The 243793-nt window shown below is 45.3% G+C and overlaps 6 protein-coding genes, 2 long non-coding RNA genes and 1 pseudogene across 27 annotated transcripts; 5 read left to right on the forward strand and 4 right to left on the reverse strand.

Annotated features, from left to right (window-relative positions):
- The first annotated feature begins 10273 nt into the window (after positions 1-10273).
- On the forward strand, positions 10274-15694 carry TMEM106C (transmembrane protein 106C). Of its 6 annotated transcripts, none has more exons than XM_003988598.4 (8): positions 10274-10408; positions 10995-11206; positions 12064-12127; positions 12632-12791; positions 12883-13023; positions 13477-13526; positions 13979-14032; positions 14961-15694. In XM_003988598.4, the coding sequence occupies exons 2-8, from the start codon at positions 11023-11025 to the stop codon at positions 15055-15057; spliced, it is 750 nt and encodes a 249-aa protein (XP_003988647.1). In that variant the 5' UTR covers positions 10274-10408; positions 10995-11022; the 3' UTR covers positions 15058-15694. The 6 variants fall into 6 exon arrangements, with proteins under 6 accessions (XP_003988647.1, XP_006933708.1, XP_003988646.1 ...); XM_006933646.3 differs by having other exon boundaries at positions 10345-10408; positions 10923-11206; XM_003988597.5 differs by having other exon boundaries at positions 10360-10482.
- Positions 15695-30596: 14902 nt separating this feature from the next.
- Positions 30597-61788, reverse strand: COL2A1 (collagen type II alpha 1 chain). Of its 2 annotated transcripts, XM_045061679.1 has the most exons (54): positions 61537-61788; positions 57227-57433; positions 55783-55799; positions 55309-55341; positions 55170-55202; positions 55018-55071; positions 54749-54850; positions 53456-53533; positions 52766-52810; positions 52618-52671; positions 52133-52186; positions 51314-51367; positions 50843-50896; positions 50671-50724; positions 50337-50381; positions 49738-49791; positions 47037-47081; positions 46550-46603; positions 44974-45072; positions 44620-44664; positions 44428-44526; positions 44182-44235; positions 43724-43831; positions 43274-43327; positions 43094-43192; positions 42884-42937; positions 42349-42447; positions 41907-41960; positions 41477-41530; positions 41102-41155; positions 40835-40888; positions 40591-40635; positions 40308-40406; positions 40005-40112; positions 39624-39677; positions 39331-39384; positions 38899-38952; positions 38497-38550; positions 38092-38199; positions 37446-37499; positions 36898-36951; positions 36000-36161; positions 35702-35809; positions 35354-35461; positions 34963-35016; positions 34682-34789; positions 34440-34493; positions 34185-34292; positions 33903-33956; positions 33391-33498; positions 32748-33036; positions 32083-32270; positions 31644-31886; positions 30597-31184 (listed from the first exon to the last, which is right to left on the reverse strand). In XM_045061679.1, the coding sequence occupies exons 1-54, from the start codon at positions 61619-61621 to the stop codon at positions 31038-31040; spliced, it is 4464 nt and encodes a 1487-aa protein (XP_044917614.1). In that variant the 5' UTR covers positions 61622-61788; the 3' UTR covers positions 30597-31037. The 2 variants fall into 2 exon arrangements, with proteins under 2 accessions (XP_044917614.1, XP_044917615.1); XM_045061680.1 differs by lacking the exon at positions 57227-57433 and having other exon boundaries at positions 61537-61787.
- LOC123386588 lies at positions 33036-35161 on the forward strand. Its single transcript, XR_006600689.1, has 2 exons — positions 33036-33986; positions 34657-35161. It is a non-coding gene; the product is annotated as an uncharacterized LOC123386588 (long non-coding RNA).
- Positions 61789-76922: 15134 nt separating the features above from the next.
- On the reverse strand, positions 76923-84492 carry LOC123386590. The gene is made up of 3 exons (XR_006600699.1): positions 81419-84492; positions 81051-81115; positions 76923-79681 (listed from the first exon to the last, which is right to left on the reverse strand). It is a non-coding gene; the product is annotated as an uncharacterized LOC123386590 (long non-coding RNA).
- A 6145-nt stretch (positions 84493-90637) lies between these two features.
- SENP1 (SUMO specific peptidase 1) lies at positions 90638-154373 on the reverse strand. Of its 8 annotated transcripts, XR_006600690.1 has the most exons (22): positions 154160-154373; positions 150123-150170; positions 148532-148662; positions 146739-146823; positions 145843-145884; positions 141158-141317; positions 136875-137046; positions 129582-129685; positions 129213-129499; positions 127656-127710; positions 123420-123458; positions 122472-122556; positions 122081-122236; positions 120871-121002; positions 107867-108070; positions 106959-107038; positions 105933-106017; positions 105319-105414; positions 101587-101748; positions 98141-98268; positions 95248-97647; positions 90638-92717 (listed from the first exon to the last, which is right to left on the reverse strand). XR_006600690.1 is itself a non-coding variant. In XM_045061682.1 (20 exons), the coding sequence occupies exons 4-20, from the start codon at positions 148643-148645 to the stop codon at positions 104307-104309; spliced, it is 1959 nt and encodes a 652-aa protein (XP_044917617.1). In that variant the 5' UTR covers positions 148646-148662; positions 148801-148902; positions 150123-150170; positions 153580-154138; the 3' UTR covers positions 102145-104306. The 8 variants fall into 8 exon arrangements, 7 of the variants coding, with proteins under 7 accessions (XP_023112763.1, XP_044917617.1, XP_023112766.1 ...); XM_045061682.1 differs by lacking the exons at positions 90638-92717; positions 95248-97647; positions 98141-98268; positions 101587-101748; positions 154160-154373 and adding exons at positions 102145-104369; positions 148801-148902; positions 153580-154138; XM_023256995.2 differs by lacking the exons at positions 90638-92717; positions 95248-97647; positions 98141-98268 and having other exon boundaries at positions 100131-104369.
- On the forward strand, positions 154343-199061 carry PFKM (phosphofructokinase, muscle). 3 transcript variants are annotated; one of them, XM_019834856.2, is made up of 25 exons: positions 154343-154453; positions 155483-155573; positions 156225-156347; positions 178459-178551; positions 184726-184799; positions 185641-185718; positions 187589-187778; positions 187990-188155; positions 188891-188935; positions 189359-189467; positions 189580-189675; positions 189909-190001; positions 190620-190745; positions 191900-191964; positions 192456-192525; positions 193278-193427; positions 193845-193915; positions 194270-194357; positions 194432-194584; positions 195071-195235; positions 196312-196373; positions 196603-196714; positions 198020-198119; positions 198201-198306; positions 198531-199061. In XM_019834856.2, exons 2-25 carry the CDS (start codon positions 155492-155494, stop codon positions 198673-198675), a joined length of 2562 nt encoding a protein of 853 aa, XP_019690415.1. In that variant the 5' UTR covers positions 154343-154453; positions 155483-155491; the 3' UTR covers positions 198676-199061. The 3 variants fall into 3 exon arrangements, 2 of the variants coding, with proteins under 2 accessions (XP_019690415.1, XP_006933715.1); XR_002159699.2 differs by lacking the exons at positions 154343-154453; positions 198531-199061 and adding an exon at positions 197079-197786 and having other exon boundaries at positions 198201-198224; XM_006933653.3 differs by lacking the exons at positions 154343-154453; positions 155483-155573; positions 156225-156347 and adding an exon at positions 174988-175126.
- A 1070-nt stretch (positions 199062-200131) lies between these two features.
- Positions 200132-232790, reverse strand: ASB8 (ankyrin repeat and SOCS box containing 8). Of its 5 annotated transcripts, none has more exons than XM_019834860.3 (4): positions 232770-232790; positions 205487-205650; positions 203930-204034; positions 200132-202089 (listed from the first exon to the last, which is right to left on the reverse strand). In XM_019834860.3, the coding sequence occupies exons 2-4, from the start codon at positions 205613-205615 to the stop codon at positions 201457-201459; spliced, it is 867 nt and encodes a 288-aa protein (XP_019690419.1). In that variant the 5' UTR covers positions 205616-205650; positions 232770-232790; the 3' UTR covers positions 200132-201456. The 5 variants fall into 5 exon arrangements, with proteins under 5 accessions (XP_019690419.1, XP_006933714.1, XP_003988661.1 ...); XM_006933652.5 differs by lacking the exon at positions 232770-232790 and adding an exon at positions 208443-208596; XM_003988612.6 differs by lacking the exon at positions 232770-232790 and adding an exon at positions 208443-208574 and having other exon boundaries at positions 205487-205646.
- On the forward strand, positions 209070-235491 carry LOC123386864 (annotated as a pseudogene).
- On the forward strand, positions 234701-238101 carry CCDC184 (coiled-coil domain containing 184). Its single transcript, XM_019834863.3, has one exon. The coding sequence runs from the start codon at positions 236280-236282 to the stop codon at positions 236865-236867; it is 588 nt and encodes a 195-aa protein (XP_019690422.1). The 5' UTR covers positions 234701-236279; the 3' UTR covers positions 236868-238101.
- Positions 238102-243793: the final 5692 nt, after the last annotated feature.

Below are 243793 nucleotides of genomic sequence, written 5' to 3' on the forward strand. Positions count from 1 at the left end.
CGGATTAGAATTAGAGAAAAGGAGTCCTTGTACTTGAAATTTTGAGAAGCATGTATAATTTTATAACAAAAACCAAGAAGATGAGGGTGGGGGGAATGGTTCCAAGCAGTCCAAGTGTGTAGGTAGAGCTGGGCCAACGGCCATGCCAGCTGCATGCACACTCACGCATGCTCACACCGACCACACCTGGCCCACCAAGGAGGGCACACCTGGAAAGTCTGGCAAAAACTTGGGTATATACCCAGCTCAGGCATATCCTCACGGTCCCGGGCTCCCCTGGCACGGGTCAGGCAGAGCGCTTTCTAGGTGTCCACCCCTCCCAGATCGGCTTGTAGCTCCTTCTAGCTTCCTTAACCTCCAGCTGCTCTCCCCTGGGCCTCTATCCCTTCTTACAAGGTACTCATACAGCAGGAGCCTGGGGAGTCCGGAGAGTCAGCACATCCAGGAGGGGAGCACCTGGCTGGCTTCGAAAATGGCCTCCCCCTTCTCCGAGCATTGGGAGCACTGGGAGCACTGGGAGCACTGGGACCCAGCCATTCTCCAACTCCGGAAAAGCCCCAGGTTTTCCTGGGGATTCTGATTTGACTAAGAAACCACCCGGGGGCGTCAGCTGATCCAAAGATGCTCTTGGTTCTCTGCTTACTTGTTAGGTGGCCTTGGCCTTGTTATCTAACCTTTCTGAACCTCGGTATCCTCATCTGTAAAGTGGGAATAATGAGGTTGCTGTGAAACTCAAAGATGATAATATCTAAGAGACTAAATGCTTTGGAATATAAACAAGGAAATGATGATCACAAAACGCAGGATGCAGTTCCCTCCAGGGCAGAGGGGTGGGGCTGACTAGGGAGCCCCGAAGCAGGACTTCTGGGGTGCTGACGGTATTCTGTTTCTTGACCTGGGCTGTGGAAACATGGGTGAATGATTTGAATTATTTATTAAACTGTACGTAGATATTTAACATAACTATATTATGTTTCATAATAAGAAAAAAAATGCTTTGCAAAGCTTTATGTTCAGCATACATGTATTAGGAAGTACAAATTCCCATTCTCATACCCCCTGAAATCCTCCCGGACTCTAACTGTTGCTGGGGTCCAAGTTAGCCAGTGGCAAGGACCACCGCTGTTAATAAGCAGCGATTTCAGTTACAAATTTAGACTCGCATTGTCCGCCTTGCCGGGGGAGACCTAGGAGGGCAGGTGTGCCTAGGCGGGTGTGCAACCTTACGAGGGAGGCCTTGAAGACCGCTGTCAGTCCACTCACCATCCTGAGTCTGCTCTTCCCCCTTCCCCGTGGCGCCTCCCCACTGCAGACTGCTGAGCTTCACAGACAGACCCTCCCACCCAGACTTCCCGGCCGGAGTAATCCTCACCCAGAAAAGAGCAAAGCACTCTGAAACCCAAATCGCCTCCTTTCCACCCGCACCCACCACTCCTGATTCTTTAATAGCACTTCCTTGGTCCTCTCGCCCAGTGATTTCCTGCTTGGCTGGCACCCCACCTCGTGCCCGAAAGGTCAACTTCTCAATTCCCAGACTTTCCTACCCCTGCTACCGGCCCTCCTAGATTGCCAGGCACTCTGACCCCCACAGCTCCTCAAGGCCCCAGAGCTCAGTCTGCGTGGGGGCGTCACCCCCCCCCCCCGCCCTTACTGGCTCTGACTCCAGTGGAGGGAGGCCTCAGGAGAGCCTGGCACGGAGGGCAGGAGTTCCTTCTCCACCCAGGCCTGAGACCCCATGCCGTCCCCCCCTCCCCCCCACCGCTCACCCGATGGCACCAGGCAGCCCTGAGGGCTGAGCCCACCCTGCCATCAGAGGCCACAGGAATTTCCATGTGGGCCTGGCCAGGGGCACTGCCTAGTGACTGTCCCTACCCCCACATCTGACTTGCTCCCTGTTTTCTGACTCGGCTTCTGTTCGACTCTATGATTTACTTTCTCTCCCATCCCTGAATTTCTGTGGGTCTCTGTCTCAGCCTTCCTCTGGGGCCGGCACAGGGGCAGTGTGAACCTTCCATCTGCGTGTGGGCCGGCCGGCCGGTGGCCCCTGCTCCTGGCCCTTGGCCTGGGCCTCTGCCAGCTTGGGTGGTCTCCCTGGCTGAGGCCCCACCCCAGTGGGGAGGTGACTAAGGTGACAGTTTTGGAAGAGAGCCTACAGGCCTCAAAGGCAGAGCAGAGCTGAGAGGGAAGAGGGCGCTGATGAAGCCAGGGTTGCGGGAAGATGGCACACTGCTCTTTCAAGTTCAGGAGCAGGGGGTGCTGTTGGGGGACAAGAAGAGCGACTGGGGTGCACCAGGGGGCTCTCTGAGCTATTATATAATAAAGGCTGAGAAGGAAGTCAAGTTCTGGAGAAAAACAGGTCTTGGGTGAAATAAGGGTGGGTTTCAGGGATAGGTTGTGATAGAAAGTTCTTTTCAGTGTCTAACCTCAATCCCACCTGCTGCAGACCCAACTCTTTCCATCTGTTTATTTCTTGCCTCTTCAGAATTCATGCGAGGCCTAAAGCAAAAGCGAGTGCAAGAGGTGCTTGTGAGGGGCAGAGAGGCTCTCTCCTCAGCCGGTGAGGCCACCAGAGTGTCCCCCCGCCACCCCAATCACCTGATAGCTCCCCAGTCCTTGGCAAGTCCCAGAGACCAAGCTGCCGGCAGTGGCAGCTTCAGGCCATTTAGACAATCTTCCTTTCACAGGTTTATTTATTATTCTTTTCCCACCTCTCCACCCCTTCCCCACCAGCTGCTTAAAATATTTTTTCAAGCAGAAAAATGCAACCACAGCTGGAAACCAACCCTAAAGTTAGTGGAGAACGTGGGAGCTGCCAGGGAAAATTGCTGGAGTTCAGGCGGGGCTGTGAGAGGAAGGGCCCCAGCCACGGAGACGGCCAGCTCTGCCGGGGCCCCAGCGGTGGGGCTGCGGACGAGGGGAGAGGGCACTCGGGTCCCATCATCGTTCCACAGCCTGCGAGGACCCGCTGTGGGGGGGACCCTCCCCTCAAGGAGTTGTGGGAGGAGGTTCGCCCAGACACAAACATGTCAGTGTCGACAACAGCATCCGCTGAGTGTTTCCTACACAAGGTCCCAGCCTAAGCACTTCACATGCATCACCTCGTTCAAAGCCCTATTAGCCCCGCAAGGAAGGTATTACTGTGGCCTCCAGCTTGCAGAGGAGGAAACTGAGGCACACAGAAGTTAAGAAACTTGCATACCGCCATACGACTCGTAAACGGTGGAGTTGGGCTCTGTGCCCAGGCAGTCCAGAATCCAAGCTCTCAGCCACCGGGCTAGGCCGCCTCCATAGGATCACGCAAGGGGTGAGGCAACCCCCCCCCCCCCACCAAACCCGGAGAGAAGTATAAACAAATTAACATGAGAATTCACAGAAGAGAGAGAGGGTCCCTGGCAGAGGGTCAGGAGAGAAGTGCTTCATGGCGGAAGTAAAATTAGCACTGCTTCTGGAAGGAGAGTGGGAATTGAGGGCCCGTGCTCTGTGGCCGGGACAGAACCGTAATAGAGAAAACTGAGGCACGAGCAGAGGTGGAAATAGGACCCAAGAGGCCCCGCTCCCAACGTCTGGCCCCCACCACTTGAGAGACTGTCTTCACAGCGGCCCAGTGCTCAGAGGGAGGGATGCACAGGCAGGCCAGGCAGCCATTGTGGACGGTGACTCAGATCCATGCTCCATTTCTCCAGCACCTTCTGCTGCTTCTCACCTCCTCTGACACCTCCCTTGCCTTCCCAGTTCTCTCACTCCTACTGTTTGTACTGCCCCCTACAAACCTGCCCATAAGGAGGAGTGAAAGACCAAACAACAACACTCTAAAAACCCTTTATAATATAAACCTTTGGTGCCATTTAATTTGGACAAAAATCACAAAGCTGTCCTGGTTGGGATGGACGGCCCACTAGAGTGGCCACACAGCCATGTGGCCCAAAGACCCCAAGAGATAGGTGGTGGGTCACTGGACTGGCCCCTGCTCCATGCCCCGCCTCTATCTGTCACTGTGACCTTTACCAGGTCACTTGGCATCTCCGGGCCTCAGTTCTCTCTCTGGATCCGTCTGGTGTGCTGCCTTTCAGATCCGAAAGCCCCATGAGCTCAGAGTACTGGGTACTCTCCTCTACGCCTAAGGACTCTCCATGGAATGACCAGCTGGGTGGAGGCTCAAAGCCAACCCAGAGATGGTGACATGCTGCCAGGACACAGGTCCGGCTATTCTCCTATATGCCTTCAACCACAAGCTTCAAAGGACCAGTTGATAGAGAATCATCATCACGGTGATAGCTGTGATTTGTCGAATGCTTACTACCTGACAGGCACGCTTCCAGGAGGCTTTCGTGGAATAACTTATTCTATTATTTTAACAGCATTACGTGTGAGGAAACTGAGGGACAGAAGTGGTTGAGGTCAGTGCCCAAGGTCACACAGCTAATGAGGGCCTGAGCCAGGATTCCCATGCAGACGGTCTGGCTCCAGAAGCCACTGGAAGGATGCCGGTGCAGGGCTTCCGTGGAGAAGAGGGGAGCACCTGGAGGGCAGGGACTATGTCCTGTTCGTCACTGTCTCCCAGGGCCCCGACTCCCTGAAAGATTGGGTTGGATTTGGCTGGCCTGGGGTAAAGCAGGAAGGCAAAGGTGTGAGTTCTAACGAGTTGCTGATGTCCAGGAGTTTGTGCCAACTATCTCGCCCCACGCCTGTGATATGAAGGCCTCTGAGCCCATTCCCAGCTCTGAACCAATTCGATCCCATCCATAGCTGCCTGCTGCAAGCACCAAGGTGGGCCTTTAAGGCTGAGCTTCAGGGAGAAGAGAACTTCCAGTGTGGAAGCCCCGCGTCCTGGGCCTCCCACGCCCCCTGGCGGAAGGAACAGAGCTGGGCACAGGCCTGGGCTGCCACCTAAGTCCAGCCTTCCCTCCTCTCTACTCCCTTTCTGTCCTCTCTCCTCTTGCCTCTAGTCATTCATCCTGACTGCACGTCTAGTGGGCGCCGCGCACATGACATGAGATGGGGGCACAGAATGTATCCTGTGGCTGTGACACTATCCCTGCCCTGAGGTGCCCCCCTGCCCCACATTCATTCAGTCAACTCACTCAACAAAATATTTATGGAGCTCCTACTCCCTGCCAGGCTTTCTTCTAGGCTCCAGGGACACCAACCCCGCCCTCAGGGAAAGCACAGGTGCTAGAGAAGAGTCCACCAGACAGATGTGGCGACAGCTGTCCTGACACTGGGCAGTGTGTGTACAGGAATGGCAGGAGATAGGTTTTCAGGGAAGATCTCAGAGTGACATCTGGGCTGGGCTTGGAGGGTTATGTACGATCTCTCTGGGTGCAGGAAATGGGGTGTGGAGTGGGGTGGGGCAGGGAGAAGGGAATATCCTATACTGAGAGGGCAGAACGAGCAAGCACGTAAAGCACCAGCGTGTTTAGGAAGCTGCAAATAGTCTTCTGCGGTCAGAGTGTGTGGTTAGTGGCAAAAGAGCAGCAGGAGAGGAGAAAGGGCCTTGCGAGATGTGGAAGGGTTTGGGTCTTTTCCTGCAGCCTGGGAGGAGCCTCTGAAGCTTTTAAGAAACAGGATGATATGACTCCATTTGCATTTGACTAAAGGACCGCGAGGCTAGACCGCTGCCCCAACGGAGTGTGGACGAAGAGCTGGAAGGTCAAGCGGCCAGAGATGGTGTGGTGTTCATATGCCAGCTGTGTGACATGAGGCAAATCACGTCACTTCTCTGAGCCACAGATGCCCCATCCATCAAATGATGATGTTGAAACCCAGCCTGACACATAACAGATACTCAATAAGTTACTTTTTTTAAGCCAGGAAACCTCCTAAGAAGGCCATCGCATTGCCTAGGCAAAGGGTGCAGAGGCCCTGAGTTCAACCGCTGACTATCGATGGAGAGAAGGCACCTATTTCAGACAGTTGACTTCTGGGATGGGAGTGAGAATGGATTCGGCTTTTCTAACATTCTCTTGGAGTTGACCTCTGCCATCTGTCCTCGGGCTCGGCCCCGTGGCTCCCCCTTCCTATCATCCCCTGCCCGTGGTTTTCGCTGCCTGCTTTGTAAAGGGTGTCGGTTCAGTCACTGCCTGTCCTTCTTCCATTCGTCTGGCTGGGTCTCAGACAGAGGCCGCTGAGGCCAGAGGCTCTGCTGGCTGAGGCCCCAGGCACGGTGCCCAGCACAGCAGCACACGCAGACAAGAGTTTAATGGCAGTGTCTGACAACAGTCAGGTGTGAATCCGTTTGGCCGCCAGGTTTGTCCCTGCGGCTGGCACAGGAGGTGGCAGTGCTAGGGGAGGTCGACCAGGAAGACTGGCTGACTGCTGCCGGGTTTCATCGAACACTCATTGAGGAGTTAAAATGCAGCAAGCCCACCCTTGGCCTACCCCTTAGGCAGATTTCCCGGCCTAGGCAACTTCTCCCATGGCCTGAGGGTGCCAGCTCCCGACACAGTTCCCATTCAGGGGCCCAGAACTTCTAGGCGAGGGTACCTAGGGGTGGCAATTCCTGGACGGGGTGCAGGCCATGTGGTTTACATTACATGTGCATTGCACGCACACTGACATGACCCAGAGTGTGTGTTCCTCTGAGGTTGCCGGCAGTAGAGGGGGACTTTGGGCATCTACTAAGGCCCAAGGCCCTCACAGCCATCACGTGGACCTTGGGGACAGTGGCTAACCGTGTTCAGGGGCCAGGTTTTCATCTCCCCAATCTGTAAGTCCCGCTACGAGAGAGTGTGGTTCTCGTGTTTGTTTTAAGATGTTAGTTGGTGTTTTGGTTTGCCTTGTATTTCTCTCCCGCATTCCAAGGAGATAACAGTCCTTTGGGTTTCTTTGATTTCTGTGGGGTAGAAATATTCTTCAAAGATCGTTTTAAGAAAACTCCCTGAACTGTCTTCATTCAATGGCTCAGCTCCTCAGAGGGATAATCCCAGGTATTCCTGAAGTGCCATTGAGGAGAGAGGGGAAAACACGGGGACAGCAGGCAGGGAGGGGGCCTCCGACGGGCCAGCCTGCTGGCAGGTACAAGAGGATTTGAGACCTCTGCCCTGGCATCGCTGTGGGGAATGGCTGCGTTGTGTACTGGGCATGCCCGCCCCTGGGACCCAGCTCTGCCAGCCCAGGCAACGATTCCCAGGCCCCAGGAAAGCTGTCACATCACCCAAACCGGGGGCCTGTGGCTCTCTGCACAAGGAAGAGAGAACGTGACACGGTGGCCTGCTTCCGGGGCTCTAAGAAACAAGGGCCGATTCTTTCACTTACTGGGTGTCACTTAACCTCAAGCAAGTTCTCCCAAGCGTGGACTAGATAAAGGGAACAGAATCAAGACCTTGCAGAGCACTTCCAGCTCTAAACCCTCAGCCTCCACGTCAGCGCAGAGGGAGGTCAACATAGTCTTAAAACACTGCCCTGCACAGTCCTGTCCCCGCGTGTGAGGGGGAAGGTGTGCAGCCTAGCAGAGCCGGCTCAGGTCTCTACTGCCCTCGGCCTGTGAGGCCAGGGGTACCTAGTGCACATGGAGAAATTGAGGAGCCTGGGAGTACAGGGATCCCCGGGCGGCCCCACTCTGCCCCGGCCCACCCGGAGAGCCCCAGTGAGCTCATGTCTGCAGTAACCTCACTGCTCATAACCGGGATGGTGAGACAAACCTGGAATCCAGGCAAAGGTGAGAAGTGATGGGTGTCTCCTCAGGAATGTGCTGCCCAATTAAACCTGCCTCCCGGATGGTGCAGGCGGATGCTGGGACTACTCCCCCAGGCAGCGCTGGCCAGCCTCCAGGCTGAGCCATTCTGCAAGCATTTGTTGAGAGCCTACTATGCACCAGGTGTCGAGCTGGGTGCTGGGGAGACAAGGAGATGGAACAGCCATACTGGAGAGTGTAGGCTATCCGTCCCAAACACACTTTCGGAAGCAGACTGCCAGAAAGCCTCAGGGGTTCTGCTGGTTAAGTTCCCAGGCCCCCTTCACAGTCCCCACCAATCCAAAGCCCTTTTTTTCCTCACTACAGGCCCAAGCGCTTAGCCTGTTCCCTTTCCTTTTCAGAGCATCCACAGCCCTCCACCATCCTCTGGCCTCCACTTCTTCTTAAGCGGGTATGAACCAGGCCGCTGCCTCTTCACCTTCCTGGCGCCCCGGACAAGCCTGGACCCTCTGAAACATCCATCTGTAGTGTGGACATTAGTCCTTGGCAGGGATCCAACAGAGGCCTCAAGGTGAGGCAACACCCATGTGACTAAAGGATGGGCTCATTCCCCAGATTCCCCAGGTGAATTCTCTGTCAGAAGTGGGTCCTCAGACAAGAAAGCTGAACTTGGAAGAGAGGCCTCAGACAGGAAAGAGGTCTCCCTCTAAGAGCAGACTTTATTATTTTTTTTAATTTTTTTTTTAATGCTTATTTATTTTTGAGACAGAGAGAGACAGAGCTTGAACGGGGGAGGGTCAGAGAGAGGAAGACACAGAATCCGAAGCAGGCTCCAGGCTCCGAGCTGTCAGTACAGAGCCCGACGTGGGGCTCAAACTCACGGACCGTGAGATCATGACCCGAGCCAAAGTCGGACGCCCAACCGACTGAGCCACCCAGGCACCCCTAAGAGCAGACTTTAGAACTAGAGGCTAGAAACCTAAGAGTGGCCTACATAATGTGTGATTAAAGCAGTCAGACTGCTTGTGTTAAAATCCAGGCTTTGTCTGTCTGTATCTTTATTTTTTAGGATTGTATCCCACTGTGAGAGGCACCCCCCAAAAACACAATTTTGGTGGGGAGTGGTTATTTTTCTCATGTGACAAGAAGTCAAAGATAGGTAGTCCAGGGCCTGAGTGTGGCTCCAAATGCCATAGGAACCCAGGTTCCTCTTATGCTTCTACCCAGCCTTCCGTAGCATGCATTTCTTGCCTCACGGCCACAAGATGGCTGCCCCATCTCCAACATCAAATCCAAATTGCAAACTGGAAGAAGAAGGTCAAAGGACCAGTTAAGTCTCCATCCCTTATCAGGAGCTTTCTAGCAAGTGCCACACAACCCTTGCCTATATCTCATTGGCTCAAGCTGTGTCACGTGGCAAGACAGGTGGGGAGATGTATTTTTTAATTGAGCATATTGTTGCCCCGAACAAAATCAGATTTGTATAAAGAATATAAATTGGCATAGAGATTGCAAAGAGAGAGATGATGACCAGATTTCAGGAAGGAGAAGGTATGGGCTAGAGGTAGAAAAGAGTAACAATGCCTCCTTGCTGAGATTAAGGTTCTGATTAAGATTCTTTGCTTGACCAAACTTTAGTCAGGCCCCTAAAACTTCTCCTAGGCCCTTCTGTGTGCTTATCGTAGAATGCAGTATGAGCAAGAACTCTGGACCCTGGATACCTGAGCCTTCTCCACCATCCCCCAGGTGACATCTGATCATCCTGGCCTGTCTTCAGCAAGAATCCTGTTAGGTCGGTTTAGCCAGAATTCTCCCTACCCCTGATGTTTCCTCTTAGTAATTTTCCATCTGCTGACCACCCACCCTGCTCCTTGCCTATGAATTCCTACTTGCCCATGTTGTATTCAGAACTGCACCCAATCTCTTCCCCACCCCCTCAATGCAAGTCCCCATTGCAGCCGTCCGTACACCCATAGCCATGGCCCCCCTTTAGTAAAGTCTGCCTCACTGTCTTTAAACAAGTGTCATTTACTATTTCCTTCTTCAGCACTTCTTACTCTAAAGGCTCAGTGGATCGGCTGTGACCAGCAGTTGAGCAGGTGGCAGGACAGCAGAAGGGGCACCAGCATTCCCTAGAGCATAAAGGAAGAGTTATGGAGGTGGCAGAGACTTTGGAGATCGCCAGCTTCACTCTCCATTGCCAAGCAGGCCCTTCATCTGTCGGGTTCACAATCTCTCCTCTCCCCCAGCAGCGTCGTAAGCAACGTCACTTAATGTCTGTCCTCACTTTCTTCTGCTGCAGGCTAAGAGTATGTGCAAAGAAACCCACTCGTTAAAAAGCGTTCTCTAACCCCTTCTGCGCATGCCTTTTTGTGTACTGATGACTAGGTAAGGGGAGGACTAAGCCGGAATGGGGGCAAGTTCCGGGTCTTCTGCATCTCTGCACCCTCTGCGTCCACACAGCCCTCGGACCCAAACGATAGTTGAGAATGGCTTTGGCCGCCGCCGGCTCCTTCCTCGGCAGAGACACGCGGCTCCGGAAACTTGACTCAGGCCCTTCCTGGCGTTTCTGGGAAACTCTGGAGTATCGCCTGCTCTCCCGGGCCGCCTCGCGTCGGCCGAGCGGGGCACCGCTCTCTGCCGCCCTCTGCCGGCGCCACAGTTGGGTTGGGAAGAGCGCACGCGCGAGCGCACGCCAGCGTCCCTCTCCCCCCGCGGCTTGCCCTTCGGCGCGTGCGCGGCGAGTGCTGGCAGGACGGAGGACCGAAGAGGCAGGTAAACCTGCTGGAGCGGGCAGGTGGCGGTGGGTGCGGCCCAGAGAGGAGCTGCCGGGAGTCGGCGCGCTGCAGGTCCGGGGACGCCGGCGTTCGCTCCCGTCTGGGCGACCCTGGTGGGCTCGCAGCGTCACTCAGCCGGGGGGCGTGACCTGAGCCCGCCTCCCGGGGCTGGGAGTGGAGGGGGATGGGGATCTCTGAGGCCTGTTACTGATTTGGTGCCCGTTGTTTGTCCGGGAAGGTTTTCTCGAGGAGAGCGCAGAGTTTGCGAATAGCGGGCAGGAAGGGGCGAGGCTGGGACCAGGTGGGAGCTGGGGTGCCCCGAGTGCACAGGCAGTGAGGAGCTGGGCAGGTCGGTGGAGGGAGCTCTTGTTTCTCTGGCTTTATGGGGCGGGTGGCAGCGGTTGAGGAACATTGCTACAAAATGACGATCCTGGTAGAAATCGTGCAGGTGTTTGAAATCCCAGGACGGCAATTTGGTCTCTTTTTTTTGTGTGTTTTCACTTTTCTGACAGAAAGAGTCATTTCCTTCTCTCCGGGCTCAGCGTGGCCACTAACATGCGCTCGCTTGCCTCTTTACGTCTCAGGACATGATACAAGTGGCACATCCGGGCCATGGGGTCCCAGCATTCCACCTCTGCTCGCCCCTCTTACTGCAAGCGAAAGAAAGATGACAGGGAGGATTTGCTGGCCGAAAGGGAGCAGGAAGAAGCCATTGCTCAGTTCCCATATGTGGAGTTCACAGGTCGAGATAGCATCACCTGTCTCACGTGCCAGGGGACAGGCTACATTCCAACAGGTGAGCATCTTTGGCAATCAGGGGAAGGATTCCCAAGGTACCCACAGGGCTGCTTCTGCCGCCCAGACAGAGCTTCTCTTCTGGGCCCTGAACAGAAGCCAATTTGATAAATTTGGGTAGGTTGCACAACTTCTGTTGGTCTCCTTATATCTGAAAGCCTCTCTTGACTTCCACTCTTTTGTTGTTTGTGTCCTTGGTTTGGAACATGCAGTTGGCTCTACGTTGTGGGATTTGTTGACAGGCACGTTTCTTTATTGCTCTCACTTGTGAGGCCTGGCACAGCTTTTCAAGGGAGCCATCTTGGAAGCGTCTTTTCAAGGAAGTAGATAGTAAATCATTAACGGCCTAAGGTCTGGAAAGTATTTCAAGTGGGGAGAGAAAAACACATGCTCAGGAGGGGAGCCTTGATTAAGTGCAGGATCATCTGTCAGTAAATTGGTCCTCAGAAGGTCTTCGCAATTTAGATGGAGAGTCACGGATGTTTACAGCTGGTAAGAACCTTAGAAACCATCTACTCCAAAGCCTTCATGTGACACATGAGGAGACAGCCTAGAGAGGAAATGACGTCCCCAGGGCCATTCGGCAGCTCAAGGCCATGCGGTGAAACTAGAAAAAGATCTAGATGTCTCAACCTCCCATGTCACTGCCCTGGTAGGATCGATAGATGTTTTGTAATTTGTGGCACAGTCTGTGGATTTACTGGTTTCTTGTTCCTTAGACCCAAAATGTGGAACTAGTATAGAAATGTCTAATTCCAGGCAAACCTCTGTTGTGACAGGTTCGTTTGTGACGTAAAGGAGAGTATCACGAGCACATGGGATTTATTTTACCAAAATAATTGTTTGGTTCTTTCCTAGAACAAGTAAACGAGTTGGTGGCTTTGATCCCACACAGTGATCAGAGATTGCGCCCTCAGAGAACGTGAGTCACGTGTCTCTCCTATTAATACCTACTTCTGTCCTCCTGTCCCTAGTCCCATATATGTATGAGTGCCAGCTACTTTTTGAAAAATTTTATCTGTTCTTGTAAATTCCCCATTTCCTTTAATACTGTCTGCTCGAGCAGTATTAAAGACGGGGACTGCTCTGCCCCGTCACAATCTGGGGAAGGACCACTGCTAGAAACATTCTGAGGGCCAAGTGAAAGAGTTGACCTGGAAGGCATTGGAGAACAGGGGTATCCTGGGAGGTGAGGAACTGTTTCTGTCCTCCGAGCTCCTCCCTTCAGCTTCTGTCTCCAGATGACGGATGGCATGCAAATGAGTTTTTAAAGGCTTCTCCCGTTGCACTCATTCTTGCCTGGTTTGTTGTTCCTGGCTCTTTGTACTTTCCTTTTCCCCTCATCCCTGGTTTTGTGTTTAATCGTGACTAATTGGACCTTGATATCCGACTGCCCCGGGCCGATCATGTGCTGTGTCATTTGCAGTAAGCAGTACGTCCTCCTGTCTGTCCTGCTCTGTCTCCTGGCATCTGGTTTGGTGGTTTTCTTCCTGTTTCCGCATTCAGTCCTTGTCGATGATGACGGCATCAAAGTGGTGAAAGTCACCTTTAATAAGCAGGACTCCCTTGTAATCCTCGCCATCACGGTAAGACTTAGGGCCTTGCTTCCCAGATTGTGCACCTACAAGTCTTGGACCCAAGACACTCATACTTGTTTCCTCCCTCACCCTGATGCAGGCCACCCTGAAAATCAGGAATTCCAATTTCTACTCTGTGGCAGTAACCAGCCTGTCCAGCCAGGTTCAGTACATGAACACAGTGGTTGGCACATACGTGACCACTAACGTCTCCCTCATTCCACCTCGGAGCGAGCAACTGGTATGCTGTTCTTTTAGGACCCCTTGCTTCACAGGCTTCAGGAAAGAGTAGGGGCCCAGGGGTGCTGTATCCTCAGCACTTTCCTTTCCCTCTTCTCATTTCCACTGGCAGCGACTGGTTGATGAGGAAAATTTGATGTGCTCTGTAATTATGAGAAATAGGAAAAAAAATCAGCTGGCATTTGAGTGTTAGGAGAACAAAAGAATTTCTAAGAGCAAGCAGTTCGCTACAAATCGAGAAGAGGCAGTCTTATAGTCCGAAGTCTGTTGGCCTCTCGCAAGGGAAGAGGTTGCAGGCGTTGTTAGAGGGCCACGGTCAATGTCAGGGACAATCTCGGGGAAGTATTTTGTATGTGACGGATGAATGCTCTCAAGTCTTTGGATTGCTGGTAATAGTGCTGTTCTGTGTCGAGCCTGCCTGGGCCACAGACTGACTCTGGTGTCTTATTTTCAGGTGAATTTTACTGCGAAGGCTGAGATGGGAGGACCGTTTTCCTATGTGTAGTAAGGACAGCGTTGTCTATATGTGTGCTCTCTGCTGGATGGAAGGGATTCAGAATGTACTCAGTTGATTGGGGCTGGTCCTACCTTAAGTCCCAGCCTTTGGCCTGTAGGTTCCCTAAGCTTTGGCCATCTTGGGGTTTGTTTGGAGGATGTGTTGTTGGCCTTCGACCGAAGTGCTGGGATTTCTAAGAGATCATTAAGCCACTAGAAACATTTACAGGCTCCGGCATTTATATGGTGGGTTTGAAAAAACAAGTATCATGACGTGGGAGGATGTGTGGACTCTGTGGGGACTCAGAGCTAGTGAGCCCTGGAAGCATTTAGGTCAGAAGGGTGGGGGAGCAGAGGAGCCCCAAGCAGGGCTGATTGTGTCACTCAGCGCTCTTCTGCTAATTCTTTTTTTTTTTTTTCTTCAAACCAATCTAACTGTTTTCGTATTTGCTGTTTGGTAGCTTCTTCTGCACATTACCCGATATCGTGGTGCACAACATAGTGATCTTCATGCGGTACGTTGCTCTTCTCCCTGTCCCCGTGGCCTTTGCGTCTGCACCTGGACCATCAAGCTGTGTGACCTCACCACCTTTGCTCGGGAGATGCTGTGTGACCCACAAAGCAAAGGCACCTAACCAAAGAGGGGACACATGATGTCTTACAGACACAAATACAGTGGACCCTTGGGTGTTCTCTAGATGCAGTGTCCAATTCCCTTCACAAATCACCAGATTCACAGTGATCAGGTAGACATAAAGTTTTCTCCATGAAGTAGGGTCTGGTTCTGTGATCCCTTTAGAATCCAAGTGAGACTAGTAAAGAACAGAAGAACTTCTCAAGGCGTAGTAAGTACTGGGCATTTGACCAGACTTACTTCCTGTCCACACAAATTACCATATGTCATGGGTCTTTATAGAGTTGGTCCTAGAACCCTGACTGTTCAGTTTGCGGATGACAAGCATCTTCTAGACGTTTGAAATAGGAGGGTCTAGAGCAGAGCTTCTCAGCCTTGGCACCATTGACATTTTGGACATTGGGACATTTTGGACACCGTTAACAGTTCTTTGTTGTGGGGGACTGTCTGGTGCATTGCAAGTTGTTTAACAGCATCCCTAGCCTCTACCCGCTAAACGCTAGTAAGTCACCACCTCCCCGCCCCTCAGTTGTAATACCCCGGAAGGTCTTCAGACATTGCGGAAAGTTTCCTATAGGGTAAAATTGTCCTGGGTTGAGAACCACTTATTTAGAACCACTTCTTCATGCCATAGCCTTTCTGTGAATGTAGAAAGATCCTCTGGCCTCCTGGTTATGTAATCGTGAAGATATGCATCTGGGACCCATGGATATTGTTGCTTGAGCTTGCTAGAAATTATTTAGGCAACTTTTCTTCATCTCAAAAACAGAACTTACTCTTCTTGTTTTTTTTTTTTTCCCTCCCCCTAGAACTTCAGTGAAGATTTCATACATTGGCCACATGACACAGAGCTCCTTGGAGACACATCACTATGTGGACTGTGGAGCAAATTCCACAGCTGTTTAGAAACTGCTCTTGGTTCTTCCATGGCAGCACCTGCCAGAAGAGACACAGCACCTGTTCCCAGGGCCTGAGTTTCATACCATGTCGCAGGTGGTAGAAAGAGAGGAGAAATTGGTTCTCTTGATCGCCAGCAAACACCCTCCTGCCGCTTGGTGGGGAGAGCTCCTCTTGGTAGCGCCATCTGTGTTTCTCAGAACCAGCAGACTCACTGCCCGGTGCCTACCCTGTGCCCAGCAAATAGTAGGCACTCGGAAAGTTTGGAGAATTGAATCCTGATCTTTTCGGCTGTTCTTGGGGCATTACAAATAGAAATCCTACCGTGGTTCTAGGTTATCAATGCACAGAGTGACGTGGAGATTGGACTGTTAGTGCAGCTGCAGGACTGCCCTACTCGTCTGCACAGAAGAGGCAGAGGGTGGGAACATTTGAATACATAAGGAAGCACAGACCCTTTAATATGGGAAATTTTTTCACCTGTTCACAAATGCCTAGGAACTTAAAAACAAAAAACCTTTTTTTCCTGTAGAAAGCTCAATTGTTTTTAGCAAGAGTCTATGTGAGGCTTGCTTTACCCTTCATCCATTGGCTGGAACATGGATTGGGGATTTGGTAGAAAAATAAACCCTGCTTTTTTGATTCACCTGCGTTTCCTCTGGTTGCCTGGATGTCTTAGGAGCCACCTCTGGGGGACTGTAGAATAGTTGCCTGCTAAGTGGGTCAGCACAGGATGGGGGAGGGGGGAGGAAAAGGAGTCCCCACTGTACTGTCCCCTTGAGCTCCCATCACTGAAAGAAAGCAGCCTCCTGCCACAGCAGCCTGGCTCCTCCCCATCTGGCGCCCCCCTGTGGTGACAGGCTGCCCTACTGCTCTTGGAGAACAGACCACTTAGTGCCCCCTGGAGGTTGCTAGAGGTAGGGCAGATGCCTGAGGAGTGAGCAGCTGCTTTCCCTAAGGAGGAATAACGTCCCCCACCAGTTGACTGTAGTACTGATTAAGAGGACCTGGTTTGAAGCTGAAAGTTTTGCCCACCCTCTTGGCGTCCAAAGAATGGGCTACATACACCCCCACGATGGCAGGGAATCTAGTCGGGTAACTTGAATAGTTAGGTTTCAGGATTCGGCTGAGATGGACTCCAGCTCCTTCACTGGTGGCCTTGGGAAACCCTCACAGAGCAACAGGTGGTGGCAGGGAGTCAGTATTAGCTTTTGTCCCCATTCCTATAGGTTGATTATATTTGTTTCATGATTTTTGCACTCAGAGTCTTCAAGCTAAGGTTAAATTTTATGATTCTTTGGCTGCTGTTGACCATGATGGAGTAACCCAAAGCTCAGGGTCGAAAGCCGAGTTACAGTGTTCTACTGGATCCTTTAATGGTCTGTACTGTGTGTCGGTGAGGGAACACCACCACTTGTGCCGGAGCAAATCCCCTTTTCTGAGAACACTATCCCAAACAGAACGTGCCCTGAACAAATGAAGATGTTCACAATTACACATTTTCTCTTTAGTTTTACCATTTTCCAACTAGTCTCTAGCACCTCTTTTCATGTTACTCATTAGTACTTCAGTTTGGAGTCCCATTTTGTGGCCGTGTACCTCCACAGCATTTCTTCTACATGTTACCTTAGAATTCAGCTATGATCTTCAAGTGAGAGCACTTAAAATTTTTAAACAGGTCCGACTGCATAATGCTATGAATTCTCCTACCTATTTATATCCTAGCATCCCAAGCTACACCGTGGGGTGTTCTGCGTGGTTTAATCATGCTCTCTGTCAGTTACTGATTCAATGCATACAATTTGCTGTCAGCAACACCAGAATAGAAAGGGCAAGCGGTTGGCTTGGGTGTCTTCGCTATCACTGTGGTTTTCCTAGTGCGTTGAGATTTGGAGAGTATGTTTCTTGGACACGGGGCTTCACTAGAGATCGTTTCTCTGCAGGTTCTGGTGTGGCCTATGTTGGGACCTTTCTTGCTCTCACACTACTTTCACCGTGTCACCTGGTTGAAATCTCCATTTGTTCATTTACTCATGCCAGGAAAATGTTTATTGAGCACCTGCTGTATGCAAAGGATTGCATTTTCTGATGCATTTTGTTCAGAACCATAGCAGAAGTTCATCTACCACAAGCTTTTGATATTTGCCAGGCCCCATATAGGCCACAGTTTGCCGAGTCGCTTTTTGGTTTGTCTCTTTTTCTTTGTTCGTTTATTTTTCTTCAGCTCCGCATATGAGTGAAGTCATATGGTATTTGTCTTTCTCTGACTTATTTTGCTTAACCTAATACACTCTAGCTCTAGACACGTCGGTGCAAATGGCAAGATTTCATTTTTTTCACGGCTAATACTCCCGTTTTGTGTGTGTGTGTGTGTGTGTGTGTACACACACACACACACACACACACACACACACACCACTTCTTTATCTGTTGATGAGTTGATGGACACTTGGGCTGCTTCCATAATTTGGCTTTTATAAATAATGCTGCAGTAAACCTAGGGGTGCATGTTTCCCTTCGAATTAGTGTTTTTGTATTTTGGCGATAAGTATTCACTCATGAGTTTACTGGATCGTATGGTAATTCCATTTTTAATTTTTGAGGAACATTCATGTTGTCTTCCACTGTGGCTGCCATGGTTTATGTTCCCACCAGTAGTGCAAGAGGGTTCCTTTTTCTCTATATTCTCGCCGACACTTGTTGTTTTTTCTCTTTTTGATTTTAGCCATTCTCACAGGTGTGAGGTGATGTCTCATTGTAATTTTGATTTGCATTTCTATGATAGTGATATTGAGCATCTTTCCATGTGTCTGTTGGCCATCTGTATGTCATCTTGAGGGAAATGTCTGTTCATGTCTTCTGCCCATTTTTTAATTGGATTATTTGTTTTTTGGGTGTTGAGTTGTATCTGCTCTTTATTTTGGACACTAACCCTTTATTGGGTATGTCATTTGCAAATATCTTCTTCCATTCAGTAAGTTGTATTTTAGTTTTGTTGATTGTTTCCTTCACTGTGTAGAAGCTTTTTATTTTTGTTTAGTCCCAATAGTTTATTTTTGCTTTTGTTTGTCTTGCCTCAGGAGACCTCTCTAGAAAAATGTTGTTATGACCAATGTCAGAGAAATTACTGCCTTTGCTCTCTTCAAGGATTATTATGGTTTCAGGTCTCACATTTAGGTCTTTAATCCATTTTGAGTTTATTTTTGTGTATGGTATAAGAAAGTGGTCCAGTTTTCATTCTCTTGCATGTGGCTGTGCAGTTTTCCCAAAACCATTTGTTGAAGAGACTGTCTTTTCCCCATTGTATATTCCTTCCCCATTTGTCAAAGATTAATTTGCCATATAATTGTGAGTTTATTTCTGGGTTTTCTATTCTCTTCCATTGATCTTTGTGTCTGTTTTTGGAATATACCATACTGGTTTGATGATTACAAGCTTTATCATATAAGTTGACATCTGAAATTGTGATGCCTCCAGTTTTGTTTTTCTTTTTCAGGATTACTTTGGCTATTCAGGGTCTTTGGCAGTTCCGTACAAATTTTAGGATTGTTTGTTCTATCTCTGTGAAAGATGGTGTTGGTATTTTAATGGAGATTGCATTAAATCTATAGATTGCTTTGGGTAGTACAGAGGTTTTTTAAATATATGTATAGGTATATGTATATTTTTAATTTACATCCATGTTAGCATATAACGCAGTAGTGATTTCATGGGTAGTACAGACATTTTAACAATATTTATGCTTCCTTTCCGTGAGCATGGAATATCTTTCTCTGTTTTTGTATCATCTTCAATTTCTTTCATCAGTGTTTTATACTTTTCAGAATACAGGTATTTCACATCTTTGGTTAAGTTTATTGCTAGATATTTAATTTATTTTTTCGGTGCAATTGTAAATGGGATTGTTTTCTTAATTTCACTTTTTGCTACTTCATTATTAGTGTATGGAACCGCAACAGATTTCTGCACATTGATTTTGTGTCCTGTGATTTCCCTGAATTCATTTACCAGTTCTTACAGTTTTTCAGTGGAATCTTTAAGGTTTTCTGTATATAGCATCATGTCATCTGCAAATAGTGAGAATTTTACTTCTTCCTTGCCAATTTGGATGCCTTTTATTTCCTTATGTTGTCTAATTGCTATGGCCAGGACTTCCACTACTACTGTCGAATGAAAGTGACGAGAGTGGACATCCTTCTCTTATTTATGATCTTAGGGGAAGAGATCTCAGTTTTTCACCACTGAGTATGATGTTGGCTGTGGGATTTGCATATAAGCCCTTTATTATGCTGAGGTATGTTCCCTCTAGCCCTATTTTGCAGAGGATTTTTTCTTTATAAAACTTTTTTTTAGTTTATTGTCAAATTGGCTAACATACAGTGTGTAAAGTGTGCTCTTGGTTTTTGGGGTAGATCCTCGTGGTTCATCGCTTACATACAACACCCAGTGCTCATCCCAACAAGTGCCTTCCTCAATGCACATCACCCACGTTCCCCTCTCCTTCACCCCCCATCAACCCTCAGTTCTCTGTATTTAAGAGTCTCTTATGGTTTGCCTCCATCCCTCTCTGTTTATAGCTATTTTTCCCCCTCTCCCTTCCCCCTTGGTCTTCTGTTAAGTTTCTCAAGAACGAAATATGAGTGAAAACACAGGATATATGTCTTTCTCTGACTGACTTATTTCACTCAGCATAATACCTTCCAGTTCCATCCACGTTGCTGCAAATGCCATGATTTCATTCTTTCTCATTGCCAAGTAGTATTTCATGGTATATATAAACCACATCTTCTTTATCCATTCATCAGTTGATAGACATTTAGGCTCTTTCCATAATTTGGCTATTGTTGAAAGCACTGCTATAAACATTGGGGTACATGTGCCCCTATGAATCAGTCCTCTTGTATCCTTTGAATAAATTCCTAGTAGCGCTATTGCTGGGTCATAAGGTAGTTCTATTTTTTAAGGAACCTCCATGCTTTTTTCCAGAGCGGCTGCACCAGTTTGCATTCCCACCAACAGTGTGAGAGGGTTCCCGTTTCTCTACATCTTTGCCAGCAGCTGTTGTTGCCTGAGTTGTTCATTTTAGCCACTCTGACAGTGTGAGGTGATATGCAGTGTGGTTTTGATTTGTATTTCCTTGATAATGAGTGACGTTGAGCATCTTTTCATGTGTCTGTTGGCCATCTGGATGCGTTCTTTGGAAAAGTGTCTATTCATGTCTTCTGCCCATTTCTTTACTGGATTGCTGGTTTTTCTGGTGTTGAGTTTGGTAAGTTCTTTATAGATTTTGGATACTAACCCTTATCTGATATGTCATTTGCAAATATCTTTTCTCATTCTGTCGGTTGCCTTTTAGTTTTATTGATTGTTTCCTTTACAGTGCAGAAGCTTTTTATCTTGATGAGGTCCCAATAGTTCATTTTTGCTTTTAATTCCCTTGCCTTTGGAGATGTGTCTAGCAAGAAATTACTGCGGCTGAGGTCAAAGAGGTTGTTGTCTGCTTTCTCCTCTAGGGTTTTGATGGTTTCCTGTCTCATATTTAGGTTTTTCATCCATTTTGAGTTTATTTTTGTGTATGGTGTAAGAAAGTGGTCTAGTTTCATTCATTAGCATGTTGCTGTCTAGTTCTCCCAGCACCATTTGCTAGAGACTGTCTTTTTTCCAGTGGATACTCTTTGTCAAAGATTAGTTGGCCATACATTTGTGGGTCCAATTCGGGGTTCTCTATTCCATTGGTCTTTGTGTCTGTTTTTGTGCCAATACCATATGGTCTTGATGATTACAGCTTTGTACTAGAGGCCGAAGTCTGGGATGGTGATGCCTCTGCTTTGGTTTTCTTCTTCAATATTACTTTGTCTATTCGGGGTCTTCTGTGGTTCCATGCAAATTTTAGGATTGTTTGTTTTAGCTTTGGGAAGAATGTCAGTGCAATTTTGATTGAAATTGCATTGAATGTGTAGATTGATTTGGGTAGTATTGACATTTTAACAATATTTATTCTTCCAATCCACGAGCATGCAATGTTTTTCATTTTTTTTGTGTGTCTTCTTCAATTTACTTCATAAGTTTTCTATAGTTTTCAGCGTACAGATCTTTTACATCTTTGGTTTGGTTTATTCCTAAGTATTTTATGGTTCTTGGTGCAGTTGTAAATGGGATCAGTTTCTTTATTTCTCTTTCTGTTGCTTCATTATTGGTGTATAGAAATACAACCGATTTCCATACATTGATTTTGTACCCTGCAACTTTGCTGAATTCATGTATCAGTTCTAGGAGTCTTTTGGTGGAGTCTTTTCAGGTTTTCCATGTAGCGTATCATGTCGTCTGCAAAAAGTGAAAGATTGACTTCTTCATTGCCAGTTTTGATGCCTTTTATTTAATTTTGTTGTCTGATGGCTGATGCTAGGACTTCCAACACTGTGTTAACAGTGGTGAGAGTGGACATCTCTGTGTGTTCTCAATCTCAGGGGGAAGCTCTCAGTTTTTCCCCATTGAGGATAATATTAGCTGTGGACTTTTCATATATGGCTTTTATGATGTTTAAATATGTTCCTTCTATCCCGACTTTCTTGAGGGTTTTTATTAAGGAAGAATGCTGTATTTTGTCAAATGCTTTTTTTGCATCTATTGACAGGATCATATGGTTCTTATCCTTTCTTTTATTAATGTGATATATCACATTGATTGATTTGTGGGTACTGAACCAGCCCTGCAGCCCAGGCATGAATCCCACTTGAACATGGTGAATAATTCTTTTTATATGCTGTTGAATTCAACTTGCTAGTATCTTGTTGAGAATTTTTGCATCCATGTTCATCAGGGATATTGGCCTCTAGTGCTCCTTTTTTGTGGGGTGTCTGTCTGGTTTGGGAATCAAGGTAATGCTGGCTTCATAGAATGAGTCTGGAAGTTTTCCTTCTGTTTCTGTTTTTTGGAACAGCTTGAGAAGGATAGGTTTAACTCTGCTTTAAATGTCTGGTAGAATTCCCCTGGGAAGCCATCTGGCCCAGGACTCTTATTTGTTGGGAGATTTTTAATAACTGATTCAATTTCTTCATGGGTCTGTTCAAATTTTCTATTTCTTCCCATTTGAGTTTTGGTAATGTGTGGGTGTCTAGGAATTTGTCCATTTCTTCCAGGTTGTCCAGTTTGTTGGCATATAATTTTTCATAGTATTCCCTGATAATTGCTTGTATTTCTGAGGGATTGGTTGTGATAAATTCATTTTCATTTGTGATTTTATCTATTTGGGTCCTCTCTCTTTTTGAGAAGTCTGGCTGGGGTTATCGATTTTGTTTATTTCTTCAAAAAACCAACTCTTAGTTTCTTTGATCTGCTGTACTGTTTTTTGTTTTTGTTTTTGTTTTTTGTTTTTTTGGATTCTGTATTGCTTATTTCTGCTCTGATCTTTATTATTTCTCTTCTTCTGCTGGGTTTGGCGTTTCTTTGTTGTTCTGCTTCTAGTTCCTTTAGGTGTGCTGTTAGATTTTGTATTTGGGATTTTTCTTGTTTCTTGAGATAGGCCTGGATTGCAATGTATTTTCCTCTCAGGACTACCTTTGCTGCATCCCAAAGGGTTTGGACTGTTGTGTTTTCATTTTAATTTGTTTCCATATATTTTTAAATTTCTTCTTTAATTGCCTGGTTGACCCATTCATTCTTTAGTAGGATGTTTTTTAACTTCCATGCATTTGGAGGTTTTCCAAACTTTTTCTTGTGGTTGGTTTCAAGTTTCATAGCATTGTGATCTGAAAGTGTGTATGGTATAATCTCAATTCTTTTATATTTATGGAGGGTTGTTTTGTGACCCAGTATGTGATCTGTCTTGGAGAATGTTCCGTGTGCACTTGAGAAGAATGTTTTCTGCTTTAGGGTGAGAAGTTCTGAATATATCTGTCAAGTCCATCTGGCCCAGTGTATCATTCAGGGCCATTGTTTCTTTATTGAATTTCTTTCTGGATGATCTGTCCATTGTTGTAAGTGGAGTATTAAAGTCCCCTGCAATTACCACATTCTTTCCAATAAGATTGCTTATATTTGTGACTAATTGGTTTATATATTTGGGGGCCTCTGAATTTGGTGCATAAACATTTATAATTAGCTCTTCTTGATGGATAGACCTCGTAATTATGATATAATGTCCTTCTTCGTCTCTTGTTACAGCTTTTAGTTTAAAATCTAGTTTGTCTGATATAAATATGGCTACTCCAGTTTTCTTTTGAGTTCCAGTAGCATGATAGATGGTTCTCCATCCCCTCACTTTCAATCTGAAGGTGTCCTCAGGTCTAAAATGGGTCTCTTGTAGACAACAAATAGATGGGTATTGTGTTTTTATCCATTCTGATACCCTGTGTCTTTTGATTGGAGCATTTAGTCCATTTACATTCAGTGTTGTTATTGAAAGATGTAGATTTAGAGTCATTGTGTTATCTGTAGGTTTCATGCTTGTAGTGATGTCTCTGGTCCTTTGTGATCTTTGTAGCATTCCACTCACAGAGTCCCCCTTAGGATCTCTTGTAGGGCTGGGTTAGTGGTGATGAATTCCTTCAGTTTTTGTTTGTCTGAGAAAACCTTTATCTCTCCTTCTATTCTGAATGACAGGCTTGCTGGATAAAGGATTCTTGGCTGCATATTTTTCCTATTCAGAACATTGAAAATTTCCTGCCACTCCTTTCTGGCCTGCCACGTTTCAGTAGATAGGTCTGCTGCTACCCTTATGTGTCTACCCTTGTAGGTTAAGGCCCATTTATCCCTAGCTGCTTTCAGAATTCTCTCTTTATCTTTGTATTTTGCCAGTTTCACTATGATACGTCATCAGAAGATTGATTCAAGTTATGTCTGAAGGGAGTTCTCTGTGCCTCCTGGATTTCAGTGTCTGTTTACTTCCCCAAATCGGGGAAGTTCTCAGCTATGATTTGTTCAAGTACACCTTCCACCCCTGTCTGTCTGTCTGTCTGTCTCTGTCTGTCTGTCTCTCTCTCCTCCTCCTCCTCCTCCTCCTCCTCCTCCTCCTCCTCCTCCTCGAACTCCTATGATATAGATATTATTCCGTTTCATTGAATCACTTAGTTATCTAATTCACCCATCATGGTCCAAAATATTTTTCTCTTTTTCTCAGCTTCATCTTTTTCCATTATTTTATCTTCTATTTCATTTAATCTCCTCTCTGCCTCTTCAATCCTCACTGTTACCACCTCTAGTTTATTTTGCACCTCATTTACAGCATTTTTTAATTCATCGTGATTATTTTTTAGTTCCTTGATCTCTGCAGCAATAGATTCTCTGCTTTTATTGAAGCCCAGCGATTAATCTTATGACTATTACTCTAAATTCTTGTTCAGTTACATTGTTTATATCTGTTTTGATCAGTTCTTTAGCTGTCATGTCTTCCTGGAGTTTCTTTTGAGAATTCTTCCATTTCATCATTTTGGCTAGTTTTCTGTCCCTTATGTGTTTTAAAAGCTTGTTATATGTCCTGTACCTGCGAGCACTACTATATTAAAGAGGGTCATACACTGTCCAGGGCCTGGCCCTTCAGGAGGGAGGTGTTTTTGGAGAGTATTACTTGCTCTCTCTTGTTGTGAGTTTGGTTACTTTATCTCCCTACTCATAGTGATATTTTGGGCCCTCCACCAAGTGTGCTTTGATTTGTTCCTTGAAGTAGCCCTGGAAAGGAAAACAAACAAACAAACAAAAACAAAAAACAAAAAATACCAGCTACAAGTAAACAACAGGGTGGAGATGGTGCTGATGGAAGAGACCTTATCCCATACTAGGAGAGAAATGACAGGGGTGGGCGGGGGGGGTGGTGGTGAAGAAAAGAAAATTGACCAGAGAAATTAAATGGCTTAATCCAGAGAGAGAGAGAAAGGAAAATAAGGAGGTATAGAACATGTATAAAGAGAATAGATTAAATATGTCTGTTTAAACAAACCAACAACCAGAGTAACCAGACTAGAGGCATGAGATGAGAAAAGGAAGAATGAATATATATGTGTGTGTATGTATGTATGTGTGTGTGTATATATATATATATATATGTGTGTGTGTGTGTGTGTGTGTGTATATGTATGTGTGTGTATATATATGTATATATGTATATGTATATATACATATACATATGTATATGTATATATACATATACATGTGTGTGTGTATGTGTGTATATGTGTACACACACACACACACACACACACACACACACACACAAAGAATTGTCCAAGAATTAAATCAGGCAATGCAGCAGCGCTGGTCTGGAGGAGGCCTGTCTGGTCTCTCAGCATCAATCCCACTCGTGTAGATGTGCGGTTACCAGGCACGGAGGGGCGTGGTTTGGTGTGGGCGGCTCCCACCTCCACTGCGAGCCCTGCTGCCCTTTCCTGAAACCCCACCTTGTTGGTGATGGGGAGAAGAATGGCAACATGCCAGTCTCTCCTCCATGGACCAGGTGTCCCAAACCACTCTGTTCGAGCCATCCTCACTGTGCCGTGGGCACGAACGAGGCGGTTTGTCCTGCTCCGACGACTCCCTTGCCTCCCTGGCGCTCAGCTGGGACTTAAACCCCGATGTCTTTAAGGTTCCCACTCCATACACCCTGGTTTCAGGGAAGTGCCGCTCCACCTGATATATGGCCTCTGGCTGGCAGGCGCAAGCAGTCTTGTCCTTTGAACGGTCATATACCTTCTTCCCACAGCACTCCAATGAGGGGATTGCTTTCTCCCACTTCAGACTGTGCCCTGAACTAGTTACCGTGCTGGGGCTGGCTGCCTTCCTCCCCAGGTGCTCGATCCGGGCAGCTGGCCTCAGTCCGGAGAAAGCCCCACAGTTAGAGACTGGATCTTGCTCCATCCTCGTCCGTGTTTTTTCTTTTGTCCACATACAGTCCTACGGTTCCCCAGCCTCTCTTTCTCTTCCCTTTGTCCCTCCGCAGAAGGGGGTCCCCCCTCCATTCCTCTGCCGCCTGTTTTCTCTCTCCCAGTTCGCAATCACACAACTATGGCCCTTCAGGTTGTCCCGGTGGGTCCCTGGAGGCGTCTCTGTCACTTTGCCACCTGGACTTTAGGAGTTCAAGGTCCCTTGGCCGTTTCAACACTGCTGTGTTTGAGAGATGAGGGAACTTAGGATCCCCCTACTTCTCCACCATGTGGGCCCCTCCTCCCCGTAGAGGATTTTTTTCATGACGGATGTTGTACTTTCAAATGCTTTTTCTGTGTCAACTTAAATGATTATATGGGTTTATCCTTTCTCTTATTGTTGTATCACATTGATTGATTTGTGAATATTGAGCCACCCTTACATCCTTGCATCCTGAGAATAAATCCCACTTGATAGTGGCATATGATTTTTTTAATGTATTGTTGGATTTAGTTTGCTAATATTTTGTTGAGGATTTTTGCATTTATATTCATGAGAGATCTTGGCCTATAACTAACTAACTAACTCTCTCTCTCTCTCTCTCTCTCTCTCTCTCTCTCTCTCTCTCTTTTGCAGTGTCTTTAGCTGGTTTGGTATCATGGTAGCCTTATAGAATGAATTTGGAATATTTCCTTCCTATTCTAGTTTCTAGAATAGTTTGAGAAGAATATTAAATATTTTTTAAGGTTTTTTTGTTTCTTGTTTTTTTTTTTGTTTGGTTTTTGTTTGTTTGTTTTTGTAGAATTCACCTGTGAAGTCATCTGATCCTGGACTTTTGTTTGTTAGGAGTATTTTTTGATTACTGATTCAAATCATTGCTGGCAATTAGTGTATTCAAGTTTTTTTATTTCTTTCTGCTTCAGTTTTGGTAGGTTATATGTATCTAGGAATTTATCCATTTCTTCTACATTGTCCAATTTTTTGGCATATAGGTTTTCATAATATTCTGTTGCAATTGTTTGTATTTCTGTGGTGTTGGTCATTATTTCTCCCCTTTCATTAGTGATTTTGTTTAATTAAGTGTTCCCCTCCCTCTCTTTTTGATGAGTCTAGCTGGAGGTTTATCAGTTGTCTTGATCTTTTCAAAGAATGAGTTCCTGGATTTATTGATCTGTTCCTTTTTTTTTTTAGTTTTGATATCATTTATTTCTGTTCTAATATTTATTATTTCCTTCCTTTTGCTGTTTTGGGTTTTGTTGTTCTTTTTCCAGGTCCTTTTTTTTTTTTAAGTTTGTTTATTTATTTTGAGAGAGAAAGAATGCACATGCATGGGGGAGGGTCTGAGAGGGAGAGAGGGAATCCCAAGCAGGCTCTGTCTGGTCAGCACAGGGCCTGACACAGGTCTCAATCCTACAAACTGCGAGATCATGACCTGAGCTGAAATCAAGAATTGGACACTTAACTGGCTAAGCCACCCAGGTACGCCTCTAGCTCCTTTAAGATGCAAAGCTAGGTTGTTCATTTAGGTTTTTCTTCTTGAGGTAGCTCTGTATTGCTATAAACTTCCCTCTGGAGTAGCTTTTGCTACATTCCAACGATTTTGGACCATTGTGTTTTGATTGTCTCCACGTATTTAAATTAAATTGCTTTAAATTATCTATTAGTTACCTCCATTTAGTTTAGCTGTCTTGCTGTGATTCTGTCCTGTTCTTTCATTTGGGACATATTCCTCTGTCCCCTCATTTTGTCTGCCTTTCTGTTTCCATGTGTTAGGAAAGTCAGCTATGCCTCCTGCTCTTGAAAATAGTGGCCATATGAAGAAGAGATCCTGTAGTGCCCCGCAGCATAATGTCCTCTGTCCACCAGAACCTGGGGCTGCAGGGTGTCCCCTGTGTGTCTTGCATGAGCCCTACTGTTGTGGCTGAGCCACTTTTGCCTTCAGTCCAGTCATCTGCAATGGCTTTCTTTGCCTGCTATGGGCAGGGTTTGGTCCCTGTGTTGTTAGTGGGCCAGTCCGGGGTCACCTTGGGTCTGACTTGAGTCAGACCAGACATTTGCCAGAGATGCAATAGCACCAAAAGGCAGGGTGCTTTCCTTGTGTTGTCTCCTGAGGAGCTTTTGTTGGTGGGTGGGGTCTGCAACCACATCAGCTGTCTGCCTCCAGTGCACTGTTGGGGCTGCAGTGGGACTGGTGTGCATAGTTATCTTCCCCTCTCCCTAGGGCGAGAGTCACTTTGGAGTGGCACTTGCCCCTTTTGGGGCTATTTGCATACTGCCAGGCTTGTGGCACCACTTTGGATAGGCTTCAGCCAAGGGCATATTGGAGGGGACAGGTCCACAGGAGAGCATGGGGGCAGGGCTCATGGCCAGTAAGTTTTGCACCCATCCACTATGGGAAGGGAAGTACCTGCCCAAAACTCTGGCCAAGGCTGGCCACAGGAGAACGCCAGGGTGGGCACTTTGTAAGCAAGCTAGGTGGAGAGTGTTGATGTCATACTGGTTCCCAACGCAGGTGTCCTTGTTTCTGGGCTGGGATGCAGGGGGCGGAAATGCTGCCTGCCAGCTCCTTTGTTCCTGGAAAAGTCTCCCAAAGATGCCTGTTCCTCCAGCACAGCTCTGAGATTAGCAAACAAATCTCTGTCCATATACCCCAGGCACTTTCAAACTACTGCTTCTGTGCTGTATCTCTGAAGGACTGTTGGTTGTGCCGTCTCTTTACGGGTGGGGACTTTTTCCCTCTTGCCACGCCAGTTCTCCCAGAGCTGAGCCTGATGATGTTTAAAATTCCACATATAAGCCCCTGCTGATTGTAAGAACTACAATGTTATGTCCCTGTAGTTTTCAAAGCCAAATATTATGCCTGGGATTTCTGGTGTGAGGGTCTGTTTCTCTCTCCCCTCTTCATGCCTCTGGTGTCCCTTCCTCCCTTGGACAGTCCTTTAGGTCCTTTAGCTCTAGACCACATCTTGGCCCTTCCTACCCTCTCTGATGCGGCCTCTTCTCTACGTTTAGTTGTGGAGAGTCTGTTCTGCTAGCATTCGGGTCATTTTCTGGGTTATTTACAGTGATGTGGGTTTCTAGATGTATCTGTGGGATGGGGTGAGCTTAGGGTCCTCCTACTTTGCAGTCTTCCCCAGAAGTAACTATAAATAAGATTCTTCATCGCCTTGATAGCAGTCTTAAGATTCTCTCTGTGTTCCTTCACTTGGCTGGAAGGAGAACCAATTCCAGAAATTGTTGTGATTTACCTAGGATCCAGGTGACTTGAGGAAGTCTGAGCTCTTATTTCTAGGTTTTACTAGGTACCCAGGAAGTGGATGGGCTTTGAGGGATCACCTTGATACCCTGTTGCAAGTGGGACTTCTCTTACAAAGGTCCAAGCGGATGGTCACAATCTACTGAGCTGCTTCAGTAAGAACCAGGAGCTGTGACACCACTGTGGGAAGCGAGGTGGGCTAGGAAGCAGTGTGAGCTCGGTGAGAGTGGCTGTGGGGTAGAGCCACACCCTGTGACTCCGCTCCACCTTTGTCCACCTTCAAAAGCTGCTCTCCCCTTGCCCACCTTAGCTCTCTTGGTAGATGGAAGGGCTGTTTTAAATTATGACGTAGCTATTCTAATTAGGTATTTTTAAGTATGTTTTCATTTTACTCCTTTAGTTTGTCATGAACTAGCCCTGGTAAGATACCCTTTATTCAACAAAGTTTACACTGTAAGTTGGGTATTAATAATACAAACAGTCCAACAGAAATGCCCTATGTATCTTTTTTTTTTTTTCTGTTTCGTTAATAGAAAAGCTGTCTACCTTCCTCTGGAGGAAGGGACAGGCAGGGATAGAAGAATGGGACTGAGAGAGGGACAGTTCCTCTGGTTTATCAGTAGTGGTGGGTAGCTCTTGAAATTTATGTTGCCAGATACTATTGTCATTGATTTTGATTGGTTTCGTGTCTCCTGTCCACCTCACACATCACCACCACTGTGCCCCCCTCTAGTAGAGAAGGTGACAGTTTCCTCACTGTGCCACCCTGAGTCACTGGAAAGCAAGGGACCCCTGATGGCAGGGAGAAATGGGAGGCCATCCATTCAGAAGCCTGGTGTTGGGAGGAAGTCCATGGAAGCTCTAAGTGTAGGCCTGGCAAGCAGAGAGGAGGGGCCAGAGGAGGGCGCAGGAAAACAGAATAAGGGGTAGAGGTGAGTAACACTCCCACCTCTCCTTGACCTAAAAGTCTTACAGACAGATGCAGATAAATAGATCGCCAGGGTTGGCTGATGGTATGTACTCGTCACGGGCCTCTGTGGACTTGCTCCCGCGCCTCTTCCCCACCCTCCCCTGGGAGCATCTCTGATCTCCCTCATCCAGCAAGGTGTGGCCCACACACTGTTCCATCCCCTCTGTCCATCCCCATTCCCTAGAGTTGTGTTTTGTGTTTACTCAAGAACAAGGCCGTTCCTGTTTTCTGCCTCCCTTCTCAAGTCTTGCCCTCCGGTCCCAGTTTACTCTTGGATTCCACGCAGTGCAGAGGTTACAAAAAGAGGCAAATGCGTGTTTGTGTGAGGTCACTAAACCAGGCAGTGTGACTCTAGAGTCCTCCCTCCTGGTTGAAAAGTCAATAGAAGAAGGCCTTCAGGACTGCCATTTGGTCATGCCTACAGTATCAAAGACTAAAGGAAAAATGAACAAAGCACAAGTCGGTATGTACTTTCCAATAATTTTTTTGTTTTTAATATCAATTGATGTTTTAAAAAATACAGAGGTGTTTGACACAGAATAGCACCATTGTGTAGGACACACACAGTTCCTGCGCCCGGCACCTGAAGGGGGCTCTTCTTGCCTGGGCTGGGGACAGTCACTCAGGGGGCGTTTGACTCACACCAGTTAGTTTCCTGCCTCTGCCTCGACCCAAAGGTCTTACAGGAAGACAATAAATAAATAGAACACCGAGATTTTATTTTGCAGTCTGCCCAGTTCAGGTCTCTCAGAAAGAGAGAGGAGAAAAGTCCACACTGTTGAGCGGGTGGGATGAATGGACATCAGGTCAGGTCAGCCATTCAGTGCAGAGCCCTAGAGTGACTGGGACTGGAAAATACTTGGGTCCTCTGGGTTGGCAATGGATTGTGTTGTTTGTGGGTTCGGGTTTTTACAAGAAGCAGACAGGCCCTATGTCCACACCAAATTCCTGCTCAGGCCCTCCTATGTCCATGGGTGCAATGTCAATGATGGGGAGACGTGAGGTCTTCTGTGACCGGTACTCGATCATAGTCTTGCCCCACTTACCGGTGTGTTTCTAGGGGAGAAAGAGAGGAGACACTGTCCAATGCCAGCTGCCCAGGACCCCAAAAAGGAGCATCACAGAACACAAAGTGTAAAACACGCTCAGGGCTCCCCCGACCTCTCCTTGGCTTGCTGAAGCCCTCTCCACCCCAGCTCCTGTCTTTTCCAGCAAGGCCCCCTCCACCTGCTCCCTCCCCCACAGTGAGCGTCTCTTTACTCCATCGCCAAGGCAGACCCACACACACACGCCATGAATACTCCTACGAGAGTAACTGGACGTGCCAGGTAGGACTTCTTTCCCCTGAGCCCAGGGAGTGAAGAAGATACAACAATGGCACCTTTCCCTCCCCTGGCACTCCGCACGCCTTCTCTACATAACCCCTCACGCTCACCTCTCGAGGATCCTATCACCTTAGGCCTGTGACACCTGCTGTGGACCAACCCTCTGCCTGCTCCAGCCAGCCCGACTCACCGTGCAGCCATCCTTCAGGACAGTATATGTGAACCTGCTGTTGCCCTCAGCCCGGATCTCCACATCATTGGAGCCCTGGATGAGCAGGGCCTTCTTGAGGTTGCCAGCCACTTCATCCAGGTAGGCAATGCTGTTCTTGCAGTGGTAGGTGATATTCTGGGAGCCCTCGGTGGACAGCAGGCGTAGGAAGGTCATCTGGACGTTGGCAGTGTTGGGAGCCAGGTTGTCATCTCCATAGCTGAACTGTCAGGGCAGAGAGCGATGGCGTGAGGCCCAGGGGCAGTGTCCAGTGGGATCATGGTTAAGAATACTCTTCAGAAGAGGGGAAGAGGAGGAAGTCTCCAAGAAAAGTGGTGGGCGAGGTGCCACCAACTTCAAGGGAGAAAGAAGAGAAGGGTTCTGAGGAGCCGTCTGGGGCCCAGAGCAGCCAGGTACTCACGTGGAAGCCACCGTTGATGGTTTCTCCGAACCAGATGTGCTTCTTGTCCTTGCTCTTGCTGCTCCACCAGTTCTTCTTGGGAACACTCGCTGGGTTGGGGTAGACGCAGGTCTCGCCAGTCTCCATGTTGCAGAAAACCTTCATGGCGTCCAAGGTGCAGCCCTGGTTGGGGTCAATCCAGTAGTCTCCTGCAGGGGAGGAGGCAAGTACCCCATTGGGGCTCAGACAGGCACACACATACTCCCGAGAGGGCCAGGCCTGCCTGGGAGAGACGGAAAGGCTTCCCAGGACACAAGGGGGAGAGGCACAGGCTGTGAGGGCCACGTGTGGCCAAAGGGAGGGGAGATGCAGGGATCTGGGAGCAAGGAGACCTGGACGGGAGAGTCTGATGCTAAACAGGGGCGCAAGCAACAGGGCAGGAGCAGCCCCTGCCTGGTGGATGGAACTCTACCCTCAAGTCACGTCTGCCATGTAGCCATGGCAGGACGGGAGCCAGGGCCGAGGTATCTCTGCTGTGAAATGGAGGAGCAACCATCCACCAGAACCTTCCAGGCCTGGCTCTGGCCTGTGCTAAGAGCGGTCTCCTCCCTCATTCTGAAGGCGGCCATGCCCAGCAGGCCGATTTCCTGCTCTCCGGGGCCAGGGGCCCTGCCCTGCACCCTCACCGCTCTTCCATTCAGGGTGGCAGAGTTTCAGGTCCCGGCAGGTGCGAGCGGGGTTCTTGCGGGAGCCCTCGGGGCTGCGGATGCTCTCAATCTGGTTGTTGAGGGACTTGAGCGTGGCATCCACCTCGGCGTCGTGCTGTCTCAGGTTGCCAGCTGCCTGGTCAGCCCGCATGTACTGCAGGGGGTCGGGGCCCTTCTCTCTCTGGCCTAGGCCAGCAAAGGCAGACATGTCGATGCCAGGGCCAGGGGGACCTGGAGGGCCAGGGGGTCCGGGGTTTCCAGGAGGACCCTGTAGCAGGAAACGGAAATCAGCCAGGAATTGTGGGGATGTGCCCCTCCTGTGTACAGCCCCACTTGCTAGAATATACTAGTGTCTTCTTCCAGACACTGGGTGGGGGGAGGGGTGCAGCAGCCCAGGACCAAGAAAAATCACAGCACTTTCCCTACTTCTTCATCAGCCCCTCTCTCCTGTTTCCCAACACCAAGCAGGACCCTCTGAACCTCCTGGGAAGACCCAGGACACAGGATGCCATCTTCACTAGCGGCAGGCGGATGCCCCGAAAGAGGCCCTTGGCACCAGAGAGCCCGAGCCTCCAGATGCTGGGGACAGGCCAGACAGCGGGGAAGGAGTCAGGACACTTACAGCCGGGCCAGTTTCGCCCGAACGTCCGCGGGGACCAGGAGGTCCAATGGGGCCAGGGATTCCATTAGCACCATCTTTGCCAGAGGGACCGACGGGACCAGGAGGACCCTGCAGGCCAGGAGAGAGGAGCCGTCAGCAAAGGCAGGGGTGTGGTGGGGGGGGCAAGGGGGGCTGGTCGGGTGGCTGTCCTGATGGGAAGCCCTGCAGCTTCACATTTCTCGGAGGGCCCAGACTCGTGTCCGCTGGGCCAGGGACCAGCAGGATGGCTTCACGGCTCTTCTATCCTGAGCTCCTCTTTGTCGAATCCTATTCCCAGTGGGCCCAGCTGACAGCCAAGAGCTGTTCTCATGTTCATCCAGCCTGTGATCTCAGGGGGTTTCTGGCCACAGTCACCCTGAGCCCGTCGTCCTTCCACCTCCGAGTGAGGCCCCCTGAGCCCCAGGCTTCCCTCCCCATCAGAGCGCCCACACCTGGCCCCACCCCCGAGGAAGGACTCCCTGCATCTCACTTACTCTAGGGCCAGAAGGACCAGCAGGACCAGAAGCACCTTGGTCTCCAGAAGGACCCTGAGCAGAAGGAAGAAGCAAAAGTCAGAGGTCAGCACAGACAGGGCCCCATCTTCCAGGATGGGAAGCCTTCTTAAATATGCATACGATACATGTCCCCCCTTCCCCCTCCTTTGGTCCTGGATATTTCTTAGGATGATCCCAAGCTGGGTTAGCTGCATGGGACACTCAAGTGAGCTCTGAGCAGTGGGAGGCACCTGGGAGACATGCACAGACAGCAATACTCACAGGAGGGCCGGGCAGACCCTGCAGACCAGTGAAGCCACGGTGTCCCTTCAGGCCCCTCTCGCCAGCCTCTCCAGCTTCTCCTTTGTCACCTCGGGGACCTTGAGGACCCTGGGAATGAGACAGACACAGGTTGGGTCAGGTTGAGGCCTCTTGCTGGCCTCACCTGAGCCAAGGAGTCCCAGGATCCACACAGTCCCCACTGACCTCCAAGCCTGCCCCAGTTAGGAACCCAACAGAGGACACTCAGATACTCACTGGGATTCCCCGGGCTCCGGCTGGTCCTGCAGGGCCCATGGGGCCTTGTGCGCCCTGTGAGGGAGAGAGTGGGAACTCTGTCAGCAAAACCCTCCTCTGCCTATGGCCCGGACTGGGCCCCAAGACTCCCTGGACCCAGGGATGCATCCAGGGCCTGGGAGTCAGGCACATAGTGCATGAGCTCCCAGCTCACTTGGCCACCCTTCTCCACTTCCAGCTTTTACTGAATTAAGGATACTCACAGCTTCTCCTCGGTCTCCCTGCTTTCCAGTTGGGCCAGCGGGGCCAGGAGAGCCAGGGGGCCCAGGGGCTCCAGGAGCACCCACGGGACCAGTCTCACCACGATCACCCTGTCAGGAGAGAGGTCTCAGGCTTAGAGAAGAACGTTCCAGAAAATCCATGGAGAAAAGGCCCTTGAAACTGAGACAAGACTCTGACTCCAGCCTACCACCTGGGGCTGACCTGGTAGGCCCAACAGAATATTCTCCTGTCCCACTGCTCATAGAGACACCGAGATATTCACCTTGACTCCAGCCGCACCATCTCTGCCAGGGGGGCCATCAGCACCAGGGCTTCCCTGGACAAGAGGAAACAAGATGCCATTAGAGCTGCCCCTGCCAGACTCCCATTCTGTTCCTCCCTTCTCCCGTCGGGAGCCCCAGGCTTGTTCCCTTCCATCCTGCTAAAGCTTTGGAAGCTCAACAAGCTTCCTTCTGCCTTCCTGCCCACGTACCAGTTCTTAGTGTCTGTGTCCCTCTCTCTCTCTCCCATCACGACCTTCCATCGCAGCTGGGCACTTGGGCCTATGGGCCCATCCCATCATCCCCTCTTCCAGGGCACCAGGACTGGGCCTGGCTGGCCCGGCACGCCTCTCCCTGGGAAGGGCCACACACACAGTGGGTCCCATTGCTCACCTCTCGTCCAGGTTCGCCAGAAGGACCAGTCAGGCCAGGAGGACCCACGGGGCCGGGGGGACCTCGGTCTCCAGATGCTCCGGGAGCTCCCTGCTTGCCAGGCTCACCCTGGAGGGACAGCGACAAAGAGGATGAGTGTGCACTCTAAGAATCCCGTCCTGGGACATACTGAGCCCTTCCAAAGAAAGGGCTGACAGAGAGACAGTGCTGAGGGTGCAGAGTAGGGGGAAATCTCAGGGGGTAGTGTTGCTTCTTCAGAGACCAGGCCACCAAGAGCACTGAGTGAAGAACACCAGCCAGAGCCAAGCTGGGCCCAGTTCACCAGAGGAAGGGGCATCCTTCACTCACCGATGGGCCAGGCAGGCCGGGGAATCCTCTCTCACCACGTTGCCCAGGAAGACCAACAATGCCCCTTTGACCAGCCAGACCTTGGGGACCTGGAGGACCATCGGGACCCTAGAGAGGGAAGGCGAGAGTGAGAATTTGAGCTCTGACAGGGAGTGGCCCAGCCATCCACACCCAGCCTGGCCGCCATTCACAGGTCCCAGCACTCTTCCCTGGCAGTGGCCCCCTCCATGGTGTCCCCTCCTCCTCCATGCCCTGTGAGCTCAGAAGACTTCCTGGCCCAGGCCTGGGAAGGACTTACAGAGGGACCATCATCTCCAGGCTCTCCCTTCTCGCCAGGGGGCCCGGCAGGACCTTGGAGGCCAGGGTCACCAGCACGGCCAGGGGGGCCGCTGTCTCCTCGAGCACCTTTAGGACCATCTTTTCCAGAAGGACCAGGGGGACCAGGGGGTCCAGGGTTGCCCTAGAAAAGCAAATGCAAGAAATGAGAACATCTCACCCTGCCCCATCCAGACTGCCAAAGCCACTGTGGCCCCAGGGAGAGCAGTTCCCCTCTGTGGCTCCCTCCACACAAAGGAAGCTTGACCCCCACCCCTGTCTGCTTCTTCCACCTTCCCTCCCAGGAGGGAGCTCTGAGCAGCCAGCCCTGGCTTGTCCAGCCCCACATTTGCTTTTTCTGATCTACTTGGACTTCTTCCTGCCTCCTTTCTTTTAGAAATCTCAATCCCACCATCCCTCAAGGAACAGTTCAAACGTAGCTCCTCGGACCCCTAAACCTCTGCACCCACTCCCCCTGCACTTGATTGGTGGTAAACTGGTGACTTTTCACCATCTCTCGTCCCTCCATGGCAGATTCCCTGTGGGCAAAATGTAGAACTTGTACAGGCCGGGAACACAGAATGCGCTCAAGAAATGTGTTGAGGCAATCGGGCCAGCCTGTCCTGCCCACTGAGCCAGGAGTCTGAGGGTCCAAGCCCAAGCCAGCAGGGAAGGTTGCCCATGGCCACAGCCCTTGCTCGCAGCTGTTTACGAGAACAGGTCCCCGTGATCAATTACTCCCAGGAGTGGGAAAAGGCACAAAGGGATGGAGGCCGGCTTGCACTCTTTGGAGCCCTGCTGGGACTGTGCCAGGCTCTTCAACCCCTGCTGTGCCCCCCACGCCAAGAGTAAGGTAAGAACCATCCAGGAGCATCACTTACATTGGAGCCTGGGGGTCCGACACGGCCAGCAGCTCCAGGGAATCCGGTGGCTCCCTATGGGATGAGAAGAAAGACTCTGAATCCCTCAGGCCCTCAGAAGCATCAGGAATCATATTGGGAGACAGACGGGGGTGTCTCAGAGGCTGGTGTGGAAAGGGGCAAGGAGAGCTAGAGAAGGAGAAAGGGCCCCATGGGGTCTGGCTATTGGATCAGGAAGCTGCAGCTTCTCTGCCTCCAGCTCCTGTAGGGGGTAGGGTGAGGAGGTGCATTCAGCTGGGACAGCCAGTGCTTTGGGAGCTGAGCAGGGGGCCTGCCCAGGACCACAGACCTCCCCGGATCATGGCACACTGGCAGAGAGGGGCGCCCGTTCTCCCTCATGGCTGTGGGATGGGCTCAGGCTGGGGGCAGAAGCAAGGCTAAGAAAGAAGGGGGTGAGTAAATCCCAGAGCACCACCGTGGGAGCATCTGGCCAGGCCTTCTTGGTGACAGCAGCTGCCGCCCCCAAGGCGCCCTCCACCCCACCTGGTGGGAACGGGGACCTCACTCACCGGGGGGCCTTGAGCACCTCGGGCTCCTTTAGGACCAGTCACACCAGTAGGACCCTGGGAAGGAAGGAGAGAGAGAGTGAGGCCCAGTCACCCGGAGGAGAGCTGTGGGCTTCTGGGTATAGGGCCTGTCTGACCCCCAAGAGCCGACTCCCAAGGGGTTAGTTTTCCAAGATGTAGCTCTCTTGTCACTAAAATCCCAGCCTGGAGAAGGCATCACAGGTGGGCCTGCCACTCCCTCCAAGAGAGACTCGTGCTCTAGGAGACCTCGGGGGTGGGGGGGGGGGGGAGGCCTGGCAGGCATCTGCAGAGCTGGTTGGAGGTCTCCCCCTTCCCTCCCCAGGATCCTGGCTGCGTCTTCCCTGGTCATCTATCCTTAGCCTGCACTCTGTGTCATCTCCTGGCCCCCAAACCCTAGACGACATAAGCCAGTTAACTCCTTTTGAACCTCTATCCCCAAGTACAGATTCCTCCCCACAGCTGCTCCCTTCTGGGGCTGGGGCAGCAGCAGCAGCAGGCTCTAACATCTGCCAGGTAGAGGGGCTTCAGCTTGGGGTGACACCCAGGCCTCCTGTCCAGGCCCCTCATCCTGCACCCCAACATCCCTATCCCATGGGAACAGCTCCTGGGGGAGCTCACTGCTACCCACCTGAGGTCCAGGAGCTCCAGAGGGGCCCTGAGGACCCGGGGCACCAGCATCACCTTTCTGGCCAGCCTCTCCTTGCTCGCCCTTGGCACCTGGCTGGCCATCAGCACCCTGTCCCGAGGAGGAGGAAGCAGATGAGTTAGAGGCAAGCCAGATACTCCACGTTCTTCCAAAAGGGCCAGGGCTCTGGGTGAGTGGGTGGGTCAGTGAGTGAGTGAGTGAGCGAGCTGCTCTAAGATGGGACTGTGAGATCAGCGTGGAGGTTCAAGGAAAGACGGAAGAGGCCATTTCCCTCTTCTTTACATTCTGTCCCTCCCTCCCTCCCTCCCCCACAGGCTAGAAGGTGCCCTCAGGTGTAGAGCTGGCCTGAGCAGAGGGGTGGGAAGGAGGGTGGACAGGGACACTCACGGGAGGTCCTGCGAATCCAGCGGGCCCGGGGGGGCCGGTCTCTCCACGTTCACCCTGTGGGAGAGAGGGCCCAGGAGAGGTAAGGCCCTACGCCTGCCTGCTTCTGTCCTCTCCTATAACCCAGGCCCTTGTGGCCCAGCCCTTGCATAGAAAGCCCAGAGACAGGACACGGAGACAGCCTCCAGGAAGCTCTGTCCTAAATACAAGGGACCCACTTCAGAAGACCTCTCTTGGTCAGAGGATCTGGCGACCTGAAGGCCCTCCACCTCGACCGCGTCATGGAGACGAAGCCTTCTCCCTCCATTCTCATCTCTGCTTCCTCCCCAGACCCAGAGGGCCAGGCTGAGAGGCAGGGCGGCTTCTCTTGCTCCCAGGGGCCTGGGGACAGGGGCAGATACTCACCGGGGCTCCACGAGCACCAGCAGTTCCCGCAGGACCAGGAGGTCCAACTTCTCCCTAGGGTGGGGAGGGGAGACGAGAGCCACAGGTAAGGGGTGGGGGTCAGAGTGGGGACCTTAAAGAGCAAAGTGCATCCCGGGAGCCCTGCAGCAGATGGCCTGTTTTCTCCTTGTAGCTTCGGTCTGAGAGGTACTTCCTGGGGCCTCTGCTGAATGCTGGTTTACCGGCCCCCTCCCTCCCTGCAACAGCTCCGCTGGACGGGGTGCACAGCCCCTGACTCTGCTTTTAAGAAGATTCCCACCCCTCACTCCTTGCAGCCACTAGTGGGCAGGAGGGTGCCAGCTGTTGAGTGAGGAGAAGAGACGGCAGTCTTTGGCAGGAGATGCGCAGGTGTGATGGGGAGGGGAGCCATGAGCGAAGGGAGCTGTGACTCACCTTCTCACCATTGGCACCGGCAGGGCCAGGGGGGCCAATGGGACCAGTCAGGCCCTAGGGAGAAAGGAGACAAAAGTGAGGGAGGAAGAGTTGACCAGGGACTTGGAGCCCAGTAGGGAGTCTGGGGACCTCACACCCGTGGCCCCAGCCTTGTCAGGAGAGTCCCAAAGCTGCCCAGCCTGCACAACTGAGATAGGACGGGGGCTGTGCTCACACACTGCCCTTCCGTGCCCAGAGCGCAGGGCTGGAGACCCACGGGGTCCCCAGGGTGTCTGCAGCCAGCATTCACTTACTCGTCCACCGTCCTTCCCAGGGGCTCCCTCGGGGCCTTTCTCACCAACGTCACCCTGTGGGATAGAGAAGATGGGCCACCTCAGGAGGGGGGCTCCGGCTCCGTGTCACCCTGGCTGAGGCTGCAGGCACAGCTCAGCTCCTGGCCCAGCAGGATTGGCTATGGGTTCAGGGTGAGAGGCGTGAGATGGAGGGAAGGGTTGGGAGAGGGGGTCACTACAAGATAAATAGTGCCTGAGGTGGGTGGGTGGGGGGGGAGGTCTCCAAGTTCCTCAAGAGGATTAACTAGGGACCCCCCCCCCCGCCCAGGTGCTGTGGGGAGGGGGTGAGTGTGGCACAGGGAAGCGCGGCTTTGGGGGAGGCACAGTCGGCCTGGTACTCACCCTGTCTCCCTTGGGCCCAGCGATGCCAGCTGCTCCCCTCTCACCGGGCATCCCCTGCAGACCTGGAGGGCCCTGAGCCCCAGGGGGGCCGGCTGGGCCAGATGCGCCCTGTGGGGTGGGCGTAGAGGAGTCTGTGATGGGCAGCACCTGCCCAGGACCCCAGCACCCAAACCCCCCTTCCTCTCCTGCCAGGCCTCCTTTCTGTCTTGTCTTCCATCTTCCCTTCTCCTGTCCCCATCCCCCCTCCCCTCCCCCAGCAGGGCCTCCTAGGCTGACGCAGACAACCCCAACAGCCTCACTTACTTTGGGGCCGTCCGTGCCAGGAGTGCCAGGGAGGCCGCGGGGACCCTGGAGGCCCTGGGCACCGGGAGAGCCACGTTCACCTGGGAAACCTCGTTCACCCTGTGACAGAGACACCATGGGGCGGTCAAGTGAGAGTGATGGGGCAGAGGCCCAGGGAAAGGCAGGGGGGCAGCAAGCAGAGTGGGGCCCCGGGCCCCGGGCGTGGCTCTGCAGGGCCAGGCTGGCAGAAATGCACAGGGAAAGAGCAGGTCTGAGGGGACCACCCGAAACGGCCAACGCTTACCCTGGGACCCACAAGGCCGGGGGCTCCAGCTTCACCAGGAACACCCTGGAGAACAAACAAAGACGTGTGAGAGAGGGGGAGATTTGATGTCCTGCAGCCAGGGAGGAGCATCCCTCCCTCTGGAGGCTGAGCTGGGATGTGGCTCGGACACTCCCGGCCTCGTGGGGCTCCTCGTGCCCTCCTGCAGAGCAGAAGAGACCTTCCCATCTAAATAGTTTGCAGGTTCAAAGAGCCCCACACTCACCTGGTCACCTGGCTTTCCACCTTCACCTGGGGGACCGGGAGGGCCAGGAAGTCCCTAGAAGGCAGTGACATGCGTTAGCAAGAGAGTAAGTTTACTCCTCCCGCCCTCCAGGGAGGCCCAGCACAAGGCAAGAGCCAGGACTGCAGGGAAGCCTCACCCCCCTGGCCCCCATGAGAGGGGCGGGCCCTCCACCCGCAGTGCCTACTACCGCCCGCAGAACCCCGGGCTTGGAAAGGACTGAAGAGGGGGCCCAATCCGGCCACCTACCTGGAACCCAGATGGCCCAGGGGCACCCTGCTCGCCTCGTTCACCGGCAGGTCCCTGCAGAAGGAAACAAACGTGACCCGAGCGCTCTGGAGAATCTAAGAGCCTCGGACACAGGGCACCGGGGTGGCCAGCAGGAGGACAGGCCAGACACCCCCCTGCACCGCCCAACAGGGTTGCAGGAGTGTGTGCCTCGCTATTCTCCCACCAATGACCTGCACTCCTGAAACGGGTGGGGTTCACACTGCCTTGGCTGAGTGGGTCTGGTGTCCCGCATGAGCCCACACCCAAACTGTTAGTTTCAATGCCGAGCGGGCCTGAGGTGCCTCGGCCTCCACACCACCGCCCCCATGCCCACAGGGCCAGGCAGGTACTTACAGCGGGTCCGGGGGGCCCCGCAGCACCGGTCTCACCATCTTTGCCAGGAAGACCCTAGAAGGAAGGGAAAAGTGTGAGGTCCTGACACACGCTCTTCAGTTCTGTGGACCCCAGTACTGGGCAGGCACAGTCGGTGGCCCTGAGTTTCCATGATCCCCCAACCTGAACTCCATTTCTCCCCACTTCCTTTCCTGAGCCCCTCCTTTTCCCAGTCTTGCTCAGCATGGGAGCCTTCCCCATCTCCAGGCTACTGACCAATAGCAACTAGAAGTCATCCTGTGTGGACTCCCAAAGGCCCTAGAGAAGCATGGGCTCAGCCACAGGACTCCACACTGCTAACCAGGGACCCCAGGAGCATGCCACGGGATTCCTCTCCCCTTGAGGGTGTCCAGCCAGCACCAATGCGTGGGTAGTGAGACGGGGTACTTACTCTCAGTCCAGGGGCACCGGGAAGTCCCTTCTCACCAGCCTTGCCAGGTTCGCCCTGGAGGAAAGAGTGCAGGACCATGAAGGGAGGGTTTAGGGAGGGTGGGTAGAGCAGGTGGGGGAGCCTGGGACTTGGGGCCACAGCCTGATGGACAGGAAAAGCTCAAGCTGAGTATCAGCACCTTCTCTTACGCTCAGAGGGTGTGGCAGCACTGCCCCATGGAACAATGTCACGGCTGAGATGTCCCGAAGCTCTAAGGAGCCCCGGGTTTCCCCAGATCACATGCACTCCTGTGGGACAGGGAGGCCCCAGCTGCCCATGGCACCCAGGATCCCACTCAGACCTGCCCTTGGTTCACTCTCTTTAGGAGCCAGTCCTTTCCACAGGGGGCAAGGAGGTAGGTGGCACCATGTGGAAGGAAATGGAAGGGCGGGTTATTACTTACATTGGCACCTTTGGGGCCGGGGAAACCCATGACGCCAGGCTGCCCACGAGCACCCTGAGGACCTGGAGGTCCAGGACGACCATCTTCACCAGGGGCTCCCTGAAAGAGAGGACACCGTTCCCAGAATGTAGACGCTCTTCCCACATCCGTCCATCCACCTACTGAGTGCCTACTATGTGGCAGGCACAGGGCAAGGCAACGACCAGACGCACGGCACAGGGATTGAGCAAGGTTTCGACCAGCAGCCCTCACCGCACGTGTGGACCCCCGTCAGCAACAAGGTGCTGCTTAAATTAGAAGTTTTGCCTCTCACGGTGCATACCAGGCTTCGTCTTCCCCCGAGGAAAGGCCCGAATGCACAACGGGGTGGCACTTTCAGGGCTCCACACCCGGCCCTGGTACCTACCATCTGCACCCCTCCTCTATTCTCAAAATTCACGGGCTGCCCCCCACCCAGACTCCTGTCTGTCTTCCTACCTGCCTCCTCAAGGATATCCCCTCAACCTCTCCCAACAACTCCAAATGGTAGACTTACAGAAGGACCAACTTTGCCTTGAGGACCGGCATCACCGGGGCGTCCAGTGAGACCCTTTGTTGAGAAGAGAGACAGAGGGTGGGCGGGCGTCGGGGCAGGCCCCAGGCCCTCCCGATCCTCAGCACAGGGCTGGAGGGAGCAGGTGGGGAAGGGCACGAGGACTCCCGATCACAGTCGGAAGTCAAGGACAAAGGCGGCTGGGCTACTTACCCGGGCTCCAGGAAGGCCAGGCTCTCCGGGACGGCCAGGATCGCCGTTGGCACCCTTGGGGCCAGCAAGGCCGCTGGGCCCTCGCTCTCCAGGGGCTCCCTACACAAGGGGAGGCAGCAGTCATCAGCAGGCCGTTTGACCAGCCATGCAGGGACCCCAAGCCCTTCTTCCCCCACTCACCTTTGGACCTGCCAGACCATCTTGACCTGGGAAGCCACGGTTGCCAGGAGCACCCTAGGAAGAAATGGGAGGGCAGGTGGTGAGTGACAATGGCCCCTGACCCAACGGTAACTCCAGGGAGCCCAGCCAGGCTTCGGGGGATCAGTCCCACCAACCCACAGTTTCTGTGGGGCTGTAGCTATGGCCGGCAAGATTCCGAGAGAGTAACTTCTTGGGCCTGACCTGGGGAGTAGCTCAAACCATTTCATGCCCTCCTGGGGGCATGGGGTACAAATAAGAAGAGCTCCCTGTCCCCATGGCATTGAGTGGAGAAGAGAGGAATCTGATACTCAGGCCACAGGACTGGACAAGAACACAGAACCACCAAGACTCCACTTCCACGTTCAGGTCACACCCACAGAAAGTGGGGACTAGGAGTCCCCTTACCTCTAGAGTTAAGAGCCCACTTACTCTTTCTCCAGGGGGACCAACGGGCCCAGCACCACCAGGCTCTCCACGGGCACCTCTCTTGCCTTCCTCACCAGCAGGACCAGGGGCTCCTTGGGGGCCAGCAGGGCCCTGAGAACCAGCACAAAAGAGAAACAGGGTGAGTCTCCACCTGGCCCCGGGTCAATCACTGACCTGGCATGTGGTGGAAGTGACCTTGGCCATTATTTCAGGGCTAGGGGATTTGGGGAAGAGGGGCCATAGAGGGTCAGCCCAGGAAGAGCAGAAGTGGCCCAGTGGGAAGAGAGAGGGTGTAAGGGTCAAAGATGGGAGCTGAAGCTGCATCAGCTTCTCAACCCCGATATGTCCCCCTCCCCAGACACAGCCTGAGGGGTCCCAGATTAGGGGACAGGGCTATGGAGGAGGAGGGCAGTGGGCGGGGCGATGGCCTTGGGCCCAAGAGCTGGTGGGCAGATACTCACAGGCTCTCCCTTGGGGCCTTGTTCGCCTTTGAAGCCAGCAATACCAGGCTCACCCTTGAGAAAAGGCAGAGGCAGGTTGTCACGCTGGGTTCTCTCCATGGACCCTGCCCCCATCTCCAGAAACCCTTAAAGGCATGCCCCCCCCCAGCCCCCAACAAAGGACACTGGTGTGAGTGCAGGAAGGAGGGATGGCGGGGTTTGACCCCGATGGTATCGATGGGACTTGGGGTTCACTCTGGGTCTTACCGTCTGACCTTTCGGGCCCAGCGGACCAGTTGCACCTTGAGGGCCAGGTGGACCACGGGGCCCAGGGAAGCCGGGAGCACCAGCGATGCCCGGAGCACCCTGTCAGCATGAGTAGAAGAGAGGGGCATCAGGAGAGGGGGCAAGGAGGGACTGACCCCACCTGGAGGAGCCAAATCCAAGGGCAACACTCACAGCAGATCCTTTGGCTCCAGGAATTCCATCAGTTCCAGGGTTACCCTGAGAAAAGAGATGGGGTCATTATGAAATAAGTAGCAAAGAATAAACCCCAGCTACCTCCCTGCCCTCCCAGACCACAGGCCCAGGGGCTGGGCCAGCAGCTGGCCGTCCCAGACATGGTCCTGTGGGGGGTTTCTGGGACAGGATGGGGTTGGAAGGAGACCTGCCCCTAGAGATCAGGGAGCAGGTGCTGGGCCTAGATGAAGGTTTGGTTGGTGGGGCTCCAAATGGGCTCCACTTCTCTCAGAGGTAAACAGAGTCAAGAGCACCCAGGCCACAGACTTCAGGCCAAAGGGAAGCTGTACTTACAGAGGCACCGGCCGGTCCAGGGGACCCAGGAGTACCAGGTTCACCGCGAGGACCTTGAGCGCCTTCGGGACCTCGAGCACCAGTGGGGCCAGCTTCACCCTGGATAGAGACGGAGAGGGGTGGAGTGAGGAGACGCCGGGGGGCGGGTGGGGGGCAAAGACCTCTCCCCGGCCAGCAACAGCTCAGGGACAGAAAGCGGAGTTGCACACACCTCACCCACTGTGCGCGTGCGCGAGCGTGTTCCCCACGTGGTCCCACATGTCCCCCCCCCCCGAGTGAGCTCGCCAACCTGATGCCTTCCCCCTACACTTCCTCCGCTCTCCGTCTCCCTTCCACACCTTAACCCCCCACAGCAAATGCACACCTCCGTGCTACGGCATCGGGCCTCAGGAAGGCCAGTGCTGGGGGGTCCTGCCCACGCTGAGGGGCGTGAGCTGGTAGACGGGCCACTGAGGTGGGCAGCCTTTACCTCCCACTCTCCACCTATTCCTTCACCGGGGAAAGGGAGGCCCTCGGACATCTGGGCTCAGGGCACCACTCCACTTGCGTCTGGCCAATGTGCGAACACCGCCACCCCAGGCTCCGGCCCAGGCCTGTCTGAAGCCAGCCAGGGAGCCAGGACGCAAGCAAGCCGGGACGAGCGCCCCACTCCACTTGCCCCTGCTCTGACCACGGTCCAGTCCTCCTCGGCCTCTGGCAGGTCCCGCAACCCCCCAAAATGGCCTCTGCTTTTACTTTCATTTTTTTCCTGAAAGTCACAACTGGCTGCGATCCGGACTCTCTGGCCGGCCGAGTCCTCTGGGGAGGACTGCTGACCTGGAGGCGGGGCAGCGCCTCCTCAGGTTTCTTCTCAGAACATTCTTGCTCCACTCTTGTAATTATTATTTTCTAAAGGTCAGGCCCCCTCACCTTCCGCCGTCCCTCTTCACAATGGGTCTCCTTCACCCAGCTCCCAGGGCCTCAGACACTGTCTGGTTGCCATGGAAACCCCCAGGAGGGGAAAGGCAACCTGATGCCAGTGACCACATGGAGGCTCCTTATTCATCTCCCGGCTGCCCCGGGAGAGAATTCCCAGGGAACGTGCGCGCTGGAATCCTTCTTGGGCCACAGGGGCCTTTCCCTGAACTGGCTGGCCTCCCACTGGCCCCTATTAATCCTTGGAAGAACTCTGTTCACACTGCCTGGAAGAGCCAGGCCCCCGATGGGGTAGGGGCGAGAGGGAAGCGTGGAGCTATCTCCTTGCCCACTTCCTCCAGCTCTCTTCCGGGTCTAGAGTTTGCCGTCCTCCAGTTCCTGGTCTTCTGCTCCCTCCCAGATCTCCGGTGTCTCCCCATCTTTTCCTCCCTTCCCCGGTCTGACGCTGTAACCGCACCTCCAGCTTCCTATCGTTACATCTTACTTTCCCTTCCATCTGGTGACTGAACCGCCTGGCTCGTCCTTGCCTCCGCGGAGAGCAGCAGTGGGTGGGGGTGGGACACACTCCTCAGAAGGGAAGTGGGGGGACTGTCCAGGGGGCAGTCGGTGAGGGTGATGGGGTGGGGGGGGCGGCTCCCGACTCCACCCGCAGGGCACGTACCTTGGCACCGGGAGCACCAGGGAAGCCAGGACCGCCAGCAGGACCCACGGGACCCTGGAGGAAGGAAGGAGGGGGAGAGGGGAATGCTGTTTCCGGGCAGTGTTGCTGCAACCCCCAAAGCGAGCCACCCCCACACCTCACACTCCTTCCCACCTTTGTACTGATTTTGCACTACATCCATCGTGGCCCAAAGTCCCTGGGCGAAAACCGCCCCCTCTGCCTGAGCCTGGCTTCACGAGGCAAAGCCGGTTTCTAACTACAGACATGGTGAGAAGCAGATGATTCTTTTACCTCCCTATCTATCCCTCCTCAAAAAAAATGCCAAGAGGATGGCTGAGAAAAATGAACCGTTGCTTCAAAGCTTGTTATCGACAGGCTAGGGTGATACGGATTCCTCTCCCTTTGCCCAAGAAGCGCCAGCACTGCCAACCCCACTGGGCTGCTGAAAGGGACTCGGGTAAACCTACCACAGATGACAGGCACTTACCGGAGGCCCAGCAGGGCCTGGTTGACCGTCGTTGCCCCGGGCACCCTATAAGCAGGGGGGGAAGAAGCGGCCGTGGTGAGAGGTGCCTGACCAAGAGACCAGGCCCTCCCCGCCCACAGTGCCCGCCCCCCCACAGAAAATGTGGGCGGCGCTGGGCCCCAGGGGCCTCAGGGCTGAGTGGGGGGCTGGCCAGGGATGGGTGCAGGGCAGCCCCCCAGGGAGGAGCAGCCCCAGAACCCCTCCGTGTTGGGGGCAGCAGCGGGCAAATTCTGAGCTTAAACACAGCTTGGGTGCTCTCCTAGCTATTCCATCATTTCTTAAACTTCCATTTAGACCCCAAATATCCCCAACATCAAGGCCAAGTTATCATTTAAAGACTCAGTGAATCAGGCCAAAGGACAATGAAACAGCCAAGCAGCAAACCTCACACAATTCCTCCCACCTGCTCGCAGGGGGAAACACTTCCAGGGGCTTGGTTATCCTCCTTGGTTGAGGCTTGGTTAAGGCCTCCCCTTGGTTAGGTCCGGGATGCCTCTGGGCTCCGCCCTCTCCCCACCCACTGTAGACAACCTATTTCTAAGGAAACACAGATGCTGCCGCTGGCCCAGGAAGAAGCCGTGTTCTGCGATAGGGACAGAGCCCTGGGCACAGCCTGAGGACCACATCTGAGCTCTTGCCCCTGAGAGTCCTTTACACAGAAAGACAGGGCCGCCAGGTCGCTCTCTAGGACTAATTTTGAGGGTTTCCCCCCAGGTTTGTGGTGAGCACATTCTCCCCCCCCCCCCCCCCCCCGCCCCCCCCCCCCCCCCCGCCTTTCTTTCTCCAGGCCCCTCAGGGCCCAGGGAACTTTTACCCAAACTCTAGGAACCATTAGGCTAGGCCCGGCACCTGGTCCTTGGCAGGGGACTGGAACAGGCCAGAAGGCGACCTTTCCCAAGCTGGGCCCCGCCTGCCTGCCTCTGCCTCTTCTAGGGTGCTGAAGAAGGATGCTTTGGGGGGAGCTCATATTTTAAATAAGACTCAAATCTTCTTCCTGGCTATGATCCATTTCTCCTGACTGAGATGCTCCAGACTGGCATTAAACAGGAACGCAAGAGGAGACTTGACAGAAAAAAAGTGTCAGAGGGAACATAAAGCCTCAGCGTTGGCCACGGCCCATTCTGGGCCAGGCCGGCTGCTTCGGGAAGCTATGGAGCACCCTCCCTCCGGGGGTTGGCCAGAGGAGAGGCCTGGGGCCCAGCATGACCCGCGAGGCCTGAGCTGGCGTCGGTGGCTCTCCCTGCAGCAGAGCTGGGAGAGGGCACAGTCTGGCCCAAGGGGGCACGTGACCACAGCAGGCAGAGGCCAGCCCAGCCCCGTCCCGGGCCCAGCCTTGACACCAGGCCTGCACTTGGAACTGCGTGACGTTGTCAACTTTCTATGCCAAAGCCTATACGCAGCCTGCCAGCCTGACTACTGCGGGGACAGGAACCAGTGGGGAGGAGCAAGGAGCAAGGCCTGCTGTGCTCGGGAAGGAGGAAGAACAGGGATGCGGCTCGTCTCTGCCCCTGACAGGGTGCGGCCACCACAGCTCCGGGCCCGGCCAAAGAGCCACAGGCCAGGTCCTAATAATCTGCAAAAATAGCAGTGTTTCTTGGCAGCCCCAGCACTCTCTAATCCCCTCAAAGTGACCCTGGGACAAGGCACCTCAGCAGCTCCGGGGGACAAACGGGGGTCGGGGCTGCCTGTGTCTCACTGATCTGCTCTGGAGGGAAATTTCTGCCAAACCGACACATTATGCAGGAGGCAGCAGAGTGAGTGAAGCTGATTTACTTTGGCCAGCCCTGCAACGGCCTGTGAGGAGGGGCCTCGGAGCCTGGGTGGCTGGGGTATGAGCTCAACTGAAAGCATAATCTTTCTTAAACACAGCTTTCATCACATCACTCGCCTGACCAAGCGCCTACAAGGGCTCTCCATTGCTGAGGGATCAGAAATAAACACCTGCGCCCTCCGCCGCCCGCCGCAAATCCCCTGCAAATCCCCGTGCCCTTCACTTCCCACGTCAACAAGAGGCCACCAGAGGCGGAGGCTGCCGAGCAGGGTCTTGAGCTATGCAACCTTTCTGTGCCTCGGTTTCTCCTTCCCTAAAATGGGGAGAAGAACAGAATCTACTTCACAGGATATGAGGGAAGATTCGGTGAGACAAAGCATGTAAGGTATTAACCCAAGGAAGTGCCGGTGGCAGGGTGGCCACTGGGATTATCTATCACAGTATCACCAGCGGCAGCAGCAACGTCAAGTATAAAGACCCCATGTGCCTAGTTGATGCTAGACTGTTATGCTTTAATAGGGCATCATCTCAAAAGCCAGAAAGAACAGAGAGTAGCACAGCACCGTAAGTCTGTCCATAAGCTCAAACTGGATTGACCGGGGGCGTGGGGGGTGGGGGGGCCCTGTGAAAGGGATTACCTGCACCATCCAGCCTGGTTAAGAGAGAATCCTGCCCTCACCAACCAACCCTCCCATCGCTGTCCTTCAACGGTGCAGACTCGGCCTGGGGATTTGCAGCAGGGTCACTCAGAGATAATCCTCACGGGGTGACAATGCTCTATGCACCTCACGGGGTCATTTTGAGGGTCAAGCAAAACAGCCACCCACGAAAGCGCCTTCTAATCTCTAAAGGGCCGGCCAAAAGGTGGCCTTTGGCCTTGTCATTACTCACCGCAGCCCCAGCAGGGCCAGTCCGTCCTCTCTCACCAGGCAGGCCGCGGGGACCCTGGAACACACACACCAGGACAACACACACATGAGTCGGCTTGACGACGCTCCGCAAGTCCTTCCCAGACACCGGAGTGGGGAGCGTGCGTGTGCCCGGGAGGCAAAGGTGTGGATGCCCCTGATCCTGCCTTCCCGACCCATCTAGAACTTCTCATATCACATCAAAGTTCTTCTGCCCAGCAGATCACACACACGCTCCTGTCGTTACTGTCGGGAGTCTGGTCACAAGCGTGCCTTGCTTTGTGCAATAGACGAACACCCCCCTCAAAACGTGGAGAATAAACAGAATTTTAAAAAACTGAAGCACATCCTAAGTGTGTTCACGGGCTATTTCAAGGAAACACTGGTGACACCTTGAACAAATCATCTAGCTGATAAATTTAGCTTTTGGATCTGATCGTAACCAGATCAAATCTACAAAACCGAGTATCTCCTCTGCACAAAGGGGAGCAGTGGTGTCCATAGCAGAGTCATCTACTAGGCTTTAGGAGATGTCTGAAGAGCGTCCCGAGGGCCTCCCCCGGGGGTGATATTCACACTCACCATTGGGCCCGGAGAACCATTCTCACCCGGTGAACCACTCTCACCCTGGAAAAAAGATGCACAGTGTCAGTGAGCGGGACCCCACTGCCCCCAGAAAACTCCCAAGGAGGAAGCTGAAATCTCTGGTCAACTCAGCTACCACCGAGACCCCCCAAAGTTCAGTTCTGCGAGGGACAATTCCCCGAGCTCTCCAGGCCTCCTGCTCATCCATCAGGATGTAGGACTGGCTGTTCCCAACCAAAGCCGTTCTGACATCCTAACTCCACAGACTCAATAGCATCTCCTTGACCGGAAAGGGCTCCTCCATTGTCCCCATGTGCTTCTTGGTCCTTACCTTCACACCTGGAGCACCAGCTTCTCCCTTAGCACCATCTAGACCTGGGTAGCCCTAGGGGACAGGAGAAAACATTCGATCACACTTCTGGAAGAAGATTCATGCCCCCCAAATGATTTTTCTCTCCCCAGGGCAATTCCTTCCTCCCAACACCCGCGTCCGTGATACTTACTCTGTGACCCTTGACACCAGGAAGGCCTGGGGTTCCTGGGAAGCCGCGAGCACCCTGCAGTCCAAAGAGGAGACGTTGAAGGCACAGTGCGGAAGGGCCCAGGAGAGGCAGACCCGCACTGCAGAGAGTCTCCAAAGCCAGCTCCCTCAGGCCGGGGCGGGAGCGGGGGGCGGTCAGAAGCCCAGCACTTGGACAGTTCTTTCAGTAGACCCCAGAGCCCTCCTCGCCGTGCTTCCCCCATCTTATGGGAAAACGGGTGTAAACAGCTGCCTAGCCATCCCCACCCCGTGGGCCTGTGTTAGGATCCTAAACATCAGCACGAAGGTCTGATGTACGTAGGGGCTGCTGGAATTCTGCTTTAGAAGTGCGCTAACCCAACTGGATGAGCTGGGTGCGAGGCCACTGCCTTGGCTGCAAAGGAGGGAGACTCACCACGAGGTTCGGGGCTGGGAAAGGCGGGGAGGGCTTTACCTGAGGGCCAGGAGGGCCTCTTTCACCAGATTTTCCAGGCTTTCCGGCTTCACCCTGAAGGGAGAGAGATGTATTTCAGCTTCTCCAGAAGACAAGGTAGCACAGTTGGCACGATCCATCCAGATCACCTCTCTCCTCTTAGTTTTCTATGCCTTTGCCCACCTGCTTACTCCCTGCCCACCCCGCCCCCGCCACCTCCTTCAGATTCCACACTTTGAATGCCTTTCCTGGGTCACCATGCATTCTTTCAGACAGCTGGGCAAGCTTCTCTGTCCCCCTCCAGCCCCCAGCTGCCCCGGGGGGCTTTTCTCTCTCCCCTCCTAGGCTCTGCCCATAGGGCCAGCACTGCCTTACCCTGAGCGACTTTTTGCTGTCTAATGCGATTCATAAGAATAGCTCCAGAGCCAACTCCCTTCACTTCGTTTGCATCCTTTGCAGACATCCTGACTCAGGCTGCGCTATTCCTAACTCATTTACAAGTAAGATAATGCTGGGCTGTTGAGTGACTTCCTTTGTTTTTCCTTCTCTACATCTGTCCCTCTGTGTTTTCCCTTTCCCTTCTCTTGTTTCTCAATTTCCCTTCGTGGAGCTAATGATGTTTTAATTATTTCCCTCCCCAGTGGGTCCCAAGCAGTCCCCGGGCACTCGCAAGTGGGAATGTAGACAGTAGACAGGGTCTGAGACTCCGACTGACCAGTTCCGCCCCTAAGGACACTTTCCCCCGGACCAAGCCAAGGGCGCTTCTGCCCCAGCACATACACCCCCTCCAGACCCTCCCAAAGGAGGCATCCACTCGTTTGACTGGTCAGGTATACTCACATCATCGCCAGGCTTTCCGGGGGGGCCAGGAGGACCGCGGGGACCCATGGGACCCTACAAACAAAGTGAGGGACTCTAAGAGATGGCCGGAGCGGGACGATACCTGATCGGTGGACAAAACGTCGGGACTGTAGCCTCTGGAATCTAGTTCCCCCCATAAGGAAGAAAGATGGGGTGCAGGGGTCTTCCCACTCTGTGCTGAGAGAGAGTGAGCGTGCAGGGCCGACTGTACTGGAAGGCAGCAGGCGGCACAGGCCAGGGGCGGCCCAGAAAGGGGACTGTTGTGACAGAGCTCCTGGTGGTCCTCGCCCGCCGTGGCTCTCTGTCAGAGATCCCACAGAGCTAAGAAGTGGCATCTAGATTTCCTCGGGGCCCTCCCCTGGGAAAGCTCTGGGCAGAGCCAGGGAGGGGACAGTGCCAGGAGCTGGGTGGTCCATCACTGGAGGCTCCCCAGGGGGAGGACAGGGCCCGGCGCTGGCACTCACAGAGACACCGGGTTCCCCAGGTTCTCCAGGGTTGCCTTGAAATCCTTGAGGTCCCTAAAAAGTAACAGGGGGACACCAGGTTAGCCCTACAAACTGACACCCGAGAGCTTGAAAGCATCCATGCCACCAGGAAAGACCCAGTACTTACGGGAGCACCAGCAGGGCCTGGAGGCCCTCGAGGTCCCATGGGGCCCTGCATCGGAAGAGAAAAGGAGGAAGCTCAGCGGAATTGGCTCGCCAGCGGCCTCCCGCGGGCCACCTCCTCCCAGCCGAGGGCCCAGACAAAGGACACAAAGTTACCCCGTGGGGCGGGGGCATCCAGTGGCTGCTCCCTCTCATTTCCCGCTCCCCGCACAACAATCTATTTATTTATAGGCACCATTTGGATAGAGAAGCTGGCCTTGCTCTCTCCTGGCCCGCAGCCATGTTTACTAAAGTCTGAGTTTCATTTAGCATGTGCCAAATCCAAGCCGCAGGGCCGAGATTTCCTGCTGGAAGCCTTGTGGATGCTGGAGAACAGTGGCTGCTGTCTGCGTTCTTCAGTTCTCAGTCCAAGAGCAGTAGCAACCAGCCTTGCAACAGACAAGCCTATATGCGTCTCTCCATCCTCATTCTTCTTGGTCACTCCAGCGCATCATTGAAACCGGCATCCGTCACCATTAAAAACCAAATGCGTTGGGCTAACCGCATAGGAGGTTACATAACCGGTGGAGAAGAGCTGCTCTACGCAATTATCTGTAAAGTGAGGTTGTCAGCTTCTCTGACTCTGCTAAGGGCCACCGCCTGCCATTTTGGCTGCCAAATAAACCAAACCCAGAAAACTCGTGTCTTGTCTTACCATTGGCCCTTGCATCACTCCCATCTGGGCACCACCAGCCTTCTCATCAAATCCTCCGGCCATCTGGGCAGCAAAGTTCTGCAAATAAACCCAACCACATTAGGAGCCCGACAGGCTCCGTGTAGTTCCGCTGTAAATCGGTATCAAAAAAAAAAACAAAAAACAAACCTTAACTTCAGATAAACTCTAATTGTTGGAAACTAACCTAGCATCGGATAGAATTACCAACGATTCCTGAAAAACCGGTGTGGAAATGTGTTATTAGATGACAGCGGCACACTCATTTCCCTGGAAGATGCAGTGCTATTTGGAGAAGCATCCGTGACTTGCATTTCATTTTACAGGATTACACTTTAACTTCTAAAACGGGGGGGCGCCTGGGTGGCTCAGTCGGTTAAGCGGCCGACTTCGGCTCAGGTCACGATCTCACGGTCCGTTAGTTCGAGCCCCGCGTCAGGCTCTGGGCTGACCGCTCAGAGCCTGGAGCCTGTTTCCGATTCTGTGTCTCCCTCTCTCTCTGACCCTCCCCCTTCATGCTCTGTCTCTCTCTGTCTCAAAAATAAATAAACGTTAAAAAAAAATAAATTCTAAAATGGTAAGTAGGCTGTTCAACCTACGTTGAGAAATATAACTCAAACATCGCTTCTCAGGGTTTCAGAGAAAAAAAATTTCCAGGTCTTTATCGTCCAGCCAGAGACTAAAACCCACAACCTTAAAGTTTTTCAGCAAGGAAGGCAGCAGGCATCTGCGAGCCACTCAAGAATTTGAAACGCAGCAAACATCAAAACGGCAAACCTGCAAAAACTGGACAATAACACAATTCGTTGACTGGCTTCATTCCAAGAACGACTGGAGCCACACACCTTCACTCAGTGGGGCTCTTTCATGAGAATGAATAGTCCCTTGGAATGTACTTGGCAAGGGCCACGATTAAATGTCTTCCAAGGACAGTGGTCTCTCTTCTTCCAGGGAACTACAAGTGCCCAGTCATCCTCTCCCCCGGCCCCACACCCGTGCCCAAGAATCAACCGCACAGTACAGACGCCCGGGAGCCAGGTAACTGAAGACTTTCTTTGCAGAAACCCAGTGAGTGAAAAAAGTCATCCCTTAGCGCCACAGTCTGATGCCTAATATGTGATTCCGCTAAATTACAGGCCCGGGGAGAAGCCCACGGGCAGGCTGTGCACACACGGCTGGCAGGCCTGGGAGCCGGCCAGGTAAGCGGGAGTAGCAATTTAGAAGCCACATTTTTCTGGAGGGGCAGCTGAAGGAAGGGGACATAAGGATACTTACTCCACCGAGGCCAGGGGGGCCAGGGGGGCCAGGAGGACCAGGGGGGCCGGGATTTCCAGGGGTCCCAGGCTCTCCGTCTCTGCCACGCGGTCCAGGGGCACCCTTGGCAGAAAGAGAGAAGGGCACCCGTGTGAAGCAGGATTTACACAAGAACCGCCCTGGCCACGGCTGCCCCCGAGGAGGTGGTCATGCACATGGGAGGGGGCAGGGGGGATGCCCGGAGGATCTGGGGGGGTTCCACAGGAATCGGGCAGCTTTTCTCTACTCACTTTTTCACCTTTGTCGCCACGATCCCCTCTGGGTCCTTGTTCACCTGCAGGTCCCTGAAGGTGAAGGGAATGATGAGATGACAGCATGGCCAGGGGCCTGCAGAGCAGTGACTTGAGGAAGAGGTGGGAGAAGGGATTTCTCCCTTTCTTACCTGAGGCCCAGGAGGTCCTTTGGGTCCTACAATCTGTGAGAGAGACAGAGACCCAGAGGATGGCAAGTTAGAGGGAGCCCAAGGAGCCGACCCCCTCGGAGCAGTGGTGGCAACCGACGTGAGGACGATGTGTACTTACATCCTTAATGTCTCCGGGTTCTCCTTTCTGTCCCTGAAACACGACACATTGTGAGGACGGAGCCACACAAGCCCACTAAAGCCCCCAGCACGAAACCCTGCCCTGCAGCCTGAGCACTGAGGTCCCCCCGCCCCGTAACACAGAGCTCTGCCTGCTGCCTACAAAATCACAGGCTGGGTGAGCACAACATTGCTCCTGAAGAAAGCAAAAACAGAAACAAAACAAGGAAAAGAGGGGCACCTGGGTAGCTCAGTCGGTTCAGTCTCCGACTTCACCTTAGGTCACCATCTCCCCGCTAGGCTCGTGAGTTCGAGCCCTGCATCGAACAGCTCTGAGCCTGGGGCCTGCTTCAGATTCTGCGCCTCCCTCTCTCTCTCTCTGCCCCTCCCCCTCTCACACTGTCTCTCTGTCTCTCTCTCAAATAAACTTTAAAAAAAAAAAAAAAGGAAAAAAATAAAAAACCAAAACCCTTACCTTTGGTCCCGGTTGCCCTGCAAGTGGGAAAGAATAGAGAAGAATGAAAGATTTGTGAGATGGGTTAGCACAAGTTCTTGTGCTCAAACACTCTCTAATGGATTAAACAAAGACAAGGATGCAACCCGGGAAGGAGGCAGCTTCCTGTCCCTCTGTCGGGATGTTAGGGTCACTGGGGTCCTGGGGTTGCTGGAGGTCCCACGAGGAATGGAGAGGACCCAGACTTTGTTATTGAGAAAGCAGTCAGCATGCAAAGGAACGGAGCGGGGCGTATGAAGAGAAAATGAGCAGCCCAAGATCTCATGAGCACCAAGAAAGGAAGCACCAGAAGCTGGCAGAAGGTCCGGTCTCTTCTCTCCTCACAGGGGAGGAAGCCCTTCCCACACAGCCCAAGCCCTCCCGGAAGAAGGGTTAGGGAGGTAGAAGGGTCTTACGTTCAAGCGGGGTCTCCTTGAAGCGAGCACAAAAACACAGCAGGGCAGAGGAGTTATAGAGAGCATCGAAGCCAGCACCCCCCCCCCCCCACCAAATCAATGATCCCTTCCCCCTTCAAAGCAGTGAGGCCCTCACCACTTCCCCCACTGGGGCCTCAGAAATGATCGGGAAATCTAGACCACAAAAGCAGCTCGCCAGTGTTGGTGAAGGTGTTAAGGAAGGGCAACTCCTTGCTTCCCTTTCAACTTTCTTCTCTGTTTGAGTAGGAAGGGGACAGTGAGGGCCACCCAAGAGACCTAGGCATGTGCCCGTCCCCACCCCCCCCCTTTCCCCCGCAGGGAGATGGGGCGTATGTCCAAGTGCTGGGGAGGGGTCACGTGCACACATGTGGTCCACCAGCACTGGTTCTGGCTGGGAGTGAGTAAACCCACCAGAGCGCACGCCTGCAGGGCTCCAGCCCAGCGCCATCTCTCAGAGCCCAGCCCCTCCTTCTCCTATTAACTCGCTTCGTAATTGGCAGTTAACTCCAAGAGAGGTAAAGAAAACAAAAGGCAACTGCCACCAACGTTCCAGATTTCAAAGAGGGAGCCCGCCCTGTCTCCCCACTGAAGACCATTAGTGGTCGTCTACAGAGAAGACAAGGTGTGGGTAACTAATTAATCTGGGGAATTAATCTGGGGTTCGGCCCACAGGATATGGGCTCTCCATTGCGGCTCTAGTGATCAGAGAGGATTCCAGAGAGGATACTTTTGTGGAATCACATCTGTCCTTCCGTATCTTGGAAGCGTACTTTTTTGGAGGTTTTAGGTGAGGAGGGACCCTTCTAGTGTCCCAGGCTCATTCACTTTCAACCCGCAGGCAAGAAGTGGCCTTTCCTTTCAGCTTCAGCTGCCGGGGTCCCATGGATAACCAGCCCCTCTGCCGCGCAGAGATGACCAGCATCCATGGGAGGTTTGCTGCACCTGCAAGTAATTTATTTATGTGGAAGAGGAAATAAATAAATTACGACCACTGGCAGTGGCGAGGTCAGTTGAGCAGATGGGGCAGCACTCTCCGAAGGGGGTCTCAGGGCTGAGGCAGTCTTTCATGTCTTCACAGATTATGTCGTCGCAGAGGACAGTCCCAGTGTCACAGACACAGATCCGGCAGGGCTCGGGCTTCCACACATCCTTATCATTATACCTCTGCCCGTCCTGCACACAGCTGCCAGCCTTCTCTGCACCAAGGGCGGGGCAGGGGAAGCAGAGAGTGAAGGGAAGGAGGGGGTGGGGAGCCAGAAGAGAAAAAGAGAAAGAGGTTGCAGTCAACTTGACATCATTCGAAGAATGATGGGCTCCGGCCATCCAAAAGTAGAGAACTTGGAAATCATTTTTCTAAGACATCATTCAATCTTTTGTGTAGTCAACATATGTTTATTGTGCACCTTGCACTGTGCTATCTATTGACCAGTGAAAACCCTGCCCCAGCAGTGAAGGTGGGCGAGGGGTGCTACTGTTAGCATATTCTCTTCCGAATGCCTGGGGCAGACCCGAGGGTGTTGGGGGGGGGGCGGGGACTCCGAGTGGGAACTCAGGAACTGTCCAGAGGAGAGGGGAAAATGGACAGACCCCCCCCCCCCCAGCACAGGAACAGAGGCCTTTTTTCTGCCTTCCTCTAGGAACTACGGGATTTGCTAAATACGACTGACAGCTACAATGCAGGAGGCATGTAGAAAATTCAACCCACAAGAATTAGAATCTATAAACAACCAGATTCCAAAAGCGGATATACGGGGTGGGGGTTAAAGGAGGAGCGGTTAGAAATAGGATCATGTCCCACGACTTAAATCATATTAGAATTCGGGCCAATTTGGGGAGGAGGATAGGGGCCCATTCAAACAATGCCCTTGGGACCCCCAGCAGGCTAACAAAATGCCTTGGGAGACAAGAAGGGCGTAGGGGCTCCCCTCTGCTGACCTCCAGCTGTAGCCCTCCCTGGAGAGACCCTACCTTCATCAGAAGACAAACCTCAATGTGGGGGGGGGCGGGGAGGGCGCTGGGGGCTTTGAATGCCTGGCCTGGGCTAAGATTAGCCAGTCGGGGCCTGGCCTCCTCCAAGAATGAAGACCGAGAACGGCACGGACTAGTCCCTCTCCACCAGCGCCCTGCCGTCTGGAACTCACCCTGCAAACGAAACCTGTGCTGACAAGAGCGCTCCCGAGAGCGCCAGGGGCTGAAGAGCCCGCACCACGTGCTAGGGAGCGCCCAGCGCTGTTTTTCTCATCAAAATCCCCAAAGCGAAGGCAGCTGCAGGGGATGAATAATAGGAAAGCGCCACAAACCAGGTGGGCGGAGAAAGAAATGGGCCTGCCTCCTGCTCTTTAAGGAGACTCTGAAAACCTAAAGATAAACCTTCCTTTTTTTTTTTTTTTCCCCCTTGCCACCAGAAGAAATCCGCTCAGCCTTTAGGCAAGATAATCCCGGCCAGAGTAGGGGGATCCCAGGGTAAACACAGAAGTTGCGGGGACACGCCCACGGCTAAACTAGCTGGAACGGCAGAAATCAGGCGGTGGGGAAGGAGAAGGAGCAGAGGTTAATGGTCTCCCGTCTGGACCGAGGAAAAGCCCACCTTCACCCAAGAGGGCCCAGGGTGAAAAAAGAAAACGCTGGGAGAAGGGGGTGCACCCGAATGCGGGTCAGATTTCTCTAGGAAGGGCGGCCCCGGGATGCGCGGGGGCGGGGCCAGGCAGCGCGGGATGTGGGAGCCGCTGGGTGACTTCTGGCAGCAGCTCTGGACGCGGCTCGCCCACAGACACTGGGAGGGTGAAAAGTGGGATTAAATGACTGCCCCAGAAAGGAGCCAGCCCCGTAACCGGATCCCCTAGGTGTGGACGGAGGAGCCCAGCACCACCATAATTGCTGTTCGAAACCGCTGCCGATAGCATCCCGGCGCGCCTGATCCGGTTCCCCTCATTACCGCAGCGCGGTATAAGTGCTCCTTTGTGGCAGGCCAATTAAAAAGTTACCTCTTTCGGGGAACTGTTTTTGCTTCGCCGCCGCTTTGCGCAGGGCTGGAGCCCGGGAGGTGGCGGCGGGCGGGCACAGGGGGGCATTGTGGAGAGGGGGGTCAGGGAGTCCGGGGGAACCCACCGGACCTCGCCTCTCATGAATGGGGCTTTTCTCGAGCGCACACAGAGCCCGATTCACAGGTCTCCGCAAGGAACCAGTTTAAATAAATACGGGCAGCATTTCAGCCCCATCTGGAAGCCATCGCTGCCAATCTCCCAACGCAAACAAGCCTCACAAAGGAGGATTGAGGTCTCTCCCCTCAGCCGAGGGGCACTTTCGCAGGCGAGGGCTGTGAAATGCAGATGTGGGTCAAAGACGCCGCCTCCAATAAGTTTCTCAAAGTCGTGGACAGATGGGGAGGAGGGGCGTGCCCGAGCTCTAGGTTTCTGACATTCCTGACGTCCACGCAGACTGTGCCTTTCCCCACGTCACTTCTTTGGGTCCACCGACCCAGGGGAGGGGGTTACGAGGCTCGGATGCGCCTGGGAGCGAAGTCAACCGCCCCGATGCACTCCCCCCCCCCCCACCCCGGGGAGGAGGAGGAGGAGGAGCGACTGGAAGGTTTGGGCCCAAGAAACTGTGGAATTCACTCACTCCCGGGAAAGTTGCGGCGGTGAGAGCGCTCTGCCATTTAAGTGAGCGCCTCTAATAACAGACGGAGAATTTGGGAATTATTTTAAAGTCACTTAGCTAATTTCACTGTGCACTAAGCAGAGGTCAGTCAAGAAGACAGCTTTGTGGGTGTACAGGGAAATTGAGGACAAAAATATAGCCAGTCCGAGCCGGAAACACTGATGGACACACCGTATCACAACAAGTGCCCGGGAGCGCGCCGCCAGGTTAGCGCAGCACGCGACGACCCGGCCAGAATCTCCTGCCCCGGGCTCGCTGCGACTGCGCCGCGGGCTCCAGTCCTGCCCCCGCCTGGGTCAGCCACTCTAATGAACGGAAAGTCCTCCTGGGCCCAGAGCCCTCCAAACCGTCTCTGGAGACAGCCTGGTGGCAGGAGACACCAAATAGAGCCTCGTGGGCAGAGGGATTTTGATCCCCCCCCCACCTCCATCCCGCCTCCCCAAACAGTTTCCTCTGCGATTGATTTACAATCTGTAACATACAAAGACAGGGCTGGAATCCCAGCCATCGGAAACGTGCCCAAACACGTGGGGAAAAAAAAAAATCCTCTCTACCTCTCTAATACACTTTCCAGGCTTCGTTTGTCCTGAATATAATCCCAGACAGTGGGACTTTACCAAAGGAGACGATGGAAAGGTGAGATCCGAACCGCCTTTGGACTAGACCGTAAAACTGCCATCTCTAACTATATTCGGCTGAAATTGTTATAGCAATTGACCAACTGTGCCCCCTTCCTCTGCTACACACACACACACACACACACACACACACACACACACAGAGCCTAGCCCGGTGAGTTCCAGAAATTTAGAAGAGTAACTCATTGTAGTACCTCCGGAGTTTGGAGGGGAAGACGGCGGGGAGGGGGCGCTATTTTCTGGGGCGTTTGAAAAAAGCACGGTCTGGTTGGAATGTTATCGCCTTTCAGATGGCCTCTCCTACGGGGAGTTTCTGTACCCGTTAGAGGCACGGCCAAAGCCGAGATGAGAACGAGGGCTGCACCTTGCTCCTGCGCCAGCCGGGAGGGGGAGGAAACTGCGAGAGGCGCTGAGATCTCAGAGCGCCTCTCGGAAGCCTCTCTTTTGTGGCCTCCGATTTCAGCCCACCAGATTCAGAGCATCTCCTTTGTCTAACTCCCCTTTGAACCTTCCAGCCACCAACCCCTGGACGCGGCTGCGAGGTCAACCCTTTGGCGCTTGCTCGTCCCTTCCTTAGAGCCCTTTCCAACTTCTCCTAAGATCGATGGGCCACGACCTGTTTTGCGGCACTCCGAGTGCTTCGGGGAGGTGAGTTGGGTGGGTGTGCGCCTGCTTAATTATCAAAGCTGGTGGAAACGAGCGCGCTTAAATCTGTGCGCAAACATCTCGACCCGACACTTTGCACGTTTCAAATTCCTGCGCAACGTAGAGACCTGCAAATGCCTCCAACTGCGACCTGCACCAGCCGACGCTCCAACAGAGCCCCTGACTTGCAGAACTCCGCTAGGTGAGCCCCTGCGCATCATGCGCCCAAGTCTCGGCGCGCTATGACCCCGGGAGCCACTCTAGCCTGGACCCGCCGGCTCCAGAGAGGGAGAGGGCCGGGGGAGGGTGCGAAGGGACGGCACAGAAGGGTGGCAGGCAGGGACCGGGCGACTTACGGACATCCTGGCCGTGACACCGAAGGACAGCGGCGACGAGCAGCGTCAGCAGCACCAGCGTCTGGGGAGCCCCGAGGCGGATCATGGCTCACCGCGGGGCCTGGCGGAGCCGGCCCGAGCGGAGCGCAGCGAGGCGGCAGGAGCACGGCGTGGGTCCGGGTCTCTACCGCGCCCTCATGCAGGAGGCCCTCGGAGCAGGAGGAGGAGGCAGGAGACCCGGCAGCCCAGCAGCGCTCTGCGTCTTCTCGCCTCCGCGGAGCCCGTTATATGCGTCCGGCCCCTCTCGAGGCTGGCGAACTCGCCCAAACCGCGGGCCGCCCCCGGCCCCCCGCCGGGCTGTAACCTGAGACCCCGCCCCCGGAGCCGGCCTGGGCCCAGCCAGAGCCCGCACCTGCCTGGGCCGGACCCCCCTCTCCGCTAGCCCTGCTTCCCGCCCCCCAACCCTAGTGTGCCGAGTGGCCTGATCGGGCGGGGCGCAGAGACGGCTGCTGTCCTCCCCCCAACCCAGGGCTGCGGCGCTGCCCCCTCCGACCACAGGCGGGAAGGGGGGCCTCCGGCCCCTCCCCTCGGAGTTCTGCCCAGATTGGAGGGGCGGGGGGTGTTTGCAGAGGCGCAGGCCGCGAGCCCTAGACCGTGGACGGAAAAGACTTGGGAGGGAGGAGGGAAAGCGGTAGAAAGGAGCAGCGGGGGAGAGTTAGCGGGGCTCCGCGTTGGGACCTAGGGCAGGGGGAGGGGAGGAGGGCGCAGGGGGAGCTCGCGATGGTATCCGGAATCCAACTCTTGGAAACTGGCAAGCAAGGCCAAGTTTGGGGAGGTGCCCCGGCCTATCTTCTAGCCTTCTGGCCGCTTCCCGGAGTACCTGGCCCCGGGGCTCCCACCTGGAGATTCGGAACGACAGGCCCCAGCCCCTCCCCCACCCAGCTCTGCGAAGAAAGAGCCTCCTCTGGAGCCTTGGCAGAAGTTGGCCGGAGCCAATCGCCAGGAAAGGGGCCGGTGTGTTACAGCACAGAGGGAGACCTGTGTGAAGGTGTGGGGGCGGGGGCAGGCCCTGGGAAGGGGGCTTGAGCAGCTACAGAGGACGGAGGGAGCCCAGACTAAACCGTGCGTGCTGCCGAGGTGGGGGACTGTCTAGTTCCAGGCTCAGACGTGGTGTCTGCTCTTCCTGGCCAGGGGCCTGGAGAGGGCCCCGGGGGGGAGTGGGCACTGCCGCCCGGGGTTGAGCAGTTCTGGCCAGGGACATTGGTCACTGCTGCAGCCCCGTCCAGGGAGTGAGGCGGCTGCTCCAGCTGGACCGAGTTCTGTGAGCCAGGGGAGAAGCCAGAATTTCCTAGTTGGCCCCCTGGCCCTCTTGCTGCTTCCCACCTCACTTCACCTTCCCCGGTGAGCTCCCTTGGGGCATCTTGGCCGGATGCTGCCTCCTTCTCAGGGCTCAGCCATGCTCTTCTCTTGGCTCCTGGTGACTCACTCCATTGATATTAGAGAGGAAAGGACCCCAAACAGACCTTCTTCCTCCTGACGAGATGGTTTTCTGTCCCCGAGGACTGTCAGGTCTCTCAAACAACTTTAGGAAAAATACAAACTTCCGTGAAACTTGGACTTGGGGGTCTGACTTGCCCGGATCTCCCCTCCTCGGCGGTGGGGTTTTTGCTGTGCTTTCCTTCTGGAAGTTGAGGGCACTTGGAAGAAGCTACACAGGGAGTTCTGGGCTTCCCTTCCCTCTCTCCACTCCCCCATGCTATGAAGCTTCCCCGAGTAGAGCCCCGAATTCCAAGAGTGCAGGACTTGTGTGCATGTGTGCTGGCCAGAGAGAGAAAGAACTGTCACTGTTTAAAGAGATGGCTCCACATTTTCGTGCAGTCTGGATGGAGGTGGGTGAGGGACTGAATCACTGGTTCCAACTCCTCTACCCGCCAGGGGCCTTCCTTCGCTCTCTTCCTCACCTCCTGTTCAAGGAGGTTGCATTAAGCTCTGAGCCTTTCCTCGGCCCCGGCCTCTGCCCAGAGAAAGCTGCTCTCAGGCCTACAGTGTCCCAGTGCCCTCCTTGGGGCCATGGGTCCCATCTTCCACCGGCAAGGTAGGATGACCAAATCCCAAGACCCCCTGGGTGAAAGCCCCTCTGAGAAGCCTTCTCGGATATCTCTAGAACACAATGTCTCCCTGCCTTTCTGAATCCCTCTGGCACTTGTAGCCCGTATCCACAGTTACACTGTAAGATACATATGTTTTCTGTGTGGTTTTCATTTTTTTTTTTTAACCCTTGCATTAACTGGTCTCACCTTAGGAACGAGCCTGGGAGCCCCTTGGGACAAGAGCAATGCCTTAGGTGCACCCCCTGTGGACTAGTGCATTTAGTTGCAAAATATGATTTCTTTTGTGATGCAAGCAATACATAGGCAGCTATCAAGCTAGGCATGCCTACAACTGACCTCAAATAGAAATGGCCATAAAAGTTCAACCGAAAACAAAGTCTTGGGGAAAACACTAAAATATATGAAAAAATTAAAGCCTATTTCAAAGTGATCTAGTTTGACCAGCGGCAAAGTGCCACATACTTCTGAGCTAAGTTGCTCTTGATTTCATCCTGTCGCTGTGATTCATCTTTGCTAGTGAACTCTTTCTACATATAAGAACTCCGGATTCTTCCCAGGAATCATGGTTCATCTGTGAATACAGTTTCGTTCTCCACTTGCTGTGGCGGGGGGGAGGGGGGGGCGGATTTTTTTTTCATCAGAGATGAGAATTGAGCAAAGCAAAATAAAATTTAAAATTTAAATCAACAAAGCCGAAATAAATTACGGAAATTATTTAAATTCTAAAGCCAACTAAACACCCATATTAATATTTTACCCATTCGTGAATCCAAACAACTACCATTTCAAAACCTCTAATTTGTGACTCAGACTAAGACTGAACCTGTATGTGGCAAAAAGAGAAAAAAAAAATCATGGATTTGGAGATTACTTACCCAGCAATCTCACTATCCAGAACATAGCCAAGAAGCTCAAAAGAAGAGGAAATAAACCGGTGAGCAGGGGAAGAAGCACCACTCGGAAACCTGAGCAGCCATAATTCACGTCACGGACTAAAAGCATATGCATTTTATGCATAGTACAGCCCCTCTTGCCCTGGGTGTGTTGGTCATGGTTTAGATATTGCATTCACAGGTAATGTCATCTGACCTCACCAATTAGATGCAGAAAGATAGAGGTAAGATAGCAAAACAGTTGTGGGACAAAAGCACAGTAAGAACGTCAAGAAGGGACAAGAAAAGAAGATGGAAAACGCAATATGAAGTTGACACAGTGAATAAAGGACATGGTAGCCTGGGGCCAAGAGGGCTGGGGTCAAATGCTCCATGGTCCCCAATGGCACCAGGGGGTATCCAGCTTCCTAGCATCTGCCGCAGTGCTGTGGTTCATAGTGATGAACTTCAATGTCCAGGAAAACGTTCGTTTGAGTTTAACATGGTCCCTTTGAGGAGGCAGGGAGCTACGCATTACATTTTAGAAAGGTCTCCGTGAAACATAATGAAAATAAATGTTTGCTCACTTAAAGTAAAAAAAATCTCCTGTCCTAGCAGTGCAAAGTAGATGCGGAAGCGCCGCGGTGCCTTGAACTGCAGAACTGTATCCAAGAGCTGCTGGTTCCCCCACTCGGTGGAAGAAAAGCATGGATGGCTGAGGACAAAGGTCCCACGTGGCCTCGTCATCCACTTACACCTTGGAGAATAGCACGCCTGATAGCAGGTGGAACATTTGGCGATCAAACAGACACGATCGGTGCATCTGCCCCAGATCAGATCGATGCGGTGAGACAGATGGATGAAGCCAGTCATTTTTGTATGGTGTAGACAAACTAACTGTTCAACTATTTTTTTCCTTTTTATGGGCATATTAAATTTAGACTTCCGTAGACACAGACTCACTGGGAAAGATATTTGTAGGTAGACTGGAAAGAAAGGGTCTTTCTCTCCCTCTGCACAAATTCCATTTAAAAATAGTGATAAAGTGAGGAAGGACTCGCATTCCAAAGAGGTAAACCCACCCCAAATATGGCAGGTGGTGAAGGCGCACACTTCACTCAGCCTCTAGCCGCACTTCACCCAGACGGCCGGCCAGGCCAGCCGTGGTGGAGGGCTGGCGGGTCCGCCTCGTTCAGTGACATTCAGCTTCTGTCGGTTGGGCTCAGTTCAGACGTCCTTTTCAAGATGTGTTTATGTTTTCCTTTGGCATTTTGGGGGCAGAGTAACAGAATCAGGACTATCCAGGATAGGGTTTCCAGATTCATGGTGTACATTCCATCACATAGGAGCATAAATGTGTTACTATGTGTCTTCAAATGCAAACAACATCAAGAATCCCACTCAGTGTCCTCCGTCCTGTCTCAGCCCCGTGTGACTCCAGCTTAGCGCTTCTGTACGAAACGGCGAGATACAGAGGGTGAAGAGACTGCCTTTGAATTCTCGTAAAGGAAACAAGAGAAAAAAGGAATTTGAGAAATGCTGGAAGGAAGGTACCCTCCTAAAAAAAAAAAAAGGAAAAGAAAAGAAACCACACAAAGAGAGAGAGAGAGAGAGAGAGAGAGAGAGAGAGAGAGAAGGACAGAAAGAATAGCAGAGAGCAACGCTGGGGAAGGCTTCCTGGGAGAAGTTTGCCTCTGGGACAGGTAGGGTTTTGAAAATGCAGAGGCATAGGAAGGGCACGGGTTGGCTCCTATAAGAAGGCAAACAGACAATGAAGCAGAAGACATGGCAAGGCTCCCAGAGCAGTGTGGAGTCAGCCTTGGGGGCCACCGGGAATAAGACATAGCCGTCCGGATGAAATCAAGGCCAGACGCAGAGGACTCCATGAATGCCGCTATTTGTCACTGAGTCTGCCTCAGACCTGCCTCTCTTACTTCTCCTCTCTCCCACTTCAACTTGTCTCCCACTAGATAGGCCTTTTGCGGAAAAAGAGAGAAAGAAAGATGTCTGGGGTTGTTGTTTTTTTTTTTTTTAAGGTTTACTTTTTGAAGAAATACAGAGATGATCTTCCCATTTCCCTTCCTTCCTTCCTCCCTCCTTCCTTCCTTCCTTCCTTCCTTCCTTCCCTCCTTCCTTCCTTTACATAAGCCTTTCATACCAAGTCTTGCGTTTTCTTAAAGTGCATGGTGTTCTGGCTTCTAAGGAACGTGTGTCTCTCTCATCAGTCCTTGGTGGTGCTGGGGTGCAGGGAAAAAACACAAATGCCTCAATGCAGAGATGTCGGAGCACTCCCAGCAGAGGCTGTGAGTGAGGCAGTCGGTTCTGCATCGGAAGGTCGTCCAGCCACCGCCGTGTCCCAGAGCCAGAGAGCCTTTGCTCTGGGCACTCGTCCGGCAATGGCACAGCGCAGTGGCTCCAGGGGCACCCCTGGAGGGGCCCCAAACCTGCCAGACAAGTGAAAGTGGGTGGCTTCTGTCTCCCATCTCTCTCCCTCCCTCGCACTCCTCACTTACATATCGCCAGTACCGTGGGGTTGTGCCCTGAGTCGTTCGTTCATTCCCTCGTCTATTCTTCCTTCACGCATGTAGAGAAATCCTACGCGACTCTCTTCTCATATGTCCTGGAGGCCAGGGGCCATAACGTACACACGGCGGGTCTCCATAGGTGCCGAAACAGAGTTGAGTGTCCTAAATCTTTGCGACTGGCAGTGTGGTCCGTGGACAAGCATCCCCAACCTACCCTGGGGCCTTGTTAGAAAAACAGAACCTACTAAATCAGAACTGGAGTTTTCCCGAGATCACCAGATAACTCAGATGCCCATTAAAGCTGGAGAAGTGTCCGTCTAAGGACTGGTGGTGATGGCTAGTGAGTTGTGCCCCCCCCAGCCCACCCCCCCCCCCAGGCTGATGGAGTGGCGTGGTCTGCAGTTAGCAGACGGTGGGGATCCCACGTGCCCTGCATCTGCAGGCATGGCAGGGTGGGGGCCCGAGTCCAGGGCCGGGGGACAGGAGCTGAGGGAGAGGGATGGACAGAAGGTTGTAGAGGGGGCACCGCTTTGAAAGGCCTGCTGCTGGGGGTGTGAGCGTGTTAACTCTCAAAGGCCGGCTCCTTCTGTGGTAGGGGGGAGGTCACTTTCCCTGTGTTCTATTTCTGAGGGGAAATGGGGTCAGCGCGAGGAAGAGCCTGAGCTCCGTGGAGACGGCGTCAGGGCAGAGCAGGAGACGAGTGTGGAGGCTGACGTCGGACCCCTTTCCCAACAAGCGCCTCAGCCCTGCCTCTCCGGGGCCGCTCACCCATGAACTCTTCCTGGGTGGGAAGCGGCACGGAAAGCGAGGAGCTAGACAGGGATGCCTCTGGGCCTAGCGGGGCGCGCACCCTTCAGAGAAAGCCAGGCGCCTGGAAGCCACGTTTATTCTGCCCTGGTGGGTGGGGGTGGGGGGGGGGCGGGGGCCTGCCCTCCAGGAAGTCCCTGAAAAGCTCAAGGGAACTTGTGGCAAGCTTCTAGTGGGTTCCCCTGCCAAAAACAACCTCTGGAGGGAGCAGGACACTGTGTACTGCCCTTCTCCACACCGCAAACCCAACGAGGGCGCCTTGTCTGCCCTGCCTGAGGCACCTGTCCAGGGGCAGCTGGAGCACCATTCTGTCCGCACGCCCACACCAGCTCTAGCCTGCAGGCCAGCTCCTCGGCTGACACCCACCCGATGCCCTTGAAACCCCTCCCTCAGAGCCTTGGAGTCCTTCTTGACTGCCCCCCCCCATCCTCCTTCCTGTCCCCTCCCCTTCCTGTGCCTTCAGCTCCACTGTGCTAAGCACCAGCTATGCCCTAGGCACTCGCTAAATGGTTTGGGGGACACAAAGAAAGATCTATTTAATATGGATCCTATCCTCAAGGAGATTACCACCCCCCCCCCGAGATACTCACATAAAAAGCCAAACTAAGAGGTAAATACATGATAATATGTTGTGATGAGGTGTGACGGCCATGCCCTGTACGGAAGCACTCTGTCCTGGCCTTTAACTGAGACTCGCTCTTGACACAGCCTTGGGCAATGAGGACAGTTTGGGCACACCTGCGCTACACCGGCGTTACTAATCTCCTTCCGAGCTCCAGAGATCTGCCTTCTTCCACCCCCGCCTTCACCCCCAATAAGTCTCTTCCTCTGACAGCTTAGCTATGTGACCAGCGAGGCCCCCACAATGGGGTTTGCTCCTTGTCACATAGGGACCCCGCCCTGGAGTCCTCCGCTGGTTGTCCGAGCATCTCCTTCCCATGCAATCAAGCGAGAGTAAAGAATTCCGCGGGCATCCGGTTGTCACCTGTGCCAGCCCGCCAGGACATCAGTCTAGTGTCACCCTCGCAGTACCTAGAAACACATCTATCCTTACTGTTTTCTTGGGTACACATAAAAAGAAACGAGGGTTGCCCTTCGACTCGCTCAGGTTCAACACAGCGAGTGCACTTCCTAGCTTTGCCCCCTTGGGCGAATTACACAGCTTCTCTGAATCTCATCTATGAAACCAGGATAACAGCAATGTGCTCATGGGCTCATGGTGAGGACAAATCAAGTAACAGATGTGGAGTGCTTTACAGAGGAGGCTCAGAGTCGTGTTTCTCATCCTCAGCACCGCTTTCCTTGGTCACTGCCCTAGTTACTGACCCTCATCCCGTCTGTCTTGTCACCCCCTACAGAAACAATACCACTTCTCTGTGTTTAATCAAGTCGCATTAACATGTTTTGTCTTACCGGTTATGTCTCCACGAGTTCGGATTACAACTAACGGCGTCGAGGCTGATCAACGAACATCCTGCAGTTTGAGGTTTTCAGCTGAAGACGTTGTAATTATCTTAAAATCCGTAACACAAGCTCTGGGCGCACAAACTTTCAGTATTACCTGAAAGGCATCCTTGGCACCGGGAATATGTGGATTTGATACTCGGGCGCAGCTTTTCCCTAAGAAGGAGACCGGGATCTTGTCACGTTGTCATGGAGGCTGGGAAGACGAAAATAGCAGCTGACCTCCACCGTTATCAGGTTAAACAAGAAGACAAGTTTGATTTGACTGTCGAAAGATAAGATTTGGGGGAAACCACCTGCAAGGCTTTTTGATCCGGTTGGATGAGGAGCTTGAGAAGATCTAACTCAAAGAGAGGGAGAAGTTAGTTCTTCTCGGGTCAGGATAGCGACAGTGTGACGTTTTCCAGGGAGGGAGAACAATTCAAAATGAGTGAAAAAGATGCCTCATCCTATCTCGGTGTTTCTATGTCTTTAAATCTTGCTTAGAATTATGGAGCTTTGTTTCTAAATTTTCCTGGGGCACCTGGGTGGCTCAGTCAGTTAAGCGTCTGACTTCGGCTCAGGTCACGATCTTGCGGTTTGTGAGTTCGAGCCCCGCCTCGGGCTCTGTGCTGACAGCTCAGAGCCTGGAGCCTGCTTGGGATTCTGTGTCTCCCTCTCTCTCTGCCCTTCTCCCACTTGCATTGTGTGTGTGTGTGTGTGTGTGTGTGTGTCTCCCCATCTCAAAAATAAACATTAAAAAAATTTAAATTATGTATTCTGATTCTTTGTAATCTTTATACTTAACTGCATTTACAGAGGGTTCTATTTTGTCAGGGAAGGTATATTTAAATAGAAAACTGCATGTGCCAGGTTATTCAAACTGTCCACAGATACAACCGAATATCCACCTGGTGGCAGAGGGTCACAATTGCAGGCAAAGTGCCCAGGAGCCCGTGGGCTGAGGAGTGTGATTTAGCAAATGTCAGTGGAGGTCACATCACTGTTCTGTAAGGGTTGTAAATACTTAACATTCTCCTTGTGAATTCAGTGACTGTGTTTATTCTTGGCGAGCACCTACCAGAAGTCTTTTAAATGACAGTGCTTAGCAGATGTTAGAGTCCCCTAATATTAATGCCTGTGAGTGTCTGTCCAGTCTGGTGTATTTGTTCTTGGAATTAAACTAAAGGGCAGGGAGTCCTTTTGTCTAGCACAGATTCTCAGTGGAGATAACACTGAATGGTGATAACCCTGGGATAGTTGTCTAGCCTGAGAACTGGTAAGTAACATGATCGGTGCCAGGGTAGGGAGAAAGAAAGGAGATTTGAGAAACGCTGGAGGATATGTTTATTAAGAGCTGACTTTTTACCACTTTGGTGCCTTGGGCTGCACAGCTTGTGAATGTGCAGGGGGGTGTATCCATAGGCTCACAAATGGAGCTTCCCTTCTCTACCAGCTTGGAAACATTCTCTGTGGTTGCAGTGCTCATCACAACCTCTTTATGCATGATGAATTACTCATTAAAGATGTTGCTTTAACGCTGAGATATGTGGGGGCAGCGGAGGGGGTTAGTCATCCCAGAAGGAGTGTGTGCAAGGTGAATCCAGCAGTAGGATGTGACGAATGGGAGTGAGAAGGCAGGAAAAAGGCAATTTCATTTACCATCTTTTCCAGCAAACATTTCAAAAACACCTATGTTATGTATGGTCTTAGAGACACAAATTTATGCAATATTCTATTTCTTCTCTTGAACGGCATGTACATTCTTGCAAATCTCTTGGGCATGAAGCGGTGAAAAGAACACTGGCCTTGGACTTAGGAACTCTAAATTTTGCACTGACCTGTGCATTTAATTTGCTGTGTGATCTTGATCTAACTGCTTTATTCTCTGGGCCTCAGAGGCTTCATCTGTAAAGTAAGGTAGCTGCATGTGGTTTTGTGATGAGAGGCACCAGCTCTAGTCTGTTTCCCTGTCCCCTTGACCCTAATCCTAGCAGAATTTAGTTTTACTATCAAGGACCTATCAATGGAATCTGAAATAAGCCAAAATAAGAGATCAACTGGATGAAAGTTTTCCCACCCAGAAGCTCCTCTCCCCCTGGGACTCAGCACCTCTCTCCCAGCCCCACTTGTCTCCTGGGTCCATGCTGGCTGCCCAAGAAGAGGGAGAGGGGTTACCCAGAAATAGAGAAATAGAAAGCAGGATGTCTCCAGACACTTCCCTTTCCCCAAGACCCAGGGGAAAAGGGAGAGAGAGAGAGAGAGAGAGAGAGAGAGAGAGAGAGCATGTCCAGATTTGTCATCTCTGAATTGGGTGGAAGGTGGGTGCATCTCAGCCCATCTTCTGGGTTATAATGACTAATGATGACAGATGCTCTGACAGGGATCACCTGGGGCCCTGCATTTTCTTGCCTGATTCATGGGCCAGCCAGAGGTAGGGGAGCATTTCCAGTGCAACCTGGTGATTCATCTCTGCCATGCTGAGTTGTCCTGGTTGCAAATCTACAAGAATGTAATTGATGCCCAAGTAGACATCAATTAATCAACCAGTGTTTATATGGTGGTAGTCCATGGACAAAGGCATTAGTGCTCTAACCCGAGCAAGCATTAACTGAGCACTTACTACAGGTCCAGAGCATGCGCACTCTGCAAGGAGAACAAAAGAAATGTGTTCTAGTCCCTGCCCTCAAGAGAGCTTCAATCACATTTCAAGAGTTGGCCCCTTGAATGGGGTGTCAGAGACACAGAGATCCTTCAAGACAGAGCTCCCTGATAGAACTTTCTGTGATGATGGAAACATTCAGTATCTGTGCTGTTCAGTATGGTAGCTACTAGCCACGTGTGGTGCTTGAGCACTTGAAGTGTGGCTAATGCAATTGAGGAACTGAATTTTTAAGTTTATTTAATTTTAATTTTTAAAAATTTAATTAAATGGCCATATGTGGCCAGTAGTTATCATACTGGACCATGCATCATGTCCTTGCTATTCAAAATGTGTCCTGCAGACCAGAAACATCACATCACTTGGGAGCATGTCAGAAATACAGAATTTCGGGCCCCAGCCCTACTGAATCAGAACCTTCCTTTGAATAAGATCCTGAGGTCATCTGTTTGTACAAGTTTGAGAAGCACTGGGCTAGGGCACTGCTTCCCAACTTGACTGCATATTAGAATCACTTACATATCAAGAAGCTTTTAAAACTCCCTGTGTTGTGACTGCACCCCAGCCAAATGAAACCAGTATTTGTGGGAGGTGAAACCCAGGCACCCATGTTGTTTAAGCCCCCAGGTGATCCCAGCATGCACACGAAGTTGAGAATGGCTACTCTGGGGCCAGGCAGCCAGGCTGGGTCACACTCTGATGGATGAGTCCATGTGAGGGCCAGCGACTCAGCCTTAGCCTCTAAATTCACTTGTTGGGCCCAGCTGCCTGGGAAGCCAAAGGGAGTTATTCATTCTTAGCAAGTGTAAGAACTGGCTGGGGTTTATGTTTGTTTCCAGCGCCTAAGTGAGATGTTCATTAGTTTTTGACAAAACACATCCAAATGCCACAGCACCAAAGGGTATTGAGCCAGCCGGGTCACTGAAGGCTGGGAAGGGCTGATTCACTTCCTCACTCTGGGGCCCGGATACCCTGGCATCCCAGAGCAGCCCCATGAAGGGAGCTATTATTCCCACTCAGGGTGGAGGCGGCTGGTTTTCCAATGCAACTTGTCTTCAGCTGTCCCTTACTCTTGCTCAGCAAGTGCCCAAGGGTCACTGGGGCCAAAGAGAAAAGGTGGGTTTTCCTGAACAGCCAGACTCTCATCCTGTTGATCTGAACAAGACCTGAGAGGCCCCAGCCACTTTCTAGTGATGAATGACATTTGCAGAGATGATTCTTCATCTCCCAGAGGGTGAAGTTTCAGGGAAAGCACATGTGAAATCGGGGTCTGAAGAAATTGGGTCCCACCAGAAGCAAGACTGTCCCAAGGGATGGAGCTGCAGCCCCTGCATGGGGTGTTGATTTCCAGAGTCTCACTGAGGAACATCATCCTTGACTCAGGTGATATGGAGATGCAAATGATTCACTTTGGAAATGAGATCCCCAACTATGTGACTTTTGGCTCATTTGTCTTGACATATCCATAGAATTTCTTAAGCTCTGAATCCACAGCTCTTCTCATGCATTGCATGCTGACCTTAGGAGAGTCGGTGAATACAAGGGTGTCTTTAGGAAGACAATGAGAGAGCCAGCCATGATTTTCGCCCATCTTGGAGCAAGGGAGGAACCAAGGTCAGCACTGAGAGTTTCCAAGGACAACCAGAGCAAATGCCTCTCTGCTTTCTCTCCACTTCCAAGTCCATCTTCACCCGTAGGTTACAAAGCATCTTCCAGATATCCAGATATCCTTAGAAAGCTTTGTTAGGCAGCAGGTCCCTAGACCACAAGCCACATATGAATCAATGAGGCTTTCTCTGTGCTCTGGCTGATATGAGCCCATTTCCTGGGGAAGATTAGGAAGGAGGCAGGGAGAGGATTTTTCTCCCCTCCATGGTTGCCTAGGTGAGGTTGTGCCCAGGGGAAAGAGAGAAAGTTGGCCAAATGTTATCTCTTCCAGCTTTCTTAACTCTATTGCTGTCCTGTTGTCTCTCTGAAGACTTGGTGTCACTCACCTACAATGACGTCTGGGCTATACAATTAGCACTTTGCTAAGTGTTCGCTAATTCTTCAATGGCACTTCATCACCATGCATGCCATAAAGCATCAGGGCCCCGCAGGCTCCTTGGAGGCCAAAGAGTCCAACACTCTTGACTCACAGATGGGGGAAATGGGGTCCAGGAAGCAATGCTCTGAGCATATTAGAGCCTGAAGCTAAAGGAGAAATCAGTAATACTGATTCCATATCTATTGAAAACTTTGATATTCTGTTCATTATGGATTTTTTTGCATTAATTTTTGAAAACAGTGCCTTAAAATCCTCTCTACCTTAACTACTGAGTTTTTTGGTGCCCCTTCAAGTTTATACCCGAGGTGTCTCACTCAAGGCCTGGCCTTGGCAGGAAGAGTTGCTCAAGATGACACTAGTTTTGACCAGAGGCCAAAGGAGAACTTGGGTCTTCCAAATCTGTGAACTTCCTTCTTTTATGTTCAAGTGCAAATTCTATCTCTCCATATAAGTGGAGAGTTCCAGTGGGCAAGGAGCTGAATTGGTAGAATAATAACACCCTTATAAGGTTATTGTCCAACCAGAGAAACAATATTTACAAGTTCAAGAAGCTGCAAAATCATTCTCTAAATACAGGATTGCTGTTGATGGTTGTGTCAAGCTATTGTCACTGCAGTGAGATAATAAGAGATATGGGGACACATTTCAAGATGTGGACTAGTTCCCCAGCCCAACTCTCTCACCTGTACTACTTTCCAAGCGAGGAAGCCCCTTCCATTCTTTCCAAACCCAGGCTGATGACATTCTTCAAGAGTTTTGTTTCTTTGATCAAGCTTTACCACATCTGTGGTTCTTTTACTCACCCCACGCTCCTGGCTTAGAGCACAGCCGTGGGACATGGCGAATGAACAATAAACAACAACTGAGCACCAAGGATCACCTCTTCTGTGTAATGGCTGCGTGGCGCATTGCTCGGTATGGCGGCACCATGTTGATGGACATCCAGTTGCTTCTCTTTGTTCTCTCCTTCCCTTTCCTGCTCTCCCCTTTCCCTCTCAATCTCTCTTTCTCTCTCCCCCTAACTTTTTGGCTGGGGTTAAGCCTTTTTTTTTTCCCTCCAGGGTTCTGCATTGTAGAGGTATGTAATGCACATAGTTTTCTCAGAAAGAGTACATGTTCCCTGCCCAGAATCAGTACTGCTTGGGATTCATGTACCCTACCTATAGGGTCAGCTGTGCCCCACTCGAAGGGAATACCTGAAAACCCCAAAGTATGGAAAGTGTGGTTCGGTGATGAGATGTTACAGACAACCCATTTCCTAAAGTGTCTGTGAGCATGGCTGCTGGAAGAGCCCAAAAAGGAGAAAGGAAAGCCACCTTGCTGGGAACCAAGTTGGGTCAGCTTTGCTTCAGCTACAAAGAAAGGAAAGTACACTTAGTTTTTCTTCTCTCCCTTTTTTGCATCATTATTCTTTTTTTTTTTAAGAAAAAAACCCATAATTTTAATATTATTTTTAATAGGTAATTCATTCTCATGATTCAAAATATCAAAGGTATAGAAGGTAAAGTCTCCTCCCAGCCACTTACTTCCCCTTCCAGAGGGGACCAACTTGACCTGTCCTCAGGTACCTGTCCAGAGATATTCCAAGCATACCCAAACATCTGTGCATAAAATCTCCCACTCCTGTTACAAATGGTAAAAAGTCATCCCTCCCCTCTCTTAGCGCAAATGGGAACGTACTCCATATACTGGTCTTCACACAGGACTTCGGTTTTTTTGTATCTTGGAGATGATTCCATACCAACCCATTAAATATGTTCTCATTGTTTTAATGATGCTTTACTATTTCATTGTATGGCATACTACAATCTGTTTAACAAGTCCCCTTTTGATGGACATTTGAGCTCTTTCCAGTCTTTTGCTGAAGAAATGCTGCAGTAATATTGGTATATATGTCACTTTGCACATACACACATTTATCTGTAGGATAATTTCCTAGAAGCAGAATTGCTGGGTCAAAATTGATGTGCGTTAAAAAGTTTGACAGGTAGGGGCGCCTGGGTGGCTCAGTCAGTTGAACGTCTAACTCTTGATTTTGGTTCAGGTCATAATCCCAGGGTTGTGGGATCAAGCCCTGCATTGGGCTCTGTGCTGAACATGGAACCTGATCTGACAGGTATTGCTAAGTTCCCTTCAACATTGCACATGCCATTCCCTTCAGCAGGGTATGAGTGCCCATTTGACCAAACCTTTTCCAGCCGCTCCTGCCATGGTTTATTAAGGAGAAATCTCACAACAGCCACCTGTATGGTGACTAACCCTTCAGGCCTTTTCCTATCTGAAAAGTGAAGAATGGTGTCTGAGTGTGGTTTTGATTTGTATTTCTCTTATTAAGACTGGGCTTTATTTTGTTTTTATTTTCTAGGAGCTCTTTTTTTTTTTCATATACTTAGCCCACTTTTCTATTGTGTTTTGTATTTTGTGTAGTATCTGATTTGTGCACACTCTTTGTACAGATCATTGGACCTTGTCCAGGGTAAGAATAGCGAGTACTTCTTTGTGGTTTGACATTTTGTCTTTTGACTTTGCCTGTGGTGATTTTGTTTGCCAGGCAAACCTTTTTATTTTTATCATCAAGTTTATCATTATTTTATGATTTCTGGTTTCATTCATAGATTTCAAAATTCTCTTTTAGAGTTTGATTTTTACTTTTTTAACGTTTATCTATTTTTGAGAGAGAGACAGAGTGCAAGCAGGGGAGGGGCAGAGAGAGGGGGAGACATAGAATCCGAAGCAGGCTCCAGGCTCTGAGCTGTCAGCACAGAGCCTGACATGGGGCTTGAACCCACAAACTGTGAGATCATGGCCTGAGCCGAAATCAGACACATCCAACTGAGCCACCCAGGCACCCCACATTTTTTTTTTTTTGAGAGAGAGCACGCACACGCAAGCAGGGGAGGGGCAGTGGAGGAGAGATAATCTTAAGTGGGCTCCACGTGGAGCCTGGTGCGGGGCTTGAGGGGCTCGATCTCATAACCCTGAGATCATGACCTGAATCGAAATCAAGAGTCAGTCATTCAACTGACTGAGTCACCCAGGTACCCTTGATTTTTACATTTAAGCTTTATATCTACAGGCAACTCAGTTCCTTTAAAGGTGTGAAGTATGAATCTGACTCTATTTTTTCCCCCAATGTCTCCTCAGGATATTTATTGAGAAGTCTTTCTCTCCTCACTGGGTGAAATGCCACCTCTCTATGTAATAAATTCCAAGGTTTGTTTGTGCCTGTCCCAGCTCTTCCTCTGGTGCCTCATTGGCCTAGGTACCCGTGCGCCAGCACCAGGCCCTCTCTTTTTCCTTCTGTGCCACTTGGACTTGACTATAGGTCCCTGGGCTTGTGGACACTGGACTGGGATGGGGTAGGGGTGGAGGAATAGCAAAGGATTGGATAACATCAGAAAACTTCTAGGCTTTCTCCACAGCCTCCCCACATCTAAAATGGTTTTGCTCCCACACTTCCTCTCTAAAGAAAAACAAAAAGAACAAAGAAGTTCTATTCCTCATTTTAAAAATCTATTTGTCTGGCCCGGAGGGAACCCCCTGTTTTTCTGTGCACTCTGCCGATGTTCTCGGGGAAACGGGGCTTCCCTTCCAAGTTTAGGAGCTTGGGGACACCTTGAAGTAGGGCTTTGATCACTGAGTGACTTCCCCCACAGGCTCCTCGAGCCTCAAACCCAGCAATTGCTGGTGGAGTGTAAATTGAGCTGGTCTTTATCTTAGAGACATTACAACAGACCCTAGACAAACACATTAACAGCCACTAAAAGACTAAACTAATGCAGGCCAATAAACAAATCCCCAGGAGAGATTATGCAGAACCTTCCTCCCTCTCACCCTCTCACCCTCCCTCCCTCCCTCCCTCCGAGTGCCCCCTCAGCTCCTGCTCTCTCAGCCCAAGAGCTCCTCCCCAACCAGACCCTACGCGCCTCACTGGCAGCTGCCCTGCTTTGGGCCCCTTTTCTAACCCGGCTCTGGTCCATGCACTCAGTAAATATTGCAAATAACATAAGAGAGCAAATCTCCTTTGATGGACCAGCTAATAGTTCCAAGCTATCAAAAAGAAGGTTCTCCTTTGGAGGTAGAAATTATCCCATATACCTGAGGTTTTCAATTTAAGGTCTTCAGATGTGCCTCAGAGGTTCCCTGGACCCCTGCAGTGATTTGCAATATTTATAGGTAAGCCTGGGGGGAGCATTTTTCTAAGTGGTGGGAGAGGAGGGTGGGTCCTTGGTGTTCCTAAGAGTTCAATACTTAAAAAAAAAAAAAAAAAAGTCCAGATATCTATGGATAAAGTGATACCTGGAATCTGCTTCAGAACATTCCAGTGGGAGTTCAGGGAGTGGCTGGGGTAGGTGTAGTTACAGATGAAATAAGATTAGCCATGAGTTGATAATTGTTAAAGCTATTGATGGGTACTTGGCAGTTATTATATTATTCTCTTGGGAAGGAAGGAAGGAAGGAAGGAAGGAAGGAAGGAAGGAAGGAAAAGAAGGAAGGAGGAGGGGGAGGAAAGAGGGAGGAAGGGTTGGAGGAAGGAAGGAGACCCTTGTTACAGACTAATGGAAAGAGCCAGACAGCCCACAGTCTGCAGCTGCCTCTCACAATTCCTCTTTATAGGAACAACTTCTGCCCTGATTCATGTTTGGGAGGGTGAAAAATGTGTGGATGCAGAAGCGTGTCCCCTTCACTCTCACCTCCACCCTCTGTGCTCAGCATCATCCTGAGAGCAGGACCAGAGTCCCTGAGGGCATCTTTGTTCATCTTTGTCCTCCCGCTAAGCCTCCCCCTGCCCCGCCACAGGCTTGGGGGGGTGGTGGGGCAGGGAGTCATCCGAGGCCCTTGGCTCTCCACCCCAGCCCAGGCAGATGGAGCCCCGGTTGCCTGAACGAGGTTGTGCAGAAGGGGACTGTGGCTGCACCGTTTGGATGTGCTTGGAGTAGAAAATTCACAAATTCCAAGCTCCGCTCCCAAAGCAAACCTCCCCAACCCAGGTGGCTGCAGCCCGTCCTCCCTCTGACAGCGACAGCTCCACGGGCCGCCAGGCGGGGAGGCTTTGAAAACCAGCTTGTGTTTGAATTGTGAAAGCACCAATGTTTGTGATGTTTGCCCAGCAGAGAAGGAGCATATTTTCTCCCTTCCAAAGGCAAACTCAAAAGATGCTCCACGGTTTTTCTTCAGACTTTCCACAGGAAACATAAATCAGAAAGAAAAATGACCATAGGTGCTGGGGCTTGAAGAGGAATGCCAGCCCCAAAGGGGCTGCTGGAACAGGCGCCCTCTGTCCTTCGGTGACGATGACACCCTTCAGAGTCTAGGGCCGCACTTCTTTCCTCTGAAAGAGGAAGCAAGCTGAGGCGAGGGGAGCAACCAGACCCACTCTCAGGCTTCACTCCTGGTCGGTCTTCCCCATCCAATGGCTGCTGGTGCTTGGGCTGGGCAGCTATTGAGATCCCCTAGCTGCCTATCTTTTTGTCTTCTCTCTCTCTTGCTTGTGTTAAAGTAAAAGAAACATGGTGCTCCAAGCCCAGGAGCCCAGCAACGCTGTCAGATGCTGGATCAGAGCATTAAGGTGTGGACATGGCATGCAGGGAGCCTGAGCGCTGCCCCCCTCATCTGCTGGCCCTGCCTGTCTTAAGCTCCATCTTGGAAGGAGAAGGACTTTCCCAGTCTGTGGTCTCTGCCCTCAGGGAGCTTATAATCTGCATGCAAACATAAAATAAGAGAGGTCATAAGGCAGGGTTGAGTGCACACTGTTAAAATAAAAAAAAATAGAGACCAATCTTGAAAATTCCCTGAGCAGACAAAACCAATTTACTTGTACCAACAAAGCTGAATGTAACTTATTTTGCAGAACTAACCTGCCTTGGATTATTTCTTGCTTGTGCCTCTGGAAATCCTAAGCAAAGAACTGTTTCCCAAGGTTGATATGAGATAACCACTGACCAATTCCCTGTCAGTTAAGAAGATTCTAATATTGGAAGAAGAAGAAGAAGAAGAAGAAGAAGAAGAAGAAGAAGAAAGAGAAAAGAAAAGGAAAGAAAAGGAAGAAATTCTAATACTATAACCAATCACTGTGAAGAATTAGCAGTCCCTGCTTTCTTGCTATATAAGCTGCTTTACAACAATATACCCCAGAGCCTTATTCCACTGTTTGATTCTATCATTCTCTGCTCTCAAACTGTCTTTTTGGTGTGCACAGTAAATTTCTACTAATTACTACTTTGGTGATTCATTGTTTTTACTTCTGCTATTTCTGAGATTTTGACAACACATATATGCACTGACTGATCTAGGGTGTGACTAATCTTTTTGTTTTTAAATAGCAAATCTCTTAATCTTTTTTTTAAGTTTATTTGAGAGAGAGAGAGAGAGAGAGAGAGCAAGCATGAACAGGAGAGGGACACAGAGAGAGAATCCCAAGTAGGCTCCACGCTGTCAGCCTGATGTGGGGCTCAAACCCATGAACTGTGAGATCATGACCTGAGCTGAAATCAAGAGTCAGACACTTAACTGAGCCCCCCAGGCACCTCAAAGGTGTATATACTCTTTTTTTTTTTAAATTTTTAATGTTTATTTATTTTTGAGAGAGAGAGAGAGACAGTGTGAGGGAGTGAAGGGCAGAGAGAGGGAGATACAGAATCCAAAGCAGCTTCCAGGCTCTGAGCTATCAGCACAGAGCCTGATGCGGGGCTTGAACTCACAGACCACAAGATCATGACCTGAGCTAAAGTCAGACGCCTAACTGACTCAGACACCCAGGCACCCCTATCCTTGATGGACTTTTTTCTGCACAGAGGATCAGACTCTTTTTCATGGGTTAAAAGTACCAGCCGACTGCTTCCACATTGGGAGTTTGTGAAGATTATATACATTGACAGATCAACTGGACCCTACAAAAAGCTCGACCCAAGAAATAGAGGATTGAAGTCAGTTTGGCCTGTGCTAGCGGAGCTAATGCAACATGCTGATTGATTCATTATAAGCTACGATGCCTTGAGTATTTGCTAGGGCTGTAGCTGGAATGCTTCAAGGCCACCATTTCTGTCTCTTGACATCTGAGAAACTCACTTCTTGAGAGTTTCTTCTCCTATAATGTTCTGTCTTTGGATAGACCCAACAAGCCCATTGAGCATCTACAAAAAAAAAAGAAAAAAGAAAAAGATATATTATCAATTCATATAGCCCTGTGATAAGTCAACTAAACAAAGAAAGGACACCATTGGAAGATGCTTTTGAGAGCATGCTTCCAACCAGAGTTAGAACTTGGCTTTGATGGACCAAATTCAGAGAAAGACCACAGAAACCATTTCCTTTTCAGCTGACGTTTATTTATTCTGTTCATCTGAAGCCAGAGCCAATAAATTAAATAACTTTCAATGGCTAAAAAGGTCTCTGAGATTAGATTGGTCAACCCCATGTCAGAAAGCTCAACTGACCTGCAGACCAGCCCTCTATATTCATGAGTGGTGTCAGTTGTGAGAGGAGCTTCTCTCGTGCTGTTTCTGGCTGAGACTGGCTCTGACCAGAGACGCAGAGGAGGAGAGGGAGGGCGGTGCGCTGATGAGGCTGAGGAAGAGCGATGCAGTGGAAATAGGGTGCAGGTGGCTGAGACCACGGCTTTGGGGTCACACGGACCTGGGTCCAAAGGGCTCCTGGGCTGATGTGCTGCCATGTTTCCTGACCTACGAAAGTGGTACGATGCTAACACCTACCTTATAAAGCGATTGTGGGGATTAAGATAAAATGTGAAGAGAATTCACACTCAGCTCTCAGCAAATGCAAGCTATTCTAATCTCAGCGAAAAGAAAGAACAAGGGGACAAGTCGGGGTTGGGGAGGGGGGACACGGTGGGAGGGATTCAGAGGCCTGACGTTGCAGAGAGCAGCCCCCCATCCAGCCCCGTCGCCAGGCACCTGGGACTGAACATCTACTGGTCCAGACAGACGGCATACATGTTTATTGGAAAACCATCCACAAAAGTTATTGGAAACTTTACATTTGCGGCCCGGTCTCTGCACACCGCCTAACTGCCACTGCGGGAAACAAGGCCTCATTCACTCCCCAGGCAGCTCCCTCAGCTGCCCCAGCCCCTCCATCTCACGCCCCACTGGGACTGGTGTGCAGAGGCCCCCTGGTGCCCAACCTCCTCCCCTCCCCTGGCTCTGAATGATTTCTGACTTGCTTTTTCCAAATGTGAAATCTTTGAGTGAGGTCATTTCAACCGGGGAAGGAGCGAGGGGAGGGTCACCAAGGCGATATTTCCTAAGTGCAGAGGTCCCTGGGGTGACTTTAGACGGAACTTGGATAAACATTTTTCATTTTAATAGTTACATATTTATTTTTAAATGTATTTATTTCAATGTGATTGGAGGGAGAGGTAGAATGTCAATCCCATGATACAGAGTTTTCAGTTCAAGTAGCCTTGAGTAAAGCAAAAGAGAGTGAGAGAGTTGATTTAAGGAAGCTATTAAATGAATAATAAGTCTAGGTGGTCCTCAGATCTGACAAATAGTTCTGGGAATGCTGCACACTTGCTCTCAGCCCTCATCTGAAGTTTCCTGGACATGGCGGTCTGACAGACACGGTTTTGATCTCAGCAGGATGGTCCTGCCCTGAACTGGCCAGGGAGAGGGGCTGTATATAGCTCCAGGGACATGTCACAGCTCCCTCGAATGCAGTTCCGTCCGTCCCATACAGGTCTGCACCTGGCCGGCCTCGCTATCCTCAAATACTACTCCCATAATTCAAACTACTCAAGAGCCCTCCATAACTCCCCATTACCTACGGGATAGAGGCCAACTCTTCAGCCTGGCACTTCAGGCCCTTCTCAATCCATCTTTCCGTTTATGCCACAGGCCCATGTACTCACTTCCTGGAAATCTGGTGTCCCCACTTTGGCGATCCCTCTGCTCCAGCTGCTCTGCCAATGTACATTGTCCACTCACCTCCAACCTGTCCTATGCTTCGTCAACTTCCTCCCAGGCCTCTGAATCTCCTCCTCCCAACAGGCAGACTGATGGTCTAGCACAACGCTCAGGGCCAGGCTTGGAGTTGTGACTCTAGCACTATTGCTTACCAGCTGTGTGTCCTTGAGCCAATTACTTGCCCTCTCTGGTCCTCAGTTGTTTCATCTGTAATGACGGGTGATGACAGCAACATCTCCCTCCTCCCAGGTTTTTGGGAAAGCTGAATGAGATGCTGCCCTTGGCACAGCACCAGATACACAGCAGCAATAAGTACCCTGCGGTGGCTGCCCTTCCTTGAACTTGGAGTTGAGTTCTGACCAAGAGCAGCCTTTTGGCAGTCATTTACAGGGAGTAGGTGTTTGATAGATATTTGTCGACTGATTGTGGATGTCCTGTGATGTGTTTTCTACATACTTCTCTTGATCAGAGGCTCCGCGGAGCCCGAGAGCAGTGTTCCCTCTCCCAGGTCTGAAGATCCTCTGCAGCCTTGAAACGCATCTATTCCTGGACCATCTCACCGCCTTCTCTTCTCTGGGTGAGTCCTCTTTGGTCTTGAGGGCTCATTGTGGAGCTACCTCTTCTTCCTTCAAGTTTGGCCTCACGCTAGAATCTTCCCAGGGGCAGCCAAGACTGGCAGCGGTGGCACATGAAGCTTCCCCGGGGCAGATGGGAGGGGACAGAGGGGACAACGGCTGGGCACACACAAGGCCATCTTGCAGACTAGAGAGAGGCCACCAGCACACACTGAGCCAGGGCCCCCTTGTGCAGGGCACTGTGCTAGGTGTGGCCCCGGAGGCCCAGGCCCTACCCCTGGTCCTGTCCCCTTCAGCCCTTGCTCTGGTTGACTACAGAGACGGCCCCAGAGCCTGGGGTTTAGCATCAGTGCCCCAGTGACCGGCCAGTGGCCACAGGCCTAGAGGAGCTGCGGGCCTTCCCTCCCCCACCCGGTCCTCGGCCTTCTCTGAAAGAAATGTGTGTTCCCTCGGCCCTCCCCCCTCGCCACATCCCCTTCCTCCCACAGAGCCCGGGTCCCCAGGCTGCAGTCCAGAAGTCCCTCTGAGCAGACTCCAGCAAGGCAGGGCTTTGTTAGGAAACCTCATTAGCAGCGACAGCGAGGCCCAGGCGGCGCAGAGTGGCATTCCAGGTGTCAGTTGAGAGGGGCCACAGGAGGCGAGGCCATTAAACCATGCTGAGGTCAGCCCCTAGCAGAATGAAAACAACAAACTGCAACCAGGGAAAGCGGTGGGAAGTAAACCGGTGGACTTTAAAGGGGATGCCCCATACTCGGCCCTGCCTGATCCTGGGAGTCCCGAGGGTAAGGTCTGAACAGCCTCCACTCTGTGAACCCCCGGAGGCTGGAGGCTGGGTGTCAGGAGACCCTGAGCCCCCAGTGCCCAGCACATACAGGCACTCAATAAACTGAATGAATGAGTGAATACTTAGCCTTTTACCGGGGAGGAGGGCCAACAGTGGCTCGGACTCCGTGAGCACTCACCATGTGGCGGGCACCGTGCTAAACACTGCCTGCGTATAAGCTCTTGGTAAGACAACAACACAAGGATTATTAGCTCCATTTTAAAGACGACGAAGTATAGATACCAGAACGTGTTATTTGGGCCTCCACTGGCTCTTCAAGAACGCTCTAGAACTCTACCTACTGATACTTGGAACTTCTGAACACATTCCTTCATTCCACTATTAGTCATGAAAAGGCTGAAGGAACAGTGGGGCTGAGGAAGCACGTGGAAGGAAGCTCACTCCTCCTGAAGGGTAATTAGTGTGAATGGTTGGTATCTGGAATTCTGTGTCCAGAGAGGGAGAGGGGCCTGAGTCCTGGGACAGACTCTGTTGAGGGAGGCGAGGACAGTGGCTGCCTGTGTGGACTCGCACTTTGCTTCAGTGAGTTCTGTTTGCCTCTGCTGGGCAGGGACGTGCAGGGGCTGGGTATTTTTGTCGCCAAACGGGGAATGCACATGATTTATGAAGTCCTTTCAACCTGAGGCTGCCTCATAAAGGAGCTTTGAGGGGACTCCAGGGAATCTAGTTATGAAAGGCCTTCCTTTCTGGGGCTCTGTTAGACGAGGCATCACTGCCTGCCTGCCTACCTCCAAGGATTAGGAACCTCATGTGCCCTACCCTAGATCTGGAATGATGGGGGCCGGGGACCCCAGGAAGGCTGGATGTGGATTCGTCCCTTGTTCCCTTATCCCTGCTCAGGCTTTTTGTCCTTTACAGCCTCTTAGCTGAAACCTGTCCCCAAGAGATTGCTGATCCCTGATGCCCTTGACTTCTGAGGCCCAAGCTTCCCCTGGATGAGTCATTCATCTCACTGAGCCTCAGTTTTCTCACCTGCAAAATGAGTATAATACTACCTACCTCACGTTTTTGTACTGAGGAATCTAGACCCCCACCAGTTGGAAAGCTCTATGAGAACATCCCCCTACGTGTCTCGTTTATTCTTGTCTTTCAAGCACCTAAAACAGGGCATATAGCACTGGGTACAAAATGGCAATTTGTCCATCTGAATTCTACTGGATTCCACCATGAGGAATAAGAGAAATGTGTTTGAAACTTCCAAGCACGGTGCCTGGTAGGCATTTAGAAAATTTGGGTTAAATCTGAATTTGAATTTAATTCTCCCCTGCAGAAATGGAACGGAGACCCCTTCCCACATTGTGAGATGGGGTCCCCAGGAGTTCAGCCCTCTCCTCCCGGATCCCTTGGGGCCAGCTGCAGAGGACATTTGTCTGTCTCCCTCCCAAGTGCTCCTTCCCCAGCTGGACCTCCCAGCCTCTCCCAGCCAGGCAGCAGCCCCTGTAGCCCCTCTGAGGCGGTGGGCGTCCCTGTGCGGGCACAGCCAGCCCAGACCCCTCTCCAGGGAAGGGACTGAGGGGTGTGAAGGACTGGTGTGTGGGACTTTGTTTATTTTCTCTGAAGGATCCTGCCTGAGCCCTGCTATAAAAATAACCTGCCTGGAAACCTCATCTCTGAGGGGGAGAAAGAGGCTTTTGTATCCAGAGAAGTGGCTCTAACGGCTTCCCTGTGCCTTGTCTCAGCCCCACACATCAAGGAAGACCTGGATATGGTGATGAGGAGCCAGGGCCCAAGAGAAGTGTGCAGGGCAGCTGCCAGGGGAGGGCACTGGTGGGGGAGAGAGAAGGAGGAGAGGCAGCTCAGCAGCCCCTCTCCTGGAGCCCCCCCTTGCCTGCTTGACCCAGAAGTTCAGGAGGAGGAACTGAGGGAGAGGAAGAAAGGTGACATCAACAAGAGATAAAGGCCAACCAAGATACACTGGATATCAAGAGACTGACAGGCCAGGAGAGAGGAAAATCAAAGTCCAATGGAGAGGAGAGACATAGGGAGGAGACTGAAGCCAAAAACAAAGAGAGATTCACCCAGTAAGATGTGAATGGAGCTCAAGGAATCTGAAAGAGACTGCAGCCATGTTTACAGATGGAGCTAAGGATTTGGTCTAATTCCTGGGATCCCCCACTGTGTTCCCCTGCTGGGAGAAGAGGCCAGGCAGGGTCAGAGCTGGCTCTAGGGCCCTTCCCTGATCATTTGCACTGGCCAGCCCCTGCTCTGGCTCAGGCTGGGGTGTGCACGAAGACACAGGCCTGACTCCAGTTTCTCAAGGTATTCTTTCCCAAGGACCAGTCCAAAGGCAAGATGTGGATCTGCAGCAGTAAGAGAACACTGGCACTGCATTCAGGAGGCAGGAGGCCTGGATTCAAGTCCCAGTTCTCTCACTTTTTAGCTGGGTGATTTTTTTTTTTTTTTGAGGGGGGGAGGGGCAGGAGAGAGAGAATCCAAGGCAGGCTCCATGCCCAGCACAGAGCCCAACTCGGGGCTCTATCTCACCACCGTGAGATCATGGCCTGAGCCAAAATCAAGAGTCAGATGCTTCACCGACTGAGCCACCCAGACACCCCTAGCTAGGTGATCTTATACAAACTATGTAAAGTCATCCAGCCCGGCACTCTTACCTGTAAACTATATAAGCCCCCCACCACCACCTCCCAGGGCCATTGGGCAGATCCATGGAAAGATACCAAATGGACTAAGTTGTATGGCACCAGTAAGACAAGAAGGGATCCAGACACATTTCTCCAGGCTCTGACAAGGGGCTAGTGTTGACCAGAGTCTTGGTAACCAGCACCACTCATGCTCTCTCTGCTGTAGCAAAAAGGTCAAAGAGAAGCTCACAGCATCAGTCATCTGAAAATAATAGATTCCAATACTAACCATGAATGTGAAGTTCTTTCCTGTAAGAAATCTCCTGCATTTTTGCATCACCAAGACTTGGGTTTAATCTGCCTAGACTCAGGTTGGTAGAACACATGCCACTAAGGACACCCTTAAACTTTTGTCCAGAGGAGAAAGTTGATCTCTCCTGGGATAATTTATGGAGCCAGCAGAGGATGATGTATTATCTTTCCCCTGTATTTTGGAGCTGGTGTTTTTTGAATGACACAGATCAAAGGAGAGAATGGAGCTAGGGTCCAGGATGCTTTAAAGCAACTTTTGGAGGGACAAATTAAGATGTGGGGAGACTATAAAGGAAACCCTACTTTCGAGACAAAGAGCTGGGCAGCACAGCTGTACCCTGGAGCTAGGAGAGGGTTAGGGAGTTATAGAAGCCATGATCAAGAGCAGGCTGTCGGCACTGCAGGGCCTAAAGCATTCCCAACGGCTTGAGGCTGAGGAGGGGCCCAAGAGAGAAAGAAACAGGGAGGAGGGCTGCAGCAACATGGCTGCTGTGAGGTAGAAAGGAGTGGGCTTGGGGAGCCTGGGTGGCTCAGTTGGTGAAGCATCTGACTTTGACTCAGGTCATGATCTCGCAGTCTGTGAGTTCAAGCCGCGCATCGGGTTCTGTGCTGACAGCTCAGAACCAGGAGCCTGCTTCAGATTCTGTGTCTCTGTCTCTCTTTGCCTCTCCCCTGCTCACACTCCATCTCTGCCTCTCTCAAAAATAAATAAATGTTAAAAAAACAAAAACAAAAACAGAAAGGAGAGGGCTTGGTGACACAACTGGAACAGTCCCCCAAACTGGCCCTCAGCAGTGCCTTTGAAAAGTGACTGATGGAATGTGCTCAGGATATGAATAACATTAATAGTTAATGACAAACGGTTAACACTTACTGGGTGTCAGACAACTGCTCTAAAAGCTTTGCTTGCATTATTGCATTTAGTCCTTACAAATGCATGGTGGTTGCCTCTCCATGCAGCCATCATCATATCCCACCCACACTGTGTAGCAGACTTGCAGGCTAGGCAGGGTTGACCTGAGTCCCAGGTCTGAGGGTAGGCCCCAATAGATCTGAGCCAATCAGGGTAACCCCATAGCTCATGCCAGAGGAACACCTTCAGGTTGATCCAAGTGAAGTGTAGACTAGAACTTAATGATGGAAGAAAAGACCTCTCTTTCCGTTTTATGCTAGACTGTGATATGTACAGGTGGGAGGCCTAGAATTGTCTGCAGCCATCTTAGGATCATGGGTGAACCATACTGAGGATGAACCAACACATCAGGAAGGCAAAGCCAGAAGAATCATAGAGAATAAGCAGAAGTCCTGATCAAACTATTCCTGAAACTCTCATGACTTTAGGAGTTTCATGTGAATTAATAAAGTCCATTATTAAGAAAATTGAGCTGGATTCTTTCCTCCCTCCCTTCCTTCCTTCCTTTTTTTTTTTGTAACTTACAACCAAAAATATCCAAACTGATGCAGAATATGTGGCCCAGAGAGGTTAAGTAACTTGTCCAAAGTCAAGTAAGTTACATAGTAAGTGAAGGAGCTGGGATTCAAATGAAGGCAATGTGAATCTAGAGCCTGTGCTCTTACAACAGCATCAATGAAACCCACAGCGGCTGTATTCTGACCACACACCAGCTCCATGCCAAATCACTCTCCACTTCATCCCACAGCATCCTCACAGCAGCCTTTCGAGATGGCAGCTACCATTATTCCTGTTTTTACAGACAAGGGACTGAAGCTTAAACAGGTTAAGTAACACACCATCATCACACAACTCTGAAACAACAGAGCGAAACTGAACCCGGGTCCCTCTGATCCAGACGCTGGGCCTTCTCTCCAGTCCTGTAGGCAGGGGCTGCCCAAGAATGGTCCCCAACAGTCTATTCCATTCCCTTTGATGGTGAATTGACTTCCAGTTGTTCTGTCCAGGTTAGTCGTATCTCCATGGAGATTGCACAGATAGGTGAGTGTTAAACGGAGGTAGGAGGCCAATTTTAGCCCGACATTAGGAAGAACATTCCTATTGTTCCAGCAATGGGGCGGGCTACCTGGGAGAGTCTGAGCTCTCCATGGCAGGCAGGCCAGCAGGCCAGGGATGGTGGCTATGGCTGCTGCCTGCATGAGCTAGGCTGACAGGAAATGCTGAGGCTCTGAGCTCCTAAAGCCTTTCCCTCCCTGGGCCTCAGTTTCCCCATCTGTACAGCGGTTAGGGCAGGACTGGGTGAGGGCTGAGGTTTCTTCCAGCTCTAACATTCTCGAATTCTGGAATTCCCGGAGGCAGGACTCCAGGCCCCAGGGTCTGGCCAGGAAAACAGAGACGAGGCTGTTTGGCCAGCTGGGTAGAACAGTGGAGCTTATTGAGCCCACGGTTCCCTGAAACAGAAACAGCCAAAGGGCACAAGCAGGGAAGATAATTTCATTTGTGGGGTTGGTGAGAGCAACTGAAAAAAAATGCAGTGCTTGAGGGCTGTCCAGGGAGGGCCGAGTTTCAACCGGTGGGTTGTGCCTGTGCGCCTGCCGGGATAGAAACTGCACACAAGGCCACATTCTGCCCTGGCCAGGAGGAAGACAGCGAACCTGGATGTGACAGTCCCTGTCAACAGCACAGGGACCATGAAGCCCTACCTGGTCAGGGATCCCTCAAATGGGTTCACTTCCCCTGGAGACTGGAGAGACCTGTTTGTCATTAGCAAAGGAGGCCTTTTGGAAATGGGCCTTGGTTAAACGTAAACCACTGTTGTTCAATGTACATGTTGTTCAGGTAACCAAAAGGTGCTTATCAGCAATACAGAGACCATTCTCACAAAGTTGTGAGGCCAGAATTAGAGAGGAGGCCTGGGGTCTCCTTCCCTGGATATCTTTGGGCTGGCTTAGAGGCCAAGAGGTGGGCAAAATGCCACTATAAAGCTTTGGGGTGTCTCTCCAGGATCTTACCTCCACTCTTTGCTCTAATGATGATTAATGTTGATATTGTGACTATATTCAATGTGCTCTGACATCTGCAATCCCATCTGACCTTCATTATAATACCCTGAAGTAGACAGTGGGATAACTTTATGCCCATCTAGACAGGAGAAAATGGAAGTCAGAGAGGGTAAGCCTCAAGTAGCAAATGATGGTTCTGGGGTTGAACCTAAGGCCCTCGGCCACAATCCTCTGCCCTTTTTCTGTGGTACCCCACCATCCCTCCACCCCCCTTTTTGGGGACACAGAGGGCTGACTTTTCCAGGATGCTTTTTTTCTCTTGCTTAGAGACAACACAGAGCTCTTGGAGCTAGATTAAAACCATTACAAGTGCCGGCTTTGAAAGGATTGGTATTCAAAATAGAAGCAATTCTAACGGTAAAGTAAATGTAAAGAAGTCCAACAAAGTTGTGACTTTTATCATGATGATTACTTCTAGACTTTAAAATAAGTCAAATATTGGAAATTAAGTGATTAATTTTTTATTTGGTGTCCCCACTCCCTACTGGTGTCCTAAGTAGTTTCTAGCCCGCATTTGAACCATCTCAGTCCCTGAGGCCCCTAGGTCACACTGCTCTGCAAAGACAGGAAGTCTCTGGAATTGGCTGTGAAGTTGGGCCAGGCTATCAGGCTGGGAAGATGCCTGTGCTGGAGCAGGAAGTGACTGCAAGCAGAGACCAGGGCACCTGCAGGAAGTGTTCCATGAGTGGGGAGAAACGAAAGCTCTCTGAGAACAGCCTCATACTGTCCCTTGCAAAGGAGGACAAGGAAACAAAGTCACAGAAATGAGGCTCTGGTAGAGCTATAAGTCATATTCTTCTGGGGTTGGGGAAATGCAACAAAGACCACCATCCTCACCCTCAGGAAGGAGGTGGAGCCCAAATCCAGAAGGGCCAAGGCAAAAAGAGTGACAAGGATGGCAGAGGAGGGTGTTAGGAGGGTCCAGCAGCGGGGCTAGGAAAGGAGTTGGAGATTCCTTGCTCCCCCTCCCTAGGGGATCCATGGCATCCTCCAGAGCTCCTTGGGACTAGGGTTCCTTCCTGTGTTCTCTAGTTCCTTCTAGACTCCAGTCTGGGAATGAGGGGCTGGAATTAAGTGCAAGGACATCCATTAAGAGTTCAACTGTCATATTTTCCTACTTTTCCTGTTCTTGTATTTTTTTCTTTTTTATAATTAGCTCTATGCCCAACGTGAAGCTTCAGCTCATGACCCCGAGATCAAAGCGTACATACTCGACCTTCTAAGCCAGCCAGATGCCCCTTACCCTGCTCATTTTGATATAGCAGAGGCTGAGGGGGCAATGGGAAGGATTGTGGAAAGAGGTTGGGGAACTGTATCAAGTGGTTGGGGGAAAATTCTGAGCTCTTCAACAGCAATTGGTAAGAATTTGCAAAACTCTTTTAAGCAATGTAAAAATAAACAGCTGGTAACTCTTTGATTCTCTGCCTCAAAAGGAGAAAATGTGTTTGTTTGGGGAGCAGCCAGCAGGCAGCCCCCCCACTCTCATTCTCCCTGACCTAGTCCCTCCTGCCCACTCCCTGTCCCTAGCTGTCTGGCCCTGGTTCCTCAGCCACCCACCCTTTTAGAGACCCCATGGCTTCATGGGGGCTAGCTGTTCTCTGGCAGAGGGTGAGTGGGACTGGAGACCCTTGTATGCTGGTGGATCAGGCCAAGGTTCCAGAGGACTCTGGGTTGGAGAGTTCTTTGTAGAAGTCGGAGCACTGAACAAAGAGGTCTTTGAGACCTGGTGAAAGCCCTCAAGAGCCAGTGCCTTCAGCCCAGCCTGCTTGCTGTCCTCATACCCCCAAGGACTGGCTCAGGCAGACTGCTGGCTCTGGCCCTTTCTCCCCAGAGGAGATTTCTGATGCAGCTTTGTGCCCCAAATGCTGCACTGAGGAACTCAATTCACCTGAAATGTCACCAGGGATGGGGCTGTCCCCTCAATGCCCTCTCGCTCCTTCTCTTTTTAAAAGACTTTGGAGTCAAACGGACTTGCTGTCAGTGTTAGCTTCTACCACTTACTGGTGGAGGGATCCTGAGCAATTGACAATTTTGACTGAACTCATTTCCTCATCTATAAAATGGGAATAATGATATTATTCACTTCATTGGTTGGTTACACAATGCTTAGCACATGTTAAGCACTCAATACACATCAGAATCATGATTATTATTTCTAATATCTATCACCATTCTTTCTTTCCTCCTAAACCCTGCTGGGCTTGACCCTCCAGTGTGACCCCAGTGTGACCCCATCCCAAGTCCATCAGATGGGAGACCCTCAGTTGAGCCTGACCTGGGCTCTTCATAGATATAAGGTGTGCAGTTCCCCAAGCTGGGGGTATAGGAGTGGGAGTCATGTGAGAAAACTTCAGGCACTAAGTAGTACAGGGTGGGTTTGACACTGACCTTAGATGATTGAGTGGATTTTCAATGGCCATGTTTGTATCACTTACAAGCACTCAACTCCTATAGAGTTCTGGAAAGTTCCACAAGTTCACTGGTTCCTCTTGCACTGTTGGTGGGAATGCAAACTAGTGCAGTCACTGTGGAAAATAGTATGGAAGTTTCTCAAAAAATTAAAAAAAGAACTGCCCTATAATTGATCCATTAATCACACTACCGGGTATTTATCCCCAAAATAACAAAAAGGCTAATTCAAAGCACCCCTATGTTTATTGCAGCATTATTTACAATAGCCAAACTATGGAAGCAGGCCAAGTGTCCACTGACTGATGAATGGATAAAGAAATGTATGTGTATATGTGTACATGTGTATGTGTGTGTGTGTATACATACATACCTAATGGAATATCACTCAGCCATCAAAAAGAATGAAATCTTTTTTCAAATCTTGCTGTTTGCAACAATATGGATAGAGCTAGAGAGTGAAATAAGTCAGAGAAAGACAAATTCCATATGATTTCACTCATATGTGGAATTTAAGAAACAAAACAAACGAGCAAAGAAACAAAAGAGAGAGAGACAAACCAAGAAACGGACTCTTAACTATAGAGAACAAACTGATGGTTACCAGAGGAGACGTTGGTGAGGGGATGGGTGAAATAGGGGATGGGGATTAAGAGTATACGTGTCATGATGAAAAAATTAATAAAATGAAGTAAAATAAGATAAAATAAGTTTACTGGTTCTTAAGCTTTGAGGTGTTCAAGGGATTTATGAGAAGCTGGCTAAACTTCTGAAGCCTCTTTCTAGCAAAATGTAGAATTCTACATGTTTTGCATATAATTTTAGTAGGCTTATCTGTGGACCTCAAGTTTTCCTGTACTCATATCAGTTCAGAAACTGACGCCCAGAGGGGTTAAATAATTTGTCTGAGGCCCCACAGCTTGCAGTAATTTGAACCCAGACTGTAATAGTCCTTGATTTTGAGGGAAATGCCTCCATCTTGTCCCTGATTGAGATTGTGTTCACTCCCCGTCTTGGGCACTGGGAGGCTTTGCAAGCCCATGGTGGATTCCCTGCGATCCTGACGAGGTTGTTCAAGGATGAACTCAGATGGGACTTGGGCTGCGTAAAGGGATTGAGAAAGGCAAAGCCAGATCCCATACTAAGAGCCCAGAGGCCCTGCACATGGAAGTGAAGGGTTAACAGAGCCTGAGTGTGGCTTTGTATGTGCGTGCTTGAGAGCAAGGTTGCATGTGCAAAGGCGCACGTCTCTCACTTGTGCGTGTTGGTACCACAGGAGCAGGACCGCAGGCCAGCCTGGGAGAGAGGTGCCGCAGTGTCCTGGTATGAATGGGCCTCTGTCTTCAAGGCTGTGTGAGCCTCTGTGTGTACAGGTCCCATTAACTCGCCCTCAGCCACACGTGGGAAGGGGAGGAGAGGCCCAGAGAAGCCGAAACCACTCAGAGTCCTTCTGATTTTAGAATGAAGTGGAAGACATAGAAAAAATAATAAAGACCCAAACTCATATGTGACTAGAGTATACACACCACACACACCCTCTGGTGCCGTCATAACCTTCTGTACCTATCTGGGTGCTTTGGGGTGAAGAATCTTCAACTCTTGTCCTAAAACAGATTCTAGATTGCTGACCCTATTTACCTTTGTAGCTGTCTTCTCTTTGTGAGTCTGGGTTTGGCTTCTCTCTCCAGACTCACCTGCAGCTCTCATGATGCACATGCATACCTCCAACCCACCAAGCAGGCCTCACTTGCACCATTGTGCCTGGGATGGACAGGCTTGGCTCAAGTCCTGTCCTGAGCCCCATGTTCCCACTCCCCCTTCTAGTCCTCTCTGGGCCCCTGTTGCCCTTGGCTGTGGTTTGTTTAATGGAGCGACTCCTGTCTGGGAGCAACCCAGAGCTCAGGACACAGGCAGACACTTGTCCAAACTGGCTATTTTTTCACCAAAGGAGCCAAACCACAGTGATGGGCTCAGTGGCCTGGCCAAGTGCCTCCTCATTCCTCCAACCACTAGCCTGGCCCCCACTCCCCTGACTGGCCCCGATTACCAGTGGCCACTGGTTCAGGACTCCTAGTTACCTATTGTGAGACCTCCTCAGCTGGAGTCTGGCCCCCCATGTGAGGGGAGAAGAGAGATCTAGCTTCTGAGGCAGTAGCTGAGACTGAGAGGGATACCCTGGGGACCAAAGAATAGACCAACAACCATACCATATTCATCCCTCTCTTCCCAGTTCCTGTCACAGGGTAGGTCCTAAAAAAATAGATGAGTGAATGGTTGAATGAACAGAAGATAGATAAGTGGATGGGTAGATGGATGGATGGATGAATAAAAAGACACTCTCAGATCCAAGTAGACATTCTGATAAAAACCTAATTTGGGGTGCCTGGCTGGCTCAGTGAGTAGAGCATGTGACTCTTGATCTTGGGGTTGTGAATTCAAGCTCCACATTGGACACAGAGTTTACTTTAAAAAAGTAACAAACCTAATTTGATTCCTTGGTCCAATCATGGGAAAGAAGTAAGGAGAGACCCAGGTCTAGACGGTGTAGCCATCTTACTCCAGAATCTAAAGGAAATCTCTGAGCTCAGACCCTTTATAGCAGGTCTTTGAGATGCCCCTGGAGGTCTGGGGTTGAGTGAAACTGACCTTTTCTCCATCCTCATGTCTATTCCTCAGGCCCCTTCTTGCAGAGGCTTCTCTGCTCACTAGAAAATGTGCTCTGCAGCTGAACAAAGTAGCAGTGAGTCAGGGAGGCGTGGAATGCACCAGAGAGAGGAGGCTCAGGCTGATGGTGGTGGTGCCAGGAACAGGGCCTGGGGACAAAATGTTTTAGGCTGGGACCAGAGCAAAGTGTTATGTGCTTGGACTGGGAGACTGAGGACATTTCCAGCACCTAACACAGGGATCTGGCATAGAGTAGGCACTTAGTTATTTTTGAATTAATTAATTAATTAAACACTTCTATGTCCTCTCTTCTCTCTGGCTAACACCCCAAAATAATTTTCCAAGGGCTATATAGGATTGTAAAGAGCCCTGGATCACTAAGGATCTTCCTCTGGAGGTAGAATGAATCAGGGTCAGCAGCCCTGCAGAGGGAAAAAGGGACAATGTGTGCATGTCTACCCCCACCATCCCCAGTCCCCCTCTCTCACCCTCATCTTCCTCCCTACACCAGTTACCATAGTATTGATCCAGACGCTGGGGGCACCAGGAGGGAGCAATACAAAGCCTCCATGCTTACATATGTGTGACTGTGATGGTCTCGTCTCAAGCTCTGGCAAAAGGCCTGCTCACCCCACTGGCATAGGATGATGTATGGGGCCGGAGGCTGGTCTTCCGGTGGAGAAAGGCCTTGGACGGTAAGATAGGCAGCTCCATACCACCAAGGCCTCAGCTGCAGGGCTCAGAGACCCCATTCAGGAGTCCAGTCCCCCAGGCCAGGCCCAAGCTCTCTGCTACTAAGATCCTCATGGAAGAAAATGCTTAGAGCTTCTCCAGGAGCCTTGCTGCTGGAATGTGCTCCTGAAGTCTGATCAGTATTTCTTGCTGCAATCTGCCTTGAGTCCAAGCAGCAGCCTTCCTTACAGCTCACCCATGGTCAAAACTGCCCTCTGTATTAGATCTAAAGTCTGGGTTTTGAGACCCAAAGAGGTTTGCCTCTGGTCTGAGTTGAGCCCATTTTCTGAGCAGACACAGAACTGTTGGCTCAGGGCAGGCAAGGAAGGCCTCGTGAGCCAAGAGAAAACAATTAGGAGTAATTACCATCAACAGAGGCCCCCAGTGAGGGGTGAGGGTGGGAAAGGCCAGTCTGTGTGAGAGGGAGCTGCAAGTGGCAGACTGATTTTGGGGAAGAAATCAGAGAGAGGGTGGGAGGAAGGGTGTGTTGTCTTTCTTCTCCAGTAAAAGAGGAGGACCCTCCCCCACTCGGCCGGCCTCTAGCTTGAACTAAGTTCCACCTCTACAGGGGCTCTGTGTATGGAGGTGGGGGTGGGGAGCAGGAGGGCACAGGGCTACACATTCCTGAGATTCTCAAACCAGTTGGAATGGCTGAGGAAACTCCATACGGAGGGGACAGAGCATGAAACACAGAAACAAGCGAAAAGACAAAATGGAACACTGTGGAACACCAGAAATGTCTCCAGATGTCCCCATGCACACACCCTTGATTCCTGGGCCCCTGTGGGGATGAGCTCCACCTGCTTGGTGTCTCCCTCCCCATCACCCTCCTATCTTCAGCCCTTCCCCCTTCTAGGTTAGGACCAGAGGCCTCAAAGGAAAACGTGCTAATGTGGGCAACCCAGAATTGGGGATGAGAGTGGGAGGCAAAAGAAAGGCAGTGGGAGAACGGGTTGTGGTAGGAGGCGTGAAGGGAATTCCTCGGTACCTCTTTCTGGAGAAGCCGAGAGGAAATGAACCCAAAGGCAGAGGGACCCCACCATGCCGCTTGACCCTCCAATCTAAGGTGAAGAGACAAGGACCTCAATCCCTCTCAGGAGACAAAAGAGGGAGGGTTAGCCTTTGCAGACCTCACCAAAGTTTTCTTCTTTGGTTTCACATTGATAGAGCTCCCATGATGTCCACGTCAGGTGCTTGCCCTGTTAAGATGCAACAGTGCTGGCTGTGTGGAAGCAGCACCTCATGGGGCTTTCTAAGGGATTTGGGGACATATGTTCTTGGCTTGGAGTCCCTCTTCCTATCACTGTCACTCTGAGACTTTGGGCTAACTTAGCCAACCCCTACGCTCTGTGGTTTCTCATCTGAGAAATAGGGATAGTAACAGCACCTATGTCATGCACTTGTCAGGATTAAATGAGGTAATGTATATAAAGTGTTTGGCACAAAAGGCCTCAATAAATGCTTATTCTTACTGTTAATGTTATTGGAAGGAGATAGTTCTGCTAGGTGGATAATGCATTTGAAGCCAGAGACCCCGGCTTTTACAGTAAACCAGACCCAAGGTTTGGAGAAGAGGCTGTCAAAATGGAAGGGACGCTGAGTAATTCCTTCACTCCTTCAACAATCCTCTCCTTCCACTGTTTGAGGCACCTGGGACACAGAATGAATAGGATTTTAGTGAGGGACAGACAGAACAAATGAGTAAATAATAGAGTCATATCGGAAATGCTATGGAGAAGGAATGAAAGTAATGGAGCCAGGGAGTGTGAGAATTGAGGTGTGGGGTTGACAGTGCACCAGAGCCTGTAGGAAGCAAGGGAGTCTATCTGGGGAAAAGCCCTCCAGACACAGGAAGCAGGAAGTAGAACCTCTGTGAGGTGGAAGCAAGTTTGGTTTGTTAAACACCAAGGAGGCCTGTGTGGCCGAGACCAGTGAGCCTGAGCTGAGGGGTGGGGGAGGCTGTTGGAGGGGTGGTGGGCCCACAGCGTAGGGCCTCGTAGGCCATGGTAGGCAGAGATCACTGACCGGTGACAGGCTGATGGGAAATGGGACACAGGTACACAAGGAAGCAAAACAGTTTCCCTGGAGTTCAGAAGAGTGTCTGGAACATGAATTCCTTAAGGAACAGAACAAGCCTCCCCACCTTCTCCCCAGGCCCTTTGTAACTTTCTGCAGTGCAAGGCCACGCCAGGCATCCCAGGAGCAGCTGGGGACAGAGGTTGACTTTGACTCATGATCTGATCCAGGTTCCACTTTGTAGGAGTCTTCTCCCTGTTTGGTGATGGACATGCAGATCCAGGCAATTATCAGCTACCTTTAACCACATTCAGGAATCAGAAAGTAAGAATGGCTTGAAGGCTTCCCTCCTTGCTCCAACCATTTTCAAATGGCCAAAAAATCTTAACCATGCCTAGAAAAATATCAGAATTCAAGAATATCCTAGAGGCTATAAGAGACTCATTCTAACTCACACAGATAAAACCATTTTATCAATATAGTGGAAGATTTTTCAGAAGCTGGTGCTTCCTTATGTTTTATTCTCTGGAGTGTGAACGTTACAGGTAGAGCACTTCTTTTAGATTGTGAGGAAGAAGGGGTGCAGGAGAGGGGAAAGGAGACAAGGGATGCTGTTAGCAGAGTGGGTTGGAAGTCCTGACTGGTGTGTTTGGCTCAGGAGGGCTCTCTGGCCAGCTCCACAGACAGGTCTGGTTTTAAAAAGTGCCGGAGAGCCACGGATTTGCATGTTATTTGCGTTCCAGGCTTCAATTCCAGGTATGTGGAATGAAATGAATGAATGAACAGTATTCAGACTCCTGGTTAAGGGGTGGACTCAGGAATCCAGACCACATTGAGGATCCAATCACTGGTCCCACTTGGATCAGGAGACACAGACACAGAGACAGAATAAACAGTCAAAGAGACAGAGAGACAGTCTTAGAGAGACAAACACCACCAAGTCCTTTTTTACCAGGGAGTTTCCAGTCAAAGCAAGAAAGCAAAATCCACAGAATTTATTTTAAATAAATCAACCTTTAAGAAGTAGGGAGAGTCACATGTAAGTAGATAAATGCAACACCATCCCTGACTTATCTCCACCTCTGTCCTTCCATCATCCACAGCCAGCTTCAAAGTGGACCGTGTGCCTACAAGTTGGCCTTCTTGATGAGGTCCACTGTTTGGTGTCTGCCTAGCCTCCAAACTAGTTAGACTCTATGGCCTTTGAGGACAGGTGGCTTTTATTTCCTTGGTCAAACCAAATCTTCACACCACCCTCCAGGGCTCCCGAGTCCAGTGCTTTAAACACATGCTTATTAAAGACCCAGTGTAAGGGGTTCCCCAGAGTATCAGATGAGGCAAACGCCCTCCAGGAACTTAGCTCTGGCTAACAGACAAGACACAGACAGGCAGCACGTAAAATGGTCCATTTAAAGGGCAAGGCAGAAAGACAGGGACTCACAGTCTCAATCTACAAGGGATGTACATCACTGGAAATAAAAAAGATGGAGAAAACCAGAAAGATGTGTGGTTAGAAAAAAAACACTTTGATTAGCCCCTTGGGACAGAGACTATGGCCCCACAAGGGTAGGCTAACCTGCCAAGGAAGATGTGCAAGGGCCGAGTGGGGCTTTAGGTGTTGGACCAAAGATGACCTGTTTGGAACCACAAAAGAGGTGCAGCCCCACTGCAGGCTGCCATAGGCAGCCCTCATTCTCTGATCCTCAAAATGCTGTCTTTCTGAGTCAGTGTTTAATGCAATTACCCCCATTCCTCCCTGGCCAACCAGAGAAGCAGCTCGCACTCCTGGCTTGAAGAAAAGGCACCAAATCATTCACCTGCCCTCTGTGGCAATGGGTCTCAGACCATTCCTGATGTAAAAGACATACTACAGGGGTGCCTGAGCCTGGGTGGCTCAGACGGCTCAGTGTCTGACTTCAGCTCAGGTCATGATCTCGCAGTCCGTGAGTTTGAACCCCACATTGGGCTCTGTGCTGACAGCTCAGAGCCTAGAGCCTGCTTCGGATCCTGTGTCTCCCTCTCTCTCTGTCCCTCCCCCACTCATGCATGCTCTTCCTCTCAACCAAAAATAAACATTAAAAAAAATTTTTTTAAAAGAATGCAATACAAATACCATGTGGAATTATATCATTTTATGATTATAAGGGCTGCAGCGGTCTAGTAAGAGATTTTAAGATAATGCAATCAGGGAAGGCTTCAGACAGATGGGGATTTGGGTCTGTGTGTGCTCTACAGGTACTTGTGAAAGGAACACAGGAGTAAACTGAATGAAGGGTGTCCAGTGGATTGAAGACCCTGGGCTCCATGTACCTCTCTTTCTCAAACTTTCCCTTCTGGACACTCCGGTTCTGCAGAGGGGGAAGGACATTCTCCAGGAGTCAAGCAGTTGATGGCTACTTGTCAGCTGAGAATGGAGAAAAGGCAACAGCTATGATCTGTTGCATTAGGATGAGACTCTGACCTGGGCCTTATTATGACGAAGCCATATTCATACTGGCCTTAAACTTTGAATCTTTACTTTGACTGAATTCTATTCCAAGCAGGATTATGGCCCTCAATGTTTCAGAATCTTAGACTTTGACAAGACTCTAGATATTTGGTCCAACCACTCATAATTGGAATTATCCCTACCCTATCCCCAACAGACCAAAGAGGCAGCCTGCACTAACATTATCTTAAGGTTTATTTTCTGGCTCAAAGTCTTCTAGTTTCTCTTTTATATTCTACAGGGGATTCATGAGTGGATGACCAGCATGACCCCACATACCCTTAGGTCTCTCCTCATCTCCAAAGCTGGGAATGGTAGTCTTACTAGATGGGCTCTTTAATAGATAGCTAGTGTTAGGACTCAGCACAGGTGAAATAGGCCCTGGGCTATAAGGAAAGATGCTGGCTCAGCCTTATTTGTCCCCTCCAAAGTTTTAGGATGAATTTGAAGCTATGGGTAGGTTCCTCCTGGGCAGGGAAACATGGCAACTTCTCCAGGGGCTCAGCATATAGCCTGTTTGAATCACCAACAGGGCCTGAGACTCTATATTCTACCTTGCCCTGGCCCATCCAGGTGGAGCAAGGGAGAAGACAAAGTCTAAGTGTCAGTTATCTGTCTCTCTTACTCTGAAGACATATTTGAGAGCTGGAGGGATGGCAAGGGAGAATGATCAGAAGCCGAAACATTAAAAACACTGGTGCTCTTAAGTGAACCCTCTCCTTCTCCTCTAGGCCTTTTATAAGCCATGTGAAACCAGGTGGTGAAGGACAGACTATGGGATGGGGTTGCTGGCAGTACTTTTTCAGGCTATCTGTGTCTGCCCCAGGACACTAAAACTTGGGGCTAACATTGCTAGGGACAGTGGGTAGAAGATGCTGGCACAATTACACAATTAGAGGGGCTAAATAAAATTTGATACCACACACATGTATGAAGCATCTCATATATAGAGAAGTCAATTTACACATTTATACACAGTCTCCATGATGGAGAGGAAGAGGGAAAAGAACTCTTAACATTCAACCCCAAACAGGACTCCCAGGAGCAACGATGGGTCCCAGGCAAAAAAATGGGACAGAACTAACCTCCATGCCTTGGGCCATGTATTCTCAAATGTTCTGATTTTCTCTGTACAGGGTCCATGAGTGATTGTTGGGACTGTGGTTTCTGTTGAAGGCTCTATATCTAGATAGAGTTCATCATCTCTCGAGTGTTCCTTTTTAAGGGGAGGTAGGTCATTACGAGCACTGAGCACAGAGAAGAATGGAAGATAGGAGAAAAGGAAAGCAATAGGCTTTAGTTTAAAGCAATTTAAATAAGATATTGGTAGCATGCCCTTAGCCATGTAATGCAAGAACCTCTTTTTTTCCCCTCCCTGGTCATCAAAGCCCACCCTTAAATAAAGGAGAAATTAAGTTTCCAGATGCTAGTCCTGATCTTGTGGCTAGCTCTCTGGAAAAATAGCCCACTACAGAAGTCAAATATAGACCCAAATATAGTCAAATGGGTGGTTCCCATTGAGCCACCCTGGGCCACAACCTATGTCTCAGCTTGGTCCACCCATGTAGGGTGGTCTCAGGATCACTAACTTCCCCTTGTACAAAAATGTATTGACCAGAAAGGGGGTCCACGTTCACACAGGCTCAACAATTCCTTATATATTTTTCAAAGTGCTTTTGTTGCATGTTTCATTTTCTGTTATACATGGCAATAAATATTTGTTGCTTTGGTCTGTACAAAAAGTCTGTGAGGAAGGTAAGACAGATGTTATCTAAATGGACAAACAATAAATACAGAGAACTATCTTGTTCTGAGTCCCCCAGACAGTAGCAAGAGCACCTGAAAAAACTCAGGTCTTCTGATTCATAATCAGAATCTATACCATATTGCCACCTTTCAAGTTGCCACTGAAATACATTAAGTACCAAGAATCCATGTACAGGAGTCCTACAATGAGCCTGCATGCCATAGCTTTCTAACAGAGAATGTGAAAGGTCTCAGCAACTCATAAATAGAAAGCTATTTATTTCCTATAGAAAAACACAAGAAAGAAAGAAAGAAAGAAAGAAAGAAAGAAAGAAAGAAAGAAAGAAAGAAAGAAAGAAAAGAAAAGAAAAGAAAAGAAAAGAAAAGAAAAGAAAAGAAAAGAAAAGAAAAGAAAAGAAAAGAAAAGAAAAGAAAGAAAAGGTGGTCTTCCCCAAAAAGGCAGGCAGTTATGAAAAAGGTAGGACATCTAGTTGCTGGAGTGGAAACAGTAACATTCAGTTAACAATGGAATATTTAAAAAAAATAGTTTTCTTTTCAAATTGTAACCTGTGGTAAAACATAGAAAAATGTACTAAACAAGCTTGGTATAAAACAGAGTAAAATTTTCAAATAAGCCCAGAGAGAAAGCACAATGTTGGAAAGGATGGGGTACAAGGGAAGAAGAGAAAATATTTCATACAAAACTACCTATTACAATACAGAAAAAAGTATAAAACGTTCCTATTTTGGAACTGAAGTACAAAATGACACTGGCATTGGATCGTTTCACTATCTAGCCTGAGGAGCGCTCGGTGGGTGGGGGAGATGCTAGAAAGGACAAAAGGAATAGCGGTTTTTTTAGTCTCAAGTCGATCAGTCCAAATTCCACCCGTTTTCCAGTTGAAAATCTTGCCTCCCTCTGTAACCTCTACCCCTAAGCCAAAGTTCATTCAGGCCTCAAAATATTGTTAGGAAGTCCACAAACACCCTACACATAGGGGCTGGGATCTGTGCGTGCTAGAGCTAAATTTGGAAAATGGAAATAAATCTACAGGCTAAAGTGGTGAACACATTCAGCCTTTTAAAAAAACACGTATCCCTGTGAAATATATATGTGTATATATATATATATATATATATATATATATATATATATATATATATATATATAAAATTCTCTGTGGTTAGAAACATATTTAAACTAACTAGCCACAGACCAAACTAGACCTGCATTCATCCAATGCTGGAATTTTATGCTAAAGACTGAGGTCCTTCTTCTTGGTCAGAAGTAGGCGGCAGTAAAAGTGGTGCCTTTGTTGCTCCACTAAACCGCTCCCTGGGTGGGTCTTCCCCATATCATGTGTTGTGAGCACATGCAAACCCCTGCTTTAAGGAAAGGACTGCCTGGGACTTTGGGGTCCACCCAGGGCTCATGTGCTGTGCCTCAGGATGGGAGGAAGCTACAGATGATAAAATAGCCTTGTACAGAAGCAGACGGATTTCACAAAGAGGCATATAAATAGGGAAAATCCTGGAGGAGGGACTTATGCATGTGACCCAAAGTCCAGTTTACAGTCACTTTCCTGACAACACGTCTTGAAAATCCTGTGTGTATGTATGTGTGCGTGTATATGCTGGTGGTTTTCATCCCTACCTTTTTGCCCATGCCCTTTCCTACCTCTTAGTAAGGCCTAACAAGAGTTTATATGAAACCAAGAATCTGTCCAAGCTTCTCTCGGCCCCCAAATTAGGGACTGAGTGAGGCTGGAGCCCTTTGAAAACAAGATGGCAGAACTGAAGAAGTGAAAAGCAGTCTCTCTCTTCAGCTTAGGGATGTCCCTCACCCCTTTCACAGCACCAAAGTTTCTTTGCAAAAATAGTATCTGAGATACAAAAGGAAAGGCAGATGTGCTTGTGAATGCATCTCGCCAGGGCCTGGTCCAGGATCAAGGGCTTTACAAGAACAGAGGATTGGGAGCAGCTGTCTCCAAGGTCTCTGGCTATAGACAACAAAGAGCTGGTCCCCCGCAAGGTCAATGTCGGCTAACTGAGACAGTCTTCACAAGAGCTTTCGGTGGAGAATCTCCCAGACCATCCGCTTCCGGAAGTATGGCATGTGTTGCTGTAGGGACACAGAGATACACTTAATTTTTTTCATTGTTTTTACCCAGACCCAATACTCCTTTCTTTCCTTCTCAAGATTTACAACTAAAAGAGCCTCAGTTGCATTTCTGGTCTTTCAAATTGCTCAATTCTTGATTACATGTAATTTTCTTCTATTGTTTTCTACTGCTATCTCTATTGCTCTTTTCCATTGTTGTGGCCTTACAAATTTTATTGGGCATTGCTAGAAGTCCCCAGGCTATACCTGAACTTCTCTAAGAATTTTGAGAATGGTGTCTGTCAAGTCCTCTATGTTGAACCCTGAAGAAGGTAGGAATCTAAGGCCCAAAAATCAAAAATTCACTTTTTAGGGGAAGAGTTATAGGAACTGCAAGGATCAGCTCCACTCAAGGGCTATGGTGGCAAAGTCTGGTAAAACCATTAATGTGAAGTGAAGGACATAGAATAAACCATAATCTCTAGTCTCAATGCACTCTGGTCTCTGAAGGACCACGTGGACAGAAATAAACAATCACAAACTGAGAGAAGAATGACCAGCTGTATCAGGTGAGGGGCAGAGAGGAGGAAAGCAACATGACAAATACACTAGGAGTTCAAGGTGTGGCCTGTTCCAAAACCTGACTGCTAACTAAATAAAGAGAAAATGAAGAAAACGTGCTCTGGTCCCAGTTCTCTGTTTCCTATGGGAATTGAGGTAGGTGGGGGAGAAAGACAGAGAAGAAGAATCTGCTAATGACCAGGATTCCTTGACTACAATACGTGATGTAAGATAACCCAGGATGTAGCCTATCACTATCCTTTTTCTTGTGATGTGGTACAGGCAGTAACCACCAGTGTTATGAGCCACAGACAGAGTCCCATAAGCAGAGCAAGTGGATGAAAATACATCTAACGGGCAGCCTGGAGACAGGGTGGTCACAGGGCTCCTTCCTGAAGGCTCAGCTCACCTGTGTGAAGTTGATTGGTCTGTCTTTGGTAATGCAGTCAGCATATTTGCAGGCAAACATGCCACAATCACTTCCATTCATCTGCTGTGGAATTTCCTGAAAGATCAAAAACGAAAAGGTAACATTGTTCCAAGCTTCTTTCCTTCTAATTAGATTATAAATAAGAACCAAAGAATATAAATGTTATAGGTTTCCCTGAATTTTGAAGAGATGACCCTAAGTCCACCACCCAGAACAACAGAAGCTCAGAGGAAAAAATATAGCATCTCAGTCAGGTCTTCATATTAATATTAATCTTCGTATTAATAACACAGGAGACTCTCTTAGACTTCCATGACACCCAAGGATGTAAAGACTAGTCCCTCCCACAACGGCCAAACAGCAAACATTTCCCACAGGAGTGAAAAGCTCAGCAAAATAGCTGGGCATTTAGAAAACCTAGTTCTGCATGAGAAACACATTACCAGTTTTCCCACAGAACTTACTCTATCTTCCCTGAGAAACCAAACAACCGAGCTGAAGTCAGGCTAGACACTAAGATAGAAGGTCCCTGGGAGTCAAGCAGTAAAACCCTTTCCTTCCCAGGATTTCTACTTTATCAAGATGAAATGTACCTGGCTTTTCTTGCTGAAGAGCTGCCAGCCATTGGTGTCAAACTCTTTCCTTTTCTTGTCAATGCTTTCTTGCTTTAGGTATTGGCTAAAGGCATTGGGAGAGAATGAGATGAGCTGTGGGAACACTGAGGACAGCTGTCACCTTAAGAATGGGGCTAACAATCCTTAAGAAGGATTTTGTTTGCACTTCTGGGGAAAACAGTATATAATGCAATGCTGGGCAGGGAATCTCTGGACTCCTAAACTTCCCCTGCAACTCCCCATAATTCATGCCCACCCTGGCAACCCAAGAGAAACATGACCTCTGCCTCTGACACCCAGGTTCCTGCTACCAGCTACTCATCCTGAGGAATGAGTTTTGATTCTTTTCCCTGGTTTACATGGTCCTTTAGAACTCAGTCTCGTGGAAGAAGATTTCTCTAGCAATATCAAGACATTTATTCACTATTTTTAGTTTTGACTCTCCTGTGTGAAAATTCAATCCAAATCACAACTTGATGAGTGCATACCTCATATACAGCACTCTTCTTAAGTGCAAACTGTTCACCATTCTGGAACCTACCTCCTCCTGGCCACCAGAGTGGTACAGTGGTACAGTGAGGAAGAGGCATTTTGGAAAGAGAAACAGATAAAGGGTATAAAGAGATTTGCATTCTGGTTCCCAGTTGAGCCACTAACTAGTAGGACCTGAGCATATCAAAGTCACCTCTGTGGGTCTTGATTTCTTCATCTGAAAAATTAGGAGGGTGGATTAGATGATTTCTAAGTAGTTTCTATTTTCTATATATACATATTGAGTCACTCATTATTTTTAGTGCACTGGGACAACAGTTGTCCCATATATTTTGGGTATCAATATATTACTATTAAACTTGACTTACTCAGACATAAAATATCCATTCTTAATATGAAAATTTTCTTTATTAATCACTCCATTGACGGTAACAAAAGAACTGAGTTCAACAGCTGGAAAAACACAACATATGCCCTGACACCAAACTCTTTTGTCCTCAACTCCCTACTTACAGGAGGATCCTGCAGGCTTCATTGTTTATCCCACCCATAGAGTCGTAATAGGTAATATTCTTCTTTCGAAAGTCCACAACCTGGGAATAAAAAATCTGCATGTTTATAAAATGAAGAAAAGTAGTTTCTCAGCTTTTCCCTTCCCTGGAATTTAGAGCCTTTTGCCAGATTTCTTGTGAAATCACAACAAGTTTAACTGATACTCTGCATTATACCATGCTTAAGCTGTGAGGAAAGAAGAAGGGGATTATTTACATGGAACTATGGTGACCTCATTAGTGGCCCTGAAATCTTTTTCTCGTATGTAGGTTCTTCATCTGCAATGTAGACAACAGTGAAGACACACATGCTCTTCAGAGACTGTAAGATGAATAAAATCATTTCCACACAGTGTCAGAAAGATGGTAAAAGATCTGGGGTTTTGTTCTTTATGTACAGAATTTCTCTTTGGCTTTATGCTTTTAAAATGTAATTCAAAATAGATTGTGAAATAACTTTTATATTTTTGTTAATATATTAAGCTAATGTATTCATGTTCTCAGGGTCATAAAAAGTATTAAATTACCAAGTATGCAAATCATGATTAGGCAGAAAACAATAGTCACAGAATCTGAGTTGGCAGCATCATAAAAAGTCACTTTTTCTCCCCATGCCTTGCCTTGAGGCTGTTTATAGACTTACAACTCCCTTTTAAATATTTCCAGAAAAGGAAATTCCACAACTTTCTTCAAAGTCTAAGTATCTCCCACTCTTGACAGGAAGTTCATTGATCTATCCAATTTTCAGCCAACTAAATACTATTCTTTCTCACAATCATCCAGTGAAAATGTAGAATTACTACTCACTATTCTGTATATTCTATAATTACGTAGATTTCTTTTAAATTTGATTAAAGGAGAGGTACTCACAGCAAGACACCAGTGCACTCCCAGGTGAATGGGCACCAAAAGAATGTCAACAGAAAACACATCCACTTTCTTTGTCCAACGTTTCACTGCCTGATAACCAGCCGTTTTTAACTTAGTGAAAAAAAAGGTATTAAATGCATGCACACTTGGTAATCCCTTCTCTTTACTTCGCTCCATCAACATATTCATGTAGAAATTGATGATCTATGGGAAGAAATTTATGTATTAAAATAGATATTCAGTCCTTTCAAAACAGTTGTATTTTATGAAGGAAAAGCAGTTGCTGTATTGCACAGCATATATTATTGTTTCCTAATCAATTAAGACTTCAACACCCAACAGCCTCATGCCCCTAGATCAAATTCTGGAGGGTTGAGGTACTTGTAAACAGTGAAAACAGAAAAAGTGAACACACACACACACACACACACACACACACACACATATATTATGGGTTGTAGGATCCATATGAGAGCATGCTGGTCAGATCTGTAGAAGACTGAGGATTAGGTCAAAAAACAAGAGTGAGGAGGAAGGGGTGCTAGAAGGCGAGACTTAAGAGAAAAGGAAAGGAAGGAGCCAAACATTTTGATAAGACACATTAGTAGTTACTTTAATCTACTGAGGCTGGGTGAACAATTTAAAGAAATCCTGAGCTCACAGTCTAGTATAATAGCTAAGACCAACAGTTCAATCCTTACATGTGGGTCACGTGATTTTGCACAGACAGAAAACTGTTCCATGGCTAAAGACTGCCTTTTCAGCCTAATAAGCCATCTTGCTGAGGCAAACTGCTTTGGTCTCAAGTAGAATTGAGTGACAGGATAAACCATCAACTGCACTGGGAAAAACACCTCTAAACTGACAGCTCAGCACTGTACCTTTACAGAGGCAGACACGGATGTTGTATAAAAACCTACATTACATGAGACCTGAAAGCCCAGTCACAAACATGAAGAGTAAAGTTCTCCTCCAGAATTTATATGGTTAGCTTTCTCATTTTTGTTGACTCTATTTATGCCTCCAGTATCAAGTATGAGCGAAAGAAATTTAATTCACGTTATGGAAGATACGTGATACTTTCTGTTAATGAAACAACGTATTCTCTAATATTGACCATGTCCACTATGGTTCCTGTAGGTCCAAGACACCATGGTACTCAAGCCTGAAAGTTACCGTGCCGGAAGTTACTGCATACTGACTTTATGTGGCCAGCTAAGGCCAGGCCAGTGTCTGTCAACTGCAAGGAATGAATGGGCTAACTGATCCACAGCTTGGAAATATGACTAAGAAAACAGGCACATTTTTCAGAATGCTTTTTGGGGAATGGGAAAACGCCCCTGTCCTTTGACAAATATTTACACACTAGGATGCCAGAGCAGTGAGCTACTGCCCAACAGTAGGCAACTACATACTGGGTAGGCAGCAGGGAACACTGCCAGGAACACACCAAAACATGGTCTAGACTAGAGAAAGGGCCTATAGAAGAGGACGCCTAGGCAGTGGCAGGGAAACCACACTCGCCTTGAAGCAGAGCTCTGAGGGTGGGGGTGGGAGGGAAGACTAGGACTGAAGACAGACACTGTTCTGCCTGCATCTCTGAAGTCTGAGCAACAGGCCCAACAGGTCCAGAGGACTTGGGCTGTGGCTAATCCTCTGCCTAGTGTGATGCCCAATAGATAACAGGAGCTCAGTTATTTTAAATAATGATAATGAATCAAAACATAATTAGGATCACAGATTTCTCAAATGGAGGCTTTCAATCTAATTCTGCCCCCAAGGATAATGGTGCTAACGATGATTCTAGGCCTGTGAAAGGCAGCCAGGAATGCAGGAAGACTTGTCCAACAGGCACAGATTTCTAGGCTATAAACTACATTCTCTAGTGAGAAAAAAATCAGCAAGAAAGGATTGATTCCTCTGGTATTCTACTCATCCCACAGCATTAGCCATGTTACGAGGCTAAACCCTTCAATCCAAGGGGTGAAATGAATAGGCAGATGACTGCCATTCACTGTAAGCCAAATTTTCCATGGTGCAGACAAATCATGTACTCTAAAAGGCAATAAGGACTCGAGCAGGAGATGGAAAGAATCAGGCAGAGATAAGGAGGCCCAAGCACATGAAAGCCATGAAGAGGTATCTCCCTTAGGTGTCTATCAGAGGAGCATCACCTTTGGGATCACTACCCTGAAGTAAAAAAGGACAACATAAATGAGTATCATGCTACCCATGATTTTCCTAGGAGGAAGGAGTTCTAGAAACCAATGAAATTAGACTTACACAGCCTGGATTGTTAGGTTTTTTATTTTTATGTTTCAATTGTAAAAGCATGGACTATAAAGCTGAAGACCAACCCAACTTAAGAAGAAAAGAGACCTAATGATCAGGATACCACATTGTCTAATTCCTTTGAGAATCCCTCTTCCATCGCTTCAGTTCTGCCTCCAACCAAGGTCTGTCCACTGTGAGGGAAAGGACCTCCTCCAAAGTCAGCTTGTTAATTAGCTCTAAGGAGTGATCTGGGCTCTTTTTCACTTCCCCTGTGTCCCAGTAGGAGGGAGCTTGGTGGCCTCAATGTTCCTTCCCATTAACTGAGGATGTATAATCTGACATCTGAGGCAGAACGAAGATCCAAGTTTCCTCAGTTTTTCAGCTATTACTCTGTCCAAATGAGGAAAATTGCCATAGGTCAGCCAAGACACAATCATACCAAAAAAAAACAAGCTAGGAGTTAGAGAACAAAAAGAATCCTACGTGTCATCTCACAGAGGAGGGCTGAAGATGAAGGAAAAAGAAATGAGAGAAGGGATCACAGTGTTTAAGATGAAAGAGAAGCAGTGATAGAGCATTTGCTTGTGTTTTGTGAAGACAAGGGTCTCTCCCCTCCTATAGTGAGAGCTTTTTTGCACACAAGACTCTCTTAGTGCCAGAAGATCTTGAATTCCCCTTGAAATAAGGGGGCTAAAAGTAGTAAATCAGCCCTGTGCTGTGTTTGTCTTGCCAATATACCAGTATGTGGGGACAACTGCCAGTGTTGGTCCACTTGTCACTCTTTTTGGGGCCCACACTTGTCTGTATGCCCGCTGCGGCTCCAGTGACTAAGGGGCTGCCCCTCCTCCTGCCTTCACAGCCTTGGCCATGAGCGCCTGCTTGTCTATGCAGTGCTTTTTGAGGGGTGGGACTGTTGTTTATAGTGTCTTGTTCCTTTGTGATTTTATTTGAAGAGCTGCCAGGCTGAAGCTGGAAAAGCTTCTCTTTTAAAAAAAGAAGCCTACAATGTTTTCAAACTAAGGACTCAATATTTTTCCTGTATGTTACCACAATGACATAAATGACCACTGCTATTTGTACCTTCCTTCTCACCCAGTAAACCAGCTAAACTATTGTTTTCTCATCCATTTAGAAGTAAAACATCTCAATAACAATACTATCTTAACTTTTAACCCTTCCCAATTCTACACATTAAACCTTTCTAACTGGCTTAGAAAAAGTTCTGAAAGTCCTGGGCTTAGCAGTGCTCCTAAGCAGAGACCAAGGCAAGTTTGGGGGGAGCCATTTTCCCTGTTTTACTTCTCTACATTTTCAACTTGACCTCCCTATTCTGATGGTTAAATTAAATCTATCCTTGTCAACCACAAACCACAAAGATAAGACAAGCAGCAGCACTTATGAGTCAGGTCATTTGCCCCTAAGATCTAACCTAATTAATACAGAAGGCAGACTTCAGGTAAGCTCTGTGTATTGCATCCCTCACTGTGAACACATACCCAGGATTTTTCTCACATGCAAATTCAATTAACAAATTATTTATTAGAATTACTGCCAAAGTTTTAGACAAAGACAACATCTATTTTTATGGAGTTGTGATAATTGCAATTACTATTCTCCCTATGACCCTGCATAAATCCCTGGTTTATCAAAAGGACTAGTTCTATTAAGAAACACCTTTTTTTTTTTTAATTTTTTTTTCAACGTTTTCTATTTATTTTTGGGACAGAGAGAGACAGAGCATGAACGGGGGAGGGACAGAGAGAGAGAGAGGGAGACACAGAATCGGAAACAGGCTCCAGGCTCCGAGCCATCAGCCCAGAGCCTGACGCGGGGCTCGAACTCACGGACCGCGAGATCGTGACCTGGCTGAAGTCGGACGCTTAACCAACTGCGCCACCCAGGCGCCCCAAGAAACACCTTTAAGAGATAACTACAATGATGTGGAACCTACCAGTAAGTCATGTTAGAAACACTGAAATTTCCAATCTGATCACTATTCTACATGTAAGAGTACAGAGCATATGATAGACACATCATATTCACCTAACTAATTTATCTCATTTTGCCTAGTTTCTTTCCCCTTCTTATGGAATCACTTTTTATTCCCTAAGGAAAACCTATTCCCTGTGCTAGGCTTATCTAGTTGGGCTTAATGTTTTACATTAAATGTTTTGCTCTCTTTACTGAGAATCACTTAAATTTAACGGCTTCTTGGAAACAACCAGGAAGCTGCGATCACTACTAATTCTCCATTTCCACTTTTGTTACAAAAGTCAGAATGCTAGGCAGAGTTATGTGCTCTGATTTCAGATGCTGATTCTGCAATAAAAGTCAGACGATCTTAGTATATCACTTATTAAGTCTTACTTCTTACTTCCCTACTATCAATCAAGTAAGACTAACTTCTCTATACACAAGGCTATTGTGATACAGGATAGTTGAAAGACATTTCTTTCCTTTCAGAGATGAGACTTACAAAATAGGTAATTAGTCTGCCTGGCTAGTTAGGTTTGTCATCAGTGTAGTCAGTCTGCTACATAGATTCTACCTTAATTCACCTGTACTCCCTCACTCCCCATAAATGCTATGAGTCTTTTCCTTATGGTGTTTCCCTAGCTGGAAAGAAGTCAGAAAATACAAAATTCCAACAGTCTAATGATTTTGCACTTTGGAAATAATTGACAATAATTAATAAGGAAAGACATGTCTGCTTGCTCTTTTCCTAATTCATCCATGTAAATTAATAGTAAGGGATGATAGGAAGAACAGGGTCCTGGAGGGAAAATAAAGAGACGGGAGAGCATCATCCTGTCTCTCCACATGGAATAGGGCATATTTAGTGCTGTGTAGAGAAGGAAGTGTTTCCTGCCCACAAGCATTTGGGTACCTACACTGGCTTTTTTTTTGTTTTTTAAGTTTATTATTTATTTTGAGAGAGACAGACACAGCCTGAGTGGAGGAGGGGCAGAGAGAAAGGGAGAGAGAATTCCAAGCAGGCTCTGTGCTGTTAGCACAGAGTCCAATGTGGGGCTTGCATCCATGAAGCTGCGAGATCATGACCTGAGCTGAAGCCAAGAGTCAGATGCTCAACTGACTGAGCTACCCAGGTGCCCCTACTCTGGCTTTTTATATCCTTTATGATTTTCTACTTCTTCTACTGATTGTTGAGAGAGATGCGAAAGTCTCCAACAGTAATTAAAGATTTATCTATTTCTCCTTTCAGTTCTATCAGTTTTGCTTCACATATTTTGAAGTTCTGTTACTAGGTGTATACATACCTAGGTTAAGTACTCTTGAAGAACCTACTCCTTTTGAAATGTCTGTCACTGGTAATATTCCTTGCTCTGAATTCTACTTGATATGATATTAATACAGTTATATTTCATCTTTCTCCTGACTAGTATTTGCATCCTTTTACTTTTAACTGTCTGTGTCTTCACATTTAAAATGGGTTTCTTGGGGCACCTGGTTGGCTCAGTGGGAAGAGCACACAACTCTTGATCTCAGGGCTGTGAGTTGAGCCCCATGTTACGTGTAGAGATTACTAAAAAAATTAAAAAAAAGCAAAAACAGGGATTTGAAATAAATAATAAAACAAAATGGGTTTCTTTCTTGTGACAGTTCTGCTTTTTTTTTTTTTTTTTTTTTACAGAGACAGCACCTTGCATGCAAGCAGGGGAGAAGGACAGATGGAGAGAGAGACAATCTTAAGGATGCTCCACACTCAGAGCGGAGCTGGGTGTGGGGCTTGATCCCACAACCCTGGAATCAGGACCTGAGCTGAAATCGAGAGTCTGACGTTCAAATGACAGAGCCACCCAGGCCCCCCGTGTACAAATTTTAAAGGGGAGGTAAAAATATCTCTTGAATAATATTTTAATATTTACTATACACTAAAATGACACATTTTGCATACATCACGTTAAGTAAAATATACTATTAAAATTAATTTTACCTGTTTCTTTTTACTTTTTTCAATGTGACTACTGGAAAATTTAAGGGGTACCTAGATAGCACGGTCGGTTAAGCATCCGACTTCAGCTCAGGTCATGATCTCATGGTTCACGAGTTTGAGCCCCGTGTCGGGCTCTGTGCTGACAGCTCAGAGCCTGAAGCCTGCTTCAAACTCTGTGTTTCCCTCTCTCTGCCCCTCCCCTGCTTGTTCTCTCTCTCTCAAAAATAAACATTAAAAAAAATGTTTAATTACATATGTGGCTCGCATTATATTTCTATTGGGTGTGCTGGCTTAGACCATTTACATTTAATGTGATTATTGATATTGCTGGGTCTGTTCTTCATATCTTTTTTCTTCTTTTCCTGGCTTCCATTGGATTGCGTATTTTTATTCCATTTTATCTTCATTATTTGCTTATTAACTATACCTCTTTGTTTTTTATTTTTGTTTTTCAGTGGTTGCTCTAGGATTTTTAATATAGGTCTTTAACTTATGACAATCTATCTTCACATAACACTATACCACTTCACATACTGTGTACAAATCTTATGCTAGTATGTACTTTCACTTCCCCCCTTTTGTGTTATGACTGTCATATCTTATATTCCAAATCCCACAATACATTGTCTTATTTCTGCTTTCACTAGTCAATTGTCTTACAGAGGTATTAAAAAATGAGGACATTTTCACTGCTCTTCATTCCTTTGCATAGATTCAAATTTCTACCTCATAGTTTCCTTTTGCCTGAAGAATACCCTTTAATATTTCTTATAAGACAGGTCTGTTAGTGATGCATTCTCTCGGCATTTGTTTGTCTGAAAAAAGTACACCCTTGTTTTTTGAAAGATGTATTTGCTGGGTATGGAATGTTAAGTTGACAAGTTTTCTTTTCCCTTCAGTACCTTTTTCTTAAAAATTTTTTAAGTTTATTTTTTCAGATGGGGGCGGGGCAGAGAGAGAGAGAGAGAATCCCAAGCACTGACAATGCAGAGCCCCAATGTGGGGCTCAAACCCACAAATTATGAGGTCATGACCTGAGCAGAAATCAAGAGTCAGACGGTTAACTGACTGGGCCACCCAAGCACCCCTTTCCTTCAGTATCTGAAAAAGGTAGCTACACTGTCTTCTGGCCTACACTTACTTCTGTTGGAAACACATTATATATTCCTTTAGTATATAATGTATCTATTTTCCTCTGGCTGCTTTTGTTATGTTTTTCTTTACCACTGGTTTTCAGCAACTTGGTTATTATACTTTTTGGTGTGGTGTCTCTCCTACTTGGGGTATGCTGAATTTCTTGAATCTGCCAGTGTTTAAGTTTCCCAAAGTTGGAAAATCTACCATTGTATCTTCAAACATTTTTTCTTTTTTTTTTTTTTTTTTTCAATGTTTATTTATTTTTGGGACAGAGAGAGACAGAGCATGAACGGGGGAGGGGCAGAGAGAGAGGGAGACACAGAATCGGAAACAGGCTCCAGGGTCCGAGCCATCAGCCCAGAGCCTGACGCGGGGCTCGAACTCACGGACCGTGAGATCGTGACCTGGTTGAAGTCGGACGCTTAACCGACTGCGCCACCCAGGCGCCCCCAAACATTTTTTCTGATAACACTTACACCCATCTTTCCTTCTGAGATTCTAATTACATGCTTAGACTGCTTAATATTGCTCCACAGCTCATTGATACTCATCTTTTTTCAGCCTTTTGTTTCATTTGGATTGTTCCTGTTGCCATATATTGTAATTCACTACTTTTTTCTTCTGTAGGGTCCAATCTACTCTTAATCCTACCTCTTACATTCTCTATTTCAGATACTGTATTTTTCATCCCTGTTAAGTTCAACTGAAGTCTTCTTTTACATCTTCCATTTTTCTCACCATAATGTTAATTTTCCTCTAAATTCCTAACCATATGGAATGTATTTATAATATCCCCTTTAATATCCTGCCAACGTAAGCTAGTTCTATCATTTTTGTCATTTCTGGGTATTTCTAGTAACTGTTTTTTCCTTTGTTCTAAATTGCATTTTCCTTCTACCTTATATGCCTGGTAACATCTGATTGGATGCTGGATATTGTGATTTCATGTCACTAGGTTTTGTTGTTACCAGAATATGTTTGTATTTTTTTAAATATTGTTGGGCTTTTGTTCTGTGATACAGGTAAGTCATTCAACTCATTTTCAAGTTTTCAAGGCTTAAATTAAACTTTGCTACCATAGGTCCAGACTAGCCTCTATTCTAGGGCCAGTTTGGCCCAACTCCTGAGGTAATATCCTTTTGAGGCTCTATTCAATGCCTCATGACCTTTCCACTCTAACTGGTTGGAATACGAACTACTCTAAGCACCTGTGTTAGCTCTGAGGTTTGTTCTGATTCCTTTTTTCTGGTGTTCTTTCCCTAGCCTCTGGTATTTTCTTTCTATATACGTACAGATCAATGCTCAGTCAAAGATTTAAGTGGGGCCTCTGCATGTCTCTGGGACTTTCTCTTTGTGCAGCCACCCTCCCTTCAGTATTGTACCTCACAAACCTTAGCGACTTTCACCTCCCTGATGTCTGAATTGTCTCCTCCACTTGGCAAGACTGTCAGATACTTCCAGGTTCTTCCAGCTCTCTACCCTCAACATACCACCCTAGTGAGGTGGGGAAATCATCAGCTCATCCCTTTCATTTTCCTTCTCTCAGGGATCTTGTTATCCACCATCTGAAAATTGTTGTCTCATGTTTTGTTCAGTTTTCTAGCTAAACTGAAAGGGTAAACCTCATCCATTTTATTTTATCATGACCAGAAACAGAAGTCAGATCCATTTATTTGTATGCCTACATAATTTCCATGTATTTCTAAATTTATCTGAAGACTTATAAAACAATGCTTAAGCCCTCTAAGAAGTAGAATCATCAGGCTATAAAGCACAAACATCAAGCCACTGAATCACAGAAGTTACCTAAATCAATCGCCAGGAATCAACAAATAATTTCTAGTGCTGGCATCCATTTAAAAATATTTCCTTTCTGGGGGCGCCTGGGTGGCACAGTCGGTTAAGCGTCCGACTTCAGCCAGGTCACGATCTCGCGATCCATGAGTTCGAGCCCCGCGTCGGGCTCTGGGCTGATGGCTCAGAGCCTGGAGCCTGTTTCCGATTCTGTGTCTCCCTCTCTCTCTGCCCCTCCCCCGTTCATGCTCTGTCTCTCTCTGTCCCAAAAATAAATAAACGTTGAAAAAAAAATAAAAAAAAAAATATTTCCTTTCTGGGGCACCTGGGTGGCTCAGTCAGTTAAGCATTTGACTTTAGCTCAGGTCATGATCTCATGGTTCTTGAGTCTGAGCCCCACACTGGGGTCTGTGCTGACAGTGTGGAGCCCGGAGCCTGCTTCGGATTTGATGTCTCCCTCTTCTATCTGCCCCTCCCCTCTTCACGCTCTCTCTCTCTTTCTCAATCTCTCTAAAATAAAGATATCATATGTTTTCACTCATATGTGGAACTTGAGAAACTTAACAGAAGACCATGGGGGAAGGAGAAAAAAATAGTTACAAACAGAGAGGAAGGGAGGCAAACCATAAGAGACAAATACAGAGAACAAACAGAAGCTTGATTGGGGGTGGGGACAGGGGAGAGGGGAAAATGGGTGATGGGCATTGAGGAGGCCACTTGTTGGTATGAGTACTGGGTGTTGTATGTAAGCGATGAATCACAGGAATCTACCCCCAAAACCAAGAGCATACTGTATATACTATTTAGTCAACTTGACAATAAATTATATTAAAAGTAAACAAATATTTTCAAAACATTTCCTTTGTTTCTTGATTGTGATTTTTAATCTAGTTTTGCAACTAATTCCACCTCTTCTTAACCCTGACCTCCTTTCTTTAGATATTTCTATTCAAAACTAATTGCCAGATCCAGTATAGAAATCCCCATCTATAATGTCCCTGGTGTTATCAGCCTTCCAGCCTCCTTTTGTATTCTTTACAAAGGCAGCCAGTTCCCACATTCCATTTTTGAGAAGTTTCATTTTCTTATAGTGAGTTAAAATGTCAATCCTGTCAATCATTAGTCCTCTGAAGCTATACAGAATTTAACTATTCATCTATACATAAATCCACTCATGAAAATATGTTTGAAAGCTGTTATTTTATGAACAGGTAATGTAGCCAACTCTTCTTTTAGTAAAGAGATCAGAGAAAGGGTAGCCTAATAGCTTTCTGTACATATTCTAAATACAGGACTTCTAGGTTTTATTTTCCTTATTAAACTAAATCTGATCCCTTTTACTTCTAGGGTCTTATATTCCTTGTCTATAAAATGGTAAGAATATTATATCAGTTACCTTATTTTGGAGAAATATTTAAAGCAGCCTATAAAAGTGATAGGAAATACAGAAAGAAGAGAAATGGTTATAATGAAAATATATATTTGAGGGAAGAATAGGATTGAAGAGAGGACAAATTACTTGCAAAAGAAAACTGAGAATTCACAACTGAGAAACGAATAACTTATTTTTAAATGAACATGAATACTTAAGGATATCTACTATTTCCTCATCAGAATGTTAACCTTCTCAAGAACAGTAACCTTAAAAGCCTGAAAAATACAGTACTTTGACAATGGTGCACTTTAAAATAGTTATTTATCATCATCACAGACATGTGAACTGGTACGTGCTTTCAAGGTTAACATAATTCTAGCAAGCACTCCCTACACAAGTTATGGGTAGGTGTAGTAGAGATAAAGTAGACAAGGAATCTCTCCTTCTCCTCGACTCTCCTACATAATGTAATTTCCATTAACTTTGCTTGCTAGAAACCAAACCTTTGATGGGCCGAGGGAATGGAAAATATGTCCTGATGAATGCCGCCTCTGTAAGGTATCTCACTGAGGTAACTGCCACAGTAAATAGCAAGGACTCATCTCATATCCTACTCATTGCTGCCCTCTAGGAGGTTTTGCGTAATTTACAACAAATGAGCTACAAGCCAAATAGAACAACTGACCTCTTCCCATTTAGCAGTAGTAGGCAAAAAATGGCAAGAAACCACAGATTAATGTCTTAAAATCAAAAACATTTAATTGGTGGATACTTTTGACTGTCTTTGATTTCTATTTTGCCCTTTGATTTGGTGAACACTTTTTTTTTCTTTCTGTTATTTGATCCAATGTTCTAGTATCACTATTCTGAGCAAGGGTGGTTTCCCCTAAAGCAAGACAATGTCAAACCATATATTCCTTAACATTTTTGTTCAAAGATTTATTCAGGGAGTGATGAACTTCTGAAATTTGTATTTTAGAAACTGACCTTTGGCAAAAAGAATGGGGCTAGTCCAGCTGGCCCTAAAGAAAATCAACATGCTGGGCATGGCATATGGCTCTCACATTCAATACATCTAATCCTAAGACAGGATCCAATTTAAGATTCTGAGGCAGTATAGTATAACAGATAAGATCCAACGCTTGGGTCTAAATCCTGACTCTGCTACTTATTAACCATATAACTTTAGAAGTTTCTTAATCTTTCCAGGCTTTGTTTCTTCATCTATAAAACAGAGACAGTTAAACTACACTACATACCTCTCCAAGGTTTGTGGCGACTGTTATATGAATAGAACACATAAAACACTTACAATAATAGTGCCTAGCATGAGGTAAATGCTCAAAAGATGTTAGCCAATATTATTATTTGGGACATTGTAAGCATGCAAGACAAAACTTTAGGTATCTAGAATAGCTAGTGCATACTATACTGAGTTTCTAAAAATCTCCCACAGCTGTGAAGTTTTGAGTATACTCAATATATCAGGCAAGGATGTTTCTTCTGGGCCTAAGAAAGGAAGAAGTTACTCAGGGAAAAAACCCAACCCAGTTCTCTTCTTTTGCCACGAAAATATCGCTCTGAAATAAAATAGGCTCCTACAAGTTTAAGATTGTTTAAAGACTGTAGTATAATTAATCTACTTAAAATTATTAGCAGAAGCTGAGAGCCATAGCTTTCTTTCCTTTCTTTCAACCCAGTACATCAAATATTTAATAATACAGCTTTTTCAATGTCAGTTTAAAAAATATCATGGGGGTGTCTGGGTGGCTCAGTCGGTTAAGCATCCAACTTTGGCTCAGGTCATGATCTCACGGTTTGTGAGTTTGAGCCTGGCATTGGGCTCTCTTTTGTCAGCACAGAGCCTGCTTCAGTTCCTCTGTGTACCTCTCCTTCTGCCCCTCTCCCACTTGCACACACATGCGCACTCTCGCTCTCAAAAATAAGCACTTCCAAAATATATATATCATATATGTAATAAATGTAGGCTACTTATAAATGTAGGCTACTTGAGAAAGCTTATCTCTCATATCCTAAGTGATCTAGAACAAGTAGAGATAAAAAAGGAAGTAGAAATGGAATCCCTAATGGAAATCCCAAAGAACTCCTTCATGCTACAACACAGTCCACTATTAAATATTTGCTCAATAGATGAACTGCTGGGTAGGTGCCTTAAAGAGAGTGAGAATGCATGTCCTCTCCCTCAGTGTCTAAACTGTCTATACATAAAATGGTAAATCAGCAGTTCTCAGACTTGAAGGTACAAAACAAATAAACTGGGGTATTTGCTTAAAATGAGTATCTCCACCACACTGTCTCATACTTATTCAGGAGAATGGAGAAACCCTAAGAGAGCTGATTCTACACAGGTCATCTGAGGACCACATTTCAAGAAACAGTGAGGTAACACCTTGACTTAGTTTCCACTTAATGCTTACTATTGGAATATAAAAACAGATGCGAGATTACCTCATCATTGAGCCAGTTCAGATGGTTCAGAGTTTGAATATCTTTGCGTGTAATGGTCAAGCGGAATGCTTCACTCAGAACTTCATCTTGGTTCCCATTACGAAATACATTTTTTATTTCCTTCTCCATTTCCTAGGGAACCAAGAGGTACCAGAGATGAAGTGTACATGGCTACAGACACACTAGATTTCTCACCAAACCCCATATAACCCCCAGACTATATCAGTAATCAACTGTTCACTTCTAACATTTTGGTCTTTATTCTTTCCAGTAATCTCCTGGGTTATCTCCTTTCATTCTATCCTGTCCCCGCTTCTCATTGCAGCACAACATTTCAGACCTCTCTTCCTTTTATTCCTAAAGTCTGAAATAACCTTCTGCCACCAAATTTTCTAAGTCTACAAGAAGACCTAATTATACTTCATATCTCTGGCCCACACAATTTCTTAACAAATAGACTCTTTCCCAAAAGGTAGCAGGGGATACAGGTAGTGTGTTTCAGACATTTTTCTAGACAAATTTGGGTTTTTAAAATGTAAATTATGGAATCCAGCACACTATAATACATGTGTTATACTTACTAACTATATGATAGTTTTTCAAACAGAAGAATGAGTCAAGGAACAGATTATCTTAAAATGTACAAAGACTTTGGGGTGTCTGGGTGGCTCAGTCAGTTAAGCATTCAACCCAGCCTTAGTCATGATCTCATGGTTTGTGAGTCTGAGCCTTGCATTGGGTTCTCTGCTGTCAGCACAAAGCCCACTTCAGATCCTCTGTCCCCATCTCTCTCTGACCCTCCCAAGCTTGTGCATGCACACACGCACTCTCAAAAATAAATATTAAAAACATGTACAGACTTTAATATATTTAACTGATTTTTTATTACTTAAAAAAATAGTAAGCCTCAACTTACTATCTGATGTCAAACTACCCGTACATATACATTAAAAGTAAAAATGTACATAAAACACAAATTTATTAATGTTTTTTCACTGAAGTCATGAAAAACCACTCACAATTCTTTCTTCAATTTTCAGTAATCCTTTAAAAATAAAGCCAAGATTAGTAATACAAATGAAAGCGGGAGTATGCAATACAATGGATACTTTAAATGCCAGGTATTCTATTATTTCTGTGTTTGAAATTCATTCTAAGTATCTTTTCTAAACACACTTGTTAGCACAAGAATCCATAGTACGTAATTTACCTCTGTGATTTCAGGAAATTCATCTTCACTATCAGTTAATTTATGACCTTTCTTTTCTGTTTCTTGGGTGATCGTTACAGGGATCTCCTTTTCAAGAGGGACACGAAGATGCAGTTCTACTGAATCATGTACTGAATGTTCCTGTTCCTGCAGTCTCTGCAAAACAGAACTTTAGAATAAGTGGGATAAAGAAAACTACTATTTGTCTACATACACTGAGTAGAACCATCTGGAGAGACCAAGCACATAGACTAATCACACAATATAAGTGCTATGCTATCATAGCAGCTCGCAATTACAACTTTGATCCCAAATCCAGGTAATCTTCCAAATTAGTTGCAACTTGGATGTGCTATTTACTTACAATCTTATCCCCAATTTTGTTTTTTACCTGGTTTTGAAGCTGCAATGCTAGTGCTTTCTGCTCTTCAATCTGGCGCAATCTCTCCCGTGCTCGAGAATCATAAACACTAGTTCTAGGAAATGAAAAGGAATGTGACACAAATGCAGACCACTGTCTTAGCATCATGCATGTTATTGATGAACAATGAGCACTAAACATAAAACCTCCATATAGAAAGTCTAAAGTGCCTACACTAACCTTATCGCTATTTAAGACAGAGTGAAACCACATGGTGTTATTGAAATTATCACACTATTTTTAATCAAATGATGAAATTATTAGTTTGTTGCTAAATGTGAACAGGTGATATTTGTGGCTATGTGTAAATGTGTAGTACTTTTTTTTAACATTAAAATTTAGAGATTAACATAATCTCTAAGATTATGGAGAGACTGAAGCTTCATTCTAGAAATCCAAAAATGTGATTGAATCCCAAAGGAGCAAATAATACAAGATACTATCGAGGTTTTAATTCAAATACTGTACTTATGATCCAAAAGAAAAAATATGGATTTATTTTTTTCTCTAAAAACAGTGAACAAGTCCAGGGATCTTAATACCTTAGAGTTATTAAAACTGGAAACTAAAAACTTGTAGTGATTTTGCAAACTCCAGAAATGTGAATTATTCAATAAATTAGTTCTACCAATGTAAAAATAAGGGCACTTATTTTCCTTTCTATGTAATACTTAATATCAAAATAGTTTTCTAATTCAATTTAGCTTCAGCAATTGTTATATATTTAATAAACCTGAGCATAGAAATGCCCCAACCCCAAGAGAATTTTAAAAACCCAACAACTTAAAAGCTGTTTTATAAATAGATATAAATAGGGAATTTTTACTGACTAAAAATAGGTAGGGTGATTGGCTAATTGACTTCTTCTGAGAAGGAAGAGATTGAGAAAGAAAAATGATACCAAAAACAATAACTTACAATTCTTTGATCCACAGCTCTGCCTGGAAAAATGCAGGACTATGGTGGGGAAAAAAAAATGGCAAATGAACAGGAGGCTCATAAGAAAATTCAAATATTTTCACCAAGAAAATCAATCATTGAAATAATTTAAAAGAATGCTTTATATGTATACAATAAAGCGAAGGTCATAAATTACATAAAATAATTGTAACTGGGAACTAAAGGAATACAGCTATGAGTCACTCACATACATAGTAGTTAAAAAGATGGCCCAAAGTTCAACAGAGAAATTAACTGTAACACAGGTCCTTACTTGCACCTTGCTCCTTATGAGACCAACCCAACGCGAAAGAGTACATCACTTGTCAAGATAATATATTAAGCTAGAACGTTACTCTTCCAAAATGGTTTAGATTGACAGATTTATTAATGATTTAGTCAAACCTTATGGGTTCTTGGACTTTTTCCTGTCAGTCTACTTGAATCAAAATATATTCAACCAAGTCATAATGGATACTGAAAATCCCCACCGACAGAATAGTCTGTATCAGATGGTTAGTTAGCCAATGAACCAAAGTGGAGAATTAGCAAGATACAGCTCCACTCCAAAGATGAGAAACCAATTCTATTCCACGCGGCTCTTGCTGACAACCCAAATGAATAATGCTTAGCATAGTCACAGGCATGTTCCCTCTTCCAGAGCCTCTTGCTCTTCTCACACATCCTCACCTCCTTGCCAATCCCTAACTGTGATCTCTCACAGAAACAAACAGGAGAGTGAACACTTTTCCAAAAAAACCTTTCAGATACAAGTAGAAGTGCACAGAGCATGAAATTGGGAGTTAAGAGACCTGGATCTCCTGGAGTGGACCCGGATTCACTGTGTGACTTTGAACAAGTCACTTCATTTCCATGGTCCTTAGCTTCAAATTTGTAAAACATGGAGGTCAGAATCCCTTTCAGTTCTTGAATTGCTACAGTCTGTCTTAGTGAAGGCAAGAACAAGGACTCAGAAGGTATCCCTTGCTCCCCAGACTACCTTTTGAGAATTAGTATTCCCAGTCATCCTTAGGCTAGGGTTTGGCAATGAATATGCTGTTCTACTGCCTCCCCACTGTCACTGAGGTTAATAAGGGGAAAACATAGGAGAAGCGGCCTATGCCTTTGGCACAGTGGATACTGATGTAACAACCAAGATAGAAAGCCACAAAGATCAGTGGTAGCACTGTGAGGGGCTTAGTATGTGATACTAAAAACGAATGAACATGAAAACACATTGACTGCACAACATAAAGTGACAGGAATTGCCCAGAATTTCATAGTAGTAGATCTTGCTATTGAAATTTGTCTGCTTCCTTTATTAGAACATAAGCTTAATGAGGATAGGAATTTTTGTCTTTTCTATTTACTCCTGTATCCTCTGCACCAAGAATTATGCCTGGCACACAGCAAGTACTCAGTGTTTATTGCATACATGAATAATGTAAGGGAAAAGTATTTCTCTTCAGTGGACGTAGGTATTTGATGGATTAGGAAAGTAAAATGCAGGGGGAAAAAACAAAATCTTCTTGCTTTTCAAAGAGATTATATATTATTTCTCATTATGATTGAAGCATACAGCAAAAATAACTACAACTACTTATGAGCACCTACTTAGTACTCTGTGTGAAATTCTGCTCTAGCTGTTTTATATTAGTTAAGCCTCATGATAATTCTCTTTTAGTTAAACCTCAATATAATATAGAATAAGGAATTATTACTTATGTGTATAGAAGAGGAAATGGGAAGTTCAGAAGGATCAACTGTCTTGGAAGAGTCAGGATGAGAAACTGTGTCTGTCCAATTCCAAAGACTGTGATTTCTACTATTGTAACATACTTTTCAATAAACCAAAGCCTTAAACCAACATGAAGATGATGAGTTCTTGGGCTATGCAAGAGAGCCTTTTAGGATTTCTAGGAAATTCATTTGTTTAACAAAGATTTATTTACTAAGTATCCATCATGTGCCAGGCATTATGATCCACACTAGATGATAAATGCAAAAGTATTAGTAATAAATAAGATATAGGGATAAAAGTACCAGAGGAAAAGACTAATACTATCTGGAGAAGTCAGAGTAATGTCTTGAAAAAAGGAACACCTGAGTCAGATTTTGAAAAGCAAAACGAGATTAACAAGTGGACAAGGAAAGACAGGAAATTCCAGGGGTTAGGATCAGCATGTACAATGGCACAAAAACAGGCAACAGCATGCTATATTCTAGGAAATAAGGGCAGATCTTCACTGCTAGAATTTAATGGACAGGCAGTGGGGGGAGATTAAGAATAAAGAGCCAATTGGCCAAGACTTGGGAAAGCGGGCTCCAACTGCAATAAACAGCATTATTCAATCGGCCTTATCCAACAGATCATTTCTCCCTCCCTCTCATTCTTCAGGCATCACTAATAGAAATCCTCCATAAAGGCACACAGAGTAAAGAACTACTGAAGAATTAAAAGCATTCTCTACATGAGATCGACTTTTTCCCAATAAAGAATACCTACTTTTGTGCACTACGCATTAAACGACTTTTATTTTATTTGAGAGAGAAAGTGAGCAAGCAGGGAAGGGGGTGGGGGTGAGAGAGGGGGAGGGGGAGAGGGAGAGGGAGAAGGGGAGGGAGGGAGGGAGGGAGAGGGAGAGAGGGAGAGAGGGGGAGAGAGAGAGAGAGAGAGAGAGAGAGAGAGAGAGAGAGAGAGAATGAATATGAATCTCAAGCAGGCTCCGTATCAGTGAGGAGCTGGATACAGGGCACAATATCACAGCTCTGGGATCATGACCTAGGCTGAAATCAAGAGCTGGACACTCAACTAACTGAGGCACCCTGAAACACTTTCATTGTAAGTATTTTTCTGTATGTTAACCTTCACAGCAATTCAATAAACAGTAACATATTAACACTGGCATTTTTATTGATAAGGAAACTAGGTTCAGAACAGTAACTTGTCTAAAGTTATGTGATGCCTGGACGAGATCAGAACCCAGGTCTGACTCAAAATAAAAACAAAACAAAATAAAATAAAACCCACACATAAAGAATAAGGAATCCAAACTGTAAAGTCTCCTTGAGAAATTATAACAGAATTTTTTAAAGATATCTAAAATTTAGGACACACAGGAGAGTTGCAAAGAAGTACAGAAACTGAGATGAGAAAGAAACATCATTATTTTTAATTTTCTCAATGGAAAAATGGATACTATTTTCATTCCAGCAACTGAACTGCTAATGGCAAAGAAACTGCAATCTAAGTAGTAACCTACTGAATTACAGAGCAAGAAGTTCCATATAGAAGTCAAGTATCATATAGAAAATTACATTTGAATTGAGACTTAAAAGCTAAGAAAGAGACTCCTGCTTCTTTAGATAGACAAGTTGAGGTAGGGTTACATACAAGGCAGATGGAACAATGACTATGCAGGTAAGAAAGCACATATCACACACTACTAATGTGTGTGTAATTAACACATGAAAGACTCCCATCTTCCCATATGGCTCCTTCTCTCACCTCTATCATGTCTCTCTCAAATGTCATTTCTCAGCCTTGCCATGACCACCCAAATAAACAGTGCCCCCCTAACCCCAGTCTATATATTGCCCTGCTTTATTTTTCTTCACAGCATTTATCACTATCAGACACACATGTTTATTTATTTGTTCATAATTTGTCCCCCACCTCTTTCCTTACACCCCTTACAACTAGAATGTAAGCCCCTTGAGTGCAGGGATTTCATTTTGGTCACTGCTGTTATCCCCAATGTCTATATTAGGACACAGCACACAGTAGGTTATCAATTCGTACTTGTTAAAGGAAAGAATGTGTGATAGGAAGTAAAGCATGTGGAGGAAATGCTTTGTATACCATAGTCAGGAGTTTGGGCATGATTTTATGTCTGATAGCCACTCCTGAGGGAGTTTAATGAATGATCAGATATGCATTGTAGAAAGACCACTCTGGATGTAGAATGGAAGATGGAAAAGAACAGGCAAAGAATGGATTAGAGAATATGGCGGAAGATGGAATGAAGCACAACAAGGAGGATGGAAGAAGACGACTAATTAAAAAGTCATTGAAATAATTCAAATAACACAGGCGAGAAATCTGAATTGAGGCAGTTTTACTTTTACGTTATGCAACTCTCAGTGAAGAAATTGTGATTAAAGAGAGGGAAAAGAAAACAATGTATCAAGAATGTCTTTTTTTCCATAGTTTACCTGGGAGTTGCAGTCTGGGAATCTTTCACTTTGAGTAAAATCACAGAGTCTGATCCTAAAAAAAGAAACACAACAGCATATTATTATTTAAAAAATTCTACCCAGTAATACACTCCAGGTGTCTATAGTTTAAGCTCCCATACTTCAGTGTATTCTGTTTTCATAAAAATAATGCAGCACAAGGACAAAGGTAAGATGGAAGACAAAAGGAGGCAGGTCCACTTTCACTGAGCCAGAAATAGGGCTTAGGGAAGAGCCTGCCTCACAAAGAAAGAAGTCGCTCCAAAAATACAAGTATATATGCCCTTCACCATCTACTCCTGGGCTGTACTTGATTCCTATGCTGCTTCTTTCTGTTCCTGGGGAACAAGAATAAGACACAACTTCTCAAAAGTCTTTAGTTCATGAACTACCATGAGACTGAATAAGGTGAAAGAGGGGAGGGGGGAGGGGGGAGGGGGAGGCAGAGGCAGAAAGAGAAAAAGCTACAGAAGTAGCAGGGTCTAAAAAAGTACAAATTCTATCATTTATTTTGTGTTATTGATAAAGGCAGGAATCATGTCCTTCTAAATGACTGACACCTCATTTAAGATATTTATTAAATGGTACAAGGAAAGTAATGAAACATTCAATGTACTATAGCATATTCATTTCAGTTTAGTTGTAGCTAAGCATTTGTCATACAATGTTATGTTTTTGAGGTTAAAGCTTTTTTTAATGGTAGTTCCCAGTAAATCATCTCACAAAATTTTATAAAGGTTTTCATGAATATGTATAGCTATATAGTGATGCCACTAACAATTTTAATCTCCAAGTGAAAATTTTAAGAAAGTGAGAAATATCTTAAAAAAAAAAAAAAAAAAAAGCTAAGGAAGGAGGAAAGAGCCTTAGAGACTGATCTATCAAAAGATCCCTAATGTCTAATCACTTAACCTTAAACTCGTTTTAAGTTATATACCTAAATACATACTATCATAAACACACATAACACACACCTAAAGAAAGGGGAAACTAAGCAAAGAAAATTACCATAGAAAACCTCAATTAACTGGAATGCTAAGTGTCTAGATATTTTGGTTAGCTAAAAGTTAAATAGAAAACTTTTTGTTTCCAAAATTTGCTGATGACCATTCTAAAATGCATAAACCTACTATGCAGGTTTTCTACTAAGTATTACCTGGTTAAGAACTTTTACTTCAATACTTAATTGATGTTCCAAAACTTAGAACTTCAGAGTACTTAATGTTCATCGCAAAGTACTAGAAACAGAGAAAGTATTGAAGTAATTGGGATGATTATACTCTGACTCTAGACGCTGCTCAGGAAGTTAATCTTTTTAAGTAAAATATTATATGAAATCATTTGCATCTCCATGTAAGAAAAAAGTAAATTATTTATAGGTTTAGTTTATTTGTGGTACGGCTAACTGAATTAAATATATTTAAAGTATCTTATATGTTAATTAAATTACATGCACATTACAACCTTGCAATTCCCATAGATCCCATAAACAGTTAACTGGTTATTATTACTGAAAATATACGAAACCATTGTTACCTTCCGATTGTGTATTTGAAGCTGGTAAGTTGTCTGGCTGATGTAGAAGAGAGTGGTGATGTTGGGGTTGATGGAGAGGATCAGAATCTTTGGATCCAAATGCAACAACATCTGGGGCATAAGACGATAAGGAATACACACTGTGGGACACTTGTTCCTGGGTAGTTAAAATGCTGGCAGATCCAGATGATGAAGTGTCAGAGCCAATAATCTGAGCTGCACAAGAACTTCCATTTTTAAACAGTGGGTCTTTCAAAGTATTCTTATTAGAACTAAGACATCGGGACCTAGCAAGAGGAGAATATAGTTTTAATATCAAATAACAAAGTACAGAATTAAATTCATTTGATATATGTTTCTGTGACTCACAGGTGTAAAGGAAAATGTGTGGTGGGTTTGGCTACAGAAAACTGTTTCCCTGTAACCATCTGTAGTAGCTGTCTGTAAATCTCTCTTTCTTCTTCTTGGACTGTCTAGAGAAAAAAAAAGAAGAAATTTTAAACACATCCAATAAGTCAACTTTTTTCTCAAAGCAGCATCTAGACTCCCAGAAGCTCTGCCAAAGTTAAGGCAGAGTCCTTCAAGATAATTAGGAATTATCAGTAGGGATATCTAGAAAATTATAACAGGAATTAAATGAAATAAATACCAGATATTATATTTTGGAAAATTATGGGACATATATGTAAATAATAGTGCAGAGAAACTATAGGATATGAAACCAGAAGGCCAATAGGCAATCACTTTTGAGTCAACTGAGACAGTCCCAGAAACAAAACATTTGAGGACTTCTCAATTAGGATTCCAAGAAACCCCATGATTCCCGACATCTACTAAAAAAGTCACAAGGAAGCAACTAGAATAGTCAAGATCAGAGTGGGATACCTTGCTGTTTTCTATCCTGTCCAATTTTAACATCGTAAGTATTTTCCAAAGATGGTTTTTATCTCAAATATTTACTCTTTTTTCCTAAACCCCAATAATTAGTTTAGGGAAAAGCACATACTCCATAATATTCATTCACTCGTGTATTGACTTGAATACCTACTAAGCACCACTCACTAGAGATACTGCACTGAATAAAGTAATATTCCTGTCCTTGTGGAGCTTATATTACAGTTAAAGGGACTGGCAAGGGGGACTAATCAAAAATTATGGAAAATGAAAATGAAAAAATAAAGACAAGGAAATAGAAAGTGATGGAGGGGAAATAGCAGCAACAGGTAAGACCCTTCTAAAAAGGTGATATTTCAATAGAAACCTAAATCAAGGGAAGAGGTAAGCCATAGAAATTTATAAAAGACTATTCCAGGTAGAGGAATAGCAAATACAAATGCCCTGAAACAGGTATGTGCCTAATGTGTTCAAGGAAAAGTAAGGTCAGCGTGAATCAGAAGAGCAGTAAGAAATGAGGTCACTCAGCAGAGAACCAGATTACATAAGGACTTGTAACTATAGTAAAGCATCTATTCTATACTGATCCAGAGAAACAATGGGAAGCATTCACTAAATAATATACTCTGGTACTTAAAAAAAATCTTATACACAGTTTAATATAACCACCAATCTTCAAAAAATAACTTTAATACTTTGTGGCAAGGCTAGCAGCATCCTGCACTGTGACATTTCAATATGCGCAGAAGCATTTTGCTAAAAATAGAATGAATTAAGCAATTATCTATGCAAAGGCAAACAGACACTAAGTTTTCTCTTTTTTTTTTTTTTTTTTTAATTTTTTTTTTCAACGTTTTTTATTTATTTTTGGGACAGAGAGAGACAGAGCATGAACGGGGGAGGGGCAGAGAGAGAGGGAGACACAGAATCGGAAACAGGCTCCAGGCTCCGAGCCATCAGCCCAGAGCCCGACGCGGGGCTCGAACCCAAGGACCGCGAGATCGTGACCTGGCTGAAGTCGGACGCTTAACCGACTGCGCCACCCAGGCGCCCCAAGTTTTCTCTTCTTGATCACTGTTTCCTACATAGTAAATTTCAATTACATTGTCACTATAATGTTACTGTTCTAACAAGATTCACCTTGAACTATGAGGCATGAGTAAATAAATACTCCTTATGAAAAAGAGCTATCCTTAAATTTGAATAGATGAGTAATGAGAAAATTTGAATAGATGGGTAATGAGAAAATAAGTAGAATTAGTTGAGCATTTGGTGGAAAAATAGACCCGGAGGAAAAACAAATTGCAATTTTCTATATGAAGAAAATAAACTCCATTATTTTATCCTTTATACATTAATACTGTATTTAAGATGATGACATACTCTTTTCTAGTGTTTGTGAAGAGATTGTCTGCAGTATTGGACAGGCACTTCAATGACAGCACAAAAATTATAATGTAGAGAAAGACCATTAACAGGTATACATTAATATCAATTACCAAATCTGTAGTTTTTAGCTATTCTACTGGGGAGGCCATAAGTATCTGAGAGATAAATTTAAAAACTGTAATTAAAATAGATGTCTTTTTTTATTAAAGCTTAAATTTGCTATCATAAAGGTTCTTTAAGTAGACAGTCTGAAGAATGAAGCATCATTACAATTATTTAGGTTGTAAGAGATTGACAACCAACTACATAGTGATCTATACACAGGAAAGCTGTGTTATGTGGCACTTTCATGACTGAAATTTTTCAATACCAATGTAAATTTACCAATGTAAATTTTGACTCCACTTTCCCACTATACCAAATAACCGAATTCATAATCCACAATACAATGGGGTTAACACGTTTTCAGGAGTGGTAAAATGGAGGGCATGAAGGCAAATCAGAAGAATAATACTACCTGGGTCATGGAAATTAACACTTTTTTAAAAAATTATTTTTACATTTATTTATTTTTGATAGAGAGAGACAGAGCACAAGTGGGGGAGGGGCAGAGAGAGAAGGAGACACAGAATCCGAAGCAGGCTCCAGGCTCCGAGCTGTCAGCCCAGAGCCTGACGCGGGATTCGAACTCACAAACGGCGAGATCATGACCTGAGCTGAAGTCGGACGCTTAACCAACTGAGCCACCCAGGTGCCCCTAAATTATTTTTAAAGTTTATTTATTTTGAGAGAGAGAGAGAGAGAGCGAGCACATGCATGTGAGGAGGGGCAGAGAGACAGAGAGAGAGGGAGAGAGAGAATCTCAAGCAGGCTACGTACTGTCAGTGCAGAGCCCAATGTGCCAAACTTGGACACTACCAACTGAGCCACCCAGGCACCCATAACTCTTAATTAACCAGTCATTTTAGTTCATTTCCACCTCCTTACTAAACTAGATTTTACAAAGCTTTGACTGCATTATCACATCATAGGAAGGAGAATAAAGCAGATAAACTGGTGTAAGAGGTTACTTTGCACACCAAGGTGTAAAGAAACATCCCCATCCCACGAAGACTTCAAGAGCACACTGAGAACAGTGAAATAGAAAAGATCTTTGTTTGTGGTACCCTTCAACCTTCATAAATTGACTTCAACCCTATAAAATTAAAAATGCTTCTCTCTTCCCTCCCAACACATAGCAAAATGGTTTCTTGGAATAAGTTTTTATCCTTATAAATAAAACATTAAGAAACAAAGTGCCATTAAGTGACTCACCTAGATTAATTCAATGTAAGAACTGATTTTTTTTAATTAGTCTTCATTCTTTTTTTTTTAATTTTTTTAAATTTACATCCAAATTAGTTAGCATATAGTGAAACAATGATTTCAGGAGTAGATTCCTTAATGCCCCTTACCCATTTAGCCCATCCCTCCTCCTATAACCCCTCCAGTAACCCTCAGTTTAATGTAAGAACTGATTTTTAAAAGTCTATTAAACACACATAACTCACCCACAAATCATTTTCCCCAGTACATGTATCTTCAAAGAAAAGCTACTGTCTAAGCCTGAACAACCTCACAGTTACTAGACAACATAAAATGAACAGGAATAGATGTTCTATATTCCAAACAATTATCTAAGGTCTCTTTAAGCCTCTAAATGTTAATTTAGAGGTCACAAAAATTTATCTTCTATTTAGAACCATTTCAGGCAAAGAAAAGATGGTCCATGCAACTCTCAGAAGAACATATATGTAATATTTGACTTTTCCAAAAGAAAATCCAAAAAGGTAAGTCATTTGAAACTTCAAACACAATTCTTTTTTGGAGCATCTGGTATTACAAATAAAGTAAAAGAAAACATCCTTCTTTGTATATTACTTATTAAACTATTTCTACTGAGTAAGCAAATTATTAAATTAAGATGAAAGGAAGTACTAATTGGTAACATGTTAAAATAAAAGAAGGTGGATAATGTTATGTGTTAAACCTAATAAAGGACCAAGGAAAGTTTCAAACAGTATAAAGGTAATTAAGGTGTTGGATTCTATTTTTAAAATATGTGCCAGATTCTTGTACTTAAATGCGTAAGAGGCTCCATCATAAACCTGAACTGTCTGTAAGATTATAAAAATTTAACAGAGAGCACAAATTGTAGGAAACTGGTATAACTTATTGTTACAAATTACTCGAAAAGCTTCATAAATACTCCAATTTTGATTCTGTTTAAAGTAAAAGCTTTATACTATATAAACCTCAACTATCAAAGGTACATAATTCAACAACCTTCTGTTTTTAAGTCCAAAATTCTTGGTTATAACAAAATTGTAGGGGCGCCTGGGTGGCTCAGTCGGTTAAGCATCCAACTCTTGATTTCAGCTCAGGTCATGATCTCAGGATTTGTGGGTTTGAGCCCCACATCTGAAAGCACAGAGCCTGCTTGGGATTCAATCTCCCTCTCTCTCTACCCCTTCCCTTCTCTCTCTCAAAAACTAAATAAACATTTTTTAAAAAGCTTAAAAAAACCCCAGTATTGTAAAAGGTTTTGGGTTTTCTTATGAATAAAACCATCAGTGCTATTAAGAAAGCCCGACATCTTAAAATGTTGCTCAGTATGTTGCAGAGAAGGATGTCTGGAAGCAACATATCAGTGAAAAGAAACATGTGTTTTTAACATTTTACATTTTTATTGTCCCTAGTATTTTCTCTTTCCCAAACAGAAATTCATTTCCTCTAAACAATGTTAACAGAACTCTCAGTTAAAATGGAAATACTCTACACTGTCCAGTATGGTAGCCACTAGCAATATGTGGCTAATGAGTACTTGAAATGTGGCTAGTATGACTGAGAAAGGAAATTTTAATTTATATTTATACATTTATTTATTTATATTACATATATAAATTATAATTTAATCTGAATTAATTTAAGTAGTGCATATGGCTAGTGGTTACCCTATTAGTACCGTTCTTTAATGATATCCCTGAATCAGCCTTCAGCCAAGTGGTGGTCTAGCCATCACTTACATATTTCCAAATTCTTCTTTATGTATTCTTTTTAAACTTCTATTGTAAGGCTGAACAATGCAGTGGTTAACATCATGTTAATTTTATAAATGACTTTATATTCCTGAAGGTGATAAATAAATCCAGCAGTAAGATTAATATCTAATTTTCCTTCCTTAACATAAGAAACTGTATCTCCCTTGGAGATCCCAACATTTCCATGGAAAATAATTTTTCCTTCAGTTTGTAAGCTCCCATCAGTAAATTCTTTATTCCCAAGGGAAGAAAAAGAATTATATTTTAATCCAGATTATCTAGTACTATCCAAGACTAAATATCTGAATAATCTGTTGATAGTTTAATAAAATTTGGTCCAATATTTTATCTTACTCATATTATATGGGCAATCCCATATTCCTGTACTACAAGTGACTTGATTTTCATATCAGAATATAGACCTAAAAAACAAATGAGGCAAAATTTTCTGCATCTCGTTTCACAGAATAAATTCAATCTTTGGCATCTTCTTGACACTGTAGAAGGAAGAAAAACTCCACCTTCATGTCCTCCAATGGCCCACCCTGGACATTGGCCTAGAGGGTTGGTTGGAAGGATAAAATTATTCACCTAGCCCAAGTCCTCAGGCTGAAGGCAGAGGTGAAAGGAGGAGGGACTGAGTGGTCCAAAGGACTGGTTAGCTAGTGGGATTACAATGAACGCACATAGTCTTAAGGATCCTAGTGATCTCAGCAGCAGCCACCTGGGGCAGGGGAGGGTTGGGAGGCCAGTATCCAGCTGCCATGCTGCTGTCTCCTCCCCCACAAGTCTCTCTGTACCCCACAGGCTGCCTAGGATCCAGCAGAAGCACAGCCCCAGTAATTAAAAAAATATGATTTATGTATGTAATAACTAATACATACATGGTGGTAAATTCAATAGTACAAAAGTGAAAAATAAATCTCTACTGTTGCTCAGCTCTTATCACCAAAGGCAACTGCTGCCAGTTTCGTATCTATCCTTTACCTACTAAATATGACTTACTAGTTCTGCCACCCTCTGCTTGAATATTTTATTTTATTTTTTTAATTTTTTTTTCCAACTTTTATTTATTTTTGGGACAGAGAGAGACAGAGCATGAACGGGGGAGGGGCAGAGAGAGAGGGAGACACAGAATCGGAAACAGGCTCCAGGCTCTGAGCCATCAGCCCAGAGCCTGACGCAGGGCTCGAACTCACGGACCGCGAGATCGTGACCTGGCTGAAGTCGGACGCTTAACGACTGCGCCACCCAGGCGCCCCTGCTTGAATATTTTAGATTCAATACAAACTTAAAACCAAAAAAATGCACAGGATTTTTACTAACCATGTCACAAATAATCAAGTTCTGCCACTTAAACAATCATCATTAACAAATTATCTAGTTATTTGGCACATAGTGCTATATTCTTGACTCTCCAGTCTGTAAGCTCCAATGGGCTGGAGCCATACCGCTGGGTTGTATAATACAATGCATACCAGACTAGACACCAAAAGACCTGGGTTGTAGGCTGGCCATTTACTGTGTGACCTCTCACCTTTACTCTCCCAATATGTAAAATGTGCATATCATCTCTACCTATTTCACAGCATTAAAATGACTCAACATAGTAATACATGTGGAAAGCATACTGGAAACTCTATATACAATATAAATGTAAGGCATTGTTATTTATTTGTATCTTCATAGCAAGTAGTCCAAAGCTGACTAGATGCATAGTATTTAACTTAACAGGTACAAGCACATTTCCTACCACATAAGTTATATGCTATATTATATTTACAGAATTGAATTTCTCCTTTAGGCTTACTGAATGCATATAACAACCAAAGTGTCAACAAAACATCTTTTTTGGGGGGAACATCTATGATCTCAAAGATCTTCTTACTCAATGAAGGGTTGTAAATTATTTAGCTGGCTTCTTGATTTTCTTCTTACACTAAGGGAAAATTGTCCTAATAAGAAATAAAGGCAGATATTTCATCAAACCCAGCAAGATTAACAGTTTTGCCATATGAAACAAGAGTTGAGGAAGGGCCAAAAAAAAAAAAAACCAGAGATAGTTTGATATATGAGAACTCATTTAGGAAATACTGAAAAGTCAGTCTGCTGCCCAACAGGAATAGAGAAAATGATAAGAAAAATAATGAAGTCCTCCTAAAATCTAAATTAAGAAACAAAAAGCAGAAAAAGGACTAAGTGAACAGATGGTTAGTAAATGTCTGAATCAGAGGAACAAACGGCAGAATACAGGGAAAGATTCTAACCTTTAGCAGCGTTTGTCGCAGGTTTTCCTTACCTCTTCTGCTGTACTAACATGTCGCCTCTGAGTTTTCTTGGGGCTCAAGAGGTTTCGGCGACATGAACCACTCCAAGATGGACTTGGGACAGGCTTAATAGGAAAAGATTTTTCGTATGCAGACACATGGCAGTGATGATTTGCCTTTCCTGTAAAAGTGTTTGATAATCCACTAAAAAAAAAAAAAAGTTCATAAGAAAAAAACAGCAAGAAAATCCAACCTAGTGACTTTCAAGAAATACCAAAAACAAAACACCAACAGGTAGAATAATGGAAGTACCATTTGAGGGACATATATAAGAAATGATGCATGGGTTGCTGCACCAGGTTCTGCAACTTAAGAAGTCCTAGATTACCATACTACATAATTACCAAACATCTAAAATTGCATTTCTTAACTTTATAGTTCCTTTGGTCAGGAACCAAAGACCTGTGCAGTATGACAAAAAGTATATCAGGTCAGACTTCTTCAGTAAACTTGGGGTCTATATATCTTACACTTTCTATTTACTTGCTGCAACCCCCTCCCTCAAGCCCTTTGTGGGGAATTATTTATGCAAAGATGGATAAAGCTAAAGCCTCTCAAAGAAGCTTTTAAACTGAATTTTAGGGGCTGCTGGGTGGCTCAGTCGGTTGAGCCCCTGACTTCAGCTCAGGTCATGATCTCACGGTTCGTGAGTTTGAGCCCTGCATCGGGCTCTGTGCTGACAGCTCAGAGCCTGGAACGTGCTTCGGATTCTGTGTCTCCCTCTCTCTCTGCCCCTCTCCTGCTTGTGCTCTGTCTCAAAAATGAATAAATGTTAAAAAAAAAAAATCTAACCTGAATTTTAAAATTTCCTAAAAAGCCAACAGAGGGCTCCCATCCTTCATTAAAAACAACCAGAAGGCTTTCTTTTAGGCTGCATCGCTCTCTGCCAATTCTCCTTCTGGCCTATTTACCTCCTCTGAAGGAGAATTTTTTTGTTTCTTTAAACTGTTTGTGCCCCCAAATAAAGGAAAACACTGGCAGGAAAAGTGCTTTTGTGAACTTAAAGCCCAGTCTTATCTCTAAGACTTGATTAATAATTTAAAGTTCTTTCTATGTGGTCTTTTTCATCTATTATTACCCAGTAAGTATAAGGTACTTGCTCTTAGCATACTGAATTTTCTTTCTTTTTCTTTTTCTTTTTTTTTTTTTTTTTTTTTTTTGCTGAGGATGCAGAATACACAGCTGACTAAGCTGAATTCAATGAAAACAACTCTTTAAATCAGTACAATTAGTCTGGATCCAAATGAAATCAGACTAGTCTAAAGAAAATCTAAAAGCACTTACATGCTCTCTCAAAGGGGAAAAAAAGAGACAAATCAAGAAACGGCCTCTTAATTATACAGAACAAACAGATGGTTATCATAGGGGAGGTGGTGGAAGGATGGGTGAAATAGGTAATGGAGATCAAGGAATACACTTCTGATGAGCACTGGATGTTGTATGGAAATGCTGAATCACTACATTGTACACCTGAAACTAACATAATACTGTATGTTAACTGGAATTAAAAACTTAAAAAAAAAAAAAAAGCACTTACATGCTCTGCCTCTAACTCTTCAAATTATAATGGTTTCTATGTGTGTTAGAGTGGGGAAAGGAACAAGGACTCAGAATTTTGGGAATAGGCCTTAGGATGGGTGGATGCAGCTACAAAAAGAAAGGCAAGTATAATTGGCTTGGTGAAGATATAATGAATTCTTCACAATGTCTTTTTTATTGATGCTTCCTAGAGTGTGTGTGTGTGTTTAATGCAAAAGATTTATTTTCTAAACAAAAAAACAGTGGGAGAACATCTTGCAATGCCAGAGAGCAAGGATGCTTCCAACAATTAATGAGGTTGGGCCAGACACAGCAGTAAGCTTGAAAGAACTCCCACTGGATAAAGCTGTGAGAATGTGAACATTACAAGAATAATGATGGTGGTAGATTGAAACACACTGAATCTGTAATGACATTAAAAAAGAAAAGAAACATTCCTCTGAACCACATGAAGTGGCTATTAAAAAAAAAAACAAAAAAACCTCACTTTGAAAATTGGTAATGGAAAAGAAGATCTAATCGTATATCCTGCCTTTCCAGTAGATGTATCTTAAGGTAACCAAACAACCCTCTCTACTGAGAAAAAAAAGCTCTCCTTCACAGCAGAGTGACAATAAGTGTAGAAGAAATGATAACACTGGAAAAGTATTATTTCATTAACTCTAATAAAATTATTATCAGGCCAAAGAAGGTCAAAAGATACAAATTTCCAAGTTCTAAGTAAGTTCTGGGGATGTAATGTACAGCATGATGACTATAATTAATACCATATTACATATTTAAAAGTTGTTGAGAGGTCTTAAAAGTTCTTAACACAGGAAAAAATAATTTTGTAACTATGTATGGTGATAGATGTTAAGTAGACTTACTATGGTGATCATTTTGCAATACATACAAATACTGAATCATTATGTTTATATACCTGAAACTAATATAATGTGATATGTCAAATATACCTCAATTAAAAAAAATTATCAGATAACAATTATCAATTGATGTGAATAACTATTAGGCTGATACGAAACTGGTCATTGATAGAACACCAAAGTAACATTATTTACATCAGTTATATTCTAGTCACAAGGGGGAATACCTAACTGTACTAAAGGACCAGACTGTTACCTCTCTACTCCAGAATCACTAATGATAGGAGAACCAGATTTAGAGGTTTTCTAATGTGATGTAACACATCACTAGTTTTTATTGAAGACAAAAATCTAGTTTACAAAAAAATACAGAGGATAAATGACAAAATAATACTATGAAGAAGAAACCTGTCAAATCCAAAGGGTGGAACGCTATGTATAAAAGTCATGTCATAAGAAAAAAAGGGGTTTTCTAGATTGTAAGAGACTTAAAGGCAATAACCACCAGATGCAATCCTAGATTATATACTGGTTTGGACAAAGAAGCCATAAAGGATATTTTGGGTCAACTAGGAAAATTTAAATACAGTTTAGTGTACAAGACAAATTTACTGAATGGAAAAGAAGATGTGATTGACTTAAAAAGCAGATTATTATAAAAGTATGCAGAGTATGAATTCATGTTTGAAAAAATGTGTATAAATGCAGAGCAAAACATCTGGAAGGAAATATACTAAGATATTACAGAGGTGATCTTTAACTGGTGGAAACATGATGTTTTTATTTTTTATTTTTACCTATCTGTATTTTCTGATTTTTCACAAAGCACATGTACTTGTTTCTATAATAATGTTATTTTTAAAAATAACAGCATAGCCTTACTGAGTAAAAAAAGCAACTTGCCAAATGATGCATACAGAAAATCTTTAATGAAGACAAAATAACATTATACATTTCATAGTACACATGCATATATCTCACGCTATATAAGAGCAAAAGAGAAACAAACATAGGGAAAGGTGTGGATGGAAATACACCAAGGGGAGGGGAATAAAATTGTGAGCAGTGGCCAAGGGATCTTCAGCCTTTTTGGCAATGTTTTAATTTTTACAATGTGAATGCATTAATGAATTCTTGTGTAATTAAAAAAAATAAGGAGTGGAGAAGACTATCCCTGGGAGTATTGACACATGTTTCCAGAGTCCATGTGCTGATAATCATAAAATAAAAGCCATCTCGTTGGTTTCTATCAATGCCAGCAAGCTTAGCTTTAACTAAGCAGGAAATTAAATGATACCATATTCCTAAAATCCATCACTAGAGTAAAATTTAAGAAATCATAAATACCATTTTAAAAAAGAAATATTTTACTAATAAAGTTCTTGAGGGAAACCTTTATAAGCTTAGTGAGGGAATAGGTAGTGCTTATGAAATTGGGCTGAAAGGATAAAGCCCTGAGGCCATGGGGTGTAGAGTTTCTTTGGTTTGAGCCAGGTCTCTGCTCATGTGAAAGCCTATAAAAATGCGCTGATTTCTTTGCTACTGAAGCCATAGAAATTGAACGACTTCCACGTAAGATTCATAATAGCCATATTAATCCCAAAATAAATACTCATTCATATGCACCAAGATTGCCCTCAAAACTCTCCTCTAATGAGAAGCTTTGGATGTCACCAAAATTCAGCACCAATTAAAAGTTGAAAATTTAAAATGCATTTGTCCATATTTTCATGGTTTAAAGTTCAGAAATGGTGTTACACCCTTAAAATGCCAATGTTAACAACTATCTTATGGCCATTTTCTCTTATACCAGAGGAAAGACTTGTGAACTAAGCAGCCAGAATACCTACCTTGAGGTCTTTCGGGTTTCGAGGTAAAGACTTCGGCTGTTTCTTGATTTTTGTAAAGTTGAACCTGATGCTGGAGTGGAATTTCTCCACTGGCCATTTGCACTCTGGCCAAAGGTTCTTAAATCTCCTGAGCCAAGAAAACTGTCTGAGGAAGGGTTGTCTAAAAGAATAAAAGTTTGAATAATTAGACAAATACCGACAGTAGTAGTTTTCCATATGACTGCAACCATGTCCAACATTGTATTCCAAAGTAATGTGGCATAGCACCATGTCTCTCATGGAAGAAAGATCCCAGTCTCAACTGCCAGTAAAGTCTGCAGTAAGGGAACTTCTACAAACTATAATTGATTCAGCCATACTAACCTGAAAATTGATGAAGGAGCTGAATCCTGCCACAGCCATGTGCCTTATCTGCATCAATGTGACTCCGTGGTGTCCACCAAAAGTCAACATTTTACCCCAACTATATCTTGCAAGCACTCCCAGGCCTGGGCCTGAAAGAAGGTAGGCCAGACCAGTAAGAAAGCAGGTGGAGGGCCAAGGAGAATTGTAATGCAAATGAACAACAGTTATTGCTTAATAAGCAGCTGGTGTCACTTTGTTTTTTTAATTACCATGTTCACGACTCAGGGGCTCTCTCTAAGAGCAGAGATAACCTCATTGCTGCTTATTCTGGCTGGCTTATGGCAGGAATGACCCATCATATGCATCTGGTTCTGGTATGATTATCTTCAGTCAATTAATGTCATAATCATCAGACATATCAATACTCCCTCCAATGCGTGATATTGCAATCAGATTAAGTAAGAATTATATTTGAATCTTCTGACTTGTGGCTTACAGGCTGGGGTAAGAAAAGTTTATTGAAATTTCACCTAGGACTAGAATAATTTCTAAACCCACCTCTCCCTATCAGCAGGATCAGACAATTTAAAACAGCACCTTCAAAATAACTTCAGATATTAGGTTATGGAACTCTGAGGAACACCAGTGGAAAATTGAGAATGATAATTGTCTACTTCTTGAATTTTTGCCTAACGTGGACATCATTTTGAAGACCTTTCAAAGCGAATTACCACAGAACTCTGCACAATATTATGTTATTTCAAATATTTAATGTAGCTCTTGATACTGTATCCAAAAAATAGACCAGGTGACAAAAATAAGTTTGTACTGCAGGTTTGTTTTTGTTTTGTTTTGTTTTGTTTTGTTTTAGGATCAGGAATATCGGGATTTAGGATGAATAAGACAGGAAAAACAGCAGTGGTCAAGGGTGGTGTTAGTACCAGTTGATTCACCAGTGGATGAACCTAATCTAAAATTATATTTACTTTCAAAATGAATTATAACCTTTTACCTTTGTAATCAGTATCTATGCATAACATCTATCACTGTTACTTTAAGGAGAGAAACATAAGACTAATAAAAATGAGTATTATTAAAGGCCAGAACATTTTTATCTTTAAATGCAAAGTAATAACAGTAGAAATCTGTCTCTCACACATTTTGCTACAATATGATTAGGGAATGATTTGCCTAGAGATGTCTACTTAAGGAATAAGTCTACCAAAAAATGCAAAATTACCCTGACAAGTGTGAAATTTGAGACCAAGGAGAAGCCAGAGTAGCCTCCTCAATGGCATTTGACAAAGGCTTCGGCTTTCAAATGCAAGGGGAAAGCACAGGATCAGGCAGTCCGTTTAACCAGAACAAGGTGGTTCTATCCCCACTCAATGAAAGCAATGAATAGTCCAGTATTGCTGATGTAATCAAGCAGCGATAGAGAGGGACCAACATAGGGCTGCAGACACTCTCTTTTTGGTGTTGGTTTAGCCTGGTATTCTGTCATCATTAAGAGATCAGATTGCAAATGCCACAATTAAGATTACTTATTATGTGCACATACACACACAAAACTATAAGGAAATACACCAAAAATTTAACTTTAGTTGTGTTCCAATAACAGAATGATAGGTATTTTTCTACTTTCTCTACAAATTTTCTACAAGGACAAGGCAATATTTTATGAACACAATGAAATAAACTCTTATATTTTAAAAAATGTAGATCAAGCAATCGCTACTATGAAAGTAACCATCATCAGTTGCTCTTGTTCACTTTCAGGTTTATTTAGTTATAAATAGCAGGATGCTTTAAATTATCTACTAAATGCCAGTGTGGCAACCTAGTTTAACATATTTTCCAAAGATAAGACATTGATAATGACTCTAAGCTTGAGCAAAATCATCTTTTTATCTTTATCTACTTTTCTTTGTTTAGGGTTTAAAATGTTTTAATTTTCTTTTGTGTTCTTAATAATAAACACAATAAATTGTGTTCTTAATAAAATCAAGAGCTCTTGAAGTCTGAGCAACATTAAGTTATTAACAGAAAGATTTACATTTTCTCTGCTTTCTAAAAATGATTTTTTTAAATCAATGTTTTTAAATAGGTTAATCTTGAATGGATTAAGAAGCAGATTTTTTAAAAGCTTGATATAGAGAGGCAGAGCCAGTAAAGCAGTAAATGGTAAGCTCCAGACCCTAGATTCTAAAGTTTTGGGGCTTTCCCATGTTCTTTTTCACCTTGATGGAAAAGAGAATAGAGTCAGAATGAAAGGCTGAGAGAGTCAGAATGAAAAGACTAAAGCAGTAAATGGGATACCCACATTTAGCCCAATCAAGCAGTGAAGCTCATGGTGACTGACCACAGAAATTAATGTGGGGATTATCGGAAAAGAATACATACAAAAGAGATAGTAGAGACAAAATTCTGCGGGATTTAAAATCAATTGGAATGGGTGTGGCAGGAGAACAAAATTAGGTAAAGTACACAATAAAAAGTAGGTTTGATTTGAACGTTTTATTACAAGAAAAAAGTATATAACTCTTAGCCTTCACAGATTAAAAATTCTGATGGTCAGAGAGCAACCCTGGAGGTCTGTGACATGCCATACCTTTGCTTGGTCAGGGATTAGATGAAATTTGGTAGGCACAAATCTGAATCCTCTGCTTCATGCTTTAATTTAGAGAATGAATCTAATAGTTCAGCATCCCCATTTCAACATGGCTGTTGTTATTTGTTATTCATCATATATACAGTAACAGTTATGAAGTTATTTTTTTGCTTTTCCTAAAAAAAATGGCCTTCAAGCGACAGAGAAAAAGTAAGATTTTGATACGAGGATCAATTTATGGTATGAGGACAAACAGGAAAAATCTAACTCTCAAGAATCATGTCACTGAGTACAAAGCTAAGAATCTGGCCAAATATCACCACAGTCAAGAACATGAGGATGTGAGATAATCTCAGATATATCCTTTGTGAATATTAAGGGTCTAATGAAATTTAGAAGAAAAAAGGCTATATACAGGGGTGCCTGGGTGGCTCAGTCGGTTAAGCTTCCAACTTTGGCTCAGGTTATGATCTCATGGTTCACGGGTTTGAGCCCCACATTGGGCCCTGCACTGACAGCTCTGAGCCTGGAGCCTGTTTCAGATTCTGTCTCTCTCTCTCTGCCCCTCCCCTGCTCATGCTCTGTCGCTCAAAAATAAATTAATATTAAAAATTTTTTTTAAAAAAGAAAAAAAGCTATACATACAGATGTTTTTAAGTCATATTATTTACAATAGCTAAAAACAGCAAGTGTGAAGGGGACCTAAACTATAGGGAAAATAATGAAGCAAATGATTGCATGGGCCCATTATCCTAACTCATAGCCCCTCGGGTCCCACTGCATTTCTGAATTTAAAATTTTTGGAATTTTAGAGAGATATCCTGGTATATACTATGGTAGCACTTCAAGGTATAATCTGAAGCTGCACCCTGTAATCAAACATATTGATGGATCTGCAGTGAAATGCGTGGTGATATATCTGCATATATAAATACTCCTATTTATAGATAAATAAAAGACACAAACAGCTTCAGGTCAATTCATGTAGGTTTTGCCAAGGAATTAATTGAGGTCAGGTCACTTTTGATACCAAATGAATTACGAAAATAATTTTTGGTTTTCAGAGCTTTTTGGATTTTAGAAATGTACATAAAGTATTGTGAATGTGCATATCAGTTCCATGGATTATTAGAAATGAGCATAAAAAGGTAGATACAAAGAATAACATGTAAACAGATGGAAAAGTAAAAATAAAAATATATGGGCTAAAAAAGATTACATGTATTGAATCATACGATGTATACCAAGCATGTACACAGACAAAAATTAGAAAAGGCCAGAGTTGAGTTGTTATGGTCAGCAGATTTTGAGTATAATTTCGTGTAACTGTTTATTATTAAGCAATTATTTTAAACTACAAGCAAATATTCTACCCAATGGAAAACCAACATATGAAATTACAAGCAAACACAGCCTGAGTTCAAATTGAAATACTAATGATCTCATTTCATTAATGATCTCATTTCATTATCCACTCAACTGTCCTTCCCCTAGAATGAGATGTCCAACCAGATTTCAGGCTCTCTGCTCATCAGAAAGGCCTTTCCAATAATAATGATGGCAGAGTTACTTTCTGAGCCAGTTAACTGATTTTTCCATACAAATTATGCACACCCTATGTGGAGACCATTTCCCATACCAGGAGAGGAAATCCAGAGCCCAGGGTAAAGTACCACCCACCTAAATGACATTTAAATATAATATAAATCTAAAAGATCATCATACTAACGTCTTTTTAGGGGAGGAGATCTCATCTTGCTGACAAAGAATCCTGAGGAAGCCAAATAACAATAATTATTATTTGCATTTCATATTTATAATCTCAATTTATCCTTATAAAAATCCCATTAGGGCAGGTTCAATGGTATTACTAGTATTCCCATATTTGCGGTAAGGTGAGGAGATTGAAGAATTAGTAGTGAAAAGACATGGGAAGACCACCATCATCTTCCTGGGTTGTAGTGCCAGGAAGCTAACCAACAAAAACCTCTTAGTTTCCCCAAGACAGAGCCAGAAGATAACTGTAAGTCCTAACCTTAGGAAGGGGGCAGATGGAAAGTCAGGCAGGCCAAGGACTAGGAATAGCCTAGAGAATGCGGACTTCTGTCATGGGTCACAAGCTGAATAGGCAAGCCCTTGAATATGCAAGCATGGCTGTGGCAGGTGCTAGACAGAAACATGTAGTTAACATTTCCTGCCCTGATAGAGGGACAAGCTTGTGTAGAAATAATTTTTTAGGATTCATGATTTCAAGCAAAATAAATAGGCTAGCTCTGTGCTTTAAATCCATCCAAAACAAATATCCTTTACATCATATATGCATATTAAAAAAAAAAAAAAAAAAGCCAAAACCAAAGCTGTACTGCTTTTCACAATGACATAATGAACAAGTAAGGAAATGGATTAAAAAAAAAACTTTTCCATTAAAAATATGTGGTTTGAGACTAGGTCAGTAAAGTATTATAGCAATGCTCCTTCCCCATTCACACACACAGTGATGTTTTATGGGAGAAAATACAATTTTGCTCTTGACAATGTTTTCACTTTGAGATAGTAAACACAAACAATTTGCTAGGAAGAAATCTGAATGGTATAAATGCCTTGACTCCAAGCAATGCGTCATACCTGAATAATAATTTGGATTATAAGCTGCACTTCTTGTAGAACATGTATAAGATCGGTCCAGATTTCCTTCCCTGGAAGGTAATATCTAAACAAAGCAAAAGATTTTTCGTAAATCATATTTTTACAATAAAATGGGATAAAAATTTATACTAGGAAAAATGTACCATTAAACAAGATTATGACATATTTCAAAATTCAATATAATTGTATTTTTATATATTATAAATAAACTACATACTAATAAGAAACAAAAATACATAAAGAGTCTGATGGAACTACTGAGGCTTCAAGGGGAAAAATGGGCAAAGTATCTGTTACACAACTTAATGCAAAGGATGTTCACTAGAAGGTAAATATACATGTGGTATATCCTGTTCTGCAAGCCAGCTGTATCATTTATCAAAGGGGGTGACAAAATGTACCTGTTTGGAATCTTTTGATAACTTCATACAGAAGTTCTTAATCAGGGGTGGGTACTGCACCCCAGTACCAATCTGGAAATGTGTGGATATATATTCAGTTAAATTATTAAAAATGATTATTGGGGGCAGATACTACAGGCATTTAGTGCCCAAGTGTCAAGAATGCTAAACATTCTGCTATGCTTGGAAGAGATTCACACAGCAAAAAATTGTCTCATCCATATTAGTAATGGCTTTCCTACTGAGAAAAACTGCTTTATTACTCAAACCTTAATGTGCAAATAAACCAGCTGAAGATTTTTTTCCTTTTTAAAAAAAGTATTCATTTTAGTTCCAGGTGTACACAATTATCCAAATTTTCTATGTGTTATGCTATACTCACCACAAATCTAGCTACCATCTGTCACGCTATATTCCCTATGCTGTGCCTTTTATTTCTGTGACTTATTCATTCCATAACTGGAAGCCTCTATCTCCCACTCACCGTCACCCATTTTGCTTCACTCCCCTCTCTACAACCATCAGTTTGTTCTCTGTATTTATAGATCTTATTCTGTTATTTGTTTATTCATTTATTTGTTTTGTTTTTTAGATTCCGCACGTGAGCTAAATTATATTTGTCTTTCTCAGTCTTATTTCACTTAGCATAATATTCTCTAGGTCTATCCATGCTATTACAAATGGCAAGATCTCATCCTTTTTAAATGCTATATAATATTCCATTTGTATATGTATACCATTCATCTATCAATGGACATTTAGGTTGCTTCCATATTTTGGCTATTGTAAATAACGCTGCAATAAACACAGGGGTGCATACATCTTTTTAATTCAGTGTTTTCATTTTCTTTGGGTAAATACCCAGTAGAGGAATTACTGGATCACATGGTATTTCTCTTTATCAGATAAAAAGTTTTAAAACTGTAGATTCTGACTGAGGAGGTCTGGGGTGAAGCCTGAGATTCCGTATTTCTAACAAGCTCCCAAGGGATGCTGTTGTTGCTGGTCCTTTGAGAAACTACACTTTTTATAGCACTGGGAAATCTCAGAGCCTCTGAATATTTACAAATTACCCATTTAATCCCAACAATTTTAAGACACTAGTTTAAAAGAACACTGACCTGTGTTTTCGTGATTATAATATGCATAGGAATAAAATGTTTTCTAAAATAAACAGTTCTCAAAGAACTCATACATAGCCTGGTTCTTGTTTTAACTTTAATATATCAAACAAAATTCAGAACACCAGAAATAGCAATTCTAAAAAGTTTATATATACATTCATCCTTTTGAGTATGGCATTTAAATTACATTAGATGAAAACTGAAACCAAAATAATTCATTAAATAAGGGAAGAAAATTATTCCTAACCTGATGGTCAGAAAGTGAAAGCTGGTCCTCTGGAAAACCTGTTTGTCCCAGGAGATGGGTTTTGAATATGGAGTTGTGGTTCACTAATGTTACTTCTCCAGCATCCATCCTCATCCTATCAGCAATATCATCTGCGAAAAGAATCCAGAATTAGTTCAAGTCATATAATTCTTCAATAACTACTTTCCTATGAACAAATCTTTTCACCTAATAAAAATGATTCCCAAAGAACAGCTCTATAGTCAAATAAAACCTCTTTCATAACTAACCATTGGCCAGCAATCTCAAAATGTCATTGTCAAAAAGAGGCCCATGTGCAGAAATTGGCTCATTTGGAATTGACTGAGATCATCTGCCAAACAGTTCAAAACCTGTATAAGTATTTAAAAAAAAAAAACAAACCACATTTAATTCAAAGTTTCTTTAAAAAATTAAATTTTCCCTAAAGAAACGTTGAATGTTTTAACTAGAAAAGAAGTAACTACTTAAAAACACACACACACACACACACACACACACACACACACGGAAAAAAACTCATCATTCAAAAACAAACACTCAAAAACAGTTCATAACTGTTTATTTTCTTTGTCTAACTCAAAAAGTGCTTAAAAATGAATCCACCTGAACTGTCTTTTCTGCAAAAAGTATAATGTATACATATGGCTCTTGACAGATATCAGCTCAATTACTATAATACTGTGGCAGAACCTTACTTTATAACCATCTTTGAGATCTTTGTTAATATAAGAGAATAGAAGCAAATGAGAGTGACAGAATTCAGTGACTTACACTGACATCAGCAATTAGAGAAAAGGGAAACAAATGACCAGGTAAGAGAGACGGTAGACTAAGCAAAAGGAAAAAACAGAAACAAGAGAGAAGACTAATGTGAATCTAAAAGGAGCACATGAGATGTTATAAGATGTGTAAGATCTAACTGTATAGACTGTTCAACCTATTCCTAATTGGCTACTAGTCCTGACTTTGTATCGATCCCCTTTCTAGACATGAAGAACTATGAATAATGCAAAATGTTGCATTCATAGTGAATTCTGAATGTTACCAGCTAAGTGAAATTTTAAAATTTACCCTAATCAAATTATTTATCACATAGATGGTGGTATAACATAGTACAAAAGAACCGGGACTCTGAAACCAGGCTGCCTGAGTTTATATTCTGGCTCTGCCAGTTATAGTTGTTTCTTAACTTCTGTGTCTCACTTTCCTTGTTGATATTAAACACCCTTGTAAGACAGTTGTAAAAAATTAAATGAATTAATATATTTTAAGTGCTCAGAACAGGGCCTGGCACATAGTAAATGTTTGCTGGTGTGTATTTGGCTTTTTCAATACAATGAATGAGAAAATGGTTCCAAATGATGCTATAAACAGTGTCTCAACCAAGAGTATTGTCTAGTATTACAGTATTACATAATTAAGTTGAGATCTCTCTTAAGATTATTATTAAGCACAAAGATGCAAATACTGAAAATGTTAAAAACAAAACAAAACAACAACATTTTTTCATTCCAACCTAACTAATCAGAGTAACTAAAAGACTCAATTACTACTTCAGAGTTAGACTTACCCATGTCAGGTCTTTTCACATCACTGACTTTAGCAAAGATACAAAGTTCTACAAAAGAAGACAGAAAACGGAAATGTGACATACTGGAACACCTCTTTCATACAATTATAGAATAGGAAGCCATTCAAAGTGACATTTGTGTTCTTAGGAAAGAAAAATATAAAATGGTAAGAAGAGATGACTTGATAGAGAAAACAGACACTAAAACTAACCTGAGGCAATCTGAAACATTTCCAGAACCTGAGCTGTATTAGACAGCAATTACAGACTACCCACAGAATGACAGAACATTACAGCAAGAAGCAAGTTGGGAGTGCCAAACCTTAAAGATTGATTTGTATATATATGGTCATAAAGTTAGTGACTGAACTGAAATTACAACCTGGAAATTCTTCACAAACTGTTCCTTTATTACCTCATGCTAAACCATTTAATTAAAAAGTGATAGATCTTGGGGCGCCTGGGTGGCGCAGTCGGTTAAGCGTCCGACTTCAGCCAGGTCACGATCTCACGGTCCGTGAGTTCGAGCCCGGCATCAGGCTCTGGGCTGATGGCTCGGAGCCTGGAGCCTGTTTCCGATTCTGTGTCTCCCCCTCTCTCTCTGCCCCTCCCCTGTTCATGCTCTGTCTCTCTCTGTCCCAAAAATAAAATAAAAGTTGAAAAAAAAATTAAAAAAAAAAAGTGATAGATCTTGTGGTGGTCCTATTAGACTTCTTTTCTAGAAGTTTTACTCAGTGGCCAAACATAAAGCTACTGACACTCTAAGAACAATCAAGGAATATTTCCCAATTGTACTAAAGTACTTTTCTCTCCCATCATTAATTAAACTGCTACAAACCAAAGCCCCTTTACGTACATGAAATTTTCTCCTCTGATGTATCCAATTTTCCCAGAAAAAGGAAGTTAGAAGCCTAACTGTGTGGAACTAGGTTAATAAACATGTCCTTGGCACCCAAGCTTCTTGGCAGATTGAAGAGGAGACTAGGGATGGTAGCAGTCACACTTATTACCGTCATAATCTCATTACCAAATTTTTAAAGTTTATTTATTTTTTTGAGAAAGAGTCCACATGCATGCATGCAAAAGCAGGAGAGGGGCAGGGAGACAGAAAGAAAGAATCCAGAGCAGCCTCCATGCCCAGCACAGAGCCCAAGGCAGGGCTCGATCTCAGGACTCTGAGATGACCTGAGCTGAAATCAAGAGTCAGTCGCTTAACCAACTGAGCCACCCAGACGCCCCACCATATTTTAAAAAGATTGAGCATATCATCAACTTTAGTTTGTCATCAACCTTATCAATCAACTTCATCAACTTTAGCAATATCAGGACTTCAATCTACTAAGGGCTAGATGATGATAACAGGTATTCCTTATGGTCACAATAATGAAATGCAGGCACAAAGGAAGCCTGCTTGAGCTTTTCTTGGCATAGCTACAGACTAAGCAGAGCAATCATCTGATTACCCAGTCTTGCTGGGGAGGGCTCCCAAAGAATTTAAGCCTTATATTCAGGCTTCAAATATATTTCCAAATGCTCAACGTAACAAAAGGCTTCTATCTGGAAATTTTCCAGGTATTCTTTCCTCTTCTTCCTTTTTAAATAAAGCAGAATCCCCTGGGTTCCACATTAATAATTAAAGCCCCACATTTACATTGTAACACAAATGCATCCAGCTTCTTCAGTGTGCTTATGTTACTTTCTCTTTGGCATTTGCCTTTATGTTAGAAGTAGGGATATCTTACTCCAAGATTCAACATGAAATGCTGGATCTGGAAACGTTAATGCCACCAAACTCTTGTAACCCTAAGATTTTTTTGCCTTTTAAGAAAAGTATTCCGGGGTGCCTGGGTGGCTCAGTCGGTTAAGTGTCAGACTCCTGATCTCGGCTCAGGTCATGGTCTCACGGTTTGTGAGGCTCTACGCTGAAAGTGCGAAGCCTGCTTGGGATTCTCTCTCTCCCTCTCTCTCTCTGCCCCTTTTCAGCTCACGTGCTCTCTCTCTCTCTCTCTCTCAAAAATAAACTTTTTAAAAAAGCATTCAAACAATACTTCCTAGTTCACACATTGTTCATTTAATTTACTAAAAGAATATAAGCTATTACAGCTACTCAGGTGAAGTCAATAGCTGAACACAAAACAATAGGAAATTTGAAAGAAAAAAAAAGATGGCGAAGTCCTGACAGTGACAAAATGTAACAAGTATGGCAAAACATGTATAAGCTTACATGCAAACAGGTGACTGTAAAAGAGAATGTCTAGAGCCACAATGAAGTTACTAGAAAGTATTTACTTGAGGAGAGGCGATTAGCTTTATCCAGGACCAAATGTGGTTAGAATAATTTATGATATGAGGAGGGAATGGAAATATGGAAATGACCAAGTGAATCATTCTAGTCTGAACTCTGGATATGTATATGGTACAGTTCGTAGCATACACCACGTATTTGCTTGTGTTTCTCGTATTTTCACATGCCATCTCTCCCAGTTAGACTCTAACACCTCAACACTGTAACGCCCTAAAACACTGAGTATTCAATTCCTTTCATACACAAACATTTACTCTGCACCAATTACATACAAGGTATTAGGAATACAAAGATGAGTAAGAAATGGTCCCTGCTGCTGAAACACTGTCAACTGGGGGGAAGACAGATCCATAAAAAGATCCTCATAGCAAGAAAATAAAGCCAGTGCAATTGGTAGGAGGCGTGGGAGTCAGGTAAAGAAAAGACTTTCAAAGCAGTAGTCGAGTTACATCACCTTGGCCTGAAGTGGCAGAACCTGTTTTTTAATCCATTTGCTCCCTCTAGACTTAACTCATCAGATGGGTGACATGAAGACCATGTCTGCAGTCGGGATGAATTGGAATGGGGGGGGGGGGGGGATGAAAGAGGCTTCTCAAGAGAAAAATGAAATGAGGCTCCCAGACTGGGACTAAAGGGGAAAAAGGGATCTCTCAACTGGAAGAAGATTCAGGGATCATGCTTAAGAGAGGCATAAGGTTTCACTGTAACTGTAATTCCAAATTCTGTGTAATCTACCTTTCAACAGGAGCCCGTGACACCAACTAGCTCCACAAAGACTGAGGAGACGGTGTGATCTACTCCGTTCAGAATATCCAATTAGAACAAAGACGCGAAGTAAAGTAAGTGGTAGCCTCTATAAGGCTTTATATACATTTTATAAGCACCCCCCCCAAATAAGTGTACCAAACGTGAAGTGAAATGACCTCAACAAGGCTGACTTGAAAGTGATAAAGGAGTAAGTTATTGCCAACGAGATAAGTGAAAATACTGCAAAGGCACCGATAAACAGAAATCACCAAACTGAAGAGAAGCCGGGCATATAACCCAGAGAGACCACGTTAGGGCACACCAAGAAAGAGACGGTTCAAGGGAATTACCAGGAGGCGATGAGCCAGGTAAGCAAACCGTGGCAGTTAAGGGGGTTTTCATAACCTGGGCAGGAGGGTCCAGACGTTTCTTTCTGGTGGTGGCACACTAGCGATATCACGTCTCAGGGAGATACCACAGAGTAAAAGAGTTGGAGAAATGTTTACGGGAGACGCAGAAGTAGTCGAGAAATATCACTCAGGTCTCAAGGAAGGCGGGAGGTGAAGCAGGTGTAACAGAAAGCTGAGCTTCCCGGTGAAAACAGCTTTCCCGTGAGAGAAGACCCTGCTCGGGCGGGAAAGCCCCGAAATCCCAACCGGCCTTTTTGCCCCCAGGAGGGCTGGGCGCCGAGATGGGGCCTGTGGTAACGACAAGGGAGACGGCCTCTCGCCGGCCCGGGAGAAAGAGGCCTGAAGGAACGGCCTCGGGAAGCCTAACTAACGGCCGCCGGCCACATCCCGGCCGGTGGATAGCCGGGGGGAGGGGAGGTGGTCCCAGGGGGCGGGGCAGAGGAAAAAGCGCCGTCCCCACAGCCCTCCCAGCTTCCGCCCAGCCCAACCCAGGCCGCTGGGCCCGGACCGGCACTGCCTCCCGGCCCAGGCTCCCTCCATCCTCACCCCTCCCCCAGCTTCCCGCCGCCACTCACCGAACCGGAACCGGCTGCTATGCGAAGGGGTTTCCGGCCGGGCGCGGAACGCAAAACCCGGGAACCGCCGCGAACCGGAACAACCTCCACAACACCGGAAGAGCCGTCCGGTGGCTGTGGAGGGGCGGGGGTGGGGCGGGAGGTCAAAGAGCAGAGTTGAGGACTCGGGGGACGCCTGCGCAGTGTGGCCAGGCCTGAGAAGCCCGGGGACCATCTAAGGCTGAAGTCATAGTTTCCCTGTTCCCCTTTCAGTTTGGGATTTTTTCTCGTTCCCGTTCTCGTTCTCGGATTACTGTTAGTGTGCCCGTTGTCCTTCGCTTTTTCCTGTTCCCTCGATCCCCTTGCACGCCGTCTTCTGGTTCCGCTTGGCGATTTTTGCTCTCGCTCAGGTTTCCATGGCAGCTTTTTGCTGTGGCCGTCAATCGGAGGAAACTTGTGGCCACTTTGACGGATGTGGACCTGAGAGCTAACTCGAGCTCTATACCGTGTTTCATTGAGAATCACGGAACGTTAGTGCTTGTAGGAAATATTTTAATCTAACGGTTTCAGGGAAGTGAAGTCATTTCCCAAAGTTATAAAGTGCATGGGAGATCTGGGACTAGGAAACACGTTTTTTAATTTGCAGGCCTGCAGTCTTTGCACTACATCATGCTTGATTGGCCATTCGGGAGAAGAAAAAAAAAAGCAGTTTGGGATTAGTTTAAGTTAGATTCTGGAAACTTGTGGCACTTTACAGACCTCTGGAAGAGTTTGAAACATAGGGAGAGGTGTGAGGAAAGCTATTGGCGGTCCACCAAAGACCTACTTTTCCGAGTAAAAATAGAAAAGGATCCAGGAGTCTGCCCTCTGAAGAACTAAATGGCCCTGGTGTTGCTCCTGTGACTGAATGGATTAACATATAATCTGTGCTCTACTTAAAAAAAAAAAAAAAAAAAAAAATTGGAAGAAATATGTTTATTCATTCAGACTTTTTACAAAGTCCTTCAACTTGGCCTCTGGACTCAGGCCCTGTCTAGAAGGCTTGGAGAAATGCTTCTGAGTAGACCCTTTAGACCTCAGAAGTCTGAGCTCAGACTTTATTAAAAGAACGGGAGTCTCTGTAGGCCCCAGCCTCTTACCTACTCTGGAAAAAAGGAGATGCTTGCTGAATTCAGGAGATCTTGCCCTGTCAAATACATAAAAGTAGATTATTTGCATCACTTCACATGCTGATACTACATATTGTCATGTAGTATTGGGCATACCTGATCCGTATCAGTTTTGTCCATCTTAAATCATTCCATAGATCTGTTCATATGGATTAAACTCCGTCTCTATTTCTAGGAGACAGCGATGCATAAGGAGGAATTTCATCTGAAATTTTTCATGTGTGTGATTCAATCTCGCGGGTTAGTCAGGACTCCTCAGAGCACAGGTACCATTGTCTCCTGATTATACACCAGTGACAAATGGGTTCTCTTGCAAGAATTTTGATACAGGATGTAAAATTTACTAGTCTAAATGTAGGCTTTAGGGGTCAACTGACTTTATTCCATCCCCACTATCGTAAAATATTTGTCACTGAGTCATGTCTCTTCCTTGCACAAGTATCAACTGAGATTTTGGTCTGATATGTGGAAATAGGCCCAGGCAGGTAAGGAGGACTTGGGAGTTAAGGAAGAACAAAATTTATAGCACATGACATGGTAGTTGATTTCTCTGTCCTTTGTGAATTATTTTAACCTTTCTGGGCTCATCTGTGGGAGTCCTGGTTACAATTGTCATTGATACTCTAAAACCTATAAGATAGAGTTCCAAAGAAAAATGGCTTTCTATTACATCTCAGTCTCAAAGTATCTAGAGATATGTTCTGCTTTTCTCTCATTTATGTCAAAGGAGTAGAACCTTTTTCAGGTAAGATAATATTGAGAAAAGTCATCACTTCTCTAATTTTTCACTGAATTATGGAAAAAAGGCCCTGGACAGCTGAGAGTTACAGAGAAAATGAAGGAGAATAAGTAGCACTTCCTTCCCTGAATCCCACCTTGAGGATAACCTCAAGTAACCTAGAGATACTGCTTTTCAGGGGGAGAAGCTTCAACTTCCAGCATGCTCATACAAAAGCCACCACCTGAGATAGACAACATGAAGTATCTACATGCTACGGATGGTCCAGACACTGTGGAAGGCATACCTATTTTGAAAACTGGTGAGGCATGTAGTTAAACAAGGGGGTGGGGAGAGGTGGAAAGGAGTGTTGGAAAATGAAGTTTATGCATACATTATAAATTAGGATACAACTACCAAATTTGAAATATGAATTAAGACACAAGGGAGAAAGTGTGTGTGTGTGTGTGTGTGTGTGTGTGTGTGTGTGTGTGTGGTGGAGGGGACATAGAGAAAGTAGAAGATCATCTGGGAAACTAGAAAGAGGGACAGTTCTCTCTATGAAGAACACCTTAATTTAGTCAATAGTAATTCAACTGGCTCATAACTGTAAGGCACTAATCTAGTTTATACTATTATTAGCAACCTGGATATGTAAAAATGTGAAACTCAATGGACTATATAAAGGAGTTATTATATTGCAAAGTGATTCCAAATATTGTAAAAACTACTCACCTTAGGAATCCATTTAGTAACAAATTTCTGTTGTATATTTTAAATAGTGTTTAACTCACAATTTATATGAAACATTGGAAACACATCCCTAGGTTTCCTCTCAAATGAAATACATCTATATTGGAGTCAGTTCACTGCAAACATTGCATTCCCACATGTGCCCCAAAATAGACTAGAAATGATAGAGACATTGTACAAATTATACATATAAGACATAACCTTGTCATTTTTCTAATAGTTTACAGTTTGACAGATTATTTAGTCCAGATTATTTAGTCCAACTCCTTATATTTCAGGAAGAAATTCAAGTCTAAAGTGATCTTCCTCAAGAACTTAAATTCATTGGAATAATTAGTCTCAGCACCTGTGAAATATATTGCAGCATTTATCCAATAATCTTTTGAGCAGTTACTATTCAAAGTCATTATTCTAGGCTCAATAGCTGTGAACACAAACTAGCATTTTCCCTTTCCCCCAGGAGCCTCTGATCAAGAAGGGAGTTAAGTGAAGAGCTTGATAGTTTTGAGTAAGTGAGTAAGTGAAGTGCTTGATACCTTTGGTTCGAAATGAGTGAGTAAGTGAAGTAAGTAAGTGAAGGGCTGGATACCTTTGGTTCAAAATGTTGAATTTCAAAAGAGGATGCCACAGAGATGTAGGGAAGGCAGGGACCAACTGACTGCTTAGGCAGAGCTTCACTGAACTCTAGCAGGGCACCATGTAGGCAGGGCACTATGGTCCAAGAGCCAGTCCTAAGCTTTGAAATGCATAAACTATGGCTTAATTCAGTCTCATAAGTGAACCTAGAGTTAACCATACTCACAAGAAAATGGTTTATACACAAGAATATCAACTTATGAAGACTTTGGAGTAATATGTATCTATATATGACAACGATGTGGGGTCTGTGTCCCTTTAATCAGACTTGCTTTGCCCATCCATAAACAGCTGTTAGGTATAAGAAATAAGCCCAGCTGGTGGCCTTGTCCTACAGTTCCTTGAATTTGTATAGATTATTTCTTATTCCTTTATCTTCCCTGCTTTTCTCATTCTCATTTTGCTCTATACCTAATACTCACTTCAGACCCTCTTAGCTCTGATGACTCATTTGGACCTGCTTCTGTGGTTTGAACTCAGCATTATCCCATGGAAAAAAATTCTGATGTTAACTTCTGCCTTTAAGCACTGAGACCCCAGGTAAGAGCTACAGTGAATCCTTCCAGCTTTCCCACTAGAGATGAAGAATCAATATTGGGACCTCTGTTCCTCCTTATCTGTCTCTCTCCCATCTGCTTCCCTTTGTTTCCTTCCTTCCTTCTTCCCTTCCTCCTTTTCTTCCTCCTTCTCTACTTCCCTCCTTTTTATTCCTTCCAAGAAAATTGGCTGAGCGCATACTATGTCCGGCACTATAGTTGGCACTGGGAATAAAGCAGCAAACAAAACAAGTACGTTGCCTACTTGCATGAAGTTTTAGTCTTGTGGGAGTAAGAAGTAATCACATAATCACACACAGTGGGATTATTCGAATGGTCCTAGTACCATGGAAAACAATAATATTACATAATTAGAATGTAAAAACAGGGTACCTAACCTGGCCTGAGAGGTTGGAAACACCTTTTCTAAGGAAGTCCTGAAAGATGAGTGTGACTTAGCCAGGAAGAGGGGGTAGAAAAGCTTTTTGGGAAAGAGGACAGTAGAATCTGAGTTGAGAAGGAGTTTGGCTCATTAGAGGAATAGAGAAGACCAGTAGAACTTGGGTGAGGGAAGAGTAGCTGGAGAGTGAACTATAAGAATAGTATAAGAGCCAAATCATGCTATGCCTTCTAGGTCAAATCACTGAAGAGTGACAGGTCTGGCCCCTGGGTTGAAGATGAATTGGAGGGGGCAAGAGTGGTCACCTGATCTGGTGGGATGGCAAATGTCACTGTCTTGCTCCATTCCTCACGTAGGGCATGAGTGAGGAAATCATGCCATCAAATAGCATGGTTGGCAGAGGTAAGCCCAGAGCTACTGATGCCAAAACACCCCCAAAGCCTGGCCTGGCGTCCCTCAGCTGCTGCTGCTGCTGCCAGCCTGAAGAATGCATAGGGACTCCTTCTAGGATGGTCAGCTTCTTGCCCCAAGTGAAGCTATATGTGGACATGCTGAGCTCTAATCCTGAAGAAAAATGGAACACATTTTGTTTCTAATCTCACACTTGGCAGGGAAGCAGCTGCAGTTACTATTTTCTCCAAATCCCTGCACATTAGAATAGACAGCTCTGCCTGTACTATGATGAGGCAGGCTGTGTGTGTGTGTGTGTGTGTGTGTGTGTGTGTGTGTGTGTTTCTGGCCTTTAGAGGGTCAGTTCCTAACATAGGGAAGCCATTGGTTCCCACACTGGGGCACAGCAAAGGAGTGAGTCACCTAGGCCCTAACCTTTGCAAAGAATGGTGGTTAGAATTCCCGGGGAGCCGAGAGTGTAAGACCATCATCTCCAGCAGAATGGCTCATGGGCAGCAGGTAGCTTTGTGGGCCAGACTCTGGTCCAGCGGATCCAGCTGCCCACTAGACCTAGAGCCTCTCCTCTGCATATACCACTCCTGTTCACTGATGGACAGCCGGCCTTAGTAACCTGTGACTCCTGAGATGACTACATATCGGGCTGCAAATGAGGGAGCATACCAGACACCCATCTGCCCCTGTGTTACCACTTCTCCTTGGAAGGGTAAGACCTTACTACCAGATTCCTCACTTCAGTTAGGCTATCTGTCACCAGCATGGCCGACGTTCCCCCCACCATTCTGTTCTTTTAACAGTGAGACCATCAAACCTGCTCACGCCCTGGTTTATGCAGACCAGGATGCAAAGTTTCTCCAACACTGTGAATGCAACTGATACGTAAAGATGTCACCATAGCCAAAGTTTCTTCCAAGCAGGTTATACTGTTTTCTGCATCAGACACAAGATTCTCCATATACAGATGCCATGTTATAAGTGACCCAAGAACCTGTACCCTTGTTGAAGGAAAATCAGTGGGGGTTCTGCCTCTATAAAGATCATCTTAGTCTCAACTAGTTGCCATTCAACATTGATCTCCTGGTCCCAACCTTCTAGGACCAGCTGCAGAGAACTTAAGTTTTCATGAAGCTGAAACTCTCAGGGCTCTTTAAATGTAAACTGAATTGGGAAGATCATTGAGTAAGAAAATAGCCTTACAAATTCTCTTCTTTCAGTCAAATATGCAAGGATACCATTAGACCTGTGGAACACTTTTTCCCCCCAATCAATCTTTTATTGATTAATAGAGAAAATCTCATGCATCCTCTTAGGCCACCCTACTCTGGGTGGTCCCCTATCAAACTGCCTCTCAAGTCAACCCAGATAAATAGATTTAAGAACTAAATATATATTCCTTGGAATATAGTGCTTACTAAAACATCTAACCCTTTCACATGCTTGATGAGGTATTAGTAGATCTGAAGTGGAAGACTCCCAGGATTGTCTTATGTAATTATTATTTGTCTTCTCTGTTCTGATACCCACCCCCCCCCCCTCAAAGCTTACCTCTTTAAGGAAAGAAAAAGTTTATCTGGTCTAAGCTTGAGGCTACATATCTTAGCTGAAGAGTTTATTTTCCTCTGCCTTAATCAAGGCTTGAAGTTAGTGCCTTCAGCCTATAGTAGAGGTCATCTGGACACCTGTGACTTCTTTCCTGAGCTAGCTTTCCCAAGAATTTGATAGTAATTGGTGAAAATGACTTCATAGGACCTATTCAAGCCTTTTTGGCATGCAAGTTCATTTTTCAAGTGATGGTGTTCTCAGACCTCCACAACTTGGAACAATTGTTCTCAAACTTTATCGTGCATCAGAATACCTGGAGGGTTTGTTAAACCACATTGCTGAGACCCCAGCCCTAGAGTTTTTGATTCAGTAGGTTCCAGGTCAGACCCAAGAATTTGCATTTCTGACAAATATCCAGATAATGCTGAATCTGCTAAACTGGCATTGTCTTAAACCAGTGCCCTACATCAGAAACATTAGTATCAGTGGCTGGTGGCGGCTGCTCTGTCTCCAGGAGTCATCCTCTCCCAGCCAGAGCCAAAGATGACTCTCTAGTGCAGACAGTGGTTTACTGTCTATGCCCAGGGTCTCTCCTTAAGGAGTTTTCCATTCTGGTGGAAGGAAACATAATTACTAGATGAGATCTAGGAGTTTTGTAGGAGTGAGAGGACCAGATAGATGTTCCAACTCAGAGAGAGGCTCATACCCAATTGCTGCATGTATTTCACAACATCAACCCACCACATCATTGTAGCCCATTTACAATTCTGAGTCAAGTCCAAAGGAAATCTTAGTGATCCTCTGGTATGACACTCCTACCTTATTCCTGTTTTAGAACCTTTGCATTTGCCCTTCTCCCTATCTGAAAGCTGTTCCTCCAAAGGTAGCATGGTTTTCTTTCTTGTATGTTCAAACCTCTTCCTAGAATGTCATCTCAGCAAGGTTTTTCCAGTCCACCCTATTTAAGATAGCACCTTTGTCACTCTGCTTCTTCTTTTTTTTAAGTTTACTTATTTAAGAGGGAGCAGGTGTACAGCAGGGAATTGGCAGAGAGGGAGACAGAGAGAGAGAGAATCCCAAGCAGGCTCCACATTGCCAGCACAGAGCCCAACACAGGGCTCAAACTCACAAACCACGAGATCATGACCTGAGCCAAAACCAACTGACAGAGCCACCCAGGTGCCCCTGTCACTCTGCTTCTTTGCTCTGCTTTATTTTTCTTCAAAGCACATATCACTACTTGATTTATTTGTTTATTATCTGTTTTCCTCACTAGAATGTATGAGGACAGATCTTTTTTTTTTTCCATCCTGGATCCCCTTGAGTCTAGAACAGTGCCTACCATGTAATAGGTGCTCAGTATTTGCTGACTGAATGTGTGAAACCTAGAGTAATGCTATTTCCTATTCTTCTGGGTTAGAGTCATACCTGGACAACTGCCATACCTACTTCTCATTCCCAAATGTCCTGGTACACCATTACTAGCATCCTTAACATCATCTTCATCATCTCATCACAGTGGTCTAAATGTAGATCTGTACTCATTCCATAGTCATGACACCATCCTTGTGGTAATGAATGGGCTCATGAGTATGGCATACATCATTCTCTTTATTGCCCCCCCCCCCAATCTGTGCCAGCGTTAGGTAATCATTGTCAAAGAGATGTTCTGTCTTCATGATCTACTCAACTTTCTGGTAATAATGTCTAGCTTTATACTGGTTTGGAGGGTACTGTCCAAAGCTTTCTATATCTTCATTTACCTACCCACTACTTAGCAGAGCTAACGGTCAGGGCATATGAACCACATACTTTAGAATACTTCAGCTGGTTTACTGAAGTGCCCTACTAGCTCAGGATGCTAGTAATGGTGTACCAGGACATTTGGGAATGAGAAGTAGGTATGGCAGTTGTCCAGGTATGACTCTAACCCAGAAGAATAGGAAATAGCATTACTCTAGGTTTCACACATTCAGTCAGCAAATACTGAGCACCTATTACATGGTAGGCACTGTTCTAGGGGATCAGTGGATGGAAAAAGGGGATCCAGGATGGAAAAAAAAAGATCTGTTCTCATGGAGCTTACATTCTAGTGAGGAAAACAGATAATAAACAAATAAATCAAGTAGTGAAAGTGCTTTGAAGAAAAATAAAGCAGAGCAAAGCACCTATCTAGGTGTTGCAGAATTGTCTTTAAACATCTTTGGACACTTCTCTCCTCCAGAATGCCTTCTTTTATAATAACTATAATTTTTGCACCTACTCTCTGCCTAGACTTCATGCCAACATCTCAGTAGCTAACTGGTATCTGGAGAGTTCTGTGAAGTCCAAGAGGACCTTCTAAATACCTTCCTGTTCTTCCTGTTTAATATAAAGAATATGCCTTTCATTGTTTGTTACCAAGGCATGACATATGAGGTGAGATATCATTTGGCATTTCTATGTGCATATTAGCTTTTCCTGACATGCTGAAAACAGGAAGACCACCACCAGATAGTACAAGAAAGAAGAAATAGTGGATTTTAACCACATGGGCTTCTCAGTCCAGCTGGCCTTCTTTTGGGTTCAGTCCTTTTTTTTCCCCCTCATTGTCTGCCAAGTCCTCTAAATTCTGAATTTTAGCTACCAACCGCAACAACTGAATAAAGCTGATTATAGTTGGACAAAGTTCTAGATTTCCACCAGCCCCCTAGTTACCTAAATCATTAGAACAGGCATAGGCCCCCTTGAGAAGCCTATCAGAGGGCCCCAGTGCAAACCGAGGACATTTCAGCTTTCTCCTTTAGAGGAAGTGTCCAGGGTATCCTTTTTCAGCCCCATTAAACCACACCAGCAATGAAAGTAATCTTGGAATGAGTTCAAATTCAGCTGCTGGCTTAGTTTGTTTGCCTGGAGAATTTGTTGGTCTCATCTCTTTTTTTGTCTATCTAACTTGCTGCTTTGCTCTTGTAATTCCTGGTCCTAAACTCTAATAGGCTGTGCAATTTACTCCTGACACTTTATTTAGGCACCCTAGTTTGTATGGCAATGTTTAGACCTCTTCCTCAACCCCCTCTTCCTTAGCCACCATACTGTGTTTACCTGTAGGCTTCATGTACCTGTCTGAGGGATGCTTCTCAGCCTCCCCCATTAGAGGGATGAGGGTTGGACATATGTCATATTTCCTACAACTGCCCAGATCTCAAAATTCTCTCCCATCATCAATCTACCATAAAATTATGTATCCAAATTTTGATATGTAAGATAAATCAACCATAGCCAGCTAAAATACCCTTTACAAGTTGTTCACATTCCTTAGAAACTATATTTGAAATTTAAAAGTTGGTTGATAAACAGAAAAGTAGGTAAAAGTGAAACATATGGTCTTGGAATTTAGGATTAAAATTAAAGAAAATCTATTTTTATTTATTTTATTTTATTTTTTATTTTTTTCAATATATGAAATTTATTGTCCAATTGATTTCCATACAACACCCAGTGCTCATCCCAAAAGGTGCCCTCCTCAATACCCATCACCCCCCCCCCCACACACACACACACACGCACCCCATCAACCCTCAGTTTGTTCTCAGTTTTTAAGAGTCTCTTATGCTTTGGCTCTCTCCCACTCTAACCTCTTTTTTTTTTTCCTTCCCCTCCCCCATGGGTTTCTGTTAAGTTTCTCAGGATCCACATAAGAGTGAAAACATATGGCATCTGTCTTTCTCTGTATGGCTTATTTCACTTAGCATCACACTCTCCAGTTCCATCCACGTTGCTACAAAGGGCCATATTTCATTCTTTCTCATTGCCATGTAGTACTCCATTGTGTATATAAACCACAATTTCTTTATCCATTCATCACTTGATGGACATTTAGGCTCTTTCCATAATTTGGCTATTGTTGAGAGTGCTGCTATAAACATTGGGGTACAAGTGCCCCTATGCATCAGTACTCCTGTATCCCTTGAGTAAATTCTAGCAGTGTTATTGCTGGGTCATAGGGTAGGTCTATTTTTAATTTTTTGAGGAACCTCCACACTGTTTTCCAGAGCGGCTGCACCAATTTGCATTCCCACCAACAGTGCAAGAGGGTTCCCGTTTCTCCACATCCTCTCCAGCATCTATAGTCTCCTGATAAGGAAATCTATTTTTAAAGAGCTAATCACTGTTTCATTATCTCATCCATCTCTCTAATGCTGGAATATTTGTATCCCTTAGTGTTTTACTCAAGAACAGTACAAATAAACAGTGACAAATTCTTACTATCCAGGTTATATTTTCTCTTAATTCATTTACCCTCAATTAATATATTCATGTCATAAGAATTTGATACATTATAATTCTTAGTTGGGTTATTTATTTCTTTAATTATATCCCAGGTCCAGTGAAATGTAAACTTCCTGTGAACCTTTGATAGTCCCTCCAGATTTAAACTCGTAGGAGTTTATTATAACTCATTACCTGGCACAGTGGCTAGCATATAATGAGTCCTCAATAAATGTTTGTTGAATGTATGAATTAATAATGAATAGGGATTTCTCAAGATTCTTATTAGGGAGACATTTATATAGGGCACCTGGATGGCTCTTGATTCTGGCTCTGAGCTGACAGTGTGGAGCCTGCTTGGGATTCTCTCTTGCCCTCTCTCTATGCCCCTCCTCTGCTTGCACACACTCTGAATTAATTAATTAATTAATTAATTAATTAATTAAAGTTATTTTAAAAAGTGGAGGACATTTATAGCTATTTCTCAATATGATGTATTTTTCCCATCAGCTGTCTCTATTTTGTGTTGGTTTTTACTAGCATAATTCTCAGAAAATAACATCTTCAAGTTTGGAGATTGCACTAAGATGACCATAAGCAAGGCCTAAGTACTTCTGAGAAAATGCTTCTGTTCTGGCACTCCCACCCCCAACTGACCTGAAAGTTCCCTACGTGCCTTTTGAGATAGTATTTCCTTGATTTGTGCTTACATAGTTTTCCAGAAACTCCTGGGCATGATTGATCCCTGGACAGAAAAAGGAGTCTAAAGGATCAAGTGTCTTGGGATAAGACTATAAGTAACAGTGACATTTCCTTGCTTTCACCTAGTTAAGGTAGACTAATTAATACAGTAATTCATTAAGAACACTTTCAATGAAGACTTAAGAGTTGGTTTTGGGTAGGGGCACTTGGCTGGCTCAGTTGGTAGAGCATGTGACTCTTGATCTTGGGGTTGTAAGTTTGAGCCCCACATTGGATATAGAAATTACTTAAAAATAACGTTTTTATTATTATTTTTTTTAATGTTTATTTTTGACAGAGAGAAAGACAGAGCACGAGAGGGGGAGGGGCAGAGAGAGAGGGAGACACAGAATCTGAAGCAGGCTCCAGGCTCTGAGCTGTCAGCACAGAGCCCGAAGCGGGGCTCAAACTCACAGACCACGAGATCATGACCTGAGCCAAAGTCGGACGCTGAACCGACTGAGCCACCCAGGCACCCCTAATAATAAAATATTTTTTTAAAAAAAGAGTTAAGAGGTGCCTAGGTGGCTCAGTCAGTTGAGCGTCCAACTTTGGCTCAGGTCATCATCTCATGGTTCATGAGCTTGAGCCCTGCATTAGATTCTGTCCTGACAGCTCAGAGCCTGGAGCCTGCTTCGGATTATGTGTCTCCTTCTCTCTCTGCCTCTCTCCTGCTTATTCTCTGTCTCTCTGTCTCTCCCCCCAAAACAAATAAACAGTTAAAAAACAAGCAAACAAATAAACAAAGAGTTGGTATTTGGTAGAAGGAGGCAGGAATGGATTTCTTCTCAAATTTCAATCTTTATGTTAAAGTTAGAAACTCCAGAATGTAGGGGGAACTTTTCCAGCTTTTCCTTTCCCAAAACTTTGACATCTTTATTGAGATATAGTCCACATATCATAAAATTCACCTACTTAAAGTATATAATTTGGGCTTTGGAATTCCAACTTCTCATTCCTCATGTAAGTAGCTTGGAAGTCATCACCACATCAATAAGTAATAAGTAAAAGTAAAAAGACTGAAATATTAACAGTTCTTCTTGGATTCATAAGAAACTGCTAGCCCCAAAGTTGGAGAGACAGATAGACAAGTAGAGTTAATCACAGGTTCCTAGAGCAGAGACGCATGAGCGGAAGTCTTCTCGGAACCAGTGATGAGGTAACAAGTTGTTGGAGGCTCAGTGTAGAATTCCGAGAGTTGAAAACTACAGGGGGACCGAGTCAAAGGGAGTCCCCATAATACTGTGAGATTTTCTTTCAGGAGCTCAATTAGATTCTCACAGCAATATCAGAAAAATCCCCTGGAGCTTCCAACAGGGTGAGGAGAAAAGGAAACATTTGAAATACATGAGAGCATTCTTTTCCTGTTAACAAGCCCCGCCTTCAGAGGAAACTAGTTAACCAGGGCCTAACTGACCTGAGGAGGAAAAATACCCAACTCTAGCCCATTCTAGCCATCCTGTCCCACCTAAAGGGAGAAAAACCTGAGAAATGCTTGTGAAGTTCACAGTCTAGAGGCATAAGCTGAAATGTAATCATAAGACTATAGAATGCTTCCTTTCCTCACCACATCTTATCACCACATGACTAAAGGCCTATGTACAGCACTTCTTTTTACCCATTACATCATGTCTGGCTATCAAGAAAAAATTACAGGCATATAAAAAGGCAAAAAACACAATTTGAAAAGACAGAGCAAACATCAAAACCAAACATGGCAGGGATGTTGGCATTAGCAGACTAGGAATTTTAAAAACCTATGACTAATGTACTAAGGACTGTAATGAATAAAATAGCATGCAAAACAGAGAAGCAATGTAAGCAGACAGATGGAAATCCTAAGAAAAAGCACCCCCTCCCAAATGCCAGAAATTTAAAAAAAAAAAACACTATAACAGAAATGAAGAATGCCTTTTGTATTAGTAAACTGAACATGGCTGAGGAGAGTCTCTGAACTAGAGGATATATCAATACAATTCTCAAAAACCAAAAAGAGAGAGAGAGAGAGAGAGAGAGAGAATGAAGACTGAAGAACATATAACAGAATACCCAATGACTGTGGTACAACTACAACAGATGTAACATACACATAATCAGAATACCAGAGGGAGAAAAGAAAGAGAGAAAGGAACAGAAGAAATATTTGAATCAACAATGATTGATAATTTCTCCAAATTAATGTCAGACATCAAACCACAGATCCAGGAAGCTCAGTAATATGCTAAATAAATAAATAAATAAATAAATAAATAAATAAATAAATAAAATCAAGCTCCTACACCTAGGTATATTATTTTCAAATTACAGAAAATCAAAGATAAAGAAAAAGTACCAGAAGCCAAAGGAAAAAAACACCTTACCTATAGAAGAGCAAAGATAAGAATTACATCTGACCTCTTCTCAGAAACTATGCAACCAGGAAGAGAGTGAAGTGAAACATTTGAAATGTAGAGAGAATAAATCAGAACCAGAATTCTGTACCCTGCAAAACTATTGTTTAAAAGTGAAGAAATAGACTTTCTCAGACTAATTGAGGGAATTTGTTGCTAATTTGGGGGTTAAGGGCACAGTTGAAAATCTATATATAACTTTTTATTGCCCCAAAACTTAACTACTAATAGCCTACTGTTGACTGGAAGTCTTACTAATAACATAAATGGTCAATTAACATATTTTGTATGTTATATATATTATATTCTCACAATAAAGTGAGCTAGGGAAAAGATAGTGTTATTAAGAAAATCATAAGAAAAAAAGCGAATCATAAGGAATAAAAAATCCATTTACGGTACTGTAAAAAATCTGCATATAAGTGGACCTGCACAGTTTAAACCAGTGTTGCTCAAAGGTCAACTGTATATGCTTATGTATGTTTATATATAACTGAAATGAATGACAGCAATGGTACAAGGGATAGGAGAAAGGAATTAGGATTATTTTGTTATTTTAGGTATTCACACCACTCGTGAAGTGGTATAGTGCTACTTGAAAGTGGACTTAGATTAGTTGTACATAAATATTGCAAACTCTAGGGCAGCCACTGAAAAAGTAAAAAAGCATTACTGATATGCTAAGAAAGGAGAATGGAATGATATAGACTGCTCAGTTAAAACCACAAAAGGCAGAAAAAGAGTAGAAGACAAAAATAGGAACAAAGAACAAGGGCAATAAATAGAAAACAGCAATGAATGTGGTAGATATTGACCCAACTATGTCAATAATCACTTTGAGTGTCAATGGTCTAAATGCATCAATTAATGTATTGTCAGAGTTAATCGAAAACATGCCCCAACTATGTGTTAACTATAAGAAAACCACCATAAATATAAAGATACATATAGATTAAAGGTAGAGGTAGAAAAATATATCATGCTAATGCTAGTTTTAAAAAGGAGCAATAGCTCTATTAATTTCAGACACAGCAGACTTCAAAGTAAAAAAAGTTATCAAATATAAAGAAGGGCATTGCATAATGATAAAGGGGTCAATTCTCCAATAAGATATAACTTCTTAATGTATATGCACCTAACAACGCAGCATTAAACTACCTGAGGCAAAAGCTAATAGAAGTGAAAGGAGAAATAGATCCACTATCAGAATTGGAGACTTCAACACTCTTCTTTCTGAAAGGGACAGATTCAGCAGACAGGGAATAGGTAAAGACATAGCTGAACTTAACAACACCATCTATCAAATGGATATAAATGACATCAACAGTTCATCCAACAGCAGCAGAATACACATTTTTCTCAAGCTCACATGGAACATTCACCAAGATAGACCACATTCTGGGCCATAAAACATACCTTAACTGAAAGAACAGAAATTCTACAATGTTTGTTTTCAGGCCATAATGGAATCAAACTAGAAACCAATAATAGAAAACTGGAAATCCTGAATACGTGGGGACTAAACAACACATAAATAACACATAAAGAAGAAATCTCAAGAAAAATTTAAAAATATTTTGAACAAAATGAAAATTAAAACACAACTTACCAAAATTTGTTGGATGTAGTGGGAGCAGTGCTTAAAGGGAAATTTATAGTATTGAGTGCATATATAAGAAAAAAAGGTCTAAAAGCAATTACTGAAGTTTCCAACTTGGGAAACTATAAGAGAAGACCAAATTAAATCCAAAGTAAGCAGAAAAAAAGAGATAATAAGAATTAGAGCAGAAATCAATAAAATTGAAAATAAAAAATCAATGAAACCATAAGCTGGTTCTTTGAAAATATCAATAAAATCAGTAAGACTTAAACAGGCTAACTAAGGGGAAAAAAGAGAGGACACAAATTACTTCTATCAGAAATAAAAGAGGGACATCACTACAGATTCCAGGGAAAGTAAAAGGACAACAAAAGAATATTATGAACAACTCTGTGCCCACAAATTTGATAGCCTAAATGAAATGGACCAATTCCTTGAAAGATACAATGTGCCAAATCTCACACAAGAAGAAACAGATGACCCAAATAGGCATAAATCTGTTAAAGAAATTGAACTAATAAATAACTTTTCAAAAAAGCACCAGGCCCAGATAGATTCCTGGTGCATTCTATAAAACATTTAAGGAAGAAATTTTGCCAGTTTTCTATAATCTCTTTCAGAAGATAGAAGCAAAGGGAATACATTTAACTTACTCGACGAGGTCAGCATTACCATAATACCCAAACCAGACAAAGATGTTAAAAGAAAAGAAGACTACAGATCAACATCTCTTATGAACATAGATGTAAAAATCCTCAATAAAATATTATCAAATTGAATTCAATAAAGTATAAAAAGAATTATATACCATGATCAAGAGCCATTTGATCTGGTTCAACATTTGAAAATCAATTAATTAGCAAATTGAATCCAAAAAAGTATAAAAAGAATTATATACCATGATCAAGAGTAATTTATCACAGGTATTCAAGGCTGGTTCAACACTTCAAAATTAATTAATATAATTCATCACATAAACAGATCAAAATAGAAAAATCACATGATCATATCAATAAATACAGAAATAGCATATGACAAAATCCAACACCCATTCATAATAAAAATTTTTAGTAAACTAGGATTATAGGAGAACTATCTCAACTTGATAACAAATATCAGTGGAAACTTACAGTTAACATCATACTTAATATTGAGAAACTTGAAGCTTTCCCACTAAGATAAGGTACAAGGCAAAGATGTTTCTCTCATTACTCCTTTTCAACGTTGTACTAGAAGTCTTAGCTAATGCAACAAGTCAAGAAAAGCTAATAAAAAGTGTACTGATTGAGAAGGAAGACATAAAACTGTCTTTGTTCACGGGTGATATGATTGTTTGCACAGGAAATTTCAAAGAATTAACAAAAACTCCTGGAACTAATCAGTGATTATAGGAAGGTTATAGGATGGAGGTTAATATGCAAAAGTCAATTGTTTTCCTGTATACTAACAATGAAAAAATGGAATTTGAAGTTAAAAACACACTACCATTTACATTAGCACTCCCAAAATGAAATACTTAGGGATAAAGCTAACAAAATATATACATTGTCTTTATGAGGAAAATTTTAGAAACTCTGGTGAATGAAATAAAAGAAGAACTGAATAGAGAAATATTCCATGTTCACAGATAGGAAAACTCAATATTGTCTAGATGTCAGTTCTTCCCAACTTAGTATATAGATTAAATGCAATCCCAATCAAAATTCCAGCAAGTAATTTTATGGGTATCAACATATTGGTTCTGAACTTCATATGAAGAGACCAAAGACCCAGAATAGCCAACATGATATTGAATGAGAAGAACAAAGTTGGAGGACAGACCCTACCTACCTTCAAGATTTACTGTGAAGCTAATCAAGACATTGTGATATTGGTCAAAGTATTAACAACTAGATCAGGGGAAGAGAATAGAGGGTCCAAAAATAGACCCTCATGAATATAATCAATTGATCTTTCACATAGGAGTCAAGGCAGTACAATTGAGCAAAGATAGTCTCTTCAACAAAAGATGATGGAACAACTGGACATCCATGGGCAAAAAAGTGAATCTAGACACAGACTTTATGCCCTTTACAAAAACTAATTACAAATGGATCATAAACTTAAATATAAAATGAAAAAATATACAACTACTGGAAGATAACATAGGACAAAACCTAGGTGACCTTGGGTATGGTGATGACTTTTTAGATACAATACCAAAGACATTACTCATGAAGGAAATTCAGTTGACCCTTGACCAACACAGGTTTGAAATGTGTGAATCCACTTACTTATACACAGGTTTTTTTTTTTACAGTACAGTACTATAAATGTATTTTCCTTATGACTTCCTTAATAATCTTTTCTCTAGCCCACTTTAAGAATACAGTATAATAGTATAATATACAAAATATGTATTAATCAACTATTTACATTATTGGTAAGGCTTCCAGTCAACAGTAGGCTATTAGTACAGTTGACTCTTGAACAACACAGGGCTTAAGGGCACCAACCCCTTATGCAGTTGAAAATCTGCATATAACTTTTGACTCCCCCAAAAGTTAACTACTAACAGTAGTAACTATTAACTATGCACAAGTAGACCCATGCAGTTCAAACCCATGTTGTTCAAGGGTGAACTGCAATTAAGTTTTTTGGGATTCAAAATTTATACACAGATTTTTTATTGCATAGGGGTCACATGACTCAAGGGCCAACTACAATTGATAAGCTCAACTTCATTAAAATGAAAGCGTACAATTCAATGGTATATACTATGTTCATAGAGTTTTGCAGTCACTTTAAGTTTAGGACATTTCCATCACATGCAAAAGACATCTTGTGTTCATCAGCAGTCACTCCTCATTTCCCCATAGTGCTAGGCAACTGCTAATCTGCTTTCTGTTTCTATAAATTTGCCTATTTCATATGAATGGTATCATATAGTATGAGGTCTTTTGTGTTAGCTTCTTTTACTCAGCGTAATGTTTTTATGGTTGCAGGGTATCTGTACTTCATTGTTTTTATTGGCAAGTAATATTCTATTATATGGATATGCCACATTTTATTTATTCATTCATCACTGGAGACATTTGGCCTGTTTCCACTTTTTGCCTATTATGAATAATGCTGCCATGACCACTGGTGTACACATTTGTGTGTGTGTGCATGTGTGTGTGTGCATGTGTGTGTGTGCGTGTGTGTGTGTGTGTGTGTATGCATATGTGCTCATTTTCCTTGGGTATATACCTAGGAGTGTAATTGCTGGGTCATATGGTAACTCTGTTTAATATGAGGAACTGGCAAGCTGTTTTCCATAGTGACGACATCACTTTACACTTGTACCTGCAAGACACAAGAGTTCTACTTTCTCCACATCCTCTCCAATACTTGTTATTTTCCTTTTTTTAAAATAGTCATCCTAATAGATGTGAAGTGGAATTTCATTGTGGTTTTGATTTGCATTTCCCTAGTGATTAGCGATGTTGAACATCTTTTCATATGTTTATTGGTTATTTGTATATTTTATTTAGAGAAATGTCTAAACCTTTGCCCATTTTTTGTTTTTTAATATTACAATTTTATTAGATATTTCACTGAACAGAATATGTTTTTTAAATTGGTAGACTTTGTTTGTTACAGAAGTTTTAGTCTTACAGAAAGTTGAGCAGTTTGCACACAGAGTTTCCTCTCCTGTGGTCAGTTTCCATTTACTATTACTACTTAGTGAGGAACATTTGTTACAGTTGATGAGCCAATATTGATACATTATTAGTGATTAGAGTCCATAGTTTATGTTAAAGTTCACTCTTGGTGTTGTGAAGTTCTATGAGTTTTGACAAATATGCCATGTCATGTATGCAGCATTATAGCATCATACAGAATAAGTTTACTGGCCTAAAACCCCCCTGTGCTCTACATATTTATCATTCCCTCTCTACTCTAAGCCCTTGAAAACCATTGATCTTTTTACTATCTCTATAGTTTTACCTTTGCCAGAATGTTACTTAGTTGGAAACATATAGTATGTAACCTTTTCAGACAGGTTTCTTTGACTAAGCAATATGTATTTAAGTTTCCTCTATATCTTTTCTTGGCTTCATAGGTCATTTCTTTTTCTTGCTGAATACTATTCCATTGAATTGATGCATCACAGTTTATCCATTCACCTTTTGAGGGACATTTTGGTTACTTCCAGTTTTGGGCAACTATGAATAAGCTCTTATGAACATTTGTGTGCATGTTTTTGTGTGGATGTAGTTTTCAACTCATTTGGGTAAATACTTAGAGAAATGTGATTGCTGGATCATACAGTAAAGCTCTATTTAGATTTGTAAGGAACTGCCAAATTGTCTTTTAAAGGGACTGTACCATTTTGCATTCCCACCAACAAAAGAGTTCCTGGTGCTCCACATTCTTGTCAGCTTTTGGTACTATCAGGTTTATTAATTTTTTTGATGTTAGCCAGTCTAACAATATGTAGTAGTACCTCTCTGTTTTAATTTGCAGTTCCCGAATGACATACGATGCTGGGCATCATTTTATATGATTATTTGCCATCTGTGTATCTTTACCGGTGAGGTATCTGTTCAGACCTTTTGCCCATTTCTGAATTGGGTTATTATCTTTTAAAAAATTCTTTATTTATTTTGAGAGAGAGAAAGAGAGTGTGCATGCAGGAGGGGCAGAGAGAGAGAAAGAGAGAGAGAGAGAGAGGGAATTCCAAGCAAGCTCCTCACCATCAGTGAGGGGGGGCTCAGACTCATGAACTGTGAGATCATGACCTGAGCCAAAATCAAGAGTCAGATGCTCAACCCGACTAAGCCATCCAGGTGCCCCAAGGTTATTATCTTTTTTATTATTGAGTGGCAAGAGTTATTTATATATTCTGGATACCTACCCATCTGTTATCACATATATGATTTGCAGATATTTTCTTCCATTCTTTAGGCTGTCTTTGGATGGTAACGTTTGCATCACAAAAGTTACTTTTGTGTATTCCAGTGGTTTTATCTTTATTCTTATTGTTTGCAGCCAGAATATGCAGGGGCAGAAAAAAAGTAAGCAAGAGGGAGGGCATAGGAAGTCAGGAGAGGAGAGATGCCTGTGGAGAGGCATTGCAACAAAGACCTGGGTGAAGTGGAAAGAGTAAAGAGGATCTGAGGAAAGGATGCACCCTTAGCTCTGGGAGTTCTTGGCCCATGTTGCCTCCACGGACACTGTTTGCTTTGTAGCCCTGTATTTTCTCAGAGAAAGGTACATAAATATAAAAGTTTTTGGCGTCCCTCTACAGAAAATACCGGTGTTCAATGTTCCTCCAGGGCAGGGACTCTATTTCATTTATCTTTTCATCCTCAGCACCTAATACAAAACCTGGCGCAAAGACTTTCCACGAATGCTTGTTCAAAGAGTGACAGAGGTGTGAGATAATGCATAAGGCCAGAGGGGGAGGTTTATTATTAGTTGTTGAGGATGTTTGAATGCAAGGAGTCTCAGTCTGGCTAGGAAACAGTTGTCTCTGCAGACAACATGAGAGGCAACTAAATAATTTCTGATTCCCACTATGTACAGGAGCTGATGGCTCCCGAGACAGAGATGGGGACCCGAGAACCTTCTGGGGAGTGAGGAGAAGCTGATGCCATATCTGAGCTGTCCTTGGGAGGAGGAGGGAGGGGAGGAGAAAGAGGAGCAGGAGGAGGCGGAGCCTCCGGGCCAGCATCAGCTAGTGGAGGTTGGGAAGCCTCTCCTCTTTCCCCTCCCTTGTTGCCTCCACCTGGCTCCTCCCCGCGTTCTCCAAGCTCCCCTCCCCCTTCCCCAAGGACAGTCTGCAAGGAAGCCGTGGCGGAGGAGAGCTAAGACTAAAAGGCAAGAGGGGCCCTTGAGTAAAGACCGCGGGGGAAAGCCTAGAGCGAGGTGGGGATGACCGTGCTGGGAGGAGGCGCTGGGGAGAACTGGAAGGAACGGACGGGAAAAGAAGAGGTGGTATGGCATCAGAAGCTGGAGCGAAGAGGGGGGATGGGTAGGGGAGCCGTGAAGAATCCTAGCCCTTCGGTTCATTTCCCTCCGCTAGCACGCACAGCCCCCGCCCCTGGCAATCAGGGATGGGTGGGTGGTGCTCGGACCTCGGTACCCCTGGCTGCCTCACTCCTGTCCTGGCACTCAGCCAGTTCAAATCAGTGCACCTATGATGTTGCCTCCCTGTATTTATCCCTCCCGCCTGCTTATCTTCACACATGTGATTTTATATTTAGGTTTTATGTCTGTGTGTTTCTATGTGTGTGTCACTGTGGATCTATAAAGGTTGCTTATATATGAATCTGCGTGCATTTCTGTGTCCTGTGCCTCTTATAACTGGTTTAGAGATACAGGAGAAGGTTCTTTTTTGCAGGTCAGCACTCCTAACCTTCCCCCTTGTTAATGGTGAATTCTCTCCCTCACTGAAAACTCCATGGGTGGCAGATCCCTGTGTGAGTTTGTCAGTGATGAGCTCCCAGAGTGAATGAGAAGAAAAAACTCAAGGAAAATGGGATCAGCATACTCATGTTTTGTTCTTTCATTTCCAGATGTTTGCCTTCTTATGTGCACCAGTGACTTAGTCTTTTTTTTTCTTGAGAACAGCAGAAATTTGGACCTGAACACTCCAGTTAATAGGAGAGTGTCTGTATCCATATGTGTTTATTACATTCCTTTCACTGTCACTATATGCTTTCTTAAGTCCTATTTGTATCTCTATGCGTTAGAAATAGAATATGGAGCTCTCTGTATCCAAGCGTACTAAATAAAAGCTTTCATAGGTCTATGTGCGTTTTGTATTGTTCGTCAGTTCACTAATGCCTTCAACAAGGATTTATTGAACTGTTATGTGCATGGACTTCACCAGGCTTTGGTTAAGCTGTGGGAAAGTTTTAAAAAAATGAACGTGATCCCTCCCTGGAGGATTGTTCAGTCTAGTTAAGGAAAGTGGCTCGTAGCAGTCATCTATCCAGGGGTCTGCAAACTTTCTGTAAAAAGCCAGATAGTAAATATTTTAGTCTTTGCAGGCTATCTGGTCTCTGTCACTATAATCTACTCTGTTGTAGCACAGAAGCAGCCATAGGATAATGTGTGAAAGAATGAGAATGGTATGGACACTGAAATTTGAATTTCATGTAATTTTCACATGTCCTGAAATGGTTTTTTAAACCATTTAAAAATGTAAAAATCTGGGGCACCTGGGTGGCTTAGTCAGTTGAGCATCTGACTCTTGATTTTGGCTCAGGTCATGATCCCAGGGTTGTAGGATCAAGCCCTGCATCAGACTCCTTGCTGAATGTGGAGCCTGTATGAGATATTCTCTCTCTTTGTCTCTCTCTCTCTAAAAAAAAGTTTCTTAAAGAAAAATAAAAATGTAAAAACCTTTCTTTGTTTGCTGCCATACAAAACCAAAAAAAGGGCTGGATTTGGCCTGTGCTCTGTAGTTTGTTGGCCCCTGATCCAGTCCAACCTTATTGTCAATATATAAGAAGCAATTTAAATACCATATAAAGTAGTAATTAAGTGCTAAATGATCTAATACCAGACAATATGTGATTAGAGGAGGTCCACAAAGAATCCCTCCTATGGTAATCAGTGAAGAGTTAATAGGCTTAATATTCATAGGATTGCAGCTAGGCCCGGCCTTAAATGATGGAGTGGGATATCTGTGAAAGGGCCAAGGTGGCCTTCTGGATGAGGGATGCAGTGTGCCCAGGTACACAAATGGGAAGGAGCAAAGTAATGTTCAGGTGATGATGGGACAGAAAATTCATGGGAACAAAGGTTCAAGCTTTGGCAAGGGCTAGATCATGGAAGCTTTGAATGCCAACTCAAGAATTTGGACTTTATCCATCAGAATGGATTATATGTAGTATATCTGTGAATCTGTGTCCCATAATAACGCTATATACGTTTGTGTTTGTATGTCTTCACGAGTGTCTCATTGCATGTACTTTATTGGTATGTATGCAGATTTGTGTGTTTATGTGACCTGTGTCTTTATCAGCGGCTACCCTGATTTCCCCAGATTCACAGCAGAAACATGAGCTGTGCATAAAGGTCATCAGCCCCGGTTCAAGTGATTTGGCCCAGTTCAAGTGAATGCATTCTCAGGTCCTATGACCTACCCATGGAGGTTTATTCTATGTCTCTTGTAGAGTGGAGAAGGGAAGCACAAACGGAGACCAGCTATTGTAGTAGGCAATTCAGGTGGAGAGAGGCGCCGAGGATCGCAAATAAGAGAAGGATAAGGGAAGATAGTAAGGGACAATAGGACTTGGTAACTTTTGACTCTCAGAGTAAGGAGGAGATCAATTTAAAAATTTAGATTTTAACCTGGATAACTGGTAGAGTGATGACTCCTTTGACATTTTGTGGACACAAAAGTGTGTCTTGTGTGTTCCTTTGAGAGAGATAAGCCCTAAAGACAACAATAGGAAGGTGTTCACATGGCGTGTGTACATAATCTATGTATATCTGGCTATGATTCTGTGTTGTTCTTCCCATTTGATAGCATGTAGTGTGAAGTGTGAAGGGCAAGGCCTGAAGATGAGTCAAGAGAGGCTCAGGAGGCAGGAAGCCTGAGAGCGATGGGAGAAGGCATGGAATGTCTTTAACCATTCCTGAGCCTGAACCATCATTTTGTGCAGGCTCAAATGTGCATGTAAAACCTCAAACCCCAGTTCCAGCTTAGCCCAATTCCATAAAACGAAACCATCATCTTCACCATAACCCTGCCTTCCCTCACTTTTCTGCTTCCACTTGGCTGGTTCTCATCAGTGCCCCAAACCTCACCCGATTCCTACCGTCTGCAGCAGCCCTTCCCTTCATTAAAAGGAGGAATCCTTGAGGCCACCTTAACTTTCCTCCTTCTTTTCTCATTTCTGTTCAGTCAACTGCCCTTCCCCTTGACCTTAGCTTGTTCTCCAAATAGACTCCAATTCAGGTGGGAGGGATTAGCCGGGACCTTTGCAGTCTTGGGTTTGATTACTGTGACATTTCAGCTTGTCAGTTTGTGGGGGTGTGGCCCTCTTCTGGAAGAAGTCCAAAACACCCAGGCTGCAAAGCTCAGACTTAGTATAGTAGGAGAGCCTGACTGGGGTGGCTCTAGCCAGTCTAACAGAGCCATTTCCTGAGCACCTCAATCCACCTGTGTCTTAACTGATCGTGCTCTTGAATTCTAGAGTGGATCATGACCCATGAAGAGCACCATGCAGCCAAAACCCTGGGGATTGGCAAAGCCATCGCCGTGTTAACCTCTGGTGGAGATGCCCAAGGTAAGGAGGAAGGCCCTGCTTGGGGAGGGACCAAAAAACCATGGCTGGTAGGCCCTTTTGAGTTTCTTAACTCCCTTAGCCTGTAGAATAGAACTGTCCTTAATGTCCTCCTGCTGTAGATTCACACTGGAATCCTGAGCTTTCCCAAGAATCTCTGTCAGGTCTAAGTCCCCAAGTGCTTCTGGATATTATTTCCTCTACTTTAATTTACTCAAATCTTCATAAAACTTCTTTCCAAGTTTCTCTGAAGATTTGGGACCATTTTGTTCCTTTGGTACCTAAAAGACTGGTGTTTTCCCAAGCATCACTAGGAAGAAAGAGACTAAAGAGATAAACTTGTTGAGAAAGCAGTAGGTGGATTCACTTCAAATACATTGAAAATGGTGGGGAAAGGGGGAGATGCAGAAATTGGTATTTGGTGGGCCCTAGCTAGATCTTCAGGTATTACCTCTGAGGTACGTAGAGTTCCTGCACCAGCCAGGGTCTGGCACCACACTCCTACAGCACATTTTCTTCTACTGGGCACAGTTCTGCTTCATGCTTAGTTTTCTCTGGCCTTTCCTCTCCTTCCATTCCTTCGTCCCTCGGATAAGCAGGAATAGCAGCAGTTAATCGGTACAGACCCACGGGGTGAGGTGGCGGGGGCAGAAAGCAAAGCCAGAGAGAACCCCTTTCTGGGTTGAGTCCCAGAAGCCTGGAAGTCAGGGAAATCAGGTATATGGAAAAATGAAGTGGGAGATAGGGAATGTGTGACTTTTTTTCCTCCTGATGATCTTGTACATTGTAATTTATAATACGTTGAAATCTACCTTCAGAATCTCTTTGAGAGGGATACCAGGACATGGAGACTGTGCTGAGAAAAATAGAGAAGGAAAGAGATTTCAGCCAGTCTCCCCTTCACTCTGCACCACTCTCTGTAGGCTTCCTAAACTTTGTGTTAAGCACCCACTTTGCTTAGAGCCCTGCCTTGTATGTTGTGAAGAAGTTAATTTCCTTTGGAAACTTATAGTTTTAGGAGGAAAGATAGCATACATTACTGGAATTCTTATGTAAGGCTTATGAATAACAAGAATCAAGTGTGCCTAACCAAGTAGAACCCACTTCTATAATGAACAGATAGGCCTTGGTTGGATTAACCAGGGAAGAGTTCACAGAGAAGGTAGATTTCAAGAGACTGAACTCTTCATTGAATGAATTCTTCATTCCACAGTGTCTGGTGTACAAAGTAGGTGCTATATAAACGTATTCTTAGTTAAATGCAAGGGACGTTATTGAGCACCTGCATTTCAAGCAGGATGGCAGGCACTAAGGATACATCAATGAAAAAGTTACACATTGTTCTTATGATCCTCATTGTATGTTAGTAAATCTAGGCTTTAAGTATATTTTTTATCTAATGTATATTTAATTGTAATTGTGATATGTATTATGAACATGAGAATGCCAGAATGAGGACACTTAGGAAGAGGGGCACAGAGGTCTGAGTTCAGGAAGAGTGGCCAGATTAGGAATGCAGAGCCCTACTTGAGGCTGACCTCGCTTTTCTATTGCTTCTCTGCTCTCTCCTGGAAAGAATCCCATGCTCCATAAACTCTTGAGTGTTGATCCTAAAACCTTGGTAGGGTGGCCTGTGAAATTGGATTAAGTGAAGCAAGAAGAGCCTGCTAAAAATCCAAGTGAGGCATACAAAGTTAAGAATTTATGAAAAAGAAGGGCTCTCTGGAGAGGGAAAGAGGGAAAAAAAAAAAGAGACAGGGAGAGAGAGAGCTAGGATTTAACTTGGGTCTAAGAGCAGCAGAGCCCTTTCAGCTTCTGATCCTGAGCACAGAAACCCTCTTATTCTAGAGGGACCATCACCTGCTTTAAGGGAAGATCATTCTTGGAGGCAGGCGCTAGCATAAGCTGATTTCTGGAGGGCCAGCTGGACCAAGGCCTAGGGGATCCTGTGACAGGCACAGTGTACCCAGGGAAATATCCCACTGCGAGGCCACATAACATCACAGGTGCATGTGAGCAGGTGGTACAGGAAGAAACTAAGGAAGACAGGGAAGCAAAGCAGAAAACTCAAAGTAGAGTTGAGAGGTCTCAGCTGAAGGAGCAGCTCAAATAAAGTAGCGGCCTGCCCAGAGATAGGTTTAATGATCTTCAGTTCTCCGAGGGAGAGGGCACAGAAATGACTTTTAACCCAGAGGCTGTGGGCCACATGGGAAAGTGAAGGTTGGGTTCTATAAAATCCACAGAGGCCACAGCTCTGTCATTCCCTGAGCTTAGCAAAGCCAATAACCTCTTAAAGCAGAAGAGAGGCCAGATTTCAGACACCCTGAGCTCAGAAACTGGGCTGAGTAGATACAAATTCCAGTCCAGGAATGGCCCCAGCTCTGCTAAACCATACCACATTTGCCCACACAACATTGGCTTATTCTGCTGGAAAGGATCTCAGTCATTGCTCTAGCCCTCTGCCTTCAGATGGGCAGTCCATTCCAAATACATGTTTATCCTGTTTTTAAAGGATTACAGGAACAGGGATTCTATTACCTCTCTGGATTGCTATTCTAGGATTCATAATATTAATTACATATTTGTCAGAAGTGTAATTCAGATCTAACATTTATTTTTCATGTTGGAATTAAAGGATTTTTTTTTCCTGTTCAAAGTTCAATTAAGGTAGAAACTTTCTAACATCTGCTTTCAAAAAGATAGTGACCAAGTCATTTGTTTTTTCTGTCTCATGTCATAGAGACTCATTACCCATAGTTCTCCCCAAAGCCTCTTGCCTACAGGCTGTAATTAGAAACTCCAAAGTATGTGCTTCTGATGTTCTCCAGAGCCCCTCCTGGCTGTACCCAGAATACCCCCTGGGTGGTGCCTGTAATCTTATCCTTCGTCTTGCTTCTAATAAGTCAGACAGCTGCGAATAGAGAGTTATTTAGGGCAACATGGTACAGCTAAGGAGATCCTGGCCAGGACTGGTCTGAGGCCAGAATAGGCCAGTGATGTTAAGTAGAAGAGCCCAAAGAATTACTGGGACTCCCTAGCATAAGTTATGTGTATACATACTGGTCAGTGAATTCTAGGGAACCGGGGGTTTGAAATGCAGGTATAGGGGACAATTAGGGTCCTAAAACTTGATTTCTAGGAAAATGGTTGTCCAGCTTAGAGGCAGGATGACCTCTGGAGGTTAAGACTGAGGTAAGAAGGTAAAAAGGGATGAGAGAAGAGAAGAGAAAGAATCTTCTTTTCTTGTGGGATTTTTCTTCTGCCCAATAGATTTGGATATTTCCTAACTGCCATCTATTGTTTACTTTGTACTTAAAACCTTTTCAGTCATTTGTTTTTCTTAAATCTTTTCTCCCTACCCTTACTCAGCTTAGGAGTAGGAAACAGCATTCCAACCTATAAATTTCAGTAGTGTTTTTTCCTTATTTCGTAAGATTACAAATTCATACTCCAGAACTGTAGGTATCCAATAGACAAGCCCACAGGCATTGTGAAAGTCTAGAAAATAAATCAACAATAGTTTCATTTCTGTTCTGACCTACTGATTTATCCTTACTAAGGCACTGATGGCTTTGCATTGACCCTGACTTTGTTCTTTTCATACACGCAGGCTTTTCCTAAAGCTTCTGAGAAGCCTGCTCCCATCACAGAGTTTTCCATTTTGATTCCTTCAGTTTGAGGATGTGAACCTAGACTTCTAGACTTATGTGACTTTGCCTTAGTGATGGCGGAAGTGGGCTTTGACAGCAGTGCTCACCAGTGACCTCTTGTTGGCAAACCCAACCTTCCCGTTCTTATCTTAGATCAATTATTGGAAGCATTTGGCAGTGTTACAACTTCTCGAAACTGTTCCCTTTGGCTTCCAAGACATGGCTAAGACCTGGGTTTCCTTTTGCCTTTCTTGCTGCTCCTTAGTTTCCTTCATGGAACCCATCATCCCCTGCCCATTCCCTCAGCATTGGTTTTCCTCAGCGTTCCATTCCTTGCCTTTCCCATTCTAATTCTACATATTCTTGTGAGACCATCTCTCCCAAGTCCACATGGGTGTCCCACAAGAACTTCAAGCTCAACATATCCAAATACGAATGTATCATCCACACCTCTACCTGCCTGAATCAAAACTTGCCTCTGCTTAGTTAATTGCACCTCAGTCTTACTCTTTGCCTGTCAGTCATGGGGCCTTTCCATCTTCTTCTCCAACACCTTGAAATCTAACCACAGTGCTGTGCTTCTCTTTCCCCATTGCCTCCTGTCCAGTGTCTCTGTTTTGTCCCAAATGCCACTCTCTCAGTCTAGGCCCTCATTTCGTCTAGGCTGCCAGAGAGCCATCTTATCCCAGCGTCCTCCACATTGCCACCAGTGATCTTTTCTGATATACAGATAGCGTCCTGTCTCTCCACTCTCAAAATTCTTCAGAGATTCTCCATCATTTGCAACTTTTGTTTTCTAGGCCAAAGACCTCCTTAAGAATCAAATGACAGCTGTGGACCTTCTCCCAAAGGAAATTCCCATGCCCAGAAAACTTTTCATACAGTTTCATGGGTTCATGGATTTCCTGAAACCATCACCCATGGATCCCCAATCATATCCTGGTCTACAGAATAAGAGCCAGGCTTCCTCGCGTGGCATACAGGTGCCTGCTTACCTTTGAAGCTTCACTGCTCACCACTTCCTGTCTTTATCCTTTGTAATACCCAGTTACCTAAGGTTGTTTCTTGACCCTCACCTTTATTTGTGCTATTTTCCTGCCTAGAGCACTGTCCCCCAAAGTGGCCACCTGACATAAAAGATTTATAAGGAAATTGTCCTTTAGGTCTCAGGTCAAATGTTGTCTTTTCTGTATAACCTGTTCTGACTTCCTTTCTGGCAGCTTGGATGCTCCTTCTCCTTGTCCCCACTGCACTTTGTACAAATCTCCTTCATAGGGATCCATATTGTAACCATGTCATATTCTTCACGAGTCTTGAGGACCATTACTGTCTCCTGTATCTTTGCATCCCTAGACTGTATCATTCAACTGCTGTTTCCCTAGTGCCTAGATAGTGCCTGGAGTATGGTAGGTATTTAGTCAATATTTGCTCAGTGAGTGAATGGGCCTTCAATTTGATTTGGTGCTTATAGTCATCTAACACCAGCTTTCGTCAGCCTGCAGAAAAAAACCCTCCAAAATAGACATTTTGGTTTTGTTGGTTCTATTCTGCTCCAGGTAACTTTGGAATTTATAGTAGTTCATGATGGATTTTAGCAGATTTTTCTAATTACTGCTTTCTCTAGTGCTCACTGGCACATGATATTTCTCCAGGCAGGGTTAAGGACCCTAGGAATAGATTGTAGATTGAAACAAAAAAATGTTCCGGGGTATCTGAGGGCGGGTGGCTAAAATGGTTCACAAGAAATTGATCTATCAGGGCTCTGAGATTCCCTGAGCATCACCGTGAGCCCCTTCTCACATGACAGGGCAGGATGGGGTTACCAGGATCAAGACCCAGGTATGCGTTCCATGTCTCTTGGGGAAGTTCTGCTTAGCACAATTATCAGTAGCATTGTTTCTAATACAGAGGCCGTTATAGCTTCCCCCTTGTGTTGTGTGCTGTGCAGGGTGGTTCCTCCACAGTACTCTTGGGAGAGACAGTTCTCGTCACTGAGTAGCTACCGGAAAGGGAGACTACTTAACATGGGAGAGAGGGGAAAGGCTCTCCTCTCTGTTTTAGTCCTAATTAATTTTAGTCCTGATTGTCTCCCGTGGAGAGACTGGGCTCTGTGACCTTGACCTCTTTGAACTTCAGTTTCCAAATCTGTAAAATGGAGGTAACTTCAGGGTTGTGGAGAGGATTAAATGAGATGAGGTTTGACAGGCGTTTAGCAGTGTCTAACCCTACTGTAAGCATTCAAGATTATTATTCCCCAGATTGCCCTGGCAGGGAAAGGTCTTAAGAAAGATGGGATTGGGGGGGGTGGGGGGGGGGGAAGGGAGATGAATTGGAGGTATATGGAGCTACATTAACACTGAACACGATAATTTAGTGTTGGTTGGGGGGGGGGGAGGCCAGAAGACTTGGAGGAGAAGAGTATTCTAGATTCAGAGAAAAGCCTAAGAGAAGGACTGAGATATCTTGTAGTCCAGGCTGCTTTTCTCAGGAGTAACCTCTTCCTGTCGTCTTCCTTCCCTCCTTTCAGGTATGAATGCTGCTGTCAGGGCTGTGGTTCGAGTTGGTATCTTTACTGGTGCCCGTGTGTTCTTTGTCCATGAGGTTGGTTTTCTACTTTGTTCTCCATCATTCTTTCTCTGTTTTATGCTCCCCCCTCCCTACTTCCTGTTTCCTCACCTCCCAGTTACATGCTATGCCTGACCTATCTCAGCTCCCTGTCTCCAAGAGTGTCTCTCCCTGACTCCAGTCTCCAGTAATGATGGTAGGATATAGGGATCTACAGATTGGGTCCTCATGTTGCCCGTTCAATTTAAAGGAAGAAGTAACTCTCTTCCCCTTACCTCCACCAAAACAAAGAGAGAAGCTGAAGTGAGTATTTCAGAGAAAATTTAGTATGTCCTGAGACAGAGCCTTTGGAAAGAACAAAGTCTCATCAGATTTCTGCAGTTTGCTGTACCTTCTGAAGTTCTAACTCCTCTTCCTTCTCTCCCTTCCCTCTCATTCTTTGCCCACTCTTCTCCCTGTAAGGTTTATCTGCCTTCTCCTAAATTGTATCTTTTCAAGTCCCATTTCTCTCCTGCCATTCTTCCACCACCCTTCTCTTTTCCCTCTACTGTTATCAAAACTATCTGCTATTTAGTTCCCTGGGAAAGCAGATTGGAGGACATGGGATAAACCAGAAGCAAGAAGAATTAGGATGAAATATTAGGAAGGACATCCTGACCTTTTGAGATTGCAGGGAAATAGAAGAGGGTATTGAAAAGTTGATGTCTTCTTCCTTGGACTGTGTTAAATATGACAGTGTCATGGGCATCCAGGGATCAGTAATGGGAGGAGATGACTTGATTCTCAGAGAACTGCTTCCCAGAGATCCTGTCCTAATCGTGGGGGTTTAGGGAAAACTGGCTTAGCAGAAGCTGAATGGGTGTAATGTGCTCCACAGGGTTATCAAGGCCTGGTGGATGGTGGAGATAACATCAGGGAAGCCACCTGGGAGAGTGTTTCGATGATGCTTCAGCTGGTATGTTCCAGAGGACTCCTGTTCCTTATTTGTCCTGTCCTTGTCCCACCCCACTCTGGTTTGGCCTCATGGTTGCTCAAGTTCCCCCCATGTGGCTCGACGTGAAGGGTTCTGTGACAAGAGAGGTGCCACGACTGCCCTTTACTCTTTGCGTTTGAAAACATCACCCTGGTTTCCTAGGGTGGCATGGGGGTGGGGGTGCGGTCACAGGACAGTTTGCTCTTCATGGAAAGGTCACAGGCAAGACTTAAGGAACTGGCACGTAAGCAGGACTTGCTCTGGAGTCACAGGGAAGGTCTGGCCAGGAAAATAACCTTCCCAGAGGCCTGGGGCCAGAGCCAGAAGTAGAGCTGAAATCTGCCGGTCCTCATGTGATGGTGAGAAGGTCACTTGAAACCACACTGTTTGAGGGAGGAAGGAACCAGCACAGCCTTTTAGAGTTTCCAAAAATACCTTAAGATTATGCGGATTGTATCCATAACCCTTTTGTGCTACTTTCCGTAAGTCATTATATACCTATTTTCTGATTTACTGAAAAATCCACAAATTACATTTGTACCCCCATTCTTTACCGCAGTCCTCTAAAAATCCATGGGAAGAAATACAATATGCAGTACTTAGCGAAGATTCTTTATAGGCAATGGTGCCTGCTGTTAAGTGGTCTGAAAATGAGTCAGAATTCTCTATCAGTACTCCCAAAGGCATGAATGCCAGAAGCTTGTACGATTTGTGAAAACCCTAAGTATACTTACCTCTCCTGGGGCATCTATAAGTCCCTGGGGATTTAAGCCTTTCTATACTCAGAACTACTTTTCCTGTGAATATGTGGATATTATGTCTCCTTCCACGAGCACCATAGATCCCGAGGAGTGAAGGGGAAAGGATTGGCAGGGCCTGGTTACAATTAGAAATCAGTGAGTTCAAGAGGGAAAGCACATTGGGATGACCAAGCACGTTGGGATGAACTGCTAATTATAGTGTGGACACAATCCAATGAAGTCAGGCCACTGGGGAGAATTTCCAAAGACTAAAGTCAGTGCTACATCTTATATTTCTAAGAACATGTGAAAGACGGAGATTGTCCAAAAGCCAACAGTATGTATGTATTCCTTTGCTCTCCTTGAGGATAATCACTTTGATGACAAAGCCTTCAATGAAATGGGTTAATCTTAGCAGTCTTCTAAGAGGTGTAGCAGAATATAGGAATGACCCTATGATAGCTCAGCCAGAATTATTTCCCTTTCCTTTAGAAAGAACAAATGACTTTTTTTTTTAAAGTTTATTTATTTATTTTGAGAGAGAGTTGTGAGTGGGGAAGGGGCAAAGAGCGAGGGAGAGACAGAATCCTTAGCAGGCTCTGCACTGTCAGCGCAGAGCCCAAGGCAAGGCTCAATCCCACGAACTGCAAGATTGTGACCTGAGCTGAAATCAAGAGTCGGACACTTAACCAACTGTGAGCCACCCAGATGCCCCTAGAAAGGATAAATGACTCTTAAGGATGTCAGGGCACTTCCTAGAAAGCCAGGTAGTTATGACAGCTCATCACAATGTTGGAATAGGGGAAATCTTAGCATGTCGAGTCCAAATTTGGCTGTGTCATCTGGGGAGCTGACTTCTTTTTTAAAATTTTTTTTTTCAACGTTTATTTATTTTTGGGACAGAGAGAGACAGAGCATGAACGGGGGAGGGGCAGAGAGAGAGGGAGACACAGAATCAGAAACAGGCTCCAGGCTCTGAGCCATCAGCCCAGAGCCCGACGCGGGGCTCGAACTCACGGACCGCGAGATCGTGACCTGGCTGAAGTCGGACGCTTAACCGACTGCGCCACCCAGGCGCCCCTGGGGAGCTGACTTCTACTTCTTCCCCACAGGGAGGCACAGTCATTGGAAGTGCCCGGTGCAAGGACTTCCGTGAACGAGAGGGACGACTCCGCGCTGCCCACAACCTGGTGAAGCGTGGGATTACTAATCTGTGTGTCATCGGGGGTGATGGCAGCCTCACTGGGGCTGACACCTTCCGTTCTGAGTGGAGTGACTTACTGAGTGACCTCCAGAAAGCGGGTGAGACATTGTCATAAGTATTGTTTGTGCGCATGCACACACACCCCTCTCCTCCCATTGGAGGAAATCATCACCCAGACACAAAAGGGAGGTCTTTGCCCTCCTTTCTCTGCCATTGCTTATGCTTCCCATTGGCTGCAGTTCCTTCTGTCTCCAGTCATCTGCTGTTTAGGCATGTCAAGGTGGCTCCTGGTTTGCTTCTCATTGCCAGGTAAGATCACAGCGGAGGAGGCTACGAAGTCCAGCTATCTGAATATCGTGGGTTTGGTGGGCTCAATTGACAATGACTTTTGTGGCACTGATATGACCATTGGCACTGATTCCGCCCTGCACCGGATCATAGAGATTGTGGACGCCATCACCACCACTGCTCAGAGGTTAGGGGACTTGCGGGGGGCAGGGGGGGCAGTGGAGGAGGATCGCAGCTGGGGCAGGCTACAGGGCTAGGGCGTCTAGAGAAGATTAATGCCCTTGGGCTCTAGACCCCCAACGACCCGTTTTCTGGGGTGGGAACACTATCTTTAATGAAGAAGCATCCCTAAAGCCCTGAAATTGCACTGCTGTCTACAGGCCGTATGTTTGCCCCTTGTCACTGTCTTGCCCACTGTCCACAGTGTAGCTCTGAGGGCTTTGATACCTGTAGGGTCTCCCAAATGATCAGTGTCCAACCTGAGACAAATCCAGGGAGCTCCAAACCTTAGCCACCCTTTCAGCTATAGTGCAGACTGTAGAGGCCGTCGCTGCCGCTGCTCAGTAGGCGGCCTGGGGAGGCAGTGTGGGAGAATGGGAGGCGGAAGGTAACAGTTTGCCAGGGTCATCCTAGGGGATTCCAGGCTGATGCTGGTCGAGTCCTCACTTCACTCCTTCCTTTCCTGGACCCCATTGCTCCCTGGAACAGAGCTACAGTACTGACACCTTTTACTGCTATGTTTTAGTCAGCCTGTAGCCATCCTAGACGTAGGTCTGGATCTTCCTGGTCTCTCCAGAAACCTGCTGGGAGGTCTAACAATATAAATGCGTCTCCCAGGGAGGTTATGCGGCCTACATGTGGGTGGCGGCTTGGGACCATCAGGACACTTGGACTGTAAAGGTTCTGTGTCTGTCTCTTGCAGCCACCAGAGGACGTTTGTGCTAGAAGTGATGGGCCGGCACTGTGGGTAAGATCCCCGTCTCGACTCATCTGTTCTGTGGAACCAGCAGTAGCCTTCTCTTCCCCAGAGAGTCCAAAGAGGTCTCCCAGGGATAGCAGATTCAGAGGTGTCCATGCTTGTCTCGGTTATGGCCCCCTTTCCCCACCCCCATACCCACGCGTGCAAGGGTGTGCCTGTGTGCCCGTGCACAGGACAGACACCGCTCTGAGATTAGAAGCCACCGTGGCAGGTGAGCACGAAGAGAAGGTGCCCTTCAGGGACAAAACTTCACTGAGAAGCTGTCTCAGCGGCACTCTTACCCTCACCCCAAGCATGAAAGCACAGATCCTCACATATTTCACCACCTATGGGAACAGGCAGACCTGCCAGGTACGGGTTAGGCAGTCTGGAGCGTGGCTCCTAGTGTGACGCTTCTGCCTCTCATCTCAGATACCTGGCCCTTGTCACCTCCCTCTCCTGTGGGGCTGACTGGGTTTTTATTCCTGAGTGTCCACCGGATGACGACTGGGAGGAACATCTTTGTCGCCGGCTCAGTGAGGTACTGGCACTTTATTTTGCCCTTGAAAAACCACTCGCCTGTTTCACTGATGATGCACTTCCCCTCCATCGGTTTCATCCCACTGACCTCTTTCCTCTTTGTTCTTGACCAGACAAGGACCCGTGGTTCTCGTCTCAACATCATCATTGTGGCTGAGGGTGCCATCGACAAGACTGGGAAACCCATAACCTCAGAAGACATCAAGAATGTTAGTATGAATGAAACCAGAGAGGCCTTGGACACCACCCCCACCCCCTTCCCCAGTGACTTCTGAGTCTCCCCTTAGTCCTTCTGTACAACTCTCCCCAGGTTTCCTGCTCCCTGGTTTCCCAGGAAGATAAGATATAAGATAAGAGGCTAAGCCATTGTGGTTTATCTAAGCCTCTGCTTGTTTTTTCTCTTTGACTCTGTATCTCTCTGTCCCTCTTTTGCTCTCCTCAGCTGGTGGTGAAGCGTCTGGGATATGACACCCGGGTCACTGTCTTGGGGCATGTGCAGCGGGGTGGGACACCATCAGCCTTTGACCGGATCCTGGTAAGTCATGGGGTTCTGTGGCCCTTGCGTCTTAGAACCCAGGACTTGCTGTCCTTCCCCTGCAGAATCCCACTTCCCAGGACAGAGACTTACACCATTGGCCATGCCGCCTCCCTCCAGCTTCTGGACTGCAGTGGCCCTTGACTCATTCCCATCCACCCGAGTTCTCTTCTGTTGCAAAAAATGATGGGAAATTATATGCTCTCCAAATAGTGAGGCCTAATATCTCAGCTTTGATCATTAGTAAAATTATTAAGATCTAACCTTAAGACACTCAGGTTGAACCCTCTCATCCTACTTTCGTTAGAAGAGAGAGAGGCAATACTCTCCCTTGTTTTATCAATAAGAAGGGAATATTAAGCCTCAGTAATCTCCTTGATTACTACAATGGACATGCTTCTCTGGAACCAAATAGAATTCTAATGGTAAGAGGATGAAGAATCAAGCTTTAGATGAAATCTGGGTAGGGAGATAAAGCCCCATAAGCTCTTAGCTGTAGTCCTTAAATGTGCAATTCAACCCTGTGATCTGGAAGGGCCTCAGGTGCCCTGGCTCTCCAGGCCCAGTCCAGATGGGGAGGCCTGAACCAGACTGTCTTTGCTCCCTGGGTTCCTGCAGGGCAGCAGGATGGGTGTGGAGGCAGTGATGGCACTTTTGGAAGGGACTCCAGACACCCCAGCCTGTGTGGTGAGCCTCTCTGGGAACCAGGCTGTGCGCCTGCCCCTCATGGAGTGTGTCCAAATGGTAAGTACCGACCTCAGCTCCCCGTCCTAACAGCCCAAGCCCCTGTCTTTGAGCTAGAGCTTAGAGGGAAAGAGACCAACTTCGAAGGCCACTGGAACTCCTGTTGGAGATGGGAAGGCAGCATGGTGTAGTTAAGAGTCAAATGAGGAAAGGGCACAGTAGGCTTTGCATAGGAGCTGTCCCCTCTCTAAGCCTCAGTGTCCCCATCTGTTAAATGTTCCTAAGAAACGTGGGAGACGCTACATCTTACCAAGTAGTGAGACCCAACATCGCACAATATCCAGCCTCGGATGCTTTTGCCCTGTCTTTGTTGGAAAAGAAACGGAGTATGTCTCCAAACGTTATTAAAAGCAGGGAATAGTATTATGGTCTGGCTGGCTAGCTCGTATGTTTCTATGGTTTCTACCTTGAACATGTTTCTCTGAAACAACGTGAGGTTCCTAACACTCACCCTGAGGGCTACTGTAAGGAGCAGAGGGAAGCTTTGTAGAAGGTCTGATGCAGTATCTGGAAAATACCGGGTGCTCAGGAAATGGCTCTTATTACAAAGGAATCACTCCTGTGATACCACAGAGCAGTGTGTCTGGGGCTGAGGTGTCTGGCTGATTCTTAGGACTGGCCTGCATGCTCAGGGCTGGCTCCCCAATTCCTGGCCTGCTTCTCCCTCAAACTGGGAGTCCCAGAAACCTGCAGCCTAGACAGGCTCCAGCCTTGCTTGGAACTGTGTATCCCAAAAGCTGAAGCGCGGGCTCACAGAGCAGAAATCAGTAGCTGGGAGACACACGGCAGGGATCAGCTTTTCTTCCTAACTGGGATCCGTAGGGTCTTCTTCATACACTCAGTTTAGAGGCTACTTTCAGGTTGCGGAATGGAGGAAGATGCTGTTTTATGTGTGAGCACTCCTCCACTCTGAAAAATATTCGAGTAAGTAGAGCATTGAATCAGCTCCCTCCTTTGGCTGCTCATTTCTCCGAAAATTAAGGAAAAACAAAGATGCTGCTTTCTGTGAATGTCTGGGGAGCATAGCAAAGGTGGGAGGCGTGGTGCGTAGGATCCAGGCATAAGAGTGGAGACAGAGCGTTACCACGGGCTAGGAATCCAGCTGTGTAGAACCCTGCCCTGTAGTCATGACTCTTGCTGTGCTCCTCCCTCAGACCAAAGATGTGACCAAGGCCATGAACGACAGGAAATTTGATGAAGCCATGAAGCTGAGAGGCCGGTGAGGAACGACCGGAAGCTCACTAGCTACAGAAATCAGATATTGGAATGGAGCAAAAAACGGACATGGTTTCAGACCCAATATAAGAGCTTCTGCCCCTCCCTGTTCTTATTGTCTCTGTGACAGTTCCTTCCTGAGAGAGCTGGTTGTGAGGTGACCAGGAGGCACAGTTTGTCCCAGGGATGCTCTTCCTGGGATTGGCCTGCTGTAATCCAGTGGTTTTTGTGTGGGTTCCAGCCAGGTTTTCAGTTTCTCCAGCCAAGGGACAGCGTGTCGTGCTGAGTGCAGTGCCTGGGAGAAGAGTCCTCAGGGAGGGTTTGATCGGTTACTGGCCCTTTTTCAGCCCCTGCCCAGTCCCTGCCAGGTCCCAGTTATGTCCTTTGAGGTTTGCCCAGCTGGACTTCACACTGGGAACAGAACTTTAGATCCCCTTGGCTGCTGGCCGTGAGGAGCGGCCTGAAGACCCCCCACCCCACCTGTACTTTTTCCAGGAGCTTCATGAACAACTGGGAAGTGTACAAGCTTCTGGCTCATGTCAGACCCCCAGTCTCTAAGGGACCGGTGAGTTCTCTCCCTTTGACTCTGTCTCTCAGTCTCCCTCCGTGAAGTGCCACCTCCACTCGTATAACCTAGAGCCTGGCCAGCTTCTTCGCCCCACTAAAATCTCCAGTGCCGAGTCCCTGACCCTACTAAGAAATTTTCTCTTAGCCCCCCCAGATACCAGCCCCATGTTCTTAATGTGCCCCGGACATCTCTGCCCCAAGGCCCACATCCAATTTAGGATCGACGAGGTAGCGTGCAAGGACTGGGAAAGAGATTTACGGATTAATCCTTTGGGCAGACCTGGGAATGATCATATGAATGTACTTCAGCCACTTCTTCCCCTGAAGTAGTGGTTCTCGGTACTGAGTGTCTATCAGAATCATCTGGGCTGCTTATTTAACGTGCAGATTGCTGGATCCTTCCCTCAGAGAGGATTTAGCTCTGGGGTCGCGGCCAGGAATAGGTTGGTTTAACAGGCTCCCTAGATCAGGCGGTCCAAATATCACACTTTGGGAAATGCTGCTCTGGAAGGCCTCATTTGTTACGTAATGCTATCTGTGGGCAGGGACAGCGGTTTTCCTTATTGATTTGTGATAAAGAATTTGCTTCCACAGGATGAGGGAACAGGCTGTGCTGGCATTCCTGGAGAGGGGGTACATTGTCCAGAGGCACATGTCCTGACCCTAGGACCATGAGGGACACAGGGTTCAGCTTCCCTTACTGACCTGTCCCCCTCTTCGCCCTGCTCCCTCTCCACTTCTTCTCCCCAGAGTAGCATACACACAGTGGCCGTGATGAACGTGGGGGCCCCCGCCGCAGGCATGAACGCTGCCGTCCGTTCCACCGTGAGGATTGGCCTCATCCAGGGCAACCGGGTGCTGGTTGTACATGATGGCTTCGAGGGCCTGGCCAAGGGTCAGGTACGGGGACTAAAAGGAGGAGGGCACGTACTCTGAGGCACGTAGCAGGGGTGACCTGTCGGTCTTTTTCTTTCTCCTGGCCCCTCCCCTCTCTCTCTACCTTTCTTTCCTCTCAGGGTTTGAGCAGAAGTAGATGCTTAATTTTAGGGCAGTATGAATAGGCAGGAGCCACTGAAATGAACCCTTTACAGGCAACACACCTTGTTTAATTCTCTGTCCCAAAGCTCAGTGCAGTGCCTGGCATAAGTAGGTGCTTACTATTTGTGAATGGGCAATAAGACCAGAGGAAGTTCACTGAGGTGGGGAAAAGCCGATGCGTGGTGTTCCTCTTCCAGCCAGGGGCGTGTCGGGGTGGGATCAGAACTCAGGAAGTAGCATTCAGTCCACAAGGCAGACCTGTGTGATCTTTTCCTGCAGATCGAGGAAGCTGGCTGGAGCTATGTTGGGGGCTGGACTGGCCAAGGTGGTTCCAAACTTGGGACTAAAAGGTAAGTGGCATTTTGGAAGCACCTCCTCCTAGTCACCCCTAAAGATGTCCCTTGGAATGTGGGTGTCAGTTCATTAGGTCAGCGTCTACACTGCTGTAGTCTGCATCTTCTGTCCCCAAGCTCACAGTTGCCTCAGTGAGGGCAGGCCTGCATATCTAGACATCTCTTAGCAGCTCTAGCAGTTTTAAGCCCCAGGATGTGTACAGCCATGAGAGGGGTGGCAGGGAAGGGGGCACAGGTCAAGAAGTTATACATAAAGCACATTCTAATTCTAGCTTTTTTCTCCCTCAACTTTGCTTAATTCTCCAAATTCCATCACCTCATCGCCCACCCCGCCTCATCCCAATCAACTAGGACTCTACCCAAGAAGAGCTTTGAGCAGATCAGTGCCAACATCACTAAGTTTAACATTCAGGGCCTTGTCATCATTGGGGGCTTTGAGGTGAGTGCCCTCCCGTTTGTTCCCCTCCTCCCCACTTTTCCCTCTCCCCTCATGGCTGCCACCCTCCTTCTCAGGCTTACACAGGGGGCCTGGAACTGATGGAGGGCAGGAAGCTGTTTGACGAGCTGTGCATCCCGTTTGTGGTCATCCCCGCGACGGTCTCCAACAACGTCCCCGGCTCGGACTTCAGCGTGGGGGCTGACACAGCACTCAATACTATCTGCACGGTGAGAGCCCGCCTCCGCTTCCCAGGCCTCTGGCCAGCTCTGTAATCCCTGGACCACGTGTGCTGGAGAGTGAGCTACTGTTTTTGTACTAACCAAGTGACAGTGTTCGAACGGTGCCTCTTCGAGCCCAGGCCCTTACGCACTTTATTTCTCCACGCTACGGTGTTCATTCTCACCTGTCAGCCTCCAACGCATCAGTACTCTGCGTCCCAAATGTTTTTTTCCGTCCTGAGGTCAGATAGCCTAATTTCCCTGCCCTGAACAATACAAAGGGTAAGTACAGCTTCCTTCCCAGGAGGCGAGTTCCACAGGGCAGTTGGCAGGTGTGCCGGCCGCCCCCTAAGGCAAGAACTTGATGAGGCATAGGGGCCTGGCTGAGCCGGGGAGGGTGGCGTTCCAGGGCCGGTTTATGGCAAGGGCCAGAGAAGTGACAAGGATCAGACCCCGGACTCTGTCTTTCTAACTGAGACCCCGCTGTCTTTGCAGACCTGTGACCGCATCAAGCAGTCAGCGGCAGGCACCAAGCGTCGGGTGTTTATCATCGAAACGATGGGTGGCTACTGTGGCTACCTGGCCACCATGGCAGGACTGGCAGCTGGGGCCGATGCCGCCTACATTTTTGAGGAGCCCTTCACCATTCGGGACCTGCAGGTAGATGGGTCACTCAGAGCCTGTTATGCAGCTCTCCCCTGCCCTAGTCTGTCCCCACAGCATCTTGAGCTGTGAGAGCTCAAGATGAGGATAGCTGCTTGGTCTCTGGGGCCCTGCGAGGAAACTAGAAAGAGCAGCAAGAGGGCATCTCCGGTGTAACCTCGCACACATGACCACAGCTGCTGTTTCTGGAGCATTCGTTTCGAAGGCCCCATGTTGCTAAGCCCTTCTCAACGTGTTTTTGCATTTTGTCTTCAAAACACACGTGCAAGGGAGCTATTATTATCTCCGTGTTACGGACGAGAAAGATTTAAAGAGGTTAAAAGACTTTTCTAAATTTGTGAGTAGGTGGTGTAACTAACAGAGAAAGTCGGTGGTGTCTCTACTGATCATGCCACCCGCCCTGGGCTCCCTTGCTACCAAAGCAGACTCTTCTCATTCCTGTCCCTTCCAGGGTTGGGGTAGGGCGCTCCGATTCCTTTTTCTCAGAGGGGCCGTATGATCCTAGTTTTCTAAGATCTCAGTTCACTGGAGGGAAGAAGAGCCACAAAGTGCAGGGGCAGCAGGCTGAGGGAACTCCCTCATGCAAGAACTCAAGTCCCTGCTAGGAATGGAAGGTGGGAGTCTTCCTCCTTCACCCCCAGCTCAAAGCCCAGATGAAGAAACTGGTTCCTCCCAAGCGAATCACTGCTGCACCGACAAGCAACCCATTCAAAGGCCAACACTGAGAGCAGTGCCCCCCCCCCCCCCCCCCCCCGCCCCGCCTCGGCCCTCTGAGGGAAGGGAAGCAGAATCCCTTGGAAGGGGACACTGGGAGCAGGTGGAAAGGTGAAGACCGGCAGTTACCACGGCTGTCCTTAACTCACCCTCTCCCAGTTCTGCCTGGCTCGTTTGGAGTCTTTGTTCACATTGCAGCGTGCACTGAACTTCTCACAGGGACTAGGCACAGATTGTAAACAGCTCTCTTCCAGTCTCTCTCCCCATCTGGAGAGGCCTGGTGGGGAACAAGAGATCCGTGCACTTGCCCGGCCTTATCCACTCCTGGCAAGGCTTAAGATTTACTTTCTTATTTTCAGGCAAATGTTGAACATCTGGTGCATAAGATGAAAACCACTGTGAAAAGGGGCTTGGTATTAAGGTACCTCATCCATGGTGTGTTTCTAAGTGAAGAGAACAGTTAGGCTTTGGCTCTAGCCCACAGAATGAATCCATGGTTGGGATGCCCTGAGGAATTTGGGGACACAGTGAGAGAACTGGAGCCATGGGAGGAGACAGAAAAGGGAAGAACAAAGCCTACTGAAGCAGAAAAGGGTTGGGAGGGATGGGGAGACAACCAAAGTCACAGGCTTTTGGTCTCTACCTGGCAGGAATGAGAAGTGCAATGAGAACTACACCACGGACTTCATCTTCAACCTGTACTCTGAGGAGGGGAAGGGCATATTTGACAGCAGGAAGAATGTGCTTGGGCACATGCAGCAGGTCGGGAAAACACCCCAGTCATCCCCTTCACCAGACGGCCACAATCCCCGATAGCCATTGGGTCTCCCACTGGTCCCCAATCTGCTGGAGGCTGTCGGTGCCACCACAGAGCACGAGCCTGCAGTTTTTACTGTCACAGAATCGAAACAGCATTACCCTGGAAATGGCCTTTGAGGTTATGTGATCCCTCCTGGGGCAGGGCTTCTCAGCACTGGCACCACTGTCATTTGGGGCTGGATAAATCTTTGTTGCGGGTGGCCGTTCTGTGCCATTGCGGGATGCTTTAGCAACATCCCTGGACTCTACCCACTAGATGCCAGTAGCACCTCCCTCCTAAGTTGTAACAAATACAAAATGTCTCCAGATTTTTGCCAAATGTCCCCTGGGGGGCAAAATCATCTCCAGTTGAGAACCACTAATTCAGACGAAGAAAACGAGGCCCAGACGGGAGAAACAACTTTTTTAGGGCCGCTCATCAAACTTGGGTGAGAGCCAGAATGCACTCCAGTGCTCTTCCCAGCATGCCATGCTGCCTTCCTGTGCGAGAAGTACCGCCACCTTGCTGGTGTTGGGCTCTGTCTGCACTAACCGGGGTTTCCGGGGGAAACGAATTCCCTTCTGCTGTCCACATTCAATCCCCACCTACGGCAGGCCTCGCTCACAGACGGTACTGGTGGTCTTAGGCCTCCCCATCCCAAAGCTGATTCTGCTTAAGTATGGACCTTTGACCGTTGTCTACCTACCTACCTATGAATTCCCAGTATCCTCAACTTGAATGAGCTTATTAGCCCCTGCAGGAATGGGGTCTGACTGGATAAAGCATGGCGATCTATTCCCCACTTTCCCACCTCCTTTCACTTAGTTCAGAGAAAATCTGCATGATGTTTTATATTATTCTGAGGTGCTACCAAGGACATCTATGTTGGTTCACAAGGAACACTTCTGTCGATGATGGTGACTGACAAAAGCTGCTAGGCTGAAGAGGGGCAAGGAGGCGACTGGCCAATCAGACTGGAAGTGAATGAACAGGATCTGGCAGCTGTGGAGCTAGAGGCGGCGGTTGTGAGACCAGGTCCCCCCATGTCTAATTAGTTACTCTTACCCCTGGTAAATGGCCAAATAAGCTGTGCCAGCTCACTCTGTTCTCCGCGCTGTCTCAGGATTTCCTTCATGGTTAGACTTTTGGATTCCTGTTTCCAGCTGCAAACCTGGGGCCTGTTCTTTCCTTTTTTCTGTGTGTATTCAGGTATCTCTGCCACTTCATTAGAGTCCTTCCCTCTGTAATTTTTATGATTCTTTTTCCAGGGTGGAAGCCCAACTCCGTTTGACAGAAATTTTGCCACTAAGATGGGTGCCAAGGCTATGAACTGGATGTCTGGGAAAATCAAAGAGAGTTACCGTAATGGTAGGTGGGGTAAGAGGGTAAGACCCCCCCATAGTGGCTGGTTCCCCATTATAGAAGCCTACTGACCATCCTGTATTGCAGGGAGGATCTTCGCCAATACACCAGACTCAGGCTGTGTTCTGGGGATGCGTAAGAGGGCTCTGGTCTTTCAACCGGTGACTGAGCTGAAGGAGCAGACGGATTTTGAGTGAGTACATCTACTTCCCCGGTAGTTTCAGGATCTGCTCTTCCCAACCTGTTCGCTGTCTTCGATCCTTTTATCTTAGGAGTAACACCTGGACTCGTACCCGTTTCGGATCTTAGGCCATGTCCTAAAATCCAGCCTCTTCTGTTCAACTTGTTCCTATAAGCTTTTGATAGAAATCAGTTGGGGTGCTGAAAGATTAAATCATCTGTCTCATTCCTCTGTAGCCACCGCATCCCCAAGGAGCAGTGGTGGCTGAAGCTGAGGCCCATCCTCAAAATCCTAGCCAAGTATGAGATTGACTTGGACACCTCAGAGCACGCCCACCTGGAGCACATCAGCCGGAAGCGATCTGGAGAAGCTTCTATCTAACCCTCTTTGGAGTGAGGGTAATGGATTGTCTGATCATGGTCAGCTCACCCCCTGATAGATCCAAGTCCATGCATTCTCAAGTGTTTTAGCCCATTTTTCATTAGGTTTCCTTTTAATCTGCACCTGTAGCCATGACCAGCTCTGGCCAGGGAGCTGAGGCAGTGGGCAGTGCGTAGAAGGTCCTTTGAGGTAGAATTTATCATCACTTCTACCCCAGCTTCATTTGTCACACAAGACCGGGCTCCTCTAGTGCTACTGCTAGATTTCAACTACTTGGTTAGAATCTTCCTAAAAATAAGCTCTATTTATTTCTTGTGATAACAAAGTCTTGGTTCCTCTACTACTCTGACTGCAGTAACACTAATAAAGGCCAACTGGTCACTGTGCTTTTGGTTCTCCTGTTGTCAGTTTTGTAAGTAGAATGTCATACTGTCAACCCAAAGCACCAGACCCTGCTCAGACAGACATGTGGGAAAATGCAGCCCATATGATCACCCCATGTACTCCTCTCCATCTCTTGGCTCTGCACATACGGTCCTAGAACATCATATACTGGTCCTTACCCCCTATCGCACACTAGTCCCTCCTGCGTCCTCTGTAGCCATAAGGTGCCCTGCCAGTCTCCCTTAAGCATGAAGTTGTGTTTCACCTCGTGATCATATACCCATTACCTAGGGGTTTTTCCAGCCATTCCATGATCTCTACTTCTCTTCTGACAACTCAGGGTTCTTCCTTCTCAACTCTTCCCCTGTTATTCCTTCCTAGATGAAACGCAGACCCCATTTGTGGGGAGACATGCACATTTTGAACGCCTGGGAAAGAGACCCCCACTCCTGGACCCGGTTTGGTGGGCTGGCTGAAATACTGCTTGAGAAAGCGGTCAGTTCTCATTCAGCTCCATTTGTTTTCTATTCCATAACAATAGCTTCTTCCTTATCAGCCAAGTAACCATGTAATGTAGTTGGTCTTCAGGAGCGAGACCGCAGATTTTACCCAAATTGACAGGATGGCACCTGTTGATGCCAAGTTTAAGCTTAGCCTCCAATAACCAGATCCTGACTCTCAGCACAAGCGTACATACTCCTCCCAACCCAGTTTCCTCACCTGCCTGATGAAGCAGGAAGAGGTTCAAGGTTTTACCAGCCGTGGAGGAATGATGATCTCTAATATGTCACTTTTGCTGGCTATCCAAAGTATTACCTTTACACCCTGAAAACAGTTCTGAACAGCAACTGAGAAGGCTTGTCAGGAGTCCAGACTTCAGGCAGCCAAATGCTCTTTGTGCAGTTCATTAAGGGGAAGAAAAATTAACAGTAAATATTAAGCCCTGGTATCACTGCATCCTCAAAACAGCTTATGAGAGAGGTGGTGACAGCCCATTTCAAAGTTACGGACAACGGGGCTCCGGGTGATTAAACAATGTGGAGAAAAGCAGGAACAGTAGAAACTGCCAAACTTGCTTTTAGAAGTGTTTATTTCTTTTTTAAGTGAGCAAACAAAACAAAACAAAACAAAACAAAAAACAAAAACACCAATGGCAGAAGGGCAAAAGCAGACATGTTTTTTCGAATTAGCTGTGTCAGCAGATTGCAGTCATTTTTATTTGTAGTTCCCGATCAACTTAAAAAAAGTTTTTCAAATTTGCATCTGGGTCATCCAAGATAATAACAACTTGATCTGGTTTAGGGACATGAAAAGGAAGAGTATCATTGACTAAGTATGGTTCACTAAAACAGTTCTTTTTTGAGTAGGTGGGCCAGCTTGAAAGCAGCTCTTATAATGCTCTTCCCCCACTCGCTGGCCTCCCCCAATGTCTTGTATAGATCCGTAAAAATCAAAGTTGCCAAAACAACTGAAAGGAAAATAATTCTGAACCCTTAGTAGCGTGAATTCCCTAAAGGGAAATGAAGACGACCCATGGGAAAAGGCAGCCCAGCCCATCTCCTTCCCGGCTAGAGTAAACACCTTCATCTAAGGTGCAAGAGCACCTGCTAATAAGCCCATTGGAGCAAACTGGCGTTCACCAAGAGAAAGAACTGCGTTAGAAAAGTTCTTAGGACTGCTCAGAACCTGCTACCTCTTCTACTATGTGGAAAGCAGTAAGAAAATGTTAGTTCTGAAATAACACTGCTGAACTACTGGAACCCTCAGGCACACCCATGGAAAAGAGGCCAAGACCGCTGTTTCCTTTGATGGTGAGAGGGGGCCAGTCCCTTCTGAATGCTCCATGACGTGGCACTCTAGGAATATCATCCAGCCCAACTGTGAATCTGCACACCATTTGAGCTTTTAGTATCTTCACCTTTGGGCCACATTTAAGAACATTTAAGAATTTGTTAGCTGGACTTTTCTTAGACTTCTTCACTGACCAGTTAAAATGTTTCTAGAGGGATTCTTCTGAAATGTTAATCATGTTCCCAAAGGAAAACTAAACACACACTCTTTAAATACTCTTCATCTTCCTAGAGAATTCAGTTGCATTGTTGACTTTTTCCGTAAAGGGGGGAGGGGGGTAGGGGGAGACCTCTTCGCTTGCAGGGTGCAATATAAAAAGCCAAGTAAGCAATAAAGAGAAAACAAAAGTGAGGGATTTTTTTGTTTGTTTGGTTGCTTGGTTTGGGGAGGGGAGGTGGTGTGGAGGTGACTGTTGTGACATGTTGCCTCTAAATATAAACCACACAACAGGAACAACTGCTTTTCCTGTTTTCCAAGACAAAGAGTACCACAGGGAAAAATCTCACCCAGAGTTGCCTGCCTGATGGTGCAAACAACTTCTCCAGCCTACTCCACAAGTAAGAGGTATTCCTTCAGAGAGGCTGGCAGTGGAAGGCCCTTCACTGCATCTGGCAGATACTGGAGGCCCAAACTCCGGCGCACAGCATAGCGAGACAGTGTTTTTAGAGTTCCTGGGGCTGAGCACAGAACAGTCAGTTTTTCACACAGCTGCTGGTCTCTGGCCACTTCCCGTGGCATGGTGCCATTCTTCCTTAATTCAAAGTGTCCAACAGCTCTGTGGAGAAGCTCAAAGCAAGAGTCTTCTTTCTCTGTTCCAAGTCCCCTGACTAATAGAGCCACCAGGCGGGAGATGGGCGTCTGGCCTTTTAGGTTGATGACTCTGACTTCCGCTCCGTAATCAAGAAGGATGCTGACGCTCTCCAGATTTCCCTTCATGGCAGCCCAGCTGAGCGGGGTATCGTTGTTATAATCCAGGGCATTGACAGAAGCCCCACTCTCCAGGAGGGCCCGCACACACTCAGCATTGTTCTTAAAGGCTGCCCAGTGAAGTGGGGTATCTCGGTTGCCATCCAGCGCGTTGGGGTTTGCGCCATACTCCAAGAGGACCTCCACACAAGCCTCATCTTTCTCAGCTGCATAGTGGAGGGCTGTTCGGTTGTAACCATCCAGGGCATTCACCTGTAAAGACGGAGGAACTATATGACAGTAGCTAGACTACCGAGAGGAAGATGGGTGGGCAAAGAAGCTTGCATGTGTTTATCCACGACCTGCGCTCTGTCATGTTCTGAATATGAGAATCAACAAGCAATTCCCAGGGAGTCTTGGTGATCGAGACGGAGAGATGTCAGGAGCTTCGGAGCAAATAGGAAGAGAGCGGTCTCAAAACAACCAGCACTCTATTATGTGCACTGATCAGCTGGCCTGCATTATTTAGGGTTTTTCTGATACATTCTTTATTCACTAGGATCTCTACCATGGGGTAAAGGGTAAAGAAAGAGAAGATGAAGTCTAAATCCTTGTAACTACTCTGGGAGATATTTATTGGAAAGTAGTTTCAACACATGAGCCAGAGTAAAGGTTTTGAATTATTTTACTTATCCCAACTCACTCTAACCTGTGGCTGATGGCAACCAGATTGAAAAATAATGAGGCCAAACTCCACCCATATAGCTTTGCCGCGTTCTTTAACCATACCGAGAAGCTCAAATTGTTAATCCGATCAGCCCCTTGCAAAACTATGCCGTGCAGTCATAAGAGAACCTCAATAAAGGCATGTGAAGAGAAGAGCACAACCTTGCAATACGCAAAAGCAGCTGACTTGCTACAAATCAACATTCCCTATAATAAAGACTTCAAAACCCAAACTTAAGACTAACATATTATCTTCCCCCATAAAATGCAATAAAAATAAGCTGATATATTTAACTCAGTTCAACTTTCTATTTAGCTAAAAACTTTCCACGCCCCCGGGGATAGTTTTCATCACTGACATTAAATCACTGGCTTTCATTTCAGGGTCACTCACAAGAGTTATGTAACAGATAATGACAAGTAGAGAACAACATGGCTGGGTGGGTGGTGCTGCGGGCTGGCCCCTTAGGCTTACTGACCAATATGTTTGGGGCCTGCACACCAGCTTCGCGGCATGTCTGATTCCAATTGGCGCCTCAGCACGTGCAACTTCCAGACTGCTTACAAACAGTCAAAACTGCTTACTTATTTATTTACTTAACAAACACTTACTTAGCAATTACTACATGCCAGTGTACTAAACACTTCACAACCTTATGAAGAAGATACCATTGTCACCCCCGTTTTACGGATGGAGAAACCGAGGCAAAGAAAACTTAAGTAACTTGTTCAAAGTCCCACAGCTGGAAGTGATAGAGCTGGGATTCAAATCCGTGAAGTCTGGCTCCAGAGTCTATTCTTTTAACCTTTCATTATACCATGCTGCTTCTTGCTGATGCCGATATAAATTAATCTAGGTTTCTTATCTTAAGATACGTCAGAAAGAAGACAGGAACAGGATACAATAAACGGAAAATGATTAGTGGGCAGAACTGGCACAAGTAGCCCAATCCTGAGGAATGGGTTACCTAATGACATCTATCCCCCAGAAACAGTGGTATTAGAAGTGCATGTCTGGTAGCAGGTGTCAAATGGTTTAGATTTAATCACTCCAGGGGCCTCGGTACTTAGAGCTACTGGACAGTCAACAGGCCGTGAGAGCACTGAATGGAAATGCAAACAACTCCAGAAAGAAGGCTGAGAGAAAAAGGGGAGATAAAACTCCCTCTTCCTGGAGCCCGGGACAACTTAAGAAAGAAAGGCAAAGGATGAAATCCTTTGGATCACTACATATATATTTACCATTACATTCTGCTTTGATATTGGCTATGCCAATGTTACCACGGGCTAGAAGGTGGGAAGGGACGGGAGAAGAGACAGAAATTTTAAGAAAACGTGAAGCTCAGGTTGTAGTGGCTCATTAACGCGACAGTGTTAAAAACATTACCTCAGCTCCTTTTTCCAGGAGTAACTCCACACAGTCAGCATCTGACACCATGCAGGCGCAGTGCAGTGGCTTCAGTGTGCCATGGGTACAGTTCACATCTGCTCCCTACGGGCACAAGGAAACTTCAGTCAGCGTGCTCAGCTCTGGCTCACTGAGTAGGATGAGACTCAGAACTGAGTCCAGGGTGGAAGACGGCTCTAGGTCTGACTGTAGTGGAAACATACTACTAGTCTCGGTTTCTACTACATATTAAAATAATACAATGCTAATATCCAAACCGAGGGAACACACTGAAGATGAAAGAAAGAAGCTATCAATTCCCTAGATCAAGTTACTAAGTTTTTCCACAAGGTAACTTGCCCGATGGCCATCTAGGCATCACTGAGGACATAACCTTATGCGCAAAAGCAATGGGAAACTTCTCACCACTCAGGAAAGCTGGAAAACCCATCCACTTTCTACGGCCGCCATGCTCTACAAAAGTCCAGAAAGTGAGTCGGTCAGACTGAAACCAGGAGACCTGGCACCCTCTTTGTCATTCAACGGATGACCATCACTAATAGTAAGGTCATCTTAACGTTATCTTTTTGTTTATAAACACCTTCAAAGTAGCCTCTGAGTACGGGCATTCTCTGCCACCTAGCCTCCGGAGGTATGGCTCTTTCAAATGTGATGAAAGGAGATGGGGATCTCACAGTCAGACCAAAGTCGCCGAATGACTCAGCAGCAGAGCTAGAATTAGAACGTGACAAACTTCCTACTGCTGAATCCTCTGGTACCACTTTTGCTGAGAACAAGTTAACGCTGTATGACTATTCCTTCTCAAAGCTGCACCACACAACCCTGAAGCAGCTACAGAGCTCCAGGCGGTAAATAAGGATTCCACTGTTGTTGAAAAGAAATGTACAAAAGCAACCATCTGGATGCATTTTCTAGTGATCAAAAAATTACCCTGTAACTTCTCTTCAGCAGGAATAATACTCAGGAAAAGATCTCAAAGACTGTCTAGGATACTAGTTGTATAACAATCGCTGAATGGCAGTGGTTAAAGATGTTAAGATGCTTTCTTAAGTCAAAAATTACCCTGCATTTAAAGGTTGACATTCCTTACAGAATTAAAAGTGGTAGCTGTTGTTAAGATAGATGGCAAGTGATATCTCTCTATGTGATTATTGTAAACCACAAGGATTTGAAAACTGCTTCTGCTTTGCTCGTCTCCTTCCTCCCTTAGAACACGTGTAGGAGACTTTGAGCTTGCTGGATCCCATATGCATCATATCCAGACAGAGATTTTACAAAGAACGTGAGACTAGGGTCATCCAGAACATATTTCCTGAAGAAAAATATCAGATGCACAAAGTGAAAGGGAGAAGGAAAGGGAAGCAAAACACAAGGAAAATGTATTTGCATTGTCAAGTTAATACATGTATGAGGACTGTAAAAACTCCTTGTCATCTTGCGCTGAGTCAATGCTGCAAATCTGGAATCTATCACGATTCCCCAGGAACCTTCCCGCTTCACCTCCCAAAGTACTCTCCATCAATACAGCACACTCACCCCTCTGATGAGGTCCTCTACATTATCATGTGGGAAGGAACGAATGGCAGCGATTGTTCGGATTAAGCGCTCTGAGAGAGAGTATTTGCTCTGAATGCTCTGCATAATATACCACATACTGGAACTCATCAAGGCTCAGAGTATGTTCACATGCTCCAAACTGCCTGAAACAAAGAAGTTTTAGGCATATACAATATCACTGAGCATACCTGTCCCTGGGATTAGTTCTCTGAGGCCCTCCCAATAGTAAAAGTAGATTTCAAAGAGGTCAATGATGAATTAATATTTTTTCTTAATCACAGAGAAATAGATTATAATAGTCGTTCAGGGAGCTGGGTAAACCTGGACGAAAATGTTTTGACCCTCAGCACCTCAATTCTACTCTCTGAATAGTCTGGAGCAAGATTTCCTCAAGAGGCCCCAGGACCCTTATGGAGCTCTGTGTAGCTTACAAACAAGACCAGGCAAGGAAGAAGATATTTTTTAAGGGCAGAAAATGCCACAAAACATTCTTTTCCTCCTCTGGACTTTGTGGTCTTTACGATCAGCATCACCTTTAGCTTACTTGTTACAGTTGGCCCTGCAGTATAGTTATGTTTATATTGTTTCTCGTCTAAACTGTAATCAATTAGAAGGCGAGGTCCCTGTCTTCTATATTATTGTCCATGTAAGGCCAGCCACAGAGGCTCACAAAAGTAGGTATTTAATAAATACCGGTTGATTGACTAAAGGCTAAGAAGTGATCGATACCTGTGAGAAGAGAGGGAAAAGGTTATGGAACAAATACATGTATGTTAACAATGGCAAGACATCTGTGAAACAGTTTAAAATGTCTTCAGCAAAGAAAAAAGTGGGAAATATTTGAAGTGGTATTCTAAAACAAAAAACTCAAAAGTATAATTAGTCATGTATATAAGAAAAAAAATCAAAGTTCACACCAACGACGTATGTTTGTAGCTACAGGAAAACAAGCAGATTTAAGAGTGCAAAATGAATTAAAAATTTTAATAATTGGCCATTCGTGACAACTGGGAAATAGATTTGGGCAAATATATGTTCAAACCACAATATGACAGAGGGTTCTAGCATGGAAAAGAACATAATGCAATGTACTTAAATTTAACTGATAGAAGTTTTGGCTATATAAGAGCCATATACTAATTGGGAAACATTTAAAATTACAACAAACAAGGTGGAACATTTCCATGAAAAGGCATATATCAAAAACTGTAGAGAAGATATACTATGCAGCATCAGCTCTCTAGGTGTAACTGCTTAGGAATAAGTGTTCCTATTAAACTATAAGCTCCTTGGGGGTAAATATAGTGTTATTTCTTTTTTTTTTTAATTTTTTTAATGTTTATTTTTGAGAGAGAGAGAGAGAGAGAGAGAGAGCAAGCAGGGGAGGGGCAGAGAGAGGGAGATACAGAATCTAAAGCAAGCTCCAGGCTCTGAGCTGTCAGCACACAGCCCAACGTGGGGCTCGAACTGGTGCACTGCAAGATCATGACCTGAGCTGAGGTCGGACGCTCAACCGATTGAGCCACCCAGGTGCCCCAAATATAATAGCTCCTGGCACATGGCAGTTTCTCAATAAATATTTGTTGAGTTAATGTAAAAATTATTACTTTAGATCCTTAAAAATTCAAGACTTGCATAATCAAAAATGTTATGTATATGACTTAGACTAAGGGGAAAAAACCTAAAATGACTTTGGTCATTTCAAATTATGTAAATTTTGCTTTTTGTAATGAAGTGTCTCCTTATACTTGAATAGTTTCTATTTTACTATTTATCTGTTTAAACTGTATACAGTATTAATTAATAGAATGCAAGTTAAAATATTCAATTCATAGGTATCAATACTTCATATCAGGCATTCTTCTCCCCTACGTTATTATGAATGAATAAGCTTACATGTACACCTGTTTATATGTCTCTCTGAAACTTTCTAGATAATTTAGACTTGACATAATTTTAACCTAACAGCCACTAAACTCAGAAACAAGGGTGTGTATCTTACACTTCTTTGTTGCAAGGCGAAAGGAGAAAAAAAGCAGCCGGTGCATTTGAACTAGAGATCCCAAGAAAGGGGGCAGAAGACAGAGCATCTAAAGTGGAAGGCTTAGACTGGACTTGCTCTGTTAACCGTTTCTGGGCAATGGATGATCTGAAGAAACTAAACCCTGCAATCATTTTCGAGACGTTCTTGTGACTCTAGGCTAAGAACTCCTAAGTCAGGGTATGACCAGTGGTCTTCTGCTGCTGCATCGAAGTTCCCGGTAAAGAGTGAAACTTCGGGGCACATTGACGATATGCACTGTCGGGAAGGGTCAAGGCAATGTAAACTTGACCTATCTTCCGACAGCAGCCCGTGCGCGGTTTGACCCCAAGTGGCCCCTTTCCTCTGCTGGAACTAAGAGTCCTCTCTCCCACATTTTCTTTCACTTCGGATCCAAAGAAAACACCAAGAGGTATTCTACTGCGATGCTAGAAGCACAGTGGAAGAGAGGCGACATTCAACAGCTCTGGTGCTAGTGACGCCTCAGCTTCCGCCCGAGCTGAGAGACCCTCAGCCTAGTCAGAGGCGCCCCCAACCCCACCACACCTGCTGAGGGGGAGAGCTCGCGGCCGCTACGTGTTGCCGAGGCAAAGGGCCGAAGGGCAAGGACACGAAATGCGAGGACGTGTGGTGTCACTTTGCGCATGGGATCCGAAAAAATCGCAGCAACCCCGGCAGGTCTCCCGGAACGAGGGGTGAAAGAGGGTCGCGCAACCCACACCGGTGGAGCCCCGGAGGTTAACCACCCCCCTCCCTGATTTCCCCAAGGCCGGGAACCTGTCTCTGCCGCGAGGGCTAACGAAACCCGAGCGGGGAACGGAGGAGTTACTAGGCGTAGTGCCACGAGTTAGGGAACCTGGCTGCAGGCAGGCCCGCAACGAGGGACGCACTCACCGAACCTCGGGGCAGAGCTGGGAGGTGAAAGCCGCTGTCAAGGTGTGACCCGGAAACAGAAGTTGGCGTCTCCAGCTGGCCTCTGTTTACAGGATGTGAAGAGCGATTGGGGCACCTGCGCACCGGCCAATGGCTGCAGGCGGGGGGCGCCTGCGCAGAGTCCTGAGGCAGCCTCCGTCCTACCCAGGCATAGTTAACGGATTATTTTCTTTCCCTGCCGGAGGGTTTGTGCGCCGGCGCAATGTAGCGCTGTCGGCCATTGCCCGGGGTCTTGGGTCCGCAGCTCTAGGCAAAAAGCTCACCGCCCCCGGCTATTGGGCCGAGTCTGTGGGGCCGCCCCTATGTGGACCAGGCCGGTAGTGGGTCCTTCCGTGCTTTCCGCCTCCCCCCACGGTCTCCAGCTGAGATCGGGCCTGGGCACCTCATTTCTAACCTTGCTACATTGGTTCGGTTGCTTAGGAGACTAAACTGTTAGTAAGAAGCGTCTTTGGAAAATAAAAGAGACTTCCATGATTATTCACAATATTGGAAACGTGTGCTTTCTGAAACCTCCTGGATAGTGTCCACCCTTCCTCAAAGGGAACTATACCGAAGATAAACAACCGCCTAAGAGGCGTAGCAGTCCAAATGTCGAAGACTGAAAACGACGTACCCGCTGACAGTAACCCTTCCCAGCCAGGGAGATGCTGCAGCGTCTCAGTGATGTCCTTCCCAAGCAAAAGCATAAACATTGGAAGCCAGCAGCACGTAGTGGTGCAGGTACAGTGAAGCAGCCTGCACAGGCTGACTCTAAGTGCTGTGATCTACCTGGCTGCCTGTTTAACCAAGAACAGCCCAACACCTACTCCCCAAAGCTTGTTCTAAGCAGCAGCATCAACCAGTTTGAGAATAAAGCAGGGCCCAGACAGTTCATGAACATCAATGAGGGGATGGTGAACTGGAGAATCTCACGCCTTGTCTGAGGAGTGAGCCTCCCCTGCGTTCCAAACTCAAAAGATTTTTGCCATGCAGGAATGTGTCCCCCACCTTCTGCCACTCTGCTGTGGTGAGGTTGTTCAATTTTTCCAAAGAAGCTGATACCCAGTTGTTTTAAACAAGTGAATCCTCCAAGTTGCAAATATTGGCAACATTAAAAAAAAAATCATTTTGAAAGCAGGCAACATTCAGCCTTGTAAGCCACCAATTCTATACTCTAGATTAAAGAAAGGGCTGCTTTGGTCGGGATTAAAGGCTGCTTTGATCATTGACAGCTCTATGGAAGAAGGGTTTAGGGGTAGCTCTCTGATTGGGAGGGGTTCTGGGGAGTTGACTTGAAGCTGTAGCTACATATTAACTACATTGCTTTTAATTCATAGATTTACTTAGGAAAGCTTGAAGGAGGCTAGCCGCCCCCCCCCCCCCCCCCCCCCCGCAAGCTGCTCTAAAGCATTTGATCAAATTCAGTGAATGGAAACAGTTTGATTCTGTGCCCATTGCTTCTAAACCAGAAATTTGTATTAGGGCTCTAGAGACTGTTAAATCTCCAAACACAAGGGCAAGAGATACCTGTGTTGGTGCTAATCACAAATGGGGAAGTTCATCCTGTGAACCTAAACCCTTCCTGGCCACCAGCAGGGAAGATCATAGAAAAATCAAGCCACTACATGTGTTGTCAAACCTAACCTCGGTTCAGTTAGTACCTCTCAAACTCCCATCCCTATGTCTAGAACTGTGTGACTCACATTAATACCCCAATGGTATATTCTCCCCCAAATCCCCTTGAATCCTACTTAGCTGGGGAATTAATGAGGTGAGAGTCAGATGTGTAATAAATTCCACTGCATCATGCAGTGGGCCCAGGTGTGCTAAGTCTCCCTGTGTCTAGATCCAGTAAAGTGATGCTCTGCTTGGCACCATCCATAGCTTTCTCTAAGTGGAGAATGAGCTTCAGACAACTGACCTATTGAGGGAATGGTGACTGCAGGCTGCTTTTGTTCAATGTCATATACTACCCAGGATGGTGGAGTACATCCTGTACCCAGAGTACAGAAGGTCTAGCTTTTGTCCTGGCTCTGAGACTGATAGTTATTTCATTCCATTTCATTGGGCATCCGTTTTCTCATTGTGAGAGCATTGGCTGAAATCATTTCTGAATATCCTTCCATTTCTATAATTCCGAATCTATTTAATTCCAAAGCAAAAGTTCCTGCTTCCAAAATTTTTTACTTTCATCAAACGAGTACAGTTTTATGACTATCATAATACTACTATGTTAATGGGACCTTTGAAGTCTTAATTATAGGATGCCAAAGTCTACATAGTTTCCATTCCATTTTTGCTTCTTCTGTTGCCTCCTTTCTAAAGCAAGGTAAAGACAGTGCTGTTTCCAAGCTTCCAATTTTTAAATGTCATTGGTATTATATAATGTTCAAGCATACTGAAAAAACTGGAGAGAATAGTATGATGAACTCCTATCCATCATCTATATTTAACACAGTAACATTTCGCCAATTATTTTAAATCATTTTTTTCTTTGTTGTTTTGTTCAGCTTTAGGGTTTTTAGTTAAGCCATTCAGATAATATCCACACTTCTCACAGTTTGGGGGGAAGTTTTGATTTGACATCCCATAAGTTTTCTAAAAATTGAACTATCTCGTGTTTATTTATCCATTTCTTCCTTGAAAAATATGAATTTTTCCCTGTGTTGTCTCATTTCTCAAAATTTCTTCACTGGTAAATTTTGAGGTGTATAAACTCTGCGAAACTCCCAACATCTTATAAATATAGAATTATTTGTCTCCCAGGGAGACTCGCATAGGCCATCTATGCAGATTATTTCATAATGTTTCTGAGAATCCACTGCACAGCCAAAGGAAGTTTCAGGTCCATTCATTCATACATTTATCAAACATTTGCCGGCACCTATGTTGTTCCAGGCTCAGGGCTCACAGTGCAGGGAAGACAGTGATGGAGAAACACATTCCCTTATTTTCAGGGGTTGGATATAGATTTGCAAACAGTCAGTTGCAATTCAGGATAATAATTTCAATAAAGTTTTCACGTGCAAAGTCAATGGTGAAGAACAGTTCTACTTCAGAGTAAGGTCAAAAGAATAGTAGAGGGGAAGGGTCTGTGAAGATGTTTCTTGAGGAACAATTTGTTTCTGCTTGAGGAACAATTTGCTTCTTCAATTTGTTCCCACTCCCTTCCCACCCAGAGGGAGACATAGTGCTGGTGCTGCATCCTTGTCCTCCAGCCCAGAGAGGGATTTCTGTGGGACCAGAGAGCTTGGCACCTGTTTCCCACAGTTGTGAAACACAGTGGCCTGCACCAGCTCTTGCCTAAAATTTAAAGGCAGTAGCCACAAAACGGAGGTGGCTGCAGTGGGATCTGCAGCACTCCCAGATTCAATAGCAGTGACGAATGTGTGAATGTTTCCAAGACCAGATATGGGCCATACAGAAGACAGTCAGCATGGTGTTGCCTTTGGTTTACTCAAAAAGGGTTGTCTAGAGGTGTGGAGAGACCCAGTGACCAGAAGTTAGAGGTGAACAAACATAGGAATCCTAGAATACACAGAAGATGTCAGAGGCAACCATCTGCATCTATTTAGGCCAAAGAGACTGGAGTGAGAGGTCTCTGATGAGAGCAATCTGCAAAGAACCTTTAAAGTACCCTACAGGAAAATTTCAACTTAAATCATCTGCCTGACCCAGGTAGTACAGATCTGTCATATCCCTGAGCTGTCTTGCTTCCCACTTGTACACAGCAAGTCAAACAGCAGCTAGCTGGGGTGGGGGGGGAGGTAAGTTAAGGAGAAAGCTGAAGGCAGGCAGCCACCAGCCACAAGAAGCCTTATGTGGGGGAAGGGGGAGGAGAAGTCTTAAACTAGTGCTTAGAATGAAGACTGAAGTATTTGATTGCCATCTTGGACTGGAAACATTCTAAATACCAAATCAAGACTCTTTCTTGACTTAAAGTGACTTACTTAAAGGATTGTCAGTTATCAAAGAACGAACCAAAAAGTCAGGGAATCTGCCCAATTTTCCATTCAGGGAAAATTGCAGGGGAAGATTATCCCTTCCCCGTATCTTTAAAAGATGGTAAAAGCCAAAAACCAAGATGGCATTTTGATCACATCCGTGAATTTTGCATTCAACATTCCAGCTCCATCCCTATACATTTTAGTTTGTTATTTGTGATCTTCATGCTTTGATTACAAATGAGTTGTTTTTTGCTTGTTTTAAATGTGTTGTGTGTCTCTCATACGACTTTTAGGTCATTATGTTGTCTTCTCTTCCCTGCTAATTCCAGTCCTGCTCTCAAGAAGTGTTCATTAGATGGTGTTGATTGACAGTACAACTAGTGTTCCTATTTTCAGACCTTGGCATAAACGTAACTAGAAATTTGATAATGCTGTTTTGCTTGTAACGATTGATGCCATTGCTGTTCAACATGTATTAGCGTCCGGTATCTGGGTAGGTGCCATTGAAGTGTCCCAGGTTACAGATCTGGGTGTCTTACTTTTTGAGTTTGGCGGCTACCTAACAGGCACAGGCTTTTGTGCAACTCCTTTTCTTGGAGTGAAAAACTCCTCTCTTCACCTGCTGGCTCCAAACGTTTTCCTGATTTTGAGTGCTATCCTCTAGAGTGACAGTGTGCTGGGGGAGAGGAATTCTGTCTTGCAGCTTCTGTAAGTGGTAACCTAAAGCCTTTCACAACAGTTTTCTGGCTTCTGGCCAGAGCTTATCTCTTCCTCTTCTGTCTGAAAAGGACTCATCTTTCTTCAGGGGCCACTCAGCTAATGTTGATGCAAAGTTTTCCTGACATGCTTCCTAGAGAAAGGTGACTTAAGTAAGAAGTAATTTCTTCAAATGAGCTTTTGTCACCAAAGTGGGGGAGGGGGTGGGGAAGAGGAGGAGAACCAAAACGAAGTTTGTGATATCCTAAGAGCCAAGGAGAGAGAAGGGATCAGTCAAAATTAACAAAGTAGGGTAAGAAAAAATAAGATCTAAGTGTCAGACTAGTTAGGAAAAATAGTGTTGCTTCATTAATATAATAGTGTTTTTCTCTTTACTTTGAATTTCTTCAGTTTTGAGAGCTATTGTTTATTGCATATCTCTTATTTTAGAGACATCATAATCTGCAAATGCCATAGGGACTAAGTTTCCAGTTCTGACAGTAGTCCTAGTTACTTTGCTTGTCTAAGCAATTTACATTACCTAAATCTCAGTTTACTCATCTGTACAGGCAAGAGTAACAACACTTACCCCAAGAGTTAATTTCACAAAACATAGATCACATTTGTGAAAGGTGGTTTTGTAAGCTATATAAATGTTGGTTCTTATCTATGTCATCTTTGTAATATTTTGTATTTGTCTAGTTCTCCCAGTTGCACCATAAACGCCTCTAAGGCACAGATGTAGATTTCCTGCACTCACTGCTCCCTTCCCCACAGCAGACAGTAGGTATTGGATAAATGTAAACAGGATTGAACTAAAGTGAACTGACCTCCCAAAGACAGGAATAGTAGAATGCCTCTATGTACTGGTGCTTGATCCCGAGAAAGATGTCAGAAGTTACATTTAAAGAGAAATTTGAAAAGGAACTTTGGAAATAGAGCAAAGGAAAAAAAAAGTTCAGAGAAATATAAGCCTCCTGAAGCTTTTTATACACTTAAACCTTGTCCAAGAGAAAGTAGTTCAGCAGAGAAAAGAACCGAATTAATGTGCAGCAGGGGTAGTCTCCCAAGACATGTCATCAGGATTAAACAAGGACTTCTTTCAGAATCTGCTCAGAGGCAGACAGGCTCCCAATATTCACACTGTTCTTTTATTTTTTCCCTTTAACTTTCCCCAAAGGCTCAGGGAAATTTACAAATAACTACTTTTTGAAAATTACTTTGGCCTTATAGGTTACCAATATTTTACACTATCAGAATAATTTTAAGACATTTTGAGACTTCACAGAGAAAGAACGCTTGAGGGATTTGGAAGGGGGGAATGCAGTAAAAATACAAATAACAATGTTAATGATAATATATAAATTAGATATACATAGATATTATTTTTCCAAGAATGTGATCAGTTACAGCTAAATCACCTAGCAAACCAAGACTGGAATAGACAACTAGCAGGAGAGATTTTAAGATTGTTTAAGGAAGGGAAATTAACACAGGAAATGCTCACTCTTATGGTACCACTGGGTGGTCCAAACTGATCTGGAGAGTTCTACTAGCAAGGAATGATTGGATTCTCTGAATCAATTTCAGGGATTTAAGAAGCTTACTAACTGTTAACTTCATGATTTTGTGCTCTCTTGAGGTCCATGCTATTTCTAGTAGGAGTAGGTCTCCCCCTAGAGGAGAAATAGAGAATTTGTTCCTTCAGGCTTCTTGCTCAGCGTTCAGCAAGTAGTTCTGTGTTCATTCATGCACCATTCAACCATTCATTCAATAAATACTTATTAAATTCTATTAATGTGCTGTTCCTTATTATAGATTCTTTTTTTTTTAATTTTTTTTTCAACGTTTATTTATTTTTGGGACAGAGAGAGACAGAGCATGAACGGGGGAGGGGCAGAGAGAGAGGGAGACACAGAATCGGAAACAAGCTCCAGGCTCTGAGCCATCAGCCCAGAGCCTGACGCGGGGCTCGAACTCACGGACCGCGAGATCGTGACCTGGCTGAAGTCGGATGCGTAACCGACTGCGCCACCCAGGCGCCCCTAGATTCTTAAGATACAATTGAATATAAGATCAACATGGTCCCTGCCTCCAGGGAAACTATAGTTAGTGTCAGAAATAAACATTAGATAAAGAATCACCCAAATGCCTTGACAACGTTCTATAAAGGGAAAGTATGGAGGGTAATATGGTCATTCAATAGAGAGCCTCTATAACACTGGGAGGTAAAGGAAAACTTCCCTGAGCACAGACTTGGAAAATGAATGGATATAACCAGATAAAAGCTATGGATCAGAGGTGAAGGGAGTGGGCACTGCAGCAAATGGACAGGAGTATTTAAAGACTGTGAGAGCAAAAAAGCTTACGGAATTGGAAGAAGAATAAGAAGCCAGAATGATAAGGAGACCAAGGGCACAAGTTGAGGCCAAAAAGGAACAGATGCTCCAAATCAGGCAGGGTCTTGGTGGACATGCTAAGGGTTCTAAACTTTATCCCAAAAGAATAGGAAGCTATTGATAGGTTTTATGCAAGTGACATAATCATGTCTATGTATTTAAAGGATTACCTTGAGTTTCTGATGAAGAATGGATTATAAAAGGGTCAGAGTAAAGACTAAAATAGGAAAAATAGCAATTAAGTGATCTAGGCAAGAAGTGATGGGGACTTGGACTAGAGTGGTGGCCATATAAAGGGAGAAGAGTGAATTTGAAATACTTTAGGTTAGAATTAATAGGGCTGAGTGATTGACTACAAGCTGAAGATGAGAGGGTACAGTTTGCCAACAGTGATTCTTAGATTTTTTCTGTATGCTCCTAGGTGAATTGAGAAGCCATTAACAAAGGTAGGAACTTGAGAGGAAACAGGTGTGTGTGTGTGTGTGTGTGTGTGTTGGGGGGGATCTGATCAAAGGTCAGTTCATGAAATATTTATTAAGGCTCCTACTAACTTTCAGGCAGTGTGTTTGGCACTAGACACTGGAAATTAAAAAGTGGAGGCAAGGGGAGCCTGGGTGGCTCACTCAGTTAAGCGTTGGACTTCAACTCAGGTCATGATCTCGTGGTTTGCAACTTTGAGCCCCACATCAGGCTTTGTGCTGACAGCTCAGAGCCTGGAGCCTGCTTAGGATTCTATGTCTCCCTTTCTCTGCCCCGCCCCCACTTGGTCTCTCTCTCAAAATTAAATAAACATTAAAAAATTTTTTTTAAATGGAGGCAATACAGGACTCCTGCCACAAGAAACTTTTGACTAATGGAAGATAATGATAATATTAATGAATTATTTCAGTATTATGCAGCTATGCAAGAATAAATGCCACCCAATAGAAGCCCAGAAAAGGGACAATTTAGCACAACCTGGAGGGCCCAGAGAAGACTTTTTAGAGAAGATTATAACTGAACAGAGCCTTAAAGGATTAGGGGTAAGTAAGGTAAAGAAAGGTGGACTTTTTTTTTTTTTTTCCTCCCGGAAAAAGAAGGAATTGATTCAGCCATCTGCTGAAAACAATTCAAATACTGGATAGAATATTTTTTTTAAAATCTCCTTAAAAAGTATCCAAGATGTTTCAAATAGGATTCTTTAAAGAATTATAATCCCAACTCCATTCCAAAGCACAGTAAAAGGACCACTTCAAAAATTCTTTAATGAAATAAATATAACATTGAAACCAAAATCTGATGAAGGTTATACAAAATATAAAGCTACAGACCAAAAAAAAAAAAAAAGCTACAGACCAATCAATGCAAAAAAAAATATTGGCAAATGGAATCAAACAGCACAATATGTCATGACCAAGTGGAAATTGTTTTAGGAAAGCAAAAATGTTTCAATGTTAAAAAATACATTAATACATTTATTAATATTATTATATATAAGAAGAAAGGTCTTGTGATCATCTCCATAGATTCTGGAAAAATATATGAGAAAATTCAAGGTGTATTTCTAATAAAACTAATTTTGAAAAGAGGAACAAAAGAGTTTTTTCCTAATATCATAAAGCATCTTGCTTACCAGCATCTTATTATTTTTATGGGAAAACACAGGAGGCATTTCTGCTCATGTTTGAAACAAAACAAGGATGCCCACTGTTACTATAACATCTAACATGGGGTTGGAGGTGTTTGCCACAGCACTGATACAGAGGAAACAATTAGATGTATGAGAATTGCAGATAATGTGACAGTGTGTCCAGAAAATGAAAGCGAAGCAATGGGAGAACTACTGTAAATAAAAAGATGATCCAGTAAGGTAGCAGGATAAAAGAGCAATTTACAGAAGTTGGTAGGCATCATACATACAGGGAAGAACCAGTAGAAAATAACGTAGAAGTGGGGCACCTGGGTGGCTCAGAGGGTCAAGCGCCGGACTAGATTTCAGCTCAGGTCCTGATCTCGCGGTTTGTGCGGTGTTCGAGCCCCACATCAGGCTTTACGCTGGCAGTATGGAGCCTGCTTGGGAGATTCTTTCTCTCCTTCTCTCTGCCCCTCCCAGCTTTCTCTCTTTCTCAAAGTAAATAAATAAACTCAAAGAGAGAGAGAGAGAGAGACAATAACGTAGAAGAGAACTTCCCCATCCCATTTGCAATAGCAGCCATAATTACAAGATTCCTAGGAATAAAGTTAATAAGAAATATGTAAAAACCAGTGAGGGAAACGTTATAATACTCCCCCCGAACACAAAAGTAGACTTTAACAAATGAAAGACATACCTTAATTTGCAAATTTAATATAATTCCAATAAAAATTCTAACAAGTTTTTTTTTTTAGTTAGATAAATCAATTCTTAAGTTCATATGAAACTTTTTAAATAAACAAGTTTATCTTTGTATAAACAAAACTTGCCAGGAAAAAGCCCTGAAAAGAACAGCAATGAGGAGGGGCCAGTCCTACCAGACGTTTGAAATACAATGAAGCGTTCATAATTAAAAGTGTAGAACTGGTACATGAATAGAAAGATACACTACTGAAACATGATAGAAATCCAGTAATAAAGGAATTTAATATATGATAAAGATATTGCAAAACAATGAAGAAATGGACTTTGTGATAAATGCTGCTGAGACATCCAGGTACCATTTGGACACAGGTAAAATTGGATTCATAGCTTATACTGCACAGTAAGATAAACTCCACGTGGATTAGTTAACCAAACCAAACAAAAATGGAAACCTTAAAAATAATAGAAGAAAACATGAGTAGGAAAGCATTTCTGTGTCTCAAAATCTGGAATCAATAAAAGACATAAATTCTGTTACATAAATATTTTTTAAAAATTGCATGACTCAAATACCACATGTAAGGCCAAAGACAAAGGTTTCACTGGACAAAATATTTGCATCTTAAGCCATGGGAAAAAGTTAATCTGACATATAAAGAACTCCTAGAAATAAAAAGACATAAATCATGTATTTTCCACATATACATAGATACTAAGACACAAACATAGCTAACAAATTCATGCAAGTGTCCCTTAAAGTAGTAAAACATACTCCACTCATTCAAAAAAAGAAAAGCAAATCACATTACACTGAGGTAGCATTTCTTACCGTGTTGGCACTAATCCAAAAGTTTGAGAACACACTGTTGCCGAAGGACAGGGGAAAGAGACACACTGATATGCCACCGTTGAAAGTGTAGAATGATTTAGCCCTCAAGGAAGGGAATTTGGTACTATCTAGCAAAATTACAAATAGATGCATTCACCCTTTAACCCAGCAAGCACATTTTCTAGGAATCTATTCTAAAAGTACACCTGTACAAATTTGGAATGATACATGCACAAGGTTATTCACTGTGGCATTATTTTTAATGGCAAAAGACTATAAATATCCCAAATGCCATTAAGAGAGAGGAACTGAATAGGTAAATAAATTATAGTACATAGTAGACATAGTCATACAGACTATGGAATATTTCTTTGCATTGCTATGAAATGATCATCACAATACATTATGTGAGGCAAGGTGAAGAGCAGTATATGTCGTAGCTACTTTTTTTTTTTAATATATGAAATTTATTGTCAAATTGGTTTCCATACAACACCCAGTGCTCATCCCAAAAGGTGCCCTCCTCAATACCCATCACCCACCCACCCTTCCCTCCCACCCCCCATCAGCCCTCAGTTTGTTCTCAGTTTTTAAGAGTCTCTTATGCTTTGGCTCCCTCCCTCTCTAACCTTTCTTTTTTTTTTTTTTTCCTTCCCCTCCCCCATGGGTTCCTGTTAAGTTTCTCAGGATTCACGTAAGAGTGAACACATATGGTATCTGTCTTTCTCTGTATGGCTTATTTCACTTAGCATCACACTCTCCAGTTCCATCCATGTTTGTCATAGCTACTTCTTATATAAAATTAGACATTAAAGAATAATCCAGAAATGAATAACAATGGTTACTTATAGGTGGGTGGAGATGGGGAACCAGGATCAGGGGTAGGATTAGAAGAGAGACTCCTCTGAGTAAACCTTTTGATATAGTTTTGACTTTAGAATCATGTAATTATTTTACATATTCAAAAAGTAAATTAAGTCAAAAAGAGGGGGAAAAAAGGGCAATCCCTGAAACTGAAAACAAATTAAGTAAACCTAAGTGTGTGATTGGTAACACACACACACACACACACAAAAGATTTCTTTCAAATGACCTTTGAATGCAAGACTTTGTCCTTCCTTGGTGGAATATATCCTAATAACAAAACAAACTGTGAAGAATCCTAAACATTCTGTAACTTTATTGTTAATACTAATATTGGTATCATGAAACATTTTATGTACAGTATGAGAACGCAAATAAAAATAAGTTCAGTGTAAGAAGTAATAAAAATGTAAATCAAATAAGTTAAAAATTGAGTGTTCAAATTAAATCTGTAAGCCATAGATATTCTGAAGAAGGCAATAATCTTACTGAAGAATAACAAGCTGAATGACTTAGAGCTATGGATGAATCTTTGAGTGACGGATCGCAGACATCTTCCGTGGGCCAAACCTCACGATTCCTCAGACAACTCCTGTGAAGCTGATGACATATAGTGCCCTGATACTGAAAATTAGATTGTTCTTAATTCTGAGCATTACAGAATTACAGTTATAAGGGATCGGACACTTGGAAGTTAAGGAGTATCATCATTTATGAAGAAAATTGTTTAATACTTTCAAATATTTTAGCTTCTGGCCAAGGGAAATGTGAAGAGAACATTTTTCACAGATGGGCTCCATGTAAAAGAAAGGGGCAGGGGCATTTAATAAACTTATATCTGGATTGCCTGCAAGCATTGATGTGCATCTGAGTGTAAGGCAGACCTCACAATATACCTGTTTGGAAAAGAAATAGGGATGCACATTATAGAATTTCACCAGTGGTTTTGATGGAAATTTCAAGAACTAGTACGTTCTCTACATGAACGAATTAAGGCCTTTATCTCAAGTGCTACCATTCTCTGAGCACCCAAATTTTCACCTGTTCGGTGGAAACGAGGTTTAAGATTCAGTAGATATTCTTAGAAATATTTCATAAAGTTAAATACATTCTTTTGCATTCTTATACAAATTCTTCTTTTTTTTTAGAATAGAAAAAGGAGCAAGCTAACTAAAGGCGACTTTAGGCTGCCTTCTAGAAATGTTTCAAACATTATGGATTGTGTTTGTTGGCTTAAAGGTCAACTGTAGAGAAGGGTTTGGGCACTGCTTTGAAGGCCTTGTTTTCAGAGAAATTGATAGCGGACATGCCAGAAAGTGGGTCCACTTATGGATTCCATCTAACCAGACAAAAAATAGTATCCCTGTTTAATGCATTTTAAAGAATTTCTACAAGGGTAAAGGAAATGGCAAACTTCGGGAGCTGGTTACAAAATATTCGTTACAGAAATGAGTTGAAATGTGCCTGTTTCTGGACATTGGGGGCCAAAGAGCGGAATGGTAATGACAGTTTGAAATCAAACTTGTTACACAAAGCCACTTCTATGAAAGGAGAATTATACTGTTTAAGTAAATAGTTTTATTTTGTGGTTTATTGAATTTAAATATGTAAAATGTTACTGTGAGTCAAGTAATACCGTGATAATGTGACGCAAATTTTCAAATGTAATATTGAACAAAATCATAATTATCAAATTTAAAATTTTTAAAATTTTGGGCATCTGGGTGGCTCAGTCGGTTAAGAGTCCGACTTCGGCTCAGGTCACAATCTCATGGTTTGTGGGTTTGAGCCCCGCATCAGGCTCTGTGCTGACAGCTCAGAGCCTGGAGCCTGCTTTGGATTCTGTGGCTCTCTCAATCTCTCTCTGCCCCTCCCCCCCTCACACTTTGTCTCTGTCTTGCTCTCTCTCTCTCAAAACTAAATAAATATTAAAGACATTTTTTAACGTTTATTTATTTTTGAGACAGAGAGAGATAGAGCATGAACGGGGGAGGGTCAGAGAGAGAGGGAGACACAGAATCTGAAACAGGCTCCAGGCTCTGAGCTGTCAGCACAGAGCCCGACACGGGGCTCAAAGCCACGAAATGCGAGGTCGTGACCTGAGCTGAAGTCGGATGCTTAGCCGACTGAGCCACCCAGGCGCCCCTAAAGACATTTTTTAAAAATAAATAAAAGTTGTTTAATTTTACAGGAGGAATATGGCAAATTATAGACTACAGAGGAAAAGATTAGAGAACTTGAAGACACAGAAATAGAAACTATTTAAAATGAAATACAGAGAGAAAAAAGGCTGAAAAAGAAAGGGTCAGAGCAAAAGTGATCTCTGAGATGTATCAAGCAGTTTAACATATATGCAACTGAAGTTTCAGGAGTTGAGGGCTAAAATTATATTTAAATAAAACTTAAAGGCTAAAAAATTTCCAAATTTGAAAGCGCATGAAATCCAGGTAGAGTGAACTTAAACAAAACATGCCAAGGTACATATTAATCAAACTGCTAACAACCAAGGGTAAGGAAAAAATTTCTAAAAGCAGGCAGATAAAAAAGATGTATTACATATAGAGCAAGGGTTGGCAAATTATGCCCCGTGGGACAAATCTGGCCCATCTCTTGTTTCTGTAAGTAAAGTTTATTTGGAACACAGCCCCACACACTCATTTATGTATTTGCTATGGCTGCTTTGTGCTACAATGGCAGAGTTGAGTAGTTGCAGTGGTCTGAAAGGCTTTTGTGGTTTGCAAAGCTTAAAAGATTTACTATCTGGCCCTTTACAGAAAAGTTTGCCATTCTGCTACAGAAGAACAAAGAAAATAATGCCAGCATATTTCTTATAAAAGCTATGCAAGGCAGAGGACAAGGCCAACCCAGAAGTTTTTATTCAACAAAAATATCTTTCAAAAACAAACGTAAAATAGAGCATTTTAAACAAACAGAAGATGAAATACAAAATAAAATATAAAAAATATTTCCCACATATGAGTCTCTTGGAAAGATGTGACTAATGTAAAAATAATAAAAATGTACCTGATATTTTAGCATATGTACAAGTAATAGATATAACAACAAAAACACAGGATATAAAGGAGGAAATGAAAATATGTTGTGAGGTGCTTAACACTATTTCAAGGCTGACTGTAATAAAGTGCAGGCTTATATTATAAACTCTATAGCTCCACTGTCCAATACAGTAGCTACTTGCCACATGTGGCTATTAAAATTAAAATTAAAATTTGATAGAATTAAAAATTTAGTTCCTTAGTCACACTAGCCACACTTGAAGTGTTCAATATCTACATGTGGCTAGTAGTTACCATACTGAACAGTGAAAATATGGAACAATTCCATCATCACAGAAAATTCTATTGGAAAGAACTGTTCTAAAGCAATACTAGCAGCAAAGCAAAAGAGAAAAAGAGAAAGAAAAGAGGAGAGTTATTAAGTCAGTATTGAAGGTAAAAAGGAATCATTTTAAAATTCAAGTAATGTAAACATTGGAATGGAAATAAGAAGAAAGAAACAAAGAACAGATGGGGCAAACAGAAAACAAACAGCAAGATGAGAGATTGAAAACCAATCTTATCATAATTGTAGTAAATGTAAGTAGTCTAAATGTCCTAATTAAAGGGTAGAGATGGTCAGTTTAGATAAAAAGTAAGACCTAAGTATATTCTAAACATAAAGGCATACATATGACAAAAGAAAAAAATGGAAAAGATATGCCAGGCAAATGCTAATTTAAAAAGCTGAAATGGCTTTATTAATAGAGATTAAGTAAATATTAGAGCAATGGATATTACCAGGAATAAAGAAAAGCCACTTCATAATGGTAAAGTGGTCAGTTTAGCAAAAGAACATAACAATCATCACTTAATAAAGAGTTTCAAAATATAGGAAGTAAGATCTAATAGACATTAGAAATAGTTAAGTCTACAAATATAGTTTAAACCAAATATTAATTGTATTGATATTAAATATAATTAGACCAAATGCTTTAGATAAAAGACAAAGGCTGTCAAAATGGATAAAAAGCAAAACAAAACAAAACCTCATTATATTCTACCTACCAGAAAAATACCTAAAACTTATGGAAACATTGGGGTATCAGGGTGGCTCGGTCAGTTGAGCATCTGATTCTTGATTTCAGCTCAGATTATGATCTCATGGTTCGTGAGATCAAGCCCCATGTGGGGCTCTGCTGACAGCATGGAGTCTACTTGGGAATCTCTTTCTCCCTCTCTCTGCCCCTTACCTACTTGTCCTCCCTCTCTCAAAACAAACAAACAAACAAACAAACAAACAAACAAACAAATAAAAAACTTAAGGAAACAGGTTGAAAGTAGATGAATGGAAAAGGATACATCATGCACCCCATTCAAAAGAAAGTGGGTGCAACTCTTATTAATGTCAGTCAAAATTGACTTTAAGGCAAAAAACATTATTAGTGAACAAGAAAACCATCTAATAATGAAAATGATTCAATTCACTAGGAAATTATGGCAATTAAAAAATTTAGATTACACTTATAGCATCAGAATATATAAAGAAAAAATTATCAGTCATCAGAAGGTAAATTCAGAAATATAGTGGAAGATTATAATAACCCCTTTTTAGTAACTTGTAATATAAGTAGCAAAATAACTTAGGATATAGAAAATTTTTATAAACACTTTATAAATCTCTTTAAAAATTTGTACTAATGTATATATCTAAAACTTGCATCCAGCAAATGCAAAACACATATTCTTTCATGATGTATGTACATAGTGATTATAAATAAAAATTTCTCTATTAGGCAAATTTCAACAATTTTTGGAAGGTTCATATTGTATAGAAAGTATTCTTCAACTACAATTAATTTAAGCTATTAATAACAAAAAAGACAATTAGAAAAGTCTCATGTTTGGAAATTAAGAAATATTGATTCATTCAACAATTATGTAATGCATGCTTACTATGAGCCAGGTACTGTTCTAGGCACCTGGGATTATATCAGAGAGAAGGTAATAATTAAAAGTCTGACACACCAAGGGTTGGAGAAAATATGGGGTAATGAGAACTCTTACTGTGTTGGTGGAGTGTAAATTATGACAACCATGTTTGAAAGCAATTTGATATTTTCCAGTAGAGCTGAAGATAAGCATATTCTATGATCAGCAAGTCCATCCATATGTAAAAACTTTAGAAAAACTTCTATTTTAGGAAAACTTGTTATATGTACCATGAGACATGTACTAGAATATTTATAGCAGTATTGTAGTAATAGTCTTAAACTTGAAAACAACTGAACTATCAATGGTAGAACACAACAGAATACAAATATTTATGCATTGCAGTATGTTCATATAATGGAATACAGTAAAACAATGAAAACAAATGAAGCACAGGTACCCCCCCAAAACTGATGACTTTCACAAATTTAATATTGTGAAAAAGAGGAAAATAAGCAGGACATAAAACAATAAATTGTGTGATTCCATTCATATAAAGTTCAAGAGAACAAATTCATTGTGATTCCATCATATAAAATTCAAAAACAGGCAAAATCACACTATCTTGTTTAGGGTTGTATAAATATGTGACAAACTATGTAGAAAAGTGAAAAATTATTATCATGACAATAAAGATAGTGGGCATCCGTAGGAAGGAGAGAGTCTTGACTCCAGCATGGCAGTGGGGGCTTTGGGGAGGGGAGGGGAGATGATTCCAGTATCTGTTTCTTAGATAGTGATTATACACCTATTACCTTTGTTCATTAAATTGTACAGATATGTTTATTTACTTGTATATATTTGTGTTATATTTCACAACTGATTAAGGTCCAAAACTAAAGGGGAAAAAAGTCAAGGAAGGCATTAAACATGGAGAACAGTATGAATAAAGGTATGGCAGCATGAAAGTGTGCTGGGATATGGGAACCACAAGCAGATGTGTGCATCTAGAAGGTAAACAATGGGGCATACAGTGGTGAAAAATATGAGGTCGGAAGCTATGGGAAGCCTTTGGAACATTTAAGCTGGTCTGCGAACAGGCTCAAATCTGAATTTTAGGCAGATTTTTCTAACTGCTGTGGGGAAGAGAGGGAAGGGAAGTGGCAGAGGCAAGGCTGAGATTGAGGAGCTATACAACCCTCTGGACATCAGATAGCAAGAGCCTGAAGGGTGGTGTTGCTTATAGAAATGGGGAGGAGCTGGGGCGCCTGGGTGGCGCAGTCGGTTAAGCGTCCGACTTCAGCCAGGTCACGATCTCGCGGTCCGTGAGTTCGAGCCCCGCGTCAGGCTCTGGGCTGATGGCTCAGAACCTGGAGCCTGTTTCCGATTCTGTGTCTCCCTCTCTCTCTGGCCCTCCCCCGTTCATGCTCTGTCTCTCTCTGTCCCAAAAATAAATAAATGTTGAAAAAAAAATTAAAAAAAAAAAAAGAAATGGGGAGGAGGAAATGGATTAGAGAAGTGCTTGTGTAGCTTCCGGTAGTCTTTCTATTTTGAAAAACACACAATCACTTCATGGCTCTTTCACTTTGGATTTGTGGTTAAAATGCAGGCAGTAGGGTGCCAAAATATCACAGAGCTGGACTCAAACATATATAAATCTATTTCTTTCCAAGATAAACTCAGACAAGTAAGACTCGCCCAGTTTTCAGGTCCTCCAAGAGATTCAGGCTCCTTCGTCTCAGATATCCATCACTCTCAAGAAGCCCTTTAGGTAGTATAGACATTTTAACGATATTTGTTGTTCCATTCCATGAGCATGAAATGTTTTTCCATTTCTCTGTGTCATCTTCAATTTCTTTCGCAAGTGTCCTATAGCTTTCGGAGTACAGATCTTTTACTTCTTTGGTTAGGTTTATTCTTAGGTATCTTGCAGTTTTTGGTACAATTGCAAATGGGATCGATTCCTTGATTTCTCTTTCTGCTGTTTCGCTATTGGTGTATAGAAATGCAACAGACTTCTGTACATTGATTTGTGTACCCTGAGACTTTACTAAATTCATGTATCAGTTCAACAATTTTTTGGTGGAGTCTTTCAGGTTTTCCATATAATGTATTGTGTCATCTTCAAAAAGTGAAATTTGACTTATTCCTTGCCAATCTGGATGCCTTTTATTTCTTTTTGTTGTCTGATTTTTGAGGCTAGGACTTCCAGCACTATGTTAAATAACAATGGTGAGATTGGACATCCCTGTCTTGTTCCTGACCATAGAGGAAAAGCTCTCAGTTTTTCCCCATTGAGAATGATATTAGCTGTGGGTCTTTTGGATGTGGCTTTTTATGATGTTGAGGTATGTTCCCCCTATCCCTACTTTGTTGAGGGTTGGGTTTTTTTTTTTCCTTTTTAAATCAAGAATGGGTGCTGTGCTTTGTCAAATGCTTTTTCTGCATCTACTGAGAGGACCATATCATTCTTGTCCTCCATTTTATTAATGTGGTATATCATGTTGACTGATTTGCAAATATAGAACCACTCTTGCAGCCCAGGAATAAATACCACTAGATCGTGGTGAATTCTTTTAATGTACTGTTGGATTCGATTTGCTAGAATTTGTTCAGAATTTTTGCATCCATGTTCATCAGGGATATTGGCTTGTAATTCTCCTTTTCACTAGGGTCTTTGTCTGATATTGGAATCAAGGTAATGCTTGGCCTCATAGAATCTACATGTTTAATGCAATCTCTATCAAAATACCACCAGCACTTTTCACAGAGATAGAAAAAACAATCCTAAAATTTATATGGAACCACAAAAGACCCTGAATGGCCAAAGCACTCTTGAAAAAGAAAAAAAACAAAGCTGGAGGCATCACAATTCTGGACTTCAAGCTATATTACAAAACTATGGTCACCAAAACAGTACTGGCACAAAAATAGACATATATATCAATAGAACAGAATAGAAAATCCAGAAATGGACCCACAACTATATGGCCAAGTAATCTTTGATCAAGCAGGAAAGAATATCCAGTGGAAAAAAGACAGTCTCTTCAACAAATGGTGTTGGGAAAACTGGACAGCAAAAGAATGAAACTGGGGCACTTTCTTATACCATACAGAAAAACAAATTCAAAATGGATGAAAGAACTAAACATGAGACAGGAAACCATAAAAATTCTAGAGGAGAAAAAGGCAGCAACTTTTCTGACACTGGCTGTAGCAACTTCCTACTAGACAAGTCTCTGGAGTATTCTGGATTAGTATCCAAAATCTATAAATAACTTACCAAACTCCACACCAACCCTCCCCCCCCCCAAATAATCCAGTTAAGAAATGGGCAGAAAACATGAATAGACATTTTCCCAAAGATATACAGATGGCTAAAAGACACATGAAAAGATACTCAACATCGCTGACCATAAGAGAAATACAAATTGAAACCGCAATGAGATACCACCTCACATCTGTCAGAATTGCTGAAATTAGCACAGGAAACAACAGATGTTGGCAAGGATGCAGAGAAAGAGGAACCCTCTTATACTGTTGGTGGGAATGAAAACTAGTGCAGCCACTCTGGAAAACAGTATGGAGCTTCCTCAAAAAACTAAAATAGAACTACCCTATGACCCAGCAATTGCACTACTAGGTATTACCCAAAGGATACAAAAATACTGATTCAAAGGGGTGCGTGCACCCCAATGTTTATAACAGCATTATCAACAATAGCAAAATTATTGAAAGAACCCAAATGTATATGGATTGATGAATGGATAAAGAAGATGTGGTTGTGTGTGTGTGTGTGTGTGTGTGTAATATAATGGAATATTATTCAGCCATCACAAAGAATGAAATCTTTCCATTTGCAACAATGTGGATGGACCCAGAGTGTATTATGTCAAGTGAAATAAGTCAGTCAGAGAGACAAATACCATATGATTTCACTCATATGTGGAATTTAAAAAATGAAACAGATGAGCATAGGAGAAGGAAAAAACAGAGAGGGAGACAAACCATAAGAGGCTCTTAACTACAGAGAACAAACTGAAGGTTGCTGAAGGTGGGGGGGGGGTGGGCAGGGGATGCTAAATGGGTGGTCGGTTTCAAGGAGGGCACTTGTTGTGATGAACACTGGGTATTAATGCAAGTGGTGAATCACTAAATTCTACTCCTGGAACTAATATTACATTATATGTTAACTAACTAGAATTTATATAAAAACTTAAAACGTGAAAAAAAAGAAAGCAGCCCTTTTAAAAATCTGACTTAAATGCCTCATCCTGTGTCTTGCCCTCACAGTGGATCAGGGAGTGATGCTGCTATCTATTCTCTGTGCTAGTTTGTTTCAGAGTTAAAAATGTACTGAGAAGTTCTTTCTAGCCTTTCCCTCTCTCTCACATCTCTGTTGATTATTTCCTTTCCTCCATTAGACTTTAAATTCAAATTACACCCTGGCATCATCTCGTGCTCCACTCCAAAGAACCTTTCTCGATAAGCACTCTTTCCAATGACGAGAAGGTCCTCCTAAACACTAATAAAAGTCCACAAGTATGAAGTAGAGGAGACTTAGGGGTCTCACAGACCTCATTACAATTAAACATCAGCAATTTCAATGTTCTAATCATGTGAAATTGTGGGCAGTTTATGAGTTATCACACCTGCAGGTGTCTTGAATGGTACTCATTATTTTGCAGAGCAGCAAAAACCACTAGTGCCATTGGTAGGAGGGAACTGATTGTTAGTAATATAAGAAGCAACTGGGAGCAGTTGTGTGATACGGTGATGGATGAACTGAGATAGATAGGAGAACAGATATGTAACTCAGGATCGTACTTTAAGGGAAACTAAGCCCCAGCTTAGTGCATTCAATCTGGCAATCACCAGTGAACTCACATAAAATTTCCCTCTGCTTCTTTAGAGACTTAGACAACATTGTTGAGAAAAGCAAGATCTTATTGAAATTGTTCTCCGTGGGTTGTTTTAGAGACTAACCTCAATTTCTGGAATATTGTTTTTCTCATTCATGTGTGACGTTTCATTTTACTTTGGTTTTACTGTTCTAGAAAGACTGATCCTTAGATCTCCTTTGTTATGTATTTGATCAATGTGGAGAATTTTTGTGTTGGTTTGATTTGGTTTTAGAAGTAGAGCAGGCACAAACAAGAGGGAAAAAAGGCTTACATTTTATTACAGTAAAAAGTATCCTGGGCTAACATTACCCTACGTTACTAGTCTACCAATTCAGGAACTCAAACAGAAGAGAAACACTAGTTTTTAAAGCACAGCAACCCTTCTGTTTATAACACCCCTCTCAGTTAGCTATCAATCTTATAACCAGTAGCTTGGTACTTTTTTGGAGCCTGTCTCCAGTAGATTAAGAGTATAAATCAGGAGCTCTCCTTGACATACAGGATGGGGATACACTGCTTGGCATCATCCCATTCTCAAACAACATTGAGGGGAGGAGAGAGCATGCAGTCCCCCGACCTTGAGTTCCGACCAAAACTTGGCCCCATTATTTTTGAGAGATGGAGAGAGTGGTAGAATATACCACTGGGGGTTCACGTGGGTAGGCAGGTGACATTTCTCATTTCAAAGCCACAAACGCTTGTTTTGCAGGAAGTGGCTACTTCTATGTATCTGATAATAAGTATCTTTGTTCAAAGAAATAAGTCACTAACAGGGCCATTTAATTGGTTGAACATAAGCTACAAATCATGAAAGTAAATGGTTGAAACCAAAACAAACAAACAAACAAACAAACAAAAAACGATGCTGCTCTCGAAGATAAGCCAGAGTTGGAGCTCTGCGGGCTACATGTCCTTAAGGGAGATGTTTTTTTTTCCTAGATGTGGATTCAGCCTTCATTCAATAATCTATTTGACAAGTATTTCTTGAGCTCAGCACACGTGCCAGGCACTATTCTAGGTGTCGGAGATATCACAGCAAACAAAGTCAAACCTCTGCAACAATGGAGCTCACTCCCTCGTGGAAAGGCAATAAACAAACAAACAGGTAAAATACAGTATGATGGATGTTAACTGCTATGGAGCAAAGTAAAGCAAAATGAAAGGACTAGAGAGTTCTGGAGTGAAGGGGATCCTTGCACCTTAAAGAAAACAAAGCAGGCATTGGGCCTGTAAACCGTGAAACTTATGGTTGACCATAGAAGATGGAGCTGTTTTCACGTAAGACTTTTTAAAACAGTGGCTTGAGGGGCTGGGTGGAAAAGGTGGGGAGAGGACCCTTCTCCTCACTTCTGTCTAAGGTCCCGCACTGTTGCAGTACTTTGAGGATGTGGGTCACCTTTTGGGGACCCAGTGTGTGACATCATCACGAATCCCCACATGTGTGCAATGGAATGGAAGCATAGTGCACCCTCACAGTCGCTGCTAGAATGCAATTGGCAATGCCTTGCTTATCCTTGGGATACTACCTCATAGCAAAAAGGAAGTGGTAGAAGCTACCTCTGATACTATTTTAGGGTCTCTGAGAGGCATGGAGAGAGAGCATAACTAGATGTAACAGTAAGAGTGAGACCACAGCATTTTGTATGAGTTGTCTACAATAGAATACTACAGACTTGCTCAGGATACAACAGGCGGGAAGAGGCTGGGAAGTCTGCATAAGTCAGTATAGAGGAACACTATATTTCTATACATTCCTTTAAATGGAAGGGCAGACATACCAGAGTCCATACCCTGCCCAGATGCTTAGACAGAGTTTCCTCCAAATTGGACCGATGCTCTGGGAGAGGCAATTTGTCAAGCAAAATTGTCCTATGGCACCAAAAATTTATGAGTGTTCTCGGGTGGTAAAGCATCATCAGTGCCTGTTGAGGATTCTGACTTGGGGCCAAACCAGTCCCTGAGCTGTTGGCAACTTTCTGGGTGCAGAAAACACATGGAAATGATGGAGGGTGCATGAGGCCCTGTACCAGGCATCATGGGTGGCCCCAGAGCTCCAAATGCCAGTCTGTGGCCAACTACCCAGCAACACTTGGACTGGAACTAGTCCTGCCAGAGTGGCACATGATAAATGATTGGACATAATACACTGAGAGAAGAAATAAGCCTCTGCTGGTGTTGCCACAAAGAAGCTGTTGCAGTGGGTAATGCAGAAAGGGGAGACAGGGTGAACACCAGCACAACAAGTTTAATTGGAATGACGGGTTATTTGTAGTGGAAATTCAGACTGCATAAGAAGTTGGAAGGTCCCCTGGAATTCTTGCTTTGAGTAAAGCTGATATGGAAGAGAAAGAAATGTAGGGGGAATGGTCTTTTTAAGACTCCTAAAAATAGTTCAAGGGCATAGAGCAAGCCACTGAAAGTCTTGCTCAGACTTAAGTGAGGGTGTGGGTGCATAGGTGCGTGTATGTGTGTGTCTAACCTCATGGTCATGTCTGTGACAATGGAGTTCTTGAGAGTGTGGATGGTTGAGCCTCTCCAAGCTGGAGGCTCATCCTAGCTCAGGGTCCTTGCAAACTACCATGCCCATTTCTCTGTACAAGAGTAAAGGAAATGAGCAAAACAGGCTGTCTGTAACACCAGGCAGAGTTTGGTAAGAGACCAAACTCACAACAATGGGTGTTCTCAGTCTTTCTTGCCCCCTAGGAAGAAGACCCCTGTCACTGAGAATGGTGCAGAATGGAGAACAAAAATCAAAGGAGCTGAAACAAGGACCAGGAGTTCCTTCCTGCAGAAGAGAAGAAGAATACATCCAAGAAGTGAAGTAAGCAGGGGAATGAGAAAACAAAGGCCAGGCTTGAGAGAAAGTGTGGGGGTGTCTGCAGAGAAAGGAGAGGGGATGGCAGCTACAGCTATGTCACGATGTACAAGATGAATAGAGAAGGAGGGAAGAAAAGTTGAAGATCTTTTGCTCTGTGCTGGGAATGCAAATTCCTTTAGAGTTTTCCCAGAGACTATAATAAACTATAATAAATAATAAATAAAGAATAAAAAACTATAATAAAGTCCCAGAGACTAATATAAATTGCTTTTTAATTCTTTTTGGCTATTGGATGTGTTTCTTTTGAATGTGACATCATGCTGAGATGCCATAAGGCAACTCAATGCCGTAAGACTTCCATCTGGGGAGTACTGTCTGGGATCATGGACCTAAGGTATAGCGTCAGTTCTACTTTGATTTTGATCATCACTCTAGATCTGGGTCAAGTGAGCATCTTCATCATGGCTGTTGGAGTTATAGTGCAAAAAGTATACCAGCTATATAAAAGAGAAACTGGAAATAAACTGGATGCCAGTTAGAGGAAAATGGCAGAGACTACTGACAATTACCATTCTAGTGAGGCTGTGATGTTTGGAACTAGGTGTACCTGATGGAGACCTGTATCTATGCTCCATGGAATCTCTTCACTCCACTGGCTCATGAGACTGGGATGAAGGAATAGAACAACTAAGGTGGTTTCTGGAAGGTAAGAGAAAGACAGGAAGCATAAGGGGTTATTATTATTATTATTTTTTTTTGCTATGTGGCATACATGATATGTGTGAATACTCTAATGACATGGCCAGAGTACCCATTCAGCCCTCTTTTGCATGGGAATGGACGCACTCAACAAACCCTAGGGCACTGATGTCCAGAGGTCCCAGACCTGAAACCCGGCCAGTTGACTGAGGTTCCTTCACTCTCTGCATCTGTCTCTCTTATTTTTCAGAGGCTAGACCCGTCCCCCATTTTCCGTAGTCCCATTTTTACACACAATTCCTAAAATGATCTGGTTCTGAATCTGATGCACCGATTGTCTCTTCCTTACATTTTCAAGTCCTGCTACTAGTCCACTCCCCAACTTCCCGCCTACCCTTGGCTCTCAAATGTCTGACCTGGAACTTGACTGGATCAGTCACACTCCTTGATCTCTGCACCTGTCTCCCATGTTCTTTTGTGCTTCTCCAATAATTTCCCCTCCCTCTAGGCTCAGACCCCCTGTACTCTCAGCAGACTTCATGCTAACATCTCTGGGCAGCATGATGTAATCTTATGCTTAAAAGCCTTAACATACATGGTATCCTCAACAATAGTGGCAAAAAGCCCTGTATGATGACATAACCCAGCTCTCACTATATGGGGACTATGTTTAATGTAAGATTAAAGCTAAGATGGGAGGCCCTATACTAGGGACAGAGTTACTCTTTACAGGTAGAAGGCAGGGACCCACCTGAAAGGTGAGAAAGCTGGCAAGATGCAATCAACCACGTGAAGTGCTGGTCAAGAATGTGAAGTCACAGACCCTGGCAAAAAAACCTGAAATTCATGTCTTTTCTGGCTATAGCAGAACTCTCCAGGAAAGGATGAACAGTGGGGTTGAACCTGTATGCCTGAGAATATGCTTGCTATCTTATGATTAGAAGCTTATGCTGTAGAAGCTCAGCTCTGTGTGTGTGTGTGTGTGTGTGTGTGTGTGTGTGTGTGTGTGTGTTGTCTCTGTTTCTATTTCCTATAGTTTTTCTGGTAAAAGTCTTTTTTTTCTGGTAAATACTAGTCCACTTTGGCTGTGCTTAGGAAAGCCAAATATTTCTGTCGTCTCCTAAGCTTTAGGAATAACCCATGGGGAACAAGGTGGAGGCAGAAGTAATAACCAAGGTGAGAGAGCCGCAACTTTGGGGAATGGACAAAGGAATGAGCAAGCAAATAGGACTGCATCATTTATTTTAGGAAATATCACACCGTAGGGGTTTTGATTTGTTCATATAGTTGTTTTGGGAAAACAAATTTCTAAAGGCTGTTAAGTACTTGATTATATCGGCAATGCCTTAGGTTAAATATTCTACTTTTAGGTTATTTCCCCACTTATTTCTATTTTAATAGTGAAACAGGCATAAGCCAAACGGTTCTTTAGCGCTGGGAAAGTTTCTTTGGGTTAGCCCCACTCTTCCTTACCAGGGAAACCCAAAGGTAACACGTTTGCTAAGGCTGAACTACTAGTGTGCAAAACACTCAGCTGTACCTAGCTCTTCCCCATCTTGAAGTGATACAGTTTGTTTCTCCTCCTTAGATTGATTTCTTCTCATGAAATTCATTTTTAGTTTCCGGCCACTTGGCGTCTCCAATTTACTAGGGTCATTTACTAGTTAGTATGCTGCTGACCAGGTGCTTTTGCTTCTCAATCTCAAGTCATCTGTAAATATATTAAATTCAAATTTTCTTTCTTACCCACCCCCCTTCCCCACTCCACCTCTCCAATAGGGAAAGGAGTTGTCACAAAGGTTGAGACACTCAGTGGGTGTCTGTACGTGGCCACTGGGCCTGCGGAGGGGAAACTGCCTTCACACCCATCCCCCCATGTCCTTACCCATCCCTTCCACACACAGCCAACAGTTTACCCTTTTACCTGTGAGCTGATGCAGAATGTTATTCGGAGTTAGGAATAATCTAGATTACCCAGTCCAATGCCCTAACAGATCAGGAAAATTATTTATCCAAGGCTTCTGAATTAAATGGCAGAAACAAAATTGAATTCAGGTCTCCTAAACTCAACTCTGTGTGGGTTGCGGAGTTCTGGGTGAGGGAACGGGGGCATGGTGGTTCTTGTTAAAATATTCGTTCAACATACACAGAGAGCATTTACTTACTACGTGCCAGGCACTATTTTCGGTGCTGGGGACTCCGCGGTTGAGGGCGCGGAGACACAAAATCTCTGCCCTTATGACGCTTTCGTTCTCAAAACTTAAGTACTTTGCCCCACCATCCTGCAGAAACTCCCAGTGCCGTAGGAACGGTTGGGGCTCATCTCAGACGGGAGGGAATCCCACCCTTTCTTAGCTTCTGTGCTAACCACGCGGCGAGGGCCGATTCACTGCAGGAGCCGGAGGGAAAGGCGACAGACACCCTGCGTAGTGCCCTCCCCACCCTCTGCACCGCCGGGGCGCCGCGGCGCCCCAGTTCCAGTCTGGGACCAGCGTCGGCCTCTCCACCCTCTCTGCTCTCCTGCGGACGGCTGGAGGACACAGAAGCAGGACCCGGCTCTGGCGCCGTCCCCTGAGAAAGGATTGCGGGTGGGTGAAAATCCTTCCAAGGCGGTCGCGCTCAGGGTCTAGCACCCAGACGGGGGGAGGGACGATGTCTCCCCGACCTGGGGTTTCATGCAGCAAACTGCTCTCTCATGCTGCCCGATTAAACATCGCAGCCACACGCTCTCTCCACTCAGCGGAGGCCACTGCGGCGTCCCCTCCCCTCCTGCCCCACCCGCCCGTTCCGACTCCCGAGCCCCACTGCAGCTTCGCAACCATCCTTCCTTTTCTTCCCTACTTCCTGGTTGCCATGGAGACACACGTCATTTACGTGCCGTGCGTCGCCTTGGAAACAGGGGAGCATCCGCGGCGAGGCCGGGAGACCCGCCCCTGCCACTCCAAGCACACTCGCGGGCGCTGCCCGTTAATGGCCGGGGGTATTCCCGAGCGGTACCCGCTGCTGGCCTCCGCCCGGGCCCCTCCGCGAGCGCTTCTGTGACCCAGAGAACCCGCGGGTCCTCGCAGCTCGTGGCGCCGGGAGAGCGGCGCTGACACGGGCGCAGTTCGGGAGGCGAGGCAGGTCTGGGCGCTTTCGCCCCGGGGCAAGCCGGAGAGTCGCCGGCCCGGGACTCTCGCCGGGTCCTCGTCCCGCCGGCGCTTTCCGGCCTCCCCCGATCCTGCCCGCGCCCTCCGCCCGGGACTCGTCTCCTCACGTCGGCTCCCCGCCCTCTCGGGAGCCTCCTCTGCCCTCGGTTCCTCCCCGCCCCTCCGGGGACCTCTCCCCCTTCCCCGTCCCTCTCCCCCACCTCACCCCCCAACCCCGGAGGCCGGGCTGGACCGGACCCAGAGCCGCCACCGCCCGCTTCTGCCATTCAATGGAGGACGGTCTGCTGGAGATCATGACCAAGGACGGCGGCGACATGCCGGCACCTCTGGAGGTGTCCACCGTGCCGGCCGTGGGGGACGTGATCTCCGGGGAGTACAACGGCGGCATGAAGGAACTGATGGAGCACCTGAAGGCCCAGCTGCAGGCCCTGTTTGAGGACGTGAGGGCCATGCGGGGGGCCCTGGACGAGCAGGCCTCGCACATCCAGGTGCTCTCGGACGACGTGTGCGCCAACCAGCGGGCCATCGTCTCCATGTGCCAGATTATGACCACGGCGCCCCGCCAGGGCGGTCTGGGCGTGGTCGGCGGCAAGGGGAGCTTCCCGGGTGCCCGCCAAGAGCCGGAGACCCCTTCGCCTGGGATCGGGGACAGCGGTTTGCTGGGTCGCGATCCCGAGGACGAGGACGACGATGAAGAAGAAGAGAAGGAGATGCCCAGTTCCGCCACACCCACTAGTCACTGTGAGCGCCCCGAGAGCCCCTGTGCTGGTCTCCTTGGGGGGGACGGGCCACTTGTGGAGCCCCTCGATCTGCCCGACATTACCCTGCTGCAGCTGGAGGGCGAGGCCTCTCTGTGAGGGGACTCCGAGGGGGCACTACTTTCCCGGGCTGGCTTTGGGTTTCCGAGTGCATGACGCGAGGGGACTGAACGGTGCGGTGCAGCATGCTTCACTCCGACCGCTGCTCATGTGGGTCAGGCAGAGAGACTCCCTCGAGGAAGGATTTATAGGGTGAAGGACTTTGGGAGCGTCAAGAATCCCTTCTGCCCAACCGAGGGAGACGTAGCAAACTGCGGAAAGGTGAGGTTCCGGGAGAGGAAGCGCCCATCTCTGGACTCCCTTCCACCCCCTACCCTGCCCATTCCCCCTCCCCGGCCAACAGGAGAACCCCTGAATTGTGTAAATAAAATTCTGCTTTTTCTATTCTGAAAAAGGACTTATCTAGGACTATGGCAAATAATCTCTTAACGATTTACCTAGAAACTAAGGAATTGGGGGTATTCTGTTCTGGCAACAGAAAATTTACCCTTCTGCTGAAATCCAAGATATTCAGCGCTCTGCAGAAGCCTCTCCCCCTCACAGATCTCTGCGGCTGCTGATTGGTAAAGGAAGCTTGAGGAGGGAACTGCAGCCCTAGGAATCTAAGTGAATGGGGTTCCAAGGGCCCCTGGGCTGGGAGGAGCTGGCTATGAATGTGCATGAAGACATAATAGCTCAACCTCTAGGATTTTTGCATGCAGAGCGGATCCTGCCTTGTCACTGACTTCATCTGGGATTGCTTTATCCACTCACTGGGGCTTAGAGAACAAAGAGCCCAGTACACAGGCAGAGACTTGGGGGTGCTCAGCAGCAGCCCAGATTTAGGGGACGTTTGAGGGACTCTTGGAGGCTGCAGCCAAAAACTGTCTCTCTCCTGGCTACACCTGCTTAACTTCAGTTCCTTTTCCTGTCAATTTGTCCCTGCCCGCTGCCTCTCGGTGTTGCCTCCATAATGTCTTGTGTGTGTTACGTATGTCGACTTGTGCAGTAGTGTGTGAGCCCTGAGGGGCAGGGCTTGTGGCTCTGGTGTTAGGTTCAGGGGGCTTCAGACCCTTCTGTGAGCCCCAGGCTATCATGGCGCTTTCCCCTCTCCTTTCCTCTTTTCCCTCACAACCAGGGCATGGAGCATGTGGCTGTCCTGAGGTTCTTAACTGATGTGCCTCCCTTCCACCTCCTGGAGTAGTGACTTTGTGTGCCCTTTCTCCTCCACTGTGTATTCCTTCTCAATGCTTTCCTTGGTGTTAACCTTAATAAAGAGGCGTCATCTCCCCTCCTTGCTGACTGGTACTAGGGGGATGTCAGGGTGGGGCTTCTGGGCCCGTTACATGGACCAGGGCTTAGTTGGGACTGCACAAGCCATGCCTTCCCTCCTCTCTCCTTACCTCCGGTTCCAAGGAGTTGACTGACCCTGCACTGGTCAGGACACGCACTGCCAACTCAACCTACTTTCCCTTCCGTCCTGGACCTTGAACTCAAGCTGGACAGGGGAGAAGGAGAGGGTATGTGTTGAGACTCCCAAACTAACAGCAGTTTTTAGTAGCTGAACTCCAGGTGTGCAAGTGACTTCTTTTCAGTGAAGCACCTGGTCCCTGGGAGATGACTTCCAAATCTGAGTCCTGGAATGGCAGGCATGACACCTGTTCCATGGGAGGGTTAGGGATGGGGTATGGTGGGTATTGTTTGGGAGGGATTGCCCAGGATCTCTGGGAGTAGAGTGACACATCACAAAAGAAACCACAAATAACTGCCTCAGGCCTCTAGTGGAGACCGCTGGTAAGGTATTCCCCTTGGAGCTTAGACTGACATCAGCTATTGTCTGCTCCCTTGGGCAATGGAATTTCCCAAGGCTGTCCCAAACAAATTTGGGAGAAGAATGAGTTGGAATGCTCTGTGTGTGTGTGTGGTGTGCATGGGGTGTGTGTGTGTGTGTGTGTGTGTGTGTGTGTGTGTGTGTGTGTGTGTTCTTGCTACTGGTTGCTGTGGAGAGGTTGAAAGAGCACTGGAATCACAGATCTGGGTTTGAATCTCAGTTCCAACACTGAATGACTGTTTGAGACTTGGTTTACTGCTTGAGACTTAATTTCTGCGTGTGTGAAATGGGGACAAGAAGTTGTTAGACCTGTAGAAATTCTTGTGCAAATGTTAGTTTTTTTATAGTTTTCTTGGGATGGGGATGGTAGTGACTGGCTCCTCTGGGAAAACAAAACTACCTTGAGAAGGTGCTAGAAGCTCTCTTTTTATATAATCCTTCCCTAATGAACTCTTTAACTTTCAGGAGAATCAAATAAAGGCGTATGATGAGATTCCCGAGGTGATATGGGCCTCATTGTAAATGTCATGCAGTTACAGGCCAAAAAGATTTTCGGGGCCAGCCCTGTATACATAGGATAACCAGAGGAAGCTGTGGGTTGTTCAGTGGTTGGGCAATGTGTGCTGGGGCCCTAGAGAGGGTAGCTGAAGCATATTTGTGGGGAACGATCCCCAAAGGCTGGGAGATAGTTTCCTGTTATAGTTCCAGCATTCAACACCAATCACAATAACATCTGTCACTTACTGAGCATTCACAGTGTGCCAGACACTGTTCACTTTTATCTCCAACAAGAAGTAAGCGCTATTTTTAGTCTCACTTAACAGTTTCAGAAACAGACGCCAAGACTTTCTCAAGGTCACACAGCTAGTGCTTGGCTTAGCTTAGCTGGCTTTAAGAACGAGGGCTTAAACCCAGGTCTTCTGACTTAAAGAACCCTAAATTGGAACTGCTGTGTTAATTACTCTGTTATTTAGATCTTCAGGCCCCTTATTTCCCCAGTCAAGAGTCTCAGAGTCCTGAAAAGGAAATAGCATTAGGTTTGGTCTCTTTTCATCCTCTCAGAATAAGAAATGGAAGTTCAAGTTTTGGTTAGTGGCTCTCATCAGAGTCTGGTGGACGATAACATAATGATGGCACTGAGAAGATGGCCTTCTGAACCTGCTTCTTGAGAGGAAGGAGCCAATGCTTCTGGGTATTCCCCGACATGGCTTCATTCTTGTGTCTCTTTCCTGTGTCCTGTGGCTCAGATTCGGCAGAGTCTGACAGGAATCGCAAGCAGTTTAGCCCGTTAGACTCTATAGGTCTGGTTGAGCTCTTTACCGTTTGGCTCCATTTCAGTTCTCCTTCCTATGCCCACTGTCCTAAACGTGTCATAAGTCCCTTAGCCCTGGGCCTCCTAAAAGTTCTCCAGCTATTCCTCCCAAGTCCAGATTAAAATCTCCCCAGAAAAAAACAGTCCTTCAGCTTTTTAAAGTCACCTGCACCAGCATCTCCTGGGGCGGGGGGGCAGCACAGTTCTCCCATCATCTTATTTCTCCCTAGTCCCTATCCTCCTCTTGCATTTCTCCTTTGGGATGCTCCTGATGAGTGAGTTTCAGGTGAGATGCCTAACCTGGGACTCATGGACAGGGTCCCTGTTGAACTTCGCCGGGACACAGCTTCTTGAAATTGAATGCAAAATTCTGTAAGTATCAATATTCCTTAGAGAGATCTGTTGTTTCGATGTAATTCTTAAAGGTAAGAATTAAGTAAAAAAGAATCACTGAGCTAAAGAATAATGAGGCTTTTTAACTTGAAAAATACCAAAGAAGAAATTTCCCTGCCGAACTGGTACTGTATTGCACCTTTGCCTCCTGGGACCTCCAGAGTATTTCCTACTCTGAATTGAAATCTTCACATAAATCTGATTATTCACCACCTATGCAACAAGTTCAAACTATATCAACACACATTAAAATGTGCTAAGAATCCTGTCTCCCATTATTTCCAAGTCTTCTCATACTTGGGAGTTTGCCAGAGCACTGCTGATGTGTAAAGGTGAGGAGATGCACCCTGTCCCCCCAAAGCTTTGTGCTGCACTTTATGTTGGGGCCTAACATGCCACTGCATGTAACTCACCATAACTCTGTTGCTGCGGATATTGATTTCTAAGGGAAATCTCTCAGAGTTAGTTCTTAATCTCAAAATGAAAAGACCTACAACTTCATAGAAATAAGGTACAACTTGAGCCTGGTACAACTAAACTCTCTTCTGGAGAAATAATTATTGTTATTTTTAAGTGTTGATTTGTTTTAAGAGAGAGCAAGCACGAGAGAGCATGGACATGTGAGCGGAGGAGGGGCAGAGAGAGAGGGAGAGAGGGAATCCCAAGCAGGCTCTGCACTGTCAGTGCAAAACCTGATGCTGGACTCGATCCCACGAACTGGGAGATCATGACCTGAGCTGAAATCAACTTGGATGCTTAATTGACTGAGCCACCGAGGCACCCCAATACTTATTTTTATAAGAGATGCAAAATGGCCTCCAACATAAATATGCATTTTTATGTGTTACCACAGACTATGGTCTCTGCTTGATATGTGTAATGAAATGGCTCACTTAGAAGTTTTCCCAGAACTAAGAAACAGTTCTTTCCCCAATATACTCAATTTTATACTTCTCGCAAGACAGAAAACTGCATCTTTGCAAAGGCAGGTTTTCCTAGGCACCTTTCCACAGGTACATGCCTAGGGATAGAAATTCAGCCAAAATACTCTGTGACAGTAAGCAATTATATAGAAGTACAAAAGGAGTATTCTTGAATCTTTTATCCCAACTACCACTTCCCCCCAGCTTCTAGATTGTCCCCAGAAGGTAAATTCCCTCACAGAAGCACAGCCTTTCTGCTTGGAAGCACTGTGCTTGTGGAAGGAAGTCGGCTCTGTAAATAATGCTCTCATGGTGCCACCTGGCGAGGAATAGGGACATTACAAGGAGACCCTCTGAATTTATGGCTTTCAATTCAGCAAGCCCTACCAAATGCTTACTAAAGGCCTGGCTCTTTGCCAAATAGTGGGTGGCAGGGGAAGCTGAATAAATAGAATGTATTTGAACAATATAAAAACCAACTGCAATAAACTCCTAACTGGTCTCCCCTGGCCTCTCACATACCTATAATCCTGAAGGTAAGTCTTCCTAAACCACAGCTCTGAACATTTATCCTCCTCAGAAATCTACATCATGTCCCTATTACTTCTTGAATTAAGTATAAAATCCAGTGGTTGTAGGGAGTCAAGGTCCCCTTGGATAAGACCCTGGCATACTTTTTTTTAACCCATACATTTATTTCCCAGGTACGCTTTCTAGCCATCATTCCATCTTTGGAAGTCTGTATCATCCAGTCAGCTAGAAATGATTCCCAAGGGTATCCCAGTTCTTTTAACCTTTGGATGAGTAGACTGGACGAGTCCCTCCTGGCCCTTGATTCCATTTCTCTTAGTCATTCTTCCCAAGTGCAGTCAGATGCAAATCTCTCCTCTAGAAAAGGGATTTCTGCAGCCTTGGTCACCTGTACCAGCTTCTCATGGGGTCTGGGAAGGCTGCTTTTCCCTCTTCTCTGTCTTATGCTACCTGCAAATGGATAAGTCCCCAGAAGGGGTATGTAAAACTTTTTGATTATTAATTTGTGCTTTTATTTCTAGGAATTCAATTCATTGCTTTCATCCAATTCTTAAAGAGACCTATAAAAACGGAAAGGTTAAACAAACCCTGTAGTCAAAATAAGTTATTTACCATTCCCCAGAAATTACCACTTTCTCACATCTGATTCTTTGCTCATTCTCTTTACTCTTCCTGCTCCATTCTGTCTCTGCCAGTTGGAATCCTACCAGTTCTTTGAGGTCCTTCTCAAATGCTACTTCCTTCATGGAGTCTTTCCTAATGTGATCTCTTCCTCCTTTAAATATCTAAATCTTTTATTTTAAACTTTTAAAAATGTTTATTATTTTTTTTTTTGAGAGAGAGAGGCAGACAGAGCATGAGCAGGGGAGCAGAGAGAGAGGGAGACACAGAATCCCAAGCAGGCTCCAGGCTCCAAGCTGTCAGAACAGAGCTGAACTCAGGGCTTGAACCCACAAACTGTGAGATCATGACCTGAGTTGAAGTCAGAAGCTTAACTGCCTGAGCCACCCAGGCACCTCATGAATATCCAAATCTTTTTGTTGGTACTTCTTTTGGGGATAATTATTATATTTTCCTTACTTCTATTGTTTATTTACTCACTTCTGTTATTTATGTGCTTGTTATTCCCCCTTCCAGATTATGAATATCTTGAGGGCTGGAACTTCTTTCTAATTTTTATATTCTCTTAAGTATTTACCATATGTTATTGACTTTAAGGCATCATCAATTGTGACACATAATTATTTTAGGTGCCATTAAGAAAGAAAAAAAAACACTGCCAATTAAACTTTCACTATGCTTTATCAATTTTATTTAAAAATTTTATTCGTTTAAAAAGTTTATTTAGAAAGACTTATTTAGAAAGAGACGGGTTTTTTTGTATCACTCCAAAGCACACAAATATAATTTAAAGTCATTATGGTATTCTTATAATTTCTTCATATTGAGTCTGACACTTCTGAATCACTTTTGACTCAAGGTTGTTGATGTCTGTTATTTTTCCAAACATTATATTCTCTGGGTCATTTTGAGTGTTAGCGAAGCAGCATTTCTTAAAAAGAGAGCTTCCCTATTGTCTCTGGCAATTTATTCCAGGCCAAAAAAATCTATTCTGCAAGTTTTAAAGCTGGAACTTTTTGATCTTGCCAGAAAGTGTTCAAGGAATATTTTCAGACAACAACCAGAACTAATATTCCTTCAAATGGTCCTTGAATGGTCAATTAACTGAAACATCAAGGGGTTGTAGATTTCCAGTCATACCACCTAGAATAACAACTAGGCCCAGGCATGTGTAGGCAACAATGTCATGACTGCTGCTTGGCCAACAGTAATTGTAAGCTGACATTGATTACTGACTATGAGACACATCCCATTTCAGAAGTGTTAAAATGGGGGAGTGGGAAGTATATTTGGAATTGATGAAATCAGTAGCATGGGAACTTCCTTATAATCAGAAATAAATGTTTGAGCCTTAAATATAGAATTAAAAAGAATA

The sequence above is a fragment of the Felis catus genome, chromosome B4, assembly GCF_018350175.1.
Source record: "Felis catus isolate Fca126 chromosome B4, F.catus_Fca126_mat1.0, whole genome shotgun sequence".
Classification (NCBI taxonomy): domain Eukaryota; kingdom Metazoa; phylum Chordata; class Mammalia; order Carnivora; family Felidae; genus Felis; species Felis catus.

Coding starts and splice junctions, on each gene's coding strand:
- TMEM106C (XM_003988598.4), top strand. CDS start 11,023: ATGGGGTCCCAGCATTCCACCTCTGCTCGCCCCTCTTACTGCAAGCGA. Junction 11,207..12,063: donor GACAGGCTACATTCCAACAG/GTGAGCATCTTT, acceptor GTTCTTTCCTAG/AACAAGTAAACGAGTTGGTG. Junction 12,792..12,882: donor TTGTAATCCTCGCCATCACG/GTAAGACTTAGG, acceptor ACCCTGATGCAG/GCCACCCTGAAAATCAGGAA.
- COL2A1 (XM_045061679.1), bottom strand. CDS start 61,621: ATGATCCGCCTCGGGGCTCCCCAGACGCTGGTGCTGCTGACGCTGCTC. Junction 41,531..41,906: donor CCGGTGCCCCTGGACTGAGA/GTAAGTACCCCG, acceptor CCTTCCTTCTAG/GGTCTTCCTGGCAAAGATGG. Junction 33,037..33,390: donor CGGGCGAAACTGGCCCGGCT/GTAAGTGTCCTG, acceptor TTCCTGCTACAG/GGTCCTCCTGGAAACCCCGG.
- SENP1 (XM_023256995.2), bottom strand. CDS start 154,373: ATGGTCCCCGGGCTTCTCAGGCCTGGCCACACTGCGCAGGCGTCCCCC. Junction 122,557..123,419: donor GAGCTGTGGATCAAAGAATT/GTAAGTTATTGT, acceptor TTCATTTCCTAG/AACTAGTGTTTATGATTCTC. Junction 104,370..105,318: donor GACCAATCAACTTCACACAG/GTGAGCTGAGCC, acceptor GTGTCCCTACAG/CAACACATGCCATACTTCCG.
- PFKM (XM_019834856.2), top strand. CDS start 155,492: ATGCATAAGGAGGAATTTCATCTGAAATTTTTCATGTGTGTGATTCAA. Junction 188,936..189,358: donor GTGATGGGCCGGCACTGTGG/GTAAGATCCCCG, acceptor CTCTCATCTCAG/ATACCTGGCCCTTGTCACCT. Junction 190,746..191,899: donor TCATGGAGTGTGTCCAAATG/GTAAGTACCGAC, acceptor CTCCTCCCTCAG/ACCAAAGATGTGACCAAGGC.
- ASB8 (XM_019834860.3), bottom strand. CDS start 205,615: ATGAGTTCCAGTATGTGGTATATTATGCAGAGCATTCAGAGCAAATAC. Junction 204,035..205,486: donor TAGAGGACCTCATCAGAGGG/GTGAGTGTGCTG, acceptor TTGTGCCCGTAG/GGAGCAGATGTGAACTGTAC. Junction 202,090..203,929: donor TCCTGGAAAAAGGAGCTGAG/GTAATGTTTTTA, acceptor CCGTCTTTACAG/GTGAATGCCCTGGATGGTTA.
- CCDC184 (XM_019834863.3), top strand. CDS start 236,280: ATGGAGGACGGTCTGCTGGAGATCATGACCAAGGACGGCGGCGACATG.